General features: G+C 44.4%; 10 protein-coding genes and 1 pseudogene across 18 annotated transcripts; 8 read left to right on the top strand and 3 right to left on the bottom strand.

Moving 5' to 3' along the window:
* Positions 1-996: 996 nt before the first annotated feature.
* On the top strand, positions 997-78055 carry ptk7b (protein tyrosine kinase 7b). Its single transcript, XM_071922580.2, has 20 exons — positions 997-1540; positions 52209-52505; positions 60135-60237; positions 60532-60716; positions 63381-63528; positions 65894-66024; positions 67866-68132; positions 68862-68998; positions 69440-69575; positions 70219-70338; positions 70669-70818; positions 71187-71334; positions 72046-72173; positions 72843-73043; positions 73528-73689; positions 73848-74080; positions 74170-74250; positions 74565-74716; positions 74932-75110; positions 75657-78055. Exons 1-20 carry the CDS (start codon positions 1420-1422, stop codon positions 75815-75817), a joined length of 3240 nt encoding a protein of 1079 aa, XP_071778681.2. The 5' UTR covers positions 997-1419; the 3' UTR covers positions 75818-78055.
* A 1768-nt stretch (positions 78056-79823) lies between these two features.
* srfb (serum response factor b) lies at positions 79824-102320 on the top strand. 2 transcript variants are annotated; one of them, XM_071922581.2, is made up of 8 exons: positions 79824-80680; positions 84381-84647; positions 93572-93812; positions 96204-96368; positions 97605-97715; positions 98402-98599; positions 98878-98954; positions 99746-102320. In XM_071922581.2, exons 1-8 carry the CDS (start codon positions 80036-80038, stop codon positions 99839-99841), a joined length of 1800 nt encoding a protein of 599 aa, XP_071778682.1. In that variant the 5' UTR covers positions 79824-80035; the 3' UTR covers positions 99842-102320. The 2 variants fall into 2 exon arrangements, with proteins under 2 accessions (XP_071778682.1, XP_071778683.1); XM_071922582.2 differs by having other exon boundaries at positions 98878-98979.
* A 992-nt stretch (positions 102321-103312) lies between these two features.
* Positions 103313-113292, bottom strand: fhip2a (FHF complex subunit HOOK interacting protein 2). 2 transcript variants are annotated; one of them, XM_071922576.2, is made up of 17 exons: positions 113124-113292; positions 111818-111896; positions 111449-111618; positions 111195-111299; positions 110960-111082; positions 110563-110787; positions 110232-110428; positions 109760-109874; positions 109500-109576; positions 109120-109312; positions 108489-108652; positions 107564-107710; positions 107382-107472; positions 106971-107114; positions 106078-106218; positions 105478-105581; positions 103313-105341 (listed from the first exon to the last, which is right to left on the bottom strand). In XM_071922576.2, the coding sequence occupies exons 1-17, from the start codon at positions 113166-113168 to the stop codon at positions 105230-105232; spliced, it is 2232 nt and encodes a 743-aa protein (XP_071778677.2). In that variant the 5' UTR covers positions 113169-113292; the 3' UTR covers positions 103313-105229. The 2 variants fall into 2 exon arrangements, with proteins under 2 accessions (XP_071778677.2, XP_071778678.2); XM_071922577.2 differs by having other exon boundaries at positions 111449-111597.
* A 7633-nt stretch (positions 113293-120925) lies between these two features.
* LOC139929656 (actin-binding LIM protein 1-like) lies at positions 120926-154446 on the top strand. Of its 5 annotated transcripts, none has more exons than XM_071922611.2 (23): positions 120926-121160; positions 130957-130974; positions 133380-133517; positions 136929-137112; positions 137862-137971; positions 139402-139528; positions 139637-139730; positions 142006-142093; positions 142605-142669; positions 143750-143827; positions 144063-144221; positions 144932-144967; positions 145127-145256; positions 147025-147129; positions 148109-148156; positions 149833-149918; positions 150333-150456; positions 150715-150776; positions 151096-151156; positions 151358-151365; positions 151920-151994; positions 153116-153196; positions 153409-154446. In XM_071922611.2, the coding sequence occupies exons 1-23, from the start codon at positions 120926-120928 to the stop codon at positions 153520-153522; spliced, it is 2226 nt and encodes a 741-aa protein (XP_071778712.1). In that variant the 3' UTR covers positions 153523-154446. The 5 variants fall into 5 exon arrangements, with proteins under 5 accessions (XP_071778712.1, XP_071778713.1, XP_071778714.1 ...); XM_071922612.2 differs by lacking the exons at positions 120926-121160; positions 130957-130974 and adding exons at positions 125978-125999; positions 148869-149003; XM_071922613.2 differs by lacking the exons at positions 120926-121160; positions 130957-130974 and adding an exon at positions 125978-125999.
* A 940-nt stretch (positions 154447-155386) lies between these two features.
* On the top strand, positions 155387-157575 carry LOC139929647 (putative E3 ubiquitin-protein ligase TRIML1). Its single transcript, XM_071922602.2, has 6 exons — positions 155387-155398; positions 155600-155656; positions 155775-155870; positions 156085-156329; positions 156761-156903; positions 157004-157575. The coding sequence occupies exons 1-6, from the start codon at positions 155387-155389 to the stop codon at positions 157573-157575; spliced, it is 1125 nt and encodes a 374-aa protein (XP_071778703.2).
* A 449-nt stretch (positions 157576-158024) lies between these two features.
* On the top strand, positions 158025-164526 carry LOC139929654 (factor VII-activating protease-like). Its single transcript, XM_078288914.1, has 14 exons — positions 158025-158662; positions 158892-158988; positions 159210-159311; positions 159465-159575; positions 159683-159799; positions 159919-160029; positions 160125-160296; positions 162239-162336; positions 162420-162490; positions 162575-162921; positions 163055-163197; positions 163622-163756; positions 164086-164231; positions 164359-164526. The coding sequence occupies exons 1-14, from the start codon at positions 158603-158605 to the stop codon at positions 164524-164526; spliced, it is 1878 nt and encodes a 625-aa protein (XP_078145040.1). The 5' UTR covers positions 158025-158602.
* Positions 164527-165291: 765 nt separating this feature from the next.
* Positions 165292-170239, top strand: LOC139929646 (factor VII-activating protease-like). Its single transcript, XM_078288913.1, has 12 exons — positions 165292-165388; positions 165808-165882; positions 166055-166165; positions 166602-166718; positions 166826-166942; positions 167026-167197; positions 167910-168001; positions 168091-168703; positions 169022-169158; positions 169272-169409; positions 169729-169871; positions 170078-170239. The coding sequence occupies exons 1-12, from the start codon at positions 165292-165294 to the stop codon at positions 170237-170239; spliced, it is 1974 nt and encodes a 657-aa protein (XP_078145039.1).
* A 706-nt stretch (positions 170240-170945) lies between these two features.
* Positions 170946-173216, bottom strand: LOC139929645 (tripartite motif-containing protein 72). Its single transcript, XM_071922600.2, has 6 exons — positions 172629-173216; positions 172373-172468; positions 172038-172271; positions 171862-171884; positions 171635-171768; positions 170946-171547 (listed from the first exon to the last, which is right to left on the bottom strand). The coding sequence occupies exons 1-6, from the start codon at positions 173214-173216 to the stop codon at positions 170946-170948; spliced, it is 1677 nt and encodes a 558-aa protein (XP_071778701.2).
* A 734-nt stretch (positions 173217-173950) lies between these two features.
* On the top strand, positions 173951-181904 carry LOC139929636 (delta-1-pyrroline-5-carboxylate synthase-like). The gene is made up of 18 exons (XM_071922585.2): positions 173951-174079; positions 174621-174738; positions 174886-175037; positions 175243-175392; positions 175563-175667; positions 175891-176049; positions 176449-176539; positions 176860-176984; positions 177091-177235; positions 177347-177420; positions 177733-177832; positions 178422-178642; positions 179061-179198; positions 179309-179504; positions 179803-179924; positions 180569-180755; positions 180846-180941; positions 181090-181904. Exons 2-18 carry the CDS (start codon positions 174642-174644, stop codon positions 181269-181271), a joined length of 2340 nt encoding a protein of 779 aa, XP_071778686.1. The 5' UTR covers positions 173951-174079; positions 174621-174641; the 3' UTR covers positions 181272-181904.
* Positions 181905-182574: 670 nt separating this feature from the next.
* Positions 182575-183450, bottom strand: LOC139929644 (gamma-crystallin S-1 pseudogene; annotated as a pseudogene).
* Positions 183451-185039: 1589 nt separating this feature from the next.
* Positions 185040-248335, top strand: ate1 (arginyltransferase 1). 3 transcript variants are annotated; one of them, XM_071922591.2, is made up of 13 exons: positions 185040-185177; positions 190944-191007; positions 191180-191242; positions 191477-191580; positions 193234-193431; positions 199853-200067; positions 203114-203242; positions 204732-204860; positions 211827-211859; positions 219153-219334; positions 223076-223175; positions 239416-239536; positions 247442-248335. In XM_071922591.2, exons 1-13 carry the CDS (start codon positions 185078-185080, stop codon positions 247618-247620), a joined length of 1617 nt encoding a protein of 538 aa, XP_071778692.1. In that variant the 5' UTR covers positions 185040-185077; the 3' UTR covers positions 247621-248335. The 3 variants fall into 3 exon arrangements, with proteins under 3 accessions (XP_071778692.1, XP_071778694.1, XP_071778693.1); XM_071922593.2 differs by lacking the exon at positions 203114-203242; XM_071922592.2 differs by lacking the exon at positions 204732-204860.
* The last annotated feature ends 17845 nt before the right edge of the window (positions 248336-266180 follow it).

Here is a 266180-nt window from a genome sequence, read left to right as displayed (position 1 = left end):
TGGCGGGCCACACTCCCACTGTAAATAACTATAGAAATATTATAGGAATATTATAGCGATTAGTCGTTAGGGCCAAATCACAACCACAGAGGTATGCCGTTGTAAATAAAAACATATTGGATTTAGTTATTTGATATTTGTATTTATTTGACTGTTGATAGACTTGATAGACAAGATAGTTAAAACCCCCCAAAACAAATCGCATTCCGCCAGAGGGTCGCAGTGTTGTATACCTTATCCCAGCTCAGGTATGGGCACCGGAAGCTGCACTGTGGGGAATGAGAGAGGCCGTCAAGCAGACAGAGAGACATTGACTAAAACAGGAAGTTAGATGATTCTGACTTCAAAATAAAAGCAAACCTTTTTCTTCCCCTTTGAAAAAAAAAAATAAAAGTTTGAGGTGTACAGATTAGATGAAATTTAAATGATCCTCGTGATGAAGTTGGGTCGTTACAAGTACAGCAAAAAAAAAAAAAGTTATAAATAAGAATCGAACAAATGGACAAATTAAGTAAAAATATATGAGAACATGAAAAAATGTGACAAGCCAAAAACAAAACAAAAAAAGGTGAATTTATAACATATATACAGGATGTGGAAATGTTACGTATTCTATCGTGTTTCACAAAATGTGTGCCACTAATATGGGTTAAAATTGAATTTTACAAGAGAATTGGCCATCCAAGATTCCAGGTATATGTTTTGTGAGTCTTCCCTCTCTAACATCTTGCACAGGCCCATATGGCTAGGAATATATGCTGCGAAAAGGACATTTTGGGGGGAAACAGCAATAATATTTTCATTTACTACTATCTTATTCAAACGCTTATTAAAAAAACGTTGCAACATGTGAATCAATAAGGCCTTTATTTTTAAAACAGTAACCGGAAGCGCTGTGTTTTATTCCCGCTGTCTTGACACTGGTGTAAAAAAAGCGAGTGGGAGGAAGCCAAGTTGGAAGCACCGAGGAGCGAAACTCCCTCTTGTTGCAGGCTGAACTGGTCCGGCGGTCGGCGGCTCTGGACGCAGGCAGACGGCGGAGAGACAGACGGGGTTGTAATGTCCGGCTGGAGAGTAAATTCCTGTTTATCAACCGGTCCGTAGGCTGCCTGGAAGTCTAAACTACAAACTTTCACCGGGGCTTCGCGGTCTTAACTCCTCGGTAACTCGTTCGCCTGGCTAGCCTAGACCGTAGCGTAGTATTTTGCTGTCAGTCCCACATGTTTCTGCCTTTTTCCTAGTCTCCAAAACAACCAGGTGAGCAGGCCGTCTGCTCTCCCGGGAGACCTGCACAGGTAGCGGGGGTTAGCTTACCTTTACGCGCGCGGTGACGCACGGATCCCCTGTACGCTCCCTTTTCCCTACGGGTCTCCCACAGCCGGAGAACAGCGCCGGGGAGCCGTTGAGCACCGTACAATCATGGATCTATCACCCAAGAGCGAAAACCGGCGGAGGGAAGGCAAAACTAACTCCACGGGGATCAACAAGAGAAAGACACCGGTGGAAACGCTCTACGCCGTCGGTATTATCTGCCTCCAAGGTTGGTAACAAGCTCCTGGACACTTTGTACGGCGCGCGCACATCAATTTCTCTCTGTTTAGATGCTGTATAACGTTACAGCAGGGCTTCGCAAACATTTTCCTACCACAGACCTCCACATAGACACACATTAAGACACGACGCCCCAGGGAGCCTCATATAGACCCCCTGCTTTTGTCCCCGGGGACCCCCATACAGGGAGATTATTGTTGTTGTTGATTGACTGTTGAATTGTAGAACTGCCTGCACTGTACGCGAGGAGAAAACGCCGCTGAGAGTGAAACCTATGATTAGTATTGTCATTGTTATGCATTGTCTGACTGGGATAATTGCTGTTTAATTACATTCTAGACAAATTAAACTATTCTTCATTTTGTTTGGGACCCCACGCGCCTCCCGACCCCCACACCCCAGTTTGAGAACGTTATAGGAAAACGCAACTCTTCCAAAGAACATCTGTTATCACTTAAACAATATGTCTATCAGGGTATTAGTAGCCTATGCAATTACACAGTAATTAAATTTCCCCATTTAGAACTGGGGAATTACAGGATGATAGTGGGTTTCCATCTATCACTGAAGGCAGCCCCATCACCCCCCCATTATGTATTCCCAGGAGTGTACTTCCAACCTCGCACAACACATCGGATACGCCATTTCTGATTATCATATTCATAACTCCCTTGTTTGCATTTTTGAGCTGCCTGTCTGAGCCCGAGCTTGGCATGCTTTCATGGGTCCCAGTCATGTGTGCTGATGGAGAGCAGTGCCTTATCCTGGGTTGGTGTGCTTCAAACACAGTAGAGTACTATCCAAAAAAAAGAAAAAAGGAGCTAAAAAGATTGTTGAAGCCTCTAAAGTTCATAACCTCGGCGGAGTGTAAGGAAAGCCAAGAAAAGGGCCACTGATCCTTCCTAGTTTGTGCAGGGGAATGTTATTATCCTGCCAAGGATCAGGCTCACAAACTCGTAGCTCATCATGTCAAAACGGGGTGAATTTTTATCTGATCTCTACATGTAGCCTGTAATGTAGACGAGCAGTATAGCCTGCACCGTCTGCGTAGCCATGATACTCACAGCGCCTGAAAAAATTCCCTTAAAGGTGAAGTGTGTCTGCCCCCCCCCCCCAGCCTCCTCATGGTGCCCACTTAGGGATGAATGTATCCTCTGTGTGTAAGGCAGCAGGAGAGAGAGGGAGGTTGCTCTGGGCTCCTGTTTATAAGAGGCATGAATAGAGCCAAGCCAGGTACTGTCACGACAGCCTCGCATGTGAGCCCGCTTTAGAAATTTCCTCTTTTTTTTTAAAGTGCTCTCTTGTGAATGCACTGCAAAAGGGACAGAGCGGGCTGCAGCACTCCCAACGCTGTTAGACGGTGATTGTACAGCGATTTTATTTCTATACACCGTACACTGTAACAGTCCATGTTTCTGCAGGGTTGTCCGATCTACAGAATCTGGGCGCCGTGATCAAATATTTACCCATATCTTTTCTTTTTTTTTGTCTTTACAATAACCTCTCCGTTTTACCATTCCAGTCTTTGCTTTTGGGTTCTTTATCTCGATCTGGTTTCCATTTGGAGCTGACCAGCGAAGTGCTCTTGACGCAGCTCTCAGCGCAGATGAAAGGCACTTATGAAGTTAAACATCTATAATGTAAATGCAGCATCTACCCCCTCCCCCCTTACAGCCAATGTCATCCATGCCCTTTTCCTCCCCCTCCCTCCCCACCTCTCTCCCTGTGTTTTTCACCCCCCCCCCCCCCCTCCCCCGCCCTTTTCCCCTGCTTCATCAACAGAGTCTCAGACCTGAGGTATTTCTGTGAAAAGATGACTGGGCTTAGTGCCGAGCAGCTGAGATAGATCTGAAATGTTTAGTTAACATCCTCACGCGCTCATCTCCTCTCAGGCCCTCGTCTTTGATCTCCCTAACTCATGGTGCGGCTGGAGAAGATCCGCATTTCGGTTCTCCAAGCGTGTTAATAATTTTGATGCCTGATGCAAAGTAATACTCACTTCACGGCGACTTAAGAGTTATGCCTCCAAGTTGAAATTTTCATCATGAATTTCAGAAGCGAGCCCTCCTGAATGCGACTTTATTGACTTTCTGAATCATCACACCATCTTCCGCAGCCGCCTGTAAACTGGACAGCAAATGGACTGTCTTTTGCCCAGAGGTTTGTATACAGGAAGCAGGTATTATGCAGTCTAAGCTTGGCGTAGCAGAAAGGAATCCTGAAAGCAGCATTTGTGCAGACGAGTGTTTTACTAAGCAGTGGTTCCACTACCATGATTAGAGGGCCCATAAAGCTAATCTATAACATTTGTACTGTATCAGCTCGAGGTCTGAAGGCCGGGGCGGAGCAGATACCATGTGGGCTTTCTGGATGTTTTGTTGGCATGCCCACCTGCCGCTGCTTTCTGTTAAAATCCATACACTTGGCTTTTATTAACCCTGCCATGGCCAAAGGCTGTTTGGCTGCAAACTGGTCCTGACTCTGTGAATGCCGAGATTCATAGGGGATAAAAGATGTAAATAAACACAGGAATAGATTGTTGTGAGGAGTGAAATAGCTTCCTTTACACACACATACACACAGTTTTGTAATCCTGAGGGGGACATCAATCATCATATTTAGATTGTTGTCTGGATTAGTATTTCTTTTTTTTGTGGTAGATCTAAATGGATTACAAAAATAGGGAGCTCAGCATTTGTGATTGGTATCTTTGATCGGCAGCTATTATATTTGTGCAATAAACTGCTGTAACTATATGCATACATCGCATGGGAGTCGTGATTTACTTTGTATCATATGGCAAAACAATTTTAAGACAGTTTGATTTGGTTTTTTTTTAACTTTGAAGCAAAACTCCAGTCATTCTTTGTCCATCATACCAATCGATTCTGACCAGAATCTTGTCAGTTGCTTTACTATAGAGCTTCCATGTGTTGAAAAAGACATGCTTTGGATGCTTTTGGGTTGATTTTTGGAGTGTCTATTGGCCCAATAGGACTGTATTGGAGAGCTGCACCAAGGCAAGCAAAATGTAAGTTGCTCTATAGTGAAGCAATTTGTGAAGCAAGATTTTTTTTGAGTCGGTATGATGGAAAAAGATGGGGTTGAAAATGGTGCTTTAAAATGTAGTCCCCTATAGACCTTATAAGAGGAAGAAATGTTGGTCATTAGGGTAACTTTGGCAGGGCTTTTTCAAAGTTAGCCAAAGCTGGCTGTACTCTGAGAGCCAAGCGTGACAACACAACAAAGCCATTCACACGCCGCAGAGAAAGCTTGATGGACAGAGTCGAATAAATAGATCTGCTTCTCAGTGAGGTTCTTCTGCACATCAGAGGGCTGCATCGGTAACACAAGTTGTGGAACTGGGGGAGGATTCCCGAAGGTCTTCCACGGCTCTTGTTTCTGGTCATTCATCAGACAATGTTTACCCAACTTTAGGTGCAGCCTTTTGAACTTGAGAGCCCCCTTTTTCACCCAGATGTATGTGCCGTTTGCACTCACTCCATTAGAGACGGACCAAAGTTACCGCTGGGCTCTTTTCCCTGGGGAGGATCCTCTCTCACACACTCAGAAGTTACATTCATGGCTGCTCAGTTTCTCAGACTTGACCTCTTCCTTCACCTCCTTCTTCCTCCATCTTATCGTCTCCTTATTTTCCTCATAAATAAAATAATTTGGAGGAGAAATGAAAAAAAAAAAGCATACCTCCACTTGAGTTTTGTACTCGTGTTTCTAAGATGTGTTGATTGGAGTCATTTTGAAGTTATGGATCAAATGCTTGCCAAAAAACAACTGGCTCATCATCAGCCTGAGGCGGAGATGAGACAGAGAGAGAGAAACAGAGAGAGAAAAATAAGGTGGTTTCGAGCAGTGGAAGGGGATCAAAGCATGTTTTCCAGTTCATAGAAATGGTGCTGCGTTCAAATGCATTGGCTCAGATTCGTCCTGCATGGACATCCATTACATGAGCAGGCCAGGACGTTGATAGGTTACCGCCGCCTCTGCATGTAGCCTCAGTGGGAAGAGTGCCGGTGCTTAATGGCCGTACTGATGTGTGCAGGAAGGCAGAATCTCCCTGACATTCCTTTGCCTGGGACAGGAAAATAACTCCTGCATAATGACCACTGCCCTCAGTGGCCTCTGTTGGCTCTGCGTGATCAATAAAGCCAAATCAACAAGGGACTGCGAGGCTAATGCTACTCACTTTAAATGATGATTACTGTAGCTAATGGCCCATGTGCTTTAGCTGGTGTGCATGTGTGCGAGTGCATGTGACTGTGTTGGCTCATGTGTTTGTGGTGTTGCTGGCTCTGGAACAGGACCCCGTGGTTGTGATTGAAGTAGGGCCTAGAACTCTGTCTGTCTCTCTCTCTCTATCTTTCTTGGTCTGTTGCCCCTTGTGGTTGACAGCCTTGTCTGGAAGGATGTCTGTTGTTTCCTATTGACTTGGTGCCTGCCTACACCACACTGTCTGGGCTGGTGGACTGGATAGCTTGGACCCCAACCCACCATCGCCACTCTTGTCTTTGTTGTGTTATTCTCAACAATGTTCTGTTTTATGGCGCTTACTCATGGCCCTTGCTTCCATGCTTTAGTGAGATGGTATGCCAGACTGGCTTTGTAGTTTACTTAGGCCTGTATATTATTTTACAAAGTCCTCATCTCAGCTATTTGAATTTGAATGGTATGCCGTGATGAATTTTACTTTAATACCAGCAATTCATTTTTTAACATTTGGCATCACTTATATATCATCAAATGTCTCATTTTGGAGCAAGACTTGCATATAGGCAGTAGCATGTTTGCATGTTTATAATTTAATGGCTGAAAACAGGAGTTCTTGATCCTGCAATAATGTGACATGATTATTCTTTTATCAGATACACTGGCTGACATCTTCTGACCCTCTTTAACTGTAACCCTGTCTAATCTGCTGTTGCTGGATCACTTATCTACTATGAGCGATTACTCATGGTTTCATGTGCACTTTAAAAATGATAAATACAGATGTTTTTACTAGTTTGACACTCTGCACATATCACCCTTCCGACCACCGTAAATCCTTATGACAACTTCTTTCCCCGCAGGCCAGGTGTGAGTCCTGGGTGAGGGCAGCTCGCCTTTAGGAGTGAAACCAAATCCCTGTTTTGTTCCCACGTCTGTGCCAAAGCATGTGTGGTGCCGCCGCTGCATTCAAATGCATCTGATTGAAACGTGCAGGAATGCCTAATTTGGCTGTAGCCCGTGTGAAGGGGAGGAGGAGGGGGATGAGGGGGGAGGCGGCGTCTGGCATGCCATTGCATAATCCCAGCAGCCATTAACTCTTTGTGTCCCAAGGCTGAATGAACTCATCATAGCAACGGCCACAGGCAGACTGACATGAGGCAGCTCTCAATCAGCCCTCAGCTCCTCCCCGCCACACCAGCGGATTTAAACAGGCTGAAAGGGCCACTGGTGTTTAATGGGAAGGGCCATGAACTATGTTTGATCTCCAAATGAATGGGGTCAGCTGTCTACAACTGACCCTGCGGAGGACCCACTCTGTTGTGTAGAGAGAATACAATTACCTTCTCCTATCTGTGCTGATTTACTATATCATCCAGCTTGCTTGTCAGCTGGGTGTTTTAGATGTCTGTGGTGCCTGGCAGTGCTCCACATTATGTTGTGTCTAGTCTTTCAGCTGTGGTAGACTACAGCAGAGCTCCTAGGCCACAGGAGGGGCAGAGCCGTCTCCATGGCAGCCTATATACAGTGCTAACCTCCTAGCCCGAGTACCCGACTAAAGCCCTGGATCTGGGGACTACTCCGTAGCATGGAGGCAACGTATAGCGTGGCGTATGACTGAAGCTGGTGGCTTTATCAGCTGTTGGCACTGGGAGCATGTGAATGTTTTAGAGCTTCCTGGTTTCTTTGAATCCGCGGCGCTCATACATATTGGATGTGAACCAACCGCCGCAGTACCTCAAGTGTTCTGCCAGGCCTTGGAAAAGCACAGTTGTATCTTTTCAGCAACTCCTCTCAAAGAAGAATTTCCCACCACAACAATATTTCTTGTGAGTTTTTGAAAGGGACCTTCAAAGAACTTCAGGCACAAAGAAAACATTTCAAAATGGATTTTGGAGACGCCTCACTGTTGCATATTTCTGTGTGTTTTTCGTGACAAGCAAGCCTAAGAAAATGTTGACTTAACATGACTGACAAGCGGGGATGGCTGATAGGCGTACTGCATGCCTACATTTGCTCTTGAATGTCACAACCATTGCCAAATCTGAAAGCAAGAGGTGTCACACACAACCCATACCACCCATGATATCCCTGTTGAATCCGGGTTGATAGTCAGATGTGATTATATCTCCCCAGCTTTTATATCCAAAGACAACCATTCTAATGTTTCTCTGACAGCGAGATGAATGCAGTGGGACACATGCAGAGAGCAAAGTGTGTCCATGTGGAAGAGGAAGATTTTTCAATGAGAGTTCACAGCTTTTAACAGTTACTATAACCTTTTATAAAAATCAGCTCCATCACAATCTGTCAGCCTGATGGCTTCAAACACGCTGAGGCTTGCTTTGACAGTTTTACCTTTTCATAATCCTCCCTTTCCCTCATCACTTTGCTGTAGGTTAGTAAGTTACAGTTTGTACGTTTTGAGAACTTTGTTTCTGAAATCAGTCAAGAGCTTATTCCTCCTTCCCTTTCTTTGAAAGAAAAATCCACCCTCAGTTACTCTTACGTGGTTAAGTGGGCAGTAGGCCTATACTTGCTGCGACACAAATTTCTGTAAGTTCTTATGGACAAAAGGACACATTTGCAGAAAAAACAAAGGCACACATTGGCTTTGGACTGCAGTGGGTATAGGCTTGCTGGCCGGACGAGTCAAATTCATTGCACACCAGCCCCCACTGCGTAACAGTGTGGAATTGGTCTAAAATATCACATTTGCTAGTGTGGCCTTGTGCTCCTCCTCCCCCAGAAAAGGGGTGTGCAGTTGTTGTTTTCAATCAAAGGTGGCTGTAGGGCATATATATATATATATAGCATACAAATATTTGTGAACATTGGGTCGTGTCTATGATCATGGCCTTACTCAAAACACAACATGTCTTGTGGTTGCATTGCATTATGGACTATTGAGTCTACTGTCTGTAGAGAAATTGGTTTCTTGTCTTACTCTTCTATGATGGATTTCTCCCCGGATGATGTGCAAAACGGTGAGTCTAGAAAGAAGCCCTTTCTCTGATTCTGAGGGACTGACACCAAAACCTGATGTTCACCGTTGATTTACTGTTGTTTCAGATTTAAAATATGATCTGCGGGAATAATTAAAATGTACCACCAAACAAAATGGGCCCAGAAATGCAAGGTACATCACCATTTTCTTAACAGTGTTACAGTGTTTTAGGGTGGATTTTTCCTTAACTTTTCCTCCATTATTGCCTCTCTCAGTCGCTCCTGTCAGGACTCCTGTGAGGAACTTCTGTATCTTCTGCTGTTTGCCATGTAATCGGCCTCTAACAGTGAGGCTAATTGTTCCATAGATTTATTTATTGGTCACATAATCACCCGTTGAAACCTCTGCTGACCTGAGGTCTGTTGCCCAGCCGTGTTTAATGATTATACATCTCCTCTCCTCCAGCCCATACACCCAATGGCATTAGCACATTATGTCCAGCATTGTTCCGTGTTAGTGGACAGTAATTACTACAGCAGAGAAGGGAGCTCATTACACGGAGCGCATCATTCTTTTCTGTGGCTTTAATTACGTTAATTAAACAGCCAGACCAGCCTCCTCGTCTCATCTTGTCCTCTCTCTGTTTCTGTACTCGCACTCTGTTTCACCTTCCTCCTCTCCCTTTCGCTTTGTTCCTCCCACAGTTTCTCTAGCTATGCCATTTCCGACTACTGATTCCTTTTAAATCTCTATCCTCCTCTTTCTGTCCTCACTCCCTCTGAATCTGCGTTAAGCCAGACATCAGTGTGTTTTACTTGATCTTTTCCGACAGAGGGATGGCGCAGCAGAGGCTGAATAATTGAATTGACGATTGCTGCGTGAGGAAGTTTCATTAAAACATCAACTCGTTACTCTGTGTTTGGGAAGAGGCTGTCCTGATGGGATGTGAGCTGACAAGAGCCCGTGACTGTATTCGGTGGCTGCTTTTAGGAAGTTGCCTCTTTATCCAAAAACATCTGTCTCTCCCAAGTCTGTACTGACACAGTGGAGTCTGGCTTCTTACCCCTTAAAAGGCCTCTGGCTCGGGTCCCGTGCCCATTTGTGACCAAACCTCATCCAGAGCTTTCTGCTTCTTACAGCAGGTCACAACAGGAGAAATGCTCTGTTGTTTGATTGGTGATTTTTCTCACCAGTGCTACAAGGGGTCAGAGGTGAGACCAGCAACATCTGCCATAGCAACCTGCTTCCTGTTTGTCTTGTGTGATTCCCCCATCCTTCCATTCTGGTATTGTGGTGAATGACTGGACTTGAATCCCAGAGAACGAGGGTTAGACTGATATATCTGATATGTCAGGCCGATATTTTTGTTAAAAATCTGATATCTGCCAGTCATCGTTGTTCACGTACAATACGATGCAGTTTGTTACATACATACATGATTATAGATTTATTGTATAATTGATCAATACTAGTATGCATGAATATGTTTATCCTGGGTTTGAATGGAAAATTGTAGTGTTGCATGGTCTAAATGCTGTTTCAAAGGTTGTGCCACCCTGCCAAGAATAACATTTTGGGGGAAACACTGAATCCTTGAAACGTGTTGCATTTTTTGGCATAAAAATTGTCAAATATAAAGATATTGAATATCAGCACACAGGGTCCGGAATTTTACACTCGCCAAGCACCAAATGCTGTCTTATCATCAATAAGGGTCACCCACCAAACTGGCTACAGTAACTTTTTGAAACAATAACATTTGAGCGTCTTGGTTATATACAGTCTTTGGTCTTTGCCTGTTCTCAAACTTTGTCACACTTCATTATGAATTACAAACTTGATCCACTATATACGCGAGTGACCAAGTTTTAAATTAACATACAGTACCTGATTCTACACATGAAATGGCATTGGAAACAGGTAGGGTGAAACTAATCATTTTGGCCAGTAGAACTTATTCTTGGCAGGTATATTGTTTTAGTTTACTATCCCTTGACCGGTGAGCCAAAAAGTTAATTTTGGATACTGTCATCACAAAATATCAGTTATCAGCAGCTGCGGTCAAAAAATATTGGTACTGGTATCAGCCTACAAAAACCCACATTGCTCAAATCCTACAGAGGACACACACACACACACGCACTCATGCACATGCACACAGAACACAATAGCCTGCTCTGTGCAGGTGCAGCTAGCGAACACAGCCTTGTTGATCAGGGAGTACAGGACGGTGTTTCCTGTCACTATCTGTTGGGGTGACGACTGATAGAAATGCAGTGTTGTGTCTGACGGGGGCCCCCAACTCCTGCTCCTGTGCCAGATAGCTGAGGAAGTGGATGTTTTGTTGTGGTTGTTTCCTCCTGGCGTTACGTCAGAGTGGATGAGGACCTCGGCAGCCTGCTCCCTATTCCGCGCGTCACAGCTTTCACCACCACTTTGTGTCCCCGACCGGGTTAAGACCCAGACAGAGGGCCGCGGTGCTGTCTTTCCTCAGCCTGAACTGTGTGGTCGAGGGCCCCGGCTCTGTGTGTGTGTGGTCAGGGGGGAGGGCAAAGGCTGCGGTCTCCCTAAGGGTCTGGACGACAGCCGTGGAAGGACGAGGCCTGCGGCCGTTTGGCTGCTGACTTCCTGTGGTGCAGATGGGGCCCCCGCGCTGCCGAACACACAGCGCTTTCACTGACTCTGGAATTTAGAAAATATGTAAACGCAGACTGACGCCATTCAGGAAAGGCGATGTGTGTGTGTGTATGTATGTGCAAGCATGTGTTAGTGTGGTATGTGCATGTGGCACGTGCATCTGCAGGAGCATATCTGTCTCTGTATCTTATAGTGAGCGCTTTGTTTGTCCTGGTGTGTGTCTCCACTGACAGACTGGGGAAGAAGCCAGACTACGAGGCAGACCTGGCGCTCTGTGTTTGTGCTGAAGTGGGTCAGTGTGGCACTCTGTATAAGTATAGACCCATGTACTTGCAGTCGCCGACTCGCACCCATACACACTTACTCTTTTTTTTATTCATCTCTTTCTCTCTCCTCCTTACGCATGGCTGGCAATGCCTCATCCTGGGATGCAATTCTAAGTGAGTTCATGGCTGCATGAGAAAATGCAAAGCCTGTGATTCAGACTGTAATATATGAGAAGGGCAATGGAAGCCCAGCTGTTTCACCCTGCTTTCCTTTTCCATTAGCATAGCCTCTTAGTGGTGTATTGAGAGGAAATTTGAAGGGCCGTATGTGATTAACGTTTGGGTTTTTAATTTCAGGAAGAACTCATGGCCTTAATGAAGTCAAGTGCCAATACTGCATGATGATATGCATGACAAATCATCTACCTTGCATGTGTATTAAACCTTCATCTCATTTAATATACGCTGTCTTGAGTACCTTCTCCTTCTCTCTTGCTCTCCCTCTCTCTCTCTCTCTGTAATTTTTGGAAAAACACGCCGGACCATTATTGGGTAATGGGGCTGTGTATTTCTGCCCGTTGCGTTTTTGTGCCGTGACTTCACCAGGCCTCTTTCATCTCTGTGTGGATGGTTTCCAGGCAGACGTCTTACTCCTCTTTGTGTGGGCCCTCTTGTTCTGTCATTTTGGAGGAAGGAAAGAAAAGGTTGCCGTGAAAAGGTACACCCCTGCCTTCCCTGCAACCTCACGGGTCCGTCTTAAAATGAGGTCAGATGACACATGAGCCCCGGGTGCACCTCTCTCTCTCTTTCTCTCTCTCTCTCTTTCTCGCTCTCCTTTTCTGTTTCTCTCTCACGCCCTTTGAACATGCAGATCGATGGTGGCGCACTTTGAAAGGAGAAGACTACCCTCTGACTCGGGAACAGCAAGCGTCTCGCACTCTGATGTAAAAAAAAAAAAAAAGGGTAGAGAACCCCCGCTATCCGCTCTCAAAAATGTTATGTTCGAACTGTACGTGTCTTGAATGACAATCAACCACTCATTGCTCCATTCCTCACATGCTCAAGTCAAGTGGAAGAAAACGCATGTCAAATGGTAGCGGTTATGCTGAAGTGTAGTAATGCTGAGTGCTCTCGTTTTAGCGTTTCCCGTTTAGTTCTCTATCCTAACTCATAAGCACTGATAAATACCTTGAGGGGAAATTGCTGCATTTTTCCATTTCAAGTAATTTTGTTTGAAAAATCTGTTTGGCTTTTAATTTGATTGCATTAAATGTTACAGAAGCTGATCATCACTGTATCCTGATGAAAGCAGTGGTTATCCTTACATCAGGCCCGCTGATGGATAAGCAGGCCTTCAGATTAGCAGCCAGCTGGGGCTGAATTTGACAACACCTCGCAGAAAGAGGCTAGTCATGAATTAAACAAGCACTGCTATTCATAGACGCTCGCACAAATGTTTCTCATCTCTTACAAGAGAAAGAGTGGATGTCCTGCAGCTTCCCCCCCCCCCCCCCTCCCGCTCTTTGTTTGATCTTTTCTGGCACTGTAACTCTTTCTAAACTCTGTGGCTGTTCAAAAGGCATTAAACATGAGCGCGTTCCCCAGTGGAAGGAAATGGTGAGAGACGTTCACAGAATATGCTGAGCGTGGCAGCGTGCATTAAAGGCGCGCAACAGGCCCGAGTCTCCCCGAGCTGTTGGCCCCTTGCACTCTGTTTCCCTCAATAAACACACACACGCACACTCGCGCACGCACACACACATACATTATTTCTATAAATGTTTTCTTTTGAGGTTGCCGTTTGGGATTTTCATAATGGTTAAGTCTATGCATTTCCCAAAGCCATTACTTGGCACCTTATTTTCTGGTAAATGGTTGGTTTACTTTGGAAATATGACTATATTAAATGCTTATGGAAGGAAGGAAGGCGTAACCGGTGCTCTTAGGCATTGTTTTTTTAAAGCTTAGGCAGAGCACATTAGTCTTACTGTGGACAACTATAAAATACCCATGATAGCACTGTCATTTGTTTAAAGCCTTCCCCTAAGATTCATCTCTTAATTATGCTCTCTTTTGATGTGGGCACTGAAACATACAAAGGCAAAAGGCAGTAACTTGAAGACAGAAGCGCTGCTTTTGAACTATTAAGTAGTTCCAACTGAGGCAAGGAAGTTCAACATATTCCCCAAAGTAACATGAGGAACCCACAATTGACCAGTCAAAAACTTGTAGCAGTCATGAATTTACGTCTCCCGAGTCGAAGATGAACTGCCTCCTCCTTTTTCATGTCACAGCTGGAAAGCAGAAAGAAGTGAAAGGTGGTTTGGGCTGCAAACAGTATTTCAAAGTTACTTTTATGGCGGTTTCCTCTTGCGCAGACTGTCCACTGCACTCTCTTTGGTGGGTTACTGCAGAGCTTTCCAGCTTCCAAAATGTGGACAGTGGTTCACTATGCTTTAGAAAATGCTCTAATGAAGAGTGTGTGAACCGCTAATTTGGTCAACAGGAGGACATTAGAACATGAGGGAGGGAGGTTAGAGGGTCAGAGAGAACCTGAGGTCAGCCACCCTGCTCATATTTCAATGCAGATGGCCGCTAATAAGCATTAGGCTAATACAGAGTGGGAAAGAGAGGCGCATTTTGAGCCACTACAGACTGAAGTGTAAGCTCTCAAGCGGAACTCTGTCAGCTTTAAAAGCCTAATGAAGGATTAAAGGTCACACAAAGGATCCATTTGTTGCATTTACGGTCTCTTTGCAAATTGTTGCCTGAAAGGTTCCATCTTGAAAGATGGGTACCTGAATTGATTTTCTACAGAACAAAACACTGGGCAGTAGTGCGATGCAACAACAACAACAGCGTGTTCCAGCTGTGAACTGGTGACTGGGGGGGGGGGTTGGTCAATGTTGTCACTGTTGTACTGTCCTTAAAGGATAAGGCCGGTGTTTTTTAATGCATTGCTTACCGTCAACAAATCCTATGAAAATAACAAAATCAGCAATGATTTTGTTTTGCCAGCAAGTCTCGTCCATGTAGCCGGTGCCCAATGAAGCCATATCCCAGCAGCCATAGAACTCCATTGTATTTAAAAAACGATTAAAAACACGTCAAAGAGCCATGCTGTTGCTCTGGGCAGCATATTTCATCATCACGATGCACTGGGCCAGCCGACTTTTTCCTCAAACAACTTAATAAGCCGGCTGTAAACACTTTGCGATCTCAGGAAAGTAGTTCCGTAGCACCGAAAATCGTCCCCGGCGTAATGAAGAATTTGTTCCCATTTGAATTTGATTTGGTAATAACTACAGTAGCCTGACTTTTCGTGGTAACAGTTAGCGATTTTTAAAATTGAAACTATGTCTTTGTGAGCTGTATTTCAAGGTTTTTAGCTTACAATTGGAGCCAATTACTTCCGGGTTGACGGCTAAAAACGGTACATGGGAAGTCAGAAAGTAACGGGAGTAGAGCAAACGCATTGCTGATTTTGTTATTTTCATAGGATTTGTTGACGGTAAGCAATGCATTAAAAAACACTGGCCTTATCCTTTAAGCAAGGTGCTGAAGCGCGAAATGCTCACGGGGGGCAGAACTGTGGGCGAACTTGCTCAGTTGCCTCTCAGAAGAAATGTATACGTAGGCGACTATGTGTGCTTGGAGGGATATGCATAAAGACCAGCCGCTGTGTGTAAATCGGCCAGTAAAGTAATCCTCATCTTCATCTTCATCTTCACCTTCTTGAACTCTGTTCCATTTCCCCCTTCGTGCTCCCAGCTCGCTCTCTCTCTCTCTCTGGCGCTGGCACATGCCAACTTGATCCTGTGATCCTGATCTGATTTTCTCTGTGGATCAGGTGATGTGAGTGAGCCAGGGCCCGTCCTTCAATGCTCTCAGATGAATGTGTTTATCCGGAGCGTCGCCACCGCAGCGCTCTAACTGCGACGCACCAGCCTTTGATGCCAAATCTGAAATCAGCAAAAACCCGGCCTGGTGGACGGATGTGGATGATGGGTATCTTGATCAGTTTCCCTTCACTTTGACTGTGAAGATGGGGTGGGTTGCCATGGTTTCACTGACTTCATGTTTATTAGGTTTCTGCCTCAAACAGTCACTTTTTCCTATGAATGCGAGCATATTAATACCCTGATTAGTTTACATACTTCTTGTTCTTGTTGGAGTTTAGTTAAGTGCTTTGTGGTTACAGCATCATATATTATTGCACTGTTTTGGTTGTTACATGAGGCTTTTCCTGATTTAATTTGCTTTTGTTTTAATTGAAAACATATACCACAAAAAAAAATAGGCAACTCAAATTTAAAGAAAATGGCAATGTTCCTGTAAGCTGCTGCTGGTTTCACTAATCCTGCCCAAAGCCTATGCACACCAGAAATCGCCATTCATATAGCATAGACATTGCGTGCAGAGGTCTGCTAATACTACTTTGGCTTTCCAAAGCATTATGCCAAGGCCCATGTGTCTCGCAGTGAGCTTGAGCTCCTCATATGTATGACAAGAAGAGGGATTACAGATTGGATCAATTCAGCTGCACATCTGGGATCAAGATAAATTATTTTTTTTATTAAATCACACTGTCTTACAGATTACTCAATAAGATTATCTCTCTGTAGTAGTTCCTAAAATTACGCTCCCTCATCTTGATATCATTATTTGTTGACAATTCAATTTATCATGCATTTTTTGGTGATACATCGCATACATTTTTAGGTTTTAACATTGTTTTATGACCAGAATTTGACTGGCTGACCTTGGAGTGAATCTAGCCTTGTTTTATTCCACGAAAATGACGTTTTTACCTAAAGGCTTGCAGAGAGAATCTCCTACAGGGTTTTGTGGTGTGTCTGATGTTCCTTTGAGGTCCTTTGAGGGTTTTATGAATGAGGGCTGCTTTTAGGTGGCTAGTTTCTGAGGTCACCCTGAGCTATGTGGTGAGATGATTCCTAGCTCTTGCAGAAGTCGTGCAGCGGAGAACAAGTGGTTCTTATTAAATGTGAGCGGGAGAAAATAGCTGTAATTGAATGTGAAACCATATGCTTCTTATTTGGTGAAAATCTTTTTTTTTTTTTTCCCTAGCTAAATGTAGTGTTGCCAAACTACTCAGTACAAGTCATAAACAAAGGCCTATTTTCAATGGTTTATGACGGAATATTACTGTATGACAAAGACCAGTTCCCAAGGAAATTTCAACCGATTTAATGTCAGGCTTTCATTCACTTTCCAGTTTTCAAATGAAACATTAGCCTCTGTTCTTTTCTTGGATTCAGTTCAGTGACTATATTACTCCAAACCTAGAAGTGATTATGCTGTAAAAATAAGGAATGAATGCATCCTTGAGAGTTTTTTTGTGCTAATAATCTTCATGTGATCTGCTGCACATGGTCTCATCAGACCTCCTTTTTTTATCACTTGGAGGCTAACCTTGTTATCCTGCTTCGAGACAACAAGAGCATCTTTCACTGTTCTCTAAATGACGGTGCAGTGCTACTAATGTCATTTCCTCTTAACTTGGTAAGTGTAAAGACAAGAGCAGGTGGCTTCATGGAGCTGAAATATGGGCCGACTGAAGGTATGTGGGGAGACAGAAGCTCAAGTGTGCTGTTTCCCTTGGCCATGCTCCAACAGAAGTAGGCTAATCCAAACGAAATAACGGCTCCCCCTAAAAAAAACAACAAAAAACATTTACTTATACCTCTTTCAGGCAGCCTGCAGATTTTCCCCTCACTCTGCATGTTTGCTTAGCATGTAAGTTGTTGGATGATTGAAGCACTTTGATTTTTCAAGAGGTTTGCCTTTTAATATGCTTCAATGAAGAGGTGGGTTGTCGGGTTAAAGAATATGTTTGCTCCTGCAGACAGCAGACGATTATGTTGCAGCGGCCGAGGGAACTCAGCTATTTTTTCCTCATTTAGGCTATGAGTAGTAGACTTGTCAGAAAAGACTTCATTGACTCTCGGCAACCCATGAGGCCGCAGTGCAGGGAAGCTGGCTGCGCCTTTGGACCCTCAAGATTGAAGTTCAGTTGCCGGGATCAGTGGCTCTTTGTTACTGAAGATTAGAGAACGTGTTTTCTGACCCTCCACTCTCCAAGAAGGTTGTAAGTTGCCGCCTGTGTAGTTATAAGCTTGACCCTGGGTGTCAAACATGTCAGCCAGAGTTGCAGCTTTATGATCAAAGGTCAAGACATGTTTTCTAACCTTAGGCCCTGAAACACTGGGGCTCCTGTATAATATGACCTTTCACCTTAAAACAAGGCAAATCTGCTCCTTACAGGGTCATTATCTGATTATCCCTACCATGTAATTTCACACAGGAAACTGCATCTTAACCAGTTGCAGCCATGTTGTATATTTAACAAGGTTTTAAATCCTAACAAATTGTCACTTTTCTCCAAACAGTCTCAGCTGCCATGAGTTTTCTGTTTACTCTGACAATAGTTGGACTGTTGCAGTCGGCTGGAATGTTGATAACTCTCAGGATATAAATTCACGCATTGTTTGTACGATGTGGCAAAAGTTTTCGAAGGCCGTCTCCGCTGAAAATACAGCTCATCCGAACCTTTCTAAACTAACACTGTGCTGACGCAATGGCTACCCTGAGCTTCTCAACCCCGCTCTTTCTGTTTGTGTGAAACTCAAACAGAGCCCACGTCACCTTGCATACCTTCACATACTGTAATAGATTTTTTTGTGCCCATTGTCAACAAAATGCATCATTCCCTGGGACAGCAGACAGAGGGGAGGTAATTTAGGTGGCATCTACTCATTGTGAAATCGTTAAAGCTCGATTCCTGACAATCCGTTAGTCACTCCCTGTGGAAAGGCAACTTTGTTGGGCAGCTTTTCAATGCTGAGGTGTGAGACAGAGAGCAGGCTGAAAAACAGGTTTCCCAGTGATAAATAGCAGGCCTGGTTTGGAAAGTGTCTCCTTTCTGACAGAGGATCGGGCTTTGTCTTGAAATGTGAGCTGCCTCTCTGCAGCCACTGCCAGCTTCTCAGGGGCTCCGACTTTCAACAGGGCAGCGAGAGAGGGGAAGAAAGAGAGGGGAAGAAAGGGGTGGAGGGGAGAGAGAGATTTATGTTACAGTGGATGCCTTGGGGTGGCATGGAGGGATAGAAAGATTTGAGTAGCTGTTGCTGTCTGTTAAAGGAGATTACCATTTAATTAGAGCTATGGTCAAGGATAGTCCAGTCAAAATTTTTCAACAGCTCAGACTTGTCATGTTATCAAGAGGTGCAGCCTAGGAATGCTCCACAGACAATGAAACAGAGACTGATTTTGTGGTGTTTTTTTCATACACAAATCAAGCTTCACTCTGTAGTATTACTAACAGTTATGGACTTGATGTGTACATGTATTCTCAGAAAATCCTTCTGGATGCCCACAAAGCTACGTTTTGTTTTATCTTTTATTTTTTTCTCATTACTTTGTACGTGTTTGTGTCCTTTGTTGTCTGTTAAACACTTGTGGCATTCCTGCTTGTTAAAAGCGCTCTATAAATAAACCTGGCTTGACTTCTAATTGACAGACATGACACAGATTAAAGGGTTGGACAAGTTTTCCACTCTTGTTTCTGACAGTTAGTATACAAGTTTGTAGAAACTAGAAATTCCTAGGGCATAAGAACCTCATATTTCAATCCTGAAATTTATCGGTGCGCCCCTTTAAGGGCCTAAGGTTTGGAGCCCAAGTGGTCCATTAGTACTGACAGGCAGGCTGTGTTTAGGCTAACATCTATAATGAGATTCCTCTGCTGTGCGTCTGCTTGCCATGTCTCTCCGTATGCCTGGTTTAACGAACTGCGCTGCCAGGCAAAGGCTGACCTTGTGTGTCCTGGGATCTGGGTATAGCCTGACCCTCGTTTGGCTCGTCTCTCCCTGAATGATGGTGCGGGTGCCTTCGGGTGTAATATGTGTTTGTGTGTGCGTGTGGGTGGGGATGGAGGGTGTGTGTGGACATGGAGAGTTTTGGGGGGGGGGATATGGCAGGTTGTAAATGGGGGTGTCGATTTGCCCACAGCGGGGGTTTGGGTGCCCAGCGTCACTTTTCACGGGTCGCAGAGCTCACTTTAGTGCATCTCTGGCACACTGGTACAGTCCCCGCTGTGCCCACAGCTGCACACTCTAGCAGCACACCTCTCTCGAAATTCACAAAACACACACACACACACACACACACACACACACACATACACACACAGAGCCATTACTGACTGAAGGGTGTCACAATCTCTTTCCCTTGGCAGAGAGCCTGCAGCAGTAGTGTCATGTGATGGATGCTGTCCATCTAATCTGCTCCTGCTGTGGCACTGATGGATGTGGATGACTGGTGAGGAGGATATTGTGTAGGCTCATTACCCTTGTTCTCAGTGTCAGAGTGCCTGGACTCATCTTCCTTCAGTGAGTCCTGCGTGCAGATACATCCTCACATAGGATAGCTCTCATTTCACTTTGATCTAGCATGCACTAAATGCATGTTTGATGTGTCATCAAGTCATGCTTTGGAAATGCGCCCCGAGTCGGTTTGGCTGGGACTAACGAGAGTCACAGGAGAGACCATCATTAGACTCCTATTTTAGTGCTTTTTCCAAAACCATGACTGGGCTTTCACATAGTTAGCACTCTAGGTATTCACCCCCCACACGTCAGCTAAACACAGAGACAGACTGAAGCACTTAACCTGTGGTCGCTACAGCTGGGAGATCTGGGAGAGTCGTAGGAGACTCAGGCGGAGTGTGTAAGGCCTTCCTGCCTGTGGGAGTGCGGTTTCCTGGGCTTGTTAATATTAGCCATGAGGTCAGAAGAGTACACAGTCTGAGCTCTCAGCGGTAGAAGGCTTTGATCATCCAATGAGACCAACAGGGAGTAAACAAGAGTCCTGCCCTTGGAAGTCTTCAGTGGACCCTGACTCACCTGGTCTGACAATAGATGAATCAGCCATTCTATTAAAGATGTTAGTGTAACATTTTAGCAAAAAGAAATCATTTTTAAATTTTAAACATTAGTGCAGTTACTAACTAGAAGGGCATTCGGAGAGCGCAGACCTCCACCAAGGTTCGTGCTATTATTGCTTGTTCGTGAGTCGGATCCGGATCCGCTCCAAAATTTAATGGGTTCTTCCTTGGCCCATGCTACACCCTTCCACGAAGTTTCATGAAAATCGGGCCAGTAGTTTTTCCGTAATCCTGCTAACAGACAAACAAACAAACAAACGGCACCGAAAACATAACCTCCTTGGCGGAGGTAATTAAACAAATAAGACCATCGCCAATACGATTTGGGAGCCTCTATACCGGCCTCTACACTGCAGTTCACATTGTGTGCCGCTGGGTCAGATTTTGTGGGGAATCTGCTGCAGTTGCTTTACAGCACAAAGGGAGATCGCTTTACAGCACAAAACGGGAACCATATTTACTTTGTTCCAGTTCCACTATTCTAACTACGTAACTTCTGTTGGTTTACCTTGACAGAATGCATATTCACTGTTATCAAGGGCTGTTGTTGTCTTCTTCTTTCTCTTCAAAAGATATGTACACGGAGGTGATGCCAGGAAGTAGCAACATCTTTTTTGAGACAGGAACCCATGGGGTTTATGGGAAATGTCGTTGTAATTCTGAGAAATGCGAGCATTAACAATACCACTGCCGTGAGATAGAGGCTGACTATTGTCTCAACAAGTGGTGGTAATTATACCAAGGTATCACAATTAATTTGGCAACAATATATTGATGTTTAAAAATGCTACACATAGCACCTTTAATGGATGGTACTAATGACAGTGGCTGCCCAAGCAGGCTCCTGCATATTCACATTATTCACATATCTCACAATCTGCTGCATAATGCGCAGACTGTCTGCAGAAATCTTCCAATTAAGCACAAAGAGCCATCATTGTATCCAATGTTCCCTCAGCTAATCCTCAATGATCAGTGCCGGTAATGAATACATTAGATCTGATGTTGTGTAATCACATGATTGGTAGCTTGATTTATTCAAATGATTTTTTTCCTAGTTTGAAACATGATACCGGCTGTTGGAGTGCAGCTGTTTAATGGAACCATTTCATTAGCTCTTACCAATCCCTTTTCTCCATGCCGTTTTGTCCATGCCATGTGTGTTGCCCATCCCACTCTCAGGGAGCCGTTACCCATGCTAATGCAGACTGGGCACTTTGCGGAACGACTGTAGAGCGCCCATTCACGGCCTTGTAGAGGGGGGCTGGGGTTTGCAGGGCTGTCACTCTTTCATTGAGGAGCAGAGGAGCGCGCCTCAACACATCTTATTCTAATACAAAGAGAGGCTGTGATGTACATACAAATGAGCCCATAATAGGTGGTTTTGTCACTCAATTCCTTCTTAGTTTAATCTGACAAACAAACCCTCTGTGTGTGTCTGTGTGTATGTGTGTCATTCTTGCGTTGAAGTATGTGCATGCATGTATGTGTGTTTGCATGCACACATCCATGCTTATGCGTTTTGAAGAGATTGGTGAGCAGAAACTCAGCTCAACCCCCCTCTTCCTCTCCCTCCCTCTCCTCCAGCCTAAATCCTGGGAAAAGCAAAACATTGTTCATTCTCGGTGTGCATGACCTGCAGGAGATGGTGTGTAGAGCAGGAAGTAATTAGAGCTAATTATTCTGCTTTAATCATCGAAAACTCCGCTGCTGCTGCCTCACCGGTCTAGTTAGTTAGCCGCTGTTCTCACCCTGCCCCGTTCTAATTATTATTTTTAATATTAGTCACAGAGGGTTCATTGTTCATAGTGAGACAGAGAGGCAAAGGGACATAATGCCCTTGGTTCACAACAACCACTGTGAGTCATCTGGAACTGCGTCATAAATCTCAGATAAATTTGCTAGTATCAGAAGCTCAACACTTGACTAAACATTCAGCAGAGTCCATGTTAATGTTGATTAAGGAATTCGAAAGAGTGTGTTGGGTTACTATTTGAGTGACTATTTTTCTGTAATTTGACATCTGCACTTCTCATTAAAAGAAAGAATCTCCTTTTCAGTGACCTAAGACTTTTTGTCTCTCCGCTTCTCCCCCCTCCATCCCCTTTCTCTCTGCTATTCCCCTGTTCTTAGTATTAGACCTCCCTCCTTTGCGGTAGGCTAATGGCTACATCTCCATTGGCCTGTAATGAGCCACTCAGTAACTGTGCAGTCACAGGTTTGGTCCTGCATATCCTGGCTGTGTGGGAATGTGAGGACGGAGTCTTTGAGTGAGATGCCAAATCTCTACCTGCTCACTCACTGCAAGTCGCTCAGGATAAGAGCATCATCTAAAATTGGCAATGTAAAATCTGATGTCTCTCATGTCCTCCCTGCCTTTAAACTTCATGATGAGTGTCTACTGTTTGTCCTCTGGGAGCCCACAGTCTGCATATTCATCTTGCCCCAGCCACCTAGTTATCCCTGATGTGAGATCTGTATACGAAGAGCTTTATTGCAAAATGAGATATCCACCATTTGAAGACACCTATATTTGAGGCAGCAATTTCTTTTCCCAAAATGGATATGACGCATTTTGGAATGAACTTCTGTCATGTATAGAGGTAGTTAAAGGGACAGCTAGGCATAGTCTCTGCTGTAGGATTCCTGTACTTCTCACGCAACGCAGGCTTCAGCTGCTGCTTGGCTAATGCTGTCATGCCATCCCTTTGAAAAAATATTGGCCTCCCTTCCTTCCTGTTACATCTAGGTAGTGGCAGCACACAGGAACTAATCTATCAAGTCCTACACACATTATTCGCAGTTAGCAGATGACAGGTGGAATGTGGTCTTCATGGCGCGGCTCACTCACATGAGTGTCGACCCCACGGACTCGTTCACGAGCACCCAGGGGAACCGGGCCCTAATTGCCAGGGGAAATGGGACGGCCTTGCTGGGAGGTTTCTTTTGTGGCCAAGGCAATTAACTCTGCTTTTTTCATCTGAGCGTCTCCTTTGAAAAGAGACATTGTGCTTAGCGGCTTGGTGAGCACCAAGATGGGACCGAGCTGTTAGCGGCTGCATTCCGCTGCAGTGCCAAGAGGAGGTGGTGGGGTGGGGGTTGGGGAGTGTTGTTGGGACGCCACAGAGGCGCTGTCCCTGATTGCCTGACCGTGTCGCGTCCCTGACACTCGCTGGGTGAAAAAGACCTCCTGGTTTTGAGTGCTGTCAAGACCAATAAGCTGTGTGTATTCTGTTCGCTGCTGTGTAACAGTTGAGTCCGTCTAGTGCTAAACTAGCTGTGTTTGGTCTGCTTTATTTTACTTCAGAGCACTTAACAGCGGTTAGCACTGAGCCTGAACTTACTTTATAGCGCAGTTTTTGCAACGGGCTGCTTGATCTTATGCCTGACTTCTTATTGCTCTTTTTTAAAGCCAGAGGACTGTTCAGGCGGCTGGAGAAATGCCTGCAGGAACTTGGCTTACTGTAAAGAACCCTCGACCACAATCTGCCCAGCTCCTCACTTCTTTTAAGGAGATAGATGATGTGTGCCGACCCAGGTTTGAGCCGATACTGGGGGGTCAGGAAAACATCATGCCAGACCCTAGAACCAGCTTGAGAGAGCTGTGGGAGACCTGAGGAGGGGGAAGGGATGAGATGAGACTTTAGTCTGTGAAGTTCTGCAGCCAAGCATTTACGAGAGCACTCTGCATGTCTGCTTCCCACTGGAGTGGAAAAGAGGCCAGACTGTGCTGGGCCAAGGCATGCTAGAGCTGGAGGAAGAGAGGTGGGATTTAGTGAATGGTGGGGGCAGACACCCCCCGCACTGAACTCCACACTGTGAAAGAGAAACTGACAGACACAAATTAATTCAACATCTGAATGAATCATCTCTTCATTTGGCTGTACTAATCCGCCACTCCCCTCTCTCCCTTTCTTTCCCTTCTTTGCTCTCTCCTCTCTCTCTCTCTCTCTCTCTTTATTCACGCGTCCCTATTACCCCCTCTAACTGTCCAAACTCATACTCCAAACACCCCAGGATGTCTGAAAAGAATATTTTAGCTGTGTTGCATATCTTTCCCTTCCTCCTACTCATCTACATTTAATTAAAACACCAGAGAGAATACACACTAGTGTTAGGGAGTGTGAAACAGCTATGTTCTTAGGGGAACATATTGTACTGTATTTCTGTGACCCACTTCTTCATTTACCAGCATGCCCTGCAGGAAAGTTGCATTACTTTGGGATAGATACTGTAGGCACAAAACTGATTAAGCTATTACTGTGTTTGGAAAAAAAAAAAAGTGGACTTTTTGGCCTTTTTAACAGGGAGACCTTTTTTTCTACTGTGCAGTGCGAGCACAATACTTCAAAAATTCCAATTACTGTATGTAAAGTGGGGTCGTTTTTTCATGTTCAATCCATTAACGCAGTTTGAAAGTGCACTTAAAATAATTGCAGGAGATTGTTGTGCCCAAGGTTGTATTTCCACCTCTTCACCCTTTCTCCTTGCTGTCAAAGGCATTACTTCTCACAGACAGTAAACACAATTGGCCGCACAGCTTCCGTGCGGACGGAGGAAAGCACACAATTTCCTTTATAGAAGATTGACTTTTAAGCTTTATGAAATGCCAGGCTGCAGATCACTGGAGGCAGATAACTGAGAGACTATGTACTGTCACCGCGGCGCTGTTGTTTCATTCCTCCTAAAGAAACATTCATCACAGTTCATTAGCCCATAGTGGTTTTCCTGTGTGTGTGTGTGTGTGTGTGTGTGTGTGTGTGTGGGTACACTGTGCAAATGTCTCTGTCTGAAGCTTGTCCCTTGAATGTGAATGGTGGCACTGGCAATGGCAGTAGTGCTGTTGGTGGTGCTTTAGACTCCTCACCCCGCAGCCGCAGCCTCCCCCCTGCCCTTATGCCGCTCACTCAAGGAGAGGAGGTTGACGGTCCAGTGGCTCTCCCTGTGAATACCTATCATTGTCCCTCTGGTCTGGGGGAACTCTAGAGGCTGGCGTAGGACACGCTGGCCGGGGTTCAGGAACTCCGCGGGGCCAGAGATTAGCAAGGCATGGCAGGATCCCTGATAACTGACACCCTCCACGCAGGCATCTGAGCTGCTCTCCTATCCCGCTAAAGACTACAGCAACAAAGACGCCTTTCAGCGCTGGGCACGGTGGCGCTAATCCCCTTAGCACAAAGACCTGGGCCACCGATAGCATCTAAATAACTCCCCAGTAAATGTCATTTGCCTGAATTAGCTGTATAGTATCTCCTGATGCTGGTGGATTGCGTTGCAGTGTGTACAGAAATATTTGTGCCTGTTGTGATTTCTCTTGATGTGCTGTTGAGCGCTAGCGTCTAATAAGCCATGAGGATAGGTCGCCCACAGCGCCGGTCTGCCATTGGCTGCTTGGCCTGGGGGTTTAGGTCACTTTAGAGCTGCAGCTTTGTCAAAGGCATCCTTAACATTCATGTGGCATCCAACCGTCTCACTGTTGGCCCTCACTGACACCATAGCCTTTTAACCCTTAGAGAGTAGCGTCTGGAAGGGATTGGGGATTGGGGGTTGGGGGGGCAGCACTTCAAAGCCATATAGTTGATATTGCCTTAGATTTCTTCTAAGTGAAAATGGCCTCTAGGCATCGTCTCGACTGCAGCCTTATCCAGGTCACTCAACATTAGATTGAGGTTAGATTGTCCTTGCAGTGCTGTTGTCACAAAAACGGAAAAGGGTAAGGAAGCATCCATGCCTATGGAGTTTGCGGGCAAACAGCACGAGGTTGATTGGCCTTTTTTGCTCTGGCTCTGAAGATGAGCACGGACTACAGCGCACTATTACTACTATGATGTTGCTCACTGGGAATAAACAGAGAATTTGGTCCCACATATATTAGACACCATCTAACACACGTCTCTAAGGGAAATGTGACAAATAGCCGTTGAAGCAATATTTTTAAAACGTCAATATCAAGCAGAAAATACAGCAGCCAACGGAATCAGTCATTGGTGACTGAACATTAACTGTCCTGCCTTTGAAGGAAAGCGTATTGGGAGGATGGCTGCTTGAAGATGGGAGGATCATCACTTCTCCTGGCAGAAATAAATTACCCTTAATTGACCTTTGACCTCCAGTTGAAGCTCCTTCTCCCGGGAGGATCACTGTCCTGCCGCGGTTGCCTTGGAAACGCCTGTTGGAAGATAGTGTCTGGACAGGCAGAGATACGCGAGGGATGCTCCGGGTGCCTCAGATTGCCCCCACCCACCTTTCATTCTGTGACACACTAGCCAGCCTCCCTAGACAAATGTACACCCATTACAGATGATCTATAGTTTTATTATTGAAATTGTATAGCTGCTCAACCTTTGTTCCTTTTGTTTCTATTCCTGCACAACCTAATTATATGATGCATTATATTTATTTGGCGATTGATGACCTGCGTGGCCATAACCGAAGGAGCGTTCTCCTCACCTCTTTATAATGCAGCTCACATCCCCTCCTTGTGTAAGCCTATCAGCCCATTACGAGGGCATGTCTGGGTCTCCCTTAGACAAGACCCTGAGCTGCACCGGGCTGTGGATCAATACACCCCGCTGAAATGGAGAATGGAAACAACAACAACAGGCTGTGTGTAGAAGTCTACAAGAATGAAGGATCCCTAGCCTACTCTTTTACTCTCCCCTCTCCTCTCCCAGTGGCCCTGGCTGGGTTTCAGAGCCTGAAAAGGGGGCTTTACCCACTGCTGTGCCCCAGCCCTCCCAGCTTCAATTCAATAGGGCTGACACCTGAGAGCTGGACGAGGGCTGTGTTAGCCCTGCAGCCTGGCTCCTGGGTCCAGGCCAGATGGAGAGATCAACCAGACTGTTACTGGACACATGAGAGGGGCGGCACAGGGGGCTGCAAATTAGACATGCAGATACTCTGGTTTTACTATGTAATATGACCTGTCGTTGTTTAGCATCCGCCGGTAAAAGATTACTACTTTTCTGTTTCGGGAAGGATATTTTTGATCATTTTGGCAGCGACAAGCCATTTAAAATCAAGGCGATGAGCTGCTACTGAAGCTTGCGTATCCTCCGAAGCCTGAGAAAAATCATTAAATCACCAGGTCTGGAGGCAGCGGTCATCATTGATGTGAAGAGAGGGAGAGCTGCTCTTTGTGATAATGATACATGGGTGGGGGAGAGACAGCTACTGATGATGCTAAACAGCAAGGGTTTCCTTTACACCCTTTAAAGCCATGTGAGATTTATTGGACATCCTCCTTTGAAGATGCTCGACGATGAACTAGAGGCAGTGGGACTCAGGTGGTTTGACTACACTCATGCTAGTTACTCTGGTTTGGTGTCTGGAGCTTAACTCGGCTACCAGCCTGTTTTTCTTCAGGAGGGTAACAGCGTAGTTGGTAAAAGGCCCGTGGAGACCTAACTGTCTATTAGGCAACGTTCAGCTGCTTTCGCTTACCATTTCAGCACAGTCTTAGTCTCGATAATCCTCTCCTCAGGGTGCGTATGAGAATGTATGTTTGTGCATGTGTGCCTTTGTGTGTCTTAACTCCCTTTGTACATTCTGATGTGTGTGTGTGTGTGATACAGTCAATTTCAGTGTCTAAAAGCAGCTCGTCCCAGTGCGCTCATTGGCCCGATGACATCATGGCGCCCAGAAGCCTCTATTGGGGTCGTCTTACTTTGTGCGTTTCCATTTGCCTCTGTCAAAGTGCTCAGACATGTAGAAACGCATATGCCTTCCATCCGCACGGTGCCCTGGAAACATTCACTGGGGACGTGGCCCGGGTCGAGCCACCGATCACGTCAGGCTACATATATGTGCTGCATTGTCCCCTTAATGGGTCGTCCCCCTCAGGCTGAGAGCGCTGGCAGAGACAGAACGCCCTCCCGCTGTCTTTCTTTCTTTACTTAATCCTCTTATAAATAGGCCACTGTGTCTATTTTACAGGCAATAAAGCAATGTGTTCTGAGCATGTCAGCGAGGTTCAGGAGGTGGGCAGGAGTGAGGGAGGTCTCCCATGGTGGCAAAGGTCTGTTCTCCAAGATGCTGCGAGATGGATCTCCACCTCTCTCCCATTTTTAGATGTGCTATCTGCTATTTAGCCCTCCCCCCTCCTCTCTCCCCTCCTGTGGCGAACAGACTGCGCCAAGATGAGCGCGAAACAGCGGGAAGATAGATGGAGAGAGTGAACCGGGGAGGAAAAAAAGAGATTTATATTGCACTGCTCAGGGGGGCTTTTAGAGAATGTGGTCGGTGCACCTTTTCACAGATCTTTCCTTTGAGGCAGAGAGAAAGCTGGAAAGGGAGAGAGGAAGATGTGTTGACCTCAACTGCTCTTCGTTGGATGAAAGCATTACCCAGAAGCCCCTTGTTTTGGCCCATGAGACTATCTCTGCTGTTGCTATGGCCCATACCGCCAGCAACGATGAACCATAAATCCATCACGGCCGTATAGTTTTGTGGAAACATTTATGAAGGATGAATAGATAGATTCATGTTTACACCTGGATTGATTTATCTCGTAATCTCCTCCCTTCCCTCTATCCTCCATTCAAATGTGCATAGTTTCTGTGCCAGGAGGGCTCTCACTGTTACTACAATGATGTATTGTGTGAGACGCACATTGAAGAAAAACACATTTCAAAGATAGAAATGTCTCATGTTGCCTCAAGGTCATACTAAAAAAAACAAGTGATGCTGGCAGAAAGAGACCCATTCCTGTTTGTGTCGTTTAGACGGGGTTGATGTTGAGCCTGTGGCTAACATTCTTTCTCTCTTTTTCTCTCTTTATATCCGCTCGGATGTGACTGATGCTGCTGTCTCCACCAAAGGTAAGCTTAAATGCATTTTCACTGCCTTCTTTCTGTAAGCCTAACACATTTGCTTTCAAGTCATGGGAGATGCTCAGCTGACCAGTACAGTAGTTATTATCCAAGGCTCATAGCTTCAGTATTGGCTGGCTGGTTAACCTTCTAAGTGCACCATCGATCAATAGGTATTCTCATGTTCACCTCTTAAAGCAAAGTACTGATCTAGTTGGATCTTATCACTTAATGCACCTATTTGCTTAATGCCAGGCTTAATTCGTATTACATTACAGACTACATTCCTAAGTAAATGTCTGAGTTCCTCCTCTTAAATGTGCTTATTTATAGAAGAATAGATAGTTACGAATGGTATAATGATAGAAGAAGAACTAAAAACTGAATGAGCTTCATGTGACTTGTCACAGGGCTTCACTACGAACGTAAAATTCTCAAAACTTAAATATCCCATAAGGGAAATTTGGTTTGCAGACTGGGTTTACTGTAAAAAAAATATATAACCACACACGCACAGTAAAACACATAATGAAAACAACAGAAACACAATCAAAAACATAAAAACACATAACATATAACACAGTGAAACACATTGCTGCAAATTGCTAAAACATATGCCATACATCATTTGATATAACCAAACAGGGAGTCAACAGGATAATATAGCACAGTAAAAAGTCACTCATCAATGCAAAACAAAGTACTGATAAACACAAGAGCCTTCATCATTTCATGTGCAAATTAAGTAATCTAAATGCAGTGGGGATAAATGAGTCTTGGCTCTTTTACTCTTGAGTTGAGGCTTTCTGAAGAGACGCCCAGAGGGCATGGTATTGGCCTTCCTCATCACATGCCTCTTAAAGAATTTCTATTCTATTCTATTCTATTCAAGAGTTCAACTGACATGGGTTTTTGAAGGCAGATACCAATATTTGTGGATTGAAGTTGTCGATAGCTGATATTCAATATCTTTAAATTTGACCAAAAATTACAAGGATTCAGTGTTTACCCCAGAATTTTATTCTTTGAAGGGTGGAAAATAATAATAACAACACCAACAAAAACAACTACACCAACAACAATAGTAATAATAATGATTGGCTGATTGGCAAACTGATATATTGGTCTAGCCCCATAAATATACAGTATATATGTTATATATATATATATATGTTCTGTCTATTCCCTGTAGAGGGAAATGTAAAACCACAGAAGGGCAGAAGGAACAAAAAAATATGTGAAAGGGCACCGGCAGTAGAACACTTATGTGGCATGTCTGGGGTGGTAAGGATGGCAACGATTATGGGATGGCAGCCTAACCATGGTCTCCCAGGGAGACGGGGGTCCTCAGACAGGAAACGGCATTGTCCAACTGCGCTTAAAGACGAGAGCTCTGACAGAAAGACAGGGAGGGCTCCAGCCTCACACACAGGTAATTGGCTGTCAGCATGGGGGACGACACAGCATGAGACAAGATCCTTTATTCCACACATCCCCCCCTCTCCTCTCTCTCCTCTTCCTCTTCTCTTCCTCTCTTCTTCACCTCTTATAACAACAGCTGCTGCCCCGCACCCAGTTAGTATTCACACACAGCCAAGCAAGCCAATTAGTGGCCTTAGAGCGTATAATTGTGTGTGTGTGTGTGTGTGTGTGTGTGTGAAGGTGTCATTTCGTTAAGTCTCAGGGGGTCGCGCCACCTCCTGCAGTGAGGTGTCTCTCCCCAGAGTGTGAGTGACAGTACGCTCTGAGGGAGGCCATTGTGCCAGTCAGGCCTGACTGGTTACCAATGCTGTTTACATTCAGGGGGAGAGGAAACCAGCTTGCTGCGGACTTGTGTGTGTACCAAGGACTGAGCAACACATGAGCCCTCCGTTACAGCTATGGTGGGAAAGAGAATTGTACAGTTTGTGAGTAGAAGTTAACTTTTAATAGATTGGTCTAGTTTAGGCTTGATTGATTATCACTTAATATCAGTGCTGAACTGGAGTTCACACGTTACTCTTGTGATCTTACATAGTTTAAGAAATAGGAGGCTGACTTTGTTGACTAAGAGAATTAGTTGGAGATTGAACCCCAATTGAGCTTTATTTTCTATTAATGGCAAGATTTAAATACAAAAAATGTAGTCTCACAGTCCCATTCATTATCAATGGAGTAGCTCCACATGTTTACGCAGATAAATCTAGTCTCACCTATCCAACATGATAGGAAAAACCTATGGGAATATTAGGGTGAATATTCACTGTTGATTTCACGTTTCATTTACCTCGTAATGTGGATGTAGCATTGTATGCCAGAAAGCAAACACACTCTCCTCACAAGTCAGGAAGTCATATACAGAGGACTGCTTCCTGTACTTAAGTGGAGAAAGCCTCTCTCCTTTTATTATGAGTGGAGAGAGAGGGAAAGGGAGAGATAGCTGCACATTAATGCCTCCTGGAGCTCGACTCTTGTATATCAGACTACAGGGCTTCCCTCACATGACGGGAATTCATGTTTTAACAAGGTGTCTGCAGGTCCTGAAATAGTCTTAAAATGTGTTTTATTTCATTATCTAAATTCAAGGACATAAAAGTGCTTCAGTACTGCTGAATAAAACATTTAAGCCTTAAGTTCAGTGTTAGAGCTCTTAAAAATGTGGTGGTTTATTGGTGTGGTTCCTTTTTCTAGTCAGAAACCAGGCTAGTTATGCAGAGCTATACTCTGATAGGACAATTTCATGTTCATTTCACTGGCAAACTTGGTCTTGTATTTCATTCTAACCGGCATTAAAATGTCTTAAAAAGTCTTAGATTTAGCCTGATGAAACTTACAGACAGAAGTGGTTTGTTCGGCCTAAAAGGAATACCTGCTACCTTTTTTCGGGGCATTTCAACAACCATTGTTTTTGGTGATTGACCACTTCACACGTCTTATTCACATGTCCATTCAGCTGTGTGGACGGGTCACTCTGTGCTTGAACTCTTTCCCAGTGATTGTTATTACCCAAGTCACACACCTGGTACACTACTTGCGAATTCACCTCATGAAAAACATGTATCAACAGCTTAACCGAGCAAACCAAGTTATTTTTCTTCGGACCAATGACTTCGCTGGAACGGAACCGTGAATCTGCCTTAAGCCTGGAGCGGGGAGGGGGAGGGGGATTCAGCAGGCTGGTCAGGATCACCGCTGGTCTAGCCTTGGTCTGTAATTCCCTACACTGGCATCCTCATTAGACCGGCACCCTGAGCAGAAACAGGCGGTCCAGATGAGAGCAGGCTGTCTGTTTGATCCCCATGATACAGCCCAGATCGCCCCTAAACACAACCAGCATCCCAACCCTCGCTGAACCAGCAGAATGGAAATGGCAGAGAACAGAGCTCCGAGGCAAACACACAGACACGTTGACATGCTTTCACACACATTGCCTCTCACTTCTCTCTCTCTCCAGCTCTATTATCTCTTCCTCTCTTTCCTTTCTCTCACATAAATATACACCCACGCACACACGTACACATATAGTACATACACACAATTATCATGGACATTTGTTGAACAGATGCAGAGATGGATGCCAGCTGCAGGTTTGCTCTGAAGTGTGTCCTTCTCTTGGAAGTTGATGAGTGGAATGACAAATGCAATCTCTCCGCATTTACATTGACCGGCTCCGTCAAAGCCAGGTTGCTGGAAAGGCTTTATGGAAGGAATGTCTTGGAAGGAGGCTAAATCGTAATCAAGATGGTTTTCCATAGCCGATCGTTATTCCTGAGAGATATTCTTTTTTTATTCCGGTCCAAGTTTTAACAGAGAAACAGAGAGACCTGCATTTTGTTTAACCCAGACTCTGTTTAGAACGAGAAAATTCAGGAATCAGGAGAAAAAAATGATGAGAAAATCCTTTTCACAGTAGTTCCTTTTAGAATGTGTTTGGACCTGGGTCAAATGGTATATGTTAATAATTCTTAATGTTTGTGCATGAAGTACAAGACAGCTGGGAATTGCCGTGTCAGTACAATTCAGATTCAGACAATTCAGTGTCCAGTCAATCACAATAAGTATACTAAATTAACTTTGACATACTTTCCTGTGATTTTGAGTGCGTGCTTTTCTAAGGTTCCTGGCACTTATTGTATTGTCCAATGTGGCAAACCCAACCCACCGAGGCAAAAACAAACCATGAAAATGATTTGCAGATACTACTTGACCAAGGACTTTGGAAGTTTGTTTATATGATCTAGCTCCCTTTATGTAATGTCCTTTAGGTTTCCAATAGCAATCTATGTTGAATGAAGGTGAAAACCTGCTGATAGCCTGGAGCCTGTAAGTTGTTTGACCAGAAAGGTCGTGCATTGGTCCAGTCGTACCCACCGTCTTAAACCCCCTTTGTCCAGACCTTTATCGGTCACACTTACCCCCAGGAAATCTGTCTTCCTGTCCTATCTCAGATCGTCGCGCTCTATGTGTTAGTGTCTAGATGCCTATCAACAGGTGCCTTACCTGTACAAACACTCCACATAGCCACAATGTGGAGAGACCAAACATTTCATTTCCTGTCCTGAGACCCCTAATCTACTGTACATATGGAGTGGTGAGCCTCCAGTAACCTGGTCTCCGCTGACGTAACAAACGTTGCCGTATTTCTTTAGGCTTAGGAAGGGGGGGGCTGAGCACTGAGCTGTTGAAGTGTTCACAGAAACAACATAATCACCTTGACTGTATTCAGCTCAACCTGAGTGGGTGGAAACATGACAAGTGGCGTGTGTTGCCAAGTAACGCAGCCCTACAAACCAGTAAGTAGGTGTGATCATCCATAATGACTGCGGGACTGCGGCTGTACATCACAAAGGCTGAATACAACTGCCAAGGTTGTGTGACATAAAACTACTTTATGAATGTTTGCTTTTGAGAGGTGGAGCCATTTCTCAGGGTTCCCAGAGTATTCTTTTGATGGAAATCGGGCTAGATCCATTTGTTTGAGAGATTATCCTTAGTCTTTATCCCTTAATTTGATTCATCTGTGCTTTGTTCATTACTTGCATCTGGCCAGCACCCACCTGATGGTCTGTTAATATTGATTGACGACTAAATTCCACACAGATTATAGAAGGGACCACTAGATCAAATATTCATTAGTGATGCCTAGCAGGAATAAAGAGAGCCATTAGTCTGTGAATTTTCTTTCAATTGCTCTTTTTCCTCCTCCCCTTAGTCTCTCCACCATCGGGGTTTAAAGTAGATGCAGCTCTCTCTATGCTAATCAAAGCGGTGCCATCACATCTGAATGCTGAGCCTCACCGGGGGTCTGCCGCGTCCCGCCTTACCTCTGATATTCAAATAATTGGAGAACCTGCAAATGTCATGAACCCCCTACGGCACACTCAAGTCATCCGATGAGACTGGGAAGTGGCACACACACTGCAATGGCCTTTTGGAATAGTATAATATATGGCAAATGTAAATGAAAACAGAGAATTGATGCATTTAAATCCCAAGTTTCCTCAAAGTCATAGCAAATAGGGAGTGCACTACCAAAATATTCAGTCTTAAAATCTTATTTTTCTTCTGTCAGTGGGTTGAAATAATTCCACTTGTTTACAATGAAGTTCATTTGTTTCAGAGATTTTATAGAAATAAGTGTCAATATCTTGAAACAAGACAGAATAAGTCAGATTAATGCTCTACTACCAACATAACTTGATTTCAAGAAAATTCTTGAAACAAGCTGATTTTCACTTACTTTAAGAAAAATAATATTTTAAGACTCAAGCCTCAAGACTAAGCTCAGTCTCTACTCCAAACATAATGGCCTAGAGAAAACAGATTACCAGCTGTTCTCCCCCCCTCTGCTTTCTCTTCCTGTCTTGCTCCTCTCATGGCAGTGCAAATGGACCACCTGCTGGCTTGTGAACATGATGGCACAGAGTACCTCGCTTAATTAAAAGTTAATGCTACCTAATTAGAATGATTTGGGCTGTAGACAGAAAAAGCACAAAAAGTATTGTTTAGGAACAGTGGTGGAGCAACAAACTCACTCACTTTCTCTCTCTCTCTCTCTCTCTCTCGCTCTCTCTCTCTCTCTCTCTCTCTCGCTCTCTCTCTCTCTCATATAATGGGATGCTTTTGATGTCAGGTTTTATTTAGATAAAAATGGTGAAAGTAGCCGCACACTCGTAGCTCCGATGCAATCATTTATTGAGACATTAACAAAACCGACGTTTCAGCAGCTAGGCTGCCTTCATCAGGGTTGATCTACCAGGACACAAGTTTGACTGAAGTTAAAAGCACTGGTACACAGGTGCAGGCAATCAGTGTAACCTGACCAATCACAGGAAAGGGAAAAAGTGAACAATAGGTTCAATAGAGAGACCACAACAATTTAGTAAGTGGTATATAGTCTCAACATTCCATTCCATGTCATACAAAGAGTATCAAGTCTAAGTATAAACCACACATAAGAAAACATCATCACATTAAATGCAGTATACATATAGTACAATAAAAAAATAGTAGAGTAATAGCAAAAATAAGCCTGAATATCATGGAAATACCATTTGAGATCAGCATAGGCTAAACCTGCAAAACCACCACCATCATCATAGGTGTTTTTTCTGCAAGCAATGGAACTGTAGGGGAACCGCCTATCAATAAAAATAGAAGCATAAACATTAATAAAGAGACTACAAAAAAGGTCTAAGGTCAAAGTCAACATTAAGACCAAGAGGTGCAAGGGTTTTAAGGTTATAGATCCATGCTGCCTCTCGTCTCAATAATAAGGCATCTATGTCCCCCCCTCTTCGTGGCACAGAAACCTTTTCAATACCCACATAACGTAGAGAAGAAACAGGGTGACTGGCTTCTACAAAGTGTGCAGAGACTGGGTATGTAACATTTTTGCATCTAATGGTACTACGATGTTCTGCTATGCGGGCTTTAAGTTCACGTTTGGTCTTTCCCACATATGCCTTACCACAAGGGCAGGTAAGTAAATAAATAACACCTCTAGTGGTACATGTAATGATACCTTTTATGGGGATCTTTTTACCAGAATGAGGATGTTTGAAATAATGACATTTGTAGGTGCCATTACAGTGGGCACAGGAACTACATCTATAGTTACCATTAGGAATAGGAGCAAGTTTACGTTGTGGAGACACAGAAAGGCGGGGTAAATCAGACATGACCAAATGGTCTCTGAGGTTCTGACCCCGAGAAAACACAACCATAGGGGGTTCAGAAAAGGCTTTGTCTAGAAGTCTGTCTGTCCTAAGAATATGCCAGTGTTTATGTAAAATGTTTTTAAATTGTTCAGCACACTTAGAATAGCAGGTGGAAAAGATAATGGAGGGTTGTTCTTTCTTTTCTGACCGTCTATTGAACAATTCTGACCTCGGTTTTGAGTTGATCTTATAAAGAGCGTTATTTATCTGAGTGTCATTATAACCCCTTTCTTTGAATTTCCTTTGCATATCAGCCAAATTGCGGTTCAAATCTGAGGGTTTTTTACAGATTTTTTTTATTGATTTATTCCTATGGCTCCGACATATGCAGGCCTGTATGTTGGTTATCTAGAGAAGACCAAGATTTTCAATCCTACTGATAATGAGTTTTTGCCCAACATTGTTCTCTGGATAAGTTACATAGATTATATTTTTCTTTTGTTTCGTGGTAGTCTTTAACAACTTAACAGCTTTTTCTCCTTTGTAAATACATGCTCAGATCATTTGAAATTTACAATGAATTTTGGTATGAATGCAATCAGTTTTTTGGATCTCATGATTATCCGGGGTGATGACAATGTGTTATACACGGACCTATACAAGAAACCCACTGATCGCAATAGTCTGCTCAGGGCAGATAGCTGTCATCACCTTCCTTTAAAGAACAGTTTACCCTACAGCCAGTTCTGTAGGGTGAAAAGAATCTGTAAAAAACCCTCCGATTTGAACCGCAATTTGGCTGATATGCAAAGGAAATTCAAAGAAAGGGGTTATAATGACACTCAGATAAATAACGCTGTTTATAAGATCAACTCAAAACCGAGGTCAGAATTGTTCAATAGATGGTCAGAAAAGAAAGGCCCTTGTGGTAAGGCATATGTGGGAAAGACCAAACGTGAACTTAAAGTCCGCATAGCAGAACATCGTAGTACCATTAGATGCAAAAATGTTACATACCCAGTCTCTGCACACTTTGTAGAAGCCAGTCACCCTGTTTCTTCTCTACGTTATGTGGGTATTGAAAAGGTTTCTGTGCCATGAAGAGGGGGGGACATAGATGCCTTATTATTGAGACGAGAGGCAGCATGGATCTATAACCTTAAAACCCTTGCACCTCTTGGTCTTAATGTTGACTTTGACCTTAGACCTTTTTTGTAGTCTCTTTATTAATGTTTATGCTTCTATTTTTATTGATAGGCGGTTCCCCTACAGTTCCATTGCTTGCAGAAAAAACACCTATGATGATGGTGGTGGTTTTGCAGGTTTAGCCTATGCTGATCTCAAATGGTATTTCCATGATATTCAGGCTTATTTTTGCTATCACTCGACAATTTCTTTTATTGTACTATATGTATACTGCATTTAATGTGATGATGTTTTCTTATGTGTGGTTTATACTTAGACTTGATACTCTTTGTATGACATGGAATGGAATGTTGAGACTATATACCACTTACTAAATTGTTGTGGTCTCTCTATTGAACCTATTGTTCACTTTTTCCCTTTCCAGTGATTGGTCAGGTTACACTGATTGCCTGCACCTGTGTACCAGTGCTTTTAACTTCAGTCAAACTTGTGTCCTGGTAGATCAACCCTGATGAAGGCAGCCTAGCTGCTGAAACGTCGGTTTTGTTAATGTCTCAATAAATTATTGCGTCGGAGCTATGAGTGTGCGGCTACTTTCACCATTTTTATGCTTGTTTTCGCTGGCCGGCACCTCATCACTACAGGTGTGCGTTTCACCTACTTTGACTCAGGTTTTATTTAGATGACACACATTCTCATAAAGTGCACAATTAGTTCCTTGTGTCTCAAGTCTGCTGCTCTGCTGGAATTGTTTTTTGCGGGGGGAGGAGGGGGGCTGAAGTAGGTATGACTCCATCTGTCCCATTGAACAGCTACTTCAGCCTTGTTTTGAGACCTGGTCATGGCAAGAAAGACCCAGACTTCCATCTCTTTCCATGCATTCACACTGTGAGCAACTTGGTCGGTCTATTCTGACGATTGTGGGCGGTGCGAGAGGCAAAGGTGTCAGGTATTGCCTTTCATAACATTACATCATTTTGATAAGTTAATATAGCTAGCTAGCAAGTGCTAATTAGATAGCATTAATCAAGAAGAAACAACTGCTCTCCAAGGTTTTTGAGAAATCTATTGCTGTAGTCTTTAAAATAAAAGTTGAGAGGCAGAACTATTGTTCATGAAAATAAATCACATTGGTAGAGAAACAACGAAACGCAGGAATCTGATTGGCTGATGACTGTGAAGTTCAGGACCAACTTTTCTTCGCATCAGAGTTTCCCTGGTTGCACAGGTTGATGGGAAATGAATGGACTTCCAGTGACTTGTTGCTCGCAGTGTGAACGTGAACGTTATCCTTTAGTAGCTTTCCTCAGCATAATGTTACATAGTGTGTGCAGCAGTGGAGATCTTCTATTGAAAGTTTCTACTCTGGTGTTTACAAAGTCAACAAACACGTACAAAAAAAACCAGTACAAACACACACACGCCTACCTATGTGGTCTATCGTCACAGGCTCCTTTCTTGTAGAGGTACACATTCCAGTGACTGGAGCTACAGTAGACTCCTGTCCAGGAGGCTGTGGCTAATTAAGCTTTGATGACCACACTGTGCTTACTCACCAGAGCCAGCCAAGCACTGCTAGGAAACCAACACCACAGAGCTGACTGGTACTGGAAACAACCTGGTTGCCAACTGTGTTTGATTCGCTCCTGCCAGCATCAACATCTGTGTGTGTGTGTGTGTGAGAGAGAGAGAGAAAGAGAGATTCAGGGGTAAAGAGGCCACCCATGTCTCCATTCCATTTTTCTGAACACACTGCCCTCTCACCTTGCTTCTGTGGACCTGTATATCGAAGTATTTATTATGTCCCGTGTGGGCCGCGCTCTTCTCACAGCCTCAATCAGGGCATGGCGTCAGGGAGCATTCGTCGGAACGCAAAACACAATACTGCATCCCAGCCGCTTCAATAACTCTGCTGAATATTGCAGATTGCTTATTCCACAGGGGTTACAGGAAGCTTTTAGGTATACACTTCCGAAGGGCGAGGGCACATTGGTTGGCTGTGACGGAGAGAGAAAATGAGAGACAGACTTGGAGAGAGAATGTGGTTTAATGGAGGCCTTATTGTACTCTGGAGCCCTGTTGAGTGACTGGAGGAATCCAACTCTAAGAATAGCAATCAACATGTCATGTTCATCCATCCATCCATCCGTCATTAAGTATTCCATCCTCCCTTCTTCCTAATCTGTCTGTCTCATTTGATCAGTGAACTGATACTGCCTTGACACAGGAATCTCATTTCAAACAGCTTTTTTAATTATCCTACTGAAATATATTAGCTGTTGGATGTTACGGCAGTAACCTGACTTTGGACTGACCTAGAATGAAATTGAAATACTCCAGGGAACTATTTTATCTCCTACACAATCTCCTCTCCTCCTCCATGCGAGATAGTGATAGAGTAATGAGTTCAACAGACTCTCTCTGCCCCACCTTGTATAAAAACTCAGAAAGCCCAAATGACTGTAGGCACAAGATAAGCTGTCAACAGAATGACGGAAACGAGGGTGCAGGCCCTCCTCTTCTTCTGAATTGCTTTCCTTTTTTTCTATGCTCTATTTTTGTAGGCTTCCTCTCCTTCCTTCTTATCTCAACTCTCTCCCCTCCATGCTGGATAGTTTGCCAGAGGATAGCGGAGTACTACCACATTCCTGGTTGGCACTCATGTCTGGGCATAGCTGAGGTGCAGGCATTAGCCAGGGCCGCCTGCAGAGACGAGACCCGGACTGGCAGCCAAGGACTCAGCGCCCATCTGGTGCCAGAGCCAGAGAGGGAGCCATCATTTATTAGCTCCGCTGATGCGAAAAGCAGCTCCTGTCATTCTGGAGACTTACTGTCCTAAGCATGATTGCTACACTCCATAGGGTTTCAGTCCCAAGTCAATGGCAGTCTCTTATAGCTGTCTGCATGTCTTACTGTTTGGGTTTGGGTTGCGAAGTAAAGGTATTATTTTCCCCCTCTCTGTTTAATCCACTGACATTGTTCATCGTCACAGATCATATTTCAGAAAGCAGGAGACTTGGAAACAGCATCCCCCTCCTTCTTTCCTCTTCCGCGGCTCTCTGCTTTATCTCAAATCTGTCATATTACTCTTTTGAGGCTATATCTACAGGCCTGCAGAGAAAGATTTAACCATGACACCAGTTTGAGTTCTCCAGCTCCCACTTAACAGCAGACTCTTTAGTCTGGAACATCTATCAGAGTTGCGGGAGATGTTTAGCCGGGCTGCAAACTGCTGAGCTCCTCTGTTCCACTGCGTCTTAATCTTCCATCTTTGGCTCATTATGCTGGAAAAATATTGGAGAGTGTGACCTCACATGTTTGACATTAGTGTGCCTTTATGTTCAGTTTGATACTAAATCCTCTGTTAAGTTTTGCTCATGCCCTTTGCTGGATAGTTTTAGCACTTACTTGTGTAAACAGTTTGCATTAGGCTTTCATCATGCTGGCTGTGTGTAGAGCCTTTGTTGAATGAAGAAAACTAAACAAGGAATGGTGGCCTTTATTCCCCACTGCAGCACTTTTCAGTTTTCCCTCCAAAAGTGGTCTCATTATTGGATTAGTGCCTAGTTTTACAGGACCAAAGAGACGGCAACGACTCAACCTGCTTTACCTGAGTAAAGCCTAATCCATCTTAATCTAATAATTGCTCCCATATTCACACTGTCTCATAAGAACACAGCTGCAGGGATGGCTGTGGCCCCAGACTGCTGTGCACCATGGGTAATAATACCCATGGTCCCTTTCATGGCCAGGATCAGATCTGTAGGTGCCGCATGTGTTTTTTATCCTCATCGTTTGGGCGTTCCAGACGGAGATTGTATAACCTCCTGTCAGCCTCTCTCTCTCCCTCTCTCTCTCTCTCTCCCCCCCTCCTCCTTGTCGGCTCATGTTCTGTCCTCTAGATCTGTTCCCAGCATGCGTGGGTTATAGAGAGATGCATTAGGCTGCCTATGTTTCAACAGTCGGCCTTTTATGAGTGGGTGTTGAAAATCGGTGAGAGCTGGCCGGGCTCAGACGTCTCTATTTTAGATATGGCATGACAGTTATGAAGCCTTGTGGAGAGGGACAGAGCAGGGGGGATGATGAGCGATGTAGCTCATATCTCCTCTGAAAGGCTTCATCATATAGCTCCATCTGTCATATAGCCACCAGATCGCTCTCTGTGGACAGTGATATGAATAGTACCAAACAGTAATAAGGAATAGCATGACCCTCTAATGCTATGGTCGTATTACAATGGAAGCTAAATGACCTCAGCAAATGAGATAAAATGAGATGGCCAACATTGAAGTAAAGTGACACCTACTCTTACAAACTGTTTGCTGACATGAAAGTAAATATAAAAAGCAAAAAAAAGAAGTATATTTATGTTTTACTAAAAAAAATATTTTTTTGTGGATTGAATCTATTTTTTAGCTATTGAGTACTGACATATTGACAACTAATTAAACGTTTTTTTTTTCCTAAAGATTTTTGTCGAATATGCTGGCACATGCTCTCAACAGTAACATCAGTTTCCTGGTTTCGTTCAGTGCGAACAACACGGTACAGTGTATTTTCACAAGTGTGAGATTCCTGCTTAGACTGTGAGTGATGATTCTGTTGTTTTCCCCCCCAGGCTATGTAATGGAGATCCTAGTGTCCCTTAGGGGCCAAACCTCTCATACCAGTCCCAGTCTGAGTCCATAGTCCCAGCCTGAAGCTCGCTGCGTCCCCCCTGGTGGGACACGGTAATGAGGCGGTAATGGCCCAGGATGGGTGGCCTATTAAAGCGCACTTGGAGGAGTGTTTGGGTGGGGCGCGGAGCACTGCTAACACTTTGATGCCGCTGACCCCCTCCCAGTACGCTTATTAAGAGATTTATGGCTGACGTCTGTTCGCCCCCTCCTGCGCACACACACTGTTACACGAGTGTTTTTATTATTTTTCCTGTCATGGAGACCATATGGGGCACTCCTTCATTTCAAAGTCAGGTGGTGCGCCGGCAGGCGGCGGCTCGTTAGGCGAGATGATAGGGCATTTTGCGACGGCGTAGGAAAGGTGACATACTTATGTCAAATTGCCATGTCAAGTACTTGGCTGGGGAAAATTAATTTCCATCACTCGAAAAACACAGACTTCTCTGTCTTGTTCGTGACAAGTGCGCTAATTGTGTGAACTGTCAAAATCGGGATCATAAGCTCCATAGAGGCTTCCTGGGTGACTGAGTGTAGTGAGGGAAGAGTGTAGCAGAACGGCAGAGTGCTGCAGTCCACCTGGAGAGAGAGATGGATGACGGATGAAGGAACAGAGAGGTGAGGGATGCAGTTGCCATGCCAATGTTTCCTGGTAATAAGGCGGGGAGGGGGTCTTTGTATAGTTGATGTACGGCGCGCTCCCTGCTGTCGGTGGTATCACGCGAGTGGTAAGATGATTTAGGCATGAACTGATAGTGATCTCAGTGTGGTTTGTTATAATGAGCCCGGCTCTCGCTCTGCACACGAGCAGCCGCTTTTCAGAGTGTGACCTCCTCCACAGTGCAATTACCTGGTACAATAAGAGCAGCGATTGAATTAGACTAGAGGGTGCGCATACCAGTAGCGCTGGTAGAAAGGCAGCCCAGCTCTGCTCCTTTGAACATGGTTTTCAATTAGAACCAGTGGAGTGAACACTGAGATGCGGGGTACTAATGTATGCCCCGTGGAGACTGAAACGCAAGCTGGGGTCAGTTTTTTGGATGTAATGGAAAATGAAGAGGCGGCAGGGACTCATTCTTTTGTATTACTTTGATGCATTTGATCTTGATCTTCCAGTGGGGGTGCCTCTATAATGGTTGAGGTTGATGTATTGGCTGTAGGTCAATGCCTACTTGGTATGTATTATATAAAATGTATCAGATACATTGTATGCGGCTGTGATACTCTGTAAAACACCCACAGTGGGGGATTTTAGAGACCCCATGGTGGTCTTTTTAAAATGATGCAAACGTCAAATGGACTGGTTCAGGATTCAATACATGACATAGAGGACTGCCCACTTTTCCATTTTGCTGTTGCATGTAGATTTATTTCCCTACCTTAAAGACCCCGTGAAGTGGCATCTTTACTTCCTGTATTTGATGTATTTCCTGTTGAAATAGGATGTTGTGGTGGGACATGATGCAGTGAGAGATCATTCAAAAGCCTAAACCAGTGGAATATGAGTCAGGGAGAGAAAGACAATTTAATTTGGTGGGAGGGGTGCGGGATTGTTCAAAAATCTGATGGTTTTATTGGTTAGAAATGTATATTTGTGCCTACTAGTGCAGCATGAGGTCACCATGAAAGACACTCTGTTTTCCAGGAAGCTAAGGTAATGGGAGTTCATTTCATGGGGACTTTAAGTACTAGAACAAAATCACTTGGTTAAGCCCACCAAACCCTGCAAAAGGCCAAGAATGAGATCAGTGTGTGGCGGGCTGGACTGTCACTACCATTACAATGGTCTGACACAGACATTGTACTTGTTCTCTGACTCCTGTTTAACATCTCTGCTGTCAAGTTAAATAAGGCAACCTGACCTCTTTGTTTGGGCGCCATTTCAGCTTCATGCATTGGTGATTTCCCTCCGTGATTCCTGTTGCAGATGCCAGACTGTTGCTGACACACGGCCTTGCTAAAAATACTGACCAAGAGATTGGTGAAGCATGAAAATGCACATTTAGCAGAATACATTTAAGATGACATCAGCGTCTGATATGAGCTTCTATTTTTCTTGTTTTTTAGGCCAAACATACTGACTTTTTTTTATAGCTTTTCTTACATACTCTTATTTTTTAGAACACAATATTACACACAGTATAATTAACCAACACATTTATATACATTTTATTTGTGGGTGGAGATTCAACAATGCAATGTATCACAGACTTATTAACTAAGGATGAAGTGTACTCTGTGGCCTGACCTATTGTGTTGTCAACAGTTTTTTCCAGTGTGCCTATTAGACCATAAACACTGCTTTTGCAGAAGAGTTTCTGCCATTTCTGCCTGCCATGGGAGGCAGTGCAGTCAGTGGAAAACTGGAACACACACACACACACACACACACACACACACACACACACACACACACACACACACATCCAGTAATTTGTTGAAAGACCATGAGCGCTCCGTCAGTGGGCTCTGGTGGTTCCCAAGACTTTTCCCTTCATTCCCACTCCAATTTATCTCCTTGACATCTCAGTCTACAAACACAACCGAGGATGTAACTGTTACTGTTTTTCATCTGAGGTTTTACTTAAGCCTCTAAAAACAGTCTCTTGCACTGTGACAGACAGTATCTGCCTCTCAGAGATTTCATCAAGATATGATGAAATGCGCTGTAACATATTAATTTCTGTGTTAGTATTTGCACAATATCCCATAACTTACAGACAGTTGGATCAATCAGCCATTATGAAATTACAAACATTTCAGCAGCTTTCAAATGGACAGTGTCACAGCAGCTTTAAGATACACTTAACTAAAGAGGGCACACTCCAGCTGTAAGTGCTGCTTCGAACGAACCTTCGTAGGATTACACTTAAAAACACTCTTTCCCTCAAAGAGCGATCGTTGTTGGGAAACAAGGCTCTGGGCTAAATAGTATCTCCAAACAATTCCTAGCATTTGTTGTACCCTGCTTGGGTGAGATTTACTTTAACGTGGCATTTCAGATAGTGTCAGATCAGTTATCAATCACAACAAATAGAGTAAAATTGATTCCACATAGTGTAAACTTTATTGCATTGTCCTATGTGTCACATTCCCCCCCAAATAATTATTTGCAAATTCCATCTGATCCAGGTCTGCTGTACAGTATTGTACTTCTTACTCTCTCCCCCCCCCCCCCCCCCCCCCCCGATAGCGAGGACTCCCACCTCCTCTCCTCTCCTTCTCTCGCTCCCTCCCTCCCTCCCTCCCTCCCTCCTCCACCCTGGTAGGAATGCTAATCTTGGTAGCTAGGCATTCCAGAGGAACGACAGGAATCTGCAGTGATTGCTAAATTGCTGAGGAAATGAAAATATTAACTGGGTTTTTCTCCCAGCTGCTGGCATGTGTGTGTGTGTGACTTAATGGAGCACTTTGGTAGGGTGACCTCATCACCTGCGTCAGTGAGGATTAAGAGCATGATCCACCTCCATTTAACTTTTTCTTTAAAGAGTTTGTTGTTTAGACTTGAGTGCAGTAGACTTGATAGCCTTACATTTTGGGCCATACCCTTTTATCCCACAATTTACCACGCCCTGTCCTTAACTTTTTGAGTCCCCAGCCTCCACTGCTGACGGTGCTCCGGTCTCCAGTGACCGATAAAATAGACGCTTTTAAAGGTGAAAGCAATTTGCCAAGCTGAATGCATCAAGGTTCTTTCACTACCTGTCCTTTGCAGCTTGAAATATTGACAACGTATGTTTTTCCACTCTGTGCTGAATGTTCAGGCCCTCATCTGACCCACTGATTGACATTTACTAAATAAGTTGTTTCATTCCCCCTTCCAAATCACACTGAGCTCTCTTTCAGATCTTGTGTGAACCCTTGGAGTTATTAATAATTGATCCAATCAGAGGCGCTCTAATCGTGTTTGTGCCATTTCCTCTTTTTGGCGCCCCTTTGAAGTTGCACTGTTTGTTGTCAGTGTTTGCGTTTTGAGTAAAGAGGACTGATGTTATCTAGAGTCTTGCTGCTTTTATCCTTAATTGGGTTATGTTGATTTTGAGGCTGGGGAAAGGAAGGGGGGGCTAGTGGGAATGGAGTGATCACTGATGGTACAGTCACATCTTCATTCCCAGTGGCAGAGGAGGAGATGGCAGATAGTGTTGTATTCCTCAGTTCTACAACATGCACTACTGATATCTTGGTAATCGTACGGTTTTTGGATCATGAATGGACCATGGAGTCCTGACAGTGATTGTGTCAAGTCACAGTTTTGATCTATATGTGTATTGTGTGTATGTGTGTGTGTGTGTTTGTGTGTGCTCCTCTGACTCTGAAACGTCTTTCAGAGCAGCTGTCTTATTTAGACATGCTCCACTGAGAGGCTGATACCACATTTATAGGGGCTATTTGAGATCCCACAGCGGGCGTGTCCGGTGCCAAGTGTTTGCGAGTGCCGGTATGTGTGTGTGTGTGTGTGTGCATGTGTGGGTGTGTTTGCTTATAACCTCTGCAGCCTCAGGCCTGTGTCTCATCGCTGGCTGTCGTCACCCTGCGGCGACTCGTTGAGGGAAAGTTCCAGAGATAACATCGGTCCTGTTGTCTCCACAGCGGTGTGTGATGGCCTGCTGGAGACCAGATGGGCTGTCTGTAAACACACACTCCTGATTACAGACTCCAGGCCCTCATTTATAAATTGACCTTATCTTTGATAATCTTAAGTCATATTATGGTAAAAAAAAAAAATTGTTTACCTGCGGATTTCATTCCTTGGATAAAGATACAAATTAATTTTATTTGATCTATCACAGAAAATTGGAGAAAAATAATGCAATGCACTGATTTTGGCATCAAGATAATTTTTCCAGGATTTGGTTGTAATCACTATGTTGGAATCAAGTACAATAAATGTACAGGAATTTATCTTGGTGACATAGGTGCAGAGGCATATTGACAAGATACATTTTGATAATACTTACCGACACGTTTGTATGGAAGAATCTTTTTATAGCAAACCTTTTTACCACATACAGACTCAGCGCTGCAGCCCAAAACCAACTTGTTAGTGGCTGGTAACTGCAGAGTGTATACTCACTATGACCTTTGTGTGCATCTTTGCTCTGGATCAACATCAAACGGTTTCTCTTAACTGATCTGGATATTGATCCTATTGTGAATGTCTACACACACACACACACACGCACGCTCTCTCTCTCGCTTATTCTCTCTCTCACACACCCCCTCTCATCCTATTTTTGTCTCTTGCGTTTCCCACCACTGTTATGGTATAGAAGCTTTTTGTTGAAATGCGATTCAGCTTCGCCACCTCCGTCTGTGGCAGCAGACAGAGCTAAGAGAGAGAAAAGAGAGCTGCAGGCTGCTGATGAGCCCATTACGGTGGGTTCTGGCTGTCAGGCCGACTTAAAGCAGACTCCTACCTGACAGCGCTGGCAGACGGGCCGACTGACAGCAGAGCCGGGCTTAATGGGGTCGGCAGTGCAGCAAGTCGAACAGGAGAATCCCTCAGTGCAGATATTTTACCCCTCTCAGCAGTTTCCCCCCTGTCTTTAACCCACTTTCTGTCTCTTCCAACTTATTCTTTCCAGATACTTAGTTGGAAATCCATGGAAACTCAAGCTATTTTGAAATGAAGGCTATTAATATTGCATGATGATCACCGCTCATCCGGGTGCATTAGCGTATCCCTCCTAGCCTTTTCCAGGCATGTGCATATTGATTGGTATCAGAGCCAGGACTTGTTTTTATACTTTTTTTTTTTTTTTTTTTTAATCTGTGGAAGTAGGGAGGATCCCTGGAGATGGACCGCTCTGCTTAGCTCAGTACTTTACAGCTTTACTTTATCAAGACATCACATTCTTTCACAAGCGAGAATGCACACTTCAGTTTTTCAGTTATTTGTTGTGTCGAGGGCAGGCAACCATTCAACAATGAAACTTTCAGGGGGAAAACCGTAAAATTGATTCATTATATTTCATTGTATTACTTTAGTGTGGTGTATCGTCAGTTCCATTGTCCAGGAGTATATTTGTCAGCCGGTTTAACATACACTCCCTCCCATCCTTCCCTTCCCTTATTATTAACCATCCGCTGCTTCCCCTCCCTGCCGTCTGTTTCCCCTTTATCAATCGCCCTCTCTCTCATCCACTTTCACTTTGAAGGGCCCTCGCTAGGAGTTTGGATACCATTTGAGCCGCTTATCTCTTTGAAATGTCACTCTGAGCAGATACGTGCATTCCCTGTCCACCAGTCCCTGTGTGACTCATTGAAAAGCGCGACCTTAAAGTAAAGTGTATTGATTTGGTCGGACAGATGAAATTTTTATGGAATCTACTGGCAAGGACATGACTCTGTCGCTGCATAGCTATTTGATAGTGGTGATGGGGATGGAGGGGGTGGGCTTTGTGTCTGTGGTGCTTTGTGTATATGACTGTGTGCTTGTGTATGTGTGTGTGTGTGTGTGCCCTTGAAGTCTGTTCATGTGTGTCTGTTTATATGAGTGGTAGAGAGGCAGGGCTGGAGTGTGTTTGTGAGATGTAGGTCACGATGCCTTCTGTGTTTGAACAGTACAGTAAACTTGGCAGACTTCCACAGATGTGATAGACTTTGCCTCACTCTACCTTCCCTCCCTCTCTCTTTTTCTCTCTCTTTACTCGTCTGTCATTCTGCGGTATGTGAAAATGCCTTATCTGTGTGTGCCGTCTCTGCCGGGACTTTTCCCAGGAGTCATTCCCTCTCCGCTCTGAATCTGAATCCACACACACACACACACACACACACACGTCAGCGTGTGTCTCAAATGAAACCATCAACTGCATGCCTCAGTTCTATATACCAAAGGCAATAACATCATTGTACAGAGGAGGCTCAGTGTGATGGAAGTTGGCGTGCTACTCCACACCCCAGCTGTACGCTTGGCATGGAGGTGCTACACTGTCTGTGAACATTACCTGATAGAGAGCTAGAGGTGGATGTTATGCATGACTCTGTGTTTCCAACCCATCTGCCTCCAATCATCCCAGTCTTACACAGATGGAACAGTTTTACAGCCTCTTGTAAATAGGTGAATTGTTGCACTCCATTTACCGATACACAGGATGTGCTGTAACAACCCTGTGTGCCATAAACCAGGGCAAGCATCCATACAGGAGCCCAATTCAAATGTTAAAAGAGTGATGTACTAACCCACCAGTGGTGACTGTAGATGCCGTCATAGATCTACAAGACTGTGACTCAGATTGTGAAAAAAAATTAGACACGGCACGAATGCATGCAAGTCAAGCATTCAAACTCATGCAAGTAGAGAGAAGTGAAATTTTGTCTGAACGCACCATCAAACAGACAGCACCATTCACTAGCCACCTGATCTAAATGTTACAGGGTTGAACATGTGAGTGCAGGTATGTCATTAAGGTTATTAAGTGGGCACTTTCCTTTATCCCACAGTAACAGTAACAGTAAGTTCTGGTGTCCCACAACCATACACGCTCTCGACATGAAACATTCTAGTCACCTACACTACCTTCTACCTATACTCCCTAGTTTCCAACATTTTCCAATAATTTATAAACTCGCTATTGATCTCAACAACAATAGTCTAATGGGACGGCTGACCCCCTGGCTTGAAACAGCCCGCTCAGCAGTTCAGAAAGTGAATTCAAGAAGCATAGGCTTTATGGCATTGATCAGTGTTAGGAAAAGGCGTGTATCCATTGTAGTATTATAGGAATCGATTGTCTGCCTATACTGTATAACCCTGGCTGGCTAGCTTCCTCTCTCCATATCCTGTGCGCTGCTTCTACTGTCACTCCCAGTTCCTCCAGGGCTGTAGGGGTCACAAGTGACGCTTACCTGCTCAGCTGCATCCAGCCTCGTCCTCAGCTCCCACCCAGCCTGCCTGGTTGTCTGTCTGTCTGTATGTTTCCTCCTGTTTGCCTGCCTCCATGCATGCCTGCCTGCGTGTCTGCCTGCCTGTCTGTCAGCTCCAGCCACCTGCAGCCAGACAAAGAGTAGCCTGATGAGGAGATGGGCAGGCCAGAGAAGGACAGGAGCGGGGGGATGAGGAGGGTCAAAGATGGAGGGATTACCTCAGCTCATCTGCAGCAGGCTGCTTGATTTAACATTATTGAAAGATCCCCCTTTTTACGTGGCTTCAGTCCTAAAAGAGCGAGGCTCCGAGGGACATACACACACACACACACACACACACACACACAGAGTCACAGTCACACACACACACCTTCCCGCAGGTGTAGGTATGCTTGGTCGACTCTACCGGTGGACCGTTCCTTACGATAACAGACCTTGACATCAGGTATGATAACATTGTGTAATGCAGGGCAGTGGAAGGCCTGTCCTGACATACTAAGAAGATGGTTATTGATGAGTTAATTGTAGCAGTTGCTCAAACAAGAAAGCAGAGTGCAGCTGGAGCAGCTGTTGAGTTCAAATAAGGCACGACCAGTCAGCGATCACAACACTCACGTCCCCCATCCTCCCACCAAGTTTCTAATAATTATCTACAACTAAGACTGCAGCCAGGCATGGAAAACATATTGATGAACTGAAATACAAAAAAAACCCTCCAATACATTATCTTTCTGGATCCTTCAACAGAAGGTAGTGACAAGTAGAGATGTAACTTACCACATTACAATGAGCTTGACTAAGCAAGCGCCAAAATAAGCAATTTTGCAAAGAAAATGAATTTTAGTGTTTCTTTCATGTAAGGGGAAGAAAACAATACACCTCCCAATATCTTTAAATCATGGAGTATGGACATTCATTGGTTAGCAGATGGTTATTGATCATAACACTCAGTGTCACCCTACTCTTCTTGCCAGCAGAGATGCTCTTTCAAATTCCAATTGTTCCTGTTGAAATTGCCTGATTCCATCCACTCTTCAGATTTTGTCAAGTGATTCAGAGAAACAATCGAGCCAATCATCGCATTGTAGGCGGGGCTAAAGTTTGAACCATTCATGCAACGTTTTTGCATTGGCGTTTTGGCAGAATAAAATTTGTTGAAATTACCCCCTTAGCCAACATATTGTCTTTGCAAAGACGATATTTTTGTCAAAAACAAATGGCTACATGGCCATTCAGTCTGAATATCAGGCTACTTTGAAAGGCACTAAAAACTGAAACTAAATGAAACATTGTTGAAAAATAGGAACTAAAGCCATAAAGCCCTGTCCTATTTTCATTTTTCTCTCCTTTGCTTCTTATGTATTGTGATCTTCTAAAATATGACTTATTACATTGTGGTCTACCTTAGCAGGCTATGTACTATTCTGCCTGTCTTGCTGTGAGTTCAACTCTGTCATTTTCTCCAGTGAGACATTGGTAAATAGAGCAGAAAACATTTCTCTCACACAAAGCTTGCAAATTGAAATAAAAGATTTAAGTGTGTGTGTGAGGGTGTGTGTGCAATACATCATGTCTTAGTTTGAGAGAGCTGTCTCCCTGAGCTGATGGCACGTGAGGCAAGTGTGTGTGTGTGTGTGTGTGTGTGTGTGTGTGTGTGTGCCTGTCAGAAATTCACCCACCCACGTCCTTTTTAATAAGACACAAGTTCACTAAAGGGAAAAAGTATTCTCCCCATGTTGGGTCCTGATCATTTTACGACTATAATAATTCACAGCTAGCCAATAATGTCTAAACATCACATTCCTCCACAACGCTAAGTGGTCGCCGTGGCATACGCTTAATGAACGGAAAATGCAGTAAAACGTTAACAGCAACCTCATTCTAATCCTCTCTTATTTACTTTCCCTCTCTCCTTATTCTCCCCTCCCCTTTCTCTCTCTCTCTCTCTCTCTCTCTCTGTCTTTCCCCTCTTATCTCTCAGTTCTGTCCATCCAGGCTGCTGCCATCCAGTTCACCAAGGAGCCCAAGTCCCAGGATGCCTTGCACGGCCGCAGCGCCATGCTGCGCTGCGAGGTCAGCGATCCGGCCGACATCCGTTACAGCTGGCTTCACAACGGCCAGGCCCTGGAAAACAGCGAGCGCCGCTTCCAGGAGGGCAGCAATCTCAAGTTCACCGCTGTGGACCGCAGGCTGGACGCGGGAAACTTCGAGTGTGTCGCCCAAAACACGGTCACAGCGGAGGAGCTCCACTCCACCAACGCATCCTTCAATATCAAGTGTGAGTGTTGTATTTCGAGCCTTTCATGTCCTCAGCCTCGGTACCTTCAACCGAGAGAATTCATAAGTAGTCTGACCTTATGATTTGTTTAGTAATAATTGCCATCCTACTGGGTTTCATAATGGCAACGCAGGTCTGCATCCAGTTTCTGCATCAAAAAAGCAAAACAAAAGTCATAGTATAGAATGACAGGTAGTATGAGCTGGAGGAATGTTTCCACCTTGTTGTTACCTTGTTCTTTGTGGCTTCCTCTCCCTCTCTCCAAAGGAAACTGGATATGTGTGCCACCAAGCATGTGTTTCTTGTTTCTTGTATCTTTTTTTTCCCCCCAGTTGTATAACACTCTCTTTTCCCACATCCTCTCAAAAGGCTTTTGTCTGGAAATTACTGAGCAGTGTAATTCACCTTCTAGCCATATAATTATTTAGGTTTAGATTAACACTGCCCTCCTTGCTCCAGCATATTATTCACGATGGGCTTTTCACTCCCTCGCTTTCCGAACACTGTGTCCCATTAAGGGTCCTGAGTACGCCGAGATCTTAATTTGGTTGTTCAGTGACCCTCTTGAGTTTCAGAGGAAGCCATGGGAATTGTGCCCAGCCCTGCTCGGGATAAATAACAACCTTGTTAATGTATTGTTGAATGCCCTCAGGTACCAGTTGTTGCTGAAAAGGCTTTGTGTCTCAGGAAAACACAGTTTGTAACATTACTGATGGCGGTAGAAAACAAAAAGCAAAGCTGGGTAAAAAAAAAAAAAAAATGGGTCCATCTGGAATATGTTGTCCTTTCCAGCTAAATTCAACTGGGAGGTTGACAGGACTTGTTTAAAGGCTGATTACAAGAACAGATGAGTGTCCAGACCTAACAAGCTGAAACACAGAGAGAGACGTTGAGAGAGATAGACGGAGACGGAATAACAGAGAGAGAGAGAGAGCCGAGGTTCAACCCAGGGTCTGAGATCTGCCTGCACCAGTGAATGTTTGTGGTCTGTGACTGTGAAGATTCAAAGTGCGAGCCAGAGAGACTAAAGAAGCACATTAGTTTTCCAGCTCTCATCTGACCTGAAGGGAACTACTTTTATGTGTTGCAATTAAACATGATCTAGTGTTTCAATAAAGCTCAACTGATGTTCTCACTAAGATAAAAAAAACAAGTTAGACATGAAGCACCAGTTTTTAAGACTTGCCATCGTGACCCAGAATAAACTGCATGTTCTGCCAGGTCAATAACATTCCCATACAGCACAGAACAAGGGAATATTTTTATTGGAAGGAAGACTGTGTGTTAAGTGTCAGAGAATCTAATTTTTCTTACAGAATGTCACCTGGTCTCAGAAAATACATGTAGTCATGGAAAATACATATTGCCATTTTTTTGCAGAGTACAGTGTTCATTAGGGTGGTGATGCATTGAGCATTTTTATGGTCAGTGTAGATGTCTGTCACTCCCAAGAACAGGCTCCAAACTGAGGAACAGGGTCAAAAATCAATTCAAGATTTCCCTGGTAACAAGATTTTATTGCGTGATTGAAACTCCAATGTTGTTTCAAGACCTTTGGTGTGCACAGGTCCTTAAAAAGTTTAAAAAAGCCTTAAAAAAAAAGTATTAAAATATCCTAAACACAGTTATTAGAAGTCTGCAATGACAGGTTTCTTGCATGTGCACTTTTAGATTAATACAGAATAGCATGGCAGCTAGCATGACTTTTTTTATTATAAGCTTTTAACCAAATAAAATTTCTAACTAACTAACAGGGTTAGTAGTACAAATTGAAAACATGTTTTTTTTCCCATCTGCTTCACTAAACACAACTGGACTTCATGTCCCTTAATTCATTTTCTGTTGTCCTTTTTCTTATGCTTCCCGTACATAGTTTAAGAACTTAAATTAGCTGCATTCATTTTTAAATAGGCTGGTTTGCCAGTTTAGTTTTCTTTTTGGTTTTGCAATTGGTCTTGAATTCTATTAGGTAGCATTAAAAGGTCTTAAAAAGTCTCAAGCTTGGCTTTCTGAAACCTGCAGATACACGTCAGATGCTCGAAAAGTTCACTTGTGTGTTGCTGGCTTAGCTACAAGCATGCTGTGTTCACTGCTAGTTTATTTATAACTGGTTCTAAAATCATGTATGCACACGATGTGTTGGCATTAGTACGTGTTTATTAGTGTACGTGTTTGCATGCGTGGATTCTACATTCTACTGAGAGGGTGTTGATAGGGCACCGTATCAAGTAGCCCTTCAAGGAGGTCTTTGAGATCGGGTACTTGAAGGGCTCACAGCAAAGCCCGCAATGAGGCCAGACTACAGAGGTATGATGCTGCATACAAGCTACACACACACACACACACACATACCCACGCACCATGCCATGCCCTGCTGTACTCACTGTTCACTGTAACCACACACTTCTCCACTTTCAGATAGGAGAGTACTAGGGCCATACATAAAGTAGATAAGCTGATACATAGCTGAGAGGCAGTTATTAATGGATGTAGTGTTATTAATACGACTGGGTGAAAACACACATGCACATATGCAAGGTACGGTAAGATTGAAAGCTTAGTATCTGTTTGATAAGAGAACATTTCCCAGAACATCAGCAGAAAGCAGACTCCTCCAGCATGACCTTAGATAGGAAACCACCTACAGTAGCATTTGTACAAACTCTCATTACGCCTGTCCTCTCTTAAAGGAGGAACACAATCACTTACGACATTGCGGACATGTTTCGTATCGAATGCACATGATAAAGCGGCGTAGTAAATCATCCCTAATCACTTCTGTGTACGCTACATCTGTCTGTGTGTATCGACACATTTGTCTCTCTGTCACAGTGCGCTGGTTGGTTGGCTGGCCGTCTCTGGATCGTTGTAGGCGGATCAGGCCATGTTATGACAGATGTTCTCATATTTTCCCAACATGCATTTAACGGGCAATAAAGCCGCACGCAGCCTTCAAGCAAAGACCCCCTCTGGCATTAATCCTGCATGTGGGTTCGCTCATGTGTGTGCTAGTTTGCGTGTGTAGCTGTAAATGGGGGGGTGAAAGGGGGGCGGGGGGGTATTCCATATGTACTGTACATGGACTGTACCAGAGTGTATGGCACATCCACCCCACCCCCACCCACCCACCCTCTGCAGAGTAGTTCAGCTGAGTACAGCCGGGTGTGGGAGAGAGTTAATTTATCTTGCTCTCAATGGAGGGTGGGCTAATCCTGCCTGTTAAGAAGAGTCATTTAAAGTAATTATCCTCCCTCTGTTTTCACTAATAGAGGTTTTAGCCCCCCCCCCCCGTCCTCCGTTTGTCCTGCCTGGTCACTGGGTCTCTATGGCGAACGCGTCCAGCGGAGGCGTCGGACAGCGCTATTGTCAGCATGTTTGTTGGTCCTGGAGGCAACGCTTCACTTCTCCTCTCAGTAACAAGATGCAGACTGACATTGTTTTGGAAATGAGCGGCAGGGTTTGTATGAAAGAGAGACATAGAGAGAGAGAGAAAGACAGGCAGACAGATTTACTTTCATATTTAATCTTTCAAATCACAGAGCCTCTTTCACACAAACATCATGCTCTGATCACCCACCATGTGTCCTTCTCCGACATTGTTCAGCTGACGCGTTTTAGAGCATCCTCCACCTTTTCCTCCACCTTTTTTGTTTCCTCTGGTGCGCTGATAAAACGCATCCCCTTATGCGAGATTAATGACCCAGGCTCCATCCGTCAGATTTTCCCCTGCAGAGCAGAGGCTGACTCTTGCTCCAGTGTCAGAGCCTCTCTCTCCTTCTTTCTCTCTCTTTTTCTTTCTTTCTTCCTCTCTCTCTCCCCCCTGTCACAGCAGACTGCAGCCTCTCTCTGAGTTGCTGTGGTCCGCTGCCTGGCCCGTCGACCTCTGTCGGCCCGAGCTGATGAAATCTGACACCTCGTCTAACACAGTGAGCCGGGTCCCACGGCTGTGCGAGGGGATATTTTCTTTCATCTGACAAAAGTTTACAATGTGAATCCGCTCCGCCGTATGTTTTGGCTATTTCCATACCCATATGTTGCTGTCAGTCATGCAGTATCCCCTGTCTCTGCACTCTCCTGGCCAACCGAATCCACCCTTCCTCTCCGTTTCAGAAACCATTCACCATGGCAACAAATCAGCTCATTGAGTGCAACACACACACACACACACACATCTGTCTTTTGGCACGGCGAGGCATGAATGGCCTAAGCATCTGCCTTGACAATATCCTCACAATTCATCTGTTATCATCCCAGTGTTGATAGAGCTTCCTGTTCTGCCTCCAACATAATAATTATACGCCCCTAATTACGGCGTTCTCTGCCAGGCTCGCTCCTGTGCCACTGTGACACTTAGTCATGCATTCTGATAGGGATTATGGCCAAGTATTCTCCACTAATAGGTTATGAAAGAGTGCCTTCTGTTTGTCGAGTGGACAGCTGGAGAAACCTGAACTGTTCCCAAGCTGTGAACGGGGCAAACGTTGAGAATCTGTGTCAGAAAATCACGGTCAAATAGTATTCAAACAAATAGTACTTGGCATTTGTTTTAACCTGCCTGGAGTTATCAGATGGGTGTGGAGTGCCAGAAAGTTGAGGCAATCACAGGGAAGTATTTAAAATGGTAATCCACAAATACTTCTTTTGTTTTGTTTCTTTTACTTGGCGCAATCTTTGGTACTATGCGCCTTGTTGCTGTTGTGTTTCTACACTGCACTTCCCAAAGGTTGTTTGTCAATCAAACAATGTCTCCAGTACTGTGACGTCTTTTTCCTTGGATTTTCTGTTGGTGGCGCTCTTTTTTTTGTCTGTTCAGTCATGGCTATCGCTGCTCATGCTAACTACCCAGTTCTTCTATTTAATCCGAGCAAACCACTGACGCTGCTGCCAGAAACGTAAAACGCAGAGGATTTTACCAGGAAAGAGCTACCAGACCCCGGGTGTTTAGAACAGCAAATTCATGAAGTGGATATAGGTTGAATCACTGTTGTGTTATATCAATCAGCAGTAGAGAGTAGCATAGACATTTACTTGTATGAAAATGTCGCAGATTATTACTTTAAAAGTCAACATACTCTTCTGTGATTGACACCACCTGATACAGTAAACCCCACCCACCTATTACTCCAAGCAAGTTAAAACAAATGCTTTGATTTATTTGCAGATACTGTTTGGCCCAGGTCCGACTGTCAGTCACATTGTGGATGATACTCTATCCATTTGTTCCATGTTATTTTTTCTTACGCTGTCCTCCTCCTCTGTAGTGACTCACTGTTTCCCCTTCTGCTAAAGTTGGCCCCTTATTCCTCCTTCCCCATGCTCTAATAACAGGTCTGTCTGTGTGTCTGGCCTCGGGTCCCTGTAGCTGGGATGGCCTTCATCTCCTCCTCCTCCTCCTCCTCCTCCTCACTAAGCTTCAGCACTCCCGACTAGAATGGCCTTGACTGACACGCACAACCAAGCAGCATCCTCGGCTATAGTGCCAAAGACATTTAAGTGTATACGTACACACACACATACACACACAGATCTCAGCAGTACTGTCAGCTGGATTTCAGTACACACAAACACACATGTGTACACAAAAACTCTCACAGATACACATAAACATGCACCCCACACACACACACACGCACACATACACACAACTGTTGTAGCATCAGGGCATCTCTGTTAGGGGGTGGCTAATGAGCGCTGCCTGGATCAGATGGGATGTAAGTGAGGGGGATGGAGGCCCAGTTTCTGTAGAGATGGTTTCCCATGATCCCTCTGGGTGCTGAGCATTGCGAGGTTCTTCCGTAATTCATTGTGACAGGCCTTCCTCTACCGCCCCCTCTGACCGTACAGTGGCGTTGATTCCTTCAGCCCCTCTCCTGCACTCTCTCAGGTGGAGGCTCATTCCATGCATATTTCATAGATGATACAAACAGCAACACAGACGCAGCCTCGCTATTCAGCCACGGGCCATGGGAATGGAGCTCTTCAGGAAAGAATTTCTCTCTCACACACACACAAACACACACGTAACACTCATGGAGACGTACATAAACCCATGCAGCCCAAACAAACATGCTCTCTCAATGAATGGATGCATGCACCCAGTAATCATACAGTCCATACAGTGCATACAGTCATGCATGTAAAACAAGCACAGCTTAAATGTCATTATATAAATAACAATTAGCCTACAGACTCATTCAGGGTAAACATATTTATACAGTCACACAGCACAGCAGGGGAAGGGGAAACCCAGCAAGCTAGCACTCAACAGAAGAAGACTTTGATCTCTCTAACTGATTGGTAAATAATTTGTATTTTAACCAGTATCATTTAGTGTCCATTATACTCAGCAGTGGGAAGTGACACAGTCGAGCAATAAGCGAGTGTCTCCGTCAGAACAAATACAGCCTCTTCATCATTGACATTTTAGATTTCAGCTAAATCAAGCAGGCTTCCTGGATCTTTTCTCCTTCTAGGGAAACAGCCAGGCTTAGGCCATGGTTGGGAAAAAAGGGAAGAAATACAGTAGAAACTTGCTGCAATATATCATCTGATATATGTACTGGTTTTTGAAAGGATCATTCACTGCAAAATGTTCATATTTAACCTTTCTCTCATGCTTTTTCCGCATTGTCAGAGTTTAGACTGTAGGAAAGATTTGCTCCTGTGATGATTTCTTGATATATCTCCCAATATGCTGCAACAAATCCCTAATGGTAAAAGCAGCCGGTTCCCCTCTTTCCACATTGTCAAGGGCTATGGATCGATTTCCTTCCATCTGTTTGGTCATTCATTCACCTGTTGGTATGTCACTCGCGATATCTCAGACCCCGCTGATCAGATTTCGACAAAACTGCATCTCACCACTTTTATGTTAAATTACAGTTCATAAATTACACTGATTGACCCAAGGGAGGCGCTACATTGTTCATTTGTTTGTTCATTTGTTTGTCCATGTGTCATTCACAATAACTGACACCACTGATCATATTTTAACAAAATTTAGGGGAATGATGCATCTCACCACTGTTCCAGCATTTTCAAAGTTATACTGATTGGCCCAATTGGGATGCTACAATTACAAGTAAAAAAAAAAAGTGATAAAGTTGTTTCTGATTGGCCATGACAGGGGAGGGCATCGTTCATGGGCTATGTATGATATATGTTCAGTGTTCCTCATTTCCCCTCTACCAGGTTTTATGGGCTCCTGTGACAGTCAGAGTGGCCCTTTTAACCGAGCCAGTCAATGCTACTCTCCATTAAATGTCCATAAAATGCACTGTAAAGGGCACGGCTAGCCTTTGCGAGTTCAGGACAGCGGTATGCTGATGCAAGCTGACCCAGTGATGTGGTAACTGCCTGTTCTGTCTTTCTGTGTGTTCCTGAGTCATAGCGCTGTCGCAGCGATGGGCCCGGCTCTGCCCCGATCCCTGCTGCATCCATTAGCATCATCATCATCATCGCAGGCCGCTGTACTGTGTGTTCCGCGAGGACAGAGCACAGGAATATACCACTTAACTCGATTTTTCCTCCTGTCCCTCTCCTCGATTTTTTTTTTTTTCCCCTCCTGTCCTCCTTTGCTCTTTCCCTCCTCCCGCTTAACGTCTCCTCTGTGGTTTTGTCCCTCAACAGGGTTGGAGAGCGGGGGCGTGACTTTGAAGGAGCCCGCCTCGGAAGGGGAGATCGAGAGCTCTGCCCCGGTCACGCTGCGCTGCCATATTGACGGACACCCGCGGTGAGTCTCAGCTCCAGTTCAGAGTGCAAGGGGTTAAGGATCATGTAGAACACTGTACAGACAAACTGTTCTCCTCTCCCTGTTGGCCTTTCTCATGCCCTTATGTCCTTCTTTTCCTATTCTTCTTCTCGCCCCCCTCTCCTCACTTTTGTGTCTCCTTCACTTCCTTCTCTGCTTCATCAATTTTTTCATCCCACCCTTCTTCCCCTATTTTGTCTTCTCTCCCCACACATCTCTCATCTCAACACCCCTACCCTCCCCAATCCTCCCCGCCCCTTGCCTCTCCCTCCCCAGGCCCACGTGCCAGTGGTTCAAGGACGGGGTGAAGCTGACAGAGAAGAGCCATCAGATCAACAACAAGGAGAGAACGCTCACCTTCAGGAGCGCCAGTCCGGACGATAACGGCCTGTACTACTGCTGTGCCAAGAACGCAGCCGGACACGTCTGCAGCAACAGCAACTTCACCCTCAACATTATAGGTATGGGTGTGTGTGTGTGCCTGTCCTTGTGTGAACTTTCGCTCACCGCTGACCTCACACACCCTTCATTTCAAACACTTTATAGCCTTCACAGCAGCCACAGTCAGCGTGACTTCACCTGCTTTGTTGAACCAGCTAGACGAGATGCTGAAATGAATAAATCACAAAAATGTTTGCTACGCCGCGTTAGCCGAGCTCATCTGATATTTTCCGCTCTCCGTGAAAATTTTCCACATTTCCACACCTGCCGAGAAGTGTTTAGAGATGGTGCGGGGGGTTATGAGAGAGATTGTATGGACCATTAGTGGTGAGAGAGTGAGAGAGAGAGAGAGAGAGTGGCAGAGAGTCCCTAATGTGATTACCAGAGAGTGTGTTAGTACCTTCCTCCTCAGCCACCCACGCAGACAGAACCAACATCACAAACATCTAGCGCCTGTACAAAAACATCAGCTCCCTTAGCAGCATTGTTCTGTTGTTCTGTTGCATTACCATTTAGCTTTCACACACAGTTTGGGTGTAATATACTGTATAGTAAGCTTATTTGTGTTTCTGTGGGCTGTTAACGTGACTTCTGTTGTTTAATCAGTGTGCGTCCCCTGTGTAAGTTCCCCTTAGCTCAACACAGAGGGGAGTACAGTACCTACAGCAGCACATCTGCGAAAGAAACCTGATGCCCCGTTCCACTCTAATTAGCCACCTGCAACATACCCCTCCCACACACACACTCACACACACACACACACACCCACACACACAGAGACACGCTAGATTAGCACCTGGGTGGAGGAAGAAAGAGAAAGGATAATTGTTGAGTTTCCAGTTTCCCTTTGCCACCCTCTGCACGTCTATAGGGCTTCACCTGAAGGAATGGCTGACAGCTTTAGACAGGTTGTCAATGCTTTGGTCACAGGTCCTTAAGTAAGGTCTTTCCGCCAACTTCCTGGGTGGGCCAGGTGTACTCTGTGTGCCGTTTACGCCCTCCTTTTTCTTTACACCACGCAACCAGTAGCACAACATCCTAATGCTTCTATTGGCACCATACCTCCCTTAGCTGTTCAATTTGAAATTCCCACACACATAAACCTGGATTAGGGGTATTTATGTTGCATCAAATCAGCTTTTAAATCGGTATACTGTTCCCCTTCCCTTGTTGAGCTCAACATTTTGGGAGTTAAAGCCTCAGCTTGGTATTTGGGTTGTAAAAAAGCTGTGATAAGTCCTGTGGTGATTACTCCTCCCCTAGGCCATACAGTACCACCTCCCTGGTTTTTGACAGGTCAGGCCGGGCCAGTCCAGTCCAGTATTAGTCAAAGCAAGAGGGCAGACGGAGGCTGGCAGATACCCAGAAATAGACTGAGAGAGAAAGGGGAAAAGGAACAGGTGAATAGAAAGGAAATACTATGCAGTTAAAGCAGATGTTCCCAATGTTTTTTGAAGGGTAAATTGAATGCAAAAAAATCCTTCAAAACATATGGAAATTATCAGTTTTCTACATTATTGATGTTTACAAGTTGACAGAGTGTGTTTTGGTTGCTATTCCTTAAAGGCACAGAAAACGGTCAATGACAACTGTATATAGACGGTGTATGGCTGTATGGCTTCCACAGTGATTTCTGCACAATCCAAACGCTTAAGTAAGATTTATATTATCCCATGACCATAGTAAAATGACCGTAATACATGACCATGACCACAACAAAATGGCCATAATATATTCACGGGTGTTTGAAAGGGTTGGTGATCAGAACCAAGGACTCAACAATTATTTCACCAGGTGCTGAATTTTCTGGCTTTCAAAAGTTATTTTCCGGCCTGGGAGAGAAAACACTCCCAGTCTCCTCCCCCCAGCTACTCACATTTTCTACTGCTCAACGATGGAGGACGGTGCTACAAGTGACCAAGCGGCATCACAAGACATTTCAGCTACGACAGCTAAAAATTCGTTATTATTATTATTCCAGCATTGTGATAATTTACCTCTTCAATAGACGTTTCTGTTGAATCTCTGCTCTAATAGGCTAGCTTACTTGTCTCTATTATGAACTGTGACATTATTGTTTTTGTCAGTTACAGGCCACCATCACTGGGTGACGGTGGCCTGTAACTGGCCTGTGGGTGACGGTGAAGGTTTGAGGAGATAAGTTCCATCGTTGTTGTTGCAATTCCTACTGGTCGCCGATAATTTAATGCCCCTTTAAATTTTTTTTAAAATTGATCACATACAGCTACTGTTCTGGTAGAAATTTTTCCAGCGACCCCATTTCCATGTCAGTCGACCCCAATTGCTGGGAAAGCCAGAGCGTCGTAGAGGAGGGAGATGATCCCCTGTGTGTGACTCTGTGATCCAGGAGGTAAAAAAAGGACAGATGATGGTCCTGATAAGCCCGGGGTCTGGTGCTGGAATGAGTCGCTCACTGACCTCATTAAGTCTCCCCGGGGCCCCGAGGTGCTGACACACACACACCGCCACCTGAAGGCCGCCTGCGCACCGGCCTCGCACTGCTGTTGGCAGGTTTTAATAAAGCCTGGAGTAAGAATGGTGTGTGTGTTTGTGTGTTGCTGGAGCATCCGAGCAGATGTGACTTGATGGTCTAATGCCTGTAAATGTAATCAGAGATGTTTGTGTACTATCCCCCCCCCCCCAACCCCAACCCCTTCTCCCAGATAAGAGTTTTCCACGGCCGGTGGTCACTCCTGAGGACCAGGTGGTGTTGAGGAACGAGGAGGCCGTGTTCCACTGCCAGTTCACCGCTGTGCCGCCACCCACCTTGGAGTGGTACCACGAGAACGAGCTGCTGGCAAACAAGTCTCGGTACGTCTAGAGCTAAACCCCCCTCCCTCCCACTGCACCGCTCCTTTCTTTCTCATCAGACATCCTCCTCCTCCTCGTCTTCCCCTGCTCCCCCTCTTCCTCTCACTCTATATTCTCTGCTCCCACTTGTCAACTCGGACTCCCTTCTCTTTCCCCCTGCGTCTTCCCCCTCCCTCTCCTGCTTCTCTTCTCCCTCTTCCTTTTCTTTCCTGCTCACCATTATATAAGCATCAGCCTTGTGTGTGTGTGTGAGAGAGAATCGGGCGTTCTTTTGGGCCCAGCGAGGTGGAACCCTTGCGTCGGTGTCTCAGCCCTCTGTTTGCTATTACAACTTCGGCTTAAGATGAATTGGAGGGGTAATGTTGCGCGTTAAGGAATGTTATTTCTGGAGTAGAGCGCCGTAAAGTTGTTCCACAGTCTACTATACATCACTTGAACACAGCCTGGCTCTCCAGCCTATCACAAAAGGCTTTGCAACGTTCTCCAAGGTTCTTGCACCGAACGGAAAAAAACCCTCAGGCTACAATCAGCCTACCGCCACGTCCCTTATAACCATATAAGCACTAGATAATAACCAATTTCTATACACCTTGCCAAGTATACCTTCAGGGTACATAGCACGCTTATACATAGCTACATTGTGGGCAGCCTGTTCCGCATGGCGAGTAAGACCCTGGTTTTCCATAGTAAACTGATTAGGGGAGTAGATTGTGTTCACTGAGCGAGGGAGGTGATGGAGTGCAATATCAATAGCTAGTCGTTTGTGTAATGAGCTTGTCGGAGGCGTGTTTGGTGACCCAACCAGTGATGACTAAGCACTGGGACTGTGGAGGGACGCGTAATAAGCACTGCTGAATGTAAACACACACACACACACACACACACACACACACACACACTGTGTCTTTAGAAACCTGGTCTCCTTGTGGGTTAGGTCTCTCAGAGCAGCCTGGTGTTCTGTGTGTTTGTGTTTGTAGTTGTGTTTATTGATCTGGGCTGGTATAATGCCAGGGGAATGCAGCTCTCTGCAGGGGATTTCATCTGCTTTACACCTGTACGGCTCAGACAACCCCCAAAAGATTATGTCTGAATATTTGATGTAGATTGGTTTTCATATGTGTGAAAACTAAAAAAAAAATATGCCTGCTAAAGCTCAAGGCTATTTTGGCTGAGAGAAAGAAAAACTCTGCCCCATGGGTCAAAGTACCTTCTGAGGCAAAAACGTAAAAACCAAGTTTAAAGTTTCCGGGCTGCGGAGGGGCCCATGTAGCTATACCCATGTCTTATTATCAGAGATTAAAAAAAAAGTCTCTCTTCATTATGTTGTGTGGTTATTTTAGACTCGGTTTCCTCAGAGAGAACTGATGTTCCACAGACTAGTTCCTGATCTCTGGGGTGGAAACATACACACACTCCCAAAGCTCATTTCCCTCCTGCTGTTGAGCAGGGAAAGAAGAGATGCTGCAGAAATATCACTCCTCCTGAGGGGATCCACTACAGAACCAGACACACCAGGGCCTCGATAAATCCTTCTTTTGGAGGATTCTTCTCAGGAATTACACAGCACTCCAAATGCATCCAACAGCGCCTGCCCAGTAGTTTATTTATTCCTCTGCCTTACATATTCACTTATCCCAAGAGCAAGCTAATGGCTTTGTCATATAGCCACGGTGAGCTGCTGGTTTTGCCTGTCGGTAGAGCTGCTGTCTGTGGTGTTGTGGGATGTGCAGCTCCCTATCTGTCATCCTGGGAGCTGGCTTAAGGTCAGCCTGTAATTACTTCTCATCCCGTCCATCACTGGCACTGATACTCCCCTCAGCCTGCCAGAGGCCAGGGGGCGGCCATCAAACTGGGCCCCCTAAAGCACAAGACTTTATAAAAATTAAATATTTTCTTTGTGCGCTGTGGAGGCTTGAGACGTAGTGTTTGCAAATAATTCTTGGCATTTGTCTTAACCTACATGGAGCACCAGATGGCCTGGGTTTACTGAATCAAGACTATTCAGATAGCATCAGGTATCTTGCCAAGCACAAAAAAAAGTAGGCCTATACTAAATTAACTTTGAAATACTTTCTGGCAATCATTGTATTGTCCTATGTGGCAACCCCTCCCCATCTGGTGCTCCAAGCAGGCCAAAACAAATGCTAAGAGTTATTTGCAAATGCTATTTGAGCAAGGTCTGGTACTGGGAATTGCGATTGCGTGGGAACATTTCTGTGACACTCATCGGCCCATTAATGTGCTTTCATGTACAATTCATGTGTGACATTGGCTTTTCAGTTGCTTCCTGTTTGTTGGTCAACTATTTTGAGGATTCAGAATGAGAAGAGTCGTCACTGTACATTGATCTGTTTCCTCTCCACAGAGTGATCCTGCTCTCCAACGGCACGCTGGTCATCACCCAGGTCAAGCCCAGGAACACGGGGGTCTACAAGTGTGTTGGCCGCGGCCCCCGAGGGCCCCATGTCACGCTGGAGGCCTCCCTCCTTATAGCAGGTACACACACGCACTCACACACACACAAACGCAACTTTGCAGTTATTGAGCTGGTGAGAGATAAACACCTGCCGTACTGAAATCTGAGAGAGAGGGCAATTGGGTTATGTCACCCTCTTGCCCACCATCTCTCTCTCCTCCTCCCTCCCCTCCCCTCATCTCAGTCTTTCACTTAGGGCCAGATCACTCCTATGGTAATCACATTCCCTTATTGACATCCGCCCCAGCTGTATCCTCTACAGACACTGGACTGGGCGCCTTTTCCTGCCCTCCACCCCCCCTCTTCCCCCGGTAGCTGCTTCCTCTCCTGCTCCCTCTATCCTTTCCTCTACCAGTCCAGCTGTTGGCCAAGCTTTACCTCAACAAGCTTCCTCCTAGGCGTAGTGATACATGGTTTTGCAGTAGTTTCAGATGATGTGACAGTGGGTGGAGAAGTGGCAAAAGTAACATTAAGTAACGGACCCAAGCTGCCTAATAAACAATGTAGAATAATTAACTCACAAAGTGTAAAATTCCCACATGATAGCTTTCCATTGAGGGATCAGAAGTCGTATCAGTGTTCAGTTCCCAGGTTGCATCTCTTCGGACAGCGCCCCCTGACACACAAATTAGCTTTCTGTATGTACAGTAGAAATTTTCACATCAGAAGTCAGACTTCCAAATTGATGGGTGTAGCAAACCACTATAATGGGAAAAATAAAAACATCAACAATGTAAAAATATATTTTTAGATTCAGATTTCCCTTGATGATACAAAAAAACATTTAATGTACAAATCTGAAAATGTCAGAGCCCTTTCAATATTGCACATAACAGTGTTTTTTATTCTTCAAAATACACTCAACCCATAACTCCAAGAACTTTTTTAAAATTATTTTTAAAAGTAGTTCCTGGATCTTAAAGCAAGGACAGACTTTGGTATCTTCTCAATTTACAGATAAGGTAGCATTTTGGAATGCATGTGCATGCAAGTTAAATATTTTGAATAAGCTTAGGGCTGGAATATCAGTGTGTTTCAGTGTCCCAAACACTTTATTCTCTTGAACAGACTCTTTTCCCCAAGGGTTTGGATTAACGAGGTACGACTGTATCTGCAGTTTTAACCCAGTGAACCGCAGCTCCATTTAAATACCTTAATTCACTTAATCTGTTGTTAATCCCTCCGGGCATTATAGGGGATTGTGTCACAGTAGAATTCAGCATTTAGGGACAAGTTGAAACAGTGACTCCATCGCAGCCCCGCCTCGCTCCCTTCGCTGCCCTCCCCTCGCCCAGTCCTACTTCTCTTTCATCTGCTGAGAAATGTGTGGTTTTTTCTTCTGTTCTAATTAATTGATTTGGACCTTAGACCCATAAAAGGTCGCCACCACTGACCTGCTTTTAGAGCCATGTTGGCTAATAAAGCACTAATGACTTCCATTTGGGACACACACAGTATTATACCACACAGTAGTGGGAGCGAGATGGTCTTGTGAGTCTTACTACCGCAGATCGCATTCCACTTACTGTATAGGGTTGCCAGTTTTGATATGACTCACCCCACACAGGCTCTGGCTAATTCCTCACCAAGAAAAACCTATATACTCGCCTACTGTGCGCTTTGTTCTCTAATTACTGTGCCCTGCGCTACAAATCAGTTCTGTTAACAGAACTCTGTGTTGGAATTAAGTACGCTTGTGGCCTCTCATGAAATTCAAATTCAGAAATGCTTCATTGGCTTTGAAGACAGTTTGATGATTATCAGGGGCCTTGTGTAAATGAAAATCAATTTGAGCATTTAAATTGCTCCACGCTGAATATTCTCCTTCTCTCTCTTGGCTCTCTCCCTCCCGCCACCGCAGAGATAGAGGATATGGTGCCCAAGCTGTCGAAGGTGTTCACAGCGGACACCCTGCAGCGGGTGGCCTGTCGCCCGCCGCGGGGCCAACCCGAGCCGGAGGTCTGGTGGGAGAGAGGAGGCCAGCGGGTCCCCGACGAGGGCAGGGTCTACCAGGACGGCCTGGACCTGGTCTTCAGCCCCACAGAGGAGGGAGACTCAGGCTCCTACACCTGCGTGGCCCAGAACAAGGCAGGCCGCAGGACCCAGGAGGTCACCTTCACCGTAGCCAGTGAGTCAGACGCAGACACTTACCAACACATGGAGACTAGCCTGATTACCTCATTTGGCTTGATTCAATTAAAGGAATACACTGGGTTTTGGGATTGGCCCGTTGGTCAACTTGCCTGTTAAGTGATGCGAATACGCACAGCAAAATCATCCATGTGTCCCTGGTAGATCGTATGCTAAAGTGTTAGCATGGAGCACCAGAGTGAACGAGAGGGTTCCCACTGGTATTTCTGGAATATCATCGAATTTAGAGAGGAGTATTCCAGACAGGGAAAGTCAGGGAATTTGATGAATTCTCTGGGGAAGTCAGGTACTATCAGGAGATTTTACAAATGGGTCACTTAAAAGAAATATGTCAGGGGGTATTTGCAACTTATTTCACACATTTATTATATTAGATGGTGGGTTTTTTTGCTGTTTTCCTGACTGTTTACCCATATAGAACTCTTCTAAGCTGAAAAACATTAGCAAACTCGAGAGGAATAAAGTTTTTAGGTCACAGACATGCTACAACTTCAGGAAAGTCATGGAATGTTACAACAGGACCATGGAGGGAACACTGGAACAATATACAGAGGACTCGTGGATGATTTTGGTGTCTAGATTCTTGTTGACTAACGGGCCATTCTCCCCAAAACTGGCATGTAGCTAAAGCTTTATTGTGCGTGTATGTGTGTTTGTAGGCATTGTTATAACTGTATTTTGTGTGTGTGTGTGTTTGTGGACACAGCTGCCCCAGTGTGGGTGACCAGGCCCCAGGACAGCCAGTTAGAGGAGGGTAAACCAGGTTACCTCCACTGTCATGCCCAGGCCAACCCCGAACCTGAGGTCACCTGGCTCCGCAACAACATCATCGTCACACCAGAGGTCAGTTATCACACACACAATTATATAAACACAGTTGTACATGCGCATGACTCATATACACACACTCATATACACAGTACACTCACATCCTCCCTCCTATTCGTCTCATTTCATTCTCTCACTAGCTGGGTTTCCATCCAACCGTTTTATTTTTTTGCAAATTATGATGTATCGAATTAAGAAGGCTGAACTTAAATGGCACATTTTTTTAAGTTTTCACAGTGGCTTGAGATGGAAATTATGAGATAAATGGCAATGCAATGCCTTTGTTGAATAAATAATAACGTAGCATGAAGACTTTCCATTTTCTGACGTAGCTACGTTCTACATTCAGGAAGCCTGCTTATTCACTTCATTCCAGCTGATGGAAACTGGCCTAATACGCATTTTATGTTTTTTAGCACATTTGAAAAGTTCACTTAAAAGTTCTCTTTCATCCAGGACTCTCGTTTTAAACTGTTCCCCAATGGCACCCTGAGGATCAACAGTGTGGAGGTGTACGACGGACACATTTACGGCTGTGAGACCAAGACTGTAGGCGGCCGACTGTCTGGACAAGCCAGAGTCTATGTGCTTGGTAAGCTGGAAGGAGATCTATCAGGCAATCAGGCAATCAATATATGGATAATACGCTTCCCACTGAGAGTGTGGGAAGGCATTTCCCAGACTGACTGAAACATAACGTGAGAAAAGAGCCCATAATGTGTGTGTGTGTGTGTGTGTGTGTGTGTGTGTGTTTCCTAGAATAGAAAGAGCGTGTCCATGTTGTGTCACTGGGCTTCCTGCAGGACACCCACTGAGGTGTAAAATCTGACTCATGCACAGCAGCCTTATCACAGCCTCCATTTTAACACATTATCTCAATGTTAAATTCCTATCCGCATAGCGCTGCGGCTATAGGATTACTGTGATAGATGGCTTGACATGTCACTGTTTTGTCTGGCCAATCTCTGTGTTTATATGATCTGAGCCCCTGATAGACTTGTGTTCACTTACTCAGCCGTGTGTACATTCGTGCATGTAGCCGCAAACCCCAAATGTGTCTGGGCACGATTTGAATGAGCCAAGCGTCATTCATCTGTGTACTGGAGTGTGAGTTGCACAAAAAAAGGCTTTGACATGTGGCGTCCCCCCCACCCCACCCCACCCCACTACCCCCCAGCGTCTGTGTTTGCCGTGTGTGTAATGAATGTGTGTGTTTTGACTTGCGTGTGTTCCAGAGAAGCTGAAGTTCACCCCAACCCCCCAGGCCGCCCAGTGCCTGGAGCTGGATAATAAGATCACCATCCAGTGTTCAGCTACAGGCAGAGAGAACCCCACCATCCGCTGGACCAAAGCAGGTGTGCACACCGCTGGCTTAACCCTAGCTTACAGCAGCTTAAAGCCTAATCAGATAAGGCGTGACTGTTATACACTTCGTTTTTTTTTTTTTTTTAAAGAGATAGCTCATCCAGAATGCCGCTGTACCCTTCATTCCACTAATGCTAATGATGACAAATGCCGTTTCAACAAGGATATGAAGGGACATGCGCAGAATATGTAATGAACAGAGCGTGAGGAAGATTCATCATCATGGATCATTTTCTCCCGTTCATCTGCATTGGCCGTGATGGAGTAGATTTAAGCACTGAACCCCCCGTCCCCGTGTGTCTCCCTGTCGCCCCCTGCAGACGGAGGGGAGCTGCCGCCTCACGTGGAGCAGAGGAACGGCCAGCTCCAGTTCACCAAAGTGACCCGCAGTGACGCCGGCAACTACACCTGCATTGCCTCCAACAGCCTCCAGGGGGAGATCAGAGCCTTGGTTTCCCTCAATGTGGCAGGTAAACCACCCACTCATCAGGGTTTACGAGGAAGGGGTCATGCTACAGTGTTAGTCATCAGGCGTGCATTTGAATTACTTGTGGTTTCAGCAGTAGTACATCCCTCAGAACGGTTTTATGAGCGAGTCATTCATTGATCCTTCTCATCAAGTGGCAAACATAGCATTTACTGTGTGGCCTTTTTATAGCCTAGTAATGAATTGCATTTGGGTTGTAGACTGCGAATGACAGGAAAATGTTAACCGCAGTCACCACAGGAAATATTCTTCCCCAGCTGTGGTGTAAGTATTGTATTAATGACTGTGTGTGTATATGTGTGTGTGTGTTTGTGTGCATGTGTGTATGTATGCTCGTGCACATATTTGTAGTGTACATCCAGTTTAAGCTGGAGCCGGAGCATACAACAGTGTACCAGGGTCACACAGCCATCCTGCACTGTCAGGCCACCGGCGACCCTGAGCCTCACATCCACTGGGTGGCCAAAGACAAGGCGCTGGACATCAGCAAGAACAGGAGGTAAGAACATCGATTTGTCACACACATCCATGCCATTTCTATCAGTTTCTAGACTGATTAGAGGCTACAGCTCAACCATACTTAACATAGACCTCGTTAAATGAATACACTTTGTGGCAAACAGGCTCTTGGATCAACATATCGCTGCAGGGCATGAAAATTGATAGCAGCTTCAACTATGTGTGTTCATTATATATTTTGTTCCTGCGAATATACACGCTTGAGCACATTGTGCATGTTTAGTGGATGGTACAAGCTAGCTTTGCATCTTATCAAGAACTTTAGTATGTGCACTATAGGCAGAAAAAGAGTTTCAACCCAGGAGTGAGGTGAAGGGAAGGTGTGATCACCATTACAGTAATGTTAAAAAGCCCAGTTTTCATCACTCAGTCTGTCATCAGTCTGTCTGTCAATGAAACTGCAAAACCATTAAAAGTGACTTGATCAAAGGTCACAAAATACTAACAGGTCAGGAGTTAGTTGATCACTGTGGCGTCCAAAAGACCAAACTAAAGCACCCACTAACATTCTGTGAGTCTTTTGAAAATGTTTTGAAAATGCCAAAGATTTGGTTTTCACGTTTCTGTACAATCCATACATGAAACGCCTGGGAACCTTTTGTTAGCCTTGGTTAGCCAGTCGGCATTTCAGATGAACATAGTGAACATGCAGGGCTCCGTCTTAATCTGTCCCGTTCCTTCTGTCTTCCAGGCTCCAGAAGATGCCCAACGGCTCCCTGGTGATCACTGATGTCACTACAGATGACACGGGCAGGTATACCTGTGTGGCCGGAAACAGCTGCAGCATCAAAGACCGTATGGCACAGCTCTACGTAGTGGGTGAGTTTAACATATACACACACACACACACACACACACTCGCCTATTTACACAGGCTTCCTTTATTACGAACAAAGGTGCACACAGTGGGCCTAAGCTATGATCACGAGTGGTGGGTGAAGGCATTAATTAAACCCTCATCCTCTGCCCGTCATCCATCTCGACAGGCTAATAACCATGTCCACATCTGTGACGCCAAGGCTGTCAGCGAGGTGATGGGATTGGGCAGACACTAGATCTAATAAAGCGTTGCACTCTGTGGCTCCTTGTGTGCTGACTGAAACTGAAAATCACAGTCACACACTAGTACAAGTGTCCCTTATTAACTCATTTTCTCCCAGTGTAGCAGCATAGTACTCTGGACTGGTTCAAAGAAGGAGACTGAATTGAATTTGGATGTTTTGTCGTAGTTTGTTAGGGTCAACGTGAGATTTAATGTTTAAACATGAGTTTTGTTTTCGGCCAACTTTGCAAATCAAGAAGGGGTCTTTCACACAGTACACTCTTTCACACCCGATTCAAAGTGAACTGAATACACATTTTCTGAGCTGTATTAAAAGAAGACGACAAATATGTGAAATCCCAAGTTAGATATGTGGATGTGTTGAAAATGACACATACTTTTTAAGAGCATTCCAGTTAACCACAACATCCGTCTGTGCCCGACAGAGAAACCAGTACAGAACCATGATGCCGACGACGACAAGGCTCCCTACAAGATGATCCAGACCATTGGTCTGTCAGTTGGAGCGGCTGTGGCCTACATTATCATAGTGCTGGGCCTCATGTTCTACTGCAAAAAGAGGCGCAATGCCAAAAGACTGCAGAAGGGCCAGGAGGGGGAGGAGCCTGAGATGGAGTGTCTCAATGGTATGTATGTGTGAGGGAGAAAGGTGTCTGGATTCATGTTTAGACAGTTGTAAAGTCAATCATGGGGTTATGTGGGTAGTTAATGTTCCCTCAAATTTATGGTGTTACAAAGAGAGCTTTGTAGAAAACCTTAAGGCATTTGCAGCCATCTTGTGTTCATTGTGGGTACTGCATGAAACATGTATAACAGAATATGTCTCAACTTCAGGTGATGGGACATGGTTTTAGTGAAGCAAACTAGAAAAACAAAAGTGGCATCTTGCTTCATCACCTGTGACACTCATCTCATTTGTTTTGTTATAACATCAAGTGTTAGTCAGGTGCTGTGGGGTCTATGCTCAATACATTGTTCTGATCACAGAAACATCTAATGATTAAGTGTTAATTGTATTTTACTTTATTTGGCTACAACTGTCAAGTTGACAATGCCCTCTAACACTAGCTGTGACTTTTGACACTGTGTGATGTGCGTTGTGTTTGTCAGGAGGGGCTGTGCAGCAAAATGGCCACACCACCGCTGAGATCCAGGAGGAGGTGGCACTCACCAACATGGGTACCATGGCAACAACCGAGAAACGCCACAGCCACGTCAACAACGATAAGCTCCAGTTTCCCCGAGCAAACTTACAAACCATCACTACTTTAGGTATGACAGACAGCATTAGCTTTGTTGGACAGGTTTAGGATCATGTAGTCTAAATGCTGTTTAAAGGCTGACAATTTTCAGTGTTTTCACATGAGAAAACAAAATGTGTGATATCTGCTCTGACATTTGCCCTCTGGTATGTGTGTATATTTATTTAGGTAAAGGGGAGTTTGGTGAGGTGCTGCTAGCCAAAGCTAAGGGTATCGAGGAGGGCGAGGAGGAGACGGTGGTGTTGGTGAAGAGCCTCCAGACCAGAGATGAGCAGCTACAGCTCGACTTCCGCCGCGAGGCTGAAATGTTTGCCAAGCTCAACCACACCAACGTTGTCCGCCTGCTGGGCCTGTGTAGAGAGGCAGAGCCCCACTACACCATCCTAGAGTACTACGACCTGGTAAACACACACACACACACACACACACAGATCAAAGATATTAATTTTTGCTTCATTTAATTCTCTTTTTGTCACTTTTCTGATATTAGGGAGACCTAAAGCAGTTCCTGAGAATTTCCAAAAGCAAAGATGAGAAGATCAAGTCTCAGCCTATCAGCACCAAGACCAAAGTAAGTGTGTCCTACATGACTAAATCCATACTGGCTCTGAATTCATGTGCATTGCACTGTGTTCAAGCTTTTTAGGATCAGAAGTACATCATCCCACCCACCATCTATGTACCTTTTTTTGTTATCGCACTAATGTTTGAATCAAAGATAGATCTGTATGTTGATATCAGCATATAGAGATTTATGGAGGCTTTTTTGTGCAGGTTGCTCTACTCCTGATTCTTGCAAGATGTTAATCTTACTATCATACATGCAGCATCAAAGTCACTTTGCTTCTGCAGCTCCTCAGTCCATCGCATCCTTTCTTTCCTCAGGTTTCCATCTGTGCCCAGGTGGCTCATGGGATGGAGCATCTGTCCAATCACCGCTTTGTTCACAAAGACCTCGCCGCCCGAAACTGCCTGGTCAACGGTCAGCGTCACGTGAAAGTGTCCGCACTCAGCCTCAGCAAGGACGTCTACAACAGGTAATTTAGACAGGAAAAACATATCGTCAAAATCAGAACCAGAATCGCTTTAATCATCAAGTACAATAAACATACAAGAATTCATCCTGGTGACAAGCCTATATGTTAAGAACTGATATTTGAGTTGCAGTGAGCTCATGATAATACCGTTCAACTGGTTGACATTGTATGTCTCTCTTTCCATCTTGTCATTCCTCCCGTGTGCAACTGTGTAGCGAGTACTACCACTACAGACAGGCATGGATCCCCCTGCGCTGGCTCCCAGCAGAGTCTGTGTTTGAGGATGACTTCTCCACCAAGTCTGATGTGTGGGCCTTTGGAGTGCTGATGTGGGAAGTGTTCAGCCATGGGGAAATGCCATACACCAAACTCAGCGACGACGAGGTGCTGGAGGGTGAGTATGAGGCTTTAGTGGCTCAGCACTAAATCAAGGGGGAGATCCGGAACACAAAAAGAAGGGCAACAGGTCTTTCAGTAGAAACAAGGTTCCCACTGGTCATGAAATATGCAATTCAGAGAGGTGTATTCCAGACAAGGAGAGTCAGGGAATCTGATCAATTCTCTGGGGAAGTCATGGAATATCAGGGAATTTTACAGATGGGTCATTTTACAGGAACTTACCAGAATGTATTTTACAACTTGTTGCACAGTTCAGAGGTTTTCTGAGCTGAAAAACAACATTAACAAACCAGGAAGGAACAAAATTTTCATGTCATAGGAGCACTCTGACTTAGTTATGGAAAGTCATGGAAAAATCTTGGAACTTCACAAATCCCTGATTAATTTCCATGCAATTATCTGCCACGCACCAACTCGGTTAAATGTTACAACCTCAAAACTGGGCTGAATAATTTAGATATTCCTGAGTCAACAGCTAAAAGCTTGAAGTGTTTCTGACCCAGTGTAACCTGCGTCTCTCGGCTCGTCCTCCACCCTCCAGGTCTGCAGGCCGGGAAGCTGAAGCTGCCCGTTCCAGACGGATGCCCTTCCAAAGTCTACAAGCTCATGGTCCGCTGCTGGGCGCCCAGCCTCAAAGAGCGCCCCTCCTTCACTGAGATTGTCCACGCCCTGGGAGAGCTGCCCTCCGACAGCAAAGTTTGAGAAGACCCCCTCCCCCCCCCTACATCAGAGGGGAACTTATCCCAACCCCCCCTCCCCCTAAAAATAAAGACAGGAATGCTGGATTATTAGTCTCACACATTTCAGGGAAGAGGGTTGAGGAGAAAACACTTTTTTATATGTATTTCAAAAAAAAAAAGTGGGTGCGTGGATAAGAGAAGACTTTCGCTATACCAATGGAAACGCACTCGTGTTTGTGTGAATGGCTTCTTGTGAGCAGTGCCAGGAGTTTACATTTGCCTTAACCGCAGCATGGACGACTCTCCCCCTGAAGTCCCTCTCTGTGGTTCCACTGTGACCCTGCCTGCCTGCAGCCCTCCCTCTCTCAGGGCTGCTCTGTCCCAGAGACACTCTTTTATGGAGCCTGACAACCTCAGTGCCTCTACCCCCCCCCCCCCTCCCTCCTTCCACCCCCTCCCACCAACACCCACTCACCTGGACCTCCAACTGTTACATAGGGATGTTAGATAAAGTGCTTTCACCGGCTCAGATCGATAGCCACTATTGCTCTGAAGCTTATGAAGAGCCATTGAAACCTAGGATCACTGCTCTATAATCTCCCCGCTGTGTTTTCTTATAAAATGGAGAAAATACTGAGGGGAACAAGTGGGTTTTTATGTGAACTTCTGTGGATCATTGAAGCTTTTGAAACATTGTATCGCCACTTAGGAGCGTATCGAGTTTCATCTGGCCTGCTTGAACTTTAACATCCCTACAGCCGCCTCCTGAGCCCCCCCCCCCCCCCCCCCCCCCCCCCCCCCCCGCACCCCTCCACCCTAATCCCGGAGACATCAAGCTACTCTGTCCAGCAGGGGGCACTGTGTGCTAGACTCACCACCTGTACGCTATAACCAAGTTCCAACTTGCATTCACAACCTCCAATGTGTGTGTGCCACTGAGCTGTTCCTACGATACGAATACGTTCAAAGAGGCAAAATATCAGGATACTGAGCAAGCACAAGAGGAAAGGGGTTTTGCATGAAGGTTTATCGTCTGTTACACTTGCGATTTGTGACGCGGGGGAACTTGTGGAGCAAGTAGTCTGTGTTATGGTAACACTTCAGGAAAAAAAAAAAGAACGATCAAGTTTATAGCCAAGGAATATATTGAGTGGATGAGACTGTGCCAGTGTGGGCTTTGTATGTTTTTATGAGTGTGCTCTGTTCTCGTATTAACTTTGAGGTGCTTATTGGTCACTACCTATGGGTAAGAATACCCAATGTACCACATTAACATGTTCAATCACCGTGTTGTCACGGTTGCAGCGATGCAGCCTATCACTGTTGTTAACCTGCAACATTATTTCTTCAGAGGTCCAATCACAATTCTCCTCCTTCCTATCTGGTCCAGTTATTTTGTGCAATGCTGCAAAGTGGACCATCCAGGCAATGTGTACATAATGTAGAAGCCATGCACTAACTTCACTTAAAAGAATATCCCTCTTTATCTCTATCATGTTGTGTAGAAGGACATGCAGGTGCCTGTTTATTTATGATGAAGGTCCTGTCTTTTTTTTACTGTGTTTATAATAGAAAGGTACTCCTCTGATCACTTAAGGTAGTTACGCTATGTATTAAGTCTCATGATCCATCTCAATATGCATTCAGTCTGGTAAGCAGCTGAATATGCTAACAAAGTACAAAGGAGGTCAAAAGAGTGACTACTGGTCACCAGTACTCATTTAAGTGCCTGGTAAATGAAGGATTATCTTAACTGTTTCCCTCTTTTTTTTTTTTTTACAATATCTAATCAAATGCAATGGCCTTTTGTTGTTTATGAACTTGTTTTTATACACATTGTTTTTAGTGTAATGGTTTGTTTTTTTTCTATGAATGCTAGGCACTCACACCTAGACCTCTTTTTTTTAATCCGCTTCAGCAAATGTTCACAATAATCACAAATATATACAAAAATATACATGCTGCTGTCAATAAAAGTTCACAGTGTTTTTACCCAATGTGTTGTGTTTAATTCATGGCAGCCACTGTAGATGCAGTCCTTTGGTGTCATGCAACTAATCCAAGTAATTCTCTAGTTTTCCACTAGGTGGTGGCGTATTTCTTCTGTAGGACATTTGACAGCTGACCACAAAAGCTTGCCAAACATTTTTTTTTTACATGCAATTATGTGTTGGGAGATGAATATGATAACTTCACATAGCCTTTTATAGCTGTACAAGAGGTTTCCTACATGAGTAAGTTTCAGTGTGTTGAATTTGTGACGTGGATGTTCTACTTTCATCTGATATATTGATTATTGATAAGATATTGGACCAGAAGTCATAAAGTTAAAGTCTGCTTATGATATATGTCTACTTTCCATGCAAATGTGATGCTTCTAACTGGACTCTTGCATTGTGCTGTAAATATACTTGCTCTCTTTTTCTGTCCCAGCAGTTCACTGTAGGCTTTGAGAACGTGTAACTTCATCACACAGCTTGTCCTGAGGCATCATAACACTCATACGGACTTGTGTGGCTATGACATGAAGTTATGCTTACATTGTAGCCTATGTGGGAGCTGTTTGGTCTTCTGCATAGTGAGGGGTCAAGGGGCACGGCTTCAGATTGCACACAGAATCCTCCATCGTAATAGAGCCAAAGCCTATACAAAGCAAATAGAGTTGTATATCCTTCCATAAGACTGTTTGGTTGGTGGGTTTTGTCTTGTGTGACTTTTCCTTACTATATAACATACTGAGGATAAGACTTCATGAGATCAGTAAATTTACAAGACCTCAACTTGTTCAATGTTCAACATCAGTCTGACTGTGAAACTGATCTTGTTAACCTGCAGTATGTTCTCTTTAGGCTACTATTCTTGTCCAGCCATGTCATGACAGCTTTATTCCACCTGCATGTACAGCTCAAGGACCTTGCCATGGTAATATGGCCCATGCATTTAAACAACAGGACCCCCTCATCTTGCCAGCAAAACCTGTTGCAAATCATACTTAGCATTTGTTTTAACCTGCCTGGTGTACCAGATGGGTGGGGTTTACTTTATCAGGACATTTCAGATAGTGTCAGATAAGTTGTCAGTCACAGAAAAGTATACCAAACTGTCTTGTTCCAGATTTTCATGAGATTTCAGACTTTCCAGCACTTGTATTGCCCTACATGGCACACCACATCCATCCATCCATGCATATAAGTAGGTTATAACAATCCATAAAAAGTAATTAAAAATTGTATTAGACCTTTTTCTGCTTGCCAGCACAGTGACCACCAGTGGTATTGTAGTTACTGAGAAAGTGAGTATACTGTGGTCCCACTATTCAATATAGGTAATTAAGGGTGATGGATGAGTATATTCTACATCCTCAGGGGAAAGAGGTAAATTCTAACCTCAAAAGCTCGTCACAGATAGGGGTCCGTGACACAAGATTCTATCAAATATAGGTCCATGGACTAACACACATCTATACGGGGGTCCTTGGCATAAAAAAGTTTGAGAAACCCTAATTTATGGTGTGGGATGATACAAACTGGATGGAATCAAAAAAGTTACATGTTTGTTATTTTGGTATCTCATTCCCTGTCCACTTCACAGTGACGTTGTGAGTAGCGCAACCATTTTGGTATTTATTCTAATGAGTGTGCCGTGTTAGCCAATGGCAGCGCTACTCAGATCATCTTCAGCCAATCGATAGGCGACGCTGTGACTCACCAAATAAGGAGAGACAACACCATATAAGGGAACATTGTATCTCTTTATAAGGAGGAAAGTAGTTCCTTGGTTGCGATATTACTCCACTTTCGTTAATGTTGTTTCAAACTACGGTGATTTCATATGTTTATGAACCACGATAAGAGAATTATTGCGATGTTGACGGAGTTAAAATGAACATTTAGATACCTACGGGTAGACTCTGGCGACATTTTTGGTGCACAACGCGCACTACATGATACGGCGGAGCCACATCGACGGCGCTCTTCGCGTTTTCCTTTTTGAGAAAGTGCTCAGAGTTTTGGAAATAGAGGAGGAGGTTGAGTCAAACTGAGCCGGGGTTGAAGGGTCTCCGGGGCAGCATCACTTTCGAAAGTTTGTCTCGGCAGTTTCCGAGAGACTCCAAACCAACAACTGTCCCGGTTTGTTTACATTTTGTGGCCCAGGGTTGTATGCGCTTTAGCAGTCATTTGCAAGACAACGTGCTCCAGCTTTTTTGGCTGGTGTTTAGAGACGCGGCCCCGTAAATAGAATGTTACCGAGCCAGGCTGGATCGGCACCATCTGGAAACGGGTCAGCTTCAGGCAGGGGCACCGCAGGACACAGTTCGGGGGTTATCGGGAGCGGGATCCGTCCCGTTTTGGTCAGAGCAGGGCAAGTTTTACCGGGGGTCAGCGAGAGCGCCGGTGCTGCGGGGCGACAGGGGGACAGGGACGGTATTGGGATGTTGGGGGGTAATGGAGGTCCAAGAGGTGGGAGACCGGGGAACGGGACGGGGCTGACCCCTCTGCAGACCGCCGGCCAGGGAGGCATGGGGGGTTTGACCACGGGAGTCGGCATGCCGCACGGAGGCAGGTTCGACCCGGACAGAGAGAGCGCGCCTATGTGCAGCGGCTCGGACAATGACTCGGACTCGGGAGATGATGATGACCCCATGGGTTCACTCGGGGACAGCAGGAGAGGGGTGAAGCGGGAGAGAGGGGAGATGGAGGCTGCGGTGACGGGCCAGGAGGTGGGAGTTCCCCCCGGAGGTTACGGCATGGTTCCCGGAGGGGTTGCCGGGGCAAAGCCGGGCAAGAAGACACGTGGGCGCGTAAAGATAAAGATGGAATTTATTGACAACAAGTTGAGGCGGTACACAACTTTCAGCAAGAGGAAGACGGGTATAATGAAGAAGGTGAGTTGACATGAGCTGCTCTCTTGGATCTAATCCCAGTACAGTAACACTTGATTGAAGTGTCACTTAAGTGTTGCTTGACTGTGCGTAGCCTACTGCAGCATTGGATGGTGCATTGTTTTCATTCGTTCATTCATGCTGTTGACAAAAATGCTCCTTGGGGCTATGTCTTAATAGCCTGCACATAACACTATGTCAATAGTCACAATAATAGTTACAATAAATACATATAAAATGAATTCATAAAGACTACAGTAAAGTACAGTAAAACTAAAGGCTACAGCAAATCAAGGGGAACAGTTTTTACTACTATGCATGGAAAAAAAACATGTTGTGGCACAAACTGACTCACTGTATGAGAGGAAGTCAAAACAGTCATGACTGGCAATGAGCTTTAAATAGACTTGAGCAAATGACAGTCCTATTTCTGACCGTGAACCCACCCCCTACCATACCACACACACGCACACACACACAGATTGACAGACACATTCATACACATACCCACACACCCATACACCTTCATGCACACACATGCGTAGGAACTGTTGAGGCAGCTACCATCACTAGCCCTCCGTGCACAGACTGTTCTCTCTCCCACTCTAAATGAGGGTTTGCTTGCAGGCGGCAGCCATGTGGCGGTGAGCAGCAGCCGGGCCTGTTGGTGCCAACAGCTGACTAAACCCCAGGGACACAGATCAGAGGACAGTCAAAGGGCACTCAAACAGAACAGAGGAGTCTGTGCACGCATTATAGTATTGTACATTACAACGCCAGTGGCGACTTGGATTCAGTTTTACACTAGTGGTAATATGTTTACTTGGGACGGGCTCATCATTAGTAGTGTTGATGATAAAGATGATAGGCGCAGGACTTGGTCCAAGGCAATACTCATCACCACCATTACCATCCTACTAACTCCGGTATCCAAGCAATACACTCCTACTTAGACTTAACTGCACAGTTGCTGCCAAAACAGAGTATTATTATTGTGCAGCAATTGGCGTCGAGGCCTATCTAAAGTTGATTCTTTGGAGACAAGCGGTAGCTGTCAGCTCTTGAACAAAAGCGCAACAACAGAGTTGGTTTGCTGTAGACATAGATTTTCATTTTTCATTATGGTTTCAAAAAGACACTTGCAGGCTATGCTTTATTGTAGTGCAAGAATTTCATTTCATTTGCCCTTATTTTACTTTGAAGCTGACTGTGCTTTGCACTCTGCTGTTGTTGTTTTTTTTTGGTATCCTAGACTGTTGTCGTGGAAACTGAGGTGTCTTTATGTAGGCACTTGGCAACATGAACGCTATTTGACACACTGGGGATGGAGATTTAGAAAATGTTGCCTACAGTATGTCAGCCATCAGAGCAATTGACAAGTGGGTGGACTGGGAAGATTCAGAGTAGATTGGTCTCAAACCCTGGTTTGTGTGAGGATGAGCCCAAGTTTCATTTTGAAGGATGAAGCCTAGGCCTATTTGGCCAGCAAAACCCTTTATGGGTCACTTCACCTGTGTTGAGTCCCTTCTCTTATCTGCTAAATCTGAGTAAATAAACACACACACACACACATTCTAACTTGCGCACATGGAGATATATTTTTGTTTCCTCCTTCCAATGCACATACAGCCAGGTCAGGTCACTTATACATTTTTTTCCTTTGCTGTTATTTGTCAGGGTAAGGTATCTGATCATGCACGCTCTTTTTCAGCCATGCTCCATATAGTTGCAGACACATTTATACCTGGGAGCTGCCCAGTACAACCACAATCTTCGACTGACAAGCCTCACTGGAGCAGTGCCTTGCTCAAAGGCACTTCCACAGAAGTTGCTGAGGGACGTCTAGGGAGTTAAATTAGCAACCTTCAGCTCACAAGTGTGCTTCTCCAACCTTAAGGTTACCTTCAGGTGTGGCATCCAACCACCAAGAGGCCTGATATGAACCTCCCATCCTCTATATCCAGCACAATGTTGGAAAAGACAAAACATTAAAAAAGAGTCCACATGAATCATGAGCCTTGGGGACATTTGTAGTTTTGAAGTGCATAGCTACACATGTCAGAATCCATGATATGTACACTCATCAATGAGTATGTATACTTTTCCCCATCCTCTTGATGCATAAACCTGACTGCTTTGCAGAGGAACCGATTGATCTGAAGACCCCCTCACTCCCAATCCTGAAAATTTATGAGAAATCCAGTGGACCAAGCAAACTCATTAAAGTATTGTGCTATTTTGCACTCCCACCTAGCATACTAAAGTTGAAAAATTTGTCCTTTTCCATCTTGGATGTCAGCCAGACATCAGGGACTGTTGTCGGGTACCGCTCTGCAGATGCCGCATAACTAATCAAGGGAGCAGGTAGTGGAGGAGGAGGATCATTGAGAGCTGTATAGTTCATTATCTGCTTCAAGGCTCCATTAGGAATCTGAGGTGAATTGTACAACCAGCTAGAGACTCCCATTTTACTCTGTTCCTTAACACACACACATACTCAAATGCATTCACACACACACACACACACACACACACACACACACACAAAGCTCTGCATAATTGAAGTTTGAAGTGCCCAGAATGAGAGCCAATGCAATGCAGCTTGACATGATCGGCCAACACTAGCCTCTCTGTCCTCTACCATCATGTCATTACACACAAAAGGCAATCACATGGGCAGTTTCAGCTAGTGCAAGATTGGACTGATATGGCCCATAATGAACAAAGTGTTAAGGAAGGAAGAGCTTGATGGAGTAGACTAATCTAGCATGAATGCATCGCATTATAACTGCTCAATAAAACCCTTTAATTTGAATGTGATTTGTCTCCACCTCCTTGCTCTGTCTGACAGAGTAATGCCCTGCAGCCAACAATGGAACATCTATCAGCTAGCTCAGGCTGCGTTCTGCTCACCAAGGTGATGTTAATGGCACTGTGCCTTCGCCGCACCAGAAGCATCCTCCACATAACTGATGACTCATTTAGATAAAAAGACCTTCTCCGGAGTTCACTCTGAGTGCAGCATTGGTGTGGGTGTGTGTGTGTGTGTGTGTGTGTGTGTGTGTGTGTGTGCGTGTGGTATACCTATGTTGGACAGAGTTTAATCTTCTTGTCCCATTGCTTGCGCCCCTGAGTGTGAATGTATATGTTTGCGCGTGTGCTATATAATGAATGACAAGGCGGCAGAGTGTGCTGGTGGTCTCATGTTTCACGGCCAGCCGCCTCTGCCCGTTAAGAACAGTTCCTCCTCGTGTCCTCCATCAAGACCGAGACTGGGTTACTACCACAACCCCCTTCCTATCCAAGCCAGTCCCCTGCTGCAATCAGTCTCTCAGCTATATCACGCGCTCTATTCTGGGAGCCTTATCTCATGTTATTTTAGCTGCATTTATGCTATACGTCAGAGTTCACTACACGGGTATTTTTAGATTGTTGTGTTTTCTTGGTTAGTTGGCTAGTTTTCCTCTGGGGGTTCACCATTGGGATCGCTCATGTCCCCTCACATATTGAGGTTACTGTAATTAGTGTATGGGAAAAAAGCAATGCAAACGTTGATTCAGTGGACCATATCTGCCTGATGTTTGAATGGCTATAAGAATAGAGCCTGACCTCTTATACCAGCATTGCAGTGCTCCATACTTTGGGCTATATCCTCTCAGCCAGATACTTAAATCATTTTGTTGTCTTTTTTTCTCTTTGCTAGGCCTATGAACTCTCCACACTGACAGGAACCCAGGTTCTCTTGCTGGTGGCCAGTGAAACAGGCCACGTCTACACCTTTGCCACCCGCAAGCTGCAACCCATGATCACCAGTGAAACGGGCAAAGCCCTGATCCAGACGTGCCTCAACTCCCCGGACTCGCCGCCGCGCTCCGACCCGTCCACGGACCAGCGCATGAGTGCCACGGGCTTCGAGGAGACGGACCTCACCTACCAGGTGTCCGAGTCGGAGAGCTTGGGGGACACTAAGGTGAGAGTTGCCCGTTCTCATTGATTTGATCGAGAACACAAAAAGTAGGGAAATCGTAATCTCCCATTTGAGTGTGCAAACAAACCCAAATCCTATAAAAGAAAAAAAAATCACCACCTTTACTAACTGAAGACAGTAGCAAGGCTGTAGCTGTGAATCACTACATTGAATGCACTCATTTCTTTACCTGTCCCCACGGCCCACTTCTAGTTCAGCAACAATGGTACTTGAGTTTAGAGTTCTTCTGACCTGCTGACTGTCTGGTCTCTAATGGAAAGCATGAATTGCAGACAGTGGATTTTCTTCTTTTTTTTTAAGATAAAGCACCATAGAGAGTCACTAATGGATATGGTGGGAAATCTCTCCAGAAAAGGCCAGACAAGCACACGGGAAGAGCAAATGAATCAAACCCACAACCAGCTGTGGAAAATAAGCTTTGTACTGTTGTAAACTGAGTTTTGAACTTGTGCCTGTTAAACTTGAGGCCTCTGGTTCACTGCTTGTGGTTTGGCTGTGATTGCGCACTAAGTCATTTTTAATTTAACCAAAAGTCTCAGTATTCCTTCAGAGGGCTGTGGAGTGAGAGAGAGCCAGGTAACCTGTGGAATATTATCCCGGTCGGCAGGATAGAAGGGAGCTATCTTCTCTTTAGATTGCTGACCTTTTGCCCAGGAAAGCCTTGTAACACTCTGAAAATATAAATCACAGCAGGCCTGGCTTGTATTAGGATGAGAAACACGCAGCCTGCTATGTAGTTCTTCACTGTTTACCTTTGATTTGGAGATAGAGCTGTTTTATGTTCATGGTTCAAACGCTGGAGCGTGTTGTACTTGTACTACTGAAAATATTAGAACGTCAAACTGGTTATTCTGTGTGATGCTTCTGTTATTCTGTGTCATGTTAGTAGATAACATAATCAGGGATGTATTGGAAATTAAACAGACCCAAATTCAGTTTATACTCTTATTCATTTTGTGAAGTAGAGTTTACCCAACTTATCTTCATGACAGAAATTTGTTGTATACCTCCTATAAGACTAATGCTAGTTCCATAACATAGGATATTTTCAAGAATATCAAAGATGAGTTCACACTACTCGAAAAACCTAAAAATCGAATTGTTTATGTGTCTGTATTGCTGGTTGTGTGCCCCATGGCGATCGCTGACCTTTTTTATCTCCTCACTACGTTAATCAGTGCAACCGTTCTTAAACCTTGGGCCTTTGAACGTTTCGCACAGCGGCGAGTTTAGAGAGACGCTGTGAATCTGTCAGCAGACACGCTTCGCTGTCCCGCACCTTCATGCAATCACGTGCTGGAAGCCGAGATTCCCTCCGCTGTTTACACGGCTTAAGTACGCCCCTTTGAACGCGGACACTTCTGGGCCTATTTGCCTGCGCGCTGTTTTTACAAGGCGGCTACTAACGCGTACCATACACTGTCAAGGATGGGGGATCAACCTTTGAATGTTAAGCCACTCTCATGCCAGCTCCGCTCATTGATAAAAATTAGATTCTGCCTCTATTGCCATATATGGTATGGTTTCCCTGCCTGTTCTCTTGGCTGAGGCCCCTTGCATTCCTTATAAGCTGCAGCTGTCTTTGGAGTCCTGTGATTGCTTTTTTTCCCCCCTTCATTTAGTGATATGGAGGGAGGTATGGATGTACATATGAGTGGGAGTGAGGGTGGGGGAGAGCAATATATATTTAACAGGACGGGTGGAATGGAAACATTTGAGCGATACTCCATGTCCCCCGTTCGTATGACGTCTTTCAGGGGGGGTCGGCGATGACGCTGTGACCTTTGCCCCCGGTGCAGTTGCGAGTGTGGGAGATCAGCACGGGCCCCAAGAGTGCTGAACACAGAAGGAAACACTAGAAATTGTCACCGCATGATCCATGTTGGGATCAGCGCTGTTATGGTTAGGACATGGCAGGTGGTTTTGGAGCCCTCGATTTCTGGGGAGCGCTCCTCTGCAGTAGGTCTGCTCTTGGCCACGGTCGCTGCATGCATCTCCGTAGTGTCTGGACACTATTCATCAGGAGAGCAGTATGTCATACATACAGTCCAAGCTAGTCTAAACATTTCATGGCTTGGGCTGGGTGATGGGGGGGGGGGGGGGGGGAAGTGGAGGGGATTGGGAGAAGCAAAAGAGAGAAGCCTAGGTGCTAGGTGAGGCAGACATGATGAGACGCCGTCAAGCTTTGTTCAAAATCATGTGATGGTTGAAATTCTGTTGCTAAAGTGATGTTGCCTGTTGCCTGTACTCTTGCCGAAGTAAAGGAAAAATCTATCCTAAAACACTTTTAATGCTGTTGGAAAAACAGCTATTGGTGTTGTACCTTGCATTTCTGGGCCCATTTTGTTGTTTGGTGTATTTTTCTTATTCCTATGGATAACTGGCCAAACATAAACAACATGACGTCATGTCCAGATATTTCCAGCAGAGCTACAATGGAGTTTCATAGCAAAAAAAAAAAAGTCAGCTATTTAAAACATCAATGGTAAACATCAGGTTTTGGTATCAGTCCCTCAGAATCAAAGAGCAAGTGCTTCTGTCTACACCCATCGTTTTGCACCAACGTTCAACAGTCATACAGGGAGAAATCCATCGTAGAAGAGGCAGAGAGACCAGTGTCTCTACTGACAGAAGCCTCAATAGACCAGAATGCAGTGCAGCCACAAGACATGTTGCGTTTTGAGTAAGGGTCTGGAAAAAACTCGCTCTGCTATCGCTGTTGGTATCACTATTGCTCTCTCCACCTACAAGTAAAAACCCACAGCTGAATGCAACAAGTTCACACCTGCTCTTCTGGGAAATGTAGGAAATCACCAACTGCAGTAGAAGTAGACGAGGCAGGTTGAGGGAAAGTGGGTACACCAGAAAACAAGAGCTTACAGTAGAGATGTTTTTATGTTGGTTTTTTTTGGATCCCAATGGTGAACCCCCAAAGGAAAACCAGCCAACTAACCAAGAAAACACAACAATCAACACATAAAATATAACACATAACTCTGTGTTTGCATAGAGAAGTGACGCAGCCTCTTTTGGCTTTCGCCTCCTCCCTCCCCCACTGTCTCTCTCTCGTGCTCTCCTTCCCTCTCTCCATCTCCCTCTCTCTCTCTCTCTCTCTCTCTCTCTCTCTCTCTCTCTCCCTCTCTCACTCTGTCTCCCTGCTGTTCTGGCTGCCAGCACTGTTGCTGTTGTAATTATGGTGAGGTTTATTTGTTCCCACTGCTCGTTAGCGCGGATCGCATTTCCTTCGCCACCATAACGTCCATAACGGAGAGCTCCACTGACCGGAGAGCCTCCACACCGAGGCCGCAGCGCTGACCACCAACCGACATGTTTGTTTTCCCTGCGTTTCATGGCTAATTAGACATCCCTTGACAGATTTGACGGCCTCATTATTCAGCATACTGCATGCCTTTTGAGTTTGTCTTCATTTGTATGCATTTGAATTGGTCTCCCCGGAGGAACTGGGCTGATTTGATGATTCATTTGCAGTCTGATATGGGGAACTGTACTTTAATAGATGGTGTTTTTCTGTGTACCGCCCCTCTTTTGTCCTCTCCTGTCTCGCCGCTACTGCCAGGGCAGCGGCTTGAAGTGCCAGGTGACAAGAGAGAATCATTGAGATAATGGAAAGTTAATTTACCCAGATATGCGCTCTTATCACAAGGCTGCTCCTAAACAGAGTGTCTGGAGAGAGAGAGAGAGAGAGGGAGGGAAAGAGAGAGATGGGGGTGGTGGAGGAGTTGGATGGGGAGAGCAATGTGTGGCTGTGCCAGAGGGGGAGGGAAGCAGCGTTATGTCACCCGCCCCACCACCCCCCACCCCTTATTTTACAGCAAGCAACTGGACAGGTCAGCCGCCATTGGCTGCACCTCCTCCACTTGGGCTGCCTTGCCTTTTTTAGCAGTCCCAAACGGAGCCGCAAATTCCATGTTGCTGGCAGGGTGACAGACTGGGAGATGGGAGCCAGCAAATGGGAGATTAGAAGAGGGCCAGCCACCAGTAGGCTGCACAATGGGCACTCCAACCAACACTGCACTAGGCTGCCAGTTGTCACCTTCAATTTGGAATGATTTAATCCCTCATGAATAGTGAATCATTTGTGTCCTTCTCTGCTTAATCACTCTCTCATTTCCTTATGCTGTTTAGGATGATGTCAGTGATTGCAAGGAGGGCAAAGTACACCCTTAACAAAACGGGTTGTGTTTACTATCTAGAAAATGGTTCTTTATGCTTGTGCCATAGCAGGACTATTTTTGGTGCTATGAAGAACACTTTAAGAATGCAGAACATTTTCAAAACCAGCAGTATTAAAATAACTCTGTGAAAATGGTTTACCAGTTTTTTTTTTGTTGCTTGAACAAATGAGAGGGTTCATTTAGTCAATACAGTTCTCTATAGCACCACAACTCTAACCAGAGCACCCTTGAAGTGTGTGTTTTTCTGTGTGTATGTAAGACTTGCTGATGTCCCGTATCTCTATACATTGGATTCTTTCTCCTGATCCTCCACATTAAGATTCTTAGTATGTAATCACGGTGAATGTAACAAGGGTGAAGTGTATGAGACTTGATATCTCTGCGTAGCTCGAGTATGATAATGTCCCTCTATTGTAAAATGGATTAAATAGCATGTGGAAGAGGGCACTTCTGCCAGCTACGCAGACTGATACATGAGTCCAGAGGATTCATTACTTACTCCAAACGGCTCAGCCCTCCATTCTTACCGACAATAAATTGAGACTTCATTTGTTAAATTCTGATGGCTCATTATATTAAGTGGCGAGTTTCCCCAGGTCGGTGTTTTCTTCGAGCCACGCTTTGATTTCCCTAAGAGATGAGAGCGGCGGTGAGGTTGAAATGGTCAGAAAATAAAACAGAGGAAGAGATGGATGGGATGTAGAGATCAAACTCTCAAAACAACTTTTAATTTGTGACATTTTAATTTGTGAAGTTTTCAAATCTTTATGAACAAAATTCATAGTATGCATCACAGTAGGATGTGTTGGTAGTATATCATTGTTTTTCATCAGACTTCATCAGACTCTATGTCACTGGGGGGGGATGGTGGGATTTGCTTTCCATTTATTAGCAACCGAGTTACACACTTCTCATATGTCACTGACAGAAAGATAAAGACTGTAAAAGAGTACCTCTAAATAGCAAATGTTGCTTAAGTGTCTTGCAGGCCACACCATAATTGAATGAAGAGCGCTGTCATAATTTCCTCCATACTTGCAAGTGGAGATCGTATCAGAAGAAACAGGAGATGGATATGAAGTGAGGAGGAAATGATGGTGTTTCAAGGTTGTGGCTGCACCGGACGCATCATTCTCTCCTCTCGCTTCTGGTCTGAAGGAATGCATTACACCACTGTGGCCTATGTTTACTATGTGCTGCCTTGACTCTGAACTAAAAGCCAGCGCTGTTTATAGAATGGCCAGTTGAACAGGAGACACATGGAGATGGTCAAACAAAGCAGTAGGTCAGTGGTGGACTGATATGTAGGTCACAGAGATAGTGGGAGCGTGACTATACTGAGGCTGCTGTTGCTTTACCAGATAGGTGAAAACCTGGCGAATGGAGCTGCCTACTGTAGCCTACGTGCTTTTTACCCCTATTCAGTCCTTTCTGTTGCCATGCTGGACCTGAGTAGGTGTTGCAAGAGCAGGCATTGATTTGTCGACTTGGTGTTTATGCGCGTCTCGTGAAGAAAGGGCTAGAACACGATGACCTTGTCCTTTAGTGAGCCATGCTGTCTCCTTTACAATAGCGCAGAGGGAGAAACATCTCTGCCTGTCGCAGGAATTCAGTGGGTCTCGCGCGGCCCGAGGGCTAAATGGTGCGGACTGTTCAGAGTCAGATGGCGGCTGTCTTTACACGTGGCCTCCTGCCGCCTCAGCTGGCGCGGGATGGGTTAATTCTCCTTCAGAGGTGCTCGGGTTTCCCGCCAGCTGTCCGCACCCTCAGCTGTTTGTACTCTCGCCCTTATCCTTTCCCCTGTCGCCTGTCCCCCTGTCCCGTGTCCCCCTGTCCCCCTGTCTCAACCCCGTACAGCCCTGTCTCTCCTCAGCCTGACACACACACACACACACACACACTCTCTCTGTCTCACTTCTGTGGCTAATAAGTGCTACTCGCCACCACGCCACTGCGATGCTCCAAGCACTTATAGGTATATTTCTATTAGTTTTCGTGGCATAGCTCCAGTGTCAATAGAGCTTTTGGCTTGTTTTAAGCCGATTCAACACCAGAGGCACTGCTGTCACTGTGCTATGTTTTTTGGCCCACTGTCACTGTAACACGCATGATGTTAGTTTCATGGTCGTTGGTTTTGGGGATTTTTTTAGCTGTTATCATGACGTTATATCTGTTCGTAACCTGTCTGCCAACCTGGTTACGAATGACTTGCAACTGAGTGAGATTTTCCATTTGTCCTATTAAAGCTTATTGAACATAAATTGAATCACAACTAAAATTTAGAGTGTCCTGGGCAAATACGGGACTATTAACAGCTGTATCATGGTTTGATTGTCAGCGATCATGTGACGTGACGGATGATGGGGCTGATAGTGATGATAGCAAATAGATGATAGATTCTTTTTGAGTGAATTCATTCAAGTTTTCTTCTTTTGGTTAAAAGAGCACAACAAGTGTGACTCCTCTCCATGCCCCTCCCCCTTCAGCTTTCAAGCTGCTGTTTAACTAAAGAGGTAAAGGACCTTGGACTAGCGGAGCCCCTCAGCAAGGCTCTGATCTGAGCTTCAGAGAAACTGACTGCCTGCTCAGCACTGCGTAGCTGTTGTATAGCGCGCTGTTGTTGATTCAGAGCAGCTTGTATTAGACAAATCCTGCTTTGTCATCTGCGTGTCATGAGGACCGCAAGTCTCTGACTCAACTGTGACACCCTCGATTGTTTATTTATGAATGCTTTATGAGTGTTCAAACTCATTAAATAAATCCTATCTAATCTCCAGTCATTTCAGTGAGGCATACTAGTACTGTCTTTACTCTACAGATGTGTCCAGCAGTGCTGTGTGGCTGAAGACTGGGATCCATCTCCTGGATTAGCTCTGTGTCCATGTGTGCATGGTAGTGTATGGTTGGAAGGCCTTATCAGTGCAGTCCATGCTGGATCCTCTACCTCTCACCCAGTCACATGTAATCAGTCACATATAAAAACCAATAGTGCTGATCTACACGTTTGCCAAAAGAGGTTGGGCTAGCCTGTTTCTACAGCACCCTTTTCCAGGATTCACAACTCCCATTCATTTTGGATGGGGCATTCCACTTGTCCTGCCTGTTTGCCCATTGTTCCCTGCTTTTTGTGCTGCAGTGATCACATCCCTGATTAATGCGAGCTAATTAATATTCTGCCCTTACTGATTTGTGTCAGCCCCTCCTCTGCATCCATGTTTAATCATTGGGAAAATCCTCAGAGAATATTGAACGCACACGGCAAAGAGAACTATGACAGCCTTTCTAATGTCTAGGCTTATTGCTGTTCTGCTTTTACAGATCATTAGTATCATGTGCAATTGCTATATGAGTGTGTAGGAACAGGCGCGGTGGATTTAGATGTGCTTTATGATCCTGGCCTAACGCCTACCCGCCTCTTCTCGCACAGCCCACTCACCAAAACATCCTGTGTTCTTTGGTTCAATTGATGTTCACATCGGTGTATGGTGTGATGCTGCTTCTCACCCCCTTTGATCTTAAGTCGGATGTGATCATTTGCATGAATTGTAAGTCTTTTATAGAGGTGTCATGTTAGGTGGTCAGTTTAGTTGTCATTGTAACTTATCAAAATATGAGGGATGCAGTTGGTAGTCTAGTGTCGTAGTCTTCAAAGACAATGCACTGCCATGCACATACACATCTAGTATGATTTATTTATATCTTTTTCTCTCTCTTGGACATTTTAAGATATGGAGTAAGCTTTTGGTGTAGCGGAAAGGGTTCAGTTTTTATATACAGTATATTGCCATATGAATGCCCCAAATAATGTCCGGTTGCTATCCTATATAGTCAACCTAGAGCATTACTCCTTCATTCAATGTAGACACTTGAACAAATTATTAAATAATTGTTTTTTCCCATTTTGAACACAGCCTATAGTCCTTCCTGGTTGGAGAATGGAATCGCTCAAGTAGATGGTCTCTGCACTAGTTTGTATTTTACATATGGGTGCAATTACAGAAGGATCCCAGCCTATTACTCTACCCTGTTTATGTCATTTGCACTAAGTCTATTAAAACCCATTCTGGTCTCTGTCAAGCATCCATTCATCCTTGAAAATACGGCAAGTATTAACGCCCCCCGCCTCTCCACCTCAGTCGTTTCTCTATGCCCTGTGTAAATGCTCCGCTTTCAGCTGCTCAGAGAGGAAAAGCCCCATTAATAGTGTTGTTTTAGGTGTCTTCCACTGAAACTCTATTGATTTTGCTTTGGCAGCAGCTGGATTCGACGTCTTTAGCACGGCGTGGGACCACCCAGGGGATCGTGAGTTAATTTCGGGGGGTTGTGAGATGATTTATGGTATAGGAAAAACATATATCTACCATACAGATTAATTTTCATGTCTATTTTTTTCTGATTTTTCTCAATGTTTTGCCTTTTTCTTGTGAAATGCTGAACAGTTTTAAGCCTCTGGGCCTCTCATAAATAATCAAATTAAACAACCTGAAAAGGGAAAATCATTCTTCGTTTGAACTGCATATGCACACCTGTCACGGGGGTCCTGAGTGGGCATCTCTTTATTTTAAGGGGTCATGAGCCATAGAGTAGCAGAAAGTCCAGATTAGCATCTTCACACCTCTCTCCCTTGACAGAATCCATTGCAATTTTGCTTTCATCATGTTACCTGACCCAGTCTTATCCTACTCACGGTGTTGGCTGTTTCTCCCTCAGGACACGCTGAAGCCGGCGTTCACGGTGGCCAGCCTGCCAGGCACCACCAGCAGCGCCCAGTCCACGGTGCCCACCACCTCCACCACCATGCAGGTGAGCAGCGGACCCTCGTTTCCCATCACCAACTACCTGGCGCCCGTCTCGGCCAGCAGCAACATCAGCGCCAACGGTACCGTCCTCAAGACCACCGGCGCCTCCCCGGGGGTCATGCAGCTGCCCAGCGGCTTCACTTTCATGCCAGGTATGGAAGGGGCAAAACCCGGGGTGTCTTGTCCTCAAGCAGGGCTCCGTTGGGCGGGGTGCTTTTATTGTTTGTGTCTTTGTCTCTGATAGACTTCTGCCATTCTGTAGAATCGCGCTGTGGTCAAGAAAAGACACTTCTGCAGGCCTACACGTTATGTTAATGGCGTCAGTGTTGTCTAGCTTATGACATGATTAGAATTTGAATGGCGCTGTGCCATGACCTCAGCCGTCACCCAGGGGTGGTCGTGTCTCCATCTCCAAGCTGTTTACATCACACAACAGCCCTTCAGACCCAGTCACCAACGCTCAGCCTCCTTGGGTTTTACAAAGCCCCAGTATCCAGGAAAGCCACATCTATGGGCGACAGGCCCTGCCTTTGATTGCCACTCTGGGAGAGGAATAATTAGGCGAGCGGGACACAATAGACCTGGCAAAGAGGGCTGACGAACACAGCCCATAATTAGTCATGAATATTCAATGAAGGATCGGTGGCTCGTGCTGAAATTATAATTGAGGCGTACTTTGTGGAGCCGGAGCTTTGTGACTGAGTGGTCCTGAACTAGACGTGACCCTTCATTAGAGGGACTTCACAGACACACTGTGACACGCAAGGGACGTCTGCTTCACCAACACAAGGAGGGTATCGGGAGAGCAGGCTCTGATTTGGGGATCTCTTAAGTATTTCTAAATGGATTCTCTCATTGGATCAATTTACACTGTGGATTTGCAGTGAAATATGTGGTCTACCTCACTGGGGTCTGGGGATGCCAGGGGTCACTTAATACATCAGAAATGATCCCAATTAGAGGATGTATAAGAATGACTATTCTAATCATAGCTTTCACTCTCAGCACTATTATCTCCATGTACAGTGTAGTCCTGGGACTAAATCTCATCCAATGGAGGTCCATGCCCTAAAGTGCGTCTATTTGAGTGGGTCCATGACTTGAAAATGTTTGAGAAACCCTGGTCTGAACTTAAATGCTGTCCAGTGCGTTCTTCTTTTCCATATGCTGCTGCTGTATCATGCAGGATACTAGGCTGTGTTGCACAGCTATGAAACTGAATAGGCCTGATGGCGGTCAGCGGTGCATCTTCTAGGTGTTGGCAGTAATGTTACTAGCTGGTTGTTGTGGGTCTGTTGGGTGACTGTGCTCTCCCATGGCTGCCATGACAGACATGTGATGCTCACTAACAGCTCCTGTGTGTAATTCTGACAGACAGCTGAAGGACAGCCAGGGAGCCTCTCTTTTTCTTTTTCCCTCGCCATCTCTCTCTCTCCTCCTCTCTTTATTTTTCCCTGTCTTCCTCTTCCCATCACCCCCCCTCCCTTCCATCTCTCCGTCTCTCCCTCCCTCCCTCTCTCCCTCCCTCTCTCTCCTCTCCACCACCTGTCTGGCACATAGCAGCAGTGCCAGGTGGAACAACACACCCTCCCACACTAAACCCTCCTCAGCTGACAGCTTGAGAAGGCCTGCCCGCCCTAACGAAGCAACTGTCTATGGAGCATATGACCAAATGTGAGGGTGTAACTCGAGAGTTCCCTTCCAAAATAAGATATCTGCTGAGATTTACTCTGACGGAATGATTGATAGCACAAAATTAAAACAAATCACGCTGCTTTTGAAAAGAAAGTCGCTTACAAAATAACAAAATAGTAACACAAAAATTATTTGACTTTTTTAAGCTAAATTTGAATTTAGCTGATTCAGGTTTGAAGCCATTGTTAAATACTCAATGAAAACACACCTTTGACCTCACAACAGCTCATTTGAATATTCATGTGCTAACCGAAAATCACCACTCATACCGGTACTTATGTGTCACTTAGCAACCACATTGTTTAGCTACTATTCAAATATGTTGCTTTGCATAAGATGAACATTTAATTATTATTGAATTATCATTGATTTAAATTAAGTTTTATTCAACATTTGCATTCTTTCCATTGCCATTTTATATAAGCAATAAGCTTTTATTTAGTTATTACTTATACGCATTTAATACTTATTGCTTAAATGCACTGAATGGAAATCAATCATACTGCTATTTACTGTATGTGTGTCGCCTAGCAACTAAATTGTTTAGCTACTGTGCAAGAACTACTGTGTGTTGCTAGATGGATAAATAACATTTAATTATTTACTGATTCAAATAAAAGATTTTTTGAATATTTGCATTTCTTATCAAAATAGTGTGTCCCTGACATTTATTAAAAGCAGTAAGCCAGTCGAGGCCTTGGCTTAGCGATTTTTCAAACCGCTAAAGGGTTTTGGCCTCTTGTGGCTTATTGTTTAAATGAACTTGAGGTAATCATGGTTTTTCCAGAACGGATATATAGCATTCATTAAATCAAGACTTACTCCCTCCTGTGTGTGTCTCTCTCCAGCAGGCACTCCTCTCCCCCCCGGCACCCCCACCATTCCTCTGAGCCAGCTGCAGCAGCACTCCCTGGCCCTCCAGGGGCAGCATGGTCAGGCCCTGGCCGCCGCCCCGCAGCCACAGCAGGGACAGCAGGCCGTCTTCCGCTTCCCTGCCGCCGTCTCCCTCACAGGTGACCTGCTCTGCCTCAGTCTGCCCCGTGCTGTCCCACTCTGGCTGCTAGGATCTGCAGCAGATATAAAAACCTAGGAGGAGAGAAATAGTACTACTACTACTACTAATAATAATAATAAGTGTTTTGCTCGGGTGGAGGGGTGGCAGTGGGGGGTTTGCATGATTGGAGTGAGTGAAACTACGTTGACTTTAAAAACTCCACCTGTTAAACACCAAAGTGGCACAGTGTTGTTGGAATTGAGGCAATCTCTGAACAAAATATTTAATTCATGCATTGACTGGTATGTAAATGTACCTTGTATCTACCTAGAGCTGGCTGTGTGACTTCTACCGTACTGCTTGGTGTACGAGTGCACACTGTATTTCCTTTACGCATGGCTCTTGGGGCTCTGCATGGCCTAAAGAGCACACACCATAATTCCCCTAAACACAGTACATTGCAAAAAGCATCACACACAAACGAACCAACAAATGAACACACAGAGCCTGGCTCTTATAGAGGTGCTCCTGAGCACCTCATAATAATAATAATAACGTTATTACTAATACTACTAATGCAACCGCTGCTACTACTAATAAAAATAATACAGCTAATATTAGGACTACCAATACTACCACTACTACTACCACAACCACCACTACTATGCCTGCCACCACTGCTAATACTGTTCCTACTACTACTAACACTACTACTGCTGCTGCTATCACTAATACCAATACTACTACTGCTACGACTACTAATATCACTACCATTATTACTAATACCACTACTGCCACTACTACTTCTTCTAATACTGCCACGATTACTGCAACTACAGGTAATTCTACTACTTCTACTACTAATACTAATACTGCTACTAATAAAATAATAATAGCCCTGCTTTTCAGGATCCTGAAAGACATGTTACATTAGGTAATAAAACAGGACAAGTCAAGACATATATTTGTTAAATATCTTTGATTGATGTTGATATTTTTATAAGCACCTTGCACAAACATGAACTTGCTTCTCTTCTTTCTGTTTCATTATTGTATTTTTTCACTGGTCTTTTTTTAAATCGCTTTGCTCCTATGTTTTATCATGGCGGAAATAAACGAAAATGAACTATAACAGAATAAAACTAAACATGTGCAATAAAACTAAACATAATCCGGTACTATCATAAAGATTTATTCAACGGTGCGGGTTCTGGTGACTTACTGTAGTGGCTGTGTTCCCCCTGTGCGGCTCCAGGAGCAGGGGTTCCCCAGCAGCTCCAGGCCATCCAGGTCCACCCCAACACCCAGCCCAGCTCCAACAGCGACAGCAGCCCCGAGATCTCCCACACCTCCGCCAACTCCACCGGTAGGTCCAGTCCCTCCTCTAAGGCGACGATCTGTTGTCTTGTCTTGTCTGCTTCAGGCCAGGTTCGGGTTTTCCAAACACCTCCCTGAATGGGAATTTAGAGAATTTCCTAAGAGAACCAGGCCTTTATACCAACATCCTGGCCATTGTTAATAACTGCAGTACCTGAATCTTATGCATCAGTCGCTTTATACGACTGATGCGATTTTGCACGTTGGCGGCTCCAGATGGCAGAGAGAGGTAACTGTTTGAAAAATGTGAATACCCATAAATAATGTTAACGTGACGTCAGTAAACTGCACGCAGCACGCTCATGTTTACTGGTCCATGATGGCTTTATACCAAAGGATACCAAAGGGACGAGAGAGAGGGAAAAGATGGAGCGGTGTTGAGTCCAGCTTTCTCTGGACAGAGCTGTTTAGGAAACTATTTATATTTCCCTCTTAAGTTTCATTTTGTCACTGTGGGTAGTATCCATGCCCAACACAGAATAACACAAAACAATAAAGTTGAATTGAATTGAGAGCTGGTGGTAATGCCTCTCTTATGGTTATGAATCGCCATCTGCTGGACAAAACCTGTAGACGCCTGTTGCCCTCTGCGTTACATCTGTTCTCTTTCCCTCCTCCTCGCCCCTCCCTCCCCCTCCCTCCCCCTCCTCCTCCTCCTCCTCCCTCTCCTTCCAGCAACGGTGAGTCTCCCAGCAACCATCGTCACCTCCTCGATGCCCACGTCCATGGCGGGTCACATGATGTACCCCAGTCCACACACGGTGATGTACGCTTCCACACCGACGCTGACTGACGGGGGGCTGGCCGTGCTCAACGCCTTCTCCCAGGGCCCCTCCGCCATGCAGGTGTCGCACGCACAGGCCCAGGATACAGGTGAGACGCCACTCGACACACACCGTTACTAGTAAGGTGACAGGTGGGGGTGAATTTGTTGTTGTAAATAATCCTGAGTGTTGGTTTTAACCTACTTGACGTACCAGATGGGTGGGTTTTGCCGCATCAGGACAGTTTAGCTTATGTCAGGTAAGTTGTCCTCTGGATATGCACTGCACAGAATTATAAGCAGTGTTTATACTGTATATAATCAGTACTCTTGTTGAATTCCATTTCAAAATGTCTGAGTTTGAGCATGTGTGTGTTTGTGTGTGCAGGTGCTGTCCCTCAGGTGTTCCTCACAGCACCCCCAGGCACGGTGCAGATCCCCGTCTCAGCGGTGCAGCTACACCCAGTACGGCAAGATCTCCATTTTACAAGTGAAACTCTCATATTCCCTATGCAACCAGCATGCCACCGACCGCACTAATGCATCCTAACAGAGCACTGTCTGGCACCGGGGGGGGGCGGGGTTTTGGCCCGCCGCCTCCTATGTATGGATGTGGATGATCAGATGGCATCTGGCTACACCTGTGACTTGCAGCAATACACACGCAGTGCACCAAACACAACGCCTCTCTAGCAATGCATGAACATCAGGTCCCATTGTCTTCACTGATGAGCTCCATTCTGGTTGTGATTGGTGAAAGAAGCCATAGGGAGTTTGGATTTGGGCAAAATGTATTTTATTTTTTTTTTTTAGATCAAGTGAAAACTTAAATTAATTGCTGTGGGAAAATTGGATAAGTGACTGAGAAAGGCAAGGCTTTTATATGAAAATACACCTGTCTTTAATGATTTAATTATTACATTTTTTCCACCGAGCACTATTTCACAGAGCACTTTTTGATCCTGATTAGGAAGTATGTGTCCTGTTGGAAAAAGAAAAAACCCAAAGGATTTTACAAAAGCGTTAAAGTTATTCATAGGGGATGGAAGAATGCTTTTAATTTGACATTTTCTAGTAAATGCCTTAATTATCATATGAAGTATCGAGCACTAGCATATAGCGTTACACCACTTGATGTCGTACAGCATGCTCAGTGGCTCGGGCTCCGGCTGTGCTGGGTGTCTGTCCACCTGTCTGACGTGGCTTTGTGATTGGCTGTCGGCCCCGCGTGCTGACGCAGCTGTGTTGTGTTGCAGATGGTGATTGGCCAGCAGTCGAGCGGCAGCAGCAGTAACCTGACGGAGCTGCAGGTGGTGAACCTGGACGCTGCACAGAACTCTAAGAGCGACTGACAGACGGCTGGAGCGCTCTAGCTGCAGACCCAGGGACACAGACAGATATACAGACTGACTGACATCTCTATTTATTGATGCCTTCCTACAGAGTTTCACGTCACACCTCCGAATGTGGCTTTACAGTACATATATACACACACACACACTCAAGGGCATATGTGTGGCTAACCCTTGTGAGTATATGTTTTGGTATATAAATATATTCGCAGAAGCATAGAAATATATCGAGGTGTTCACTATATGTCATCCGAACCTATTTTCTATGCCGTAGATGGTGTTATTTTTTTGTGTGTGTGCGTGCGTGTGCTTTTTTAAAAAAAAAAAAAACGTGTCATTACGTGCACACACACACACACTGCAGGTGCCACAGCTTCACACCAGCCAAAGAGACATTCATTTGTCTGAATGTTCGAGTGTGAGTAAATGTTTGCGCACAAGCATGTGTGTGTCTGTGTGTGTGCATATCTGGGGTTTGTAAATGGGTGGGGAGATGCATATCGACTTAAAAGAGACGTTTGGAAATGTACATAATTCTTTTGTTTTTTTTTTTAATTGAAAACTTGTATTTTTAGCCTGTTTTAGTTTGTGCGACGGCATGTAGTTGTTTTTTTACGTAGCTGTTTTGTATGTACATGCAAATGATTTGCATAAAGAAATTGATTATTTACACATCATATATGATATGTAAATTAATGTAATATACGAACATATTATGTTGATTTACTGTCATGCTGGTGGGAGTTTTGAGATGTGTTTTTTCACTACACTTCATGTCAAGATGGAGCAAGAACGCTGGATATTTTTCTATGTTTTAGATTGTAACATTTTTAAGGCTATCCCTCAAATAGGATCCAGGAGTTGGGTCACTACATGTGAGACATTAGATATTTATGGTTCACTGCTCAGATATTCTCTAGTTCAGCCGGGATGATGAATTTCAATGTCGATGCAATAGCTGACAGCATAATCATGTAGTGTGACATCAACTTTGCATGTGAGGTTTCCTCATGAAGCTGATCTGGGACTTTTCTAAGTGTAGAAACTAGAGGTATATCTTTGAAAGCTAGGACAATCTGATGGAAAATACATTTTTACATCCCAACTTTCTGCAAAATCTCAAATTACAGACCCAATTTGCTTCAATGTTTACAAATGGGAATATACTATGTTTAGCTGTCAATCAATAATCAATTTGAGTCAAAATGATATCAGTCAAATGATATTCAAGCACACAAAACTAGTAATGAGGCGAAAGTGGCGCCACAGGTAGAGCAAAACTGACATCAGATTGGGTCTGTGTACTTATTTTTAAATGCTTTCATAACTAATGACTTGATCCTCCTTTGGGTAACACAAGCCTGAGTGCCAAACAAGTACTAATGACAATGGGTAAGCAATGAACTTTTCTTTATGTTGGCTGATTTGATACACGAGTGATCTATTGTAAATCTATTGCCCTGCTTTACATCCATCAGACTGCAGATATCATTTTTTATTTCACGTGAAGCTACTAGTGACTTCAGTCAGGGCATTGGATAAAACACTGTTTCTTTTACCAAGAGTAGGCTTTAACACTGTAACTTGGTAATGCCACTTCAATACTGCAATCAAGGCATTGGTGTTTCCTTGGATGGAACGCCGTCATTCAGTCGTATTCAATGCTGTTTCGATACTGTTGTTACACTGGCATTGGGGATGAATATTTTTTAGTAACCACAATGATCTCTGAATTTGGAAAAGTGATGATTCAGGTGCTTAAGTTAATATATTTCTTTTACTAGAATTGTAAGGCCCTGGCTGACTGCAATCTCAGTATGTACCTCAGCAATCATGTTAGGAATGAGCTGGGTGAGACTGAGAGCCTTTCTGCACCATAGTGCCTCTTTTCCTTGGCTGATTTCAGAATACGCGTTCATTCCAAGGGAAATTTAGGGTTCGCTTATTTCCAGACCAGCTCACATTACTTCGGACCTACTGTACGATCCTCTGCTCTGCCCACAGGGAACTAAACTAGAGTTTTGATTCAGTATTATAGAATTAGCTGGGTGGCTGAGCGTGGCGGACTTGAAGCCAAAGAGAATGTGACAGAGGATAAAGCACCGTGGCTTATGGTGCTCGGTCGTTCACTGGCAGAGAGGGCATCGTCCTGCTAGACTTTCTTTTACACAGGACTGTTGTGTGCATGTCATCCTGCACACTGTTGTAATGGACCTGGTCGATGGGTTGTTCGCATAGAAAAATAACATACTGTATGTTATAGGCATTTTTACATTCATTAATAATCAGTTCCCCTAATTATCTGGTGTTTATTCAAAAATACAATTTGTACGGGGAGTTACTGAATAGAATTTGTGGTTTTCACATTGTCATTGGAAGATAAAATGGTTATTTTGTGTATTTTTGTTTTGTTTTAGTACTTTTGGGTTTTTTGGATCTTTATGTAACAACATATATGTACAGATTTTTTTGTAATAAAAACAGAATGAAACACAAAATGAACTCTTCAAGGAATGACCACACCTCCTACTGAATAAAGTTTTTTTTTTTTTTTTTTTTTTTAATGGGACGGAAAATGTTAAACAAAGCCATAATGTCCTGAATGGAACCTAATACATTTGTATAATAGCAGTCATAAAATGGAGATGGCTGATGAGGAATAAATGAACCAATGCCCCTGAGTGCATGAGAAACTGCAGTGATCGCTTAGAATTACTATGCGAAGCATTGGAAGGCATGAGGAATGGGCATGCACCTTACCTTAATGTTTAAATTATGCATTGCACAAATCACAGAAATCAAACTGGCCGTGAGATAAAAGTATAACGAAAATCATACCCCATTTCACACCAGAGAAAAGCAGCAATGAAGTTTTAACATGATTAAACACAGCAACATTTACCAAATGATACAGTGATTGGTCAAAGCTGAAAGAAGAAAAGAAATCAATTGGCATCAGATTTTGAATATACTAAGATCCTGCACCTAGGCGAGGAAATACAAGTCCTGCACATCTGCACAAACCAAACGAAGACCATGTAACACAAGAGATGGAAGCATCTTAAGGTCACGACCAAACCCAAGCGAAGCAGATAACCCATAAACGTCGATTTTAGTCCTCAGAGATCCACAGTGTGAAGTAAGGCATCGTTTCTCCCTGTCAGTGTCTTCAGAAGAACAAAGTGCTGACAGCTAAGAAATCATCACGGATGGCTGGTCTGCTTTTTTTTTTTTTTTTTTGTTGTTACCAATGAAAAATAATGTATACGCATGCATTTACACCAGGCAGTATCTCTATTGCTATTGTACACATACAATATACACATGTACAGAAAGGTTGGAAACGTAGTTGATTAAAAAATGTGCACGATTGATAATTTAAAAAAAGTTTCCCATTAAAATATAAATGTTACTCCTGGTACATCCTAATATTTTTTTGGTTCATGAAACAAAACAAAAAGCTTCTGTGTGTTGGAATATATACATTATGAACAAGAATGAAGACAATGTGCAAATCTGATTCCATGCAAACATTTGCATATGTAGCTTAGGTGCTTGGATGATGGGTTTGTAGTGGGACCAAAAAAAACAAAAAAAATCAAAGGCTCAAGACTTGTGACTTGACTGAATAACTTTCCATCCTCCATAGCAACAATAACTCATTACACACACACACATAAACAAGCTCATCCCCACACACACTTAACCAATCATGGAAACATTCAGACAGGGAACATAATGCAAGAACCAAAGTTATATCAAGTAGTTTCTTAATTTAGACTCATTCAGATATTACGTAATGAATCACTGCTCCATGAGGTGAGACTTTGATTCAAAGTTACCGACCCCCTCCCAAGACACCCGGGCGTTATACCACCAAACAAACCCACTTCAACACTACACGCACTGTAAGTATATTTCCTCGTCATCCAAGAGCAAGGTGAAAAGTAATACTGCTGATAAATGTAATACCGCATAGGAAGTCATGATAATCTATGGAGGAACTCACAGCTCTAATCATAAGATATGTAATATGTTCATGACGCAATGTAGGGTTTCCATGACAAGCTGAATCATCAATATGATCAAGAGGATTTGCCATCTACATCACTGCCATGTACACACTCCCAAGAAGTTATTGAGAACCATAAAGGGTGTAAAATACAATAGCACAGATCACCCCTTAGATATACCAGACAATGGTATTTGACAAATGCAACACTATGCATATGGAGAGCAATATTTCAAAACTAATGTGGATTTGAAAAAAAATAAAAAAAGGAAACATGTCTCTTTCCACAAATGCCAGCTTACCGTTCCCTAAAAACAAATTCTGATAATGTAACGAGTGCAATGTACAGAGGTCCATGTGCAAATTCACATAATTTGCTTAATTCACAATTTCAGAATCCACATTTAACAAAATGTGATGAATGGTGACATCTTTGGGTGAAAGTGATCAATTACAGATGAGCTTGGAGAGCACTAGCGATGACAGACAAACCAAGGAAAGAATGGGCAAGCAAATTAAGCAATAAGCATCTACTTAGTCAATTAAGATTACTTTGATTGGTTAAAATCCATTTTTTCCCTAATACAAAGACATTAGTTAAAAAGGCAACCTGAAAGAAAATAAAATTAAAATAAATATGAGGGCTTGGCATTCAAAATATGAGTCTAGTATCTTGGATACTACAGCTCAATTTCTCCATTTTCTGCTATTTTTATGTAACAATCAGCAAATAATTGGGATAATACGGCAGAGGGCAAACTTCTCTACAGCCTCTTAAGTCATCAAACAGACAACACACGAGAGGTTAAGATAAAATGTTTCAAAAGGAAACAATCTCCTGTAACTGAAAGGTGTGATTCCACACTAAGGCATTGACGTTTACAAATGGGTGACACTGAAACTGTAAATAAATACATATACACACACAAACCTCTTTTCTCTATGAAATACATAATTACGGGGCTATCATCTCCGTTTGGCTGGTGAGAAAGAAGATGGTGGGGAGAAAGTGAGAGAAAATGCAGAGGCCGCGTGGGTACTTAACCTCGCTTAAAGAGTCCAGTGAACATCTCTCTGCACCTCCACCTCCATCCTCCTCCTCTTCCTCGAGCCCCTGCTGGCTGGGCAGTGTCTGCGCTTTGACCTGCTGAGGAACGAGACCAAAGACTTTCTATAGTGAAGCCCGGGAGGCCAGAGGCGGGGAGGGAGTTGATGAAACCTGTGCTCCGCGTGGGCAGTAACAGTCTCGCAGGGATGACCAGTTAGTGGTAATGGTTTGCTGCCCCTGTGGCGCCCGTAGCTCCACGCCCCCCGAGGGCCCAGTTTTATCCCGACCCGTCTGCCCGGCCTGGGCAGCGGGGTGAGCGGCGGGAGGGTTAGGGCGAGGAGGAGGCCGTCGCGTGGAACTTGACGAAGGCGATGGCGGCCAGCTCCTTACAGAACTCCTCGAGCACGATCACCCCCTCCAGCAGAGTCATGTGGTCAATACTACGACAGGAGTAGACAGACAGAGGCGAACGCCGGGTCAGAAATCAACGTACACACCACCAGCGAGAGGAGAGAACAAGAGGAGACAAATTACACCAGTAAAGAAGGTAAAGCACAGAACTGTGGAAGTACGTACTTGATGCCCTCTGGCTCCAGACCCAATAATCTCTTCCTCACGAGCAACAGTTTGGGTGTGAAGTCTGGGATGCGCTGAATCCTCAACATGAGATCCCCCACCACCTTACAGACACAAGCACAGGCAGCAGTCAGCAAAACAGCACAGTTGGAAATGGCACTGCTTCAGTTCCCCAATAAAAGTGTTACGTGTAGCGTTTTAACATCAATAAATCATTACCACATTTATTTTCAGACATTAATATAATTACTGTAAACAAACAAAACCATCGCCAGGAAGATTGGCAGCCTCTACCGGCCTCTACACTGCATTTTACATTGTGTGCCACCAGGTTAGATTTCATGGGAAATCTGCTGGATTGCTCTGTTCTTCCAGAGAAAAACAGGGCAAGTAGCAACATCCTCTTTCTGACAGGCAGCAGCAGGATTTATGGGAAATGTATTGATGTTTAAAAATGCTACACACCTTTAAGCGAGGAATCTACAAGCACCTAAATAACAGTGATGAACAGCTTTTGACATAGCAGTCTCTACCAACAGCAGCTCAACCTCATGTGTGATGGATAAGCTACCTACTGGATAGTGTAGTGATGCGTCTTACCCTGACAATGACGGAGAAGAGAGACCTGCAGCCGGGGGCCAGGTTGATATAGGGGTCCAGTAGGTACTCGTGCATGTGGGGGTGCGGTAACAAAGACAGCTTGGACAGCACCGAGGTCACCTGCAGGTTTACATCGTAGGGCTGGAGGACAGAGGAGACGGATTACAGGTATGACACAATGCAACTATACAGAACACCGAGGCAGGAAATGAACAGGTGCTCACAGTGAACATTTCATAAATTACAATGAAATTGGAATATGGGGGCAGAAAATCTACCATGAAAAAAGGATAGAAACACCACAAAGGAGTGTCATAAGTCATATGTTTTAATGACACTGACCTATAAAAGCTTAAAACTGCCCCCCAAATCAGTTAATGTAGACCTCTCTTTTCTATTTTATTAATTTCCTATTCTCATTGAACATCACTTGTCAAGTGAGTCGAACTATAATTACATGGTACAATACATAATGAAAAAAATAAGTATTTTTGCATTATTTATCTCATCGAGCCTTCGGAGACCTACCACTTCAGTTTCTTTTGCCGTTTCATTAAGTTGAGAGACTTGTTTTCATCAACTGACAAACCTATTGCAGTGATTTGATCAAATAGGCAGCTTAATTTCTATTCAAGTAGTGCTCCATAAACAGCAGGGAAACGGCCGTGTTTTGCTCCACTGATTTCATTAGAATCCTAAGCGGCATTTGTGATTTCCATAAGGGCACTTTGCAGCGTGGGCGTCTAATTATTCAGACCTGTGGACTCTTACCTGGTGGATCTTGAAAATACAAAGGAAGTTTCTTACAGATAGTTCAACACTAAATTTGCAGTTAAGTGATGCCGTATGAATGAGGGCCACTGTCATTTACTATGTAGGCGGACCAAACCCACCTGATCTAGGATACGTCCCATCCTGTCAAAGAGGACCTTGAGGAAGTGGCCCTCGAAGAACGGGAGGTCCAAGTTACACTTCTCAAAAGGCTTCGGGTTTCCCCTCCAGTCCCAGCACTGGCAGACCCCACAGTAGTCCCTGAACTGAGGCGATAAAGCAGTCTATACTCAGTATCTGTTGTGGTAGTGGCACACAGGGAAACTGATGGCCAACTGATGAGCAACAGTGGCCAAGAAGTTGCCTCAGCATGGTTAGATTAATTACACAGTAACATCTTTTTGCCAGAAAACACAAATAGATTTCTAACCTGCTGGGTGTGTTTCTAATCTACATTGCCTCTCCAAAAAATGTCCAGTGTATCACAAGTGTTGCTCTTACTGTGTGTATATTGTTAGAGAAAGAGAGCTTACCTGTCTGTGTGCATCTCTTAGGTAGGTGTCATAGCCTGTGCCCTCCACATGATACGACGATTTTGCCTCATCTGGCACCAAACACAGGAAACTGCAGGCAACAAAATGAAACTATGAGACTTTAATCGACAAGGCAGAACTCATCCACATTAAGAGTCACGTGCCATGAGCAGATTGTGCACCTGTTGACAATCTTGTGGACCTCCGTCTTCCCGTCAGACTTGGAGTGGTCAGGACTCTGCTGCGGAGAGGAGCTCAGCCAATCAGAACCGGAGAGCCTGCGGTCTGGAGAGAGGTCATCAGCAAAGAGCGGATCCTCCTCAAGATCTCTGTCAGGGAACATTACAAAACAATATACATAAATAATCCTTGCCTATTAAGAATATTACCCAAGTCTGATCACTACTGCTTCAGTTATTATAAGCATATGAATTCCTTACCATCAATGGGCCCATTTATCCAGCAAGATAAACACAAATATGTGGAAAACATGGATAATAAAGCAGCTAAACATATTTAATCTAAAAATGACATAATCATCAAGAACATCTGCCATGTGCCTTTCACATTTTACATAATTTTCGGCCTAAGATTACTGCATCTTTTAACTGTCAGTGAATCATTTTGATAAACGAGACCCATTAGTTGGAAAGTGTGAGCTCCTGTAATCTCTATTCTCAATTCTAGTATACAAGAGCGAGAGGAAATCTCTCTTATGAGGGCTTTCTTGTCATGTCTTAATTTAGATTTTTCATCGGTAGAAGCTACCACATATGAATCAATGACATCAATAAACAAGCAAGCCATTCATCATCATGCTTCAATCTCACAGAACTGACAGTCTGTAAATAGTTTCATTTATGGTCATTAGTGGCTGACATGCATTATCATGACCCCATTTAGTCATGGCTCAAAGGAAACCCATCAACTGAAACTGACAACAAAGAACAGTGTTGTTGGAGTGGGGGCACATTTGAAAAACACAGCTAGTTGATGCATTCACTTTATTTTCGCTGAAGTGTGCCTCCACAGAAGATTATCCAGAGAGTGCAACCATGCAGACCAGGCGGCTCAGGGGGGTTATAAAGGGCAGAGGCAGGTCCTTACACGGCATCATGGGGCTGGCCGTTCTCCAGGGGCTCTCGCTCCTCCTGGGGCTTGTTCTCCAGGTAGTTCCTCTCCTCCAGGCTACGCAGCACCAAGCTGTGGAGGATGTGCTGGTTGGGCTTCTGGATCAGCTGCTCGAACAGACGCAGCGTCATGATGCTGATCTGGGGACACGGAAAAAGGAATAAGGTTTAGATCTCATTATAAACAACAATATAGAACAACATGCCGAGTTTAGTGTCGTATGTGCTCACTGATTGAAAAGTAGGCGGTGGGCCATTTCAGCAAACATCAAAGAGATGATTCATCAGTCTTTTATGTGATGAAAATGTGTGCAATAGCTTTGTCAGTTGGTATTTAAAATTCAAGTGCCATTTGCCAATAGTATGATTCACTGGAACTCAAAGTCCTGTAGTGATGGGTATTGACAGTCATTTGTAGTTTTGGATAACAAATAAGCAAAACAGGAAAATTAAGTAAACACTGCTTTCATTTTGGGAGACACAAGGTAGGGTGCAATGAGAAGACCCAAGTTAAGTCTCATCACCCACGCCTAAATGATGTCAAAAGTCAATTCATGAGGTAGGACTGGGTACAACTGGGATAATAAGCATGTTTATGGGATGAGCACCTCGTCTGACAGGTGGTCGCAGTGCTCTATGAGTCTGTGTCTGAGCGGAGTCTGAGCGATGGTGGCCAGAGTCTCAGGCTCCTTCTCCTCCCCCAGCAGGAAGTAAACCATCTCCTGCAGCAGAGCCTCCGACGTCACCTGCCTGATGATCCTGTTCAGCAGGGCTGTGGAGGTCAGGATGCCCACTTCGGACCTACATGCACGCGCACACACACACACACACACCTCCGTTACCGACAAGGCACCACGAACGCAACACACCCACAAACTAACAAATTACCATCCTGTCTATGTAATGACAGACTTCAGCAGATGAAGACTTTGATACTGCACCAAAGTTGAAAAGGAGCGTTTGTTTGACGATTCTAAGCAGGACTCACGTCTGCATTAGCTGCGGTTCCATGATTGACACAAAGAATCTTTCTCTCACTGCTTTGGCCATCACTGCAGCCGCCGACTAGAGGAAAGAAAATAAAAAACAAAACAAAACACAAAAATTAGCCTTCTGTGGCTACCATATACAAAAATAACTTTGTTTTTCCCATTCCATTTAGACAGAAACATGACGCATTAAAACACAGCATGTGTTTTAAAACACGGCATGTTTTGATGCAGGGTGAGTGGGCGGTATTGGACAGACCTTCTGGGCCTCCTTGATGAGCTGGTCACAGTAATCAAGCCACGACAGGAAGGAGATGAGAGCCCTCTTCCCTGTGAAGACAGCAGCGTCCTCCTTCAGGTTATATACATCCAGACTGAAACAGAAAAAAAACAGTCCAGACGATTAAATCTTTGACACAACTGTTCAAGTTCATCCACTGACAAGGGCATTTTCAACCTCAAGTACATGTCATGATCATCAAGTGTTAACTCTCAGAAGCTGCTAATGTAGCTTCCTCACACTTGGACTTGAGGGGAGCCTTAGTCTTAACATCTACCCAACTTGTTAAGAATTAAGACACTCACACAGGATTAGCATTGATCAATCATTACACTTCTATTGATTATCCATTCTGGGTGGACAGTGCTATCCATTTGAAGTAATTAAGAGAGAGTGAGGGGGAAGCATGAAAGATGTGGCTTTAGGAAGTAAACACTGGAAAGAAATTTACCCCCAGTTGACTGACTCCACTGTCTCAATGTCCAAGGGATCCATGGACTGAGGCAGGGCCTTATAGAAGGCTACCAGCCTGTCAGTCAGCAGCTCACAGAGCTCAGTGTTTTCAGTCAGACACTTGGCAGCCGCAGGCTCCGGTAAACTGACCAGCAGCATCAGGCCCTCACATGCCTTCACCACTATCCTGCCATCCTGAGTGGGGGAGAGAAGCGATGGACAGAAAGGAGAGCATAGGACGTGAATACAGACTTTCAACTCAAATAACAAACATAACAGGTTACATAACTCAAAACACGACCCAAATTCATTGCATGGGGATTACTAACCGGGCTCTTGGTGAGGTTGAGCAGGGAGGTGACCAGGTTGTAGTTGCTGCCGTTATTGTTGCTGCTGGTAGGGCCAGCGCTGGCTCCAGCGGCTGCAGCCTGGGGCTCCTCTGGGGGGTCAGCCTGTTCCTCTGCCTGGGGTTGGCCTGTGTCTGGGGCCGACAGGTTTTCCTTCATCCCCTCTGCCCTTCCAGGACTCTTTGCCTCGGGCCTCTTCACCTTGTTCTGCAAGTCATGTTGCAGATAAGATTAGTATGAGAGGTATCCACTGAACTGTTTGCTTAAAATTCCTATGAGGCTTTTTCTTCTGCTAGTCTCACATACTGATGAATATTTATGTGTGTGGCTCAACTTCTTTTCTCTGATCGTTTCTCTACGCAGTGTCATAGCAACCTACCTCGAGGAAGAAGTTGACTAGGTATGGGTCCTGCTTCAGTTTGGAACAGACTATGCAGAGGAACTGGATCTCCTCATTCTCTGTGGGAGCAGCCAGCACCTCCCCACACAGACGGATCAGTTTCTGACAGGGGAAACATCACAGCCGCAGAGAAAGCAAGTTACATAACTGGTCATTTAGGAAAGCATTTTGTGGAGATGGAACATCAAACAGAGACACTGGAATCCTGACTCACCTGTACAGGTCTGTGGACATTGATGTGGGGCAGGAGAGGCTGACGAATGCGCCCTAGCAGCTTTGTGTAGAAGGTCAGCACTTGCTGCTTCATTCCTGGAGGACACTGATGAGGGAATAAACAAAAAACAACCAACATCACCACTAGATTATGGCCAATATCACATACACTTATGTGGACACCATATCCATTTATGATACAAAATGTTCTCTAGGTAGTACAGTTCCTGTAGTTATCAAGCATGGCTGCCTTACATCTGCTTTGCCCAAGGTGTAGAGGGTCTCCAGGATCTTATGGTGTAGGAGGTACTCCATGCAGGGCCCCGTCTCTCCAGACTCCCTCTCCCCTTCCTCCTGGGTCAGGATGTCCAGCATCTGCTCCAGGTGGGATGGGATATTGGTGTCTGTAACGGGGGCTTTGTCATCTAACAGGAAAAAACACACAAACATGTCAGAAACACTTGAACTGCCCAGCCCAATAACTTTACAGATATATGTCTGTGTCATTGGTGCAGAGACATACCAACTTACAAGGCGATCTAATCAATTATGCATGGTATCTCTGTGGATATCCACTGTACCATAAGGTGTTACAGTAAGTTATGCTCTTAAGGCTGTTCTTACCAGAAGTCTCTATGTAATAATGTGTAATGGCCTTCCAGTGATAGACAAAGTCCTCCTGCAAGGGCAGCGAAGGGGCAAGCTGAAAAAGAAAACATGAAATCATAATGAAGTGTATTGGCTATGTTTGTAGTGGCAGCCCATGTCATTTGGTTAAAGCTGAGCAGAGAGTACTATTAATCATACCAAAAAGTCTACATATGTTTTGGCCTGATTAAAGAGACAAAGGAGTAGTTCCTCTAGCATAATCTTTTAATTGTATGTGAAGACGGAAATGCATGAAATGGATATTGGGGTGTCTCAGTAATCATAACAGTCAACTAAGAACACATCAATATTTTCATCTTGCTTAAATGGTTCTGTATCACAATGTATACCTAGCTAACAAAACAGAACAGATTATTAGACTTTGATCTGTGTAGTGGGAGCAACCCATAGTGGTGCTCCTTCTGCTCCAATACACCTGACATAGCTGAATGGATTTCCAGCTAAATCAAAAGGTTATACTTTCACTACTCACTAGCGACAGTAGCCATTCATCATATTATCTGCTTGTTTATCTACCCACCTACACGACAGAATAAGTTAGGCAGTTCTGTAACTTACTAGTTCACATCTGCGCCTCAAGTCAAAAGTATCCTCATTATGTTACCTGCCCAATGAGTATTGTTTGGAAACCCTAACATGAAGAAGCCTGAGAACAGGTTTCAGGCAGGTTGCTGCTGGTCTCTAGCCGTTAGCTAGTTGGCTGGCTAACTCATTTCAAGCAAACTGTTCGAGCCAACTCACAGACAGCCCGTTTTGTAATAACATTAACGTTACAACGTTTGCGCAACATCAACCAAGGCTGTCCCATCATTTCAACAATACTCCCCATGATGAGATCCTTCTGGTTGAAACGAGCTACGGCGTTAGCTTAGCTTGCTGTGGCTATCATTAGCTAACGGCTAACTAGCTAAGCTTGACAGGCTAACGTTAACACAAATGGCTTGCAGGAAGGAAGAAAAAAAAACAATGTGGTAAATATATTAATTAACGCTAGCTACCCTTAGCAAATATCTCAACAAACACACCCATACCAATATTGTAACTACCGTTAACAGTAAATAGAGCAAACAAATTAACACCACAAACACAAAACGCTAACGTTAGCTTTGGCTAATTGGCTAGCGAGCGTTAGCAATCTAGCGTTAATGCTGACGTTATGCTATGTGAGTATGTTATGTCTGGCCGACCAAAGGCCCCTCTCAACCGAAACACACCAAACACACAAGCCAACCGAGAGATAATTGTTCTGGTAGAAACTCACCGCTTCCACTGCGTGCTGGAGAATGGATGTAAATTTGGAGAACATTTTGTTCTTCGACTGGACCAGTTTCTCCCGAGAAGACCTAGAGAATTCCTCTATCTTCTTCTTCCTGTTGCTACCGCCTCGATCCAGATTGGAGGTTTCATATAATGACCCTTGTAATGAAAGAATAAATGTAACGTAAGCAATAAAACGGCAACACGCAGCCAGCCACAGGACTTCGCAGGCCTGGCACAACGACTGTAAACAAGACGTCTACTGCCTCAAGTAATGCTCACTTTGGACACCGTGGCACTTCCCTGGCCAAACACTACTGTGTTAGACCACCAGGGGGCGTACGCACACAAGAGACAGTCCTTTAATTAGGGACAATGATCAATGCATGCAATTGGGGGGGGAAATCAATGCGTTCAATGAGGGACAATGGTCATTGCATTCAGTTAAGGAACGACAACCTCTCATGATGGAATAGGCCAACTTCAAGTAAGTAAACAATTGGATTTAGATAACCATGCATTAAAATGTCCAAAGACTCCCACTGAGCATTAAATGTTAATTGATGATATGCACACATAGCATATACTGCAAAAGGGGCTCCCTCTGAAACCCATAGAGGGAGCCTAATACCAAGGTCAAAGAGGCATCACTTCTGACTTTCGGGGGGATTTCCCAGACTTGGACTATATAACTGAAATGCCAGTATTTTTTTTCCCCCACATATGGGTTAAGCTTAGGTTAGTTTTTATATTTTCAATACTTTTAGATTTAAAGTGAGCCAAAGAATCCACATGCTCTGCCCATCTGCAGATTAACTGAGATTGTTTTCCTTAGAACTGGTCAAATTTCTGGAAATCTTTAAGAAAACAACATTCTTTCCTTCAGACTCCCTTTTGCTCTGCCTGTCAACTTTATGATTCAGCCCAACTATCGCGGTCAGAACAGCACAGTCATCCTGGGCAAAAAGTAGGCTAGCCGGATTTTAGTGGCCCGGCAATGTAGGCAGATACAGGCGACGGATTTTTTTTTTTAGGAATCGTTCAGTTTGTAACTCCATAGTCCTGCGGTGTAATGTTGAAAAATGAATATAAACTTGTAGGAAAATAGCGGGGATGCTGTCTGTTCCAGGACACGCCCTGTCGCCAGAAAGTGCTCTCTCCATCGCGCAGTCTATTCTAGTCTACCAAAACGCAGGCTGTGTGTTTCCCTGCGTTTAATCCCATTAAATGACAGCGAAAAACTTCAAGTGTAGATAATATCCGACTGTCAAGTGGTCCTTCCCTTCTTCAAAGCCGCACCGGAGGATCTCCTACTGTAAATCTCGGTGAAAGAAAAGACGGGCTCTACCTACCGGGCATGTCTGCTAGAGGTGAGTCTCTTTTGCCGCAGAAGCCTTCATCTCGATACATGGGAACAGAAGGGGTTGAGAAGTCTCTTTTTTGGGGGGGATCTTGGGTCGAGGATGGAGGCAATGGAGAAGGGAGCCTATTTGCGTCGTCTTTCGGGAGGATCGGGCTGTGGTAATGACACTGTTATTATAACTAGGTTACACCGGTGCATAGCTGAAACTACAGCCTCTGCTGCTGCAGCCCCTTCTGCACAGCCTACAACTTATAGATACTGTTGAAACGAACACTTTGCACTCTGGAGATGGGCAGTCTAAAAATAGATCAGACCTTTTTTGATCCTGGCTGTGATAAATACACCTCTTCTGGTTACTGGCTTATTGTTTCTGTTTGACATCTAATATAATTCATATTGGAATATTGCATATCCTCAGTAATCAGCTGCACACACCCTTATTGTTGCCTAAATGACAGCTGTTCTGTTCTTGGAGGCCTGGGTGCAAATGATCTATGCTCTGGCTTGAGTGGATGTGATACAGTGAAGTGGCTCAACTCCCTGGTAGTTTATAGGGGTGAATACATCTGTCTTAACACTTACCTGGCTAGGTGACTGCACAGAGAAGTGCCATCCTTTTGGAAAAGGGAGAAAAGAAGATGTGGACTACAGGTGTGGATTTACTGCTACCATCTCACCCTGCCTGAGTTGAGGTAGATGTTTTGCTAGATGGCCATTCCCTGCTGAGCAAAAAGCAGTGACGATATCTGCAGCCTGAACAGGTTTGGTCCCATCAGGTGGGCCTTTGTGCTGTCCTGGATTTGAGTCAGGTGACTGTGTTTTCTGGCCGAAGAGAAGATAAACCGCCTCCAGCTGTTCCTCTTCTGATCAGAAGGGCTGATCGACTGATTGGGAGCCGGATAGAAACAGATAAAGTTTCATTTTGGGGTCTGATGCTGTTTTATAGGGGGAAATATCCACCTATATGACACTCCCCTTCAGGCTCTTTGGTATAGCAGGATGGCTTTGAACTCTCCCCATTACTGATGTGGCCCGCTGCATCTGTCGTCCCTGGCTGCTGGGAGATCGATGGTGCTGGGAGCCCACCGCTTGACAGCCCCCCTGTGGTACACAGACCTGATTAGCAGGCTTAAGCCCCTGCAAACAGCCAATCGTTATTCATGAGAAGTAACTACCCCACTCACTACAGTTGTGTGATAGTGATGCACCGATTAGCCCGGTGTCGGTCAGACCATTGTGGGGGTATCACTTCATTATCACAGTTAAAGTACAGTTCTGTTACACACTGGCACAGGGGAGTGTCCATAAACCTATGACAAATTTAACACCAAGGTTTGGTTTGGTATCATGAGGCGTAATACTGTCTTCTCCAATTTGCTTCACACACACACATTTGACATGAGCCAATCTCAGCCAGCAGCTTTTTAATGTATTTTTATCCCCTATAACTTCAATTACTGGTAAACTGGTTGTAGCATTTCCATTCATACTTAAAGCATCCGTTCCAAGAAGAACTGTTGTTTAGGAAGATGAAAGAACCCAGCTATTTAGAAGTGAAAATTACTAATAATCTGAGTCTAATTTTATTTTTAATTTGTGTATTAGGCCCACTTTAGTTACAGTACCCCATACTGGAAAAAAATACATTTCATACATACTTAAGAACATATTTAGAGACATACTTCACAATATTCAAAAATTGGCCAAAAAAGTATTTGTACATGTAGATGGCATTAATTCAAAATATATTTCGGACACTGTAAATATATTTCGTTCCCATACACTGTAAAGAATATATATATGTGCATGTATATCCAAAATCTATTTTAGCTACCCAAAGTATATTTTAGCTGTTTTTTCCTCCATATTTTGAAGCAAATCTCCAAACATATTCTGTGGGATGGAACATTATTCCAGCATTATTCTGAGACAGCAGCATTCGTAGGAAAGCTAAATGCAAGAACTGCAACTGGAACACTTTTGTTGAGAGATTGGAGCATTTGCTTCTCCGTAGAAGCACAGAATGTAAAAAGCGGCTCAAATGACCCCACTCTTCCCTTCCACTATCCATTCATGATCCCCAGCCCCTCCCTCCCTCCCTCAGCTGTCCAGCCAGCCTCTGCCATTACAGGGCTCTTAGCCCCGCAGGCCTCCCAGTTCCCTCCTCTTCCTCCCCAATTGTCACAGGACCATCAGCGTTCACCTTGCCCTTCCATTAGTAACCCCACTTTAATACACCCTTGCAGGCATACTGCTATACCTGGGCCTTTTACCGTGTCATCATATATCTAGCCCTGTATCCCTTTTTCTAAGAACCTCATTCACATTACAGGATCTTTTTCAAACCTTTATGATCCAGGGAAAGTTGACTTAGCACATTTACTCTTTTCCAGCAATGCCTTGCTTCACATTCATACAGTCAAATACGTTCCCACAGTGCTGCCACAGTCCTCTACTGGTGGCCGCTGGGGGTTAAATGCATTGTTCAAGGTCATCTCGATGGTGGTTGTTGAAGGATGGGAGAGCGTTTCTCAGCGAATTTCCCCATCTAGATTTTCCCAGTCGGTCTGGGAATTCAAACCGGCTACGTTTGAAGCTACCGCCGTTAGAACAATTAACATCATCTCCTCATTTAGTTTTGTGGCTATACTCCATTAGCATTCATTCTCTACTGTTATGGTTGGCTCCTCATATGTGGCATGGATTTATTGTTTTTCTTGGGCTGTTTAATCCATTCCTCTCTGCTCCACCCCCTGAATCTTAAAAGCACATTTTGTACAGCAGAGTTGTCACGTCGGCCAGCATCAGTCATTCAGACACTTTTCTGCCGCTCTCAGGCTGTCATATAAGTTGGCATGTCCTACTGGAAATCTGATTTTATGGAAGTTTTTAAAGGCTTGGTAGAAGTGTATTGACAGTGAGTCGCTCAGTGTCCATTAGCGGTAGTTCTCACCGGAATTAGCACAAAGATAGAATGTATTAAGAGCTATTTTGAACATAGGACCAGCAAAAAATAAAACGGTGGGTAAACTATGACCTCCAGCTGGCAATCATTATAAAGCAAACCACAACTAATTTAAGCAAACATCAATTATGTGTTCAGAAAAGCATTCATGTATGCTTTTCTTCCTTAAAAACCTCATCTTCATGTAACTTGCATCAGTTTGATTCTACTTACTATGATGTATACTATGAGTTTTTGTCATAAAGATTCATGTCAGCCTAAAAAACGGTATAGGTAAACTCTATTCTCTAAATAAAAAAAGTCCCATCCCCATCTGCAATATAGAAGGTTATACGTTTCTTAAGTAAATCAAAACTAAAAGTAATAGTCTTTGCAGTTGGGTGTCTGGAGCAAAATCTTCTCTCCCCTTTCACAAAAAAAAATCAGACCCCCAGACCCAGAGACTATACTTCTCATCCTGGGATAGCTTTAAGTGACAGGCAGCCAAGGAACTCCTCTCCCTTCCTGGATAAGTCTCCATCCTTGCTCCGGTCTCCTTCTCCTGGGCCCCGCCCTTTTCTAAGGCAGGGTTATCACATCCCCACATCACCCACACCCTACCTGTTACACTGCAGTGTAATTTGGATGACCAATGGTGGATAGAAAAGAAGGCATGGCTCCATTCTGCAGTAACCCAATCTGATGCCTTCTCCTTGTCTGACCACTGGAGAGGGCTGCTCACGCTCCAGCAGCACGACCCTCCGCATCAGCACTTTTCTGTGTATGCCTGTGTATGCAGGCGCGCATATGTGTGTACGTGCGCGTGTGCATGCGTATGTCTGTGTGTGTGTGTGTGTGTGTGCGCCTGGCCATAAGCCTGAATAATTGATGAGCAGCGGAAGGAGTGAAAGCGCTGCCGGACGGGACGGTGTGTGTGTGAGTGTGTAGAGATGGGGGAGAGGGATACAGGCTACGATGGGATCTGCAACTACGCCCAAAAAATCACCTCCTGCTTCGGACTGGACGGTAAGACAGGGAGGGAGACGGGGAGGAGGGGGGTTTGCTTTTCAAACGGAGCAGGATTCAGACAGTGCGAGCGGCTGGAAAAAGTCTGGAATGTCTTTTGTGTGCGACGCTGTTTTTGTGCAGTAGGACAGCTGCCTTGCCATGTTTTTGGACCACATATGTGCCGCTGTGCGAGTGTGTTAGTTGTATCGGGGGCTGCTGGTTGGTGTATGTGTCATCACAGGCAGTAGCACGGATGACAATTGGAGGGCAGTGCCTCACTGCAGCAGAGCAGCGTGTCCTTTAACTTAGCTGCACTCAGGACCATGTGTCCGCATGTGTGGGTGTATGAGCGTGTGTGTGTGTCCTCTAGCCCGCATCTCGCTATCATACTTGATCATTTCCCCCTGGGATAAAACTCTGGTTTTTCCAAAGCTTTTAAGTGGGGGAATTAAGGTGTACTTGCGAGGGGAAATGAGGTTCAATTAAATTACCAAAATGCAATATTGATGTCAGTCGTAGTAAACTCCAGCCATCCTGTTTCTGTGCAGCTACTGTGACGTACAGGAGATTCATTAAATTTGAAGTATTTTATGCTTTGTCATGGTCTTCTGTGCTTTTCATCATATCTAACGTTACTTATTGGTTTATTTAATTTGGTAGGAAGTAGATAGCTGTGATTAGAGCTATCTGTTTGATAGATATTAGATCTCAGGGTTATTTTTATGTTTTTATTCAGTTGCTCATGTAGATATTAATCAGTGTGTACACTAGAGGCAGTGTTGTCATTAGCAGGGCTGCTGTCTGTGCATTCACAAAGCTGTATTGTTTTCAAGTGGTTTAAAACACATCAAGAGCATAGTAGGGCTATCATCAACCCGTACCTGCTTTTGTAGAATTTGCTCAGTTTCTCTCTTCCCATCATCCATCATCTCACCTCCCACCAGGACAACATGATGACTCACGCGGCTAAATTCACATTTCCATGGAAGGTGAATGTATCTTTGACTCAAGAGCTCCAACAAAAATCCAAAAATGAGCGGACCAACTAGAAGGATATTTGTTACTTGCATTTGGCCCCTCAATAAAACCCTTTTGGAAATGTTTGCGGACATAGATTTTCCCCCAGCATTGGATGGTTTCAAGATTACAAACCCAGAACATGCCTCCTTACAAAGTTTTCATCTTCCTAATCCTCTTGCTTCACCCAGTGATTTCACAGGAAAATGACTACATCAACCAATGGAGACCCATTGCTGACAAGTCCACCCCTGCACTGTTGTGTATCTTTCATTCTGAATTATACTGCTGATGATTAACAGTGGGTTTGTGGGTTGTTGGCTGATAGAATGGCCTTGCTGGTTTCTGACCTTGCAAAGGACTCCAAACACATGCAGGTAATCCTCCTTGAAACGATTTTTTAGATCGCTGTGATATTATCCCGACAATCTGGTTTCACGTTACACATTAATATGCATCCATAGTGTTGTGTTGATGTGAGTGCATGCAGCTCTGCTGTGCATGAACCCACATCAACGCAAAACACCTCAACACAGAACCACACAAAACAACACTTTATGAACATAATGGCAGCTAAACGCGTCTCCACTGAGCAGCTTCTGGTGGATGGAGCTGATTAGGTTAGGTTGCTTTAGTGGAGCCTACTGTCACGAAAAATAAAGGGCACTGGAAATTAGGTTTATGCTTTTTAAAAATCCTGACTCTCATCCTGAATCTCAGATGTTCATTGGACAGATGTGAGTAGGCTTAGAAGTGATGGGGATGCAGGGTGAGCTTGTGACACTTAAAATGCGAAGAAGGCAAAACAACAAAAGCAAAGACATGGCAGTGGAAATGTCACAATTTCAATTCACAGCGGGTCGTCAGTGGAATGGGTTTCTAACACAGTTCCAGTGCTTCCATCAGGCAGGGAGACTCCCACCACACACTGGACTGACCTAATGCAGAGCTACCTAACCCCACCCAGAAGATAATCATATGCTCGACGTCAGCCCTAAGCTGCTTAAGGCACTAGTCTGGCTGGACTGAAGACACTCATAGAGTAAGCTTCTTTCCCCATGTCCCACTCTGCTCTACCTGCAGCAGGGGGGCTTTCTCATACCTGCTGTTTGGCATCTCCACCTCGAGGCTGACATCAGCTCTCCGCTCCTCAAGAGTCCGAAATCCTTTGCGGATGGTCTGAAGCGACCGGTGGAGGGATCCCAACAGGAGGAGTGTCCACTGGAGGCCTGCTTGCTAGTCCCACTGGATATTCCCATGATTTTATGATGTTTTTTGATAGTGAATTTTGCAGTTTTCAAGTCATCCCTCAAGCTCTGGCACTTTCCTTTCTGCTTTGCACCTCTTTTTCTGTGAACACCCCCAGTTCTTGATGTCGGGATGTTAGAGGAGGACTGATTCCAGCCTGGCCGACGTCTCGCCCGCAGCGTCTCGCCCCTCTCTGTGGGAAGGTTGCAGGGCGGCGGGAGCCACCATGCCCACTGTGCCCACTCTCAACAGCCTGGGCAAGCTGTGCAGCTCCAGCCGCAGCCACCACGTCGACCGCGTCCGGGTCAAACGCAAGAGCTCGGTCAAGCGCATGTCCATCATTGAGGACGGGCATGTGGCCGAGGTGCTGTACCTCATTCCCAAACAGTACATGGAGCAGCTGCCCTACCTCAACCCCAATGACTATTATCTGAGCGAGAGGCTGAACGATGTGGCTTCAGGTAGGACGGGATCTCCAGCAGGGAGAGAGGATGTGTTTATTGGCTGCCAGCCAGTTACATCGCATTACCACAGCCAAGCCAATGCCATGCGGTGATTGATCATTCAAAACGTGAAACTCCCTACTGCATGAGAGTTATGCAACAAAATTGTTTTACTCTTAAATGCTGTTTGATAACACCATTAGGCGCTGCAGTTTAAGTCCAGCGTTACAGTTTGTTCTGCTCTGCTTGGCATGCTGTTTGCGAGTAGGTGTCTGAAAGTGAATTGATTAGGTGTTGCTCAGAGATTACCTCATTTTAATTGGATGACAGCGAGTGATTACACCTCTTGAGGCTTTTCACATTCGACCTGTGCATATGTGTATGAGAGCCCCTGCGTGTGTTATGCAATCATAACTCTCTGACGCCAAAAAAGTGTTACTGCAGATGTTGAAAAGTCAGGAAATTAATCACTGTCCTCTCCTTAGTTATATAATGCAAACCCCTATGCAGGAGGGGGGGATGCTGCATTTTGCCAAGCAAGAGTACATGAGGAACCAACATGGTGGCTTACATCAGGATTACAACGTGGGCATGGGGACAAATAGAGATTTCCAGACCTTATGTATTCACTGACTGCATGCCAGGCGCTGTAGTAAAATCATCATTGCTTGGCCCTAAGGGTATTTGCAAATACCAGACACCAACGACTCCTTACATTTTGTGGTTGATTTAAGCCTTGGTCGGTCTTGGATAATAGTGCAGGTTTAAGCTAGAAAGCTGACCATCAGGGAGGTTAGTAACATAATTTCCTTATAGATATTGACTGCAGATCAAAGGCCACAGAAGGTCAAGCCTTACGTAAGCCATTTCATTTGTTCAGTGACAGTTAAACTCTCTCTCCATAGATGGTTATGTTAAATGGGCGCTTAACAGTAGAAAGGTCAAGCCCGGGTCACATTTTAGCATTGAAATATCTCAGCTTTCAAACTCCTCCATGACTTTTCCTAGACCCACTTTCTGAACAAAGCAGTGTTGCAAGATTTTCAATATCTCGCATGGAAATAGTAGTCATCATTGTATTTATCCCCTTCAGCTGATGGCTTGTTGGCCTTCTCTTAGAGCCTTCTAGTGTTGAAAGCAAAGTTATTGTGTCCATTGTCTCAAAACTGTAAACACTGCTGCACTATTTCCAGTGGTTGAATGCTGTGTCACGGATTCTGTTCCCCAAGTGATGCCATGTGGAGGACACTGAGTGTTCGTTCTGTTTTTGATAGCTCAGAGAAACTTTTAAGATGAAAAGTCAGCATTACCCAACCCTCAGTGAGGGATACACATGGGAAATGTAGTTCTTATGTCACTAAATTGTTTTATATACTTAGAAGTGCACAAAGCATTTAATAGAATTATAAAACAGTACGTGTTAAAGGTTGCAGTGAAAACATCTCTGGGGGAATCATGTACATCCAAGGTAGCTGCAAAACAGAAGCATGCATGGGTGTAATACACTTTGAAGAAGTGAACCTGCTGCAGTCGCACAGCATTGCTGTTCAAAAGGCTCTCTCTGTTTTATAACCCATTTTAAAATAGAAACAAGCCAGTGAAGTGCTTGTCATTATCCAAAGACAGAAAGGCTGGTCTATATCCATGCTCTTATAGAGTTTAGGAGTTCATCCTGGTTTGTGTTGTGTTACTCTCACGCTACCTATCTATTGGATTTACAGAAATCAGTCACCATCTAATGCATAGAATGTGTGAGCAAGAGTGCGCGTGCATGCATATGTGTGTGTGTGTGTGTGTGTGTGTGTGTGTGTGTGTATGTGTGTGTGTTTGTAGCTGTCTGGCATCCTATACACCTTTATGTTAATCCCAGGGGGAAATTATACACACAAACCACTGTTATCAAGCTTACATTTGACCTCTTGTGCTATTAATTGTGTTTATTATAGCCAATGTAAAGCACACAGCATATGATAATAGTGCTTAAACTGCATTCATGTGCGGGTCTTGGCACAGGCAAACGCATATGTTACCCTGGTGAGGATATTAAGCGACAGTCAGACATGGATCATCCATAGGTGAACCAAATAGCAACCTTTCATCCATGGATAATAGGCTTTGCTGCTCAGGAGCTGCTCTTGGCAGGCCCCATGCAGCTTGAATGCCCAGCTACTCCTAGAGAGATTATTAAAAGAGGCAAGATAACAAAGGGCCTCTTATGTAGTTATGACACAAAGAAGTAACAGCATGCCTTTGTGTTGCTTTCAGCAGCTAGTAGCTACAGTATCAACCTCTAGTTTTTTGGGGGGGAGAAGGTTTTTAACAGGCCGACATTTGGAAAAGGGATTTTTTTTAAAAGCCACTCTCAGCTTAGGTCATCACAAACTCATTACATATTTTGCCTCCCTTCATAATAAAATAGGGTGGAGCACCGAGGAAACGGCCACAAGCTATTTTTACCATTAGCCTTACTGGCAGGTCTCCATTGCCCATTGAGAGGAAAACACCCCATGGAAAGTGATGCACATTCTCGGGTATCCAGCAGGTGGCACAGTTGACACTGCAGTAGATGAATGCATTCTGAATGCATAATGGCTTGCCTGCATCAGCAATTACAGAGGTGGTGCTGATGCATAACTATTCTTCCCCCTCAGCCATAGAAAGATACAGTGAGTCTCCAGCATGGGAGAGATGGATCAGTGACCGTGTGATCCCTAATTGCTACTGGTGTGACACGGGTGAATTGCTTCTCAAATCCTATTTTCTCTAGCCCACGTATTTAAAGGTCTACAGATATTGGATTGGTCCCCCTCTACGACTCTGTTGGGCTCTCAGTGGTTTTTATTTGCTCAGTGGTGAGCCAGGAACTTTATTAGCACAATATATTTTGTACTGTACCTTACGAGTACTGTAGTGTTTGGCAGACCTGAGTTAAATAGTATTTGCACATATTCTATAAGCGTTTATTTTTATATATGCGGGGCACCAGATGGGTGTGGTTTATTATATCAGGACAATTCAAATACTGTTGGATAAGTTCACATAATAATAAACTGACACTGACTTTAAAATAGTCTAAACCTTCTCGTACTGAAACCCCACCCATCTGGTCCTCCAAGCAGGCCAAAACAAACAAAGCAATGAATTATTTGCAAGTACTATTTGACCCAGGTCTTAACGTATTTTAATTTTTATGTTCCAAATATTTGTCATCCCCCTTGTGTATTGGATTCTTGGAATTTTGCAGCATGTCTTTTTCATAACCACATGCAGAAAATATTTGTGTAATATTTCCCTCAATTCACTCAGTTCTCCTTTAGAGAATTGAGGGAAAAGTGATCACAATACATGAAATGTTACAGCTGGGAATCAAAGCCTAGTTTGATGGTCCGCTGCAGCACAACAACCGGCCCAACGGGAGTGTTTATTTGTACTATCTATCTTCCATATGACGACTTCAGCGCTGGATGATTTATACTCTCTATGGGAGCCTGAGAGATCACCACCTCACTTGCTCTGCCGTGATCTCTGTAATTGGATTCCAGAGGATCCACTAAAGATATTAATACGAGGCTTAAAAGGCTAGAGAATGAGATCACGGTAGGGCTGACCTTTGATCTTACAAGACCTTACCCTCACCATGCCAGCCTCATACATGCCTGTTGGAGGCAGTGGGATTGTTGACAGATCAGCTGGCTTCAAGTGGTGAGATTGTCGGTTGCATATGTTTATGTAATTTGATATAGTCTTGTCTTATCTTCTATTTTTCTGTTTATAGTATATGTTTTGTTGCTGTATCCTATTACCATTTACTGATGCAATGACCCCACTTCCCCACTGGGATCAATGAAGTTTCACCTAATCTATACATAATCTTATATGGATCACAGTCGCCCATGGCTGGTTGTGCTGCAGGCTTCCTCCATGGCTGATCACACTCATAACAGCAGATCATAGTTCGGTATCAAAGTTTATATTTTTATAAAGTGTACAGCAGTCAGACAATATGTTGGTCCAGATTTTCTCAGCATTTTTGTGGTAACTGTGGTAATGTGCTTTCACCATTGTTACATAAGACCAAAGACTGTAACAGAAATAAGTCTAAACCAAGATCAGTCAACTCTGTTCAGTGCAATAATCAGCTGCTGCCGTATTGTAGTAATCTTTGTTGAGGTGTGTGTGTGTGTGTGTGTGTGTCTACATGATATACACAGGGATGTGGCAGAGGGTAATCCCACTTAAACTCAGTTTACTGACCTTTTTATTTGTTGAGTTTATCCCCCTTCCTAGGCTGACATCAAATCTGTATGCCATTCAATACAATACAATTCACAGCATACATCATAGGAAGCAGTGTGAGACTGATGTAATTTATATCAGGATAGGACATATCAGCATGATGTCTTTCTGTCATGTTTTCTGTGTGCCTGCATTATTCGGTGTGTGTGCTTAAAGGGTCTGTTTGGTCACACAGCAGCAGCAGCAGCCACCTGGTTGCTGCAATGAGGAGGCGGCTGACACAACAGAGGGGCTGAGAGAGGGAGCAGGAGGGGAGGGGGAGGAGGAGGAGGAGGAGGAGGAGGAGGAGGAGAGGGATGGGAGGAAAACAGGCAGTCAGGAGGCATACCCCACGCTGTAGCGTTGGTTTCGGGAGGAGAGCTTAGCGCCTACACCTCTCTCTCGCTCTCTGTCTCTCTCTCTCTCTCTCTCTCTGGTGTCTCGGCTCTCTTTTTTGCTCTCCATCCTTCACTACAAAAAAAAAAAGGAATTAGCTGCTGCCTCTGATACCGGTGATCGACACCCAGAGCCCTTTTCTGGTCAGATTTACCTGGATTCCAATGGTCATGGTCAAAGAAAAAGGTATTCCAGCGGTCGTGGTCAGAGAGAGAGAGTGTGTGTGTGTGTGTGTGTGTGTGTGTGTGTGTGTGTGTGTGTCGGATTTGTTTTGCCTGTCATGTTGCCTGTCTGCAGTCTGTGTAGATGTGTAGCATGTGCGTTTGTGTTTGCACTGCTTTGTCTGTGTGTTGAATTGGATTGAGTATGATTGAATTCTGAGTCTCTGGTTTGATTAATATTGGAGGTGTAGAGGTACGACAAAGACTGTGATTTTCTATATGTGTGTGTGTGTGTGTGTAGCTTATAAAGCACGACAAATGGCACAGTATAGAGGAGCATCTTTTAGCCTCTAAGGAATCATCTGGAGCGTAAACACAGTCTTTCTAGTTAAAGACTTGAACATGGTACGCCCTCTGCAATATCTATATGAGCTGATGCCTGGGTAGGAGTCTGGCTCATTTGGCAGCGTCAGGCTTTATGTAAATGTGCGTTGGAACAACGCATCTGTCTTCATGTATGGCAGCTTGATATAATGGTGAATTTGATAGTGTGTAGATAGAACTGTGCGTCTGTTTAGATCGGATCCATACGTAATGTGTAGAGAGGAAAAGTAGAGCACTAGTGACGGGATCCACACTGCGCAGAACAGCTATGAACATGTACACGCTCTCTCTCTCTCTCTCTCTCTCTCTCTCTCTGTCGCTCTCGCTCTCTCTCCCTCTCTCCATCGCTCGCTCTGTCTGCAGCCGTTACCATAGCAACCGGCTAAAAGGTACACTCCATTGTTGTCAGCTGTGGCCTCATTCATAGTGTCCTGTTAAAGAAGAAGATCATTGTTGCAGCCTATAACTGAAGTCACCCAGCTGTGTTGGCCATATTAAGTGAAGTCAATAGGCAGATTTCAGTGTAATTAACATTCCCATCCATTTACTATGGCATGTGGATCGTGAGCTTGGCCATTGTTTTTCAATATGACTCACAGCAAGCAGCGGCGTAGACAAAATTCTGCGAAATTAAAGAACTAGTGTATTAAAAAAAGCATCCAAAAGACATAAAAGGCAAGTATCCTCCGTGTTTTGACTTAACCACTGCCTAGCATAAAGGAAAAATATTTTATTAACATCAAAATTGAAGCACAGTCTATGCATATAACTTCATCACATATATATTGAATCTACAAATATTCCTAAAAGTTCATCTGTGATGGAAAGAGCAAACTGTTACATCACTATTGCCAAATGAAAGTCCATTGGACAAGAAATGAATATGAAAGTAATTCATCACAGTAAGTAAGTCGTCATACATCATCACCAGCAGACACGATACTCCAACTCCCTTAATAGTGTCTCAAGTTAATCAACTTGATGTATGACTCTTTTGGCTCCTTGAATGCTTTATGAGTTGTTCTCCCAGCTTGTGTAGAATTGTGTTTGACAAACAGAGACTGTGTGTGTGTGTGTGTGTGTGTGTGTGTGGGCATGTGATATTTTTGTGTTTTGTCTGAAAATATTTCTATCAAAGGATGCGTGTTTACAATCGTTCTGACAGATGTGAATGTGTAGATTGTTTGTGGATGTGTCTGACAGCGCACTGGTGGCCGGAGGCGTCGTCCGACTCTGGGACTTTTCTCTTGATGTGGATTTCTCTGGCCACAAAGAAAAAGCCTTCGCCATCCAGTCCCCGCCTGGCAGAACACCCATAACCTCCGGATGCCACATGTTCATCTTCCACAGTCCCTGCGAGTTTTTCCGAACACTTAACCCTCTACCTCGCCCCGCCGGCTCTTGGAGCTGTCAGCGGCGGGAGCGCTCTCTGCAGCCTGTCTGACTTTATCATCCGCATTTAGAGGCCCTCTCGTTTTTCATCCGGTGCCTTGCCTCTAAATAGCAGGCTGTGGGAACGCTCTTGCCACGTACGACAGAAAGGACGTGACCTAAGGTTTCGCTCCGTATCCTCCTGAGATCCCGTCGTGCGACCTGTCTGAGGCCAGGTGGGCTCTGCTACCCCCGAGGTGCTGCGTGCGGGTGAAACATAAGCATAGCTGACCAAATACTGAATTACACCGTATGCTGGAAATGATGCATCATAATCAAGGGATTGCAGTGTTAGCGTTTTGTCTGCGTGCAGGCGGATGTCCTATTTTCAAAGCCAAGAATACCCTTGAAATACTTTGCAATTTATAGGGGCCATGTGTACCCAAGGCAGTCTGATCTTTTTTACCTTGATCTACTTGTGCTTCAGAGGTTTGTGCACCTTCCTAGTGTATGGATTTATGCTTTCTCTCTCTCTCACTCACTCCCTCTCTCTCTCTCTCTCTCTCTCTGTATGTGTGTGTTTCTTATCTCACTTTGCAACTGCTTACTGCACATTCCCTGCGTTTATTGTGCAACTAGCACTGCTGACTGTGGTCTGCAAAGTCAGATAATCATCATCGTCACGTGTGCGCCTCCGCCTGGTGCCAAAAGCGGAAACGCCAACTCCCAGAATCCCCTGCATTCGGTAAATCGATGCCGTTGTTTACCATGAAGGTATAATGTCATGTGCCTCCGCCTGCCTCCCGTGATTTCGCAGAGTGCTGCAGACAACTGCAGTGGTGCCTCATCTTTGAAGCTCGCCCGTCTACCCCCTGAAAGAGGAGCTAAACCCTTTCACAGACATCAATGCAACGCAGGCTCTCTCTCACACACACACACACACTCTCTCATAGACACATACTGTTTGTACAGCTGGCACACAGGACCAGAATATACAGATGAGATAAGTGGTTGGCCGGGAAGAGCAGCTAGAATATACAGCCTAAAACAACACGGGCGACACCAGAATGCCTGTGCCGTGAAAGAAATACAGTATGTATCCATACATTCAACAAACATCCTCTCAGTCTGCGCTGCTGGCTTGGTTATCGCAGGAAATATGACACAGGGGTGTGGGTCCGGCGTCGGGCCCGTCATTCAGAGGCAAAGAGCCAAGGCTTTCATTGGCTCCACTTATACAAACACAATGGCTCCTGCAGTTCATGAAGCCAGCGTTGTCTCCTCCCAGACGAGCGGCTGGACTGAAAGTGTCTCCCTGTGTTTATCAGGGGTCACGTTATTATGTACCTGCTGTGGACGGTGGAGCCCGGCAGCAAACGCTCCGATCTGTGGCGTTGGACCATTTAGAGCGGATCATTATGCTCGGCCCCCCGAGTCCCCGAGGATTAGTTATTCAGGGTTGGGGGGCCTGGTGGAGGCAGATAGGGTCCCCCCCACAATTTGTGCCCGTCTTTGAAGTGCTTTGTCTGGGACGCTGGTGGAGGGGGCAGAGGGGCGGGGAGTCTGTGAATAGAGGCATACATATTCATGGTGGGGAGGGTTAAGGGCTTCTTGTTATGTCTGCGTGATGAAGAGCTCTGCACGCCCTCCCCCCAAACACACACACACACACACACACACACACACACACACTCACGCATACGGATTTCTCAGTGGGCATATTTAGTGCATTAAAGCCCTTTGATATTCATTGTGGGCCAGACCCCCTCAGAATACCCCATCCCAGAGGGGTTGGATTGGTTGAATATGGGAGTGTGTGTGTGTGTGTGTTTGGGGGCGTATGGAGCAGACACATCTGGGGCCCGAGGTATTGGGAGGGACGCCAGGAGGGGAGATGACTGCTACCGCTTGGTGTATCTTATCTGTAGGCTTTCCTCTCTCTCTCTCTCTCTTGCTCTCTCTCTCTCTCTTTCACACACACACATGCACATGTACACACACTCACACACATACACACACACACACACACTCCACAGGGGCTGGTATCTGTCTGTACTGGAAACTTTTCTGTCTGTGAGTCTTACGGTAACAAACACAGTGGGCGAGTGAATATTTTATAAGCGCTTTTCATCTCTCATCTATTGTTTAATTGAATTCCCCCTTTCCCCGTGCATTTTCCAACCGCTACTATGGTTTTGCATTCCTGAGGGTTCTCAGTAGGAAATGAAACCAGCGAAGTCTGAAGAGCGAGCTTCCTCAGCAAATCCCGCACGATCCATCAATAGCACATTCTATTGTTATTTACCAGCAAGACTGGGGCACGTGTTACGGGAAAATCTGTCCTCGGGGGATTCAAGCTGGCTGTCTTCAGTTCCCTCCTGTGCATCATCTGCAGCCTTTATTATTGCTAACGCAGCTAGGCTTCCCTTAAATGGGTGGGGGGTGGGTGGGATAGAGGGTGGAGAGCAGCCCCTTTCCTCTGCGCCAGGCTTGGGGATGCTCTGCTGGTTATTGTTCCCTCAGCACCATGATTGTGTATGTGTGTGTGTGTGTGTGTGTGTGCATGTGTTCATTGTGTGTTTAGGCTCATATCAGCCAGTGTATCCTCTGGTGTGTGAGGCAGGACAGATCACTCTGTCAGCACAGCCAACACATCCAACCCGGGATGAGAAATCTCTACAGCAGTCTGAAAATTGTACTACTGTATATTTCACGGCAAGTTGCACTCTGCTGAGGCTGCCTCATGTACCGCTTGCTTACTTATTTATAGCGTTATATAATATACATTGGAGAAAATCAAGCGCCATTTTGCCCCTATCACAAAAACCCCTAAAGATTGTAATTCAGTAATGATTCATATCAAATCCATGTTATTTGAATACAATTGCTTGAGGTCATGCATATGTAGACATGTTGTAGAGTCACAAATGTAGAGGCCTACTGAAGGTTTGAAAGAGATCCACCTAATGGATTTCATGTCCAAACAATACCAATAAAGGGTTCAATCTGAATCCTTTTTACAAATTCAACATCCCTTTTTATGTAGGCCTCTACAATTTTTATGAAACACTTTCTTTAGTACCCATCTCTGCTTGATGCAGCCATAGCCTCACTCCCTCCAGTGCTGAAGCGGCCAAAGCACTTTACATAGATAGAGGCGGGGCTAAGCTGGAAAAACACACTAGCACTCATAGATTCCCATCCAAACCACAGTTTTTAGATCATAGATCATCTGTCTGGGCCATGTTGACTTTTCCATACTGGGCTGTTTCTGCTGTCACCACACTGTAAAATGGTAAAAGAGTAACTCAGAAATGCTAACAGGCGAAAAGAGAGATTGGTGGCATCGCTACACTGCAGAAGAAGATCAATCTCACCAACTTAAAATCTTATTTTTCATGTAACAAGTGAAACAAATCTGCTAATGGGGTGAGATAATTTGACTTGTCCAAAGCCAAGCAACTCATCTCAAGAAATTTGCTGAATCAATCTGCCGCCTTCTGCCTTGTTTCAAGATATCGACACTTGTTTATATTCTGCCTCCTGCAACAAGTGAAACAGCATTGGAAACAAGTGGAATTATCTCACCCCATTGGCTGATTTGTTAAGGTCTAAAAAAAATACGATTTTACGATTTAAATGGCTTGTTAAAATGGGTGTTTTTGCAGTGCACCGAGTCACCCAGATGGCTTGTGTTTTTCTGTGGAGGTGCTATGTCACACACAGAGCTGCTGAGCCTCAGTTCACTGCCGCTGTAGTCTGGTTCACCGAGAGATGACTCATTGTCCTGCTGAGTGTAATCACATCGGAGACACCGGGGAGACAGATCCTCCGCCCCTCGTACCCCCGTTCTTTCCCTCATCCCTCCTGCCATCCATCTCCAAACGCCACGGGTGCTTTTTTTTTTGTTTTTTTTATCATGTCACCATCGCTCTGAATTCCTTTCCAGTCTGATGTATGAATATGGGAGATGTGTGTGATGATGAATATTCTGGGTGTGTGCTATCCATAAGAAATGAAGCAGGACCTTGTAGATCGTCCCTGGAGGACGAATCAGAGAAGGCCGGCTTGCTAGACATCTCCTTTTAAGAAGACTTTCTAAAGAGTGTGCCTTCTTGCACTTGCTGATTTGATTGTACCCCGTCCTTCCATGATACCATCTCTGAATATGTTGGCTTCGAACTGGGAAAGCCAGTGCAACTGCAGAGGTGGAATGCAAGACAGGCCAAGTCATCAATAATCCAGAGTAATCTCTCATTTTTGTAGACCATCGATTGGTCATGATGCTATTTCTGTACCTTTGGTGATGTCTTATTTTAGCCTCGCAGTCTTAATGATCCATTGCAGTGGAGACAGAGCAAGGATCCTTTCATGTGTATTCTGAGTGTGTGTGTATATAAAGAGAGAGAGAGAGAGGAAGTGAAAGAGAGAGTTCAATGCCAGCTAATGCTCTTCTTGAATGTGAAATAATCTGCTGGTTTCAGAGTAGCTGATAAGCTGTGTGCAGTGCGGCACTGCAGCAGCGTTTAGTTACCGTACAGTAGTGCTGGATAAATGTCAGTCCGTGTCAGGGAGGCCCAAACTTTTTACTGAGGAGCGCCACAGGCTGACATGTCATGCGTGGCGGGCCGCGTGTCTAAAGATACTATTAGACAGTGGCTTAGATGACACAAGTTGATAATAGCTTCTTAGGTCTTATATAATCAAGATGGTTGTCAAAACATCTCACAATAAGAAAGTGACATCTAAATCTCTCATATATGTAGCTTGTATCGAGATCTAGGGATGCTGGTGCAACTTTTTCCTTGAAGAGCAGGCTGTTAAAGTTTGTGCCTGTTGTCTAGGTTGCCCCTCTCTTTACATTATCCCTGCTGGTGTCAAGCAACTTCCACAGAGTGAGATAATCCATCACAGTAAACATGGAGCCATCATTTGGTTTGGTCAAACTTTCTGTTTCATTTCATTGTGTCCTAATTGAGTGTTTTCATATCAGTGCGCACATTACGTTACGCTCTGCTTACTGTGAATCACCTGACACCCAGAGGAAGAAATGGAAGTCTCCTCCAGGAAATAATCCCTACAAAAAAGATGTTGTTTTATAAGCATAATTGTCACATCCATGTCTTTTTATTTAGGGCGTCTTTCTTTTTAGTCAGCAGTTAATTTCAAGCTAGGTTTGACAGCAAGTTTGTATTTTAATAAAAAGTCTGACTGCATACAGCATACACTGCAAAATGATGGGAGTAAATGTAAACTAGACGTAGACTGTAGTAAATGGGCTATAACTCTAAATGACATTGGTATTCTCCTTTAAGGACGTGAGTACAATAGACTCAATAGTGATACATCCTAAATATAGAATAGGTTGTTTTTCCCTGGAACCCGTCAGTAGAGAGCCTATCTGGGCCTGTGGGCCCCAAGTTATGCTGTCCTGGTGTCTGTTGTTCTTTCTAACCCCGACAGGCTCTCAGCAGTTGGTCTTTATCTGGTGTTTGTGTAAAGTTGCAGATTCAGGACCTCGTGCAGCGCTTGTCCTCAAATTACCACAACTTAAGCAATGGAACAGCTGTACTTGCCATCCTGTGCATCGACTGCGATGTCTCATCATCATTATTGTTGGAGAGTAACGCTTATCTCTCCTCTCTCGCAGTGGCTCATGCGCAGGACACACACCACCACTCTGCAGAGAAGCCCCTGATTCAGTGCTACAAGTGTGGGGAGCCATGTAAGGGCGAGGTGCTGCGGGTGCAGAACAAGCACTTCCACCTCAAGTGCTTCACCTGTAAAGGTACGGTATGACGCCACTGTCAGATGGAAATGGATCATCAAAAAAATCAGTTAGAAAAACAGACTTATTTGTGCATTTTTTGCAGGTTTATCTTGGGTGTTGAATGGGTTTCATGGGCCCAAGGGTCAAGAAACTTGCTCTATCTATAAAGCTCCATGTAAACTTTCATTTCAAGTAAAAAGGAGAGATCCATTTGCATTTTAAAAGTGCAAGTATCACACATAATCCATGTCAGACAGGGTTGTGAATTATGAGTCCAACTTTTTGGTAGATATGTATCTCCAACAGAAAAAAGCAGCTTTTTCCTCAGATGTTGATGTGAGTAGTCAGAGTAGATGAGTAGTTCTTTCTGAATAGGAGAAGAGGATTGTGGGAGTTGTGTGAAAATTTGCAGCTAAGGTGTGAAGAGTCTCATACTTCATAGTCAACTTGATATTTCCTTTCATTGAGTACATACTGCCTAATAAACAACAGACATGATTTGTAAAAAACAAAATCATCATGAAGTTTGAAAACACACAGGTATAGAGGAGTGACGTGTCTGATGCCTGACTGACTGATCTGAAGTAGCTCATGACACTGTGGGAAAAAAACATTAAAGTCCTCGAAGTTGGACTTGGGAAGGTTTTTCCATGACTGCATCAATAGGCATCCAGATCCCATGAGGCTGGATATGAGCAGTACAAGTCACCAAAGAGCCCCTAAAGGCCACGGCGTCCTTTCCATTCTCCTCTCTGTGACGTGAACCAGGGGGGATACATGCTGGCTTTACTCATCTCCACTGCTTAGACTTACATACCTCAATTAAAGTGGCATCCAGACTGCCATGAGGACATCTCTGCAGACTAAACTAGTTGACAGTGCAAATCCCTCTGCGGTTAGTCTCATTGCTGATGGATATTTGGCATTCTGGCATGATTAGCCCTTAGCCGCCCACAGCCAGCCAAGCAGTCTAACTCTTGTAGGCTGAACCTGCCCCGCTGAGTTAATCTGTGACTGGAGCACTGTTATAGAGTTGGCTTGGTTCACCAAGGGCTCAGAATAACACAAGCAAGCGCTGAGATTAGTACCTAATTCTGTCCTTTGCAAGTGGATAGACATGCCTTCAGAGCCTCTGTGATTGGTAATAAGTGTGTGTGTTTGTGTGTGTGTGTGTGCGTGCAGGTGCTCGCAGTTGCCAAATAAGACATGAGGACAGCTCTAACAGCTAAAAGAGACACTGTCCTAGTCCTTGCTCTAAATTTATTTGTGCTGTTGTCATTCTGGTCCCCAGCCTGAAGGCCTACTAATAATAATTGTCAGTATTGATCTTGCCAGGGTGATTGAAGTGTATCAGCTTATTGACACTCAAAGGTTATTAACAGATGTCCCATGTCAGACACTGACCCCATATGGCCCCTATGCGTGTGTTAGGAAACAAGGCGCTTTGCATGGTGACCTGCAATTTCCCTAATTTCACATTCATTTTAAAACAAAATTTAAATATGAGTTGACCCTCATATAGTAAGTTTTCAAAAAGGCATTTTATGTAACACACAGTATGCGTTTGCTCAGAAGCTGAGGTGGCTGGACTCAACGCAGTTTGAGGCCACCATACCTCCACTGTCGGTTTCTCTCAACTCGATTATCTTAAGAGCTAATCTCATCATCCCTGAGCCCTAATGCAATTAAATCTGATTCTCTCCCTCACTCGCTCTCATTCATCCCCAGGATTGAGTGTGGCTCATTGCATAAGAATGATTAGGTGGACTTATCTCAAACATCAAAATATTTTCCCTCTTAGCTGTGACTTTTCCAATAGGCTATTATATTCCCAGGCTTACATTATGGTGCTGGAATAATGGACTGCATAGCTCGTTTGATCATTCTGTGGTTAGGATGCATCTGATGTGCCATCACTGAACCTTTCTCAAAGTTGATGTGCCACATGCACTCATAGTTGCTGTGATATGATTTTGCATTATTTTCAATCTGACAATAAGTGAGGCAATATTCCTAATGTGATAAAATAGAAATACAAGGGGTAACACTGTACTTTACAATGGCCTTATTTCACTGTATTAACCTGTGTATTAACCTATGGAAATGTTGTTGTTACACTTTTGTAAGTACATTATGTATTACGAAGATTTTCACAGTAATACTGTGTACTTACAAAGCTTTTCCATAGGTTAATACACAGGTTAATAGACTGGAATAAGGCACTTGTAAGGTTAAGTGTTACCGTACAAGGAAGTGAAGATGTGTTACCAATATCTTGTGGTTCCTTTGCTGGAGTCATGACTCATGCCCCTTTAATAGGATTTCTCAGACCTTCTTTTATACCATATTGAAAATAAGTTCTCATGTTTAGCCATGGATTTTTCAAATCAGCCACCACCAACTGCAATAAAGGAATGTTAAACTACTAGGCATACTGATGCACTGTAGAGTTTTAATAAATTTTGAAAGTTTTTTATTGTAGACATTCTAATCTGAGTTTACCCAGTAGACCAGGGGGACTAAAACGTTTCGATCCCCAGCCCATTTCCAGACACAATGAAATCCTATTTAAAGATGGCTAACACACAGGTGAGGGTCAAAAGTAAACATGTCAAGAGGTCATAAGTGGTTCCTGACTGAGCAGCCGAAAGGTGAAAGTTTGTGTGTTACAATCTGCGGTCGTCTTACCTGCGTCCGCTTGTTCCTAGAAATCACAGAGAACAAAGCCGCTGTAGTGTTTTACATTGAAATCTAAAAATGGTATATGTTTTCCTGACCAATAAACGCAGGCAGTCACAATCAGTGGTATAAATTAATAACATTGTCACACCAACATAAAAATAGGCCAAACTCTCAACTGTTTTGTGTTTGTGCCTTTACCAGTCTTTCATGTGTGTGTAGATGACAAGGTTATGTTGAATAGAAGGAAGCTTGCTGTAAGGCTGACAGAGTAGTAGGGAGTATTTAAGGCCAGTTATCTGCACCAGCACAGCAAGGCCGTTTCCTGGGCTAGACAATTGTAGAACTCATGTTGCATTGAGCAACCCACCTCTACACTTACAATGAAAAGACCTTGCAGTTCTGGTGTTGATCAATCAACGCAGCCCCTCAATACAAAGTCCTTTTAGAAGGGCGAGACTCTTTTGTTTCTACTGATGAAAGTATGTTTTGCTCTTTTACTCAAAGAGCGTCATCACCATGCACAGAGCAGCGAAGGACTATTAAAAGACATTTTTTCGCTGATTTCAGTCGGCGCCCATTTTATGCATTCAGTGAAGCACTCAGGCTTGCGCACACTAACAAGTCTTAACAAACCCATTGATGCGTGGAGGAATGGATGACTTGATGGTTGGATGCTTTATGTGTTATATGGAAGCAGCGCTAAATGGCCCGACTTGCAGAGTTGTTGGTGTGTGTGTCCTGTTACAGTGTGCGGCTGTGACCTCGCCCAGGGGGGCTTCTTCATGAAGAATGGAGAGTATCTGTGCACCCTGGACTACCAGCGCATGCACGGCACCCGCTGCAATGGCTGTGGGGACTTTGTGGAGGGAGAAGTGGTCACTGCCCTGGGCAAGACCTACCACCCTGCCTGTTTCGTCTGCACTATCTGCAAGTAAGACGCCCAGCCTTCACACGCCACGCATTTCACATTAGTCGCTAAGCCCCAGTTCCCAGTTCTAACATATGTATATGTATCCATGCAAAATAAAAGTCAGGCCGTGAATTCCTCTACTGGTAGGGAGAACTCCCTGTAGACAGTGCCAACTAACATACCCCACTGAGGAAAGGATAGGGCCTTAAGCTGGTGGGTGGAGATGGATTGCAGGTTGGGTGGCACTGACATTATCAGAAGAGAACAGGGAAGCACCCATGTAAAGAGGATCATAACTTGCTGTAGGTTGATAATAATGTAATAGGAACAGGTGAAAGGAAACTGGATAGGACAGTAGGTAGGCCTTCTTGGTTGAACTTAAAGCATAACTCTATTTGACCTGAACTCTATTTTCCTATAATTTCCCATCATACCGATCGATTCTGACCAAAATCTCCGTAGTGATTGCCGCCATTTTTGTCAGAACCCATCGTTGTGATTTTGAATGATGGGACAATAGGGTCCAGGTCTAAAATGGCTGGAGTTATGCTTCAAGCCTCATCCAGGTCCCAGTTAGTAGTGTACCATGCTGTGTGTGACCTCTGCATCGTCTGACTCAATGGCCTCCTCAACCAAACAACGTTGACACACGTCCGCATCATCAGGCTCAGTCATCCCAAGCCCCATCAGACAACCTGCAAGCTGCGGCCAGTAAACTAACATTTCCCACCGGGTATCTGACCGATTGTTGATCCTCCCCCTCCTTGCAGACGACCGTTCCCTGCTGGGGACAGGGTGACCTTCAACGGGAAGGACTGTCTGTGTCAGTACTGTGTCCAGCCCATGTCTCCCGGACCCAAGGACATCCTCGGCTCCAGCAGTAAGTATAGCCCTTGTCCAGTAAACACATGCTTACCGGCTGCACGCATAGGACGGTATTCACTTTCACAAGATGCTATTTCGGCTAAGAGCAGGGATTCCACGCAGGTCCAGGAAGTCTGGAATAGCATGGAGAATGAAATGGGGATTACTTCCAGGTCTTGAGTGGTTTGGGAAAAGCTCTTTAAGTCTGGAAAAGCTTAGAAAAAATGTTGTTTTTCAGTTCTGATGCACACATGACTACACATCTTATGTAGCTGTTGACCAACTGTCATTTTAGCTGTGATATTTGTGCTGTGAAGAATAATTTTCAGGCCTAGATCACAGTCATCTTGCCCACACACTATTAGCATAAATTATACTGAACACTGACCAAAATCTTCTAATGTGGTCAAGAAATCAAGATCTGGGAGAAATATGGAATTTTGAAACAGAAAGTGGAGGAAGCCTGCAAGACAGTTTGTAGCTGGAACTCTACTGCTGCTCAACTCCACATTACAGTAACTGTCGCATACTGTACTTTCTAAGGTGTACTCCTCTAACCCAGTTATGCTTGCAGACAGAATGATGGAGGGATATCACTCAGGGAGTTCCTCTACCCCACTCCTCCTCTGCAAACCCCTGTAAACCCTGCTTCGTGTCGGACCAGCCATGTTCCTTTATGAATAACACAAAGACAGGCCTTGCTAAATTATGCATGGCCATGCGTTTCCTTTCCTCTGGAGCAGGGAATGTGCAGCCCTCAGCCCCTTCCTCCTCCTCCTCCTCTCATCCTCCCTCTTTCTCTTTCCTCTCTTCCTGTTCAAACTCTCTCTCTCTCTCTCTCTTTCTCCCCCCCCCCCACTGGTCTCTCTGTCGGCGGTTGAAGAGCTTTTAGACAAGGTCACCTATAAATAAGGCATGCTGATTCTCCTCACGTCATCATCTCAACCTCGTTATGCCTTACGTAGTTATCATCCCCTGTGGTTGCAGCGGACGCTGTTGCTTTCATCCTCTATTCATTAAGGAAGAGATGACGGAGAGATTGTTCGTTTAAAAACCGACCTCTTACACTTTTAGAGCTTTAGGATCCTACTTGGATATGGATGATGCTTTTAGAGCCACAGTTAAAGACATATTGATGTTAGAGTGAGAGGCGGCTGTCAGAACATTGCCGGTTACCCTCTATCACCATCTAGTGTCTTGGGTCAGAATTGCTAAGATGTCCCACTCCCTTAGTGGCTTTTTGCGTGTAACAAATTCCATTCAAACCTGGTTATGCCCAGTGACAAGCTTTTTTTTTTTTTTTTTTGCTTGAAACAAACCTCTAAGTGAGTGTTATTCTACTGTGTAGGTATTTTCTAGCTCTCTAATTTCCCTGCAGTTTATATCCAGCATGTGTTCCAGATTTGTGAGTCCTGCCACTCTGTGCGTGTGTGTGTGCTTTCACAGACTGTGCAGGGTGTGGTCGAGACATTAAGAATGGACAGGCTCTCCTCGCCCTGGACAGACAGTGGCATCTGGGCTGCTTTAAGTGTAAGGCCTGTGGCAAAGTGCTGACCGGGGAGTACATCAGCAAGTAAGTATTTCATATCCACTGTAATTAGAGGCCTAACGGTTACACACACTACGATATTTCACTGTCAACCCACTGGTGTTTTGGTCTGTCTGTGCTCCCTCCTCTTAGGGATGGCGCCCCCTACTGTGAGAAGGACTACCAGATCCATTTTGGTGTCCAGTGTGAGGCGTGCCATCAGTTCATCACAGGGAAGGTGCTGGAGGTAAGCCAGTCTCTTGACACACATTCATCCATTGCAGATGTCTAATTGGCTCTCTGGTATAGTTAGATGCTTTCTGTGCCGCCAGCTATATGAAGTTATAATATGGCTCTTTAAATAGACACCCAAATATTGCATCTGGACGTCATATGAATGCTGCATAAGGTAAGCTCTGATCAGACTTGAAGGAACTGTAGAGGAACAATTGTGTTCACTTGAATGGTCAAAATTGAAGTCCTGTGTACTATGTCTTATGCTTTATGTACATAGAATTACAGGAGGTAATTTTGAAAACAATGACAAATGGGTAATTTTCAATTGGATTTTCAGATTCTACAGGGGAAGATGCTCATAGTTAACAAATGTTGTTGGTTTGACGTCTGACTTCTGCTTCCCGTAGATATACAGGATGTTTCATGCAGCAGAATTGTGAAATGTAGTTTGATAATCTCTAGTGTAATCTCTTTAGCACAGAGCCAAATAGACCCTGACATGAAAGTATTCAACTAAAAGATTAATTCTTAGCCGATTTTTTGCTGTCTTTCCAACTCTCTCTATCCCACATAAACACACATGCTTGCACACACACACACACACACACACACACATACAAGCTTGCTTTGCCACAAATGATATAAATATTGCATAAACACCTAATGTGATCTGACATAAGGACTTAATCATTATTCATGAATATGTCACGTAGCTGGTATGAAACTCTTATTAAGGTATTATGAGCCGAGTTTATGTAAACATTACTAACACTTCTGTCCTTGACCCACACCCCACCCCTCTCTCTTTCCATTGCTCTCCCCCACCAGTGCTAGACAGACAGTGATCCAATCAGACAGTGAGTTATGTGTCATTTAATGGTATGAAAATGTCAGTGCTAGCCAGCCAGGCTTATAGTAATCCAGCACTAAGGCAGGCCTTTATGACAATAGGAAAGGGCCTCGGCGTCTCACCCCCGAGTTGTTGCCAATGGATCAGTGGGGCTAAAGCCATCCCAGTCTGTCTGATAGTCTAATCACTGACCCAAGACCTAGGTCAAACACCCACTCCAGCCATAGCTGGGTTTGCATATGGTCCGGCCCGGGGGGAGCGAAATGTGAAGGGGTTATTAAAGAAGGGGTTATGAATGTAGCAATTAGAGGGGGAGAGGGAGTGTGTGTTTAATGGCAAACTGTACATACAGTATACAACATCAAGTCAAGTTCAAGCCAAATTCACCTTTAGTATCCCCGAGAGGGACATTCAGTTTGCCAGCGTACGTGTGAAGAATATTGAGTGTGAGGTGCTATGGGTCGCCCGCTATAGTCATTCTGTAAACTCTTTGACAGAGTAAAATGTGAAATGCAAATATTAGGCTGTGGCTCCATATCTGTGAGTGGCCACTTGTCAGTTGAAAGCCAGAGAGGGCTGTTATACAGTAGGTAGGACCTATTTGGCTATTTATCACCTCCTGGTCAAAGTCCCAGTCCTAAAAGCCTTTATTTGATGGAGCACTCTGCATGCAAAGTGCCACATCAATGCAGATGGTAATTCACGTACTCCAGACTTCTCTTCATTCTCTAGGATAGCATTATGCAGATTTTCACAACAGAGGAGCGCTTGAATATTTGAAGGCAGGTTGACTGTCAAATGCCTTGGTGTCGTGGCGGTCATTCTAGTTTTCACATTCAGTGTCAACTAAGCCATGCACAGCCTTACCGTTTTTGCAATACAGCCTGACTGGCGGTTTAGAAATACAGTATATTTAGTGTAGTGTATAAAGTACACACATTTCTCTCACTGAAGAAGAATGTGTCTGGAATACATTCATTTAAATTCATTGATTTCACATCGAGACACATTGTCACAGATCCTTATTTAACCAGATGAGCTGACTAGGAACACATTGTTATTTACAGCAATTCTGGGGAATATTACACATAATTCACACATTCACACCAACTGAGCAACTGAGCGGCGCTGCTGGAGTGGTTGCAGCGTGGAGGTGCCTTGTGCAAGAGCACATCCACATTAGATCTTGAGGAAGGGGAGAGTATTTACCAATACACAGGATCTGATGTAACTATCCCTTGTGCTTTAGGCGTGAGCACCTACTGTATGTAGAAACCTGGCTTGGATATTAGAGTAAAGAGGGGTGGCTGAGTCACTGGGGTATGTCAAGTGGGCCCTTCAGGTCACAGTTCTGCTTCTGAAAGTTCACTGCGGGCTGCCGCTGCGCTCCGTGTCCCTGTGGTGCTGATGTTGTTTTGTGCGCTGTGTTTTCCAGGCGGGCGATAAGCACTACCACCCCAGCTGTGCGCGATGCAGCAGGTGCAACCAGATGTTCACAGAAGGAGAAGAGATGTACCTGCAAGGTGAGCACAGCTTTCGTCATTGTTGGGTGAAAACCTTGACTTTCATGTTTTAAATTCAATTGAAGGATTACATGCTCCTCTGTGGGTTAAGAAAGTCCTACCATGCTTGGGCTTATGAAACCCTTTCAAAACCCATTAGATAAACTGAATAAACTCCTATTATATAGAGTTTATCCAATAAACACATTGCATAAACTGAATAAACTGGATAAACTACATGCTTTACCAATATTAGTAGCTTACAACATACATGTAAATATATACTATATAAACAGTATTAAACAACACATTTATTGATGTGTTGCAGTGCATCTCAAAAATGTAAAAAATTGGTAAAATAAAATATTTGTACACATTTTTTGAATATGTGCTCATAAACTGTATATTTTTATGACATGCCAGTATATTATATTTCCATATATGCTGCACTAACATTACTTACAGTCTTATTTTGTCCTGTTGTTCTAATTGTATTTCTTATGTCTAAGACCATCTCTGTCCTCCTCCTCAGGATCAACAGTGTGGCATCCTGGCTGCAAGAACACCACTAGAACAGAGGAGAGACACAGGGAGCGGGTAGGAATTTGGGCATCACTGACTCCATTGTCCTTGACTTTGTCTTGACAAAAGATACCTTTCTGTCCACGTCCCATGACCAGTTGTTACTGCACAAACTAGAAATTCAGGATAGATAACAGGGACTTCTACATGGGCCGCTACCCCTCCCTCGCTGCTCTTTTAAACCTTACCTACCATCGTCGAAATTAATTTCCTTGTTGCGGTGACGTGTTGTGTGTGTGTGTGTGTGTGTGTGTATAAATATTTGTTCATGTGCATACTTACATGTGGACATGTTCGCCTTTATATATGTGTGAGCTGTGGGTCAGGCTGGAGAGGCACAGCCCCTGTGTGATGTCCTGTGAACCCCCCTCTCCCTTCCTCCACAGCTATTGCCTCCGTCCCTCTTACTCCTCCAAAAAACAGAAAGGCAGGTACTGTATTCGCTATTGGCTATGAGATGGCATCATCCTGTGTTTCGCCATGTACATAGGACATGATGCACTGTATGCTGCCATCTGCTGGAGACAGCCTGCAGTGCCTTCTCTGTGTGTGTGTCATATACGGAGCCATTGAGTCTCGTCCATGCACATTCTGTCTTTTAACACCCTTACCGCGCTCATACCGAAGGTGCATGGGACAAAGATGCGCAACACATGTGGAGGAGCAGACGCTATGTTACAATCGACTAATGTGTCTTTTCTAAATCCCCATTTACCCACTCATTTAATACAGATACATTCAAGACCGCTGCCGCCATCCAAACTGTTCATTTCCCATCAACAGGCATGAGATTCTTAGGAACATGAAATCACAGAGCAAAAGCCCTCATTCACTTTGCAAAATTTGCAAATGAATGACAGAGTCATGAAATAACATGTCAGTATTTCAAGGTGCTTCACGTAGCTCATGAAACGTAAAGGCGGGGGTTGTAATTCCCTCTCATCACCCATGAAAAGGCCCAGAGGGTGCATTGTTTTTAGTGTTTTTGAGAATAATCCAGGGTGATATGCAGATGGCAGGGGGCTGTGGATCATGGGAGACTGACTGCCTGGCAGACTCGTTCACTAATGCCCACCTGTGTGTTCCTCCTCACAGCCTACGAGGTCGTCGTCCGAGAGTATTTGTTCCAGACCTGGTTCAAGCATACCTGGCTCACCGGGTCACACGATCTATGTAAGATCTCTGTCATGGAACTATGCTAGAAAATATAGATCATTTGTTACATCCCTCTACTGTTTTAGTGCCATCCCCCAATCAGAGATTACCTTCCCTATGTGTATAATATCAATAGCTACACCTCCTTTAACAGTTGCACCCTGGTCAGTAATAGCGTGTGTTTCTGTTGTAGTAATCTCCCCTTACTCTTGTCTGTGTGTGTGTGTATGTTTGTCTTTATTTGTCTCCCTAGGCAAAAGTAGACAATGAGATCCTTGATTACAGAGACCTAGCTGCCATTCCTAAAGTCAAAGCCATTTATGACATTGAGCGCCCCGATCTTATTACCTATGAACCTATGTACACCACCTCCCTGGATGAGAGAGAGGAGAGACGAGAGAGTGTGGGAGAGGTAAACACACCGACTGCATGCTTCTCTGCCCGCATGTGTGCCATTTGTGTGCATGTGTACTGCACAGTAAGAGCAACAATCCTCAAATGACTCCTCCGTTTTGCTGTGGGCTGTGAAGTTCTTCTCTAATGCGTCAGTAGGACCTGTGACTCATATTTGTTTGTGTATATACGATGGGTATATGCACATACAAATGTGAGGGATTAATACACAAACAAGTATTTACAGATTGTATGGTATTATATAGTTAGTAAATCCATTCCTGCTGTAGTGTTACAGTAGGTTTTATGCAGTACTGAATTTCTGTGTCCCTCACAGCTCCACACTGCCAGGAGGGAGCGTTCCCCCTTGCCGGACGACAAGGTAAGATACGTCACCCTCTACCGATGATGATAAACAACCCGAAAACACAGAGAAAAGGACAGAGGTGTACATCAAATAGAAAAGAGGCCATCTGCCGTGTAGATGACACGGTTTGCAAAGATATGGAAGGTCAGCTAGGCCATCCAAATAGGCCATCCAGTCTCTCTTAATGCCTGTTAACACTACAAAGTTACAGTATGGCAATCTAAAAGTAATCTGCGAAGCTCCATCTCTCTGTGTACCTATAGAAAGGGTAGATGACAGTTTGTCAAAATGTCAATGTCGTTGGTGCAGTATGTCCCCAGAGAAAGCACAGCTGTAATACAGACTTGTTTGATCTTTTCCAGTCCTCAAGAAACATGTCGCCTACCCCACCTGGTGAGGTGAGCATATTCATTTGTCAGATTCTCTGTGCTGCGTGACAGATGGAAATGTGGTATGGAATGTCATCCTCTTAAACTCCATCAGTGTGTGTAATAACCTGTGTGTGTGTGTGTGTGTGTGTGTGTGTGTGTGTGTGTGTGTGTGTGTGTGTGTGTCAGGGCTCTTATGACAGGAGGGAACGCATCCTCCAAAGGTCCACCAGTCAGGGCTCCATAGGATCGCCTGTTTATAATCGCCATGGTTACACCCCCACCTTGTCACGGTCACCGCAGCATTTTCACAGGCCAGGTGAGTTTGTTTGTGTGTGTGTGGGTGTGTGTGTGTGTGTGTGTGTGTGCAAGCATATATCACACAGGTGATTTCAGGGTTTTTATGGGGTGGATCAATGACATCCTTGCAGGTTAGATAGATAATAACTTGCCGTGAGAGTCGTTGAAAACACTGTGGATGAGCTCTTGAACGCTCTTCAGCGCTGGATGTTTGGTCAGGGCCGGACTTTGACAAGACCTGGTAACACAGCACAGTGACATAACTGGTTCTATTTCAGTTCACCTCCCTTCTCCTAGACCCTAGAGTGACCCACCTTAAGCCACTGGACCTTAAGCTTCTCACTCCCTCACTCCGATCTACCATATTAAAGGGGAACTCCACCAAAATTGACTTTTCAGATGTTATGCAGACATTGTCCTAAAAAATGCCAAAATGTTTCATCTATGAGTTCATAAGATAGGACAATGCATACTTTTGCGGCATAACAACCTTAAAGTCGATTTTGCACCTTTAACAGCACAATTCCTTCCGAGTTCTCTACTCTTTCCTTTAAAAGGTATTGTTTGATTTTCAAAGGTATCTCTTGTAATACTCTTCTTTTTCTTGTTCCTTACTGTTCATCTCCTCAAATACTCCTTACTTCTCACTTTAAGTGTCTTTTCAGTTCCTCTTTTCGATACTTGATTCCTGTGTATCTTCCTCCCTTTCTTTTTGTCCCTCACCCTCTCGCCTTCTGTCTCCCTCCCACATCTCTCGCCTCCGCTGCCTGGTCATGGGGTTTTGTCCCCTGTCCCCCCCCTCACCCCCCCACTGCAGAGGCTCTGACAGGCATGCAGAAGCTCTGCTCCTCCCTGTGCAGTAACAGTGTGGGCTCCAGAAATAGTGACTCCCGCCCCACCTCCCCTTTCAGACACCACTTCCTCCCCCATAGCCAAGGTAAGGGCCCCACTTCACTCTTGTCCGCTGCCCCCCAAGGCAAGATGTCACCTCCATCGTCACCTCAGATGTCACCCACCCTCCGCTCCAATGTCACGTCCCATCCGTCATTCCGGATCCATCTCCATCTCTCATTTGATGCAGGCACAAACTGGCATCGTGATGTCTGTGGAATGGTCAAACCTCTTAAAAGGGACATGCAGCCAAGCCCACTTAACCCTCCACTTCAACCAGGGCGCCGGCCCCTCACTACCTGCCATGTGCCAATTAACCCTTTACTAACAGCCTCTGCCTCTGCTGCTGAAAGGCTTTGTTTTTGGCCATTGCATTTGTGTTTTGCAGCTTTGCATGCACCTGAGAAGTGTTAGTCTTACATACCCAAAATGACACAATTCCATTAATGTTAGCTGATGGATAACTTTTTTGCATTGTTAGAATGAGTCTCCAAGTTTTTGTAAAAAGAAACATTTTAACATTTCAGTGGGCTTCTGTCTTTACTGCTGTACTGTTGCATGCTGGGAGGTATCAAACTATGAACTACTCTAGATTATACAACAGACTAACAGACATCTCATGGCTCATCTTCGCATCAACCCATCTTCCAAACGTGGATACTTTCTATTTTTAACTCCAGCATATATCTGCTAGTTTGATCTGCTTTTGTGCCCTTGTCTGCTTATATGCTATATAACTCCATTAACCGCATTTATCAAAACCAATCAGATTCTCTCCCATTCTGTCAAAATGACCTCAAGTGGTCCCGTTGCTCCCTATGTGTTGCGCCGTCCAGACCTGTGGTTCCCCTCTAGTGTCCCTGCTTATGTTCTGTTCTTGATTCTTCCCACCGGAGGCACTGACCCGCCAAGTGGCCGGAGCTCCCCCCTCCCTCTCAGGCCCGACAGCCGGCCGGTCACTCCGCCTCTCTCTCAGACCCCTAAACATTTCCACCTCCCAGGTAGGAGCCGGAGCGCACCCTGTCACTGCTCCCGCACAACCCTCTGACCTTCTGTTACGTATCACACACAGAGCTGCTGTGGGAGCAGAAATGATCTCATTGGTTGAGTTAAAGCACAATGGGTGGAGCCAAAGAAACACGTTTTTCTGGCTAAGTAATGTTAGACCCTGTGAAAAATGCAAGAGGTAAGAGAGGAGGTAGCTAATATTATGAAGCCTGGTGTTCTAACTGAAAAAACTGCAATTTGCTGCTAATATTCTAGGTTTGCTAATCATCTAGATTTGCTAGCTAGTTAGCTAGCTGACCTTCCAAGTTCAAACTAGTGATACTAGCCCATAGCTATCTAGGTAAGCTAGTTAGCTAGCCTGCTGACCTTCCAACATCATGAATGTCAGTGCCATTTATTGCAATTTCTTTGCAATTTTTTATTTATGCTTTTTATGTTCTTTCTTTGACATCCAAGTTTGCCAGTTAGCTAACTTGCGCTTTGAAAAGCTGTGGTACTTTGGCTCCGCCCATTGATGTTGAATTCAACCAATGAGATTGTTTCTGCCTCCAGATCAGCTCCGCCTACAATGTTTGAATAAATTGTCTATCTATCTATCTATCTATCTATCTATCTATCTATATCCTCTCTGTCACTTTACTCCATTCAGTATCAGCTTTTGCTTTTTCCCCTCTTCTTTCATAACTATACGATCACAGATGAGCACCAGTAGACAGAAGTATGTATCACAGGAAAAAGAGAGGAATTCAGTATACTACCTATGCCAGTGACAGTCTTTGAAGACCACAAGGGCTGGGGTTTTAGTACATGGTACATGCTTTCATCCATTTCAGAGTACTTGATGCTTTTGCGTCATGACTTGGTGCCATGTTGATGTTGTTCAAAACACTGTGTTTACAATAGGTTTTTGATGCAACACCGGCACTGTGATCTCTCTAAATGTCTCTTATGTCTGTACTTGAATGTTTTCAGATCAGGGGAGCAACATCTACAGAAAACCACCCATCTACAAACAGCACGGTACTTTTGCTTTTGTTTATAGTCTTCATTTCAAAAAGAGATGGCACAACTGCTTGGCCTAGTACTAGTTCAGAGTGATATAGTAATGTAATTGATTCATGTTAGTGACTAAAGGTGTGTTCGTTTTCAGCTGACACTGTCTGTCCATGTAACCATGTCCCCACCCCCAGTGTCAATGTACGAGGCCTGTTTGAAGTCTCTCTCCGATCCTCTTCTGTCTGACCTGCAGCTTGTACTACACTGCACTTTGTCCATCTTAACGAGTCACTTCATCTTACATTCAGTCTTAAAGTCTTACTTTTCTTAACACAAATCCAGTGGGGTGAGCAAATTTCTGCTGGTTTTGAGACTTGTCTTTGATCAAGTGACATTATCTCAAAACAGGTGGCCTGATCTGCCTTACTCAAGATAATGTCACTTGATTCATGCTTGAAACAAGCGAAACCAACATTGCAAATGCCTGACTCTCACCCTGCTGGCATTTTGTTTCCACTTCAGAAGATAATATTTTGAGACTGTATCCAAGATTGAATGACTGGTTAGGATAGACATTTGTTTGCATTGTAGACAGCATATGAATCAAACCCAGAACACTCCGGACTGAGTGATCGTTGAGCCCGACGATCAGATGATGCTGAAATGTTTACCTGTGGTTGAGACTGTGACCCAGACACTGATAGATCAGTTCCCATGGTTACCAACCTAGATACAGCTGCCATAGCACCCCAAAGCAAGTCTGCTGATGACATCATCAGATCCGCCACCTTCCCTGCCGCCCATGCTCCCTCTCCGGACGACAGCTCACAGAGTGAGGGCGACCTTTGGCCCTACTCTCTCGCTGTATTAGGTACAGTAGGCTCCTGATGGGCATGCTTGCACTGCTTCCCCCTAGTGGCACGATGGACACTTAACACCTAACCACACCCTAACTCTTCCTCTTTTCTCCCTTCTAGCTGCCCCTAAAGCTAAACTGCATCCCTGCTGTCACTATGCTTTCACTCCAAGCACAGGCTATACTTCAGGTGTTTTTGTCATTAAGTTTTGCTTGCACAGTGCAGAAGCGTTGTACCTCTTTGAATGGTTTCCGTTGCCGCCATGTTGCTTTTTGCTTGCGGTAGCATCAGTTTCACCTTTTTTGTTCACTTGCAGCACACAATTGGTGTACTAGCTATACTCAATAGTGCCACAAATGACTTGGACAGAGATAACTGAGACTGACTTCAAACTGACTTTTGTCTGTCTGTCTTACATTGTGCTGTCCTGTGTATTAGACATCCAGTAAAATCTTGACATGAACGATGATAGCTGCCAGTGTGAGCATCCATCATGTCAATGCAGCTGATTATTCGAGTAAAGTCCCTCTGTTTGTCTGTCTAGTCAACTCTGTCTCACATTTGTGTTCGACCAACCACCTATTACTCATACAATGTTTGTGTTCCTCACCGCTCTCCAGTGGTACGTTAGACTGCGCAGTGTGTGGGCCAAACGATGCAGCCATATCTTTCTGTCTTTGTACAAAAATGTAATTATTGCATTTCATTAGGTTCAACAGTACAGTACATGTACAGCATGGTATCTTCCAGAAAGATGTGTCTGTGTATGGTTGTGTACATGTGTGCGTGCATGTGTGTGTGTGTGTGTTGTTTCATATTTGGGGCTGTGTATGGCACCTGTAGGGTCCGAGGGGAGGAGACGATCCAGAGAAGACGAGGAGGAAGAGGCCTTGAAAAGAAAGCAGCTCCAAGAGGAACATCTCAACAAGGTCAGCCAGACAACCTCTATACACACACTTAACACTGCAATCACCAGCACACACACACTGTCCAGGTGGACTGCACTTTATAGATGTCATATTCTCCTCATTTATTTGGATGCTGGGGTTCACATTGGCCATACAGTAAAAGAAAAAACATAGAGAACAACTACAACAAAACGGGAACATGTGGGTGTGTCTGTGTATAGCAAGATTGGCTAGGTGTTGTTCTTTGCCAACAGCCATTGTTAGCTGCCATATTTGGACAAAGCACTGTTTTATGCATCGTTAATGTAGGCTTAAAAGCCATTTGTGAATTTGATCCTTAATGTTTGTGGCCTGGATTGCTGTTTATCTGTGTGGACTGTGGATATAGATTATTTGAATTTCTGTGTGTGTGTGTGTGTATGTGGCCTTGTGTAGATCCAGTCTGGTTTGGGAAAGCTCATTCTGAAGGAGGAGATGGAGAAGGAGCAGATCAGGGAGCGTCATGCGCGCAGCCTCTCCGCTCAGCGCTACGACCCCAAACAGACCAACTGTGATGCAGGTACAGACCGGCCTCATCGTCACACACACTCTGGAATCATAGGCACCCTAGAGCAGGCCTGGGCCATATACAGTAGTATTTGCAGTTACCTTTTATACAGATTATCCTGATGAGGTAAACATGCACCACCTGTCTGGTTGTCCAAGTTACTGCTGTCTTTGACCCATGTCTGCACTAGTTCTGTTTGAATTTAAAAGAAACTTATAGTGCAATGTTACAGTTTGCCAGGTATGATGTGTTTTAATGTTGGTGTTTCAGATCCAACGTCTCCAACCAAAACTAACTCTCTGCCTGGCTATGGGAGGAATGGGCTGCATCGGGTAAGAACTCATACTTACTCACAAGAATGTTGTTGATTATGTAACCGTAGACAGTAAAATGCAGATAGGAGTTATGCACACCAACACAGCAATATAAATCAAATGGGCATTTTGTTGTTAAATCACAATCAGAATAATTTTAATCGCCAAGTGCTATAAATGTACATTACATAAATGTAACATTGTAAATACAGTATATCTTGGCACCAATGTTGCAAACACAAATCCCTGTACATTTATTGTACTTAGTGATTAAAGTAAATTCTAACTCAGCAACAAACACATGTTAATGGATGCAATGTTGTCTGTGTTCCTGCAGCCCCAGTCCACAGATTTCACCCAGTACAACAGCTATGGTGACATGTGTGGAGGAGGAAGAGGTGAGAGCTGCCACCAAAATAGACACTCTATCTCTTGCTAAGCTCACTAGGGCTATTCAGCATCAATATTCAGAAACTCTCGATACATAAGCGGACATGCATTTTGAAATATTTGCATAATGAATCACAATGCCTGGTAGGGGATTTGACAGCAAAACCATTAACTGTGAGTCTCATTTTCTGTCCCATTTTGTCCTGCAGAGTTTCAGGTATGTCTCTCATCTGCTTTTTCACATGGCATGCTCCTCACCTTGCATAATATATTTGCTTGCTCATGGGTTGCAAGAGACACCTTGCCCCGAATGCACCTCGCCCACTCCTGCTAAATGCTTGCATCATGTTGGATTATTGTCAACTACAGGGCATGCAGTGCAGTGATTTGGAATGCCTCTACTATGGGAAGCAAACATGCACTGCCCACTAGTACTACGATGGCTGGACACTGAGCCACTGTACTGTACATGCAATGTACTATCATTGCCTCATCTCTTGTTTTGTTTGTTGTTACCAATGTTTTGAGTCAAGCTAAATGTCTCATTTGAATATGTGATTGAAAAAATGCACCATAGAAAACCCTGCAGAGACATTCAGAAAAAAGTGTACAAAGACTGCCCATCTTGAATACTTATTCCCTGACTCAATACTGTCCAAATGACTTGCTCCATCCAATGAAAATAGTGCCCACTGTCATTAGTGGACACATTCATGCCATTGACCCAGTCCCCTTCCACTATATTACATTTGTGTATGTTCTATTCTTTAGCACATTAAGGATGGCCGTGCAGCACTTGCAAGGATGGACAGGGGAGTATCTATGCCTAATATGTTGGAACCAAAAGCAAGTATCTCCTTCTTTTTGTATTGATGAAAACCTTGTAATCTAAACTGAAATATGTTACAAAATTTACACTAATTCATATGACGATGATCTTTAAGGTGCCCTGCGTGCCTGTTGAGTAGCTCACTGATATAATTGCATTTTAACATGTAGAGGATCAATTTTGCTACTAATTTAGAAACAATTCAACTTCAGCAATTTGACAAAGAAAAAGAGACCAGCCCAAAAGAGGAGTGTGAAATAAGATAAACAGTATTCTTTAATCAGCCTTGTGGTGTGGGGACATTGGTGGAAGAAATAGGGAGCTAAAATAGCTTTTTTTTTACTGGAGGTGAAAGACTCACATTAGCTGGGTTCCTGATTTAGCATGCTGCTTCAGGAGCTGCCGAGTCACTCTAGCGCTTAGCATGCTGGCTTCTCCATGCTCATCTGCACATAGCTTTGACCTACAGTGGCTGGATACTGTATGCAGCATACAGTGGAGAATCCAACACCGAGATTGTCATCCAAACAACTCATATCACTATATACTGCTTAGTATATAAGGAAGTGTACGTTACTGTGTGGATATGAGTTGGTCAGAGGCCCCAAAGAACTTCTAGTTGCTTATTATTGAGCATTTCAGTCAAATTAACGGTTGTATACTACCTGATTGGACAGTTCCCTCTTGCTCAGATGGAATTAGTTATTTGTAAAAGTAGAATCACCTCAGCTTTCCAGGACAATCATTGCCATGTGGACTTATTTGGCCTACATTATTCATATTGAGTAAGTTAGTTTTCCCCTTTTGCGTTATATTACTCTCAGAATACAGACCTTCACATAACTCTGTTTTCTCATTGTTTTTCCCCTTTACCTAATCTATTGCACGTTTCTACACCAAAATAGTAAGCACACCATAGCACCATGCATTTCCCCCACGACCCAATAAACAGCTCTCACTCCCAGTCAGCCTCCTCTCACATACCTGTTCTCCCACCCAGTGTTCCCCCTGTCCCAGCCAGTAGTACAAAAATATCAAAATTTAATATTTTTGTCTCCTAAAAAATGGTTTCCAGGTTTCTGAAGCTTGACTCAGTTCTAGGTTTGACCTGTTCACTGACAAGTGTCTCCTTCTGAAGGTGTACCCCTATGAAATGCTCATGATAACCAGTAGAGGGAGAGCTAAACTGCCCAGGGAAGTGGACAGAACCAGACTGGAGGTATCAGTTTTCCACACAACCGCAATTGATACTGGATTTGTCTACTTTGTGTAAATAAGATGTTACACAAATACTACTGTAGCAAGGAATGTGCAGTATCCATTGCTTCTTGTCATTTTTGCAGTGACCCCTTTGTGGCTTCAATGCTAACCACGACCACCCCCTCCCACCCTCCCCTCCTTTGTTTTCTCGACCTTTCTTCTCAATTCTAGCGCCACTTAGCGCCTGAAACGTTCTTTGACATCTTTGGAATGGAGATCCAGGAGTTTGACAGGCTTCCCCTGTGGAAACGCAACGACATGAAAAAGAAGGCCAAGCTCTTCTAGCAGTCAGAGCAGCATGCGTATACTGTACATTCATTCAGATAGCACACTACCAACTGTAATCTAGATGTAGGTTTTGGTTTCTTTCTTTTTCTTCTGTTTTCTTTTTTTTTCTGACATAATCAAGGAAGCGATGAAATGGACTCTTTTGCTCTGATGCTTCCGGAGACTGTGAGCTGAATGATTTGTCCAGTTAGCGATAGACTTGCACAGGAAACAAGGAATGGGAATCTCTTCCATGTTCAAAAATGACAAAGAATGAGAATGAATGATCAATAGGGTCATGTTATTTTTTTTGACTGCGCTTGTTTTACTTCTTGCTTTGCTTCGAGTGGAACTGCTTTCCTTTCTTTCTTGCTTGTTTCTTCCTACTATTTGTTGCTGTTGATTCCTGTGGAACTTTGTAAGTACAGTAGAACCTCATGGCACCATTATGAAATGTCCATGCTCATAGCTTGAACATGAGTCAGCTTTCCCTTCACTTGGGCTGAAACAGTTTTAGCCCAATGTTGGCAAGAATCGGCTCAGTGAGTCTTTAAATAAAAAGCCACTGGGCACTTAGCTGACCTACCAATTGTTTTACTGGATCTAGAATATGAACACAAATTATCCAAACACTTGCTCATTGTCAGTCTTCTTCCCAAGGCTACTGTACATGCCAAACATTCATATCTGACCCTGACAAAAAAAAAAAAAAATCTCTCTCTCTTCTCAGGCTCTCATAAACATGGCCAGATATTTTCCCTTTAGTTGTATTGGAATAACAAATCCTATGAACATATTTTAATGCCGTATCCAACATACAGTAACCAACAAATAGATAAAACACCCAATGTAAGAAGTAACTGTATTTGAAATTACTGTTTTATAAATGAAAACCCACACTGCCATTTGTTGTATTGAAATCTTAAGCCAATAAAGCTTTAAATCACCATGAACCGTATGATCCTCGGCTATACCAAAGGTATCCACCGCCTGTATTCTTTTCTCTGTTTTCTTCTTTGCATTTCACCAATAAACACTCTGGTTCAGTGATGTTGCACAGGAATAGCGTGGGAGGTAATGTGAGTACTTTTAGTAGTTTGATGGGACCAGTCTGACACAGTGTAATCTATTGACCTCGTGGACAAACACTCCCCACCCACTGTGAGCAAACACATCCATTTTTTTTTACCGGATCTTGACCATACCTTTCTCTCTGATACAAACATTTGTGTGGCTGCAGTCTTGACATTTAGTCTGGAAGCAAATATCCTCATGGTGTGAATAAACAGAAAAATGACTTACTTAGTATGCTCCTGGAAACCTTAGATCAGCCATGTTGCTGCTCTCTCCAGTCATTTTTTTAATGAACTTTTGAACGTAGGAATTAGCAGTGTTCACTTCTGCTTCTTTAACAACTCAAGATTTACATTACCCTTAACACTGACATTTCACCAGAGCCATGATATGGTTAACATCTATAGGTGTAATGAGAGAGTCTATCATTCATATTTTAATAAAGTCTGTAGCCAGTGCATTCTTAAAAGATTCAGTCTGCTTTCTGGGACATGGGTCACAGTGAGAACAGTGAGCACTGTGTGTGCAATGAGATAATTACTGATTGTGCTTTAAATGCCACCACTGAAATGTTGACCTTTAAGCTGCTTAGCATGTTGACTCTATGACTATATGAACTGAACAAGTCAATGGCCCCACCCTTCTCTCAGGGGTTAGTTTACACATCACTTATACAGCACATGTTACATGAGAGCTGCTGTGTAGGGGAATGCTTGTGGGAAGAAGAAGAAGACAGCACTGATAACGCTGACACGTATGGAATATGGAAGACAGATGCCTGGCCTACTGTGGCAGTCATTTAAAGGCGATGTGGAGCGAGGTATGGGAGGGGGTCAAGGGGAGCAGTTTTCATCTTGACAGCTCATGGCAAGTCATGACAAAGCCTTCTATGCTGCAAAAAGGGAACTGTACCATGGTTTAAATTTCAGCACACAGGGTATGTCATGTAATAAACAGTGGGAGAGAGGGACACCAAAAAAACATACTGATAGTCTTTCACTTGCTACCACTTCCCTTGCAGCCGCCACTGTTAGTCAAGATCTTCTCCGTTGATATTGAGATAAAGACCCACAATAAGGTGTGAGCTGCTTCTGCTTCCGCCGCTGCACTTCACCACAAAGAATTTGGTTGGACCCATCTTGCTGATGTTGAATTCAACTGAATTGTGCTGAATATGTGTGCAACCCTCTCTACAGGAGATGTTAGAAAGGCATCAGGAGTGTCTAAAGAGGCAAAGGGAGGCAGTGAAATACAGACTGAAGAAGCTGGCTGCACGGCAATCCGAAATCACAGTAAGTTGTGTTTGGACTGGCCAGTGTAGACATTTCCCTACAACAAGAAATCTTTCTGTCTTTATGGTGACGTGAAGTTTATCAGTAGATAAGGTATGTCAGTCATGATCCTTGTGCAAACAAAGAACGTTGTAACATTGTAATCACAGCTGTGGACAGGCTTTATGCCTTATGCTCACCATTACTTATACACTGAGTACTGTGCCTGACTCAGAAAAAGTCTTCAGTGATAAGGGAGAGCATCATAAGGACATATGAGGAGATCCAGAAGGTCTTGGAGGAGGACCTGAGGATTACCCTGGCCTACCTAGAGATGGAGGAGAGGGCAGCTGTCTCAGCCCTGGATGGGCTCATGGAGAAGAACTGCTCTCTCATCCAGGAGATAGAGCAGGACCTGGCCAGACTCTCGGTGGAACTGGACCAAATGGACATGCAGCCCGATACAATGGTGACTGGAGCGTCTTATTGTGGAATGAAATCAAATTCACTTAACAGTGGCCAAATCCGGACACCCTTGGCCAAATATGGACACAAACTCTTTGATGCAAAATGTCTTATTTTGCTTCTCAAATGTGTATGATTTCATGTCACTTGCCTTTCGGCACTAAAAGACTGGAAACTGCATCAAGGACACTATGTCTGGATTTGGCCACTGATTCGTGAGTGATCTGGAAATAAATTTGCTTTCAAAGTTCATATAACCTCACTGATTTCTCTGCTGTTCTTCAATCTTTCTTTTCTTACCCTGCATGTGCACCAGGACATAGAGATAGTGGACAGGTATGAAATCCATGACGAAGCAGCCTGTATACTAATTAATCAAGCATATGCTCCAATATAGCACAGTGGTAGTTGATGTCATCTCTCTCTTTGCGGTCTGTCTCCTCCAGGGTGATGGATCTGCTGAACAGGACGGACCCCAGCAGCGTGAACCTGGATGAGGCCAAAGCTGACCAGATCCTCAGCCTCACCAACAACATGCTTCTGCTTATCCGTTCCCAGACCCCCATCACCAAGAAACTCATCAAGAGCTGTCAGTTCACACATTTAACACCGTACTGTTTCTAAACACAACACAATCTCTTTAATATCTTGATATCCCTGTAAAAACAACTTTGGATATGTGTCTCCAGATTCCAGTGAGGTGTGTCTGGATCCAGAGACGGCCCATCCGAAGCTGATCATCTCCCCCCAAGGTGACAGCGCCACCTACACAGACACCTGGCAGGAACTTCCTGACCTCCCCGGGCGCTTTGACACCACCCTCAACGTCATCAGCCTGCAAGGCTTCAGCTTCGGCCGCCATTACTGGGAGATCGATGTGACCGGGAAGACTTACTGGGAGCTGGGCCTCACCTATCCCACCATCCCCCGCAAGGGCAATGCCGAGGACTGCTGGCTGGGCCGTGGGAATGAGTCCTGGTGTGTGGAGTTCTTTGATGGGGAGTACACCGCCTGGCATGGAGGGGTGCCCCATCAGCTGCCCATCACACAACATTTCTGTCGTATTGGGGTCTTGTGTAGTTTCCCTGCAGGGTTGGTGACGTTCCTCGGGGCAGACAACATGACCCCGCTGTTCTCCTTCTGTGCAGGCACCTTCGCAGACTGCCTCCACCTAGCGCTGTGTCCGGGCCACGACCACAATGGCACCAATGCCAGACCTATTGTAATCTGTACCCCCCCCACTCCTACCAGTGCTCTTTGATTTGTAGCTCCAGAGAAGGACTCATAGTAATTTCTCAATGTTTTAATGCTGCTGACATCAAATCGCTCCTCTTTGAAATAAAAATAAACTCTCTTCAAACAATGAAATGTATTTCAGATGTCATACTAAGAAACAGGTGGACCAGAGGAGAGACATAAGCACATCCCAATGAAATTTTGTGTCAGGTGCTGGAATGTAGCAAGGAATCATGTTAAAAGTTAACACTGCACATTGCTCCCAGTGCGCCCACATATTTATTCAACTGTTAAATAAATATGTGGGAGCACTGGAAGCAGTGTGCAGCATTCCCCTTTTTCACAATACTAAGAAACACAACCATGATCATGGTGTTTTATGTGTATTGAGTTTCTTCCTTTGTAACAGAGTCCCATGTCTTGATATTGATAGAGAAATGGCTCACTTTTAATTGGAAGCCATAAAAGTTACTGTTGTGTACAAGTGATGTTATGGCATATTTAAGTCAGCATACCATCATACTATAAGAATTCTGCTTCACTGATCTTGTAAATGTATAAAGAGATCTAAGAGCACACTGTACAGTTTATCCTGAGATGCACCTACTGGATGTGGATCCAAAGTCTACATTCAAACAAATAATTAGCTCTTTACAAATATGCTCTCTGAGCCTTTGTGTTGCAATTGAATGCATGCTGCTGCTTGCCCTTTTTTTATGAACCATGTGGCGCACACAATTTCAAAATGAATAATTGTTCAAGGGTGGCAAAGAGTGATGACCTCCATCTTGTGCCATATGTTTGTTTATTATTACTGTTTGCTAGCTACGGTAGAGCGTGAGCATTGTTGTGATGATGATTACTAGAAAAGCCTATCCAAGAGCACAGTCCAGATCAATAAAACTGACTCAGCAAGAGGCAAGGATGCCAGAATACCCTGGCAATACAAAGGTTAGTGTACTTACACAAGTGTTTGGAGAAAAGTGTGAGTGATCTGCCAGACAGCATCCTCTCATTTCACTCTCCTAGATGTTCCCTGATCCACTGCCATCATGAACCTAAAGCTCCTCTTCTTGTGCCTCTTCCTAGCGGTGCTCATCATACCTGCTGAAGTACGTATTCACAGCTTTTGTTTACTTCTCTATTGGCACAGTGCTTGATGTCAAGACTGGCAGTTTATACAGCAATTGAGTAGAGAAATGGGCAAATGTATTGACTTATTTACAATGTCGCAGTGTTTGATAATGTATTTTGCTGTGAATAAAACACAACAGAACATTAATGAGCATTTATCCATTTCTTTATTATGACTATAATGTGGTGCTAATATTTTTTTATCAGCTGAAAAAACGTAAACACAAACACAGAAAACACGGGGAGCATCATAATGGACCTGACAGAAAACACAAGCGTGGAAGTCATAAGGATTTAGTTGAAGGTAAGTAATTTACTTGTTTTTATATGTAGATGAACATTTGATATCTTTTATTCGTTGTGGAAGTCCTCAGAATACTATACTGTATACACTACTGCATTCTGAAGAAAGAGGGGAAAACATTTCCCAGGTGAACTTAGGCTTAGGTGTAAGGCTTTGGGTTAAAAAAAAGAGAGACACACACACAATCATGCATCACATTTAACAATAAAACCATCTTTTAGACATTTACTTTCAGATTATTGATGGCCTAATTGGTGACGACGACGATGATGATGATAATGAACACAATGCAGATTGGATTTTTGAACTTCAAGAGCCAGAAGGTATGACATTGACCATCCAGCATTCTCTCAAACAATGGAACAATAACAATATTTTCTTTTTCAATTTCACATGCTTTCCCATGGCATACTATTACAATGTAAAGTGATGATGTAACAGCTCATGTTTCCTCCTTTACTTTGCTCATATCTCAGGCCAATGCAACCCAAACCCTTGCCTCAACAATGGCATGTGTGAGGAGAAGGGCAAGAGAAAATTCAAATGTGACTGTCCCAGACCTTTCAAGGGCAGGAAGTGCGAGAAAGGTTTGAAATAATTGTCTATCCTCAAGGCTGTTATTGTACTGCAAAGGTTACTGGCAGCGAAAATAATTTAAAAATGAAACACTTTCTTTGTTGTGTTATTCCTGCAGGTCCCAAGGTTTGTAGGAAGGGTAGATGTGGGCGTGGTGAGTGTGTCCTGACCTCTGTTCCCCCTTTCTACGAGTGCAAATGCAAGGAGCCCTTCCAGCCTCCACACTGCAGAACTGGTGAGGGGTGTCTTTCTTATCCAAACAAGAAACTACAGTCTACAGTATTCCTCTTTTACAGACTGGTCAGTTGCAGTATCCAAATGCAAACTCTCACTGTGTATTATTTTCTGCCAAAGTTTCATTGTGTGAGCCTAATCCATGTAAGAATGGTGGAAACTGCACCAGGGATGGCATGGACTTTGACTGCGAGTGCCCTACAGGGTACAGAGGGCGTTTCTGCCATGTTGGTAAATACTGCATTCTACGTTATCTTCCACCCTTCTCATTCCAATATATACATTCTTATAACTCATATACTGACTGATTGTGGTATATTTACTAGGCCCAGATGACTGTTATGAGGGTGAAGGAGAGTCGTATCGTGGCAATGTGAGTGAGACAGATGACGGCGATGAATGCCTCTACTGGAACTCTCACTTCATCCTGGAGAAAGGTACTGATCCCTTCAATTCCTTTGAGGACGATGATGGACTGGGCCCTCACAACTTCTGCAGGTCAGTTTTAACTTCATGTTAGATCTTACTTATACTTCTAATCTTCATAAAACACGTTTACATAAAATTAATGAGTTGGAGAATTCACTTGAAACCAGAATGCATGATGACAATTCCTCCCAACTAGCACAAGCGAGAGAGAAAAAGACTAGTTGACTCCTGGCCCAAAAATTATGAAAGAATGAAAATTTGGCAAACATTTCCTCCTGATGGCTGCAATAGTCTTGTGGAACCACACCGTGAGAAATGCACAGCTTCACTGCAGCTGATGCAGATCTTCTAGATTCCCCTATTACACTTAGAGAAGTTGAGGATGCTATCAAGACCATGAAGACCGGGAAGTCTCCAGGCGTTGATGGCATCCCTCCTGAAGTTATTCTTACACTTTGGCCCCTGTTATATGACATGATACAATACTCCACTGAAAATGGTTCTTTCTCCAGAGATGCAAACACAGCAATAATTTCAGTCATATTAAAAAAAGACAAGGACCCGACTAGCTGCACTTGCTACTAGCCTCTATCTCTTTTAAACTTTGAAATTAATTAATTGTCTTGGCAAGGAAAATTGAACCCTACATGACAATTCTTGTGCATCATGATCAGACAGGTTTTATTAAAACTCTGTGATGTCTCGTCTGGCAAGTCCCGATGTGCGTCGTGACCTGCATATTTTAGAGGATGTGGTTGATTTTCCCTCTCCTTGCGGTGTTATTTCTTTAGATGCAGAGATGGCTTTTGAATGACGCTACCTTTGGCAGGTGTTGGAGCATACAGGCTTTGGAATGTGTTTTCTATCTATGATTAAGTTCCTTTACTCCAATCCCATTGCAAGGGTTATGACAAGTAACAACTTCTCTTCACAGTTTGTAATTTCTCGAGGTATACGGCAAGGGTGTCCCTGAAGTCCGCTGTTATTTGCGCTCTCTCTTGAACCATAAGCCATTTGTCAAAACCATGCTCCCATTTCTGTGTTCAGTACTAATCCACATTTATCTCTCTATGCAGAAAATATTGTCCTTTATCTCAGTGATGCTCCTAACTCTCTCTCCCTATTATTAAATATATTTTCTGATTTATAAATTGGTCCAAATCTGCATTGTTCCCCTTAAATGCTGCTGAATTCTGTCAATTTTTCTCCTAGCAACGCACCAGAATCACCCACACTTGCTTCACCTTCCATAATGAAAATTAACTTTAATTGATATTCTTAATGGTCGGTGGCTAGGACCCATTGAGCCAAACACAATTTTTTTTGAATTTTTATGAGAAATTATTGATAGCATGAGTCAGTTATAGTTAAGGTCAGACTATTTGGTTAAAGCAGAGCCTGCGTGTGCTACCAAAAATGATGGTTGTGTGGTGGTATGACAATGATTACATTGGTTACAGTAACATTTTAGCTATTTTTTTTATACTGTAGTATGTCAGTTTTTTGTAGAGGCTCTGTTGGGTAGGATCATGGGTCTGGTGTTTTGTAAAATCTGTATTGTCTATTGTTGTACTGTCCCTACTCGTTTGCTTCACCTATGTATTATATACACATTTATAATAAAAAAATGTATCACAAACGTACTCAGGAAAAAATAAGTGTCTGCACATCTTCACAAAACATTCAAGAATTTTTTTGAATCAAATGACATTACCTTGATGCTAGTGGAGTGATCCACCTTAATGGAAGATACTGTGACTTGTTTGAAGGAAATTCTCGAAACATGTTAGAAAAAAATTCTCAAAACAGGTGAAACGGCTTTGAAAAGCAGTCAAATTGCCTGATTCCACTGGCAGATATTTCCACTTTTTTAAGATTTTAAAATCAATACAGGACTAAATTTATTAAAATGTATTAAAATGGATAATTCTTGCAGGGTGCTGATGAATTACAGACACCATCTACAGTATGAAAGGGGATGCTGCTCACTCAAATATTTTGTCTGACCTAGAAACCCAGACGGAGACACGATGCCCTGGTGTTTCATCAGAAGAGGCCCTAAGCTGCTGTGGGACTACTGTGATGTGACAGAATGTCCTGAACCTACAGGTCGGCCTTTAACTTGTCAGACAGCATTCCGAGCAAGCAGAAGGTCAGCAACAATAGTCATGTTATTTTGTATGTGTTTTCAGGTGTGGCGCCCACTGAAGCGATCTCTCCTGGTCCTAAGCCCACTGCTCCGCAACCCCAACCTACGGCAGCCGTCCAGCAGCCAACTGCCAAACCCCAACCTATAGCAACCAGCCAGAAGCCAACTATCAAACCCCAACCTACAGCAGCCAGCCAGAAGCCAACTATCAAACCCCAACCTACAACAGCCAGCCAGCAGCCAACTGTCAAACCCCAACCTACAACAGCCAGCCAGCAGCCAACTGCCAAACCCACCACATCTGAGAAGCCAAGCGAGGCTCCAGAAGCTTCTCCCACGCCGCCTAAACAGTTCTCCACCTGTGGAAAATCTCAGCCGAAGAAGTCCATTAATCGAATCTATGGGGGTCTGAAGTCCATTCCTGGGGCTCAACCTTGGCAAGTGTCCCTGCAAGTAAGGCTCAAGGGCTCCAACCATGCCTACAGACACACCTGTGGAGGGGTTCTCATCGAAAGCTGCTGGGTACTGACGGCTGGCCACTGCATGTAAGCAAAATCGTAACAAATGCATACCTGAAACAACGCAAAACATAAACTAATTATGCACACATGGAATATCAGATCATACATGCTGGCACAATCTTTATTATCCTGTCACATGTTGTTTGTGTTTGATCAGTGACAAAAAAAGCGACATGCAGGTGGTTGTGGGAGGTCTGACTCTGGATTTGGAAGAGCCCACAGAGCAAACCTTACAAGTGGAGCAGGCCATTGTGCATGAGAACTACAGAGAGACTCAATCAGCTGTTTACAATGACATAGGTGATCTATATACTTGGCTTCTACTCAAATCTCTCTCTCATTTCATTTTAAACAAACTGATATTACCATCACTAGTAGGATTTAATGGCCGATATCAGGATTTAAAGTCACAATGAAATGGCATTTTGGGAGTATCTGACATCCATAATTTGTCGTATTTGTGGGGTGGAATCATTCAAAAGTGGCTAACAGTGTAAACTGATGGGATGGCATGATGGGGTCTAATGGTATACCATGAATTAAACACTAATAATATGCTGTTTTCCAGGTAAAAGTAGAGAGATTTTAATATAAAAATACAAGAAACTTTTTTAATATTTTTGGCATGTATTGTCCATTGTTATGACATGTACAATTAGCTAACAAGGTGAAAAAGTGATCTTTTAATTTCATTGTGACTTTAACCTGAACTGTCCCCTCTAAGCTTTGCTGAAGCTGAAAGGTACCGACGGCACTTGTGCCAATGAGACCCAGTTTGTGAAGACGGCCTGTCTGCCTGATGCCCCACTGAATGATGGGATGGAGTGCACTATTTCTGGATGGGGTGCCACTAAGGAATGTAAGACTCTTTCGCCATTCAGCCTCAGCGTGACCTTCACTTTCATCCAGATCATTGCCTTTATAAGAGTTATGAACGTTAACCTGTCTGCAGTGTCTATTGCCGCTGACGCAGCATGTGTCCTCAAATAGTCAACTTTTCAGTTTTACATGGGTTTCATAGGCGCTGGGGCCATGAAATGTCCTGCTCCTGCAAACCATCTTAACCTTGAACCTTGAAATACAAACATGAAAATAGTCGAAATTAGTCATTTTCTGTGACAGCACTGCAGTGTTCTTGTACATGTTCTTTTTAAATTCCCCCTTTTTCCACTTCCTCCCTGGTTATAGCTCAATATGGTTCCAACCACCTGCTGGATGCCCAGGTACTGCTAATCAACCAGGACAAGTGCTCTGAAAGCAAGATCTATGGCAAGGTCCTGGATGACAGCATGTTCTGTGCCGGCCACCTACAGGGAGGGGTGGATTCCTGTCAGGTTCGTAGGGGAAGCTGTGTGTGTGTGTGTGTGTGTGTGACTACCCAACTTGTTTGAGGTTCTTTTAGCGTGCAATATTGCATTTTCTATCAGTACGCATGGTTAACTGGTTTCTCTGATGTTCCAGGGCGACTCTGGAGGACCACTGACATGTCAGCAGAGTAGCACCCATGTTATTTATGGTCTGGTGAGCTGGGGGGACCAATGCGGGAGGGAGAACAAGCCCGGGGTCTACACACGGGTCACTCACTTCCTGGACTGGATCAAGTCAAAGACACAAGCAGCATCCGCATAAGCAGATGTTATGTAACAACATGCCAAGTGTTTTCATTATGATTTATGTTTTGTGTGTTTTGTGTGGTTGTTTTTGGCATTTCACTTTTCAGGTTTGAAACTGCAACCCTTCACAACTCTGTGAAATATACTTGCTTGTATAGAAACTTGAATACAAATGGACAGAGTGAGGAGTGAAGGTGTAATCAAAATTAAGCTTTGAGTCTTTAAACAATTGAACATTTGCTATCAGTTGCTTTGTGTTTTGATTTGTATTCTTCTTAAAAAGAAAACTTTAAAACTGCAGCATTCTCAACTGTGTCTTTTTATTTCTATATACAGAGACAATGCTATATTATATACATATATACACATACATATATATTATATAGTATGCACATGTGAACTAGTGTGGAAATCATAGTTATATAATTATTATGCATGTGAACTGACTGATCAAATAATGGCTTACAACACATAACTTTGCCCAGTAAAGACCTGAGGTGATGTTAAGTGATGAAACATTGCATTGTCACATGAGGACTCACAGTATAACAATGCCTAGTCTCACAGTATAACAATACATCCATAATGAACAATATGTCCTTAATGACTGGTACATTCCTTCAACTCTTATGAAACAGACTTGCTGTTACCATAGCTCAGTCTATAGTATTCTAGTAATACAGGTTTGTCTGGCTCCATGGTACATAAAGATTTGGAGCAGGGAGTAAGTGATCCACTAGACAATAGCTCTCTCCTGGGTCTGCACTGATTCACTGCCATCATGAATCTCAAGCTGCTCCTCATGTGCGTCTTCTTGGCTGTGTTCATCGTACCTGCTCAGGTGTGTCTTACGTTCTGTTATTTGGACTTTTATTGGAGTAACAGTATGGAGCAGACAAAGAATGAATTGTATTAATTGTATTTTTCTCTCATTTTCAGTGTCTCAGCTTTGAGTGTTTTTGATTTGATTCATTTTGGGAAAAAATAATATTAAAACAGGCAGCAGATGTGATGTTGAACTGGCTCTGCATTAGTAGCCTAAATCATTGGTATAGGACAATATAGGACCTTTCGCAATTGTATCTATAATGTATTTTTTATGATCTTACATGGTGAATTTTTTATCTGATCAGTCAAGAAGATTTAGGACAAGGTTCAGATCACGTGTTGATCCTGGAAGGCAAGGCAACAGTGACACTATTGGTAAGCATATCATAATATCTCACCATATGTTATCATTTATGGAAAGAGAGATTGGAGGATGCAAACATAAATAAACTTTTGTTTCCAATTGTAGATTACCAAAGCAATGACGATAACGATGACGAAGATGTTGATACAGACTGGGTTTTCCAACTTCAAGAGCCAGACGGTGAGGCATTGACCTAAAAGGAAAATGTAGTGTTCAGAGAAGCACATTTGCTTATATGACCTGTGAACAATCATTGCAACCTGTAACATATGATTTAGAACAGAAATATCAGAAAACTGTCTAAATGTCATATTTCCTTATTTCTCCCCCCTACACTTTGCTTATCCTCTAGGCCAATGCAATCCAAACCCTTGCCTCAACAATGGTGTGTGTGTGGAGAAGGGATGGAGAAATTTCAAATGCAACTGTCCTGAGCCGTTCAAGGGAAAGAAGTGTCAGAAAGGTTTGGAATAAAAAGCCTCTTGTGTTTGTGCTTTTATTTTCCTTTTCATATTTCCTCATTGATCAAGCGTGTCTCCATTGAGGGTCTGTCTTCAAGGGGATTGCATTATGATTTTAGTGGGGTGGGAGATGAATTAAAGAATGTGAAAAAATCTAATATGCATATATATCATCATGCTTATAATCATTGTAATAAGTGCTTTTATTCTGAAATACTAGCCTATATGCTCCTTTTTAAAAGCAAATCAAATGAAAAAGCTTCAACGGGGAAAATGAATATCATGCTTTGGTGCTTTTGAAAATCATGCTTTGGTGTTTACCATTCTGTCAGTGCCTGTATCTTCTAGGGAGCTGTTTTCATTCACATTTGTAATTCTTCTGAACCTGAATATCTTAGTGAATTGACACATAAAAAAAAATCGTATCTATTCTTGCAGTACCCAGATTTTGTAGGCGGAATACTTGTGGGCAGGGGGATTGTGTGCTGACCACCACTGCCCCTTTCTACGAATGCAAATGCAGGGAGCCCTTCCAGCTCCCCAACTGTGAAAGAGGTTTGAAAAACACACCACCACCCAGATCCTTAAGTTCTATCAGTCACCCGAGTGTGTCCATTTGATCAAAAATGTGGTAAACTGCTGTATCTTTGTTCTCCCTACAGCTGCTGAAGTCTGTAATCCTAATCCTTGTCAGAATGGGGGCAGGTGCATCAGTGATCACACAACAGACTTCAACTGTGAATGTCCCTCAGGATTCACAGGACATTTATGCAATGTTGGTAAGTATCTCCTCTTACTGTTTCACCTCCTTTCGTTCTGTTCTGTCCCTGTGTGCGCTCACTTGCTGGGATATCCCCACCAGGCCCAGACGACTGTTATGAGGAGAATGGAGAGGCATATCGTGGGACTGTGAGTGAGACAGAATACGGGGTTCGGTGTCTCCACTGGAATTCCTACTTCATCCTGCAGAAAGGAACTGATCCCTTCACTACCTTTGAGGACGCTGATGGACTGGGCCCTCACAACTTCTGCAGGTAAGTCAGGTTTAAATAATACACAGAATACACATCATACAAAGCTGCATCTAAGCGATTTACTGTAATTTACATGAAGATAGGGTGTGTCAAAGCTGCTGTAGGTAAGTTCGAGAGGAGAGAGATCAAATCTCCTGAAATTCAAACCAACACAAGGAATGACACGCCTCCCACTCCTAGTGAGTGACAGGAGGAGTGATCGACAGTCAAGCCTTCTGCCTCAGACTTCTCCTCATTGGTCGGATGGGTTTCCACATATTTCACTTTGAAATAAGTATCGCAGTGGAGCTACTGCTCTATCTGACATATTATCCTGCTCGTCTTTGGCCACCAAATGTGGCTTCAAAATAAATGTTAATCCATAAAAGATACCTACTGCAACAGAAAAAAAGAATGAAAGCTTCTCTGAAAATGTAATTGAATTGGTTTATATTGATCATAGTTTGCCTACAATGATCAAATCTTTAATTTACCACTGCATTGCTGGCAGTAGGCTACCTATCAATTCAATTCAGTTCAATTCACCTATCAATATCTGTTTAATTACCAAGTACAATGAGTGTACAGTGCACAGGAGTTGGTCTTGGGGACAATGGTGCAGAAGCATATTGACAACTTAGACTCTAGATTCTCTAAGTCTTGGAGAATTCACAGTAAATACGTACACAGAGGATGAAAGGACAGGAGTTCACACACAATGTTTATGCCCCAGAAACCCAGATGGAGACAGGCAGCCTTGGTGTTTCATCAGGGAAGGCCGAAGACTACATTGGGAGTACTGTGACGTGAAGAGGTGCTCCGCAGGTCAGCCACGCACACCTCAGACTACTCCTGAATAGACAGATGCCGTGCCAAGAAGAACTAATATTTCCCTTGTCTCTTTCCATCGGTAGAGCCCACAGACCTTCCTCCTACACCAACAGATGGTGAACCCAGTGAATCTCCCCAGACTCCTGGAGACCTGTTTGAGACCACCGATGAGCCCACCGATGAGCCCACCTATGAGCCCACCTATGAGCCCACCGATGAGCCCACCTATGAGCCCACCTATGAGCCCACCGATGAGCCCACCTATGAGCCCACCTATGAGCCCACCTATGAGCCCACCGATGAGCCCACCTATGAGCCCACCGATGAGCCTACCGCTGAGCCCACCTATGAGCCCACCGATGAGCCCACCGATGAGCCTACCGCTGAGCCCACCTATGAGCCCACCGATGAGCCCACCGATGAGTCCACCAATGAGCCCACCGATGAGCCCACCGATGAGCCTACCGCTGAGCCCACCAATGAGCCCACCGCTGAGCCGCAGTTTTCCACATGCGGCAAGCCTCAACCTACGAGGATTGTCAGCCGCATCTACGGGGGTTTGAAGTCCATTCCTGGTGCTCAACCTTGGCAGCTCTCCCTGCAGGCCAGACGCAGAGGCTCCAACGGAGACTTCAGTCATGTCTGTGGAGCGGTACTCATCAATAGTTGCTGGGCACTGACAGCTGCCCATTGCATGTAAGCCAAATGCCCAGTTAATCAATGTGTTAATAAGCAACCAGTCACTTATTCTTGTAGTAATTCAAACGGTTTCCAGGCGGAACACTCAATTCAAATTAGTGGAAGGTTGTCCAATAGTGTTTGTATAACTGGGCCTCTAGCGGAACTGGTTTATTACTGTTGACTGAGGTTGAAGCATTGAAAGAGATTGAGACTAGGCTACTAGTAACAGTCAGTCATCAGTAAAACTCTTAATAGGAAATTGAAAATGGCTTTCAAATCATGTATGTTAGTATGCTGTAACACCTGTTACCCTGCCATTCTGTGTTTACACAGTGATATATACAGAGAAATGCAGGTGATGGCGGGAGGACTTACTCTGGATTCAGACGAGCCCACAGAGCAAATCATTGAGGTGGAAAAAGCAATAAAACATGAGAACTACGACCTAATGGCGAATTCAAAAGACATAGGTAAATACAGACTTGACACTTACTTCCATGATTGTAATATTAATAATATTGTAACATGCAATGTCAGTGCCATTGATATAATAATACCAACGCAATATTTCTCCTCCTCCAAGCCCTGTTGAAGCTGAAAGCCTCACATGATGGAATCTGTGCTGAAGAGACCCAGTTTGTGAAGGCTGCCTGTTTGCCTGACACTATACTGCCTGATGGGAAAGAATGCACCATTTCTGGATGGGGTGCCACCGAGGAATGTAAGAGGAATGTACTGTACTTGCTGCCTCTTCTCCTCATCTTTCTACTCAACAGTCTATCATGTGACAAATTTCACTTCATGAGACAGGGTGTGTCCAAACTTTTCTCCAAACATGCAGAACCGATGGCCTGAAACCAAACAGGCAGTTCAAAAAAATGCAAATGGCCTTGAATTATTTACAAATGTAACAAGTAGACACTGGCTGCTCAGGTCTTCTGTCCTCATGTTATTATATCTCCACCCAGTAAAATGGTTTTAGACCAGGGCTTCAATGACATCTCACAATTCTTCTCATTGCCTTTCACCCTATTTAAAAGCTACTGGCTCCAACCACCTGCTGGATGCTGAGGTGCTACTGATCAACCAGGAAACCTGCTCCCGCCCTGAAATCTACGGAAATTCCCTGGATGAAGGCATGATTTGTGCCGGGTATCTCAAGGGAGTGGTCGACACATGCCAGGTCAGTGGGGAACAGAGGAGCAGATAGGGGGATGTGATGCATTCAGATTGTGCTCTTTTCAGACAGCAGGTGTCTATGTACACAGCACAGTAGTATTACGTTACGAGTTAGAATAATAGTCTGATATTAAAGTGTCTAGCTCTCTGGAGAAATGCAGCGCCACTGTTCCCGTTAGTTGGTCTCACTGGGCATTTTGTTTGCTGCAGGGCGACTCTGGAGGACCGCTGACATGTGAGGATGAGGGCAGGCATGTCATCTATGGTCTGGTGAGCTGGGGGGACAGCTGTGCTAAGAAGAACAAGCCAGGGGTCTACGTACGGGTCACTCACTTCCTGGACTGGATCAAGACAAACATGGAAGCTGCTTAGATGCTCACCGAGTCTATTCTATGGAGCAAAAGTGCGGAATAAAGCTGACTCAATATGCACTCAATATTTGATGAAATATGTACTACACTGTTTATGAAATACCACCTGCAGGGTTTGAGGGGCTAATTATTTTGAAATGTATAACCGACTAATAGATTCAAATTGTAACCTGTAAAAAAAACAAAAAACAACTATTAAAGCATCCTCAGCTCCTACATGATCATTTTGTTGATTATTTTGTTACATCTACTGTCAGGGTACAATGGTGTTTTTGACCTTTGCTCTCCTTACTATTGGTGCTAACTTGGACATCTAGGAATTTAAGCCTTTTCTTCTGTTACACTCACTGTAAGCTGTTCTAGTATAGCTCTAGTTCTAATTTGTCTAAAATGTAGATGGAATACACTGATCTCAGGGTAGAGCTCAGGTTTTGTGTTTGCCCAACTGTCTTCTGCAAAATATTTTTTAAAGTGGGCATGGTTAGTGATTCAAGCTCCTGCTTCCAGGCTAGGAGACTGGTGATGGTATCTATGGTAATGGTAATTTTGACAGCAAACAAATCTTCACAATGTATATGGGATTTCAATCATGTTATTTACTGAATATGAACACAGAAAATAAACACATTTTTTGAAAGAATTGTACATCAGTGTTTTCACAGCAGAGCTATTTAGGATTGTCTTCTTATCGTTAAGGGAGTGCAAGTTCATTCTTTATCCTCAGCTGTGTTTACATGCCAATCCCAGTAGTCTTTAAGGCAAAACAGGGCGAGAGGCTGCCTATTTAGACCATTCACATCAATGCAGGGGTTAAACATGGGGTAGAGAGGCTCTGCACACTGCACAGAGAAGCAGTGAAGCAGCGTCAGAGCGTCAGCATCGTAGAATGACAGCTCCCCCTTCTGGAGATCTGCCAGCATGCCCAGCTTCCTGACTCTCTTCTCACCGACTGATAGCCGCTTCTCCTGGGTATCATGGCAGGCCAGGTACTGTCCATCTCCATGGTAGATGCACCAGGACGTCTTGCTCACACCCAGGCTGGAGAGGCTCTGAGTTGGATGATCTCTTCCAGAGATTGGCCCCGTGGTCACACCAATCAGCCAGTAGGGTTTTTCCTGGACAATGACCTCCCAGTAATGCCGTCCAGTACTAAAACTCTCCTGAGCCAGGACGCAGTACTGGGAGTCAAATGGCCGAGGGCTTGGAGCCTCACCGAGAGGCTGCCTGCTCCAGTATACTCGCTTCCTGTCCTGGGACACTTCCAGTTTGGGGTGGGCCGTCTTGGAGTCCAAAGTCAGAGAACTTAGATCTGCAAATAAACATCCCCATTCAGTGCACAGCTACACGGATAGTAAGGGCTGACTTTAGATTGTGAAAGAGTTGATTCTGTACTAACATGACCACATCCGCGGGAAGTGTTGGGACAGAGCCACAGAAAGGTCATCCACCAGCCTCTCTGCTGTCCTCATCCTCTCAGGGTCACACAGGTCTCTGTCTACTTCCTGGATAGGTGCTAAATCCAGAGGTTTGCTACAATTAAAACTGAAAACCATTAGAGGACAAAAGTCATTTCCAGGGGAAGCAGTTGGGATAGAATAGAATTGGAGTGAAGAATAAACTCACCCAAGACTGTGTGCTGTGATTTGCTGTTGGAGATAAACATGTCATGTACTGCACATTCCGATCTCAGAAAACAGATTAACCACATTTGTATTGCACTTTTCTCAACAAAGTTATGAAATGTAATAACACAGGATCAAAATAACACACTGTCATATTATTCAGCACCATTAACTCACCTGCAGGAATCTCAGATCATTTGTTTCTTGGAGGAGTGATTTGCTGGAGGCTCGGAGGCTGTCTATCTCTTTGATCTGGGCCTCCATGACGCCCCTCTGGGCCTCCAGCCACTCTGTCATGCAAGTCTCCTCTGCGTCTATGATCTGCATCATCAGACGCTCATCGCCGTCCAGCACGTACCGGATCCTGCTGTACTTGTCTGAGATTCTCTCTCTGAAATCCGCAGCAGACTTCTGGAAAATCAAGAAAACATATTTTTTAATGCATGTGCGAGGCGGTGCTGTGCATAAAAAAATGAATGATTCAAAAAAAAGATCTTCCACATGGATTGTACCACTGTTTGTGTATACAGTGACTCCAAGTCCTTGATGGCATGTTCTGCTTCACTTCTCCTCTTCAGCAGCTGGGTCATAGTGGTCTCTAACATGCTCTAAAGACAAGAGATACAAGAGACCTATAGAAAATAAATATCCTGAGAAATAGAGAAATGATCATGACTGCTATGAGAAAATCAAACCCACTGCCTTATGACAAAACAATAATCATATCCTATTCATTTCATGCCATCTCTACTGACAGTGAGTCTTCACCTTGAAGTCTGAGCAGGCTTCATGCAGCTGGGCAGCTTGGTGGTTCTTGTGCAGGCCTACCAGGACACACAAACAGCACACAGGGACCCTCTCCTCCATGCAGAAGAGCTTCAGCTCCTCGCGGTGCTCCTGGCACTTCAGAGACAGGGGATCCCCAGTCACCTCCACCACCGTGTGCTCCCTGAGAGCCGACCTCTGCTGGTGCAGCAGAGTGTGGGCCTGGCACAGCGAGGCATCACAGGTCAGACAAGTCCGTACGGCCACCGATGCTGTCTCTATGCAGTGGTCACAGCGGATTGTTGGAGCCACTCTGCTTGAAGTTGTTGTCTGTAGCTCTGCTGTCGGTGGCCTGCTGATGGTGAAGTCCTTTACCTTGGTCTGCAGGCTGGTGTTCATCTCGAGAGTGAGGTTGGAGGGAAGGAAGATCTGACACTCCGGACAGAAGAAAGGACCGTCCTCAGAGATGTCCGCGTCCCAGACATCCCGGATGCAGGTGAGGCAGAAGTTATGTCCACATGGGAGCGTCACGGGGTCTGTGAAGAGGTCCTGGCAGGTGGGACACTTCAGAGTATCCTCAAACGTCCCCATAGCTGTGTTTGCACCTGTTATGGCTCCTCGGTCTGCGCTGTGCTCCCGGCCTTCCTGCTCATGAATGTTTCATAGAGCTCTTTTGGCATGCACACACCGCTCATGTGCCTGAGTGTCATATTACTAAAGATGAGTTGATATCTTCCTCTCAACTATTTCAAACTATCAGCCTCACAGGAGGCCACTCCATTTCAGTCTAGTTGATATGAAACAAAAGTATTGTGTTGGTTGTATTTATTTTCTTTTTTGTTTTTTCTTAATACCTAAGAGGATCAATGTTGATTTTTTTTGAGTGCAGTTGTGGTTGGGTTGAGGGTTTAATTTCCACATACAATGTCATTTTTGATAAACAATATTTGTTTGTAATGGTTAATTTGGTGTATGCAGGTTTATTTTAAGAATTCTTGAATGATGAAACTTTAATTACCTGTAATTAAATTAGCAAATTGGTTTGCTACTACTTACAATAACTAGACAATTAATTTATATTGTATAATCAAGTTTTATAATAGCATAAACAACGGGTAAACTGTATTTCACATATCAAACTGAGTATGTGTATTTTACCCTCCAATACATACCTGGCTCTTCCCATATACACTACAGTGTCCGCCCAAATACTCCAACTACTTCTGCGTACGTAAAGACTGTTGTCGGCGCAAGCCCAGCTTCCTACTACGCATGTACCCAGAAATGATGCGCAGATACTGTTGGTGGATAGCTGAATGCTCACACAATTCCCAACCAACGTGGGTTGTGGATGTGGCAAGGGACCGCAAGCTCAGTCCAACTGACGACGTGTCTCTCCTTTGCAGTGCACAGACAAGTGTAGTGGTGGGAAGTCTTGGTTTTCATATTGCTTGGTAAGAGATAGTCTTCTCATAAGTTTTGTCTTCTGTCCATTTTGTAAAGAAATGTCTCTAAGCGAGGTAACAGTTAGCCCACAATAGCTAATGCTAGCTAACTTTAGCTAGCTGTAGCTACCGGTTTAACTGTCACTTTGACACAGCTCTAGTAGCCACATTTACAGTGTTCGCATAATTAGCTGGCTACCCAGCTATAGCTACGGTGTAGTTTAGACTTTATTAGTGTTAGTAGCATCGGCAGCCTTAGTTTCTTAGCTAGCAGACGTTAGTTGCTGCCAACAATAGACATCATCTTCTCTGAGTCAGTGACTGAGTCAAGTTCATCAACACACTGCTGATAACATCAAGGCGCTGATTAGCTTTCCAACTAGTCTAAAATGATTCTGACATCAGGCCCTGTTTTTGTTAAGCACTGATGTAGATACTAGTCAAGCATTATGTGTTCTAGCTATCATATCAACAAGCTGTTGATCATCTCAGGTGAAGCAGAAAGTTGTTGATCAGTTTGAGTAACTTACAACTGCATTGGTGTGTTTAGCTGTCCTTAGGTCTCAGTGCCATGTTTGCAAGGCTGGCCTTGTGTTCCCGCCTGCCATCCAGGACCTGGAAATCAAATGTCTGCCCACTCTTTATCAGACCATTTTCACAGACCAAGTGTAAGCAAGCAGCCAACATTCTATACCATACCTGAAGTGGGCACCCTACCCTCACTGTCTCTCTGAACTGTATGCTGGAAGAAGAATAATAAGTGCATGTTGGCGATGATCTGTAATAATAAAATCTGAAATCCTTATTTTCTGCAGTCTCTCTCCCCCGTCCCCATGGGAAGTCCTTTGCCCACCGCAGTGAGTTAAAGCAGGCCAAACGCATTGTAGTGAAGCTGGGGAGTGCTGTGGTGACACGGGGAGATGAGTGTGGTCTGGCTCTGGGACGACTGGCCTCGATAGTCGAACAGGTGACATCACATTGGTGTTATGGATATAGATAAGCAAGGAACTCTGTTGATGATTGCTGTGTAAGCATGAAGATGATATAATGTGGGCTAAAGGGGGACTTGAGCGCTACTTTTTCGGTCTCCAGTTACCTGCAGTACAGAGTTTGAGGAGTGATCTTGACCGTGCAAGAAGTACTTGAATGTTGTGTTTTTGTTGTCCCATCAGGTGGCTATGCTGCAGAACCAAGGCAGGGAGATGATGATTGTCACTAGTGGTGCAGTGGCATTTGGGAAGCAGAGACTGAGACATGAGATCCTGCTGTCTCAGAGCGTCAGACAAGCCTTGCATTCTGGACAGAACCAGCTCAAGGAAATGGTGAATGAAGACCCTGCTTATCAGCACAATAGAATAGCACAGTGGCTCTCAAACTTATTTCAGACACACCCCCTTTTAACAATGGAAATTTTAATCTGCTGTTTCAGAAGAATAATAGATAAATATTCATCGTTGTTTGTTTATTTAAGTGAATTCTCTCTGTGTTCCAGGCAGTTCCAGTCTTGGAGGCACGGGCGTGTGCAGCTGCTGGACAGAGCGGTCTGATGGCGTTGTATGAAGCAATGTTCACCCAGTACAGCACCTGCACTGCACAAGTATGTACTGGACAGTGAAAAATCTATCTGTGTTATGGCATTGTGCAGTTCTGCAGAATATCAATGCTGATCCAAACATCTCATTTTGCCTGTGTAACCTAGAATAATGTTATCAACTACTGCCTGTGTTGTTGGCCTCAGCGTATCTCTCCAGAATGGCATGGTAACAGCAAAGGATTCGATCCTCATTTGGATTTCCTTCCTTGTCTGTCCAATACTGTAGATCCTGGTGACCAACCTAGATTTTCATGATGAGCAGAAGCGTCGCAACCTGAACAGCACACTCCATGAACTGCTGCGGATGAACATAGTCCCTATCATCAACACCAATGACGCTGTCGTGCCACCCCCTGTTCCCAACAGTGATCTGCAGGGGGTAAATGTGGGTACTGTGTGAAGGGCATGGTGGGAATGCTAAGTGTTGTCCAGAGTTGTGAGTTGGCTTACATACGGCATGCATAAGCAAAAAAAAAGTCTCTTTTCACTCATTTCTCCACCCTCACTAACATTTCACTTCTTGGACACATGCTTTTAATATTATGCTGCTTTAAATATTATCTAGCATTTTCAAGTATGTTGTTCTTGCTTTCAGGGATAATTGGCTGATTCCTGTCTTTTCACTGTGCACAAACCTGCCTGTTAGTTCCTTTTGGAAGGAGCTTTTAGCACACTGTGTTGGAGGCTCCATTGCATGCTTGCAGTTCATCAGCTGTTATTGTACAGTATATGTGAGGTACAGTGATTATCCTCTTGGCTCAATGAAATTACGGTTGCGTTTCAGGTAATAAGCATCAAGGATAATGACAGCTTGGCTGCACGGCTGGCTGTTGAAATGAAAGCAGACCTCCTAATTGCCCTGTCTGATGTTGAAGGTACAGAAATACACTCTTTATTTTATGTTTTTTTTTCATTCACATTTAGAACTAGTAAGCATTGACATTAATTCAATTTATTTGTGTTTTATTGAATGCTTCCAAGAGACTGCTTCTCTCTTTCAGCTCTGATATACACTCACTGTATTTCTTTTATTCACAAACATATTGTCAGTGTGTTATGTTTTTATGGGAAACATTTTGTATACTACCTGCCTTCTTGGTCAGGGTTCACTTGAAAAAAAGATGTCAATATCAGCATGACTACCCTGGTTAGTTGAAGGATTAATAGAGAAATAAAACGAATCTCTATCCCACAGGATTGTACGACAGTCCCCCAGGAACAGATGATGCCAAGCTAATTGATATATTTTACCCTGGAGACCAGCAGTCTATCACATACGGCACTAAGTCCAGAGTGGGCATCGGTGGCATGGAAGCCAAGGTCAGCATGACAGGAAGTACTTTATCCTAGTCCTGTGTGTAAACAGGACTAAATTGGTCAAATGATTACAAAGGTGCAGTTTACTCAATTATGTTTTCTAAATCAGGTGAAAGCAGCCCTGTGGGCACTGCAGGGTGGCACGTCTGTCGTCATCGCCAACGGCACACATCCCAAAGTCACAGGCCACGTCATCACAGACATTGTAGAGGGGAAGAAAGTTGGCACCTTCTTCTCTGAAGTGAAACCTGCAGGTGACGTACTGAAGTCATGCAGAGTGAAAATGTTACTCACTTGTTTTGAAATTGAGGTGTTTGAGACGCACTCATTTAATTGGTTCCTTGTGCTGTTATTGACACCACCAGGTCCCACTGTGGAGCAGCAGACCGAGATGGCCCGGCAAGGAGGCAGAGTTCTGGCCTCCCTGCATCCTGACGAGGTGAGTTCCTCACTCCCTGATATGAGAAGGATTTTCTCATTAGCATATTGCTGTGAAATTATTATTGATCTGCTTTCATTGGGTTCAATTAGTAAGTTATTGGGCTTGATTGCAATAGAATGATAGGTAACGCATCAGAAGCAGCAGAGACGGAGTATAATGAAATATGCTGATACAAAGCCGTCCTGATTCATATTGCGCGTTGACGTTATTGCAATTCATTTGACACGAATCACCTTTAAGGTAATCTTTAGTTTAATTGCTCTTAATTCTGCTGTTCAGTAATCATATTATCATGTGTGTTTTTTTCAGAGAGGGGAGATCATCTGCCGTCTGGCTGACCTGCTTACAGAGAAGAAGGATGAGATTCTCAGCGCCAACAAGAGAGACATGGAGATGGCAACCACATCAGGTACAGAGGCACAGAGAAGAGACATTACCTTTATCCACAGCTGCACTCAAGCTGCTGAATTGAGTGCCATTCCCTGCTAGTGGTTATCACTTAACAACAGCTACTCCCAGGCTGTTGATGACATTATCATCAGATTTGTCTTGGTTGTGGATTGTGAATTACAACTACAGGAAACAGGCTTACTTAGGAGGCCTGGAGCATCAAGTTTTCAGCATCGGCTGGCTGTTTTCTTAGCTCTGGTGTGCATCAGCCATGCTGTCAGTGAAAGGCTAGTTATGGATGTGTTGGCCCTAGAAGTTTGTAAGTAGTGCCTGGCAGTAGTAATTCTGTCTTATGTGTTTTGGGCAGCATGGTATAGTGAGTAGGGAGGCTGCCCTTCAACTGGAAGATCTGAGTTCAAGCTCCTGTTTTGGCAAGCATTCACCCTGCTGAAATGAGCAAGACATTGAATCCCTGCTACCTCCAGGGGCGCTGTTCCTTAGCTGACCCTGCTCTCTGACCATTTGTGTAAGGGGGCAAGCAAAAAGAGAATTCCCCTACAGGGCTCAATAAGATATCACATTATCAGTATTATTATTATTCTTCATAGGTCGTCTCTCCCTGCCTTTGCTCAACCGCCTGAGTCTGTCCACATCCAAACTGAACAGCCTGGCCATTGGACTGCGTCAGATTGCTGTGTCCTCCAGGGACAGTGTGGGCCAGGTGCTGAGGAGGACCAGGGTGGCCAACAACCTGGAGCTGGAGCAGATCACTGTCCCCATCGGTGTCCTGCTGGTCATCTTTGAGTCCCGCCCTGACTGTCTCCCACAGGTCAGTCAACCCCAATCAAGCCTGTAGGCTTGATCGCCATTAGGTGCTGGTCTGGGATCCCTCTTGCATACTTGGGGGGTTATTGAAAGTTGGATCCTGAGTTGATAAATTTATAATTTTTTTTTTTTCATGCATTTCCTATTTTCTATTATAGATGTTATATGTATATATATATATATATATATATATATATATATATATATATATATATGTATATGTATATGTATGTGTATGTGTATATATATATATATATATATATATATATATATATATATATATATATATATATATATATATATATATGTATGTGTATATATATATATATATATATATATACATATAACATCTATAATAGAAAATAGGAAATGCATGAAAAAATATATATATATATGTATATGTGATCTTTTTTTTACTACAGGTGTCAGCTCTGGCTATTGCCAGTGGAAATGCTTTGCTACTGAAGGGCGGTAAAGAAGCTGCCAACACCAATAGAATTCTACATCAACTCACCCAGGAAGCACTCTCCGTTCATGGGGTGAAGGATGCCATTCAGCTGGTAAGACTGAAAACACTGCATTACCTAAATATTATAGTCAGTTACATAAATGTTTACCATGTTTACATTACATGTTTTGGTGATATGCTTAACTTTGGCGTGTTATGTAGGTGAGCACACGTGAAGAAGTTGAGGATCTGTGCAGACTGGACAAGCTGATTGACCTGATCATCCCAAGGGGCTCGTCCGAGCTGGTCCGGGACATCCAAAGGGCAGCTAAGGGTATTCCTGTGTTGGGCCACAGCGAGGGCGTCTGTCACGTCTACATAGACAATGAGGCCAGCATAGACAAAGCTATTGACATTGGTATGTGGTATCCTGTAATTTATGTAGCTGTGGTGGTTAGGGGTAATTTTGATGTTGGTTCCTTGTCTGCCATGTTTTGGTCCCAGTGTTAATACTTTTTTGTTTTTGTTTTCATATTTTATCACAATACAGACTTATTTGTATTTTTGGGGACATTTGGCTAAAATGTAATGTGACTTTGTTAATTTCACGTTTCCCAAGAGTTATGGAAATTAATATACACAGTTCACAGCATGTAAATCTATTTTTCATTTTTGCTGTTCATTAAGTGGGTGATGTGATTTATGTTTTACTCCAGTCAAAGACTCCAAATGCGACTACCCAGCGGCCTGCAACGCCATGGAGACACTCCTTATTCACAGAGATTTGCTGAGAACTCCTATATTTGACCAGATCATAGATATGCTGAGAACAGAAGAGGTATGAAACATGCACAGACACTCCATTATCGCTTTATGGTCGAGTGTTGTGCACAAACTAGTAGCTAGTTCAGTGGTTTTAACGTTTTGGTGAAGATTTGAGTGTTTGACAGACTAGAGCTGCAACGATTAATCGATTAATCGATTAGTTGTCAACTATTAAATTAATCGCCAACTATTTTGATAATCGATTAATCGGTTTGAGTAATTTTTTAAGAAAAATAAGTCAAAATTCTCTGATTCCAGCTTCTTAAATGTGAATATTTTCTGGTTTCTTTACTCCTCTATGACAGTAAACTGAATATCTTTGGGTTGTGGACAAAACAAGACATTTGAGGATGTCATCTTGGGCTTTGGGAAACACTGATCGACATTTTTCACCATTTTCTGACATTTTATAGACCAAACAACTAATCGATTAATTGAGAAAATAACCGACAGATTAATCGACAATGAAAATAATCGTTAGTTGCAGCCCTATGACAGACATTTTAACGATAAAACAACCACTCTGTAGAGGTTTTGTCACTTACAACAGTGTAGTTTTAAACCTATGTGGGTAGGTCAATAAAGTAGAGCCATTTTTGTATGAGTACTTCATTATAATTCTCTTTCCAAAATCATCGTTCAATGGTGTTTTCACAGGTAAAGATCCACGCTGGCCCCAGGTTTGCATCGTATCTGACCTTCAGTCCATCCGAGGTCAAGTCTCTGAGGACGGAGTATGGGGACCTGGAGTGCTGCATCGAGGTGGTGGACAGCATGCAGGATGCTGTGGACCACATCCACAAATACGGCAGCTCCCACACCGACGTCATTGTTACAGAAAACGGTTAGGAACTCCTTCACAACTACAATCTACATTTTCATGTCACGAATTTAAGAAATATTTTGAATGAGTTCAATATCTTGTTTTCCGCAGAAGAGACAGCCGAACAGTTCCTGCAGCAGCTGGACAGCGCCTGTGTGTTTTGGAACGCCAGCTCTCGCTTTGCCGACGGCTACCGCTTTGGCTTAGGTGCGTACGGAAACAGGCATGGTTTTACTTCTTCATGCTATATGAAAATAATATGAGAATACACCTCCTGTTGTTGCTTGATTTAGCCTGAAGATGGGGCACTTGAGAGTAGGGCGGGAGAGCTCATTTTGGGGTATTTCTTTTGCAGGAGCTGAGGTTGGTATCAGTACAGCACGGATCCACGCCAGAGGCCCGGTGGGTCTGGAGGGGCTCCTGACCACCAAATGGGTACTTCGAGGAGAAGGGCACACCGTGGCCGACTTCTCTGAGCAAGGCAGTATGAAATACCTCCATGAAAACATCCATGTCCCCCACAGGATCCTTAGCTAGGTCCCCAACTACAGAGCCATCATGAGGGATGTTGACCCAGAGTTTATCCAAAGGTTTGTTTCTGTCAGTAGTGCTTCAACTTTGAACTGCAGCTCCATCACCTGTATGAATCTACATGATGTCGCTGCACGGAACTTGCGTTCGGAACAGCCATTACATTTACAGGATTACTACGTTCCTGCTTTTGTAAGCCTGTGCACAAATCTGTGAAACTAAATCTGCCCAAAATTTCAGATCCCCTGGATATTTTTCATTTTTCATTACTGTCACTTGGACAGTAATGATGGTGTGTCATACGGTTGGTGAGAATAAATATATTGTGGCAAAAGGAAAAAAAGATCCTTATACCATTATATGACATCATGTATAGGTGACAGCCAGTCACCTACTTACACACAGACACAAATCTGACAGTTGGTAATAGCTCCGTCATGTGGTTTTTATATTGACAAAAGAAATCATTGGCTCAGTTGTGATTTTCTAAGTTATTATTTTTCTACTTATAAAGTCCCCCTTGGTCTTTTGTAATTTAAGTGTTTGTGCAGATCCTCGCTTCAGGTTTATTTTGTCCCACCTTTTTGCACAGATCATTTGAATAAATATGCTTGTACAGTTCTTTACTCATGGTTCTGTGTTATATTTGTTACATCAATATGCCCAAAGAAACTGCATCTTATGTCCTTGGTTTACAAATGTATGTAGTATTTATTTAGTATATGCTAATCTTGGTTATTAAAGACAAGCTAACTGATTTTTTTGTATTTAACAACAACATTTAATTGCTCAACACATCAAACATAAACTCCTTCAGGCTCTGTGTTCTACTCTTAAACAGTGCTACATTGACAGGATAACAAGATACTTTGTCATGCCACAGATGAAATTAGTGCTTTGGTTATGATTCCAAAAATGTTAAAACAGTGAACATTTAAGCAGGCTCCTCAGTCATAAATTGCACTTGTTTGCTTCTTACACCCTTTGCTTTCTTGTAAGTTGCATACTGTTAGTAACATATCTTAGAAACTGTTTGTTCTACTTTACAATTGTGAACCAGTTTACTAAACTCTTTATGTTCGGAGGTATTGTTTGTTGAACATGTGTTTGACTAATGCAAGTCAAGCCATCTTGACTACTTCTGAACACTTATCACAGCTTCTCTTAACCAGGAATCCAAGCCATTTTTCAGCCAGTCTCCAGCGGTCTAATCTTTTATTCCCTGATACCGACCCTGTGTTAAGACAAACTGTGTGTAAACCTCTTCAGGCTGTGAGAGTGACCTAGCTGTCCAACCCGGAGAGTGGATTTATTGGGACTGCTTCACCTCTGTGATACGCCGCACAGAGCCGATGGTGGAGCTCATGCTTCCCCATTCGCTGTGCTTGGTGTACTCTCCGGGGCGCAGGAAGTACTGGCGCCCTCTGTAGTTGGGGTGCTCATGGAGGATCCAGTAGCCCTCCATGACGTTACAGGAGGAGACGTCACGCAGGTGGAAGCGGTCCTGCAGGTTGGGGCAGTCGTCACTCAGCTCCGTCATCTTGCCCCCAAAGTCAGACCTCTCAAAGATCTTCAGCCTGTAGTTGCCGTTGTACTGATCACAGAGGAAAAAGAGGGGTTTGTGTCACAGCACTGAAACATTCAGAATAATCTGACCAGAAGCAATCAGAATAAACTCTAAAGGTTTGACTTTTATCTCAGTTTATATAAGGAGGTGTCAAGGACTACTACTCACAGCAGGGATCATGCGGCATGAGCGGATGCAGTCATTGAAGCCAGACCAGCGGTGATGGTCGGGGTACCTCCCCTTGGTCAACATGTACTGGTAGCCAGAATAGTTGGGCTTCTCATAGGCCATCCAGCAGCCACTGTCTACGCGGATGGAGTTGCAGCGAGAGAAGTGGGAGTGCATGTCAGAACAGTCACTGTTGCACTCATAGTGACGTCCCTCAAAGTTCCTGCCCTCGTAGAAGATGATCTGTACAGACAGTCGCCAGTTAGAACAGCATATTGCAGTCTAAATCCCCATCATTCCCTCTGAAAATTGCCATCCACTGTGCCTCCGAGACATTCCAAAAATGGGAGATCATAATGGACAACCGTTTAGGATACATCTGGCTTGTAAAGGCTGTCTGTCTGTTGTTTTATCAGGACAATTGTGACAGGTTCTGCTTACCTTTCCCATCATGACAGCGGAGGTCGACAGGACAGGCCTGTCCTAGTCTCCACAGCCTTTTATCTGTGTGAAAATAGCATAGAGCATTGTTGTTGAAACAAGGTGAGTTATCATGTCAGCACAAAACTGTTGTACTGCCCCATGACTCGGGGCACATGTCAACCTCATGCTCCATTTACGGTTAATTCTGTTGTTATGCAAATTTAGGTGGACCATTTTCTAGGCTTTGACAATAGAGTTGCAGACTCTGTGTTTATCCCTTAGGGGGAAAAAACAAGCCCATCCAACCGCTGTACTGCTAAGAACAAGTTCAAAGGTTGTTACACAGGTAGAGCAGGAAGGTGGATGATGCTGCAGTGCTGCGAGACCTTTAGAGTGAGTGGGTGCTGTATGACTGTGCATGAGTGTGATTATACTGTGCGAGTGTTTGTGAGCATGTGTGTTTCTGCCGCTTTCTGTACTGCGCGTGTGTGTCCGTGTCTGTGTTTCTGTTGTTTGGCAGCAGCTGACAGGGCAGTGCTAGTCTCGCACAGTTAGTGTTGCTGGCCTCCCTCTGCGCACAGCACACTGTTGCTGGCTTTCTGGCTGACGCACAAAGGGGTGTGTGTGTGTCTTTGTCTCTTATGATCATTGTCTCTGCTCACATTGAGAAGACACACACTCTCACACTAATGCTACACAATTAATTTGGGGAAAAAATATGTTAAAACTGTGTTATTAACTATCATATGTCATTTTCAAAGCACAAAAGACTGATTTTCCACCAGGTGTTTCAAACATGCAAAAACAAGTGATTCTGGTGCTGTGCAGAATTTCTGGCTTACAAATCAAGTTGAACATTGAGGAAAAGCTTTCATATACAAACTGAGCAAATCTTTATTATGTGCCTTTTTATATTTATACAGGCAGAGGTTTACTTTTGCAGTAACACCTTGCTATACACACAGTCACATCTGGGAGCTGCCCAAAGAAAACATGTATGTCAGTTGAAGGGTAAATGCCTTGTGGGGGCTTCTTGAGGGCACCTCAACAGTAGTTGTTGTGGAAAGGGAGACTGTTACTCATTCATTCATTCAATACATTTTCTTCACCCACCAGTTTCTCAGCTGCTCTGGGAATTTGAGCTGGCAAAGTTCTGGTCAGAAACCCACTTCTGACATTTAGAATACTGATATCCTGTGTTCTAGTGAAGGCTGTGCCCAGTGATGTAGTGGTAAATTAAAAGGTGTATAAAAATGACCTGCAGTCAGTGATTATCATAAGGCAAAACAGACCCTATCCTCATAATAAACTTACTTCAGCTTGAGTTTACTTCTATGTTGTAGGCCATTCTATGAATTTATGTCTTGAAGATTTATGTCAGCCTGAAAATCTGGGTAAGCTATTCCGCAAATAAAAAGATGAGTTAAGTGAGTTTAGGTCGGTTTAGCGTCCAGTACATCCCTGGCAACGTTAATGTGATTATTATTTTTGTTTTATTGATATAAAACAGCTGATCCTTTCTGAAACTTTAAAACTTTTATTTTGGAGTCCGGGGACAACATTGCACCGGAAGTGTGTTCTTACAGGTCCTCCTCACTGCTCTCTCCTCCCCGACACCGGCTAGCTCAGCTGTCATCTGTCTGAGACGATAAAGATGGCAGGAAACAACTCGTACACAATAGTAGAATATTTCGGTGGGGACGACGGTTACCGTTGTGGTTATTGTAAAAATGAAAAAGGCAACTTCTCTCATGGTAAGTGTTCAATGAAATAGCGAACTAGTCGTTACCGCTTCACTGAACTGATGCGCTAGCATTATGTGCTGTGATGGAGCTCCGTCTATTTGCTGGAATGGTACTGTTTGGGAAGAGGGCTAATGTTGGTACTGCAAGCCTAACGTCAGTTAACCCATAGCTAGCTTGCCACTGACAAACCAATACCCTCTTAGAATGTTGTTATGTTGCAACAAAATACTATTACACTATATTTACAATAGTGTTACATTGAGACAGCCTACTTGAATAGCTTGTGTTGGTCAACGAATAGCTAGCTAGGGAACATAAGCTACCCAAATTTACTAAGGTTAGCTCCATTTTAGCCGTTTATCTCTCAGCCCTCTTTCTAACTCTTCCTTCCTGGAAAACCAACCAAGAGAGCCTTGGAATAAGTTAAGGTAGTCAAGCAAGATTCTCTTCTTTCAATTAATGACCCCACTTCACTTGAACAACACTGTTTTACTCGAGGCTAACACTGTATTAACATATAATCTAGATTTATAGCCTTGTACACTTCAATTTACATCCTGCCCTACTGACGTGAACACTAGCAGCAAGCTAGAGAAGCTGGGCAGTGAAGCCAGGCTATCGCCCTTAGCTCGCAAGCAAAACTGCAGCTGTCCCTCTCACTTGGTCTGTCAGCACTTTCACCTAGACAGGAAGGAGAGTCTTATGTATCAGGTCAAGATAGCTCAACTGCATTTTCCACAAAAAGGCATCAACTCATGGCTGGGGTGTGGGGAATGCAAGATGTGTGTCGTTTTTGTGTCTTTCCATATTTTGGTGCGGAGTGCTGATGGCTACAGTCACCTGATAATTATCATGCCATGTGAGAGTTCATGCTTGATATACACATGATAGCCTAGTGTTGAAATTCGCGTAACTTGTTTGTGATGGTGTAATTTGGTGGTTATGTGGATATCATCTTATGGTGAATGATTCATTATGTCCCCATACAAACTTGTCAGTTGTAGTTTCTGAGTGGGCAGTCCTCCCACCTTCAGTACTGTATTAGTTTTTCAGACTGAACAGGCAACATGGATTGCAACGTGTGTAGAGAGAAATGTCACAGCATCAGTATGAGACTGGATTTCGACATGCTGAAACATAACACGCCATGTATTTACTGTACATGAATGCGATCCTAGCAAGTGTAGTGTTGTGCTGCTGTGTTGCTGTGGCACATCAGGATTGGAAGCATTTAAAAACAGAATGATAGGACTTTGGATGCTTCACATTTGCCCTATTTCCTTATTTCCTTATATCCTGAATTTCCCGAAGGGGATTAATAAAGTGCTATCTTATTTTATTTATTGCAGCTGAGTTGAATGGTGGAGTGTTTGCCTCCTTAGTTCAGTTTGTTTGGTGAGGTGAGAATGGTCGAGCCGTGATGCACATCCAACAATCACTCCCTGGTCAGCCTGAGAGGGGTGGCCTCGGGCTACTTCCAAGTGAACCCTGAAACAGTTTGTTTAAAGTGATAATGTAAATTGATAAGGACAGGAAAATAGCCAGCGAATTGAGCATTTAATGAAGCCCATTGGCCGATTTTTGTTGACATTTTCTCATACTTCTCTGAATGTGTTCCAGACCATCACTGAAGTGGAACCAACAAGATTGTTTGTTTACACATCTGCTTGTTAGGAATCAAGGTTTTTCCAATAAATAGCAGACTTGCACAACCACATAACTTTGTTTATAAAGTGTGGTCTGTTTGTCATTTGGCAATGGGAAACATCAGCAAACCAATGAAAACCTGCAAAAATATAACGTTTCACTTGGAATAGTTGAAATTAACAATAGGTGAGAAGATTACCTAAAAATCCCAAGACTGCCTTATATAGGCCTACTGGTGAGTCCTCTGTGTCGGACACTGCAAAACAGGAAAGAGCCTGTCCACCTACTCAATGTTGTGTACATTTACTTAATGAAAAGTAAGGGCTGCCTGGAACTCTTGATTATAGAGTTAAGATGGGATGGAGTTACGATAGCCTAATCCTCCTGCTATTTTAGGAATATTCTTTCCATTTATTCTCTCTATAGAGATTGATCTATTTCAGTGTTCTGAATGTTCTTTCCAGTTTTGTTCTGCTGACAGGAAGGGTTATACAGACCATATCACATGCCATCAAGGTCTATAATCATGCTCTTGAAAGTGAAAGTAGCCAATTGAGCAGAACTTAACCCTTAAATGCACAGGCTACTGAAAAAACCTGTACAGTATATTCTGTCTAGATGCTCTTCTTAGTTAGACTAATGTAACCTTCCTTTGTAGGAGGTTTTGCCTTTGATACAGAGCTATAAAAAGCCATGTAAGAAGATGGAAAGTTGTGTGTGACAGAGACTGGTATAACACAATCGCGCTGACTATAGGGCTCAGGCAGTTCCTTGTGCAGTCAATGAGTGTTTGGGCTAGCCGGCAGATGAGCGCTCCTGGCTAATCTAAGATAAGAGAGGTAATCTGGGTACGTAACCCCACATAGGAGGGCAGGCAGGGACAGGGTGTGGGGAGGACAGAGAGCTGTAGTCCTGTCTAATCCTTGTAGGAGGTCAGCAACAGTGTTAAAAGGCCATAGGTCTCCTTTTGTTGATACAGGTCGAGGTAAAAGTGCACTAGACTTGATGCTATAGTAATTAACCCATTCTTTTAGGCCACTGGGGCTCCAGTGGCCTTATTTGGGCCAGTATGTGATTTTAAGTTTTCTTTTAAGATTTAACTTTCTGGACATACAAGCCTGATTAATTTCTAATGGGAGATTCCTTTCTACTGCTTTTGAGTTCTTGATAAGATTTGTGAAACTCAAAGCCTAGATCAATGATGTTATTGTCAGATATATGAGCAATGTTTATATTTTGCTTTAGACTCCTCCAATCAGGTGCTGAAGAAAAATAGTGTTGTGCTAAATGTGATAAGATCACTGCACCACATGGCTCACACACAAAGCAAACGCAATTCCACACAACACAACAAATCACATCTGCTCTCCTTTGTGGTGCTGCTCTCCCCTCTCTCTGTGGTACTGTGTCTGTCATGCCTCAGTGGAGGTTGGAGAATGGATCAGGTGTGAGTGACAGACAGGCGCTCCTGTTGTGCCGTGATGACAGCAGAGATAGCATTCACATGTAGCCCAGATGGCACGATGCACTTGTAGAAATATCAGCTTTTCAATTATCTGGCTTTCTGGCTAACAGTTATCTGGCTTTTATGCTGTTATTTAATTTGCCCTACAATAGGGTGAAGTTACTCGTTATCAGTGTAGTTAGCAGGATGTTTTAGACTGTCGTGCATTTTTGCCTTTTCCTCTAGTGACTATAAATTTGGGATATATAAACATAGATCTCTGAAGCCTTTGACTTATGATAGGAAATGGACTGGGTATTTTGCAACTTCCTGAGCCTGGTCATCCTATTTTGTCTTAGATCTGTTTTACCCCAGTGTATGCAAACATTGCAGCTGCAAAATACGAGAATGTGTCCTTCATACTGTTTTTGTGTCCAGAGGTCTGTTGATTCAGGAGGATAAAAAAATGTCCAAGTTTTGTTTACATCTGTATTATGGATTAAACCTAAAAAAATTTACCCAAATATATAATTCACATTATTGCTATGGTAGACACTAGTATTGTCAAGATTTGTGTACAAAACGATTATGTTTATGTCTGTAATCTGTTTTGATCTTGGGCTGTTTACTCAATATTTATGACCATGAACAACTCTTTCCCAAAGCTAGAAACCAGAGAACTAATACTCTCTGCCATTCAAGCAACACTGTATGTTCCTGCTTCATTGATGAGTTGACTGAATACATGAAAGAACTGAAGACATACAGTTTATAAGACGACCAGTGGTTTTGCCATGTTGTGATCAGATATAGGCTACAGTATATGGTAAATATGATTATGGCTTGTCGTCCAAACAGGTGCTTAGTGAAAACATTGTTGTGACAATTATGTTATCGTCAATGTACTACACAGAGATAGATCATAATTTGTCCCTCACTGCCTCAGTAGGGGGAACCTACTCTGTTGGTGCTAAACCTGTAGGCCATAGCAGGGCCAGGCTCTTCTTGCTGTAGCTGGAGGGGAGGAATGGCTCCAGTCATCTGCCATTTGCTGCTTCCCTGCTGTAGTGTTGCTCTGTTATATCACACTGTGTTGTCTCTCTGTCTCTGTGGACTCTAGCAAAACACTGCTCTACTGGGACATGGAAAATAGTACTCAATTACAGTTGCAAAACAATGTGTGTGTGTGTGTCTGTTGTGTGAACTGGTATACAGTGGTTTTTCCCCAGTTGGTTTAGATGGAAACTGATACTGTAAGTGTCAAAGTGAAACCATTTTAGGTGTATGTGTGTATGTGCGTGCCAAGTGTTTACAGTATATGGTTATAGAAGAGAAGGTCATGAGTTGAAACGGGGAGCTCAGAGCTCTGTTCTGGGAAGTAGGACCCGGGGTACTATGGCTACATCCCAGAGGACCGTATGTTTCCATTAGGGCCTTGAGGCACTGTGGGAAATTCCACCTCCCTGGGGACACACTGAGATATCCCAGTTATCCCAGCTCTGTACCTTAGATGCATCCTACTTCAAGCCCACAAAAAAGTTAGCAGAGTTATTTTCTTGAAGCTTTCATAAAGCTTTGTTTTGTTCAGTTGTGAAAAGCGCCTGGCTGATTCAGGACTGAAAGCAAAATGAACAGCTTTTTCTGCCAATGCACCATGTCATTTCCTGGCATTCAAGTTAAGCCTTTTATAGGAAATTTTAATGGCAACATGCTCTGATGGCTGGTTTCTTTCCATTTGAACAGGGAATTTTCTTTGTTTGTGTATTAAACACTACACATAATACATGGATTTATCATAAGCTCAAATTTAATACTTTATTGTTCCAAATAGGAAAATTCACTTGCATCAAAGCTTACAACTACGGATACACCAAACTATTTTTTGGGGGGTCATTCCAATTACCAATTTTGAAAGTGTGATTGGCCGATCACCAATCCGAATGTTGGTTGTTGGTTGAAATGATTCATTTTACCCAGACTTTCTACTAAAAACAGCACATCCTAAAAAAGTGTACAGCAAGTGTAAACTGTAAAAAATTCAATATAGCACAATGTTTAACAGATTGCTCTTATGGCTGCATTCCATTGCTGGCCTAACCATGTGTAAATAAATCATAGTTTTTATCCGAACATAGTGTGTGCTTGATGACTGAGGTGCTTACTCACTTACTGCCGCTGGTAGTGGATGAAAAAGGTTTTCATTGAAGTAGCATAGTCTATGTCTTCTGTCACAACACCACATCAGAAATGAATATGTGAGCTATCAGTATTTTTTTACAGTTGAATCAATTAGCACATGAAAATAAATAACAAATATAGTGTTATAATCTGATCTTTCAGTTGAAATGGTGATTGATCAATCAACAGTGACCTTTTTAGAAAGTCTAGAACCATGATCGGTGGCTGAGTGATCGGTGCATTGCTACATACAACACAATACATAATCACAATAAACATAATTACTTTTTCCTTATATCTGTGCGTATAGATGGTGATAAGATAATTGCGATAAACAGTGTAGGCAAATATTGCTTGATAAATATCAGTGCCTCCAGACATCTGTCTGGCCCAAGTTGTGAGTGGAGCAGTATTCAATGTCACCTTTTCATAGTTTGCTATTTTTCTAAGAGCTAGCATAGCACTAGCTTGTAGTAAATCAATGATGTTCCTTCTCTGTTCTACAGGGATGTGGTCTCACACCATGACAGTACAAGACTACCAGGACCTCATAGACCGAGGATGGAGAAGGTAAGAACCTGTCCCCTAAACCCACCCATTCCCCTGCTCACTCATATGTTGGCCTTATCTACTTGTGTAACAGAATAACAACAAAAGATGATATGATGATTTTTGTTTGGGACATTTCTAACCATTGATAGTGGATTTTACAGTCAATGTTATTCATTTCTTTCCTTTACAGAAGTGGGAAATATGTCTATAAGCCCATAATGAACAAGACCTGCTGCCCACAGTACACCATCAGGTAAACACTAGCACCTTATCCTACCCATCAGAGTTTTCTCTCATGACTAATACTGTAATGATTAACGTTATCTAGACCAGAAAATCATGGAACACATGAAACTGGGTGAACCATGGTAGTTTGATAGATAAAATTAATAACATAAGAAATAATAAATATTTGTATAATAGCAGAAAATGTATACACATAGTAGTCTATTCTAACCAAATCTCTACCTCTGTGCTCTCTGTCAAGATGTCATGCCTTGAACTTCCAGCCATCCAGATCCCACAAGAAGATCTTGAAGAAGATTAGCAAATTCCTTTCTAAAGGGGAATTACCAACAGGACAGGGTGATGGTGAGTATATATTGGCAATAATAATTGGGAGGGTGTTCTTTACTGTGATTATGGGTGCTATGGCGATGCTGCTTACACCTAGATGCATCGGCAACACCAAAGTACCCATATTCACAGTAAAGAACATTTACAAGGGTATTGTGGCAGTTACCAATGCATGTGTACTGCCTGAAAGTTTTAATAACTTTAATAACTTAATAACTTTATTTTTATAGCCCTTATTGAACCAAACTTACAAAGTGATTCACAGGATTTAAGACAGCTGGGAACAGAAAATGATAAAACATTACATGGAATAAAACACTCCAGTATAGTAAGCATAAAACAACAACACAATGAGCATATATGGGGAAAAATAAAACATTCAAAACAATTTTAAAACATGGACAGTTTAAAATGAGTTGGTTCCAGTAACAGCAACTCCAAAAAAGTGAGTTTTGAAAGATGCCAGATGATCTGATCTCCTCAGGCAGGTCGTTCCAGAGTGTAGGAGCCATTATGGCGAAAGTACAGTCACCATTAGTTTTTAATCTTGATTGCAGAGCGGTCAGGAGCACCCTGCCCGAGGATCTCAGGCTGCAACTAGGCTCATAGGAGGTCAAAAGCTCTGTAATATAGCTGGGTGCTAGGCCAGCAAGTACCTTTAAATGAGATTAGTAAAATCTTAAAATCAATCCGAAAACATATTGTAAGCCAGTGAAGGGCAGCTAAGACAGGAGTAATGTGTTCTCCTCTTGGACCCAGTGAAGAGTCTGGCTGCAGCATTCTGCACTAACTGCTGTCTAGAAATACTCTGTTGGCTTAAACAAGTGTACAGTGAATTGCAGTAATCAAGGCACGATGTGATAAAAGCATGAATAACTGTTTCCAGGTTCTTGAATGGTAAAAACGATCTAATCTTAGAAAGTTTCCGTAACTGTAAGAAACTGTTTTCACATGTTTATCCAAATTAAGATAGGATTCTGCAATTATAGTCTACATTATATGACAGTGTGCCAAGGTGTTTTGTGATCAGTGCATTTGAGGAGTGCGGACCAATACAGTAACTTAAGTTTTATTTGCATTTAATTGTAAGAAGTTTTGTGACATCCAATTTTGAATGTCCTATAGTATAGTAATGTAGTAGTTTAGTAATATAGTAATGAGTACCTGCATGATAATAAAAACAGGAAAAATACACAAAGATTGCTAACTAGCTCCCTGGTAACAACAATGAGCATAGTAACATAGTGAATCGCCAGCATGGTTGGAATGCATCTTTGACCAATCAGATTGCTTTGTGTCCCATGGTTTAAATGCTGTTGAGAGGCCTTTCCACCTTAACAAGAAGAAAATTGAGAGGCAAACTGGGTTGTAATAAATTCTATCTTTTAATATTGAATATTGACACGAAATATATCGGCTATCAGTAGTTTTCAATCTTGACCTTCAAAGACTCATATCTGTCGAATCCTTGTTAAGACTACCTATTGTATAATGTAGCATGTAGTAATCATACTCCCTATGTACGTAGAGCCATGTAAATAACCAGAAAGTGTTACAACAGTGAACTCTCACTTATACACCTGCAGACACAAAATCAAAACTGTTGCTACTGTGACGCTAGAGTATACATTATCTAGTGTAAGGGATGTTGATTGTGTGCTTTGGCAGGGGAGCCGATGGACTCGATGTGTGAAGAAGCAGGTCCACGGGAGCCAACTAAAGTCTGTCTGTCAGAAGTGGAGTGTCCTGCTATCACAGAAATTCAGAAGGAGGTAGTGGATTCCAAACCAGCAGACTCAGAAACATCAAGAAAAGATCCAGCTTCTGTCTCAGATGGGAGATCAGCAGCCACAACTCCCAAACCAGGTAAGATGTCAGATCCCTTAATGAATGACTGGTACAAAACCAAATGGTTACATCAAAATTACTTTATACCGATTATCATGCTTGCAGATTTTGTTAAAATCTGGGTGTTTAATTGAACACCAACAACATGCTTGGGAGCCGGGCTCTGTGTGTTTGTTGGTTGGCTCGTTTATTTGTTTGTGTGTGATGCTTTTTGCAATGCACTGTGCTTAGGGGAATTGTTGTATGTGCTCTTTAGGCCATGCAGAGTCCCAAGAGCCATGCGTAAAGGAAATGCAATGTGCACTTGTATACCAGGCAGTACGGTAGAAGTCACAAATGCATGAGCCAGCTCTAGGTTGGTGCGCAGTACATACCAGGAAGTGGCCCATTGATTTTTTTTTAACTGCAGTGGCTAAGTCAATGCATGAATTAAATCATTTGTACAGCAATTCTCTTAGTTCAACAACACTGTGCTACCACAGCACTTTGGTGTTTAACAGGTGGAGTTTTTAAAGTCAACGTAGTTTCACTCACTCCAATCATGCAAACCCCTTCTTCTGCATGCAGTCCCCTTCAGTTGCTTCTACCTTCAAATGATCTGTACCTCAGAGACCACAAGTCCAAGAGCAATGAAATTTGGTGAATAGGTTTCACATCTCCCCTACTACTCGGGTAAAAAAACCAAAAACACTGATTGCCCAGATGGTGACGCTACAACAAGCAACTTTACTGTTTGGCCAATAACTCCTTCCTCGAGATGAATCCATTGCTGCCATGATAGTTTTTCCGCCATTGTCAATGTTGTACAAAACCTATTTTTCGCTATTTCTCTTGCAAAGTTCCTAAGCAGATCATAAGCATCCATTACACTATGAATTTGTTCAGCTCCCATCTGAACATAGATTTAGGATTCCCATGTGCAAAATTAAGAGGTCAAGTAACTCTTTTATTCCAATTGGTTTTATTAACAAATATGGCCTGGTTTCAGTTATTGCTGTATACCAGTCTTTTGATTTTTGAAGCATTTTTCTTCTTTATTTTTGACTTAAGTTATTAACTGTTACATTTTGGTGCTGATGTATTTTTAGATGTTTTTATGTACTGTTATTCTGTCTCAATGTTGTCTATGTTGAACTCCGCTAGCTGTAAAACAAATTGCTCCTCTGGGATAATAAAGCTTTACTGCACACAGCACATGGACTAGATTACAGCTTTAATGGTGAAGATGCACAAACAGGAAGTGAGGCAAAATTCCTAAACGCTTAATGTTAGAGCAACCAAATTTCACATATATATTTGGGATGGACCCAGAAGTGTGTCAGACCACAATTGGTCAAGCTCCATAGTGCCACCATCAGGCAAACCTTGCAATAGCACCTGTTTCTTCCTACAAAGTTGCCTCTATATCCTATATCAAAATTTTGCACACAGCATATTTCAACTGCCCAAATCATCTCTGTATCACAAAATTCTGACACTTGTAATCGTTTGGCTGTGACTTAGGCTGACCTTAGCGCCTAAATGTAGATTTTCTCAATCACTAGTGACGTATCCGGACGCCAGAACGAACGGTTCAAACTTTAGTCCCGCCCGCAAAGGCGCTGATTGGCTTGATTGTTTCTCTGAGCGAGAACAAGCCGTTGACTAGAGCAACACCAGACTCTGAATCACTTGACAAAATCTGAAAAGTGGGCGGTACGCAATTCAGGAGTCTGGAACCAGGCTAGGACTTTCATAGAAATCTTCTGTCTTTGAGATGTAGAACTTTTCCAAAATGATGACTCAAGCTTGGACCCCGCTAATGGGCACCTGTGGCTATATTTAATATTATTAATTAGAGCATGCTATACAGGGCAAGAGATTTCCTTTTTATCAATGGGTAAATCCCAAAATGTATCAGTCACTTAAAATATTGTATCAGCCAACTAGAATTTCAGAATACACAGGACCTCTGGATGATAGTTGGTTACCTGCCAAAGTGGCTGGTTCAGTAGTAGTAAAAAAAAAAATCGCCCTATATTTGGTTGGTGGCTGGTGGTAGTTTCCCACCCTGATGCTACACATTTCCTTGTTCCCAATATTTATTTGCTCATCTGTGCTGCTGCTGTGAGTTATGCTGACTCTCCCACTGCCAAGACTCCTCTTGCTGTAGTTCTGCTCTGCATCTACCCACAGGGTGTTTGCAGCTTAGTGTTCCCTACATGGCTAATTATTTTGGATGCCTGGCGTGCTTTATAACTGCAGCAGGGAACGCTCTAAAAAGTTGCAATGTGTAACTGTATTGTCACTTCACTGCAATAAATTGTAAAACTGACAATGTGATTTTCTGTGTACGTACCACTGCTAGCCAGAAGGTGTCACTATTTACCTTGTAATGGACTCCTTTGTGCAGGAGCTGCATGAATGGGGCTGGCGTTCCCTCTGTATTTTTATGAATGGGTCTGGTTTGGGCCTTCATATCTGTCATGTTCTCCCCCTTACTCTCCAGTACAGGATATCCTCAGACAACTCACAGTAACAAAGCAGTAATGAATGAATAACACTTGTAGCGAAGAGATAATAAACTCCTATTAGACACGGGAAGCAACACTCCTAACAACTGTTCATATTTCAGGCCTCAACCACTCTTCTGTCTCACACAGCTAATGAGAACAGGCTCTATGGTCGTTTATCATAAAGTCGAAGACGTACATTGAAGCAGGAAAGCCTGGTATTGCCACTGTTTGATCCAGACACAGACATAAACACACACACAGAAGAATTTCAGAGGTGCCAGTTCCTCCTCTTCGCTTTACACATCTCGTCAGTAGTGCGGTTGCAATGTAAGAGGGAAAGAAGAGCTTAGCACTGCACTCTTCTTCCCCAGACCCTCAGAATAACTGGCCCCTTCAGGAGGCTAGCAAAGAGGAAGCAGGGAGGATTTAGTGTCGAGACAGTGGTTCTCCACTCCCCCCCCCCATTCACCTCCAACAGAAAACACCTGGACATAGCTCTTCTCAAGCTTTATGACTGGAGCACTTTATGGCTTTGGGCAGGTTCCAGTGCTAGTTTGAGAAAACATGGCTCCCCATCTGCCATATAGCCTAGCTACAGCCGGAGGTAAATGGATGGAGAAGTACAGATGGAATGTTGCTTTTTGCAAAATTGGGTTGGGTTCCACTTTTTAAATCAAGATATTATGGTAATTACAATGAATAGATAAGCAATGAAATTTGCATACATGCATTTGTATCCAGTTGTCTTAATATTTGAAGTACTTGCTGTTTTCAGTTTTTATTATAATCCCAGAAGCCAATTAATTTGCAGTGAATAAGCAAGGGATCGGTCATTATTACAGAATAAGCCCATTTGTGGAAGGGTGTTGATCGGCCTGAAGGGTCTTATGCTCTGTGTACACTATTCTTAACACATTGATCATGTGACATAGAATATGGATTCAAAATTATTTTATTACAAGGTTAAGTAATTTACAGGCTTCTTCCAAAAAAGAATAGTTCAGCAGGATTACAAACATTGAAATGTCTGTAGCTAGTATCCATGTGCTACATGTACCAATAGCAACGGAGCCAAATCCAGTAAGATTGCTGTTCAGCCTCACGTCTTTTTGACACAAGGTGTCGCTAGTTAATTTGATTAGAAATAAGCAAAATCTAATGGACTTCTTGACTTGAGTGATATGATTAGATGTGAAACAGCTGTGTGTTATTCAGAAATATCAGACCTCAGAATGCGTTCATTGGCCAATCAGAATTGAGTGTTCAACAAAACTGTGTAATAAAAGACTATCACACAGTGCAATGCAAGACAATAACATTTACACCATTGGCACCAAAGAATAGTAGTGTTCATTACAGTGCATGGGTGCCTGTGCAGGTTATGCTGATTGTTTATCTAAGTATCAGCATGATGGATGATGGGATGAATTTGTTTGACAAATGTGTTTTCATTCCTGGAAGCTGTATTGTGTGTATTTTGATTGGGTGGGGATGACAGAAAGTGGTACCTCCCACAGTTTCCACGGGTAGTATTCGTCTACCTATAAAATGCTACTACTGACTCCCAGATGTTAATATTATAGTGGCACTACCCACTGAAGACAGAGCAGCCTCCTCCCATAGTAAAATTAGCTTGTGTGTTTATACATGTTTATGTGCGAGAAAGCAATGTATCTCAGTTCTAGCCAGTTTACCCTGAGTCTACCTTTTGAGAATTGTATGTGTGTTTGGGGAAGCAGGGAGGGAGAGTGTCATAGTTTTTATGAAGTGCTAACTGCTGGAGCGGGAGCATCTGTCTTGCACAGGAACAGATCTGTCAGACTTTATCTTCACCACGACTGCAGGCTCTGTCCTCAAGAGTACCTGTGCGTGTGTGTGTGTAGTGAAAGTATAATTAAAGGGGGGGGGAGACACACGTGGACAGGGTGATCGTGGATAAGGGCTGATGTGTTTGTGGTTGAGTCAAACAGTGTGATGAACACAGTCCAGACGTTGGTTCAGGTTCTCATTGTAACCGGTCTGCCTTGACCCCACCATGTTTATTCTGACATAGAGGAAAACCATTTGACCGCACTGTCACTCCCTGGGTTCTATGTTTATATCACCCTCCTTGCTCTGAAACGCTCCCCTCCTTTTCTTTCTCCAGTCATTCACCAATAAAGACCAACACAGGAAACAGTCAGGGAGATTGAAATGATACAAGAACCAGGTAATGTTCTCCCTATTAAATAGACTTATGGGATCCTGTGTACTCCCTCTGTGAATTGTGAATTGGAAACCAACTGTTCACAGGAAGAATGCAACAGTTTTGTCATACAAAACTGATATCACTATTGCATTGAAATTTCAGCAACCTTTATACTGACTTAATCTGCCATTGTATTAGTCTTCATGTTGTGAGTTCAGCCTGCATTGACAAATGCAAGTAATGATTTTAAATTGATACATTTTGCTTGTGTTGATGAGCCATTATCAGCACACAATTCTTGCTTTAACACATATTTATTTAGGACAGAAGCTGTGCCTTACAGTTTGGTATTCAAACAGTAGAGTCTCTGAACAGCAGAAAAGTAGAGATTCTTGAGTTAGAGTCAACTGGTGTTGAATGCTGACATTGAACCTCAGCCAATGCCAGAGTTTCCCTCTCCCCTTGTGAACACCGGGTGTCCCTCTCTTCACTGTGACGTCGGTGGAGGGGAAAGTTGGTAAGCCAGTGAGCCGACGGTGGCGGCTGGCAATGGGACAAGCAGGAAATGGCTCTCGTTTCCTTATTGCTCCAAACAGGATGTGGGCGTGTAAACTGTTGACATGGGATGCCCGGAGTGCTGGAGGGCTTGGCAAGAGCCCAGGAGGAGGAGGAGGAGGAGGAGGAGGAGGAGGAGGAGGAATAGGATGAGGAGGGGGACAGAAAGAGGGAAACGGGGAGAGATTTAGTTACTGGTGTTGCTTTGGAGAGTGTACACGCTAGTCTGTAACGTGTCCCTCTGCAGTGTGGTATATGTGTTCACATGTACAGTATATGTATATGAGTATGTCCACAGTATGGAAGTGCTGCTGTTGTAGTGATTGTGTCTTCAGATGTCAGCACATACCCCTCTGTGCCAGAGGGAGGGACCTCTATGTATGTGTATGTGTGTGTGTGTTTGAGTGTGGGTGTGTATTAGATGTGGAACAGCCCCTGGTGTGGTGAGCAGAGCTACCTGTTGATGTGTCCACACCAGCCAGCCAGGATCTTATCTCTGTCATTGTCATTAGAAAAAAAAACCCTTGAGGTAAAAGAGCCCCTGTGTCTTCTGTTTATATTTGAGACCAACTGTGTCCATTTATACATACACACTGGCTAGCTTCAAACCACTTGGACTTAACAAACAGCCCATGTTGTTTTATAGCCTCCTAAGCAATGATGTAATGTAAAGAGTATTGAGGCAAGGAAACAAGAAAATGACTTCCATGAAGCTGTGTTGAGCTCTTTGAGGAGACTGGCTTCTAATGCAGGGGGTACACTAAAGCAAACATGGCAGCCCATTTGCCCTGTGGGGCAGGGAAAATCCATCGGAAACATGGTCTAACACCCACAAAATGTTCCCCAAATGTGGGATTCATCAATGGCAGCAGCTTGAAGTTACCACCTCTCTCACTACTGTGTTAAGCCTTATTCAGAAGGCTGCATAAAGGGGAAACTTGTTCTCTTCCATAAGGCAGTAATTGAGTTATTTTTTTATATGTATAACTGCTAGTGTTTCCTCTTTCAAGTCATTTTCCTTCCGTTCCTTGAAACGCTTTGGAAATGCCATGCCATATCTTTGGAGTGAAAATGGATTTAGAAGGCTGTTTTTATAATACCCCCCACCTAGCACCTTTGGAAACCTTCTCTTTCTGTTGAGCTTTCTTAAATCCCTCTCCTCTTCCTACTATGTCTCTTATGTCTTTTATCTGGGGTGCAGGGATTGGTGCAGATCCTAACCGGCCGCCATGTCGGAAGGCCAAAGACTTGAGGAAGGAGCGGCGTCTTCAGAAAGAGCAGATGAGACAGCAGGCTGGTGGTGTCTCTTCCCTTGTCACTCCCACCCCAGCCACACCCGCCCAAACCAACCAACCCAAACCCCTGGAAGATTTCATCAACGAGTTGTTTCCTGACAGCCCTCTTCATCGCCTTGAGGTGAGCAGAAAGAGAGAGGAGCTAGTCTGAATATACTAAAGCACCAAGTCTCCTTTCTCCTTTAATGTAACTGGAATGAATTGGCTTGGAATAAACATTAGCCCATTTTGATGATTCCAACTATCGTGAGCTTTCTTTCTTCATAATGTTTGGAATCATCCAGCACGAAAAGTTGGTTTCAGAGAGCCCTCTTCCCTAGCCCCAGTGACTTCACCATGTGTTTATGTGTGCGGGGAGGATGGCTGGCCAGAGCAGAGTGGAAAAACCACCTCTTCCCAACACAAACTCAACCAAATGACAGGCACACCACACACACTGGGTCAGGTTACCCTACTGATCACATTAAAACCACAGCTCCCAGCCCAGCCTGTTTGAGAGGACATAGAAATGAACTTTTGGCGGAGGGGGCAGCACGATTTAGAAAGATCCCTGGCGAAGACACTGAGCTGAGGTTGGTAGAGTGACGTCATTCTTGGTCAGGACCAAGATGTGAGCCAGATGCAGTGATGAGCCAGGCAGTGTCTGTCTCTTGTCTGGACACCCCCTGAGACCAGACCGGCCAGACCTCCTACCAGTCAGCTCTTTTCAATTGGATTAGTTTGTTTGGCCGCGATTACCATTAAATTTTGCTAAGTGGGCATGCACACAAGGTTATCCCTTTGCAAATGAAGGTTAATTATTTGTTTCCTAAGTCAGATAACTGAGAGATGCCTGTGTTTGACCCAGTTAGCTGTTTATAAAAAAACATGTGGCCAGGCTGCATCGAATCTGCAGCTAAAGGACAGTTTTGGTGATAAGCCTGACTGAATCTATCTAATGTTGAGTCTTGGCCCTCAGTACTGATGAGTGAGCTGTGGGCTCAAAGAGGTTTTGACACCAAAATGAAGATAGTTGTTTACACCAGAGCAATTAAAAGCACCCCAGCTCCTTTTTTATCATAAACACAACTGTTAAACATGTCATGCTGCTTGACTGGTTGGCCCAGCACATTTCATGGGAGAACACTCTGCAGTATAGATATGGCCTCTTTGAAAATAGAGACATAAAGGGAAGAAAGAGATAAAGGGAGAAATATGGTGATGAAGAGTCTCTTTTCCTTTAGTAGGGGCTGGGGCCTACCTTTGCTGATTGAGAAATTTACCTGTGGTCAATAGGAATTTCTCTCGTCAGGATTGGTCTGCCTTCTGTATTTTAAACGCATGGCAAAGAGGTGAGATGTACAGTATGTACAAATACTATAGGTACCTCTGTCCCTACCCTAAAGGCAGCTGTATTTCAACTAGCCACCACCAGGGGTCAGTGTGGCCACACGATTCAGAGCCCCTCAGGCACCTCAGGGAAGTGTGGAACTGAGTACCACTACTCACTCAAGAGTCCTCAAGAGTCTTGTCTCCCCTCTCCACACTTTCCACACTGAATCTTCATACCATTTCCTCCTTAAGTCTCCTCTTGCTCACATATTATGGTTTGGCCATCAGTCGCCTTATCTATTGATTTCAACCTGAACTTTCTTAGAAAGGCATCTACTTTGTGCACTTCTCACAGACATTAGGATTTCTAACCCTAACCAAGAGCAGTAGGCCTCTCAGATGAAGCTTTAGAAGGCCAATATCTCATTTTAATTAAAGCTCAACTGAAGCCACTAGTATTATGTGGCATTATTTCAACATTCTTGAAATGGTCCAGTATCAGCCTGTTGGTGTTGTATCACAAGACTGCTATGAGAGTGGTTAAGTTTTAGCCAAGCTATCCACTATCTGCGGTAGTGTTGGCTGAACAAAATGATTTCAGCCTATCAAAGGATATCTCTGGAGTTTTAGAACTAAATTAAAAAGGCCTTACTTAAGTATTATCTTTTACATAACAGCCCCAACGTCTTTGTTTGACTAAAGGACGTGGGTGCCAAGTGGTCATATGAGAGAGCCTCACTCAGGTCCAACTCAAACAAACCCCAGGTTCAATTCCCCTATCCTGGCCTTCCAGAGGATTCATATGGCACAGGCTCCTTGGCCAACAAAAGCTTCCAAACTAAGAGATGGTTAATTAAAATGGAGCTGGAGGATGTGAAAGGTGAATTCTTCTTCAGTCCATGTGACACTAGCAACACTCTGCTAGTTATTCTTTCCACCACTCATTCTATCATAGGCTTCTCGTGATCCTCCCCCTTTAAGCTTGATTTATACCTCTGCCTTGAAACATTAAGAAGTACTCTGCATAGGGCTGCATATGGGGGCTATAGGCATCTTCGTGCCTAGGTGGCATGCACCTCAAGCAAAAAAAGCAACAAAAAAAAAACAACTTTTTAAATTTTCTCGTAGACAACATACAGGAAATGTAAGTGGCTGAATAGTAAGAAGATATCTGATTGGTTCATCTTCATATGTACTCTGTACAACTATACGCAGATAAAAAGAGTATGAATCAAGCTTTAGTCTGACATGACATGGTGAAGCACTGGAAACAGGGTCACACACACACACACACACACACACACACACACACACACTATGAAACTTGATGGTGTCAAATGATCATTTTGTTTTCCTGAGGACCATCACAAGTTCATGTTGTACGAGTTCACTGTGATGGCAGATGCTTGTGGTATTCTTTCTTCTTGTCAAACACCTGTATGTCACTCTTCTTGTCACCATAGAGATGGACACAAACACACCCTTCTCTGTATTGTTCATGCTTTCCCATCAAGCCACAGCTGTGGTGAAAGACAGCCACCTTTGGTGAATGACAAGCCCCTTTACTGAGAGAGGAATAGATAGAGGGATAGCAGCAGGTTACAGCTACAGCTACCTCAGAACCAAACCCCCAAAATGAAAGCTTTTCAGCATTTCAAATTCAGTATATATCTGGCAGGCAGAACTTGACGAGGGTGTGTTCTTGTCCGTCCTCAGACAGACCCATTTCTCCATCTCTCCTTTCACACTCTCTCTTTGATTTGTGATAATGTGCCTGTCTTGTGGGGATTTGTACTCGCCACTTATGCCAGTCTCATTTTGATGTTAACCCTTGTCTGCCCGTCCTCTTTTTGAAGGTGAGGCTAGTGCGCTCCAGCCCCCCTAGCCCGCAGTTCAAAGCCTCTTTCGACGCCTCCTACCAGGTGTACAAACTCTACCAGATGGCCATTCACAAGGACCCTCCTGACAAGCCCTCCGAGAGCCAGGTCAGAGGGTGGGGGGCCCAGGTCAACCTGCTCTAGGGGTGCCCAGGGAGAGGAGGGAGAGGAGGGAGGGGGGAAGAGGGTGGACATGCTCGGGTACCAGCAGAAGCATTGGAAGGATTATACGGAATTGCCCTAGTCTCTTATAAAACAGTTTTTACCATTTTTTTAGCTTTATGATTTTATTTTATTTTATTTTTTCCTATTTTTGAAAAGTGGTTCAATAGTATGTTTTAATATAAATGCTGAATCAGGTGTCATGCCCAGATATTAATTTTCTTTAAATGTATCTATTTATCAGTAGTTATCTATATTTAAATATATGATGAGTATTATTTTCATTTTTTTTGACAAATGTTACTCATTTCAATGAATGAAATCCTAACAAGCAGAAAAGCCTGGACTGTACTGTAGATAGCATCTTCAAAGTACGGGGAGTGGAAAGCGCTTGGAATGAATAAATACATGATTTACGCTTAAAAGGTTTCAGCAACATCACTCTTTGCAAATGGACAGACAGCTGAAGAGTGGGGGGAATAAACTAGAATGCCTGTATGAGTGAAAGAAAGTGAATAAACATGTTAGTATTAAACAGAGTGTATGTGTGTGAGAGAGCGAGAGTTAAAGGGAAAGGAAATGGAGGAGAAAATGTTCCCATACGCCATGGTTGAGAGCAGTGTTTCTCCAGGTGTCTGAGTTGGCCCCAGTCGGCCGGCAGGGTTGTTAGTCTTGAGCTGTTTCGGTTTTGGGGGGGCAGATAGTTGGCTAAACCCTCCCACCGCCACACATTTACCCCCTCTGTGCCCCCCATCACCCTGCCCTCACATTAAATCGCTATGGCTCAACTGAAATCTCAGTTCAACATAGCGTTTAGCACTGGTAGTCCCCTCAACCTGTATACATCCTTGAAAGGAGCCTATATTGTCAAATGTTAGTAATTTGTGACGCACGCACACTCTCACTCTGCGCTCATTGACACTGTGTTGAGTCCTCTCTCGGAGGGGTCCTTAGCTGTGGTAGCAGCCGGGCAGTGCACTAGCCTCATCTTCAAGGTTCCTGGACATCCCATCACGTGGAAAACACACTACTGCTCTCAATCTCCCAGAATCCCATTGCTGGCTTGTGTTTAGGTATCCTCTTGGAACCACAAACCTGACTCACTGAATCGAGTGTTACAAACTCATCACAAACCTACTTCATGACCCCGCCTTGTGGACTGGGAGACTGATATGCTTTAGTAGAACCCTAAAGATGCCATAGCATTTGTATGACACTGTGTAAAGCCTCTTGTCTATTGTTGATTCCCCCTAATGTCCATTCCCCCGAAGCTCCCCTCCTTTCTCACTCCACCTCTTCTCCTTTTTTGTGATCATCTTTTTCTTCTTACACCTGCTTTTGTCCTGTTATCCTCATGTCCACTATCAACCCTTAATTCAAACCCGCCCCTTCATCCATCCCATTCCTCCCTCCCCTCCACTCCCTGTGCTTGAAGGTGAGGCTAGTGCCGGTCAGCTTTGAGGACCCTCAGTTCATGGCGTCCTATGAGCAGTCGGCGGCGCTGTACGCCCGCTACCAGATGACCGTTCATGGCGATGCCCCCTCCGAGTGTAATGAGAGCGAGGTACTGTACTGTTATCATATCGCACCTACTGTAGGGCGCTGCTGCACGTGGCTCTGTCACAGCACTGCACTGGGCACTCCACTGTACACAGCTGCGCTTGCACGTGATCCATTATACACTATGCACAGTACCAAAGCTATGTTGTCTCTGGGAAGCAATTTATATTAGTTTAGCAGACAATTTTTATCACTCAAGACAAAAGTGCACAGACTGCATAATGTGTTCACATAGCCTATTCAGAGCAATTACAAATACTATTGTGGTATAGTATGACCTCTGCATGCTTGAAAGCTCATTTTATTGCATTTGGTTATACTTAATTACATATAGATTCATTCTTATTGATGTCACTGCCCAAGACTCCAGGTGAGTGGGATCGCACGCGCATTAGAACTGAAAATAGCCCAGGTTATTAATGACTCTGATGTGTTGGCCAACGGAGGCGCAACGTTATAGAGCCATGCTGAAAGATGCTGACAAGATGAGGGAGTAGTGGTTACAGTGTAATGTACAGGAAGTCATTGGCCTGAATGCTGGATATTCATCTCCATCAGCAGCAGTTAATCCCACCGCCCATCAGAGCAGCAGTGTATTCGCTGGTGGGGGAAGTAAAGGATCCTATGGCCCCCAACAAATAATACAACTACTGTATGTATTTTCCGTACATTGTACTGTGCAACTGCAAGCTGTGCGTGCGTGTGCGTGCAGTAATGTTTACTTTTCAGTAGCTTATGCATTGAATGAGAAGTATTGTCCAGTGATGATCGGGAAGGGGGGAAATAGAATAGGTAGCCAGGGAATGGATTCAGAAAGTTTAAAGTAGACTCTTGGTCATGCATGGAAGTTTGGGGTGTGCTTTCACTGCTTGGCCATAAAACTCAGCCCACAGTTAAATTGTGTTTGCTGTAAAAAAAAAATGGTATGTTTGGTGTCTGAGACTGCATATAAACACTGGCCACCGTGACCAGGAATCAGGACAGATGGAGGCGTGTTTGGGAGAGCTAGTGGAAGAAGAGGAGAAAAGGAGGTCTAGTCAGGATGCAGAACTGCTGGACATTCTCACTAACCTGAGAGGGCCTTTTGTCCCTTAGGGCTGGAAAAACAACCTCCTCCTCCACCCTCCTGCCAACAGGCCTCAGCAAATTACTGAATTCTCCAGCTTGTAAAAGTGAGGGAATTAATAAATAATAAAAGCTGTCAGATTGGGCAGTCTGTGGCAGATTCTTTCCTGGTGCCATAACACCAGCTCTATTAATAGGGGAGGTGTGTGTGTGTTTGTGTGCACAGCTTCAGCTCAAGTTTACGACTATAGTGGGATCGGAGGGCCCTCCAGGGATGAGTTCGAGAACTAGAGGAATATGACCAAAAAAAAACAACCTAAAATGGCATGGATCGCAAGCATCTGCAGTAGCATCTCTGCTGTCTGTTGGGGCAGTTACTCTTAAGGATGATTCCATACAGTCTAATTCACCCTGACACATCTACCTGTGGGAGTGGTACAGAGAAATGATTGGACTCTACATTGCATCGGTGGTATTTATTAATGTTGACAGGGTTTGATTAAAATGATAAAGTGTACATTTCTTACATTCAACCTGTTATTTCTCTCCAGTGCTGTACGGAGAGCTTCAGGAGACAAACAATAGTCATGGTTGTTCTAGTGCGGCGAGAGGGGAAAAGGGAGGGAGGCTCTGGGTTAAGTGTCCAGTGGGGTAACTCTACCTTCCCTGTGGGTAGGGTTTTAAAGCCTGCTCTGACAGACACACACGAGCCACCACACGAGGCCTCCTTCCCCCCGGTACCGTCCACTATAAACACCCCTCTTCTATTGGATTGCATTAATACCAACAACCGATCCTCTCCATGGTTAGTTTCCATTCTTGGGTTGGGCTTCGTCCCACTGTAGTGCACAGAGGCCTGCTGTAATTGTGCCCCCACAAACAAAGTTGACTTTATCGTCTCCCCCTTAGTTTGACTCACTACTGTGACAGTCAATCCTGAACCCACAACACTAAATCCTACTGATTTTATTTTTCTGCCCGTCAGGCTGCTGGTTTACTTGCCCATGCTCTTCCCAGAAGCTCCGCGCCCCCTGTTGTCCCATTGTATTTGTAAAGAAATGGGAAACATATTGTTGAAGCAGTGATGGCACGTTGAGATTTTGGTGCTGTGCCATGCTATGCCTGCTGCTGCTACCTAGGAAGTTGGGTCATTTAGTGTTTGTGGAGGTATTTATTAATCCATTAAGGTATTACCTAGGGACAGAATCTGGCACGCCGTCCACCAGCACTTTGGCTCTGGGCCAGGCGATGGGAGAGATTGTGTGTGTGTCTGTGTGTGTGTGTGTGTGTGTGTGTGTGTGTGTGTGTGTGTGTGTGTGTGTGTGTATGTGTATGTGTGTGTGGCGCGTGTGCATGCAAGTTGAATTACCCGGCCAAGATTATACTATCATTAGACAGTATGTTGTCCTCCAGTGCAATGGCTTTGTTTGTTTAAGGCCGTATGCATTTCCTGTCATGCCATGACTGGCAGGGAGCCAGACATTGTTCCTTACACATCCAGTCATTTTTTCCTGACTGAGCTCAAGCCCATATACTAGCAATTATTTAGGGGCACACACACACACATTCATACACACACACACACACACACACACACACACACACACACACACACGCACACACGCACATTCACTCACACTTATTGGTCTTAACTGTTGTGCTGAGCCGTGACTCTGAGTTCCTGCACATGTGGCATTCATTTTCAGGAAAACAAATCCTGTTAAATCTGTATTTACTCTATCTGATGGCCAGGACCTTAACCAAGACACGTGAAAACATCCCGGTACTCTCAAAAAAAAGAATGCAAGGAAAATGGAGAAATGGCGTTGTAAATCAAAAATAAAAATGGAAGAACATGAATGCGGGGGAAAAAGTGACTGTTGGCCCAGATTATCCACTTTTTTGTCAAATGCTTCTCAAAGCTAATTGCATTATGGGTGTGCGCAATACCCAGAGGTTCATTAAAAGTTTCTATAAGCATGTTTCCCATTGAAGATCCAGTTCCACGCAGAACCTTTCCACTTCCTCACAGGTCAGAGGTCAAAGCACTTTGTTTATTTTCACCTGTTGATATTTGCATTGCATTTTCTGAAGGAAATGGCAAAGATCCAATCCAAAAGTAAAAATGTGGTGAAGAGAGAAAGAAAATAGGGGATTTGGGTTGTTTTAGTTTTTTTGTGTTTATTCCTTTTTCTCCTTTTTTTTTTTTTTTTTTTTATCTTTGAGAGTGAATGCAAGCACCTTGTCAGACAAATGAGGAGAGGAACAATTTGTAAACGAGTGAAGGCCACAATGAGGAGAGCACTAAGTAGCAATTAGACTTCAGCAGATGTGTGTGTTTATATGTGTGTGTTTATATGTGTGTTAGAGCCAGTGCTCTGTGTGTGTGTTTTAGTGAGGACATGAGAGCTTGTGTGTATGTGTGTGTGTGCTCGAGACGGCTGCTTGCCTTCCTAATCGTACACAGATGAGTGTTTATTATAGGAAAGGGAGAGTTAGAGAGGAAGTGATGGACTCCATGTGTTGGAGATGAGAAAGTTCCAGAAGGTACTTGGGACACGGCTCCGTTTACAGGCGTGTGTCTTGTTGTATTAGAGAGAGAGGAGGCTGAGAGTGTGTTCACGCGTTAATTCCTGCTGTCTCCACGTCCGAGTGATCATGCCTACACATTTAAGACCATCTAACTCTTCCAGAGTCTGTGTCTGTGAATGAGTTTGTCTGTTTGTTTGTGTGTCTGTGTCAGCCTGGCAAGGCTGTGTGGTCTGTTGTTTGTCAGTGGCCAGAGTGGGGTCAACGTTGCCAGACTCCAGGAGAGCAGCCTAGCCCAGCCAGGGAGAGTGGACACAGCAGTGGAAACCTGCTGTGCTGCACTGCTTGGCCCTCTGGGTAAGATTACCCAGCAGCCCCCTGATGAGTGCCTGGTAAAAGTGGGAGGGAGAGAGGAAGGGAATTGCCAGGACCTATCAAAACTTATCCTGACACTACATTTTACAGCCACACACACACGTACACATACACACACTCACACACACAAGTATGCATGTGCACACACGTACAGGCTCTCATGCATAAACACACACACTTACCTTGCAAATGTCTTATCAAGTAATACATCAGTTTACTGACTGCAAGGTCAATTGGAGATTCTCATTTCCACACACAGCAGCCTGTCTTAGCATGCCCTCTATAAATGATGTCATCTAATAACCGCAGATGTTGTTCTGTTCGTAAACCATTTAGTTCTTTTTTCAGGTTTCATTTATGCCCCTCAGCAGTAATACACTTTGAGAGGGTTTACTGTTGGTAATTTGTTTACTGGTAGTAGTCACTCCAAAGTTAAGAGTCAAAAATAACGTTTTAGTGTTGTGGTTACATTTGTCACAGGTGGGGAACTTGATTAACATTTTTAGTATAAGATGTGATCATTGTTGACCAAACTGAGATAGCCATTCCAGGTTCTGTTTGGTCTAAGATCTACACAAAATACTCTTTTCTATCAAAGTGAAATGGAATTTCAAGAAACTGATATGAAAATATATGTCAAAAGTATAAGGTTGTACAGTTGGCATTATGCCTGATTTCAATTCATAGCCTAATGGCCTTGAGTAGGAAACAAACAAAGAGCAATTATAGGAGGAGGTCCAGCATTTGTATTTGTGCTGTGTCTAAGTAATTCTCTCCATCCCCCTTTCCCCTCTACTCCTCTCTGTCCTGATGTGAGGTTGAGTTGAGGGTAGAGGTGGTGTGTGGCGTCTTGTTGTAGTATTTAGCGCCACAGGGAGCACAGTTTGTGAGACTTTTATAGCTCACAACCATTCCCCTCAGCAAGAACTGTGTGTATTATTGCAGTGCATGCATCACTGAAAGGACGTGAGTTCTGTTAGTTCTGAGTTCTGCTAGACACTGAAATTAAATAATGTATGCTAGCAGTCTGCCTCTTCACTTGATCCTCATATTTTATGTATTTCCTTCTTATTTCTCTGACTAGAACCCAATTCTTGTGACTGTTTGTGACTGAAAGGTTATACAGTTTGTGTGTGTGTGTGTGTGTGTGTGTGTGTGTGTGTGCACACGCGTGCAGGTCTGACAACAGGGCATCATTCTTTGGCCCTCTCTGCCAGATCATGCCCTGTATTGGAGCATACTGCATTAGTGTCACCAACACACACATCAGCTGTGGCAGACACACAAACACACACTGAGTCATACACTCTTTTGGAAGAGTTTTTACTCCTGGCAAGAACTTGAGTTGCACCTAAGCCAGGACTGTCCCACCCAGTGAACCATGCCTTCAGCAATCATCACTGTTACTGGCTCTACTGCTGTACGCAGACACACACCCCCACAGAAGAGACTGGTGTGTGTGAGGGAAACTCCAGCAACTCCTAGAGCATCTCGGTTTTATCATACGCTTGCTGTCTTTTATTTAGGAATGTGGAACAACTGGGCTCAGAGCCAATGAAATGTGTAGCATCTCACCTAGTATGAACAGGAGTAAGGTGGGGGTTGGTGGAGGAACCAGGGGATTTATAACTCCTTGCTAGCTTGGTGACACCACACTGAGATATGAAGGGAGGGAGAGGCAACCTGGGATTCATCCATTGATTGACAAGCACTCTCTGAGAGACTAGCCCTATTCCAAACGGCAGCAATCAAGACAGGAATGAAGCCGTCAGTGATCAGGAAGCTGGTCAGCTCATCCATTTTTATTGGCTTTGGTTTATTCATAAGTTCTTTTAGGAGGTAAGGTAGAGAGGGTTAGAAGATATGATTTTACTTAACAGCTTTAGGATTGTCGGTATGTAAAACCTGCAATGAAATCTGCATCACTCTGTCTTAATGAACTGCTAATCCACCAAAAAAAAAAATTTAATTAACATGGGTTTTCAATCCAAAAATATCTGTATCGGCATTTAAAAACCCATATTGGTCAAACCCTGGTATAGAGGTAAGGAGAAGAAAAGAAGGGAAAACATTAGACAGAGCAACCCATTAATGATGGCAGCCATTTTTTAGTATGCCTATATGGAGCAACGCACATATATATTTCCTATTTTATGGACAGTGTTGCATTGTTTCATATTCCCTCCCCGTCTACGAGGTCTGTCTGGACCCTCTGTCTCCTGTGTTTATGCTCCTTTTGTGCTATCGCAAGACACAAACTCTTCTTACCAGACGGTGGAACCAAAGTTACACATTATAGCTTACCCACAAATGAATGACACAGCTGAATTGTTGCGTTTCCTTGTGAAATACGAAACACGAACTTGAAACTGTGGCGTGTGTGTGTGAGAGAGAGAGAGAGAGAGCGAGAGAGAGCTAAGGGTTGTCCATCACCGCTCCACCATGGCTCTGCTGGTTCTCATTACACAGCGGTTTTGGCCTAAACATGGAAGCATGCTACATTCGTCCTCCATTCCTGCAGGTCGGCTCGTCTGTAAACACACTGCTCTCACCCTGGCACTGAGAAGAAAAGAGGGAGCACAGGAAAGAGTAGAGAGAATGGGAGCTAGATTTAATGTTTCCATAGACATAAAGACCCCCAGTAATTGAGATCTGATGTGCGTTTTGAAGTGTGTTAAGGGATAGGCTATTTTGACACTGGCAACACCGCTTATTTAAGCTGTCACTATGTCCTCCCTGGCCTGTAAGCTTCAGTTGATAGGCTAAATGTTTTCATTTGTGTAAATATAGTCTTCCTTTTTATGCCCCTCTCTGAATGGGGGGCTACATTTGATATTTGACACCTGAGCAAGCAGAGAAGTGGGAGGGATAAACTATATAAGACAGCAGTGGAAACATGTATGGTTTTCATTTATGCCATTTCAAAAGAGTTGGTGACCCTTAGAACTAACTGTTTTTCTCTCTCTTCCCCCCCTTTTGACGCTGCTGCCTCCCTCCACAGTTCCGGAGATTTCTCTGTGATTCACCACTAGAGGTATGTATTCCCGTTTCCCTGTTGACAGTCTAATAAAAGTGCTTTTTGATGTCTCTATTCCATATGTGTGCTCTTCCCGGTCAAATTACTGTCATACTGTAGAGATATGGAAGGGAAGTAAGTGATCCTTCTTGCTAATGATTTGAAAATTTCCCCACGTTACAGTGCTCGGTTCTTTATCAGACAGACAAGAGGGGATACATAGGTACAATAGTTCCCCATGTTACACACTGCACACAATAGCCTCTTCATCCAGCAAACACCCCCACCCCCTCACTCCCACCCCCCACACCTACCCACCCACCTTTGCTCTCTCTCTCCAAGAGCCCTCCAGCTGGATTGAGGGGGCTTGGGGGGTTAAGGGATTCAGGAAGCGGGTATTGTTTCATATTGGAGGTTTTTTTTTTTATTCAGCCCTGTCTTAGTGAAGGTGGGGGTGTCGGGGGAGGAGAGCAGCGAAATGTGGCGTCCAGATTGCGTGGCGACCGTGTCTAAGACGAGGCCTTGAGACCAGTCCTCTCCTCTGGCCTTGGCAGAACGGGACATAGCGCTGCTCTTCACTGTGTGCGGTGTGGTACAGATTACAGGCTGATTAGGCGGAGCCATGGGCATCACTCTGGGATTAAACAGATGGCTGTTGCCCTAGTTAGGAAAAAGAACTAACTGCTTAGAGCTGGCCGCATGGAAAGTTTGATGTTAGCTTCTGGTTAATAAAACTGTGATGCAGCCTCGCTGGTACCGAAATCCATTTACTCATTTGCTTTTAGTAGTAGTAGTTTATAATAGAAAGGATTGGGACATCTGGAACAGTATTCACAGCTAAACCGTGCTGTTCTGTGTGGTCGGTGGGTGAGGTGTAGGTGCAGCCAGGCGTCACCGGCTGACACTGAGCAGGCCTGGTGAGCTGCAGCCATCAGGAACGGCAGCGGACCTGTTGGGGTCAGGACAATTACACCAGCAATTAGACCCGGGATGGGCGCTTATAACCGCCACTTTAACAGGATTGAGGTCCGGGAGCACACACAAAGACTGACAGACAGACAGACACACACACACACACACACATACAGTCACTCTGCGTTGCCCTGTGGGCCCCCTCAGGCCTCCACTAATGAACATCGTTAGTGTTTATAGGAAACAAGCTTTTATCACCTCGTCAAGGCTGGCGGCCAGACGCACTGAATTACACTGTTCTACACACACACACACACACACACACACTATCACACACTATCACACACTCCCGCACACACCTCCCAGCCTGCCTCCGCTGTCCCGTCCTCTCAGGCTTTGATTCAGGTGGCCATCTCCATTGGTTTGGCATCCTCTCTCCCCCAACCTGTTTTTATTTCTTTCTCTGATCCCCCCCCCCCCCCCTCTGTCTTCTTCTGTCTCTCCAACTGCTCTTCATTTCAGAGTTATTATGCGCAGCTCTCCGCGCTACCTCTGCGTGTTGGCCTCCATCTGTCTCCAATCAGAGTGCTATTAAAACACACACACACACAGACACTCACCACATGGACCTGCATACTGTGTGGTTCATCAGCTCACGTGTAAGCCTGCATTTATACAAATATATGCAAACGCCCATACGTATCCAACTGTGGCTAATTAGGACGCAGGTTGTCTGACTTGTTTGTTTGTTGCCGTGATCCATTTCACCAAAATTGCAGAGGTTTCGTGCTGAAACACAGTGGTAATTAACATCAGCAGTCATTGTTTCTTCTGTGTGTGTGTCTGTGTGTGTGTCTGTGTGTGTGTCTGTGTGTGTCTGTGTGTGCGCGCGTGTGTGTGTAAATGTAAAAAAACAAATACACCTGCACTGGCTGATACACAAGTGCACATCAGTACCTGGAGACATGATGAGCAGCAGTCATGCAGGTGTTTGTTACAGTATCTGTGCTTTGTGCCATAGAAGCACTTGGTTTTATGGGAAAATTGGGGTGCACTGTTTCTGTTTCTGTGTTTGTTTTGTGTTTTGTTTTGTTTTTTACAGCCTCCTAATGTGTCTATCCTTGGGGCAAACACTCATTAATAGGGGTGTTGGCTAATTAGTCATCAAATTTTTTATGGACCCAGGTCTTTGGCCCCACCTCTCTCTCTCGCTCTCTCTCTCGCTCTCTCTCTATCTATCTATCTATTTATCTATCTATCTCTCTATCTCTATCTCCCTCTCCAAAACACCAATAGTGGATGCGAATGCATATTTACATCATGTCCCTGAGTCAGCAGCAATGCTAAACATTTGTCCATTACAACTTGAGAGAAATTTATATAGCCTATTTTTTGCATACCACTAGAAATACATGCACACAACCTATTATACATTATGCTTTTACACAGGGAGATTTAAGCGCAGTGACATACAAAGAGAGTTGGGGTTTCATAAAGAATTTGGACAGCTTGTATATGCCTTGTTGACATTTCTAGTCCAGTTTCTAGGTACTAGCTATCTAAATTGCGGTGTAAAATAGCTAATGAATATTTATTTTTGATTGATCCATTGATTGATGTGATATTGAACTATTTGCCTGCTTTATCAATGCTGACCCACCCTCCAGTCATGAAAATTATAGCAGCAATTATACAGTGATGGAAAAAAATATGGCTTAATTGGACCTAAAGAATTTCTGGCTCGACTGCAATATCAGAGGATCATCTGCAGATTAAAATAGTAGGTGTTCACTGCTGTGCTCAACAGCACTTCTGCAAAGTTGATCAGTTATTAAACAGCTACTGTACCACTATTTAATTGCTTGTTTACATTTGCTGTAGCGTATACTCTCTCCAAAACTTACCCTCCTGTGTGTGTGTGTGTGTGTGTGTGTGTATGTGTGCACACATACAGGTACACATCCTACATAAGGGCAGCGCTGTGTGTGGCAGTGAGAGCCGGTCATGCCGTGTGTCTCTCTGTGGCCTCTAGAAGACTGATGGAAAGAGTAATCGGACGTCGTCGTTTCCTCGTCAGATTAAACGAGCCGTTACTGAATGCTACAACCAACAGTCTGCCTGCAGGCCTCAGTGTGTGTGTGTGTGTGTGTGTGTGTGTGTGTGTGTATGTCTGTATGTGTGCGCGTCTGTGACTGAAAGAGAGAGGGAGTGAGAGAAAGTTAAATCAACTAGCTAGTTTCTACATCTGTTTTTGGTCAGTGCCAAAATCATGACAGCATCATCAGTCTAGAATCTATTTTTCAGCACCATAGATTCACACAGAGTTGAGATTAAGTAGGACAAACAAATGCTGGCAGGATAAGCACTCATCCCCCCACTGATAGATTCCTACCAAAACCATGGATTTGGACTAAATGTAAACATGTAGTTTGTATTAGGGTTCAACCAATATGAGATTTTGAAGGCCAATACTGATATTTTTAGACTGAAGTCACCAGCAATCGATAATTTGTGCCAATATTCAATGTCTTCAAATTTTTAAGTATTTAGTGTTTTCCCCCAGACATTTATCCTTGGCAGTGTGGAAAAACCTCTGAAACAGCATTTAGACCATGGAACACTAAAACTCTCTGTTGAAACCTATACTCATGAAGTTCTTAGGGTTAGCAGCTCTTTAAGGCAAGGTGACCCGATTATGTAATACATTATCACATTAACCAGCAATTATTCCTTCAAAAGGAGCGTAACATGTTTTTAACTGATGATGCGATTATAATGACAGATAATGTAACAAGCTTGCTGTTACAAGCTTTTAGTTTTAAACATCAGTTAACAATGTGAATGTGCTATTTATTATTTATAACAATTAACAATATGAAAGAACTCTCAAAACTCTTGTGATTGAGAGAAAGTAAACCAGTCCAGCACAATTCAAATACCAAATTACACATCAGGAGTCTTTGAGTATTGCTATAGAATAGTTCAGTTATTAACTATGTGACATCCTGTTTTTTTTTTCTTGCTATGTTCCTTATGATACTCTGCTCCATGTTCAGATAGTGGGAAATGAAATGGAAGAAAGCAAAAGGAGAAAAAAAAATGAAATTCTAAATGAAACCATGTTCATCCCAAAACTATTGTGCAACTCACTGATTGTTATGAGGAAATAGAATAAACTCAAAGCTATTTCCAAAAAATGTCTCTCACCTGATCTCAACTCTCTAAGCACAAGCCAGGCCTTTGTCCACTCTGTTTTTAGAGAAAAGATGTTTGATTGGGAGTGCCAAACAGTTGCTTTGTTCAGATGCTTTTTAGAGTTTCATCACACTGATAGAAAAGTCATCCTATTGGTCCAATTGGAGACTGGCTGCCAGTGTGTCGCACACATAAAAGCAGGATAAGAAAGATTTGCCAAGAGGCATCAGTGTGCTGCAGAACGTGAGGCGTACATCTGCCCCTCATATGGCAAAATCCTGTGGGTCACATATTGGTCTGTTGGTCTTTGCAGCCACATGCAGTACCAAGCTTTGATTTTAATAATAGGAGCAACATCATCTGCAATGATGGACAGCCTTAAGTAAGGTTATGAAGTTTTATAGCACACATAAGAGACACTGAGATAAAGTACCACCTAAATAATAAATAAGTCAACATGAATTTGATACGATTTTGATACATTTGTTGTTGAGTAGTGGTACAATATCAGTATTATTACATCATCAGTTGAAAAAATGTTATACTTTATGATGGGAGTAATTGCCATTTATTGTTATTATGTAATGCATTATCACATAGTTTTTATTACATTTTTGGACTTGTTTTTATATTTTGTTATTACATTAGCTGACAGTTTTTGCATTATTACTACAGGCATAAAAAGAGAGCATCACTACTGAGTTATCACTTATCACAGTTATCACCTTGCAAGTACATGGATGGCCTGTGTTTATCTGTAAAGTTTATCATTCCTGTCTTTTCCTCTCGCTCTCCTCCCAGACCATGATTAGAACCAGATCTGGCCCACATTTCGCCTACTCAAGTGCCTAATGGGTGGGATTTGCCACATAGAACAATATAACAAGTGCCAACAACTTTAGACAATCACAAAAAAGTCAGTCTGAAAGTCGATTTTATATACTTCCCTGTGCTTGACAACTTATCTGACATTATCTGAACTGTCCTGATGCGGTAAAGTCTGCTCAACCGGCACCCCAAGCAGGTTAAAACAAACACTTAGAATCATGCGCAAATACTAATTGTCCCAATCTAATTAGAACCCAATGGAATACCACTGTGAATTCGCTTAGTACTCACACTCCTTATTGCCCCGTGTGGGAGGGAGGGAGGGAGGAGAGAGACGGCGATCTCTGGGCCATATGAGAGCGATTTGGGGCTGCCGTGCGGCTCAGAGGTGGTTTAAAGCGTTTAGTGTGGAGAATGTTTAGATTGTTGTCACAGTGGCAAGGACACAGCCATTAGGCCGTCCTCTGAGGTGACGCACAGGTCAGTCAGACGAGATCAGCCTGGAACACGGTACCAACGTGTAAACAACCACACAAACACAGTCAGACGTTACTATTACTGCACATGCATTCACATTCACATCACATTTTGTGCGCAAGCATGCACACTCGGGGTGGGGTAAGGAAAATCTTCCTCTGTTACGCACTCTCGCCACCACACACATGTGGAAGCCCACACTCTTGCCTCTTACTGACGACTTCTAAATGACACAGGGGGCTCTGACAAAGCCTCCAGTGTTTCTGGGGGAACCGGTGCCAAGAAAGTAACAGGCTGCTTGCTTGCACAGACGGACATTTCCCCCAGCCTCAGACACACATGTGCACACACACACACACACAGAACCTATGGCCACAGAAACTCCAGCGCCTGCTCCAGATGTGGTGCCTGCCAGCCCTCAACACCCCCAGCTGCCCTCCACCCCTCCAGCTAACTGTTCTTCATTTCACACCCCAACCCCTCCCTCCTTGGCTCTCCTCTCTGCCTGTCTGCCTGCCAGTTAGTCAGTCAGTCAGTCAGTCAGTCAGTCAGTCAGTCAGTCAGTCACAGCTAATGTCTACCAAACCCACCCACCTGTCTCTCCTATCACATATCCTCTGATGTGGGGCTGCACCACGCCACTTTAATCAACCACCAATGATACAACCTCCCCCACACACACACACACAAAGTGAATGGATCCCGCTGTGCATTGTGTCAGACAGGTAATCAGACCTGGGTGTCCCAGGGCCTGAACTGGAGGGGTCTAGCTTTGTTTTTACTGCCAGCTCCACTTTAAATACCGACTGAGAGGGGGCTAGGCAGGAATGTGGCACAGAGACACCCCATTGGTGGTGCTCAGCCCTCCAGGGTCATGGAGCTGCAGGGTTGGTGTATGTGTGTGTGTGTGTGTGTGTGTGTGTGTGTGTATGTATGTCTGTGCACCGAGGCTTTTTGCTTTTTGGTCAGGTTTAATTTGGTCAGGGTGTGGGCCCAGTGGCGCACTGGATTAGTGAGCTAGCTCTCCCAGTGTTGTGATAACTAGCAGCGTCTGCAGCGCTTAACCGGGCCCAGATGAATGTTGGTGAAGGAGAGGGATCCTGTTACTCATGCAGGACGGATACACACACACTCACACACACACACACAGGCCAATACCCAGGCTTAATATGACTTCTAACCCCAACCCCTCCTCTTCTAGTCTTAAGCCTCTGTGATAAAAGCAGTCAAGTGACTTGATTGAAAAACCCAGCATGCAGATCACTGTGAGAAATGCAATATGTGTCAAGCACTTAACTGGTTTATTAATGGAGTAGACGCAAGCACACACACACACACGCACGCGAGCACATACATACACACACACACACACACACACACACACACACATTCTCCAATGCACACATGGAGAGAGCAGACACAAACATATAGGAGAAAGCTTGGCCCTGTTCCACCGCCGCCTGGTGAAATGGATTTTACTCATGCAGGGTCTTTTATTAAAAAGGCCTCTCCTAGTGTGTTTCTGTGGCTAGTTACCCCCACCCCCACCCCCACCCTGCTCCTGCTCTCGCTCCACATTTGGGAGCCATTAGCGGGCTGAACGTGAGGCTACTGTACACCCCCACACATTATGTGTGAGGCCTGCCAGGGAACAGCCTGGGTTATAATACACCAACATACAGGTGTGTGTGTGTGTGTGAGAGTGAAAGTAGATCTGCTAAAGAAAGTAAAATAGTCTTGTTAAATCCCACATTCTCATTCCACCGTGATTTATATATTTTACACGCAAACTCTATTGCGCACTTGAGTAATACTATTGTTTTGACCAATGACCGCATTCTCTTGCTCCCCTCTCTCCTTGCCTTTTGTTTTCCCTCTTTCCCTCCTTTTCCTCCCCAGGCGGAGTCTTCTCCCGACGGGCCGGAGATGGGCTACGGCTCCTTCCACCAGCAGTACTTGCTTGACGGGCGCATCGTGGCAGTGGGGGTGATCGATATCCTGCCTACCTGTGTGTCCTCTGTCTACCTGTACTACCACCCAGACTTCGCCTCACTGTCACTGGGCTCCTACTCTGCACTCAGGTTGGTGCCAGGCCTTAAGAGCCCCCCACCCCCATTAGCTCTTCTCTATATTTTTAAAAGCCTTTGTATAATTGCCGTAAACAAATTGGATCATGGTGGAGACGATTGGTAGCCTCTGTCTCACGCCAGTTGTATTGTTAGTGTTTGTGTTTCTCAAAATCAAGACCACATTTTTGTTGCTCCTTTTACTCTAGAAGAACAGCACCCTCTTCCTGTTTTGTGCTGTAAAGCAATCTCCCTTCAAGAAATCCACATTTCCCATGAAATCTAACCTGGTGGTGCACAATGTAAAGTGCAATGTAGAGGCCGGTAGAGGCTTGACAGTCGTCTCTGCGAATAATTATACTAGTGTCTCAAAATGAATGTGGTAAGGATTCATTGATGTTAAAATGCTACACATGGCACCTTTCAAAGAGAGGAATCAGTATGCGTCTCACTCTTCTTTGAATTCTTCCTCCTTTTTCTTTCCCTCTCTTTTACCCTCTTCTTAACCGGCTGCCTCCCTGACTCTTGCCCTCTCAGTCTTTCCATCTCCTCCCCGAATTACGTCTTTCCTTAGAACTGTATACTGTAAGTGCAGTATAGGTCGAGGTACATATCTTTCTCTTCTCTCTTGATTGGTTGAGGCAGTGTTCTGTTTGTGGTTCGGCCGACGACTGCTCTCTGCCGAGATGAAATAAGAGATCACACACACTCACACACACATACTAGGCACACACGCACATCTGGCGCTTCCTGTAAAAGGTAACCCAATAATGTGAGAAAGGCTTTTTAAAATATTTCTGCACAGATGTGGAAGACTGGGTGATCTAGGCTTCACAGTTGGTGTATACAGGTGTGTGTGTGTGTGTGTGTGTGTGTGTGTGTGTGTGTGCACGTTCTTAAGGGTGTAAGTGAGCCTAGCAGTCACGATAGGACAGGCTCCGCTCATATAGAGGGAACACCCTGGTCATCATAAACACACATTTCCCCATTCCTTATTATTGTAAGAGTCTGACTCCAAGAGTAACACAGAGCGCTCGGTGTGTGGAGGAGGCCTTGGAGAAGCGAGCCAGCGGGACTGAAATCCTCCCGCTTGTTTACAGACACCAGAGCCCAGGCCTTTGATCAGGTCTGGACACTCCCTAGTCTGCTTGGCTTTGCTGACTCTGTCCAAAACTTATGTGTGTTTGTGTGTGTGTGTGTGTGTGTGAGGTTTAACTCCATTTGCAATGTCCACAAGTCCTCACAAGTATCGTACGATTACCAGAAAACAACTTGTCAGGTTCTCACTGGTCACGGAATGGAATTTCTGGAATATTATGTAATTTAGAGAGGTGTTTTCCAGATAGGGAAATCAAGGCATTTGATAAATTCTCTGGGGAAGTCATGGAATATCAGGGAATTTTACAAATGGGTCACTTTACAGGAATGTATTTTCCAACTTTATTCACACATTCATTGCATTAGATGGTGTTTTTTCTCCATAGCAAATCCAACTGTAGTGGGAACCGGGCTGTTCACCCCTTTACAGCTGTACTGACCTGAAAATCATTAACAAACGAGGAAAGAATAACATTTTAAGGCCATGGAAGCGTTCTGAATTTTACACCAGGACCACAGTGGGATCCCTGACTTGTAGGACACATTTGCCGGGTCCGCACCTGGGAAATGGCTTACTTTTTGGTCAGGCGTAGATTTAGGATTATGTGATTATTATGGTTAAGGTCAGGTATTTCGTTTTTGTCAGCAGTAGCTGTCAGAGTAAAGGGAGGGAATTGGCATAAAAAATACAAAGTTTTCACAAGTACAGCAGCACCCGTGTGTGCGCATGTTTTGTGGTCTTCTATGCATCAAAGTGTGTGTGATTCTGCAGTAGAAACAGGAGAGGGAGATGTTGAGAAATTCCTTATGGGAGGAGTGTAGGAGCTCGCTCTGCTAGAGGCCCCGAGGACAGGAGGAGGAGGAGGAGGAGGAGGAGGAGGAAAGAGGCGCATAAAGAGATGCCTGAGGCACTGCTGTCTAAGAAAGGCAGCTGGTGTCCACACTGGATCAATGTCTTATATGTGTGTGTGTGTACCTGCATAGGCTGAATTTGATCTTGTGTTTGTTTAGTGTAGGCTTCAAACTATCTGTTTTATGCCAAATTACCTCAGTTAGATAAGTTTCAGTATGTTTGCCTTGCCATGCTAATAGCTCACTCTTTGTAGTTCTTCTCATTTTTGATGATATTATAGTCTCTATCCAGACTTTGATAGTATGTGACTGGGCTGCTATTGCTTTAGCACAAATCATATTTATTATTCATTCGAAATACAGCTGATTGATATGCTGTTTTTACACTACAGAGAAAATAAACATTTATTTAATGGGGTATATTTTATCTGTTGCTCTTCACCACTCTTCTTGGAATATTTTATGGAATTAAATGTTTCCACATACTAAGGCTGCAATGAGGCCCACGTGGTATGCACTATTATGCGCCCTGTGAGTGTGTGTGTGTGTGTGTGTGCACATCAGTATGAGGGAAGCTGTGCAGGAGCAGAGGGCTTGATAATTGGCTTGTGTTGGAGTGTCAGATGGCTGAAGAGGGGATAATGGCGGACTCAAGCTGCTGCCATGGGGGTGGTGGTGATGGTGTGAAGGGCTGGAGTGGAGGGGGGTGCAGGGCTTTTTGTGAATGGGCCCCTCACCTCTCTTGATACCCCCCCTCCTCCCCATTCAGGCCCCAGCGGGCCCTTTTGTGGAGAGGGGATGGGAACCCAGGAACCTGGCAGCAAGCGGGTGACCTTCTAGCACCTCGCTCTAGCTGCCTCTCCTCTCCCTCCCTTTCTCTTTCTTCACCCTCCTCTTTTATATTCCCCTCCCGCGCTCTCCCTCTCTCTCTCCCCCCCTCCCCGGCCTGGCCTGCTTTGTCTCATGTCTTATTTTTCAGTGCATCTATTTTATTTAAGGCTCCTTTCTCTCTCACTCTCTCTCTTCTTAACTTTTTTTTAAGAAAAGGGAATTCTCCCCCTTCATTTGAGAGGGTGAAAGACAGAGGGGTGGAAGGAAGAGTGAAACAAAGGGGGAGAAGAAAGAGGAGCTGGAATTTAGTTATGGAATAGTGAAGGAAACGGTGGAGGGAAAAGGGAAAATAGGCTTTAGTAAAAGGATGCAATTAAGGAAGGAACTATTGGGGAAAAATAAAGAAACCAAGACATTTACTGTATTTGAGGAAGCTGTATAAATCTTCCAAGTTCTAAATCTTTATTTTACACGCTTTCTCCCTCTTTTCTTCTCCACCTTCTTTTTCTGCTCAAGAGCTCAGTGCCTATAGAGAGAAGGCAGTTGTTTTTGTGTAATGAAATGGGACCAGGAAAAGCTGCCTTTTTTTAGTGTGGCCGTTTACTTCCTCAGTTTGGGCCCTGTTCTAGCCAGGACTGTTAGTACCAAATGTATTCGTTAATGCCCTGATTGATAAACTGTTAATATACTGACTCACCAAAAAAACACAGAAATTAATTGAAGGAGGCATATTATTACATTTTAACTACTCCCCTTCTGATATTTTTTATATTGTAATATCAATAATATATTTTAAATTATTCTTTGCTGCATCTTGCTTAAATTGATTTTAGTTTATCGATTGATTTTAATTTTCTCAATGATGAACACCACCTCTGGATTGAAGTCATTTGCTCTTGTGTCAGTGTCTATGGCTTTGCCTTTAGAGTGCCTGTCTAAAAATCTGTGTGTGTGTATGTGTGTGTCCACCCACAGGGAGCTCGCCTTCACCAGGCAGCTGCAGAAACAGTCCCCCAAGCTGTCCTACTACTACCTGGGCTTTTACATTCACTCCTGCCCCAAGATGCGCTATAAGGTATGTGTTGACTCGCATATAAAATAACCACTGGGTTGATGCGCTTATACAAACCACCTTTAAGTGTAGCTATACAGGCCCTTTGCTCTACCACTGCTGTTTTAGCCCTTAAAATACCTGACCAGTGCAACACCGCTAAATGTGTGCAGTTCTTTTCTTTCTGTGTTACACTTCTGATGATTGTTAATGATTACCAATTTTCAAGGATGTGCAGCAGTACGTCCAATAATGTTGTATTTCTATTCTTTGTTTATCATATCTCACCAAGAGTGGAAGTTTTGCCCCGCTCCCTAAACTGTCAGAATGATATATGACCAGGACTTTGATGTGCGAGCCCAATTCGCGCGAGCCGAATGTTTCCGCCCTATCTGTTTGTTATTTTAATCTCTCGCGCTGAGCCTCACTTCCAGAAAGTCTCTCTGTGTGCATGAGAGGCAGCCAAGCCATCTGCACGTGTCCTGTACTGTACCCTCAGAGTGTGTGGAAGGGGAGACAGTAAAAAATTAAAGTTCCACTGTTTTATGGGCACATCAGGATAGTTTGGCGGTGCGTCAGTCCATTGCGAGAGACACTGAAGGGAAACGGAGACACCTGTGGAAGGTGTTGATCCTGCACACACACTCTTTTATACACGCTCTCTCTCTCCCTCCCTTCCTACCCTGGCTCTCACCTCAGGCCAGTGGCCGCAGTGGCTTATTGGCTTATTCCTCTGATTCCTTTTGCCTTATGTAGGGAGCACGATATTCCTGAGAGGCCTTAACCATCCCAACCCGCCTGCCTATAAGTGCCCCCCCTTTTCCCTGCTACCCTCATGTTATTCTAGGTGCAAGGGCCTCAAAAGGGAGGGAGCAATACTGGCTCTTTTTCTCCCCCTCTTCCTCTGATTTTTCACTCTCACTTTTTCTTAATCTCACATTCACCCTCTCTTTCTCTCTCTCCCACTTTATCTACATATTTTCTTTTCTTTTCCCACTCCTTGCCACACAGATCCTGGCGCCTGCTGTAAGTCCAGAAGCTCAAGAGTTTAGCATTTTACTCCTCATAAGTCTCAAAGCAATGGTGCCTTTTTAGTGGATAGTTGGTGAAATGCTGCAATTATATATCTATTTGTCATTTAGCCATTGTAGCATACTGTACGTGCATTAGTGAACTAATGCTACAGTGTCACTCTACACCCAAAAATAAATTGCTTGGAAAATTCAACTTTTGTGCTCTTTTCAACAATCAGAAGGTAGGCCAGGAATCGCCTGGCAACCTGTTGACAAATGAATTTAGAGGTCCTGTATGCCAATTGGATTCTACAGTATTTCATGACAACATTTCAATAAATGGTCACGCCAGCACTAATGAAGCACCCATGATGGGGGAGTGCTACAGTTGCTTCCACGGGACAGTATATTTCACTGAGGCTCACATACTGTACATACATCAAACTTGTGTAACCTCATCAGAGCCGATAATGTAACATATGCAAGGTAGAGCTCTAAAGAGCTCAGAGGTACACCCTCATGGCTGTGGGATAGAAGCCCCAACGAGAACATGAATGCAACATCATGTCAGTGCTCTCAGCAATTTTAATGGCAAAGCCATCTGATTCTAGTTCTGCTGAAAGCTTACAAACCTAGGGATTTGTGTGTTTGAAAATGCATGTGTGCACACACAGTTGTCAAGCACAGCACAGTGTAGCATGCTGGCTGACTCTTATATATATATATATACACATAGTATATGTGTATATATATATATATATATACACATATATACATATATATATATACATAGATGTGCATATATATCTATATGCACATACGGTATATGCACAGGACACAAAGACACATGGAAAAACTATTAGACCTGAACAGCTGATTCATACGCAGCAAAACCTAGGGGATGGAGGGATGAAAGTGAGGAGGAATGTAAATAGATTACAGTACAGACAGAGAGAGAGAGAGGGAGAAAGAATGGAGGGGCGGGAAAAGCAAGGGAGAGCAGACAAGGCTGCTGAAGACATTAGTGGTTGAGAGAGAGGTCACACTGCAGACAGCTGCTGTAACTCAGCAACATGAGGAGTGTGTGTGACACACACATACAGATACATATGCAACACATACAGAAGTCGATGTACAAGTGCTATACGACACTTGTACCTAGACTCAAATGCGTGCACACACACACTCACACTTGCACACAGTAACCATCTCTCACAGAGACACGCTCACATTCACACCAAACGCTGCTTGAGAATGTATAGCTTTGGGAGCATGGTGAAAGTAAGCAACCTTTCCAAGTCCATTAGTTTTGCCAAGAATTGCCCATTCATCCTTTCTTTCTCTCATTCATCTACTAATTCCTCTATTCCCACATTGATGCTTTCATTTCTCTGTTATTTCATTCAGCTGTTCCCAAAGCTTGTCGCTGTCCATGGGAGACTGATGTCTTGTTGGGGATTATGGCAAACTGCCACAACCTTTTTTTCCCCCCTTTGCATCTTTTTTGGGTTTGCATAGTGCATCGTTCATTTTCTCTGTTTGGGTGTCTGTGTATGGAATGCATTTGGGTGTGTTTGCTCTGTGTGTGTGTCTGTCTGTGTGAGTGTCTGTATGGGTGTGTGTGTATGTGTGTAGAATCCTGATCACACTGTTGTCTGAGAACTCTGTTACCACAGCTCCTAACCCCCCCTGCAGTGGTATTTACCCCCCCACACACCCTCCCACCCCACCCCCACCCCATATCTGTTCTTGTGTGTTTGCCATTGGAGGGTCTTGTTCACAACCTCCTTATTAAGCCTACGTCTTCCTATTTTACCCTTGGGGAGGAACACAGAACGGGGTGAGAAGGTTGCCCAGTTCCCACCTTTGGGCGCACACACTCCCACAGGCACACACCCGCGGTCTCACACACTCTCAACACATGCACAGTGTCTCATTACATGGCCTCATTTGCATATGAGCCCAAGTAGCTCATTAATGCACAGACATACTGTGGAATTGTTCAAGTCCCTACGATGGAGCCCTGGGGAGCCCCTAAACTCCACTGTTGTTGTGTTGGAGGTTCGCTGGTTTCTGGATCTCAGTCCTGCTGCTCGCCTCTTCAAGGACCACAACACCAGCACTTGAACCCTGCTGGACACCTCTCAAGCCCCTCCAACACCTCTTCCTCCCTCCCTCCTTCCCTCCCTCAACCAACCCCTTGCCAGTTCTTCATTCAGGAACTCCCCGTACTCATCTGTCTCTAAATTTCAGTGGAAGCCTAGAACGCCTTGTTCAATACAACATGCTGACTGGAATACTAAAAACAATCTAAAACCAGTTTCCTCTCTGTGGGATTTCAGAGGATTGTTCATACGATCCTCTCAGTCCCCGAGGAACACTAAAACTACATTGTTTAGCTAACTGAGACTCGCAGCATTATGGAAGGCTTTTATGGAGCGCACTATGCTGTGTTCATAGACATACAGCAGAGGTCTTAAAAAGAGTAGTAAGGTAACACTCTTTCTTAAGCCTCTCCCCTGTGCTGTCCTTTTGTCTGTTCTGCATCATCCCCTCCTCCTGCCTGTGTGTCTGTGTGTGTGTGAGTGTGGGATATGGCTGTGTGAGGCTGGAGTGGACTGACTCTATTATCTATGTTTCCATTCTGGGGTATTCTTCAGAAAGTCCTCTCCGCCAAGTCACACCTCAGCGTGTCCAGGGGAACAGCTCCATGTGTGGTGGGTTGAAACCTTCTCACCAGGGCCAAAGCCTGGACATGGGCCTGCAGAGCAGCCCTAAAGGGTCCTGGAAGGCCTGGAGCCCAGCCAGGAGCAGGGGGCTGCCTGGCTAGTGTCAGACCCTCTCCTTTGTTCTCCGAGCTGGGACGGAGTGTCCCACAGAGCCTGGCTGGTTTGGCTGGTGGGTTGAGGGCTAGACGTGACATCCTGCCCCTGGCTCCTGTCCCTGGTCCCTTGGCCCTCCCTGGCCCTCTGATGTTGGCCTGGAGAGAGCAGAAGGTGAAGCTGTTGGAGGCTAAATGAGACCAAAGGTCCTGGCCCTTCTGCCACTCCCCCTCTCTCTCTCACTGCCCCTAAAGGGTAGCTTAAAGTATCTGAATGAACTGCTATCGTGACCTGAGACAGAGTCACTGAGCCTTTGCAACTCAGAACAAAATGCTGTGACTGCTGATATTAGGTTGAAATTACATATGGATCAACCATATGCCTCCATATGCCTCCTTTTCCCAGTTCCAACCCATCACAATTTCAGTGTTAGAGAGTACAGTCTCCCATATGAACCCATCCTCCTGCATCTTAGATATCGTCACCACTAAGTTGCTCAAGGAGGTTTTTTCCACTGTTAGCCCTCTTATTTTACACATTTTTAACAATTCCCTGACCTCTGGTTCTTTTCCAGACAGTTTTAAGCATGCCATAGTTCACCCACTGCTAAAGAAACCTAATTTGGACCCCCTGTCTTTAAGTAACTACAGACCTATCTCCAAATTGTCTTTTTTATCTAAGGTTCTGGAGAAAGTAATTTCATCCCAACTGATATCTTTTATGAATAATAATAGTGTTTTTAACAGTTTCCAGTCTGGTTTTAGAGCACTTCATAATACTGAGACAGCACTTGTTAAGGTTACTAATGACCTACTACTAACTGCAGACAGAGGTGACTGCTCGATTTTAGTTCTTTTAGATTTAAGTGCCGCCTTCGACACAGTTTATCACACTATCCTCTTACATCGCCTGGAGTCCTGGGTTGGCATCAAGGGCTCGGCTCTTAGCTTACTGCTCACATACCTTTCCAACAGAACTTTTTCTGTCGCTCTGGGTAACTCTACTTCCTCGATGGCTCACTTGAGTTGTGGAGTCCCTCAAGGCTCAGTTCTTGGCCCCCTTCTGTTTTCTATATACATGCTGCCTCTTGGCCAGGTTAGTCAAAATCATGACGTGTTCTACCATTTTTATGCTGATGACACTCAGTTATACTTGCCATTAAAACCCACAGATCCTAGCAGCCTAGCTAATCTCATAACTTGCCTCTCTGATATTAAATCCTGGATGTCCCAAAATTTCCTTAAATTTAATGATGATAAGTCTGAGGTCATTCAGCTCAGTCCTCCAAAATCCATCAGCTCTTTTAGTGCTAATCTTGGCGATCTGTCAAATAATATTACGTAGGCTGCTAAGAATCTAGGGGTAATATTTGATGCTAACCTCTGTTTTGATGATCAAGTCAAAAATGTTGTTCAGTCATGTTTCTTCCAGCTCAGGATAATCTCTAAAATTAGGTCATTTTTATCATTTGCTGATCTACAAAAAGTCGTACATGCTTTTATCTATTCTTGGCTCGATTATTGCAATGCACTTTACTCGGGTATCAGCCAGGGCTCCCTGCACCATCTCCAGTTGGTACAAAACGCTGCTGCTCGACTCATTACCGGGACAAGGAGGCATGAGCACATCACCGCTGTGCTCGCCTCCCTACACTGGCTCCCTGTTAGTTCTCGAATTGATTTTAAAATTTTATTGCTTACTTTTAAGGCCTTAAATGGCCTTGCTCCTAAATACATTTCTGATTTATTGACTCGGTATATGCCCTCTCGACCATTAAGATCCACGGATAGAGCCCTGCTGGTTACTCCCAGGTCACAGTTTGTGACAAAGGGCGATCGGGCTTTTGCTATTAGAGCCCCCACTCTATGGAACTCTCTGCCTACCGAACTCAGACACAATAACTCTCTAGCTTCTTTTAAATCTCTTCTTAAAACTTTTCTTTTTGTGAAAGCCTTTGGAAATGTTTGATATATGTTTTTATTTTATACTGTTTCTACTGCTTCTATTTATTTGATCTTATTCATTTTATTGTCTTTACTTCCTCTGTGCTCAAGCCCTTTGGCCTTAGTCTCATTTTATCTGCCTTGTCTGGTTTTATTTTCTTTTGTAAAGCACTTTGTAACATTGTTAATAAAAGTGCTATATAAAGTTTATTATTATTATTATTATAATAACCAAATGTCTTAATAATAATTAATGGATAATAAATCCATGCTTACTAGTTGTATCTTAGGGTTGTCATACAGCATATTTGCTGGTTATTTGGATGGATTGTGATCCAATGTGAACTCTGAAAGAGTACATCTAGTGGTGCAGGGGTGTACTGCAGCCTGCAGAATATGCTCCAGTGGCTGGAGTGGACACATTTCCCGGGGTCTCTCAAGCGAGGGATCCTCTCACAACATGCTTGGGGAAATTCTTGCACCATCAAGAGGTTTTGCAATATATCTGAATGCTAGCGTAGTTTGTAAATTTGCATAGCTGAGGTTTAGATTAGCTCTTCACCTGATCTGCATTGGCATGTGTATCTGTTAAAAACATAAACAAGTGACTTAGCCTGCTCTTCAACAAAGTCCATTTTGTTTTTTCACCCTCTTTCTTCCCTTGTCCATCAATAACTATTTCATCTAGTGCCAGCAGCTCGCAAAATGTACTCACAGTTTCGTTTGCTTTTGTTTTATAATTTTCCACTCTTTTTATTTTGGACAGACAGAGAGCTAAAAGAACCATGCCACGTTGTAGTAATTTTCCATTTCTTTGCAGAGGTGTGTGTGTGTGTGTGCGTGTGTGTATGTTAAGGTTATTTTTAAGTATTGAATAAGCATACTTTGATGATAATAAATGAAGCGGTCGCCCACTTGGCTTTAATAGCCTGCAGTACCTGGTCTTAACAGATCAAGTACTTGTTTTCAAGTGAACGCATGCATGCGCACACTTGCGCACACACACACACACACACACACACACACACACACACACACACACACACACTCTCAGAATACCCAGTTGTACCCAGTTGGTGAGGGAGTGAGAGGGTTACATAAAGTGGCTCTTACTCTTGTTATTATTGTTCGCAGTGAAAGAATGTCTCGAGCTGAGCCCAGGAAACCATTAAATTTTCCACAGAGAGGAAGAAAGCAGGAGTGAGCAAAATGAGTGAAAGGAGGAGGAAGAGGACAGATGGAGAGCAAAAAAGGAGTGACAAAATGTGTGCCAAATGAGAAAAGGAGGCAAGATGAAAAGGATTATTCGTTTCCCGGCGGTACTTCACTGACTTTTAAGGAGCCCTTTCGCAGCAGCTGCACCTCCGTTTCCATTCAATCCGACTCCTCCTTGCGCACAAACAACAAACACAGTCAGAGAGCCGGTCATCTCTCTAGCAACAACCAGCAGTTCTCCACATGGGCCAAAGCTTTTAAGTTCAACAGACCTGAACTTAATTCATCTAGGTCTCAGCCAGTGTGTGGAGGAATATGTAAAGATGCTACTGATGAAAGAATCTGATGTCGGTTGGAATCATTTGCTGCTATGCTAATGTTTGCCTTAATCAGTGTGAGCCCCGAGGGCTTCTCTGTCACCTGCACCATGAGCTTAGTTCCCATGACATCAATTAGACATGACAAAGTGCCTCCCAGCACCGGCACATCCATCGGACCTCATTTCCTCAGGACACACATACACACACACACCTGCACGCAAACAAATGAATGGGAATCTGTGTCTTGTTACCCCGTTTTCTACCCTTAATCCTCTATGTCACACACTTGAGAGGTGATTTTCCAAAGATGAATGGTGATAGCGACTATAGGCTTCTTATACCCTTCAGTCCTTTTCTAATTTCTTCTCTCTTTGTCTGTCTCTGTCTACCTCTTTCTCAGTGTATTTCAGTTCTGATCAATTGGGATGAAAGGAGAAACAATACCCATGTTGTATGTTAATGGTAATTAATCTCTGTCAATCCCTCCCTCCCTCTCGCTATCTCTCTCCCTCTCTCTGTAAATCTCCAAGTATGCAGTTGCAGGTTGTGACATGCTAAGAGCTTAGAGCCACAGCTATCAGGACTCTGCATGCATGTTATTTTCACTCGGGGGGCCCCATTCATATGTTATGTGTACGTGTGTGACCTCACATTCTACGTGTCACTTGGATATACATCTGTGCAGATTAAGAGTGACAGTGAGTGAGTTTGAGGCATCTAGGGGTGAGTCACTCCCAGAGGGGGGCCCATCCCTAACCATGGTACAGTACACAGCTTTGGCTTTGTAGCGATATTGGATTTGTTCATGTGGGTACAGAGTTCTTTATTTTATGATTATTTATATATATATATGCATATAGCTTTGGATATGGCCCACATGGTGTAGTCTTCATGTCTTCTTATTGTTTAGAACACTGCAGCTATTAGCATAAACTTTTTAACCTCTGCCCACCCATTGATAGACTTTGCTGAGTTGTATTCTCTATTGTAGCAGTGAAAAGGTTTACTGTCAACAGCAATGTTTGTGTAGAACTGTAGGTTTACGCTTCACAGATCCTACAGGTCCAGGCACAGTGAAGCCACCCCTTTTCTCTTTCTTTCACTCTTTTTTTCCGTTCTTCTCAGCAACTGTACAGGAAACCAGCCACCATGCTGGTTAGGATGAAAGATTGATAGAGAGGGAGGGGGGAGTGATGAATAAGCTTTGAACCAAATAGGATGATTTCATTTAGAAACATAAACCGCAGCCACACTTTTTGTGCATTTAGTTTAATGTTATTGCTTGGCTAGCAAGCAGAGGAGTGATATGTATTTTTGCAGCGGGGAGGATCTTATTTCTCCGATTGTCATATCTGCATTCTTGGATGCACTGAGTCATGATGGCGAAAATGGAGGTGGTATAAAATTACTGTGGTGAGAACAGTGTTTCATGTCGAGACTGGTGGGCTCTCACATTTTTACCATCATACTTTTTGCTTCTTTACCTCTCGCTTTCTTTTTGCCCCTTAGTGGTCTTTTCCTGAGATGAAGCAATATTCAATTTCAGACTAATGTATTCCTCTTGTATGCCAGTAGCGTAGCCTTCTCACAGTCCTCTTGTTAGAAAACCTGTGCCCATCAAAATAAGATCAAACCAGACCAGGCCCATTTTCACCCTCTCTGTGAAGTTTATAGGCTAAAACATACCACTTTTCCCTGCCTTCCAGCCCTCTCCCCTCCCCCTCCTTAAATTGGAGCCTTTCTGACAGAAAGAGCGTTGTTTGATTTAGCTCGACGGGAGACCACCAACAGTGCACCTCTCAGCAGAAACATTTGTTTAAAGTTTTTGATAATTTCACCTCTCTTTTATGCCTCATCATCTCTTTTTTTTTTCTCCTGTCCTGCCACGGTTGTGTTTTTAACAAATCATTGACAGGCTACGGCACAGTGTGGGGGCAGCCTCTGCTTGGCACCCCCTAGGAGGAGCGCTGACAGGGTGAGGGGCGGGGGGGGGCAAAGTTCATGGGGTCGGGTCAGACCATTCAGTCTTACTGGGGGTGGAAGGACAGGGAGTGGGGGGGGGGGCAGCTGGCAGGAGGGGAGAAGTGAGGGGGAGGTGTGAAGGTCACGGGGGCGAAAGTGAGAGTTTGGAGGTGGTGTCACGCTGAGCACATCCAGAGCCCTCTAGCTGCCAGCCTGAGGTGTTTGCCTTGCCATTAACTTCACCACTATTTATTTTCAAACCTGCTGCAGCTGCGCCGCTTTGTCTGAAACGGCTGGTCTGTTTTTGGCAAGGAAAAGCTACCAGATCGTCGATAAGCACTAACGGGCAGAGTGAGTCGGCCTCATAAATGCAGTTAGACAGTCATTCGGAGCGGGTGGAGGGCTGGGCTTTGGTCTTCTAGTTAGATGCTTGAGGTGGGGTTTTAAGACTGAGATTAGGGGCTGGGGCTGTGACTGTAAGTCTGTAAGCTGTGGTCTGTGTCAGGGAGGCGTAGCAGCTCGCCTACCCATAAAGACCAGAGGAGATGAAGAGATAAAAGTGCCCGGGCCGCGAGCTGATGCCCATAAAAGCGCTGCCCTTGGTTCTTGGGGCTCCGTTGAAACGCGATCCTGTAAAAATATTTTCTCCTCATTAACCTGTCATCCTTGGAGCCGTGACGCATAGCCGGGCGAGGGAGGGCCGGGACAGAGTGGGGTGGGGGATTGTAGGGTGGGGGATTGTAGGGTGGGGGGTTGTGGGGGTTGTCTAGGGGCCCAGGGGGGAGAGTTACCAGCCTGGATGCTTTATTTATTTGAAGGTCGTCCTGTGGTAATGTGTTGAGTGGGGTGAAAAGGCCTTGGCGGGCCCCAAGTGTTTAAACAGCGGCGGTTAGTGTAAATCTCCCCAAACGCAGACCCCAGACGTGTTCAGGGCACACACACACACACAGACCCACACGCATACACACACAAAACTCACATGTACATATTGTCACAGGCAGTGGTGAAAGTGTGTCTGTGTGTGTTTGCACGCATGTAGGCGCAGTATTCTGAGTCAGAGAACGACACAGAGTTTGTTTGGACGTGTCTTTCATTGGTGCCGTCCCTCACTCCAGCCGGCCCGGTTCTCAGTGCGAGCGCTATTTGTCTAGCTGCGTATGTGTGTTTGTGTGAGCTGCACTGTTTACATGTGTCCGTCAGCAACGGCAGGCCCCCCAGCCTTGTCCTCTTGTCTGGGGAGAATGTGTGCGTTTCAAAAGTCCTAGAAGGATAGAGGGGACGTATTGTGAGAGATGTATGTTTGAGAGAGAGTAGGGATGTAGGGATCAGGGCCTGTGTTTATTGGTCTTTGACTAGGACTGGCTGAATGTGACCCTGGGTCAGAGTGCCGGCCTGGGCCAGCCTAGGTTAGGTCTGCCTGGGTCTGGGTCACACTAGGCCTCTTTGTATCCCCTCCCAGTTCAGGCTTGTCCTGGTTCAACACCAGCTGAAGAATGTACTGCAAAGACGTAACGCGGCGACCGTATTTGTCTGTTTGGGTCAAATGTCCATGTCTTTCTGAGAGTGCTTGACCAGTGTGTAATCCTGACATATCCTATTCACTATTGTGTCCATGGCCAACTGCCTATATTATACAACAGGCTCCTTTTTGTATTGCCCAATATTTGTAGATAATATATCTTTTGCAAGAGACAAACATATAGACGACCAGTCTGTTCATAGCAGCAGCTAGCATTGGTGACCTCATCCTGTTCTGTGGCCACCCCTCCCATCACTCTATTGGAGCCACTCTGTCTCGCATTGAAGTAGGTGTTCAGTTGACCAACAGATTACTATATAACTTAGTGCTCTTTCCTGTAGAGATTTCAGCTGTACTGATACTGTTATCAAAAATAGGCCCATTGAGACTGCAGTTGGAAATTCTGCACAGTGTCTGACTTAAACACACACACACACACACACACACACAGGGATACCTGGACTAGGGGGAGGGTGGATGAAAACTCAATAGGAGATATGAGCAGGAAATCAGCAGCAGATGTTGGTGTAAAGTAAGGCGGTGGAGCCAGGGAAGCCCTCTCACTAAGACACATGGACACCCAATCCACCTCCTCTCTCCTGGTCTTCACTGCTCCAAGTAGGGAGAAGGATCACTTTGAACTGTGACACTGCTCTACACCCCAATCACGCAGAGATTCAGACCCAAATTGCTCTTCAGGAGAACCCAGTGAGATGTACTAGTGCCTTATAGTAGCATGTTGATGCATTCTATAATAATAATGATAATTTTAATAATAAAAGTAAACATTATACTCATAAATTAATTACTACAAACAAAAACAAGAAGACAGCACAAGGTAAAGGACATGAATAGAGGGTAAAAACAATTTAATAGTAAGAATAATATGATAAAAGACACTAAATAAAAGAAAATCTGTAAAAATAAGTTTTAAGAAGTGATTTAAAGTGATACTGATTCTGCTGGCCTAAGCTCCTCAGACAGGAGCCAAAAGCTTTAGTCCTGAAGTGGTAATCCATGAATTTCTGTAGGTGGCGCTCTGTTCTTTGTCTGTTCAGCCATGCTGGCTATTACTGCTCATGCTAACTACCCAGTTCTTCTTCTATTCATTCCAAACAAACGCTGTTGCTGCTGCCGGAAACTTAAAAGCATCACTTGCTGTGTGTCAGAAGATGTTTCCCTGGAAAGACCTAGCTGACACCGGATATTTAGAACAAAAGCTTTCATGAGCTGGGTATAGGTTGAATCACCATTGCGTTATACCAATGGCAATAGCGTGTAGCAAAACACACATTTATTTACACAGAAATGACACGGATCCTAACTTTAAGCCTAGACTTTGGAGCAGTCAGAAGCACTGCATTTAGTATTTTGAACAAGATGGAGATGTGAAATAGACTTTTGGTTGATGGGCTCTTGGTTGATGAAAGTTGTCTCCACTCTGCACATACTGCTACGTGTCTGCTCTCTAGTCCTCCTCAAACAGGCAGGGAAGAAGAAAAGAAGCAGAAGGCAATAGCGGTGTAGGTTTTCACGAGGATTCCTTGGCCGCAGTGAAGCACACAATTTATGTGTCTGATTAATTGCTTTTCAAATAAATCACAGGTATGGGCCCGGGGCGTTGCTCCTATCCCGAGGTGTGTGAGAAAGCGAGATAGAATTGGGGGAAAGGGTGCACAACGGGGTAGAGAAATAAGGTGACAGTTATGTGTTTGTCTTCGAGTTGGTGATAAAGTGACAGCAGGGCCCCAGCTATCTCTGTTTGTCTATAGTCTGTGTGCGTCCCGAAAAGAGTGAGTGATTCTGTGTCACCCAAGGGCTCAGAGTGATGACAGATTTGTAAAGTATTGTGTAACTGCATGTTAAGCACTGTGGAAGTATGTGTTTATTTGCTTCTCATGATTGGGGTTGTGTAATTGTTTACACTGGGCAATTGTTATTCAAATGAGATTGTGTAATTTTCTTCTCTGTCTCTGCCTCTGTCTCGTTAAAGTTCAATTCATTGGGCAACCTGCACTGTGGAAGATTGCTTTGCCATAAAACAATGACCTCTACACACTCATTAACAAACCCAGGGCAAAACAATAGATTTAAATCACTGAGTGCATCCTGTCAGCTCCACAGCCCTATTGTGAATGTACAGTTTCCATTCTGCTGAGGTTTCCCCTTCTTTGTGGCTTTGATTGAATGCAGCTCTTCATTTCTCCCCTCATCTGTCAGTCCTCCTACTGTCTCCATCTCACTCTCTGTCTACTTATCTCCCTCCTATTTCTGTCTTTTTCTGTCCATGGTTGCCAGGTCCTCCCTCTTCATCCCCCACTTTCAACCTCCTCTCAGCGCTGGGCCCCTTCGTCCTGGCACTCCGTCTGCTCCTATCACTTCCATCAGCTCGCCTCGGCCCATGTCTCTGTGACGTTAAATACCATCCCTGCACTCATCTGCATCCTTCCCTCCCCGTCTCTCTCTCCCTTTATTCCCCCACTCCCTCTCGTTCCTCACACTTCTGATGGCAGCCAAGTCTGGCTGCTGAAGTTTGTCAATGTTTCCTTCTTTCTCCACTCATTCGCTCGTTCTCCATCTCTCTTTGTCTCTCTAAACGAGCCTTTCAGAGGTCGTCAGTCGTCGGCATCACCTCCATATCTGTCTGAACGCGTGAGCGTGGCAAGGAGGGAGGGAAGGAGGGATGGTGATGGATTGGTTTGTGTGGGAAGCTTTGAGTGTTTAGAAAGGGAGGAGGAGAGCCACTGAAGAAAGGAGGAAAAAGATTTTCCCTGTGTGAAGAGCCTCGCCCTGGCTATCTGTTGTGAGCGGGTGGGTAGCCCTGAAACACGGTGGACACTATCTAGACTGGACAGACTCATACACACACACACACACACACACACACACACACACACACACACACACACACACACACAGCCCCTTATCACCAGGCTTCCTGTCCATGCACATATACTCACACTATCACTTCCTGCGCCCTCATTACACCCCTTGCTGAGCTAGCAGCCACTCGACAACATTGATTTATAGGAATAGGCCATTTCACTTCCAGCCATTAGACATGCAGTTACACTCTGCACTCCTCTTTCAAGGTTCCAAGTTCCAGGAAACGATTACTGGTCTCTCTGTTGGTATGAGCAACTGTTAGATAAATGAAGAGACAGATAATGCGAGCGAGCTGACGCAAAAACAGAAAACATGGCTGCAGGAGTCGTCGTGAATTACAGAGCCTTCAAGCCAACTCGGGGAGGGAAAAAAACGAAATATGGAGAGGGAGGATAAAGAAAGACAGAGTAAAGAGAGAGTTTGCGGTGGTGAGCTCAGTCTTCCCTTTCAGTCCAATAAGGAGAAGCAGCAGACGGATAGATAGTGGCCAACCAGGCTCTTCTTTTCCTCCTCTCTCTCTCTCTCTCTGTTCTTTCCTCTCTCCTCGCTCCAGACCACTAATAGCCGTGTCCTCTCATATTTGGTTGTATTCCTCCCTTCTCCCCATGCCTCCTTCCTTTCAGGGGGAGAATTGAGGAATTGTGCCTGTGCCATGACCTGCCTATGTCTCTCATTGTGGTTATATAGGCTTCTCGCTCTGTCAGAGTCGAACATTTTATAGTAAAGGAGTTGGATCTGTCATTCTGGACTGCACTTTAAACCAGGATATAAAAATATAGGCCTTCAAGAATCCAGAGTCCACTTCATACGCAAAATACACACTTATACAAGGTCTAGGCACACACACAGAAACACGACTGGTTCTCATCATGGTATAACAGCTTAACCAGAAGCCTGTGCTTGCATGTTCTCATTCTTATTCTGTCTCTCTCACTCTCTCTTTCTCTCCAGAGTGTAACCAAAGGCTAGCCACTCCATCTACACCTCTATTCTACCTCTATTCCTCTATCCCTCCCTTCTTCCCTCCGCCCTGTGTCCCCTCACGCATCCGGGGTGATTTGAGGTGCAGTGTCAGGGTAAAGGTGCCTATAATGGGAAGGATGTGTGTGTGTGTGCGTGTGTGTGTGTGTGTGTGTGCTGCAGAGCAGGTGTGTGTGTGTTCAGCAGATGGAGGTGTGTCCCACTGTGGTGTTGAAGGAATCTATAGAGTTGAGGTGGAGTGTGAGAGTGTGGAGCTGACTGTGCTGACAGTTGGAGAATGCTATGGGTTGTAGGGACATGGAGGGTGTGTGTGTGTCCGTTGCAACTACAGATGCGTAGCATTCTCTTGCTACCCATCTGTTAGCAATAGCACTTAGAGCGCACTAGTATGTTTTGCACTACTCTCAATTGGTTTTTACGTATAGCCTGCACCCCGGCCCGATGACCCTGCTGCACACTTTTTCCATGACCGTATGAATTGAGTGTTACATTTGCCTTGTTTGGGGAGGGGGGGGGGGGGGGGGGGGGGTCTAGAGGAGTACAAGGCAGGAGGACCCCACCCTGAGGGCAAAACCTGTCTGTCATTCACCCCACCCTTATGCCCCCACCCCACCCACCCACACACACACACACACACACACACACACACACACACACACATACACATAATTTCTTCTGTTTTTCATTTTTCAGAGCCGTAAAGCAGACTAGTCCATTCTCACGTCGTCCTATCCTGCTTGTGAAAACAGGCTGCATATTTTCCATATAGGCCCACTGACAGATGGGCCTATATGCCCGTATAGCAACAGCATTTTCCAGGGATGGGATTTTCTTTTCTTTTTTTTTCTTTCAGGATTCGGGGGTTCTTTTTGGGGCATACAGCTCACATTCAATAGGAAATCCCTGTTGTCTGCCCTCTTTCTTGATTATTTTGTGTTCCTCATCACATCGCTGGCTTTTTCTTTTTGTTTTGAATATCATCACCCAGCACACTGTGACCTCGATTGTGTATGAGAGTGTGTTTATGAAATGGTAAAGATATCTTTGTCCTTCAGTTTAATGTCATATAACTATAAATATAGCGTGTGTGTGTGTTGAGAAGGCGCAGCAGGCCTGTTGGAGGCGCCTGCTTGTTTACAGAGCTATCTCGGCAGTTTGTGTTTGTTTGGAGCCATGTGATAGAACACAGGTCTCTGATAATGGAGTCTCTCTCTCTCCCCCTTCTCTTCTCTCTGTTCATTCTGCTCCTCACCCATTTTTTTTTTCTGCTCTGCAGCTGTTTTTGTTAAGCTTGGTTTACTTTCCATCCAAAATGTTGAGTCAAATACAGACTTGTACCCCTTTCCCAAACACAACCAGGGAATATTATGGTATGCTGATTCTGTGTTTACATTTTCCGTTCAACATAGCGAACAACACAGAGGAACATGGGTTAAGCAATGAACTTTCACACCAGGAGGAGCAGAGTTTGATCTGGGTCTCAACCCAGATCTTGACCAGGGAAGCTTTGCGGGGTTGATTTACACCAGTCGACTCTTTCACACTGGCGGCTGACTAGTCTGTGAAAGTATAACTCTTTCTTTCTTTCTCCCTCCCTCCCTAGGGGCAATACCAGCCTTCAGACCTCCTGTGCCCAGAAACCTATGTCTGGGTGCCTATAGAGCGATGCATACCCGACTTGGAGAATGCCCGCTATGCTCGTTTCAACCAGGACCCTGATGCAGGTACAACTATGCAACACCACACTCCACTATTATTATTAGCATAAGGCATTTAATATCTGAAATTTTTTCCATATTCAGGACCCATTCTGTTCCATTGATTTCATTTCCACCGCTAACATACTGACCTGCCTTTGTCAGTTAGATCTTGGATCTCCCTATTCCGCCTACAGGCTGTTCTGGATGAACCCAGGAACCCTGTGTTACGATCTGATCTGGTTCCGCTGTGGTGCTGTGTCGAAATCTCTGGGCTTGCTACAAGATAGCGTGCGGTCACTGAACCGGGGTCAGCAGAGTGCCGGCAGCTCTGATCGTACCCTCTTCTCTCTCTCCTCATGCTCTTTCAGTGTGGTCAGAGCGGAGCTAGCGCTGTCATTATGAAAGGGCCATGTTGTCATTAGATGAATAATGATATCAGTGGTAATAGACCACATGCAGAAGTTAGACTGGCAGACGCCCGCCGCCTGGACCAAAGGGAAGGGAGGGAGAAAGTGGAGAGAAGGGGGAGGAGGGAGACTTTGAGAGAGTTAAAAAGTGAGGGGTTGACTGTGCATAGCTGCAGAGAGAGTGATAGCTTTTTTTGCTCTGTCTCCCTATTTGTTAATCTCTGTACCTCCTCTCTCCCCTAACTCTGCTCTGTTGACTCTGCAGTTCTCTGCTGTGCTCTGGATGGCTTAGGGGAATCTGCAGTAAAACTCCAACACCTCCTACCTAAACCAAACTGAAAGCACTTGCATCATACGACTGAGTGCTAGCAGGGAGATATAGGGAAGAGATGACAGGAGTTTGTGAGTGTGAGTGCATAGTAGGGCTGGGCAGTATACAGAAAATGTAAGAATCTTTTACCAACCTAGTTTTCCACATCTGTATGTTCAGTAAATGCATTCCTCACATGCAGTGTAGTTTGTGTGTTTCTTTAATTTAAAGCTGCTACCAGTAGAATGTGAAACTTGATGGATTTGGCAATCCCTCAGGAGCCAAACTTCAGGTCAGTCAGTCTGCAAGTAAGTTCTGCAAGTACGGTGGCTGATCTGTGTGTGACAACTAGATTGAGCTAGCAAAGCAGCTTTTTTTGCGTAATGTGTGGAATGTATTAAGTTTGCAAAATGCTAAGAAAGCGACACTCTCTCACCTTGTATTGACTGATGCCCACTCGTCCATTGTTTGTATTGCAATGTGTTTGCAGCTGTGGTGGCTAATGGCTAATAATATTTTTTTCCGGTGATTTTAGCTACAACTAGATTAAGTTAGCAAAGCAGTTTTACATAACAGCTGTGTTATGCTTGTCCAGTGCAACAACGCTAATGGCCATAACACTAATGGAGAATGCAATACTAGTGCACCAAGGTAAAAAACATAAACAAATTATTGTTTCATTTATCATTAACGAGGTAAACGTGACAAAATATCATGATATGGATTTCAGGTCATATCGCCCAGCCCTAGTGTACAGTGTGTGTGTTTTAGCACGCGCGCCTGTGTATGCATGATTCTAAACGTGCATATATGTGTGCCAGAGTATTGTGAGTACTTGTAACCTGAGTGGTTGACAGTACAGGGGGCCAGCCATCCCCTGTTTACACTTCCCCATTAATCCGCATCACCAGACAGGCACAATGGACAGGAAAGCTGGAGATGTGTGTGTGATGGAGGGAACGGACGGAAGAGTGTGTGTCAGCACCGGACCTCTGAGTTTCAAACGGGAAAGATCCACTGATAGACAGTAAGGAGGAGTAAGGGACGTGAGAAGACAAGAATTTGAGATGCCTAAATAGATAAGAGTGGAGCTAAGTGTCAGGGAGAAGGGGGAGGATTGGTAGATGGAGGGTGAGAGAGGGAGTAATAGGAGAAGAATAGACGGGGGGAGAGGGAGGGGAACGTGTTGTGACATAAATAATTTTATAGCGATGGGAAGTGAAGGGGAGGGAGGCTGGTACCGTATGCTGGCACTGGAAAAGAGAGAGGTACAAGGAGGGGAGGTGGAGAAGGAAAGAGGGAGATATATATGTGCAGAGAGCCAGAGACAGACAGTGCTCTATTATTCTGTCAGAGTGAGGTCATATTTGGACTTGGTGCCATGCAGGGAGGTAAAAACCAACACAGGCACACACACACACACACACACACCCTGGGGAGCTGAACTGCTAAGGAAAAACCTCCTCTGCCACTTACGCCTCTTTCCTCCGTCCCCTCTTTCACTTTTCGGGGGCTGTCAGATGATGTGATGGGGACTGACTGTACCATCTCGAAACTGAGACGATCCGAGAAACTAATAACTCTTAGATTGTAGACCTTTTTCAATTTCTAGGCCAGCTTTTGCAGTTGATTCATGCGGTGGTGAAAGCACCACGCCCAGGAGAAGCGAGGGTATTTAAAGGACAATTAGTAGGGTGGTCATTTACAACATGGCCATTAACAGCTTAGGCAGTGGTAGGTCTGACCTTTTCCTGTCAATCACAGCTCTAATCCCTGCGTAGGCACAAATTACTGAGGACAAAGTGGTGGTGTCAGAGTTGTGAATTTTTGACTGTGGTTAGAGTGTGTGTGTGTGTGCATGTGTGAGTCTACGTGTGTTTTGTGTGTCTTGCGGTGCCTCCATTCCTGTGTGGACTGTTGATCTTGGACAGGACCGGACATTATTTCAGGCCTGGCTTTCTGTGTTGAAACGCAGTGCCAGTACATTTCAGCGCTAGCTAGCTCGATCGTTAGCTCCCAAGGCCGTAGCCAAGTTGTGGGGTTGGACTGCGGCTACAGTTGGTCCCTGCCAGACTAGCGGCGGCGGCGGTGGCGGTGGTGGTGGGGAGGTTGTTGTCTTCTCCAGAAATACACACAGCAGTCGGTCAGTCACCAGGTCAGCTCGCTCTGTCACCGCCAGGATAGCAGCATGGCACACTGTTGAGGCTTGTGGCCCAGCCCTAATTGGCAGGTTGTCAACGTGTGGCTTGTTTTAGGCCTAAATTGGGACATGTTCCTCTCCGTTTTTGAATTAGCATAGGACACTAACACTACGGTGGAAGTCCTGTGCCCAGCGGAGTTCCTGCTATGTATCTTTTAGGGAGTAACTAACTATTACAGTCACTGCTGGATACCCAGTGTTTCCTTTCTAGTCATTTAACTGGACTGGACTGCCACAGATGGAAATTTGAAAAATGTAAATATAATGAAAATACACTACGCCCCAAAAATAACAATTACAGCACAGTTGTCCATATACAGTTGTCCACATAAATATCAATTTTTGCACTGCAACACCTACTGGAATGAATCCTGGAATTGGCCCAGCAGTCTCAGAACCAAAGTTACCTCCACCCCCAAATCACAACAAATTCTACACACAATGCTGTTTAAGACACCCCAGGTTTCACCAATATCTGTTGCCCATTCATTCCAACCCAGGCCTGTTGTAAAGGCCTGCCTAGAGGTCCTAGTGTCACCCTGGGTGAGAGAGAAGAGGGATGCTGGGTGTTAGTTCAAATTGTCAGGGTGACCGGGTTACTGACTGTGCTAATGAAGTGTGTGAAGAGTGCTAATCTAAAGTTTACACAACCCTGTCTAAAGCAGGCTCACATTGATTGCATGCCTGTTGCTGACACATCTAGGGCCTCTTTGTAGCCTCACACAAATATTCATACAGTACACACACACATTCTGCACAGCACATATGTACTGTCTCACACACACACTCACACACTTGGTCATAATCAGTGTTTGCCTGACAGAGAAGTAGGGGCATTGCCCTCTCAGCAGGATAAACACTTGTAAAAGTGTGTGACACGAGTAGTCACCCCCCGAGCCTTAAGTGCCTCCAACAGGCGCCAACCCATACACACAAACTTACACACACCCATACACATACACGCACTACGCTAAGTTGCGTTCAGTAAAACATCATCATATAATATCTCTAATTCTGCTCATTCTCTCTCTCTCTCTCTCTCTCCCCTCACACACACACACACAATCAATCACACACACTCCCCATTGTGCTGAGGTACTGCAGTCTATCTGTGCTTTAAAGGCTGCTGCTTACTGAAAGTGTGTGTGTGTGTGTGTGTGTGTGTGTGTGTGTGTGTGTGTGTGTGTGTGTGTGTGTGTGTGTGTGTGTGTGTGTGTGTGTGTGTGTGTGTGTGTGTGTTGGTGTTTGTGCATGTGTGGCTAGTGCAGCCAGGCTAAGTGGTGCCAAGACATTAGGTGGTGGAAAGAGGCAACAAAGGAGAGAAGGCCCCTCTATCTTTACAAGCCCCGGTCTGACAGCACCCACCCGTTACCCCCAGCCCCCTGCCTTCCCCTCCATATGTCTACCTTTACATGCCTGGCTTTTATACACTTTCTTTCTTCTTATCAGTGTGTCTGTCTCTGTAAACCCTGCTAGCAGAGGTACTTCACCCTGCTCCTCACCAAGCTCTCAGCTCCTTAGCCTGGCTCTCTAATGTTCCCTTGCAGAGTGGAGGGGAGAGGGCCATCACTCCTCTCTCAAATCCCTTTGTCAGAGTGCAGGAGACAGGAGGAGGATGGAAGTGGTTAGCTGGGATTTCTTTTAAACAAAAGACATGTTGTTTTCGACTGTATCTGTTGCTCTTTGACCGCTGCAGAAGTACCTTTCCTTCATTTCAGTAATAATAATGTGATGATTTATAGATTCCCCGTAGGGAAAGTTTCTTTTCGCTTGCCCCAGTCCAGTAGGAGGTCAAAGCGCGTGGTCGGCTACAGAACTGAAGTTGGTAGGGATTCAGTGTCTTGCTCAAGGCCACTTCAGCAGGGCGGATGCTTGCTGACCCAGGCGCTTGAACCCGGGTCAAAAGAATGATCTCCTTACTCACTACACCACCATGTTGCCCTTTTGCTTTTCATGCTTAAGTCCTCTTTTGGCTTTGCAACATTGGGTCATAGGAAGCGGCCTTATCCAAGGGCTAACCCTATGGCCTGCCATTGACCAGTGTCCGGTGTTAAGAAAGCGTTTGGAAAGCTGGAGATGGATGGGAAGAGAGAGAGGAGCGTGGCGGGGTGTCAAGGCCCCTCGCTTCGGCCCTGACCCTCTCACTCCCGGACCGACCCTCACCACTCCTCTTCCCCCCGACCCTTGAACCTTGACCCCGAAGGGCTACGACCTCGGAGCGGCGTGTCACTGGACGTCCGGTGGGCCTGACGGGAAGAAGGTCTGGAGCCACTCAAAACGAAGAGGGAGGAATGGACGGGTGGATGGAGGGAGTGAGGAAGAAAAGGGAAAGGGGTAAATGAGTGTTTATGTGAGGAGCGGATGTTTGGATTGTCCTGAGTAAGAGAGAGAGATAGGGCCTTGTGCCTCCTCTCCGAGCTCTGCTCAGCGTTACTGTAGAGGTTAATAGACCATCTAAAAGCCCCAAGCTGCTATCCACTTTCGTTTGTAACATGTTCACTACTTAATATGCCTCTTCACAGGGAGACAGTAGGGCCTTAGACCACTGTCACACACATTGGAGTGGACAAGTGTAACTTTGCGTAACTGTGGTCTGTCACACTGTGATAAAGAACATGAATCATTCAGGAAGCATAGAATAGCTTCTCTGTCATCCCATCAGGACACACTAATACTTTACGGACCAAAATTAGGATCATGTGGAAATTACATAACATGTTTACATCTTCTGAAGCCCATTTCCCCACATGGCTGAGGTTTAACATATTGCTGATTTTCCTCATTTGAAAGTTTATACTCCTGTAACGCATCCTCCAATTTTGTGACTCAGCATTTTTAGAGGAGGGGAAAACACCAAGGCTGGGGCATTACCGAGCAGGGGAATTAAGCTAATAAATAAAACATGACGCCATACTGTGGATTGAAAATCTCAGTTGAAATATGAAAATATCTTTTATAGAGGCGGGGAGCGTGGGAACTCAGGAGCCTCAGGGCTTCATCCAAACTTACTCTCTCTGTATACCCAGCGGAAATGACAAAAAGTTTCAGATTTGAAAAATAAAGACTGAACGAAGGAACTGGCAAGATTGAGTCCTTAGTGGCTATGTGCACGCATCTCTTCATTTCTCTGCCTTGCTTTTCTGGTACCATCATTGTGCGAGTCAGAGGCCACAGTGGTACATGAATAGCCTGGATGCAGCCCCACGAATCACTCATTATCATTGTCACTCTTATTTGCTCAATAACTATCTGATTAATGGGACCTGCAAAGTTGCCTTTGGGGCTGCTGTCCTGAATTCATCGCCGCCTGGACCACTGATATTTCAAACCGCAGCCTATATCGTTGCTTTACTCATGTGGACACATTTAAACGAGACTCTGACCACGTCCAGCCCACAAATTGCAGAATCCAGCCTGTGTGCTGCAGTTGCCGTCCCAAGGGAAACCACTGCCAACCCCACAAATTGCAAAATTCAAGTGGTTAAATTAATGGGTCTTATCAATAGGATATCAGTCTCACCGCCTGGCACAAGGGAAGGCCTTTGTTTGTAGCATCACATTGCGGTTTAGCATTTTTCGTCTGTATTGTCTCGCTTTCCCTGCTGATTCCTCTGTCTCATCTTGCCCCAATCCCCAGGTGGTCTGCAGGGATTTGGTGGTGCCATGGCGAATATTTCAGGAATTCAGCAAAAATATGAGCACAGACACACAACACCTGGATGCTCAGCTGGGAACCACATGGGTGTAGACAGGGGAGCGGCAGTGACGAGTGGGAGGCCCTGAAGTCTATTAATACCAAACCTAACTCCCTTCTGTTTGACTCATGTGTCGCCATGGGCCTGGAGGGCTCGTCCACTCCACAGCCTGGCTGGAAGCTCTCTGTTTATTTTCTTCCTGCTTCCTCCCAGCCAGGCCGGTCCAGGACTGTACTGTCTTCTCCACCTCCTGAAAGGGAACTGCTATTGATAGGACAAGCTGATTGGATGAAGTGTTTTGTGTGGAATGTGTAAGGGGGGCTTGCAGTTTAGAGGGGGTGATTTAAATTTTGTATTTTAAGCATTTAGCTGTAATCGGAGAAAAAGCTTCAATTTCTGTATCACCAAAAATTACAAGAAACCCTCTCGCAGTACTCTTACAATATTCCTTTGACCTTAGAACAATCATGTGAAAGTGAAGCGAAGTGCTAGGAAAAGAAATGGAATAAGAGCTAAGGAGAGAGATGGAATCATTTTTTAAGAGAGCGAGAGTGAGTAGAGCGGGGATATCGTTCAGTGGAGAGAGGGTGACATGAGGTACTCATTGAAGATATGATTTTTCAGTCTACGACAGAAGATGGGGAGTGACTGCTGTTCTGACTGGAGTGGGGAGGTGATGAGGGCTTGCAGTGGGTGTTGAGGTGTGCATGTGTGTGCCCACTTGCATTCACGCCTATGTGCAGTGTATTTGTGGGCGTTCGGTTCTCTCAGTTGATACGGCGCTTCCCTGCCTGCCCCTGCATGTCCTCTATGATTGTTGGCGCCACTGTGGGCAGCTTGGCTCAGCCTCCCGCTCCTGGAGGCAGCGGTTTTAGTGTCAGAGTGGTGGTCATCATTTTTCACCCTATTTTCCATCCACTCTCCAGAGGACCATTCTTAGCTGCTGAACACGCATGCTTTGAGAATAGCGGTGTTTTCACTGGTCTGAGGGGAGCTGGCAGAGTTTATGACACGAGACCTAATGAGATGCTGAGTTTGGCAAGCCAGCGGGGAGCAAGGCCCCGTAAACAAGGCCAGCTAACTAGCCTGCTAACGTACCTCCAGGTTTAGGGCGTAGGGGAATTAGTGCTGCGGGAAAAATGGCTTTATACTTCTCCAGCAGCTTCTCGGAATAATGGTGTATCATTGCCAACCAAAGTCAGTCAGAGGTTAACTTGTAGCCTATGCGCGAGGGAAAATGAGGACGATGTTTATTGTGCTTCATGCAATTAGGCTGGGCCTTATTATTTCCCCATGTCTGTCTGTCTGTCTGTCCAGGTGATACGCGGGTGCTGAAGGATGTGGGCAGAGCTCTGGTGCTATACAGACGGACGGTCATGCCCTATGCAGCCTACTCCCGCAAACGCAAGGGCTCCAGCGACGAGACGGAGGTGGAACAGTACGCCGGCTTGGTGGGCCAGGTCTGCGCCGAGAGGATCTTGCTCTACCGCGCCTAAAAAAACGGCCGCCGCTATGCGCCGCTGCACCCTTTTATATAAAAGCACCGCCTCCCAGCAATATGTCTGTCTGCCTGTTTGTCTGTCTCTATGTACGTCTACCTGTCTGTCTCTTCACTGTCTGTGCAAGTGCTCTCTGCTGCTTCACCCTGTAGTATCACCATGCTTAGCTCTACACAGGCTGAAACGATGCAGTAGCCACTCAATATGTACTGTATGTATGTACCCATTCACCCACTGGCCTGCTTGATGAATTATGTCTCAATCACATTTGGTAGAATTTCTTTTTATTTCATCACTGAATCCAGTAGCATCTGTTCACAGTTTAGTTGTTGTGTATCCCTTTGCTTGAATAGACACAAACTCATTGGTTGGTTACAGGGAACAGTCCCTTGAATGTTATTTTGATATCATGCATTCATTGCTTTGCTTTTCTTTGTACCATCCTCAACCCTGTGTGCTGATGGAGAGATTACGTTGTAAAAGAACCTCTAACCACAAACAGGTTATGGTTGTCCTGTGTTGATGTGGGATCAGATTTAGGTCAGCATTGCCAATTGAAGTGCATGTTCCCCATTGAATGTCTACTGATCTCGAATAAGCGTGGACAAGAAGGTTTTGGTCACTCATGTACACCTCAGAAATCCAAACTCTCTCATACTAAACCACAATGTAATAAAGATGTTTATCACTGGGTTCCTGTGAAGCAAAAATGTCACTGTTTCTGTTTATGTCTGTTATATTTATAGCTTTATTTGCTTTTCTTTTAATATTGACACTGTTATTTTTGGTTAAACCAAATAAAGGAATTGTATATTCCCTGCTTGGAATTTGTGGTTTTCTTTTGCATGCAAATTATGCAAGATAACCCAGAAGCAACTGTCAGAGGGATTTTGGGAACAGGGCAATAATGCAATGAGAACCTTGTACGCTGGCACAAACGGAGTGTAAATGTGTACAGATACACCAAGCTTATGTCTCACAATAGATACGCACACTCACAGATAGACACGTTCACTGATGTGGTTGGGCTTGTTTGAATTGGGCCAGGCGACAGGTGTCAGATATATGAGCTGGCAGAACATGAATGCAAATGGCCCCTGGCCCTCCGACAGAGTGTCAACAGCAGCCCAGCTCTCAGCCGGGGAAGGGAGAGAGCTGACGTCAGGCAGCCTCCGGGACTTGGCTAGACCCTGGCCAGGCCCAGCAGACTCAAGGCTTCATTGGAGAGAACACCCATATAAAGGGCAGATGTGCAGTTATTCCTGGGACAGTTAGCTAAGTTGTCTGTAGCTGCTGGGTGGGCGTCCTTTTCTTACGGATGCTTCTTGCCAGCTGGGTGTCGGACGAACACACTTACACACACACAACAAACTGAAACTCTAAGCACAGACTGGGAAGTGTCAGTTTGACCCTAACCTGGACTCTTATCAGTCCAGCACCTCTGCTCTCATAGCTGTTGTGGTCTGACTGTTGCAGCCAGCCAGCCAGCCTGTCTGCACCCAGTCTTGAGAAAACAGTCAGCGTTGGAGTCGTTCTCTCCAGTTTAAACCCAACCTGGGTCTAAGAGCTGCCTGTGTCCTTGGGAATTAGGGCAGATTGACAGGCTAATTCTCCAGGAAGGGAACACTGACGCTGGCTAGTGGCCACGTTGGATTCACTGTTTCTCTCCCACATTAGGCATGCTTCCCCTGGACCTGGTGTGCGCACACACACACACGGACACACACTCACACACTCCTGGCACTGTCACGAATGGTTAGTCTTGGTGGACACCACACACAAGGACATATGCCAGTACTGTGGTGGACCTCTTTCTGTCAAAACAAGCGGCCCGGACCAGCCGGCTATTTTCTAATGAGTCCATAATGCTGTAAGACACAGCATGGCAGGGTTTGGACATTAGTCCGATACATAATTGTGTCAAACTACACCCTCCTCCGCAAATCACTGCTCATAATTCTTATTAAATATGAGGTCTGTGCTGACCACTCACCGCTGCTGAATAACGTTCAGCCAGAGGTCACCATTCAGAGAATAAAGAGGCCTAGAGAGAAGGGTTTATCTTCATGTGAGACCTGGGTCAAATCAAACATTTAAATACTTTCTACGGTTTGTTTTAGCCCACGTTGGTGCCAGATGGGTGGGGTTTATCACGTAGGAAAATAAAATGAGTGCCAAAAAGCTAAGACAATCCCCGAAAAGCATTTCAAAGTCACTGACAACTTACCTGACACCGTCTGAACTGTCCCCCCTGTGGTTAACTCCACCCATCTGCCACTTCAAGCAGGTTAAAACCAACGCTTTGAATTATTTTTAACCACCCGATCTCCTTTCTCCTCCTCTCTACCTGCTGCATGCATGTAGCGTCTCTACAGATGTGCCGTGGCCATGTGAGAACGCTGAGAGGGCCGCAGAGGAAAGAGGATGTGTCGGCGTGAAATAGTGTGGGAAGGAGAAGCGAGACAGGAAACCAGGAAATAGATACACCATGCCTGAGGTTTTCCCTTTTTCCATACCCCAAGTCCAAACTCACAGCGCTGCATGTGGAATCGTATCAGAAAAATATGGAATAATATCCCACAGCTATTTACTTAAATGTCTCTAAATGTTAAATGGCTGTGCCTTAGTGGCTATTATTTATTTTTCTGGTAAATAAGAGGGAATAGTTTTGGGAAAGCATGGTTTTGCAGATTTTATCTTTTTTTTTTTTTTTTAGATATTTTCCTCCCTTACTGTAGAACACAAAGCCATGCCAGGGATGGGATGGGATTGCGGATGCATGCGTCACCCGCCAGCATCCCCGGGTCACGTGCACATATGAGTAAACCTGGACATTCCATGTAGCATCTGAAATAACTATTACGTAAAGCCGTCTTCCTGTTTGTAAATATGATCCTATCTGCGGGCAGTGTGCTGTTTGATCTCTCTCTCTCTTTCTGTCCTTCGCCGAGCTAATCTTTCTGCACTACATTCAAGCTTTGTTTCACCATTCCCAGGGGCAGAATCTAAACATTCCCTGTGTCCACGGTGTGTGTGTGTGTGTGTGTGTGTGTGTCAGCACCATGTTTACTCTGACTGGCCCTTGTGTGCGTGGGCCGCTCGCTGTTTGGATTGGCTCCCCATAAGGACAGTGTGAATTTACAAGTTTGTTTTTGATTCTCTCTCTCATGCTCACTCCCTCCCCACCCCCCCCCCACCCCCCTCACTCCCTCTTCGATTGCATTTGTGTGTATGTGTGTGTGTGTCTATATGTCTGTGTTGTTTGTTCCATTGTAATGCGGACGTGTATTGGTGCATGTTTGTACTGGCACCCACGCCGGGCCCCCAGGAGCAGCGGAAGCTCCCAGGCCGGAGGAAGTGCGGGGTTCCTTTGTGCGCAAGGCCCCCCGGATTAAGCGTATCGCACCCTAAATGCAGGCCCTTTCTCCTGGGGATTATCTGAGGGACAGGGGGGCACCTACTCCCACTGGGGCCCTGTCACCCAGAATTCAACGCACCGTCACCAGACCGCTCCCTCGCCCCCTACCTAGGATACGGGGCATGAGGGGAGGCTTTGTGCGGCAAGAGACAATGCTAAAGTGATTAGCCCGAGTTATTAAGGAAGCATAGAGAATGCGTTTTGACATGGGGCTTCGAGTTGGTCCAGCTCGCTGTTGGACATGGTGAATGTATTCACAAGCATCAGGTTGTTGGGTATGTATACATACTGTATGTTTAGTCACTCTTTGGGCCGGAGCAGGCATGCAGTTGTGGGTAAACCACTTACACTTGCAGAATGGAGTTTAGCCAGCTTTTTAACCTGATCTGAAACTTAAAGATGTAAATTTAACACATGCATGACAGTAAGTACTGTAAAGCTGATGTATGAGGATAGGGTCTTTTAAGAGAACAACATCATAAATTAATGCTTTTCTGAAAATGATTGACATTTGGTTGTTTGCCTTGTGATGACCACCGACTGGAGTTTACCCACCTTTTATTGACCACTACATGACTGGACAGGAGGGTTTTGGGGCGAACCACTAAAGCAGGTTTTTGCACCGCCTTAGTCAAGAGTGCTAACTATCCTCACTTTTACAGTGAGACAATTGAAAGACACATCTTTCTGTGTGATCCTCTGATTTCATTTGCATCCCTTTACCTTTGAGTGGACGAAAAGGCCTATGGCACTTTTCGAAAAAGTTTCCAAAGTTCTTCACAATCAAGACAAAAGACAAACAGAAGACACAGAGACAAGGTTACTCAAGCAAAGAAAAGGACAGCACCAAAACCAAAGACAGAGTAGAGTGGGACACAGGGTAACAGGTGGGGAGGTACATGAGATTAGAGTCAAAAAACATCAGAAAACCAGAATCATGGAACAATAGTAGTATGATAAATCATTATCATTGATTCATCATCTGACCGTAAAGCTAATGGGGAAAACAACCAGGATGCAGCAACACATCATTGAGACACCATGGTGTCCTCATATGTATCCCCACCCCCTCCCATGTGTTATGCCTCCATCACTTTCTGCTCTCTCTCCCTCTCTCTCTCCCTCTCCCTCTTCTTATAGGTCTTTACCATGTTAACGTCTCTCTGTTTACCCCTCCTTCCCTCTCCCTCCTCTTCTTTTCTGCTGCCCCTCTGGCACAGGCCCGCGCACCTCTTTCTCCCCGAGGCGGTCATACATATTCCCAGTGGCATTAGAATACTAATGGCTCGGTGTGAATGGGGTAAGGGTGCGGGGTGGGTGTATGGGTGGGTGGGTGGGGTGGGGGGGTGGGCTCAGGGTCACCAGCTACCCACCCCTCAAATATGTGCGCTGTCTCCTCTGGAGGATCTAAATCTTCTTTCGTCGAGGCCCAACCTCATTTTAAGTGCGCCACGCCGCAGTGGAAATTTCCCTTTCCCTGTTTCTCCTTGAATAATACATTTTCCAGAAGAAAACAGGTAGAGAGGTAAGGTCGTAGTCACATAACCCCCCCCGACACACACACACACACACACACACACCCCAACCCCTCCCACGCCTGGCCCATGAAAAAGCCCAGCGCAGGCTATATTTGCAGAGCTCTAAATCTTTTTGCCTGTTGAATGCTGCTGTTGTTGTGGAGGGGGAGTGCTTGGCATCGCCACGGCAACCTGCTGGGTCTGAGGGGGAGCTGGCCCGTGGAGGAGAACAGAAAAATGTCTGTATAATTAAGATTATAAAAACGCTGATATTTACGGCTCACCCGGGCCGCACAGCCCCAGCGGGGCGAGTTAAGTCGTAGCAGCAACACTGAGCGCTTTTGACACTGTTTTTCTTCACTATACCCTTAATGGTGTTTTTCTTTGTGGTGGAGACAGCATACAGCATCACATGCATTTTTTCACATGCCACTTGTGCTTATTTGTGTACGTAATGTATTTCCACGCATTTAGCAAGAGTGCCGTGGATGTATAAATTCCTATAATTACCTTCATTGTAAAAGCAACAAGCGCACGACTGTTCTCTCCTATTAAATTCCCTTTGTCCACCTGAGACGCGCCTCACCCTCAGCCTCTCACTTCTCTCCTTTATTCACACCTCATTTCATGCTGTAAATTCAGTTGGCCCTCAGATCTAACCAATAAAGCGTGCAATCTTTCCCACTAATAGCCCATAATAACTTAATACGCCATTTTTCCACTAGCAGCTATTGTTCTTATGATTAGGTTTCAACTAAGTACTTCTACAGTACGCTCTTTTGTTGAGTTGTCTAAAAGCCATTTTGTTGCTACTTCTTAACACTAGAAATGATGTAAACAGCGTGTGAATTCATGTACTCACAGCATGGTGCATAACGTTATAAAAGTATATTGAATCGAACCAAGCCAAGAAACCTATCAAAATATATAAATCACAGGCAGACCTGTATACTCTGCCCCCACTGTGGGATACAGCTGTACAGCATCACCTCCCCCTTTCTCCCGCGTCTCCCCCACTTAGAGAATCCCACAGACATGAGCTGCCATTCCCGATTAGCCACACATTCGAGAAATGTCAGAAATGTTTCATGCGCCGTGTCTCGGCTCAACTGGTGCAGGCAGACATCTAGTGTGATAAAGGCTGCGGGTCGGGAGCTAAGGGTTCGCAGGGGAGGTGCTGCATGCCAGGCGGGGGGGGGGGTGTTTGATTTAGCGGATGACCCCTCCACCTCTGAAAAATTAGGTGACAGTTAAGCAGATCTTCAAGGCCCAGACCACCTGAACACCGGTTGACTGACAACCCAGAGACTGCTAAGCCATTTGGAGAAACGCTTAGCAAGACAAATATTTTTACTCCCGGCCAACAGTGGGCACAGGCCCTGGAGCTGCCTGGCTCCGGACAGCAGCGGGAGAGGGTGCGGCCGCCGGTGGAGCTGCCATGTGTGGATGGAGGAGGAAAAGAGGGCAGCTGGGGTTGGAGAGGACACCGCAGTTCTCACAGAGTCTGGAAAAGACTGCATTTGGGTAGATGGATGATGGCACCGAATGCACAAATTTGGGTCATCCTCCTGATTTGCACAATCCACATCTCAATTGTCTCAAAGCTTAAAAATCCTTCTCTAACTCGTCTGTTTCTCTGTATCTACATCTCCTTCTTTGTGATTGGTTTAGATTTAATAAGGGAATTCAATAAGGGATAATAGCTTCTACTTGGATTCACCTCATCAGTGTGCTTCATGAAAAGAGTAAATGTCCCTAATATTTTGTACATTCAGTGTATATAATAATGGTATTTATAATGGTCATCTTTGTGATATTAGGTTTCCAGAAGTGGTGGTGTCGTCATATTCCATAGTCAGGAGGTGAATGAGGAGACACTGTGACCTCACCATTGTGTATACAGTGTATTATACTGTAATTACATGGCTAGGTGGGTATGTCTTAAGTGACTGCAAAATAAATGCAGTTCACCCTCAAATACACTCTGGAGCATGATAGAAATGATCTGATACCATGCGAGTCTATCTCAAATGTCAAGCACTATGAGTGCAGGTAACAGCCAATATGTCAATATAAACCACAATTATATTAAATACTTGTGTTGATGTGGTTCGCTTGGATGCCGCGAGCACAGAGAGAATTCGTGTCTGTGTTTTGAATTTGCGGTCGCTACATGGCGCCCGTAAATCCAACCAAATAAGGGCCGCGGCCAGAATTCCTACTCACAAAAGTTGGAGCCTCCGAGCCGTACGGAGATAGAAGGAGAGATTCACTGATCCCAGAAATCCCCCGTGGCATGCAGCCTGGCCTGCTCTCGTCCAGCCACTGTGGCTGTTGGACCGGGGCCCATCAGTGGCTCACAGACCTGATCAGTCTCACAGAACACACAGTCAGCTCCACACTGCTGGGTTTGTTGTCGGTGCGTGAGTGTGCGGGCTCAAAGCTTCCTCCACGGGTTTATTACTGACTTTTCTGCTGAAACACCCGGGATTCACCGACCGTTCCTTCATACCAAGTCAAAATACATCACTTTTCTGGTTCAAATACAGGTAGAAATGGTGATCACTACAGTGGACAACACTGTCCAGCAGCCACGCAGCTACATTACAGAGGAAGATTTCACTCATTTCTCTATTCAAAAAGATGCAAGACTAAACCCAGAGATGAAGGGTGACATTCCTCCACCAACTCAGGCTGCCATGTTCAGCTGCAGGTCAGCCGCTGAACAAAGGCGGCATGGAGCGGTGAGTCTCTCAGCGGTGATTCAACAGACGCTTTGCTCAGGTCAGTGGATGAGGCCGCAGCAAAGAAAGTCGTTGGCAGAGGGGGATTTCTCAAAAAAAATATCCCCTCCACTGGTTAGCGAGCCACAAATCCCTGCTTTGGCCGAAGGACTTGCTGAATGTGCAAAAAAAAAAAACGACAGAGAGAGAAAGAGAGAGAGAGAGAGAGGGACGGGGGGGGAGCAGACGAAAAAGAGGGAAGAAAATAGTGGGCTGCCATGCAAATTAAATGCAGATTCTGTATATATGATTTCTTTTTTTTTTTTCATGTCACGAATGAAAAAAAAGGGAAGGATGAAAAATGGAGAGAAATAAACATCGTTGGGCTGGCTGGGCCTCTTGTTTCGTTTGGCGGATTGCAGCTCAGTACCATTACAGCCCAGTCATTACCCTGGAATCCAGAGCGAGGGAAAAGAAAACCAGGCCTTTGCTTCCTCTCTTTCTTTCTCTTCTCCTCTCTCTCTCTCACTTTATTTCTCTCACCCTCTACACCCTATACCTCTCTCTCTCTCTCTCTCTCTCTCTCTTTCTCTCTCTGTGTGTTTCTCTCTCACTGTCTCCTCTCCTTGTCCTCTCACTCAGTTTTTTTCTGGCTCGTTCCCTCCATCGTCTGCTCTCTCCAGGGTAATTTAAAGGCAATTCTAATTCACTTACAAGCCCCTAAAGAAACCCCGACATGCTGCAGAGTGGGACAGCCTCAGCCTGTTTGAGGGTTGGAATAAATCTGCCGCCGGTGTGAGGTTGGATTAAGAAAGATTTTTAAGTGCGCCACTTTGAGAAAAGCACCAGCAAACGTTGGGTTAGCGTTTACGAGGCGCTCTGGCGGCCAGCGCTGAAATATGAAGAATAATATAACAAAAACCCGATCTGCAGTGCTGCGGGAAAGGAAGTGTTTTGGGTTCTGGTCACGTTATTAGTATTATTCTTCATGAGATGGGTTCCTCTCTGGTGGGAATGCGGAGCCTCAGTGTAAGCTCATGTCGGTCTGTGGCCTCCGGGTTTTACTGTTCAGTAAACAGCGGAGGGAAGAAGATGGTCTGAGCCACACATGAAGGGAACCCAGAAAACTTAAGCGCCGGAATCAAAAACGTATGTGCAGGAAAGCTCTCGGAGCCCCGGTGCCAGCTTCACCACACAGGATACAGCAGCTCGCAGTGAGGAGGAGGAGGAGGAGGAAGGGGGGGGGGGGGGGGGGGGGAGCAGGGGGGGGCACAGTGGTTGGGTATGCACGAAGTCATGAGGTGACGAAGGCTGGAAAACTGGTCATTCTGCCCCCAGGACCCACACAATGGGCTTCACACAGGAAGCAAAGGAGTCATGCACAGGAAATGAAGATAATAAAATCAATTTAATGAATCCAAATTATTAATTTTTTTTTTTCAAAAAGAAGAAAAATGGAAATACTATTATTATTTAGTCTATTTTTATTATTATATTTACATTTTTTACTTATTTTATTACCTTAACTTCTCGTGCTTTCCTTTGCTTTTCTTCAATAATAACAATAACATTAACAACAACAACAATGACATTAACATTAACAATAATAACAACAATAACATGACAGAGAGACACAGAGAGAGTGATACAGAGAGACACAGATCCAGAAACAGACACAAAGAAAGAGAGACAGACTAAGGCAGAGACAGAGGCTCATGACCTGCATCATCCCCAGTTCAGCACACTGGAACCAGCCTGTCATCACGATGGAAATTACCATTACAAACTAGACAGTGAAACTCATCCTCGCTTGCAGGGAAAGACACATTCATTATCCTTTTTAAGATAACACCCCATACGGCTCATCCAAAATAACCATCCAAACATTTTTCTTGCCGTGCTTTTTCCACTGCGTTAACCTGTGTGCGTGTGTGTGTGTATGTGTGTGTGTGTGTGTGTGTGTCTCCGAGGCTGTCCCTTCACATTATCTCATCTTCTGACAGAAAGCCTCCTCTCCCTCCCATAAGTTTCCTCTTAATTCTCCCTCAGTTCTTTAATGCAGCTGGCTTCAGACAGGGTGAGCTGGGTTCCTGGCCCGCTACGGTGACTTTCCATCACACTGATGTGTGTCTGGAGACGGGACGGGCCTCCGCTGGCTGGGACGCCCACCACTGGGCCTCATTCTCGGGGTGAGATATGGGGCTGCGGTTGGGTACCTGGTGTAAGGGAGCTGGACCGAACAGATAGCCTTGTAGAGATATTTCTTGTAACTGTATTCTTTTGGGGGCAAAGGTCAGACTATAACAACGGCAGTGATGTAGTAGTAAATAATGGATGGGCAAACTCTGACCCCCAGGTGGTGATCATCATACATAAACATAACATAAACAAAAATCTGTTAATTTGCAGAAAAAAAGTCCCGTTTCTGCTTTTTTCCCCTTAAAAAATGCATAACTTCATATGACTTTCACCCGTTTAAATGAATTTATCTAACAAGGATTTCAGGCTTTCTGCATCCCTGAATAATGGCAAGTGCTGATGCTGTGATGTGTGAGATACTGGGATTGTGGCCAGAATATATAGAAGGTTAGATATAGATAGAGGTGAGACTGGGATGGTGTTGGTTCAGACTCCAAAAAAATCTGGATAAGGAGGAACGGGAATAAGTAACACAGCAACTCAAACTGGATAAACAAGAAGTGAACTGAAAAGAGAAAATAGACATTAGGGCATGTTTAGAAAGAAGAATATCTCCTAGCCTTGTGCCAGGAGCATCTGTGTCATTGTGCCAGGGTGTGTGTGTGTGTGTGAGGGGGGCAGGGTGGCATCAGTGTCCGCCTATTCACACCACCCGCCATCCTCTGTGGGCAGATTTAGCATGCCGCATTCTTCCTTTTCAAAGGCTCTGGCGGGACAGAGGAGGGAAAGACAGAAAGGGAGCCTGTTCCTGACGGGACGAGGTGGAGTCACTGGGCGCTGTGCCCGCTGCGCTCTCTCTCCTCCCCGCTCCTCTCCTCCGCTGATGGGCCGACACGGGACAAGTCAGTCGTGTTAATGACTGGCAGGCCAGACCGAATGATTGTTAATGTGTGTGGTTTGTGGGTGGGGGTACGGGAGTGGGCGTGAGCAGAGGGGTGTAGGGGTGTAGGGGGTCAGGGCGCAGGGTGACAGCGTTTGTCAGTGTGTCAGCGGGGCTGACAGACAGGCGGGACTGTGGGAACGGGTGACAGGGGCCATCCGGGGCCTTTGCGGGCCTAACGTCGGGGGCCTTTTATGGGTTTATCAAACCGCTGACCCCCCGCCGCCCCGCGCACAGGAAATGCGCTGGCAGATGAATGGAGAGATCATGTCAATGAAGAGGACGGGGCATTGCGGGACAAGAGGGGAGGGTTGTTGGGGTGGAGGGGGGGCGGCTGTCAGGATTGGTGGCGTGAGGGAAAGTGGAAGAGGGGGGGTGAAAAGGGGGGAAGATGAGTAAGTGGGGAGAGAGGATGAACTTGGATGGAGGCGATGGAGATTAAACCCCTCAAAATTATACACTACCAGTCAGAAGTTTGGACACACAGATTTTTCTTTATTTTTTACTTTTTTTCACACAAGACATCAAAACCATCAAAACCACAAAATGAATTATGCAGTGACCAAAAAAGTGTTAAACAAATCAAAATTATCTTATATTTTAGATTCTTTAAAGTAGCCGTCCTTTGCCTTAATGGAAAGGCAAAGGCTTTGGAAAGAAATTCATACATAGGATCAAATTCACTATTTATATTTGTCTAAAAAAACAGGTTTCAAGCATTCAAGCATAAGCCTTTAGATCAAAATGGCTTTAAGATAATGAAAAACATAGTACATTCAATTAAGTGTGTCCAACTTTTGCCTGGTAGTGTACCTCTGGATGTGACTATGGTATTCATTCTGCTGTCATAGGTTCTATGTTGTACATTATAAATTCTACATGCAATTTTATGTCTTTTTAATGAGCTGTTATATGCTTTTTGTACTATGCAGTGTGCAGAGTCTGAGACATATTTCCTCCTCTGGGAGACAATAAAGTAAACGTTAAGCTTAACCTTAGTGCTGCAGCGTCTCCAGACTAGGCTGACACACACAGCTCGAGGTTAACTGTGTGTGTCGAGTCTGAGTCCCTTAAAACAGCCTTCAGTCGTTTCTCCCCCTCTACCCGCCGGCTAAGTACAGTATTGGTAAACAGATCATGTAGCATTGCAGCAGTGAAGCGAGCAGTCGCAGACAGATCAGCTAGTGATAGAGACGGATGGCAAAAGTTAGCGGGAGGAGTTTTGACACGAGAAAAGAAGCGAGAATAAGAGCGTTTAGGAGAGCTCCAGCTGCTCAAAAAGAGTATGCAGCAATGACTTTGTAATTTAAGAGAAATTGATGATAATATATGTAATGTAGAATTCGCAATATGAGACTTATTCTAGATAAACAAGTCTCCAGTGTCGGGCAAAATCTTAATCCTAATCTGCCTGTGTGGGAGGTTCATCCCTCCAAAGATCAATAAATCCACTATTTACATAAAACTCTCCCTTTTATCAACCAACAAATCATCTCAAGCCTTCCTTATGGGAGTTGCACAAAGCATAGCTCACCCCAACACAGATATGTGAAAGAATAACACATGAAGTCTCTATGGAGCTGCACATCAATCTCCCTTTTAGAGCGTATGGAGTTGAGCGCGTTTATATGAAGCTGACCTGTGACCTCTATAACTCCGTGTTTAAGGGCAGTGAAAGTGGTTCTGTGTGTGTGTGTGTGTGTGTGTGTGTGTCTGGGCTGTGCTGGACCAGGCTGGGCTGTCTGGATTGGAGGCCAGGGCCCCTCTACACCCTGCGTCTGGGTGTCTGGGTTAGGCGTCCTCCTCTATCCAGGCCGGCTTATTTATGACCTGAGCCGGGCCCAGTCCAACAGCCAGAGACAGAGGGAGGGGAGGGAGAGCTGCATACCCCCGCTGCATTCCTACGCACACAAAAACCTGACACACACACACACACACACACACACAATCGCATGAAACACATACACACACTGACACGCGCACACGCACGCACACTGCAGATAAGGAGATGGAAATATCTCCCATGATCTCATATCAGAATCTCCGAGTGCTAGGCTGTAGGGTGAGCCACTTTCCCTCCCTCATCTCTCTCTCTCTCTCTCTCTCTCTCTCTCTCTCTCTCTCTCTCTCTCTCTCTCTGTGTTTTTCTCTTTCTCCAAAGGTAATCCCACTCCTCTGTTTCAGGGTTACAGAATCTCTGTTACAGGTCTCTGATATGTAGGATTTTCCTTTTATGACCCTTTAACTCTCCCTCTAAATCTCAGAGACTAGCTATAGAAGTGAGGAATTATAAGATTTCAGGGCATCATCTCATCTCTGAAATCCATAGCAGAGAAGAAAGGAGCAGACTGGTGGCTCCATGGAATAAAGTTAGAGACTGAAGGTAAAACAGTGTTTCTGTCTGGAGTGTTTTTTTTTAACCCTTATCTAACCAGGCAAATTGACTGAAAACACATTCTTGTTGGAGGAGGAGAGATGGAGGAGAGAGAGGTGCTCATTCACTTTCAACTGGTCAGCTGGTCTGGGGATTTGAACCAGCGATCAGACCCATGCTTCTCTAACCTTCAAGGTACTGACACCTCCTTAAATTCTGATTGGATCAGAGAGAAGATATAGTCCACATAGTGCGGCTCCACATCAAGGCTCTTCCTGCTCCCATGCATTCCTTTTTTTTTCTTCCTTCTTTATTCTCCCTGCTCTTTTTTCACCTTTCCTTCCATATGGAGAGGCACGGCCCTAGCTTACATCACTGCTCAGTTATCTGCGGGTCAGTGAACTCTTAAATACCAATGGGGTTGTATACGGTGGACATGAGAGGCGAAAGAGAGGCCCACATGCCTGCCTCGGCTTTGTCAGGCCGGCCCGAAACATCCCACCAGCGCGCCGAGAGTGAAAGAGCCGCCGCCGCTGCCGCTGACTTTCTGAGAGGCGGACATGCTAAAAAAGAAGGGGATGGGTAAGAGAGTGCTTCGCTGCACCTCTCTTTTTTTGTTCGCTACTCCTTTTTTGTGGTTAAATGCCGCGGAAAATTGGATGGCCTGGCAAAACAGAGGTGGATGTTTTCCCCGGAGCAGAGTGCGGATGGAGCACATTCCAGGGGAAAGCTGTGTAAATCCCTCCATTGATTTGGTGCGAAACCCTCCTGACCTCTGGAATACATTAGCAGATTAGCCATGGAGGCCATGTGCACACAGCTCTCTTAGCTCAGCCGCCGGCCTATTCACACTCCACCACAGAAGCACTCAGTACATGGCCCCCAAATACAGAGCCCGGATACCAGGGGCAGATGGGCCCACACCCGCTCTCATACTCTCAAAACCCAATTAGGCCTCAATGTGTGTGTGTGCCTGTGTGTGTGCCTGTGTGTGTGTATGCACTTGTGGAAAAGTACATTTGTGCTTCTTTCATATCTCTTGTATGGGTGTATAGTGGTGCAGCATGCTGTCAACGTTATTTGAAGCTCTACTGACACTCAAAAACGTTGGCGAGAGTGAAGCAGGTTTATTGACTCAAATCAAGCGATCCAAATCCTTTGGAAAGGTTTAAAGTTTTTCTTTGCAAAAAACTCAGCCGCTCCTTAATCTCTACTCTCTTGTGTAAGACTCCCTTTTCTATTGATTTACAAATTGATTGCCTCTCTATTACATCATGAACCCTGACAAAAACAAAGCAAAAACAGAGGCTAAGTAGCTGAAAGCTGTGTCAATACTCCCTCGCTTATTGAAACGTTCACTGTAAAAGCTGAGAGAGAGCCGATGATTCTCCACATGGATGACAGCTCTGTTGAAGTTGGTGGATCCTGATAGTGATGTCTTTCTGTTAAACTGCAGCTGCACCATCTCTCTCAGCATCTCTTGTTTGCTGTGATGTGTGTGTGTGAGTTGGGAGGGGGTGTGTGTCTCTGGTGTGTTTTTGGGGTTTCTTTTGTGGAGCTAGTGGTGCTAGTGCTAGGGATTGGGGTCCCATCCTCGTCCCATCCGGCTTGAAGGACCAGCGATTAGGGGGTTGCTCTGTTTGAAGTTGGGAGCTGTCAGCAGGGAGGGAGGGGTGTTTGTTCTCCAACTACCGCCTCTGTCCATAAAGGCATTTAGATGGGCCAAGCTACCACCCATTGAGGGTTGATAAAAAAAAAATCTGTCCAGTCTGAAATTCAGACAAACACTGGACTCTGGGAGCTGAAAAACCTCCAAGGCAAAGCTAAGAAGAGCTAACTGAAAATTAAGAAAGAAAACTGTGGGGGTTGGGAGGGAGAATGGAGAATTTGATCTTATTTGGAGGAAAAACAGTTTACTGGCATTACTAACCGATAACAGAGACTGAGTGCAACTGAACTATCTGCAGCTTTTCTTACGGACAGCAGCTTTTCCATTGTATTGCAACCTTTGGACGTTTGCTTTTCATAACATTGTAAGCTCATATAAAAGCTAACAGGGTGTTAATGGATTGAGCAAGTGGCCATTGACCCGGTATTGTGCATTATGTGTGTTTAGATGCGTGCGTCCCGCTCGGGGTGAGGGGTGCTGCTCTGGGTCAGGGGAACAGGCATCATGGTCACGGGCTACAAGGCCCACCAGGACCCCCGCGCCCCCCTCGGCGGGGACACATGGTCCGGCCCCCCCCGACAGGCCCCCGCACCACAGGGACAGAGCTCACCCACCAGCCAAGCAGCCTGACACCCAGATGGCGGCTGCATCCTCGCTCGCTGTCCAGCTTCCATCATGAAGGAGCTGATGACTGAGGGATGAACTGCCATTTGGGAATAATAATAGATTTACTCTCTACTCTACTCTACTCCACTCTGCTCTACTCTACTCCACTCTGCTCTACTCTGTTCTACACAGATTTTGACAATGCCCGCATCATTTTGGGTGATATTCTAGACAAAATATTTTTTTTTATCTTCCTACCATCCTCCAATTCCACTGTGTACACAAGCATGTATACTCGTAATTGGGAATGGTGTGGACACACACACACACACACCTGCATGCACACACACATGCACGGTGGCAACACTACCAGTACAATAACTTTAAAACTGCACTTGAAATCATAAGGCCATGGGGAAAAATAAAAATGCAAATGTTATGGACACAGAAACTGTACCCGCCCGGCTAAACATCCTCTGTCCTAATGTGATGTGGGCAGCTGACAGCTACTATTGACCATAGGAATGTTGCAGATGGGAGAATTTGCTGGGATGCATCTCTCTGTTATTGTAGCCAAGTAAACAAGTTCCCTGTCTAGACTGTCTGGGGGCTGCGATGGTCAAATACAGTTTTACTCGGGACATCAGATGAAATACACATGGCGCACATAATGTTTCACCGCCACAAACACAACTAGTGTAAGACGATGAGTGTTCACCATCAGATGACTGCAGGCTTTTCGTTGGTAAACCACATCTCTGCACAGTCCTATTATATTTTTTGGTGCATATAAATCTTGTAAGCTGCAAAAATGTCCATTTTAACAACTCATTTAGTCTCATATTCAGTCTCAAAATCTCGTTCCTCTTAAAAACAAGAGAAAATTTCTGCCAGTAGGGTGAGCTCCGCTTGTTTCCAATGTAGTTCACTTTTTTCTAAAAAAAAAAAATGGTAACAGCTCGAAACTAGGCAGAATAGGGGAGATCACTCCACTAGTATCAAGAAACTGACTCTTCATTCAAGTAAATTCTTGAAATAAGTTGATTGGCATTTGAAACAAATTATATTATCTCACCCCACTGGCAGATTTTTCATATTTTTATGAATCAACTCTAGACTAAATGACTTGTTAAGATATTTTTTGTAGTGCAATCTGAAAAAGATTCCCTTCATCTGAATTTGCAAGAAAAGGTGTATATCACCGGGTTGCTTGACCAAAAACATGCCACACAACTAGTCAATATTTGGTCAGTTTCTCAAATTCCGTGGGAAATTCCTGTTAAACTAATCTAAAGGTGAAGGACTTTCTCCAGTCAGTGTTTGCTCTTCTAGGGAGTTTGGTTTCCTTCTACATGGTCGATGAAAAGTTGCCCTGCCTGTCATGCCGTGTGTGAGTGAATTCCCTCTTTTTCCCTGAAAGAGTTTCCCGCCCTCCAGCTCTCCGCAGCCTGGTTAATGTTTACAGTTTTATTGATTCGGCTCTTCTGAGTAATGTTAGAAAAACAACTGATCAGCTCCATTAGCACATCGAGCCTCAGAAGTGGCTGCGCTCCGCTAGAGAACAATTTGGCTCTTCAGTCTCAAAGCAAAACAGAGAGCCCAAAGGTGCCATGTTTTCACGCCATCTTTGATTTATGCCTTGTCTTCAGTTGAACCTCGGGTCACGCTCCTTTCTCTCGCTCCCTCTCTTTCTCTCCTTTTCTCCCAGCCTCCCCTCCCTCCCCATTCCCATCTCGTTCTTCTTTCTCTACATATTCTTCCCTCGCCTTCTCTTTCTCTGCTTTTTCCCTCGCTGACTTTTTTTTTTTTTGGTCTACTTTTTAAGCACCTAAAGTCTCACAGGGATGGAAAATGCTCCTCACACTCTTACAAAAATAAGCACAGAGCGCTGCATTTGAGAAGGGGTGTGAAACTTAAACTGCCCCCCACCCCACACCCTCCCACCCTCCTTCCCTCACCCTCCAGTTCCTTATTCTATACTCTGGGGTCAGAGGTCACCAACCTACTATTCCTCAACCTCTCACTACTCTGACAGGACCATATTGATTCTCAAGCCCATTGTGGCCTTTACGAATACTAACAGCTATATCCCAAAATATTAACCACGGGTTCTAATGCCGATTCAGCAACACAGCAGGGCGTCCAAATGGAAGGAAATATTAAACTGGCTTTTTTCTCTATTAACTGATATGACAGATATCGGGTTTATATGCATGACAATAGCCTCCCCTCCCCTTTGCCCCTTTACCTCTACTCTTTCTAACCCTCTGCCCTCTTTCTCTTCTCTCTATCCCCTCCTGAATTCCCCTTTTGCCCCCCAAAAACCACCCCTCTCCTCTTTTGACCCCCCCCCCCCCTTCTCTCTCTCTCTCTCTCTTTCTCTCAGTTTGGTGTGAAGGATCATGGGCGGTGCGTAGCGTGGCCAGTTGTTTGTTGTCACTGTGAATTACGGTGACACACTGAAAGGAGTGACAGCTCGTGCTGGGTAGGACAGGCTGGGGGTGGAGATGGGGGGTGGGGGGGTGGGTGGAGGGTGTGTGTGTGTGTGTGTTGAGGAAGGGGGGGGGGTTGTATCTCTCACAACCTTAACTGTGGGGCTTGCTGGGGGGAAGAGACCGGGGAGGGGCGTTCAATGTGAACTCCAGGGTTCTCAGGCATCGGTTTACAAGGTGTGTCTCCTTGACTTTCACTGTTACAGTAATTACAAGCTGAGGTTTTCCCACAGTGCCGCGCTGCGCTGCCTCTACTTTTAATTACAGCAAACACTCTGATTCCACAGGATCATAGATTATTCATGGCTTTCCAGGCTGAAGAGGCATGTCATCCTGTTATGAGAATGCAGGCATGCTGTTACAGTTTGTTTATACTGACAAAAACACTTTTTCAGGATTTGTTTTGATGGAGTACATGGATAATGCTAATCATTATAAATGTACTATAAGCCTATTAAAACCCTTAGAAATTATTTTTGTTAATCATTGTAAGTATATGCATGGGTGTGTGTTTGGTTAAAAGTTGCATTCAAACTTAAGTTAACTAAACTAAACTAAACTAAACTAAACTAAACTAAACTAAACTAAACTAAACTAAACTAAACTAAACTAAACTAAAGTCTGAGTTAATGACTGAGTAAATCTTAACTCACAGTCTCTCTCTCTCACTCTCATTCTT

The sequence above is a fragment of the Centroberyx gerrardi genome, chromosome 15 (genome assembly GCF_048128805.1).
Source record: "Centroberyx gerrardi isolate f3 chromosome 15, fCenGer3.hap1.cur.20231027, whole genome shotgun sequence".
Taxonomy (NCBI): domain Eukaryota; kingdom Metazoa; phylum Chordata; class Actinopteri; order Beryciformes; family Berycidae; genus Centroberyx; species Centroberyx gerrardi.
The sequence above is the reverse complement of the archived record's forward strand: the minus strand, read 5'-3'. Positions and strand labels throughout refer to the sequence as shown.

Coding starts and splice junctions, on each gene's coding strand:
- ptk7b (XM_071922580.2), top strand. CDS start 1,420: ATGGATCTATCACCCAAGAGCGAAAACCGGCGGAGGGAAGGCAAAACT. Junction 70,339..70,668: donor CATCCGCTGGACCAAAGCAG/GTGTGCACACCG, acceptor CGCCCCCTGCAG/ACGGAGGGGAGCTGCCGCCT. Junction 71,335..72,045: donor GACATCAGCAAGAACAGGAG/GTAAGAACATCG, acceptor TCTGTCTTCCAG/GCTCCAGAAGATGCCCAACG.
- srfb (XM_071922581.2), top strand. CDS start 80,036: ATGTTACCGAGCCAGGCTGGATCGGCACCATCTGGAAACGGGTCAGCT. Junction 80,681..84,380: donor AGACGGGTATAATGAAGAAG/GTGAGTTGACAT, acceptor TCTCTTTGCTAG/GCCTATGAACTCTCCACACT. Junction 84,648..93,571: donor AGAGCTTGGGGGACACTAAG/GTGAGAGTTGCC, acceptor TTTCTCCCTCAG/GACACGCTGAAGCCGGCGTT.
- fhip2a (XM_071922576.2), bottom strand. CDS start 113,168: ATGTTCTCCAAATTTACATCCATTCTCCAGCACGCAGTGGAAGCG. Junction 111,897..113,123: donor TCCAGCACGCAGTGGAAGCG/GTGAGTTTCTAC, acceptor TTTCTTTTTCAG/CTTGCCCCTTCGCTGCCCTT. Junction 107,473..107,563: donor GTCCACAAGATTGTCAACAG/GTGCACAATCTG, acceptor TGTTGCCTGCAG/TTTCCTGTGTTTGGTGCCAG.
- LOC139929656 (XM_071922611.2), top strand. CDS start 120,926: ATGCCCACTGTGCCCACTCTCAACAGCCTGGGCAAGCTGTGCAGCTCC. Junction 150,457..150,714: donor ACAGACCAACTGTGATGCAG/GTACAGACCGGC, acceptor TTGGTGTTTCAG/ATCCAACGTCTCCAACCAAA. Junction 151,995..153,115: donor CTAATATGTTGGAACCAAAA/GCAAGTATCTCC, acceptor CTCCTTCTGAAG/GTGTACCCCTATGAAATGCT.
- LOC139929647 (XM_071922602.2), top strand. Junction 155,657..155,774: donor AGATAAAGACCCACAATAAG/GTGTGAGCTGCT, acceptor CCCTCTCTACAG/GAGATGTTAGAAAGGCATCA. Junction 155,871..156,084: donor CACGGCAATCCGAAATCACA/GTAAGTTGTGTT, acceptor TGCCTGACTCAG/AAAAAGTCTTCAGTGATAAG.
- LOC139929654 (XM_078288914.1), top strand. CDS start 158,603: ATGAACCTAAAGCTCCTCTTCTTGTGCCTCTTCCTAGCGGTGCTCATC. Junction 159,312..159,464: donor TGAACTTCAAGAGCCAGAAG/GTATGACATTGA, acceptor CTCATATCTCAG/GCCAATGCAACCCAAACCCT. Junction 159,576..159,682: donor GGGCAGGAAGTGCGAGAAAG/GTTTGAAATAAT, acceptor TTATTCCTGCAG/GTCCCAAGGTTTGTAGGAAG.
- LOC139929646 (XM_078288913.1), top strand. CDS start 165,292: ATGAATCTCAAGCTGCTCCTCATGTGCGTCTTCTTGGCTGTGTTCATC. Junction 165,389..165,807: donor TTATTTGGACTTTTATTGGA/GTAACAGTATGG, acceptor TTCCAATTGTAG/ATTACCAAAGCAATGACGAT. Junction 167,198..167,909: donor GGCCCTCACAACTTCTGCAG/GTAAGTCAGGTT, acceptor TTTATGCCCCAG/AAACCCAGATGGAGACAGGC.
- LOC139929645 (XM_071922600.2), bottom strand. CDS start 173,216: ATGGGGACGTTTGAGGATACTCTGAAGTGTCCCACCTGCCAGGACCTC. Junction 172,469..172,628: donor AAGCCTGCTCAGACTTCAAG/GTGAAGACTCAC, acceptor TCTTGTCTTTAG/AGCATGTTAGAGACCACTAT. Junction 171,548..171,634: donor CTTCCCGCGGATGTGGTCAT/GTTAGTACAGAA, acceptor GTTTATTTGCAG/ATCTAAGTTCTCTGACTTTG.
- LOC139929636 (XM_071922585.2), top strand. CDS start 174,642: ATGTTTGCAAGGCTGGCCTTGTGTTCCCGCCTGCCATCCAGGACCTGG. Junction 176,985..177,090: donor TCGGTGGCATGGAAGCCAAG/GTCAGCATGACA, acceptor TTTCTAAATCAG/GTGAAAGCAGCCCTGTGGGC. Junction 179,925..180,568: donor ATATGCTGAGAACAGAAGAG/GTATGAAACATG, acceptor GTGTTTTCACAG/GTAAAGATCCACGCTGGCCC.
- ate1 (XM_071922591.2), top strand. CDS start 185,078: ATGGCAGGAAACAACTCGTACACAATAGTAGAATATTTCGGTGGGGAC. Junction 191,008..191,179: donor ATAGACCGAGGATGGAGAAG/GTAAGAACCTGT, acceptor TTTCCTTTACAG/AAGTGGGAAATATGTCTATA. Junction 200,068..203,113: donor GCCCTCTTCATCGCCTTGAG/GTGAGCAGAAAG, acceptor CTCTTTTTGAAG/GTGAGGCTAGTGCGCTCCAG.